A 243,793-nucleotide genomic window follows, 5' to 3' on the forward strand; every position below is an offset into this window, starting at 1 on the left:
CGCGCCCAGCCGGGCCTGTCAGATTTCCAAGTAACGCGCAATCCACGCCGGCTTCACCTTAAGCCCTCGACCCCAAGAAGAGGCCTGAAGACCTTGGAGAAACCATGTCTCTGGGACCCCGTAGAAAAGATGGTTAGGTTGGATTTCATTTCCGCAACATCTAGGAGATAAGTCCTCTCGGTTCCAGAACAAAAGGAGAGGCAATTAACAACTTTGACAAACGCATCCGCGGCGTTTGTGCAACCCGTGAAACAGCGCCAGCTCCAAATCGGAAGGCGCATGGGACTCTAAGGGACCTTGCTTGGTAGTTATTTTCCTAATGGTGCTAAGTGCGCGTGAAGCTATTCACACTCTCGCAGGCCGCGCTCCATGAACCCTAGCGCGGTTGGGAGCCACTTTGTTCTAGAACAAGGCAGTGAACGAGTGGGAGCGTGCTCTGGGCACGCTGGTCTCTGACCCAAGAGCAGCAGCTGAGAGATGAGGGTAGATTCTAACTCGGCTACGGGGGATGAGGGGCTAGGGGAGGGAAGCTTACGCCGAGACTCATATAGTGGATTTTTTTTTTCTTTTTGTTTTTAACGTAAATAACCACCACCCCACCCCACCCCACCCCCCCGCGTTGGTGTAACCAACGCGCGCCCAATAGAGTTGTGTTCCTCGAATGCGCGCACCGCACCACCCGCCACACTTGGAGAATCCAGCCTACAGAGATTTCCGAACCCCCATTTTCCTGATTGCAGCCCAGACTCCGGAAACCCACGAGCCTTCGGGGGAAGGGAGCCTGATCCTGGCCAAGCAGAGGGTCAGGCACACACACGCAGAGACGCATACACGCACGCAGGACCGGAGGCTGTGCTTCCTAGGATGGAAGATCCGGGGTGGCTGGATGGGGATCTGGGAGGCTGTGACTGAGCGAAGGCTCTGGCACTACCAGAATGGTGCAACCTCTAAAGCAGAGTGCATCTTTAGAGTTAATTAAGGGAACAAGACCTGGAACCTGGGTTTGAGTTAAACAAGTTAGGGGCAAGGGACACTTGGCCCAACATTTCTTTGGAATGAAGCGGAACTGAGAACTGAGGAAGCTGGATGGGCATTGCTGCAAACTGGAGATAGGAAATATATTATCCTTGTACACACAGCAGCACACATCTCTGAAAGACGAGCTCATCCCTGAGCAGGGGGTCTCTGGCACTGGCCCTGAGCCTCACAACTACCCTTTCAGCCTCCTCCAGATTTTGCCAGGCAAATGAAACGAGCAGAACTCCATAGTAAATTATTTTGTTCAGCCCTCTGTCTTTTTATGAAAATAAAAGGCAACACTTTGTCATTTTTAATCATATAAGCAGACAATAAACCTAATTTCGATATTGATTTTTTTTCCAGAATCAAGTGATTTTGTGCAGTGTCTGTTTTGTTTCCTTTCCAAGGAATGGCCGCTCGCTGGTAGATTGTGCGGGTATAACGCTGAATCTACCCGAACCCCGGAGATTATCTGAAACATGCAGTTGATTGTGGACTTTGAAGCCGGATATCTGAGAAGCACCTCTTCCTGGATGGCAGGAAGTTTGGTTTTTGTCTAATTATCTAGATAATGGTTTCAACTGGGCTACCCCCAGAGCCCTAGGATAGATTTAAGGCTCTCAGCTGGTGCTTTTAGGAGTTTTGGCCTCCGAGATTCACTTTGTTTAATTTTTTTCAAAATAAAGTCACATAAATAAAAATAAAAACCCAAGATTCTTGCTAATGTCAGGGGCCCAGATGGCACTGTGAGGAGCGGTAGCAAGGGGAACACACTCTCCCTGTTTGTGAAATTCCAAGCCTGGGAAAGAGGTGCCACCAGAGCTGGCTGGACATGGGCCACTGCAAAGGCTCAGCCAAAAGTGTCAGGGGATACCAGTTACAGCAAAAGGGCCTAGAGAGTGCTCCCTCTGAATTCTGGAGCTCACTTGCCTTTTTCCTTTTTCAAAAACAAGATTATTTGATGTCAGTGCAGAATGGAGTTGGCACCTTTCGTTGGAAAGTCTTGAGGTGCAGAGAGGTGGGCCAGGCCTCCACCTAACTATGGAAGGAGGAGGAGGAAGGAAATGAGGGAAGAAAGCTGCAAAGAAGAAACAGTAAGAAGTGGAGAGGGAAGAAAAAAGAAAAGGAAGGGAGGAGAAGATTAAAAAGGAGAGGTGGAGAGGAAAGAACAGAAGAAGGAAGAGGGGAAAGAAAGAAATAAACGAAAGGAAATGGAGAAGTGAAAAAGGACAGGAAGGAAGGAAAAACAAAATTTAGAAGATGTAACAAAGAAAAAAATACAAAATTACCCCATCCTTCAGAGGGAAACTATAATTGACCTGGAACACATACTCAGCTCCAGGCGGCTCCTACTCCCTCCTGAAATGGAGAACAAATGACAGTCCCAAGCATAAATTAAAAGCCCCCCAACTTCCTACTCCAATCCAAAAGACTAACCTCAGGACCGCGATGTCAGGGGGGACCCACCCACTACCCTAGCATTTTCCGCTATAAGGAGGCCCTTATAATCTGCGGGGAGGGGTCGTCCTCTCCTCCCCACACCCCACCCCCGCCCCCTCCCCGCCTCCGCTTCCAAAGGCCTCAGACCCAGCCAGTGGGAGGAAACCTGGCGGCCCTATGCCCCTCACAGGGGGATGGAACCTCGGGCCTGCGAATGACCCTCGGGCTTTGACCTTTCCCGCCGTCCTCCAGGGTCAGTATTTAACCTTTCGCTCCCGGGTCCCTGGCCCTCGGCTGGGGAGAAAGGGAAAGTGGGTCGATATTTGGGACCAGCGGGGTGGGGGGTGGGGCGGCGCCTAGGCCGAATTGCTCGTGGATGAGGCCCAAACCAGAGCGCTCGCTCCTCTCCCAACGCGTATGAAACCGAGCCTCCAGGATCCCGCGCTTGCCCGGCGCTGAATGCCAAGGCCCAGTTACAACCCGTGCCTGGTAAAGAATCTGCTGAGGCACGGAGGAGGAGAACGGGCGTCATTCCCAGTTTTCCTGCCCTGTTTGGAGCAGTTTCTCTTCATCCAACCTACTCCCCTCTCAGACATGAGCCCCCGTTTGCATTTTGGGGATCCGGAGAGCCTTAGCCAGATGTACTGGAGGCAGTGCGGAGTCAGACTTGTGAGCCTCCGCAAGCCCGAAGTGTTTGACTCCTCTCCGGGAGCGGGTGCCAAGAGGACCAGTGAAGAAATCGGGCCAAAGTCTTGGCTGCGGGGCCCCAACGACCGCTTCATTGTCCTCTGGAAAGCAGAGATCAGCCTCGCTCCGGCTCCATTCCACTAACTTCCAAAAGCGCCAGCAACCAGCGCCCCAGAGAGCTCTCCCCGCGGGGGTGGGGGAAGGTGGGCGGCAAACCGGAGGCTACAGAGGCCCGCGGAGCGCCCCCCACCCTCAGCTCCCCGCGGCTTGGGGTTTTCGCGGTCTCCCCAGCTGGAGCCGGGGCCGCCAGGAGCCAGAGCGTTAGGTTCAAATGCATCAAGACTCTGAAGTCATTTATCCGGTTTCATAAATAATTTTCTTATTACACTTAAGCCCGATTCCTGCCCCCTTCCCATTTTTATTGCGGGGTTTCAGCGGCTAAAAAGTTTCTAAGTCGTGTGGGCCGTTGTTTTCCTTTTTCCATCATTAACATCATTAATATACGCTATCAATAACCCTGTCGTTCAGAGCCGAGTTTCACGGTATTGATCCACGCAGCTATTCATCTCTGCCATGCAAGACACGGAATAATTTTCGCATTACAGTAGCTTGGATTTGCTTTTAATTCATATTTAAAGCTGCAACCGGCTCGGTGGAGCGCTCTGCGAAAGACTAGAGGCGCCTAATTAATAATAAGTTAGAAACGAAGGAAGGCACTGGCGAATAAATAATTAATACAGACATCTATGTCTCTTTGAATATTGCTCCTTTAAAAATTTAGACTTACCAGGACCATACTGTAAGTCTGCAATTTATATTGCGGGGATGATTTAAGAAAGCTATTTTTTTTCCTTGAAATACAATACTAAATTATTTACAGTGTTTTGCAAACCTAAGTTCCTTCATTAGCTAGCCCCTCCAGTTTGTTCCTTCCAGGTGGAAAACACCGATTTTTTTTAAATAATCATAATAAGAATCATAAAAATCTCCCAACAAAAACCGCCGGCTGCGATGAGCAGTGGGTGTCAGCGGTGGGGGCAGATTGGCCTGGAGAGTCATGTATGGACTCTAGTTCTCCAAGGAGTTGGGGGCTGCCATATAGGGGAGTTTTGTTAGGGAAGGTAAACAACAAAATCCAAAGTATTGAGCAGCGACTTTGGGTATTTGCTGGTGCCGGTAGGGACAGAGTTTTAGGTAAACTCAGAGTCCTCAAAGAGCCTATGGAAGGGAGGAGGCTGGGATTTGGAGGGTTCCTGGTTCTCCCCCAATGTAAAATGATGATGATGATGATAATGATAATAATAATGATAATAATAATAAATCAGGATTTCTAGAGAAAAGCTATTGAAATCCAGGACTGGATTCCAGGTTAGCCAGGAACTACAGTAGGTAAGGAGAAACAACAAAATACAAGTGGGTAGAAATGACTGAAAATCGGACACAGTTTTTGTGTGAGAGAGACTAGGATTTGTTTGCAATATTGTTAGCAATATTGATTTTTTTTTTGTTACTTGGATTAATGTATGTTAAACAGGAAAATACAGGCATTAGTCAAGTACATTATAATCATCTATTGTTGAGAGCAAAATTTCTCAGGTGAGTGCCAGAGACTCGAGAGGCAGTTGCAGGGACCTCAAGACCACCAAGGCCTAGGTTGGGGCAGCTGGAGCCCCCAGGGGCTGGCAGTGTGGGGAGAAGGAAGCTGCTTTACCTCCAGCTCACTATTCTCCCCCTTTTAGAATTACAGCCTTATATTTAACCAACCCACTACCCAGGTGCGTCAGGCTTGACCTATCTGCTGGGTGAAATGATGATTAGAGAAAATGAGAGGTGGAGGTGTTCTTGGCCACCCGGTTCCCCCAAAATTCCTCACCTCCCCCTCCTATCTTCCCTACAGCCTCCTAGCCCCGCCTCCAGGTGTCTTGGCATGTAACCCTCGGTACAACACTCTCGGGTCTTGACCCAGGGCTAGGGGCTCCCACATCCCAGCGCTGGTATGCTGAGGTCGGGCGGGGCGCACAGCCCGAGTGCCTGCACAAATACATGCACACACACAGGTTAGGCCTGAAAAAAGACAGACGAGGTGGAGAGGGAGACATGGGAGCAGCTGTTGACAAGCACCTGCAGACCTTCCCAACCTGGACCCTTGGACCTTGAGCGCCCACCCAGCTCAGAGAAGCACACCTCAGAGAGACGACACATCACACACACACACACACCCCACACCAATCCATACCGACGCCACCCCTCACAGGCGTCCTCGAGGACGCCGCCTTGCCCCGCTTTCGTGAGTTGGGGGCCAAGGCTGTGTTCTCAGCTCTTCTTCTCAACGCCCCTCCTGGGCCCTGGGTCGCCACATTTATGTGGCAAGACCCTGCGACGCACGCACGCCCCACCGCCCAGGTGAAGGTCTTTGCTGAACTCCAGTGAAGCTAAAGGGCATGCACAGGAACCCTAGGGCTTTGGATGGTTCAAGGGGAGAGGAGAAAGTGAGCTTCAGGGTTAGAGGGCGAAGTCCCAAGGCAAAGATTTCTGGGCGCCTGAGACTTCATAATTCTGAGATGGTGAGCGGGCCAAAGGCTCGCCCAGAGCACAAGGGGTCCCATACTCTGAGGATGGGTTCCCGTGCTAGTCACTTGCCAAGACCAGCAAGGCGGACAGGGCCAGATGGGCAAGAAAAGACAGAGGAGTGGAAAGTATGAGGGGAAAGGACAGACGAAGGAAGGGAGGAAAAGAGGAGACTCAGCCTGGAGAAAACAAAGGACCCAGCGGGGGCAAAGCAGACCATGGAGAGAAATGCAGGCAAAGGGTGGGGAGCCCGGAACACCGGCATTTCATTTTTAAATCTTCTAGGTGTCTGCGGGTCAAATAAAGACAAGGACAGTAACGATTATTCTGTTAAATCTATGGTACTTGACTGCGCAAACACTAATTGATTAGACACCAAAATGATTTGTTTAAAGAGTTTTCCTTCCCAAGTGCAGCTGTTCTCGGGCCCGGGTGGACGTTATCCTACGAGGCTGCAGAGAAGCCCACCAAGTGGGCTGTGTGCCCGACCGCAGAACCCGCAATCTACACGGGGTAGGGGGTGGCTGGTCCAAGCCTCGCCCGCCTCAGGTTAGAGGCTGGGCCGAGACCCGCGACTTCCGCCCTTCTGTTCTTCAGGGCTGGAGGATGGTGCACCCGGAGACAGTCATGAGACGACTTTGCCCTCCACCTGCCCCCCTTGCTCCGAGTTTTACTCACTTCAGGTCGCTTTGACTTGCACCATAAGAGACCCTTCTCCCTTGCCCCTGTCCTCCCTAGCCCCCAGCCCTGGTACCTTCTACCCCCGCGCGGGTGGCCAATCCAGAACAGAGCCCCAGATGGGTTACACTGGAAGAGGAGCCTTAACCATCGCCCAAAACTGAAAAAATTCGTCGCCCCCCTGCAGCCATTATAGGTCTCCTTTGTAATATACTTCAACCGTATAGAGATAAGACTAAGAAAGAAAATCTACTGAAGGGTTGGTGAGAGAGGGCCAACTCTCCAGGAATAGAGCTGACTGCGTCCAGCGCCGGGTCCTCTGGCCAGAGCATCACCCGGAAGCTTTGGACCCTTCCCGTGGCCCCCCCGGCCTCAGGACAGATCATCTCCCTTCAGCGCTCTCCGCCTGAGGCCTTAAAAAGCCCTCGCCAAAGTGGAATGGATTTAAGCCCAAGAGAAGTCGCCTCTATTTTATAAAATGGCCCAGGAGAGGAAGTAATCAGAGATGCTCCAGGACGGGTCTGACGTCGTGAGACCGCTGCCTCTCGAATCTCCCAGAACGCAATCTTCCAGAACGCAATCTTCGAATCTTCTAGAACCCAGAGTCAGGAGGGGTTGGCACCCTTTACCAGTACATCTTCTCTTTGGGATTTAGAGGGGGTGGGTAAGAAATGAAACAGAGTACATAAGTAGAGAGTTATATATATTTTCATACACATACATACTTATGTCATGGGCAAAAACCATAATTTAGGTTGTTAAGCTTCCTTTTTTCCCTTAAAAAGGGGAAAAAAGTTAACCTAACAGAGGAATACAAACTATATGCTAAATAGAAGATCAAAGATTACCGAAGAGGGGTAGAATAATTGGTTACCACTTCCTTGGCCTCAAGAGAGTAGGAGAAGCCAATAATTTTTTTAAAAAATTATTTTCAATAGTGAATCACCAGGTCACTTTGAATTTTTTTGGTGTTCTATTCTAAGCTAACAGCAATTTTCTGAATAAAATTTCTGCAGAGGTGTGAAGAAGGACAGGAGAAGCCTGGAGGAAGCACCCAGGATCAAATCCTTCATGGCACAGTTACCAAGTTCCGTACCGTTGCCAGACACCAAAGAAATGGTTCCTCACCACGAGTTTAATTCTAGACTTGCTACAGGCATCAGAAATTCTGGTAAGTTCCATTCTGAGACTCTGGCCAAGGAGTCAGCCTCCCCCTAGAGCCATGGATGGGGGAATCTGCCCCGACACCAGGTTTGCTGTTTGTGCGGTCAACAAATGGGAAGTAAACATTTGATGGCTCAGGGGGGCTAGAAACATTTCTTTGGAATGGTCCTGAAAACTGGTCCTGAAAATAGATATGTTACATCTCTATTACCCACAAAAAGAACTAAGGCAGGAACTCTGAAACTGATGGAAGGTTCTGAGAGAATCTTGTGTGGCCAGCATTTGGAAAAATGGCCTTATTTTCAGTCGCTTTTCTAAGTATGGTGGAGTTGCCTGGCAAGCTGGACCAACTCAGTAGAGGAAGGATTGAGCCTATTTTTCTTTCTTTAATTTTCCTGCAGCTACTCAAAATCTAACCAACTGATAGTAAGCCCTCCCCTAAAACTTCTTGGCTGGTATAAAAAATTGAACAGCATCCTGTGATTGCATACACTAACCAAACAAGCAGTTTTAAGGGACTCCTGCTTGGTCTCTAATTCTTTCATTTCCCATAATGCAGGCATTGTGCTGGCACTGGAAGGGGGAAAGGAAGAGAGGAACAAAATGATGAAAAGCTATCCCAGCCCTCCAGCAGTTGGCAATCCATCTAGTGTCCCTCCCACACATGTACACACATGTATATTCACTTTTAACCAGGCCATCCTTCCCACTCATCACACATCCTTAGTAATAGGAAAATTTTCCAAAAGGTCAAATAAAAATACAATGTTTCTTTAAAAATCACTGCAGTTCAGTCAACTACAGGTAAACAATGGTAATGAAAGGCATGAAAAGCCAAGAAAGATTAGGGAGATTTGCAAACCAAAGCAAGTCCTGCACACACATTAACTCAACATAGATCTTTCCTTTGGCTTCTCCTTTAGGGACCAACACTGAACCAGACCCCTTTTCATGGGGTTTGTGGGGGCAGTGTTGAGCTCACCTGAACTCAGCCCTCTTCAGGTAGGCTCCAGGGGCCCAGCCGGGGAACCATACATGAAGAAGGGTTTCCAGGATCAAGTCCCTAATAACTGACACAAAGAGAAAACCATGAACAATTTGTGCACTTAGTGGTATTTATTTCTTTCTTTTTAACAAACTGTCTTTTGCGAAGGGAGTTGTCATAAGGGCAAATCAATCCTTTCAGAGGTGATTAAACTGGGGGGTGGGGGGAGAGACACAACAGTTTAGCTCAAAGGTAGCCTGCTACTGAAACCCATTGTTCGGTCTTATATGAGAGCTACATGCTCTGTGTTGTAGGAAAAGAGAACAGAAACAATAAGGAACCAAAGATGCAGCTTCCCACCAAGATATTGTGATCCACTAGGCAGAAAATACGTTCTATGCTTTTGTGGCTAGGTGTATGAATAGTTAGTTGTAGATATAAGTTTAAATAGAGTAATTCTGTTTTCTGAGCTCCTTTATGTCAGTGTGTTTCCCTCCCCCAATTTTTTCTTCTCTGGGGGCTTTAAATTCCTAAATATTCACTGTGCAGGTAGACACTAAGTCTACCAAGATGGATTCCCATTTCCTGGGCCTCCATGGGCATTATTTGGACAAGACAGGAGTGCCTCTGCTGATGAAGCCAGCCAGATTAACCAATCCCAGGACGTGGCCACTTTCAAGGAAGTCAGGTTGGACTGTACCCACTGGCCTTGACCTAGTTGGATCATGATGTTGCCCTGGTTGTGCCAGGGAACTGGATAAAGAAATGAGCCTGCTCGTGCCTTAGCTGGTAGGAAATTTCCCCCAAGGATTGGCTGGCCCAAGTGTTTGCCTAGGGGACTCAGCCACCAATACTCCCACCACCCCAGCCCTGGCCTCTCCTAGGGTCTAAGAACATTTTCAGCAGAGACACTGTTGGTGGGCTCTGATTCAGTGAGTGCCCCAGGAAAGGAACATACAGTCTAAGTTTGGCCCAGCGAAGGCTACACACACTTTGTTCCACATCTAGACCCAGAAACCCAGGCTCGGAGAGGCTGTCCCCCATTGTGACCACTGTTCGCCCGGGGCTGAGGCTCGGCGCTGACCCGGTCGTAACTGCCAAGGGCTGGACAATGGGCACATCTGTCCTTTCTCTGAGGGATGAAAGCACCTAAGCAGACACGGCTCTGCCTTTTGTTACGGATTTTTTTTTTCTTTCTTTTGTAAATGAAAGAAAGCCTCGGCATGTGGTGGCCGGGTGTACGTCCCACACTGGGGGCCTCCCCACGCGTCCCCACCAAGCCCAGGACCAGGTTCGATTCCAGATTGGAGCGTGATTGTGGGAAGCGGACAATTATGCCCGAAGCTGAATTGATTTTCAAATCTGGAGGCTTCTCGCGGGGACGCCGGGAAGAGGGCGTCCCTACGGGCCAAGCGGAGACCGGCGCGCCTGGTCCACTCTGCCGGCGTCAGTCCTTCCCGCAAGCAGCGGCCTCTGGGTGCTTTACCAGGAGGGTCATAGAGGAACCGCAGGAACAGCCCAAGCCTCGGCAGCCCTACCAGCACACAGAAGTTAACGTGGGAACCCACCAGGGCACTCCCCACCCCCAACACGCGCGCGCGCGCACACACACACACACACACACACACACACTGTCATTCGCGGAGCAGCACGCCGCCTTATTATCAGCTGAGCTGAAGAAGGACCCAGGCGGCGGGGGACAACGAGGTATGGCCGGGGCCAGAATTCTTGGCACGAGCGTTCCCCTCTCCGGCCCGTGGAAGAGGAAGGGTGGGCAGAGGGTCAACAGTCACCAAGCTGACCAAGGCATTTATTTGCTTCTCCTCCCTCCAAAACTGCCAAGCACCTGAGGATGGGGAGAGCGCGGGCTCCCAGAAGCCCTCTGGGAAATAAAGCTCGGTAGGCCAGGGTGGAAGGAGTTACGACACAGGCTGAGGCTCCCCGGGCAAGCTACACCAAGAGGCAGCAACTGGAGAGAAAGGTGAGGACTTTCCATCTTGGCGCACCACCCGGGATGGGAGCCCGGCAAGTGCTGCTGGGTGAGCGCCCACCCCAGCCTGAGAGCCGAGAGGGGCGTAAGTCTCCTGGGGTTGCGTTGGCTGCCCCAGGTTGCGCTCCACGCCAGGCCTTCGCACGTGCGCGCCGCTCCAGGGCCACCCGGCGCCGCAGTTAAAGCGCGGGGGCCCCCCCTTCATCATTTGTACCGGGACGTCACGGGCCGCGCGCGCTGGGGCTCAGGGGGCGGGGCCGAGCCGCGCGCTTGCGCGCTGAGCCCGGCGGGCGTGAGGGCGGGCCGCGGCGGCGGCGGCGGCGGCGGCGGCAGCGGCGGCGGCTGCGGCGGAACCGCGGCCAGAGTCTGCAACAGTAACCGAGCCATGGCTGGAGCTGGCCAGCGGCGCGGGCAAACAGCAGCCGCGGAAGACGCACGGACTGCGTCAGGGGAGCTGGGGGCCTCAGAATTCTAAGAAGGAAAGGGGCGAGAAGGGGCCAGGGGCGGGCGGGCTGGGGGCGCCACGCTCGCCCAACGGCACGGATCCTTTTTGGAAATTAATATTTAAAAAAAAGCCTAGGACGCAGAGGGTAAGGTGGGGGCAAGAGGGAAGGCGAGACACACAGAGAGGGAGACAGAGCCCCACAGTGAGAGGAAGGAAGGAAGGAAGGCAACAGTCGCCGGCAGCCGATGTGAAGACCGGACTGCGTGCGCCCTTCGCCGCCTCTGCCCGGCCTCATCGATGTTGTGTCCGCCGCCCGCTCGCCCGGATCACGATGAACGCGCAGCTGACCATGGAGGCGATCGGCGAGCTGCACGGGGTGAGCCATGAGCCGGTGCCCGCTCCTGCCGACCTCCTGGGTGGCAGTCCCCACGCGCGAAGCTCCGTGGCGCACCGTGGCAGCCACCTGCCCCCCGCGCACCCGCGTTCCATGGGCATGGCGTCCTTGCTGGACGGCGGTGGAGGCGGCGGCGATTACCACCACCACCACCGGGCCCCCGAGCACAGCCTGGCCGGCCCCCTGCACCCCACCATGACCATGGCCTGCGAGACTCCCCCAGGTATGAGCATGCCCACCACCTACACCACCTTAACCCCTCTGCAGCCGCTGCCGCCCATCTCCACCGTCTCGGACAAGTTCCCTCACCATCACCACCACCACCATCACCACCACCACCCGCACCACCACCAGCGCCTGGCGGGCAATGTGAGCGGTAGCTTCACGCTCATGCGGGACGAGCGCGGGCTGGCCTCCATGAATAACCTCTATGCCCCCTACCACAAGGACGTGGCCGGCATGGGCCAGAGCCTCTCGCCCCTCTCCAGCTCCGGTCTCGGCGGCATCCACAACTCCCAGCAAGGGCTCCCTCACTATGCCCACCCGGGCGCCGCCATGCCCACTGACAAGATGCTCACCCCGAACGGCTTTGAAGCCCACCACCCGGCCATGCTCGGCCGTCACGGGGAGCAGCACCTCACGCCCACCTCGGCAGGCATGGTGCCCATCAACGGCCTTCCTCCGCACCACCCCCACGCCCACCTGAACGCCCAGGGCCACGGGCAGCTCCTGGGCACGGCCCGGGAGCCCAACCCTTCGGTGACCGGCGCACAGGTCAGCAATGGAAGTAATTCAGGGCAGATGGAAGAGATCAATACCAAAGAGGTGGCGCAGCGTATCACCACCGAGCTCAAGCGCTACAGCATCCCACAGGCCATCTTCGCGCAGAGGGTGCTCTGCCGCTCCCAAGGGACCCTCTCGGACCTGCTGCGCAACCCCAAACCCTGGAGCAAACTCAAGTCCGGCCGGGAGACCTTCCGGAGGATGTGGAAGTGGCTGCAGGAGCCGGAGTTCCAGCGGATGTCTGCGCTCCGCTTAGCAGGTGAGCGGGCCAAGGAGCTGGGCGCGTGGGGAGATAAGGGATTGGGGAAGTTAAAGAGACCGAAGGAGGGAAGGAAGAAGAGAGCTGGGCACGCATCATCCCATCCTCCTTTCCCCAAAGGGAGGTGGGTAGTTCCCTGGGCCTGGAAGAGCCAGCGAGGGCTCCCGGGAGCAGACCGCCTCCTCCAGGACTCTGCATTGGTCTGTGGTAGGCTCCGGGAGCTGAGCGGTACGGCCTGGGCTAGTGCGGGGACGCATTTGTGCTCGGAGACTGCTGGAAGCGGTCACGGCGGGAGGTGAAGAGAAACCCCTGCACCTGGCCGGACACGGTCTGTGAGTCGCTTCTCAGCTGGGCACTCCGGGTTTGGGAAGAGGGAGACAACGCGTGTGTGGAACTGTCCGCAGATGCTGTCAGCTAGTAGCCCTGGCATATACCCGGGCGTTGGGTTGGAGCCTGCCGGAGCCGCACGCCCACGTTTGGCTGAACTTGGTGCGGTGACCCTCCACCCCCACCCCCGCCCCCGCTCTCACTGTATTGGCGTGAGGCAGGGGTGGGAGGGATGGTGAGCACACTCTGAGAGTTCCGGTAAAAGGTTCCGAAGCCGCGGGAAGGTGTGTGTTTGGCGCCGAAGCTGTTTAAGAGTTAGCAAGCACTCTGCCCTGGTAACTGGCTGTGGAAAGGAGAGGAAGGCAGATGGTGCCGAGGTAAGGGTGAAGGCGGGGGGAGCAGCAAGGGCGCTTACAGCTGAGCCCAGGGACCGCCTTTGCTGCCGACTCATTTACGACTGCACATTTCGTTTTATTCCTCTGCATGGTTTCGAATGTATCCCCATGCATGGGGTTGGGAGTGTGGACATGACTCCCAAGTCTGCGAGCAGAGGTCTCCCGGCCCCAAACCCGGAGGCCCGGGTGTTTCCGAGTTGAGCTGGAAGGTCTCCATGGCGCTGCACAGACAGCGCCTAGCCTTCTGAGCCTCTCTAAGTCAAGGTGCAAGGAAGGCTCCAGGAAGCTGGCCGAGGGGACAGCTTAGCCCAGTCTGAATCACACCAGAGATTTCAAGCTGATTTGGCGACCCCTGAGGGCAGAGGACACACGGGGAGGTAGAGCCAAGGGCAGCCGAGGGCGGACCCGGTTTGATGAGACCCTGCCGACTTGATTGACTCCAGGGTCCGTGCTACTCCCCCCACCCCAGTCTCAGGCTGGTGCCCTGGCCTGAGTCCTGGCCGAGGAGAAAGGTAAAAGCCGGAATGAGGGTTTGTTAATTAACTGATCGTTCTCCATTAATTCGTCCCTGGAGAATGAGAGACAGTCAATCCGCTCAGAGCCGGGGGCACTGAGCCGTTTCACAGTCTAAAATCAAAGCGAGAGGCCAGAGCCCCCTCCCCCACCTCATGCAGGCCAATGAGAAGCTAGAGGGAGGCAGGTGCCGGCGTGCCAGTGAGCCTGCGGCGGGAGCCGGAAGCAACCTCAAAGCACTCTTTGGGTCTGGGCACTGTTGGCCTCCCTCCCGCGTGCCCCAGTTCATGAGCCTCTGCCCTGCCAGGTTTTCCAGCCCAGCCCTGTGCTCCCTGGTTCCAAGCAAAATCCCCACGCAGGCTACTGCAGCTTGTGCCTGGAAGTCAGGAGAGGTGGAGAGAGGAGGACAGGAAGGGAAAGGGGGAAGTTGACAAGGTGCCCTCTGGGGCTCCCATGAATCCATTCCCTAGCCCTGTGTGCATCCACCATATCGCCTCCCACCCCCATAAGCTGACTGAGACTGGAGGGCAGCTCAGGTTCTAGAAGGGGTGGGAGAAACAGATACCCTTCTCCCTGACTGCACAGCCTCTGCGGCACCCAAAGTAGTCAGTGCCTTTTCACAAGCCCACGTCAGGCTCACGTCCAGCTTGTACCCAGGCAGTGCTCATATAGGCCTGTCAGTGGGGTGGGGAGAAATGGAGGAAAGGGTTGGAAATGAAAAGGGACTCCCCCCCCAAGCTTGTTACCCCCCACCTAGTGAAGGTGCTTGCTCGAGACTTCAATGACCGCCTTTCCCCACTGCCCGCAGTCGCCCCCTGGAAAATCAGGCTGACAGGTACTGTTCAGAGGTGACCCCCGGCCCTGGAAACCTGGCCTTGCGCTCGGATCAGCGCGAGCGCGCTCTGACCTACACACGTGGGCGCCACCGCAGGGCTGTTGAAGCGGGAGCACTAGTACTGAGACCCTCCGGTGGAGGCGTGGGCCCCATGCCAGCCAGTGCTCACCGGACCCAGGACACTCTGGCACCCAATAGCCTAAGATGAGTCCAGCTCGCCCGAGGCACGTGGCCTTTTTCTTTGGAAAAAATAAAAGGAAAATCGGAGACTCTGGCAGAACAAAATTTGGCGCCCAATCCCAAGTGGAATCGCGTACTAGGACCCGGATGGAGCGTCGAGTATTTAATTTTCCTTTCTTTAACTTAATTGAAGGGGTGGGAAAGGCTGGGATGGGGGCACTTGTGGAGCAATCCCATTACACTGCAGGAACCACGACCTATTTTAAAATCACCAAAAAACAATGAGCCTTCCCTTTAACATTTTCATTCGGGGGTGGGGAGCGAGGCCGTTTTCTGGACTCTCCAAATGATCTCTAGTAGGCCCAATTACAGATTTAAACAAACGCATTGCAGGGCACTTTGGCCAAGGCTGTGAGACATTGCCTGCGCCTCCCCACCAACGGCCTCTACGCACAGGGGTGCCCCTTGCAGTTTGGCTCGCTGTTACACTAAAGACCCCTCAACCTTGTCCTTACCCCTCGGGCGGTTCCTTCGCTCATTGGTGAAGAGTGGCTTCTCCACGCCCGTCCCTGTACACGAGGTTCCACGAAGCCTGTTGCAGAGAGTCAAAACCTCCACACTTGGCAGCATGTTTGGGGACGCGCCTTCTCCTTACAAAATTACATCGGCTTGGTGGAAGATGGGAAACAGGAGGAAATTCTCACCAAATTAACTACCTTTAAAAAATCAATACATGTTCCCTCAATATAATACTTGCTGCTGCCCCATTACAGTGCAACTAGGCTCCCAGCCACATCTCATCCGAGGTGGGGTGGGCGGGCTGGACTATACAGGTGGGTGGGCGCCTCCCCTCTGAGTGGGCACCTATTAAGACTTGAAGAGATTAGTTTCCAATTAAAGATTTCAGAAGGCTTTGGCCACAGTAGGGGAGCGGTCAGCGTTTGAAGAGGCTGCAGCGCGCACCCACCAGAGGGTACAGCACCGCGGACCGAGGAGGCAAGGCCCAGCGGGTTGGGCAGGGGTGGGTGCTGGGCCCCTCCGACCCTGGGGTACCTGAAGGAAGGGTACCTCCAAACAGCACCTGGGAGACTGCCTGGTGTCTGGCATCTGGGACTGCGCCCCCTTTCTGTCCAGAATTTGCCCCAGAACGACCTGAAGGAGAGCCGGGGGGTGTGGTGGGGGGGATGTTCGGCCCAGGAGGTGGCCATGAGAAAGTCTCGCAGGGACCAACCTGGGTTGTGTTTGCCATAAGTGGCCTTGCGGGCTGGTTGATTGATAACTGGCCTCCACGCAAGTCCATTTGCTTTTTGTTAATATTTATCCTGGTGGGTGACATTTCAACTGTCCCTCGCTTCCCTGGGCCAAGTGAGACAAGAAGTAGGAGTGCAGTGTTGGGCCTTGGGAACCTCACTTCCCCAAATCTCAGACTCCTGGGCCAGGAGAAAAACCAGGACTGGGACTCGGGAACTGGAAGGGTTCCTGGGCCCAAGAGAAGACACCAAGCGGACTGCTTCCCTCTCGCCCCACTTCTCACACAGTGCAGCTACTCCCAGCGGCTGCGGTTTGAACAAAGAGCCTGCGGGGCATGGCCAACCCCTTTCCCTCACAGTCCCAGAGCCAGGGGGACTGCCTGGGAGGAAGGTGTGGAGGGGAAGGGAAGGAGTGCCTCCTCCAAAGGCTTAGAGTGGCTTCCTCCCGACTTGCAATGGTGGGTGCAGCCAGTTGTCAGGAGGAGTCCCAAAGAACCCCCACCCTCTGAGGGTGAATGGTGGCCATGTGCCCAGGTAGTGGGCTGGGGACCCCCCCCCCAACACACATACACCAGCACAGCAGGAAGCGAAAAGTTCTCACTCCAGTCACCAAAATGCTCTTCATGGGCCTTTCTCTCAGCTCATGCCTGACCCCTTGAGAGTTTGGGGACAATAGTTCCTTCTTACAGTCCCCACTAGGGAGCACAAACCCTAGTGAAGGGAGGAAGGAATGCCTAGTGTTAAGAAGTGTGCATATGGTGAAGATTGGAGCCGACTATTTGACAATGGTAGGAAGACCTGCTTCTGAGGCTTGAGGAGGCCTGGTAGTTATTGTGTGGTGACCCTAGTGTCCGCACACAGAGGAGGGATGCCTGAGACAAGTAACCCCATTCTGATGGTCCCACCAGTGGGTGCAGCCCCAAACGCCAGGCCCCTTAGAAATGCCCAAAGGGTGATTAGGGCAGCCAGAGCAACCCACTGGCCCCAGGGCTGTAGTGGTCACTAGAGACCCAGGCCCTGCCATAGCTATTTTGCAACTGGCACTTGGGACAGACTGTGCCAACAATACCAGTTGTAGCAGCAAAGTAACTCAAAGCCCAGGCTGCATCTTTCTTCATCTTCAAGCTTTGATCCTTAGTGCCCTGCAGGCAGCTGGCATCCTGCCCTCCCAGATGCCCTCCATGGGGCTCACCTTCTCCGGGGAACCTGATGGGCTGTGTGCTGAGATAGCTCCACACGCCCCCTGCGGGCTGCTGCTGGCCACCAAACAAGCTCTCGGTTCAACACCCTGTGAAGAGGAAAGGGATGCTTGCTGTGGCTTTGTTTTTACAACATCGTTGTACTGGTGATTTGCAAAACAGCAACTATTTTTTGATAGGAAATGGGTGTGGAGGAGGAATCTATCTTGGTCCCCAACAATGTCTGGGTATTACCCCACTGATGAGACAAAATTGCCATCCCCCCAAAGTACACCCCAACTCTGACCTCTCTCAACAAGATGCGCGTTTGGATTTTCTATCCAAATTATAGTTTTGCTGGCATGTTTTTATTTGAGGAAAGCAGGGTCAGAGTAAAGAAGGTGATCCTGGTGGGTCTCGCGTAGTAGGAGTAGGAGGTTGGGGCTGGAGGATGTAGTAGTGAGAGCGTGGATTAGTGGTTCCTTTGTTTTGTTGTTTCCCCTTCTAACTACCTGACAGGAGTCAGGAGGCAGCCCTGAGGCTTTGAGCTTGGAGGGCTTTGTTTTCTCTCGTGTGGGGTGGGTGAAAGGGCCTGTGTAGGCTGACAGGCCTGGAGCCTTGGTGCGGTGTCAGGACCCTGGACAGGGCCCCGCCAGCGCTAGCCTGATCCCGTTTCTCTGCTGCTGGAAAGTGGGTAGAATGCCTTTGAAGAGTTGTAGTAAGGAAGTGAAAACTAACAGCTAATATTCTGAAGTTTATGAGAAATCTTGAGGCCCCGCCAGGAATATATACCAGCACAGTCAAGTAATCAAAAAGATCAAACCTATCCTCGTCGATCAGATGATTGATCTTTTCCTCTCTCCCCGGCAGCTTTCTCTGTGTGTCTGAGTACACGTGCACACCTGCTTATAAAATCGGAATTCGAGTCCCTATGGGTGTGACAGGGGTTGGATCATTAAGCTAAAACGTTCAATTCAGTCCCTTTGATCTGTGCTGGGGAAAATCTATAGTCATCTCTAATCTACGAGGTCTTTAAGAAGGTTGTTACATGAGCTGTTTTGATGTCATCATTTCCATGTTCATGGCAAATTCAGCTAATCAAAAAGACATTGCTACCCAAAGTTCTCAGAAGAAATAGTTCTTACAGAGTGTATCCGTAAAATTTATTCTTGATTTCATTGTAAGAAGGAAAATCCTCAAGTCTGATGAAGTTGGGTAATTTAAAAAGAGGTTCTCTGTGTCTTGCTCCTCAAAATCCATAGTTAGAAGCCTTGCCCTTCAAGTAAGTGCTCAGTGCTCTTTGTAAACTCTGCATATTGGAATAGTTAAACACCAGGTTAATGCTTTAAATCAACCAAGGAGACTTGATGGATTGGATGAGAAATGACTAGTTTCATTCCAATTAAAACAGCAGAATTTCCACACTCTTGGTAAAATGGAATGGTCCCCAGCCTAGGGTAGCAATAGAAGAAGAGTCTTACTGAAGTCATGGTAGTTAGGATAGATTTCTCATAATTCTGGATAAAAGCATTCAACAAGTATTCATTAAATACTATTTTCATAATGTCTCTATTTAAATAAGATGAATAAGCACCTTTGGGAGAAGAAAACCACTATTTCTATATGAAAAGTGTCAGCCTCATAGAGTTCAGTAAAAAGAAAAAACTGATTTCTTATGCATGTGAATTTATTGCACAATCATAAATTCCTGTCTTCTATCAATAGATTTGCACATGTTTTTATTTTGTGACAAGTAAATACTAATGAGGTTTAATTTCCTCTTGAAGTGATAGGATTGGATTACATGGTTAGACCAATCACAAGACAGTCTGATGATTTGATACAAACATAGGAATTTATGTTTTATCACTGAGTCTTGCTATAGATTCATCTGTCTTATGTTCCTCCCAAAAAGATGTTACATTATCATAAAGTTGGAAAAAAATTAGCTTCTAGAATTTTTCTTCTCCTTTAGATGAGACAGTTTGGTAAACCAACAGCTGAACAGAACCAGTCCCTGAAATACTACCCATCCAATTTGTCATGGCATTTGTTAAGGAAGGAGCTTATGTCTGTTGTGTATGTTCTGTTAGTCAGGTCCTGTACTAGGACATAGATGTTCTAATTTAATATTCTATTTCAGTGGCTCCCACATCTTGCTCCATGTTGGAATCACTTAGGGATCTTTACAAATATGATTCCTCGCTAAAACCCAGGCCACGACCTAGGCATTCGGATTTTTAAGAGCTCTGAGGTGATTTTAATGAGCAGCACAGTTGGGGAGCCACCAGTTTATGTGGTGGTTACTATTATTTTCCCTGTTTCTATGTTCACTGAGGTTACATAGCTTATATCTGGAAAGCACTGATACACTGAACTCAGCTTTCCCTGCTCAAAGCCCAGAACCCTCTTACTCTCCACCCTGTGTGCTAGTACAGATCCACCAGGTCAGTGGACCTAGAACGTGGAAATGTCTGATTTTACTATCATAAACCCTTGATCTAAAAAGTGCATAATAAAGGTCTTGAAACTGGAGAGTGTGTATCCTCCGCTGCAACTCTCAAGGAAGGTTACTTATGGAAATTATTTCTTTTTTACTCAAGACTTATGAGAGACTCTTTATTGCTGTCTTTTGAAGAAGCAGCCAGAGGGAATGAAAGGCAGTATGAGAGCTAGACATGGAACCCAAGTCTCCCTATCCGTTCGTTCACTTAAACAATTATTGATGGGCAAGAACCAATCATTAGATGTGTTCTGTGGGTAGGACTGGTCCACTGGGACTCCTGCTTGGAGGAGGGCCCAAAGGCCCAAACCTCCCATACTTTCAGGCATTGGTGTTCTGAAATCTACATTTGCACAGCAATTACATTTCTTAGCTTCAGATCACTGCCTGTCTTGCTATTCCAAGGTTGCCTGTTACTCATGTTTTAGGACTCTGCACAAAAAAATAATAAATTAACTAAAACTCTGTATGTAAGTTGGCAATCATCCAGAGGATAACTTAAAATCTCCCTCAAATACTGGGTGTTTACAGTTATCCATGTGTCTCTCATTTTCCTTTGCATATGCCATAGGGTACACAGAATCGACAGTTTCTGAAATCACCACTTTCGTTTTTGCATCTGGTGATGATCTCATAGTCCCAAAGAGAGGTTATCAAAGGAACACAATAAACTATGAGCTTTTCGCTTTCTTTCCTGTTGTCTTCTAAAAACAGATCAATGGCGGGGGAAATTAAATAAATAAACGAGTGAAGCGCGCCACCTAGTGACCTCCGTGCTCACTGCAGGTGAAGTGCGTGAGAGGAGTGGCTAAACGCAATTCAAGTATTGATGGAGTCACAAAATCGTTCATTAAGGCAATTTAATCTTTGCTATTAAATGTCCTTTCAATTCATTTGGGATAATTAAGATGCAGTTAAAGTGATTAAATTCTAATTACTTATGCTAGACAAAGACATATTTGTCACACTAATGCGGTTAACTAAGGACTCAGAAAGAAAGTTAACATTTACTTCAAATGATGCAACTGGAAAAATCAGTTCCTCTTTTCATCATTAATCCAGCGAGCCGGGTGATTATGTAATGGCACTACAAGCTCATTAAGTAGGGGAAGTGCTGATTAAAATGACTGCTAGGAGGAACCCCTGAACCAGGAGCACCTCGATAGTTCGGTTAGCATGCCTAGCAAAATTTCTTGGTGTTCTTTCCTTCTAAGCCCCCCACCCCAAAGTAACAAGCAGCTCCTGAGTTTTATCCTGACACTTAAGAAAGGGCACCTCAGGGGCGCCTGGGTGGCTCGGTCGTTAAGCATCTGCCTTCGGCTCAGGTCATGATCCCAGGGTCCTGCTTCTCCCTCTCCCTCTGCCTCTCCCCCTACGTGTGCTCTCTCTCTGTATCTGTGTCTCAAATGAATAAATAAAATCTTTAAAAAAAAAAAAAAAAGAAGGGGCACCTCACAGAAAGCCTTTATTGCCAGCCTACAGACATTGTTAAACCCAGAGATATTTTTATGTGGTAAGTGGATTCTCAGCATAGGGAGGAGCTGGGCAGATGGGCTGGGGAGGGAATTCCTGAAGTCAACAGCTCCAGAATGAAAATGTCCACTGAAGGCTTCTGAGGCCACTTCCCTTCACATAAGCACCCTTCCCTAGGTCCACTTTTATGGCCTTTGATGTGAGGGGACAGATTCCTCTGCACGGGATCATGCCCTGTTTGATTGTTATGCACACTCTGAAGACTGTAAGTCTACCTCAGATGCAAATCAGTCCTTTTTAGTATTTTTCGGTATTCTCATGTAAAGCCATCTGAGATTATATATGGAGTTACTGAGGTAGTTTTACCATAATGTCCACAAACTGTTCCCAGCCTCTTATGATAGCTTAATTATGAGGGCTCATAAGAGGGAGATGAATTGAAACAACTGAATTTGAAGTTTGCCTTCCTTGCAAAAATGGCTTCCTTATCCGTGTTTCCTTCATAAGCAAAGAAGCTAAAGTTACTAAATTCATCAGTCACATAAGTCAAGCCACTACCTTTAAAAAATAAGTTGGCAATTATTTGGATACTTACAGTTATTATTGATTTAATAGATCATGTTATGCCATCATACACTACTAAAACAAACAAATTAAAGTTAAAAACCCTGGGCTAAAATCAAAAACCCCAGAGACAAGTTCTCATACTAGTTAACTCAGAGAACTTGTCATTTACCCTTTCTGAGGCCTCAGTCTCCTTAAATATAGAATGAAGGATTTGGTTTAGGGTCCTTCCATGTCCCACCTTCTATGATTGATTGTCTTCTGGGATGCCAGATTGTCCACGGCAAAGTCTCTTGTCTCTATTTAGTGCTCTGTCCCGAAGTCAGGGTTCAACAAGGTGTAAGGTCCAAGGGCTCATCTCCTGGGCAAAGTCTCAGATCAGGTTCTACTGTCACATGGTCAAGAGAAAGCAGCCCATCCAGTCAGGAGTGCCGCCTTCTGGCACAAATATGCTACAGTTTGAGATTACAATTCCCGTGTCCTAATAATACAAGTTGTTGGTGAGGAGTTAGATCAACAGGAATTTGTACACTGCTGGCTGGTTGGGAATGTAAATTCGGACCATTGCTTCCAAAGATAATTTGGCATTGTCTCATAACCCTGAACCTATACCTATCCAGTGGTTTTACTCTTTGGCATATACCCTAGGTAAACTCACAGACGTTCCTGGAGATGTGTACAAGATTGTAGCAGAATTGTTCATAAGAGCAAAGAAGCCAGAAACATTCCAAACATCCATTGACAAGGGACGCATAAATTGTGATATATTCATATAATGCAGTAGTATACTGCAATGAAAATGAATGGGCCACAGCTATATACAAGTCTTAGGAACAATGTTGAGTCTTAGGAACAACGTTGAATTAAAAAAAAAAAAAAAGCCATGGAAGATCACATCAGAACAATACCACTTTTCCAAAGCTCAAAAGCAAGCTGTGCTGAACAATTTATTGTTTGGAGATACATAAGTATGTGGTACAGCTATTTAAAAAAAAACAAATGAATAATAAACTCAGATTCCATAGTGTGGTTACCGCCGGTAGGGGAAGGTCAGAAGATAAGTAGCTTTACAAGCCAGTGATATTGTAGTTCTTTTGTTGGATCTGCCCTCACAAGTGTTTATTTTGTTACTAGGCTTCCTATCTTAAATATCCATATTGTTCCTGGAGGTAAATATTTTTTAATTTTAACATTGGAGAGGAAAAAGATTGTTTTGTTTTTCTGGTTCCCCAACCCAAACAGCTTGGACCAAACAAACCCCACAGCATTTGTACGCAGTTCCTGGCCACGTACTAAACGTCAGCCCTCCTAGAAATTATGTTCTGCCAATTGTGGACAGGACATAAGACGTGAAAGAGGATGTTTATCTCAGCATTATCTACAAGAGCCAAATTATGGAAACAGCCCAAATGTCCATCAACTGATGAACGGATAAAGAAGATGTGGCATGGAGGCACCTGGGTGACTCAGTTAGTTAAGCATTTGACTCTTGATTTCAGCTCAGGTCATGATCTCAGGGTCATGAGATCGAGCCCCGCGTCAGTCTCCACACTGGGCATGGAACCTGCTTGAGATTATCTCTCTCCTTCTCCCCACCCGCCACCCACTTGCACACTTTCTCTCTCTCTAAAGATAAATATTTTTAAAAAAAGAAGATGTGGTATGTACATACAATGGAATATTACTCAGCCATCAAAAAGAATGAAATCTTGCCATTTGCAATGACACGGATGGAGCCAGAGAATATTATGCTAAGTGAAATAAGTCAGAGAAAGACAAATACCATATGATTTCACTCCTATGTGGAATTTAAGAAACAAAACAAATGAGCAAAGGGAAAAAGAGAGAGAGAGGCAAACCAAGAAAAAGACTCTTAACTATAGAGAACAAACTGATGGTTACCAGAGGGGAGGGGGTGGGGGTTGGATGAAACAGGTGATGGGGATGAAGGAGGGCACTTGCTGTGATGAGCACAGGGTGATGTATGCGAGTCTCAAATCGCTATATTGTACACCTGAAACTAATATTACACTGTGTGTTAACTAATTGGAATTTAAATAAAAACTTTAAAAAAAGCGAGCGAGGAAATTTCATTAGATATGGAGAGAGGGGTCTGTTTTTCATTCATTTGAGCACCAGCTACAGCAGTGGTGTGCTCAGTACTGGAGATGGCATATACAGCAGATTTGTCCTAAGACTCAGTCTAGTGGGAAAAGAGACAAATAGCTATTCGTTTCCTTCTTGATTATTTTGTGTGTATGTGTGTGTGTGCCAATGAAGAGAAGTTTGGGGTGTGATGAAAGGACAGTTTTGAAGATCTGGAAAATGAATAGGACTTGAGGCAGAAATGGAAGAAGAGGTCCCCAGGCAGAGGGAACAGCAGTATGTGAGGCCCTGGTTGAAATATGTTTTGCAGAAGATTTCTAGAATCTGAATTACTATATAGCTGAAAGCTTGTTTCTTCCCTAGCACAGCTAAGTGACATAATACCTTTCCATCAATAACAAAAGTGTTCTCAGGCACCTGGGTGGCTCAGTTGGTTAAGCATCTGCCTTCATCTCAGGTCATGATCCCAGGGTCCTGGGAAGGAGTCCTGCATCAGGCTCCCTGCTCAGCAGGGAGTCTGCTTCTCCCTTTGCCCCTTCCCCCAGCTTGTGCGTGCATGCTCTCTCTCTCTCTCTCTCTCTCTCTCAAAAATAAATAAATAAAATCGTAAAGACAACAACAATAAGAAAAGTGTTCTCCAAGGTTTTCAGTGCTCGGGAGGAGTGGGCAGAGGGTTTTATATTCCTCTAAGGGTGCAAATCAGATTGGTGAAGGAGAGGTGGGGAGAAAATATGTTTTGGTTAAAAAGCTTCCCAGATGAGGGGCGCCTGGGTGGCTCAGTCAATTGAGCATCCAACTCTTGGTTTCAACTCAAGTCACACTCTCATAGAGCATGAGATTGACGAGCCACAAGTCAAGCCCAGCACGGAGACCCCCCCATCAAGCCCACCATCGAACCCCGCCAGCACCCCCATCTAGCCCCCCACGTGGAGCCCCACCTCCAGCTCCTGGCTTCTTGCTCCTCGGGGAGTCTGCTTGAGGATTCTCTCCCTTGGCCCCTCCCCCATCCCACCCCCCACAGGCATACCCACCAGCATGCTCTTTCTCTTTCTTTCTCATAAATAAATCTTTTTTAAAAAAGCTTCCCAGGTGATTCTAATATAATTCCAAGTTGAGAATTAGAACATTGATACTGAGAATTTAAGGGCAAATGACCTTTATTGAATGAAATGAAAGAGAAACAGACTCCTACCTAGGGTTCTGATTTGGAATGCTGGGTGCTTGGATATACCTTTAGCCATAGGGTGGCTGTGTTGATGTGAATATAAAGATAGAACATTTCAGAATAGCCCACACTCTCAAGCATATTCTTAAGAGAGGTGGGCTCTCTGGCCTCCACACAAATTTGAGATGTAAAATCAGGTAGATTGCCTCTGCCTCACAGAAACATGTTACTTAACAGGGGAGACATGATGTTAGTTAGCATCGTGCTAATGAGGTGAAGATTGTGGGTTCAGTCCATTGGGTCTGGTTTTTATTTCCCTGTGTTGGTGGGCAGTGATGCGTGCTTTCATTCCAACCAGCTGCCAGCCTTTGAGCCCACAAGAGCCTTGAAGAACTAGTGTCAAAGGTTAGCCCAAATCTGTTTCTGCTGGTAGAGAAATAAAAGCAGTCCCCTGTCACAGTAGGTCAGGAGCCCTCTGTCTGTGAGCAAAGCCAACAGGGGAGGGGATAGAAGCGCAGACATGTTGGAGGGGAGATAAGTGTTGGCAAGTCTTGGTTTTCGTCACATTCACATCAGTTTTGGGTAGGAATTAACCCTTCCAAAGTCAAATTTTGTTTTTCTCTAATCTGGTTTACACAGTCGTTGCCCCATGAAGCCCCAAAATTTTTTAAAGAATTATTTTTAGTTAATTGATGTTTATTTTTGAGTATGTATTATGTGCACATCGTGTTTTAAAAGTTAACACAGAGGGTGCCTGGGTGGCTCAGTCGTTAAGCGCCTGCCTTCGGCTCAAGTCATGATCCCAGGGTCCTGGGATCGAGTCCCACATCGGGCTCCCTGCTCGGCAAGAAGCCTGCTTCTCCCTCTCCCATTCCCCCTGCTTGTGTTCCTGCTCTCGCTATCTCTCTGTCAAATAAATAAATAAAATCTTTAAAAAAAAAAGTTAACACAGAAAGGTATACAGAGAAAACCAAGTTCTCCTCCTAATCTATTCCTTCAGTACCCAGTTCCCCTCCCCTAGAGGCAACCCTTGTTACCAGTTTCTTGGGTATCTTTTAGAGATAGTCTATGACTTTTCAAGTGTGTGAGCATGCATGTGCATGCCTGTGCATGTGTGTGTGTGTGTGTGTATCCCTCTTTTAAAATAATCAAGAGCCTCTTCCAAATAATAACTTCTAGGGAGAAGATTGAATGCTTCTTGCTTCCTTTATTCTGCTCTTTGACTGACAGTTGCCTTCCTAGAAATATATTTACATACCCAGCAGCGTGCTACCCAGTGCAATTATCTGAGCGATACAATTAAGGAGTAGCACAGGACGACCACCTTTCTGGGTATGTTGAAAGTGGTCTCAAGTGCTTCAGTGGAGGTCCCTTTAATCCAGCTCTTTTATGAAAGACAACTTAATGTAGGAAAGTTGTTCAAAATTTAACCTTATATAAATATATGCTATCTACTACCCAGCCTCCCTACTTTAAAATAATACAATACCCAAATACAACTACTGTATCATTTTAGAACACTACCTTCAACACAAAGGTAGAATTTCTTTTTCGGTGAGTTAATTATTGTATTCTGTATATATATATATAATTTTAGATCCTGTGTTTGTCATGACATAGCTTTAGTAAATATGTTTTTTACTATTTGTTGCCTACCTACCATGTCCAAGCACCTTGTATCTTATTTTTATAATATACTTTTTAATTCCAGTTTTCTCAAAAAAATTTTTTCTCAAAAAAAAAAAAAAAAACTCCTTTATAAAGTATTAATGTTTGGGCACCTGGGTGGCTCAGTCGGTTAAGCATCTGCCTTCAACTCAGGTTGTGATCCCAGAGTCCTGGGATTGAGCCCTGAGTTTGGCTCCCTGCTCAGCGGGAAGCCTGCTTCTGCCTGCCGCTCCCCCTGCTTGTGCTCTCTCTCTCTCTGTCAAATAAATAAAATCTTTTAAAAAAATAAAGTATTAATGTTAATCAAGGAAAAGGATAACAAGAATCACCAATAACACCCCCACTCTGAGATAACCCCCCCTTTTGGTGAATATCCTTCTAATCTTTCCTCAATGGGGTAATACACACTATTTTATAACTTTTAAAATTAAAAATCCTGGGGCCCCTGGGTGGCTCAGTTGTTAAGCGTCTGCCTTTGGCTCAGGTCATGATCCCAGAGTCCTGGGATCGAGCCCCGCATTGGGCTCCCTGCTCGGCGGGGAGTCTGCTTCTCCCTCTCCCACTCCCCCTGCTTGTGTTCCCTCTCTCGCTGTCTCTCTCTCTGTCAAATAAGTAAATAAAATCTTTAAAAAAAATAACAATTTTTTTCTAGTTATTAAAGTAATACGTGCTAGATGTAGAAGCTTTGGAAAATATGAAACATTATAAACACTACAACAAAATCAAATTATCCATTCCGTAATCCAGAGATGATACCTGTGATTTGTTGGCTTGTTTCCTTCTAGCTTTTTAAAAGTACAAAGATGGGACACCTGGGTGGTACAGTTGGTTAAGCGTCTGACTCTTGGTTTCAGCTCAGGTCCTGATCTCAGGATCTTGAGATCAAGCCCTCAAATGGGGTTCCGCACTCAGGGTGGAGCCTGCTTGAGTTTCTCTCACCCTCTTCCTCTGCCACGCCCCACCCCAGGCTGCTCACACACACACTCTATATATAAAATAAATAAGTCTTTAAAAACAAAACAAAACAAAACAGGGGGGCGCCTGGGTAGCTCAGTCACAGTCAGTTAAGCGTCTGCCTTCCACTCAGGTCATGATCTCAGGGTCCTGGGAAAGAGCCCAGCGTTGGGCTCCCTGCTCAGTGGGGAGTCTGCTTCTCCCTCTCCCTCCGCCCCTCCCCATGCTTGTGCGTTCGTGCGTGCGCGCTCTCTCTCTCTCAAATAAATAAAATCGTTTAAATAAATAGAAGTATAAAGATAAAGATACATTTAAATTTTTTATTTTTCACAAAATTGAGCTCATAGAGAATTTACAGTTGACAATGTCATTAACTATTATCCAAAAGCTTGATTTTTTAAATTTTTATTTGGAAATTATTTCAAGGGTTTTTTTTTAAAGATTTTATTTATTTATCTGAGAGAGAGAGAATGAGAGAGAGCACATGAGAGGGGGGAGGGTCAGAGGGAGAAGCAGACTCCCTGCCGAGCAGGGAGCCGGATGCGGGACTCGATCCCGGAACTCCAGGATCATGACCTGAGCCGAAGGCAGTCGCTTAACCAACTGAACCATCCAGGCGCCCTATTTCAAGTTTTTAAAAAAATAGTACAAAGTACATCCATATACCCTTTTCCCAATTGTTAACAGGACCAGCCAACCAGCTGTTAGCTTTTACCCCATTTGCTTTATCATATGTGCACACATGGTCAAGTGCTCATGCTTGCTCTCTGTCCCTGTCTCTCTCTTTCTCTCTCACATACACACACACACACACACACACACAGAAATCTTTTTCGTGGACCATTTGAGGGTAAGTTACATCCATTTGGTCACTTTCCCCTAAATCCTTAGGAGTATATTTCCACGAGAGAGCCTTTCCCTTATGCAACTACAGTTCACTTTTGTCAGTTTACCCGGTAATGTCCTACATAGCATTATTCTTCTCCAAGACAGGATCCAATCTTGAGGAGAGTTGTCATATCTCTTTTTTCTTTAATCTGAAACAATTCCACAGCCTTTCTTTACCTTTTATAACATTGACATGTTTGACACATACGATCCCCACTTTTATTTTATTTTATTTTATTTATTTGCCAGAGAGAAAGAGAGAGCACAAGCTGGGGGAGCGGCAGGCAGAGGGAGAAGCAGACTCCCCACTGAACAGGGAGCCCAATGCAGGACTCGATCCCAGGACCCTGAGATCATGACCTGAGCCGAAGGCAGATGCTTAACCGACTGAGCCACCCAGGCATCTCTGATCCCCACTTTTTAAAAACGATATTTCTCATTTTGTGTTTGACTGATGTTTCCTTGTGAAGGGATTGAGGTGATGCTTTCTTACCCAGAAAGCTGCATGGGTGAGGTGTGTCCTCAGAGGATCACATTAGAGGCCCACAAAGTCTGTCTGTCCCTCACTTAACTGGTGAGTTCATTTCGATCACCCAGTCAAGCTGTTGCCGAGTTTCTCCACTGCATAATCACTGTTGTGGGTTGTTTTTTTTTCTTTCTTACAACTAATAAGCAATCTATGGGTAGACACTTTAAGGTGATGCAAATATCCTACTTCTTTAAAAACTCCCCATAGATTTAGCATCTACTGATTCTTGCCTGATCTAGTCTTTTATCAAAATGGTTTCAGAATGAGTCTCCATCTCCAGCAGTCCTGCCAGGTTTAGCAGACAGCTCTCAGCTTTCTTCATTGGTAAGATCTCCCTTCCCTTTCATTGATACATCCATTTATTATTGGTGTAAACTCAGACATTCCTTTTTTTCCCTGATGCTTTATAATTCATTACTGTACTCACCTATTTCAGTGCTCAGATTATCCCACATTTGACCAGTGGGAGCCCCTTTAATATGGCTCCTGAGTTGTTGTGACATTCATCCTTTTTTTTTTTTTTAACTTTCTGGTGTTATAATAAGATGTACCAAGCTCATCTGTTACCTACCCTGTCCCAACCCTAGAATCTGCCACTTCCTAATGTATTATGCTGGGGAATGATATTAGAGACCAAGAAGTCCTGGGCGCTAGGGGTAGCTGCTAGAGTGACTTTGTTTTGGGATCCCTCAGAAAAATCCAGGAAATATATGTATGCTTATTTATACACACACATGCAAATATACACATATATTCATACATACATAATATACATATATACATAAACACGTTTATGTACATATTTTTTAAATCATGAGTTCACACCAATACCTTCACATCCAATTGCCATATATACCCACAGGATTTTTTCTTGCCTTCTCCTATTCCATATTTGTTCAGGCATATCTTGGAGATATTGTGGGTTCAGTTTCAGACCACTGCAATAAGACACATATTGCAATAAAGTGAGTCAAATGAATTATTTGGTTTCCCAGTGCATATAAAAGTTATGTTTATACTATACTATTAAGTGTAGAATATCATTATGTCTATAAAAGGTGCATACCTTAATTAAAAATACTTTATTGCTGGGCGCCCGGGTGGCTCAGTAGGTTAAATGTCTGCCTTCAGCTCAGGTCATGGTCCCACATCAGGCTCCCTGCTCAGTGGGGAGCCTGCTTCTCCCTCTGCCCCTCCCCCCCATTCATGCGTGCTTTCTCTCTCTCAAAAATAAATAAAATCTTAAAAAAATACTTAATTGCTAAAAAATGTGAACCATCATCTGAGCTTTAACAAGTCATAATCACTGATCACAGATCACCATAACAAATGTAATAATGAAAAAGTTTGAAATATTTTAAGAATTACCAAAGTATGACACAGAAACACAGAGTGAGTAAATGCTGTTGGAAAAATGGCATTAATAAACTTGCTCCATGAGGATTGCCATAAACCTTCAACCTGTAAAAAAAAAAAAAATAATAATAATGCAATATCCACAAAGCACAATGAAACAAACTAGGTCTGTCTGCCCCTTCCTCTAAAGTAAGAACCCTGGCATCTATAACATCTCTCTCTCTTTCTTTCTCTCTCCGCCACCCATGCTTACTCATTTACTCAATCCTATAATACACCTAAAATAATTTCAAAATTGCTTCACCCATACCCATAAAATAAACAAACCTGTTATAAAAATGTTTAAGTAGTGTTCATTTGCAATTCTTACCCCATACCTATGCCCCAGCATCACTGGGGAACTTGTTAGAAGTCCTACTGATTCAGAGCCCAGGAATCGGTGTTTTTTTTTAAAGATTTTATTTATTTATTTGGCAGAGAGACACAGTGAGAGAGGGAACACAAGCAGGGGGAGTGGGAGAGGGAGAAGCAGGCTTCGCGCGGAGCAGGGAGCCGGATGTGGGGCTCGATCCCAGGACCCTGGGATCATGACCTGAGCCGAAGGCAGACACTTAACCTACTGAGTCACCCAGGCGCCCAGGAATCTGTGTTTTTACAAGCTCTGAGAATGAGAAGCATAGCTGGAAATATGTAGCATGGGTTTATGATAGGTGTATGTGTGTGTACACAGAACCAGGTGTTACTATGTAAAGTAGTGCTTTAAATGTATTCTAAACATAGGGGCGCCTGGGTGGCTCAGTTGGTTGGGCGACTCCCTTTGGCTCAGGTCATGATCCTGGACTCCCAGGGTCGAGTCCCGCATCGGGCTCCCTGCTCAGCGGGGAGTCTGCTTCTCCCTCTGATCCTCCCCCTCTCATGCTCTCTATCATTCTTTCTCTCTCTCAATTAAAAAAAAAAATCTTTAAATGTAACAGCCATAAAACAGGTCCAGTGTAGACTAATAGGGATTTTTCTGTCACAGCGTGGGTGCGGAAGTGTAACATAAGAGAAAATAAACACCCCAGTTCTATTTCTCTTCCTGGTGCCAGGGGGATAATCAGAAGGCAGAGGGCGAGTGTGAAGTACCGTCACTTGCCAGAGGGGGCCCCCTCCGTGTTAGACATTTGAGAGTACACTCAAGATGGAGGAGGTATCCTCAGTGCTGAAAAGCTCACAGCTGGTAATCTGTTACTTTCTGTTCTCACCTAACATTGATTTGTGCCCCTTGATTTGACTGCATCCCTGTAGTTGACTGAGGTGTGCATGGACCAATCACGACCCAGACTTAGCAAGGACAAACACAGTATCTTTCTGCCCTCCGATACCCAGTGCCCCCACGTAGGTACTTCATCTGGGTGAGGCTGACTGCCCTGTTCCCGGCTTATTTCATTGCCCCAGCCCAAATTCAGCCCCTCTGCATCTTCTGCTCTTCCACTCTGTTACTTCAGCCTCCTCCCCACCTGGCCCTGAACTACCTTACGACTCAGTCATAGGAGAGGTGACAGCACCAGTTTCCTTCACCAGGGGCTCAGCCCCCCCTTTCCCTGACTTCTCAATGACAATTTAGAAATATCCCCCACAACACCATTAAACTGCTTCAAAAAAGTTATCCAGTGAAAGGATTAAAAAGATCTCATGGCATTTCATTCTCTGTACACATTTTCAAAATTTAAGGACTTGTGTCTTGGTTGTCTCCATTTTCTGTGGGCCCACATCCAAATTATTTTTTCCAACAAGGATGCTGAATATGCCAAAGAAATAATCCATGGTCTACTGTTATGGAATTCATGGTCTAGTGAGAGAGATGAGTAGGTAAATGATTATCTGGGGAAATGGTGGGGAGGTGGTCTGAGCATAGGAGACAAGAGTTCTCTTTGGATGGGAGAGGGGATGGAGAAGGCTTAGCAGAAAATGAGATACTTGAGCTGGGCTTTGAGTACATAGGGAAACTTTCATATAGAAAAGAAAGACAAGGGAGGACATTCTGGGTGAGGGAACAACTTGAGCAAAAGAAATAGAGGTAAGAAAATTCATGGTGGATCTAGGACTGACTTCTGAGCAGTGTGGCTCAGTAGGGGTGGTGGGCAGGCAGTCGTAGGTAGTGAGATGGGAAAGGTGGTTGCAGTCAGTGTCAAGGTCCTGGAATAGCCACCAACAGCTTTCCTTTCAGGCTCTTGGGAGCCCCTTGTGAGACTAATTATACATGCCATTGGGAAAATAGCATTTACAATTTGATTCTCTGGACAACTTTCCAGAAATACAAACAAGGAAAACCACTAATTTGAAATTTGAAATTAATTATGGAAAATTTCTGATAACTTAGTGAAAAGTCAGAATTGTAGGTTATTTTTGAAGGAATTCCATTTTATAATTTTCAATTGCCATGAATATTATAAAGTCTTATACATGGATAGTAATTAAAGAAATAGGATCAATAAACTAAGAGTTGCAATGCACAGCAGGCCTATATGAGATAATAACACATCATAAGCATGTAATTCATCAGGTCTACCATTTGTTTTGATTTTCTGAGGAATCAACATCAAAAGTAGGGCATTAGTATCATGTTTCCAATTACTGGGATCCAAAATATTGAGGGCTCTTTAAGATGAGGGATACTGATATGATAAAACTCCAATGGATCAGGCATTAAGAGAAGTGTAGGATAATATTCCATTGTATATATGGACCACATCTTCTTTATCCATTCATCTGTTGAAAGGCATCTTGGCTCCTTCCATGGTTTGGCTATTGCAGACATTGCTGCTATGAACATTGGGGTGCATATGGCCCTTCTTTTCAATACATCTGTATCTTTAGGGTAAATACCTAGTAGTGCAGTTGCTGGGTCGTAGGGTAGCTAAGTGAAATAAGTCAAGCAGAGAAAGACAATCATCATATGGTTTCACTCATATGTGGAACATAAGCAATAGCACAGAGGACCATAGGGGAAGGGAGGGAAATCCGAAGGGGGAGAAATCAGAGAAGGAGACAAACCATGAGAGACTATGGACCCCAGGAAACAGACTGGGGGTTTCAGAGGGGAGGGGGGTGGGGGGAATGGGGTAACAGGGTAATGGGTATTAAGGAAGGCACATGTTATGATGAGCACTGGGTGTTATATATAACTAATGAATCGAACTCTACATCAAAAACTAATGATGTATTGTACAGTGGCTAACTGAACATAAAAAATATAAACAAGTAAATATATATATGTGTGTGTGTGTATAAAATAAAAAAAAGAGAAGTGTAGGAATTTGAAAATCAGAATTTCTGAGCCAGGCTCCCAGAAAAGAGCCACATTACCTTTTGTTACTAACTGAACAAGCCAGTGCGAGGCAGTGATTCCTTTGAAGCTACAATGCAGGGAAAGAGCTTCATGGAAGGGAGGGTCAGATAGTGGGTGTTTCTTCCTGTGAGTGTGGAAAGGCTTGAGCTTGTGCTCAAGAAAATGTGTGCACATGGGTGTGAATGGCCAGCAAGAGGACAATGCAAGTATCATAGGGATATGAAAATGTATTCATTCACTGAGGATTCTCAGCTCACCGTTCTAGCTCAGGTTCAGCCTGTATGAGAAGGAACACAGAATAAATGGGAGAAGACAAAGTTTGTGGGGAGAAGAACTAAGAGAGTCTAGGGTCCCAGAGAGTGAAAGCTAGTATGATTCTCTGGTGTCCTCTTGGTTTGTGCCCGAGGAGTACCTAGGCCACCCTCCTCATCTCCTCCAGTACCATCAGCAGTCCCTGCCCAGGCTATCATCCCAGCTCCACCATTTACTGGCAGCTTGACCTTAGGCCAGTTCCTGGACCCCAGAACCTCAGGCTGCCCATCTGTAAACTAGAGATAATGGTAGTACCTACCTCCCACACTTGTTGAGAGGCTCTGTAAGGTGACACACATGTGGAGCATAGCACAGGGGAAGCAGCCACACGTTTTGACTGATCCTGTTCCACCCCCCCAAGTGCAGGCAGCCTCTGCCCTCTGGATCATAAAGTCCAATAGCCTAACCTCCTGGGCTACAGACTATTGAGCTTTAGCTAGAGAAGAGAGGTTGAGGGAAATATTTTATATGCTGACTCCAGGAGTCCAGGCAGCAGGTGCATGGGAAGGCAGATCTCTGTTCTGGATGGCTCTGTCAAAGGAGCCAACAGGACAGGGTGGTGAGGGGTTTGGGTGACTTTTCCAACCAGAATAGGATGGAGGACACTCCCAGCTTTAGCTGCTCCCCATCTTTCTTTTTCCATTTGATCAGCTCAGTTTCATGTAGCTTCCTCTCCAAGCACACATCCCCGTGGAGATAGCTGTCCCCTGCTCCTCGGCATCCCTACTGGAACTAGATTCCCTCCCCCAGGCCAGTGGGGGTGTGCTCTCCCCACCCTGCCCAATCTCCCTCCAGTTCAATTTCCATGCACCCACTCTCCTGGGTGGGCTCACTGTAATCCTTTCAGGCACAGCAAGACGGGGCTGGCTGACAACGGGCCTGCTACTCGCTGCCCAACTGCTCCTGCCCTGCTCATCGTGGCTGTGGGTTCCCTGGGCTCCCTTTCACCCACTGCTCCTGCCCATTTAACCGTTTCAGAGGCTGACATCTGCCTGCAGGGTGCACTGGGCTGGAGGTCCCCCACCCCATCAGCTGTGTGCCCATAGGCAAGTCACCCAACCACTCTGACATTGTTTCTTCATCTACAGAAAAAGAAGGAATACCCATTTCTACCTCACTTGAGTTTTGTGGACATAGGAAGGTTCAATGGTGATGTTTTAAGCACTGTAAAGCAAGATACAGGGGTGAATTATAGGGGTCATTTCTGGCTGGGAATGTCTGGTGGCAGGTTTCTAGTAGGCCTTCCACGTACATGCTCAGAAGAGTTTCCACTGGTGCCCTGGCTACCCACAAACTCACAGACATGAGCGAAGCTAGCTTGTGGCCAGCAGGTTGCATTGGCTGCACCTCCCCCCGCCGGGCACCACAGTTTCCAGACAATTTGTGTGTGTCCCCCTGCAAAGGCTGCCTTTGACCATATCAGTCAGAACTCACTGGAGTTGCTGTTTAAATGGTACATTGTGCATTCTGCTGTGGCCTCCAAAGCTGACATTCAAGAGCTGCCTCATTCCAAAAACAACTGGGGGCCTGGCTTATAAAAAATATGTGTGGTATAGCAAAATAATGCAAGGCAAAGTATGCCAGCACTGAGACTCCTGGAGTCTCAGCTATAATCCTGAAACTGTTGCAGCCCATTCACTAGCTGTCTGATCTCCACAGTGCGGGTGTTGGCCTGTAAAATGGGCTCAGGAACCTGCAACGTTCACGTCCAGAGTTCTGCTTTTTACATCTCTTACAACCACTATCTTGTTTTACTGAAATCTGTTTTATTTGCATTCTTGTTCCTCCACGTAGAGTTTGCTTTGAAAAGCAGCTTCAAGGCACCTGGGTGGCTCAGTCAGTTAAGCATCTGCCTTTGGCTCAGGTCATGATCTCACCCCACATCGGGCTCTCAGCTCAGCAGGGAGCCTGCTTCTCCCTCTCCCCCTGTCCCTCCTCCCTGCTCGCTCGCTCTCTCTCTCTCAAATAAATGAATAAATAAAATCTTTAAAAAAAAAAAAGAAAGAAAAGAAAAGCAGCTTCAGCTGTCAAGAGAGAGTCTTTGGGGGCTCAGTAGACATGAAGAGCCGACCCCTGCTTTCCCTTGCCACAGTTTAGAAGAGGGTCCTTCTCAGGGGCAGACGGAGTGATAACAGAGGACTCATCCTGTGTGTGCACGCCCAGCGACTTCTTCCATAACAATTTTATTAAGCTATAATTTACATACTATACAATTCACCCATTTAAAGGGTATCATTCAGTGGTTTTAGTAGACTCACAGAGCTGTGCAACTATTACCATAACCAATTTTAGAACCTTTTCATCCCCTCCCCCCAAAAGAAACCCTACACCCATGAGGAGTCACTGGCATTTCCTCCCACTACCCACTCAGCCATAGATAACCACCAGCCTATTTTCTGTCCCTGTGGATTTGCCTATTCTGACCCAGCTGCCTTTTTATCCATTCTTCCCTACCCCTGAAGCCCCGAGCTCCCCTGAGCAGAGCATGCAGGGATATCTCTGGCAAGCCAATCAGGAATCTGGGTAGAATTTTAGGGTGCACCTTTATGTTACCAGTGTGCCCCACCTAACCTTGGAGGTACTGGAGCAGCAGAGGAACTGAGAGCCTTAGCAGCTGCCTGGACTTTCCTCTCCAAATCCAGGCTGGGCCTCCCCTGAATGATGTGGGACATCACCAGCTTACCTACTCAAGAAGTTTTCAGCACCAAAATTGGCTTGCTTTTTTTTTTTTTTTAGGATTTTATTTATTTATTTGACAGAGAGAGAGAGAGAACGAGCGGGGCGGGGGGCAGCAGAGGGAGAGGGAGAAGCCAGCTTCCCTCCGAGCAGGGAGCCCAATGTGGGGCTCGATCCCATGACCCTGGGATCATGACCCAAGCTGAAGCAGACATTAACTGACTGAGCCACCCAGGTGTCCCACCAAGATTGGCCTTTAGGACAAAGACATGGGGTCTCTAGCAAGCCCCTATTAAAATGCCACAGTTTCATGGTGCCCTGGAAATCTCAGCTTTCCCCTTTACTTCTTTCTGAACCACGTCCCGTGGAATCATGCTGAGACAACAGACACTGGGGCAGTTGTTTGGAGGGAGAAAATACTTGGCCATAGCACAGGGACTCACAGGGCACAAGCCACGTATGAAGGGGGAAGCTGTAGGCATACAGTCCTCCCTCAATCCATTACATTCAGACCACCAAATGAATCTGATTTGAATCACCCCGGTCTGGTTCTTCCCTGGGTCCCTCAGTCATTTTACCCTGCCTCTCTGGGGTTCTCCATCCAGACATCAAGGCCAAAACTGCCCTCCTTACAGCATATGTCCCTAAATTTCTCTCAGCCCTATTAAAATTGGTCCTCACAGAGCGGTTGCCGGATTCAGTAATGCCCTTAAAGTGACAGACACAAGCTTTGCCCTTCATTTGGCCCCATTCCCATCTTATTCTGTCAGATAGCATGATTGCCTAGAAGTGAGCCCCCATCCCTGATTTTTCACTTGTCTACCTCTGCATCCACCCCTCCCCCCCAAAAAAACACATATTCTCCATAGTCCTTCTTAGTATAACTAAGGTAAGCTAGAATTTTCTAATGGACCTTTACAAATTATGTCTAAGAATAACACAATTTATGGAGTCTAATTTTCCGATCCTACCTGATAATTTTGTTTACTGTACACACAGGTGTTTTTTTCCCTTCCTACCTCATTGGAAGGTGCTCTGCCCCAAAGATCTTCTCTCTCTAATTCCCCCCTGACCACCTCTGCCTGCCAGGAGTGAGGTGGAGGTAGTAGGGGTATATGGACAGTCTGACGAAAGAGGGGGCGTGTCCTGGAAGGATTGCCCAGCTGTCCCCTAGAGTAAACAGTTCAACCCTCACACTTGTTCAGGTGCCCACGAATGATGTAGAAACCAATAGTCCTAGCTTTGCGCAGTGGCAGTATCGTAGCCAATGAGGTTTATCCGAGGTGCGATTATTGCTAATTGAAACCAATAGTCCTGAACAGGGTCTACACTGCCCGCTGCTTCCCCCTGGAGTGACGTGGAAAGCTGTTTACACACATCAAGTCAAAGAGCTGCACCTTGAAGGGACTATAAGTTATTTATCCAATCCCCTTGTTATACATATACAGTTAAGGAACCTGGGACCGGCTTGGTTAAGGGATTTAACCCAGTCATTCAACTCATTAATGACAGAGTCAGAACCACAGCCCAAAACTTCTGATGACCAGTGCGATGCTTTTTACAAAGTCTTCCTCACTCGTAGACTGGGAATACAGAGTACAGTGTTGTGACTCTACCTGGACCCACGGTGTATGCTCGGTAAGTACAGTGAAACACACACAGCTCTACCACCCGCAAGAAGACAGCCTTACCCTCATCCACATTTCCATCTCATGTGAAGCAGCCAACTCTAGAGCAAATGATCCAGAAAGTCAGGAAGGAAGTTGCATAAATTGCCCTACAGTTGTAATGAAAAAGTAGCAACTCAGTAAAAATATAAACTACAATCGTTTAATGGCTCAGACTCCTAGGTGGGCAAATGCTTAACTCTTCTCAGTGTCTGCCGTACTGGTTATCACTGCTTTAATCTCCAGAGCTCATAAACTTTAGAAGTCGAAACAGCTCGGAGGAATGTGAGTTTATGTGTTATCACCTCCATTCAGATGAACGTGGATCAGGATTATTTGCAGCCCTGGCTGATATTCCCGCAGAGCCATTACTTGCTCCTTTTGAGAAGCCATGAGGTGGGAGAAAAGGAAAGTCAACATCGTGGCTATATATTCTCAACAACAGAGTAGGGTTATTTTGGGAATTTTTTGAGAAGATAATGGACTTTGGAAACCAGGAGAGACACTGCAGCCATGTGTTCATCAACTCACAGGGCTTTTGCATCCATAGGGGCCTTGAAACATAGTCTGCTCATTTAAAGAAGGCAGAAAGAAAGATCAAATGATGTGTCCAAGTTCATGCCACAGGCTAGAATCAGAGCAAAGATTCCAGCCTACTGTGCAAATTCAGTATTTATACTTGTATCATGACTAAAGAAGAAGGGAAGGAGTAAAAAATTAATTTGCAAACATCTAGAATACTCCCTTAAGGGTTTATAGTTTTAATAATCACTTCAACATATGTTATCTTTTCTTTTTACTTTTATTTGTTTTAAGATTTTATTTATTTATTTGAGAGAGAGAGAGACAGAGATACAAGAGAGAGAGCACAAGCAGGGAGGAGTGGAAGAAGCAGGCTCCCCACTGAGCAGGGAGCCCGATACGGGGCTTGATTCCAGGACCCTGAGATCATGACCTGAGCCGAAGGCAGACGCTTAATGACTGAGCCACCCAGGCGCCCCGAGAAACACCATTCTAAGGAACACCATTCCTGAGAGAAATTCCCTGAATAGAGTTCCTTAATCAAAGAAGTTTGGGAGACCCCGTAAGTATCAGTGCACCTTAACATATAAAAGGCTCTGAGAAGTCCTACATTAAAGAAGCTTGTTTAATGATTAATTAACTCAGCACTTCCCAAACTGAACTCAAAACTCATTGTTCATGGAATACCTTTCAATATCCTACAGAGTTCATATTTCTTGAAATACAATTGGCTCCGTCTTGCCAACTATGGGCAAAGCACAGGTCCCAGGCATGCCTAAAATGAAAGCCTCTGTCTTTTATCCATATCCTCATGTGCTGTCTTTTAAAAATAAATAATAATTCTTTACAATCTTTACTCTTACGGTACACAAAGTCATATCTGCCTTTTGCCATCTCCCATGCCTACTTCTGCCTCCCACTTAGGGGAGTGACCTTGCTCATAGAGAAGATCAAAGTCTCCTGTCAGATGGGCTCACTATGCTCTGCTCTGCATACTGCAAATATATCTGTGGCCCACTTTCATAAAGGTGACTCCTGACAGGTCATCTTCCTCTTCAGTTACCTTTCAAAACAATAAGAATCCTCTTTCCTATAATCCAGTTCTATGATAAATACTTCTCTATTTGTAATGGAAACTGTACGCCTAAACAAAATGTGTAACTTTCACATAAAACACAGACAGTGTTGTTCCCTGAGCAGCAGTACCTCGTGTGATGGCTCCCTCCACTTCCCTATTCCTGCTCTCCACCTTGCACACTGCGTGGACTCTCATGACCTCCAGTGGGTGGTCTCCTACCTTATAATGGGTAATCTCTGCCCTGAAATATATTCCGTGGAAATTCCAAAGCACTGCTCTCGTTCATATTCTCTTGACAGTTCTAACCACTGTAGTTCTGTACAAGCTTCTAGAAGCACGATTTTATTTCTGTGGGTTGTTCCTCCTAGCCTCTTTGCTAAGGTCACCCAGTGACCCTCAACAAGCTTTAGTACCCTCTTCATTCTACTGATATCTCTGTGTTCTTATTCAGCAACTCCAACATCTGCACAGAGTTCTCTCCAGATATACCACATACACGGAGTCACAGCCACCCCTCTGTAGTACCCACACAGGTAGTGAGTGCCCCTTTATAGCCAGGCACTATGCCAGGATGCCCTGGAGATATGGAATGAGTCAGCCAGGCTCCCTGCGCCTGGAGAATCTCACTTTCCAGGCTCTGACATCATGACATCTGTAATGCTTGAGAGCTCAGGGCAAAGACTTCCAAACTGCATTTCCCCAACATTAGTATTGCATGAGACATTAATAGACAGTCCCTGCTAAACAGAGTTCTAGGGCTAAATAAATCTGGGAAACATAATTACATGTGCTAACACATACTGTGAATTTCGAGGAAGAAGCTATATATGGTAGGTTTTTCCCAAATGTACTTGACCTGCAAACCATCTTTTCCTGGAACCTATTGGAGACAGTATCATTCCTCTGACACCATTTGGGAAATGCTGGTTTGGAAGTAGTTTCAGTCCACTCAATCCTACCAAATGCCAAGGACCAGATTGAAGTCATTCAAATATACAAACTGGTTAGGTGGAAAATGGATATTTCTTTGTGATTTCCCTTAGCTCTGCCTTTTGAATGATAAATAAGTTGAGTCTGTACCTGATGCTCAATTACTTTCATTTCCATAGGTATGTTCTGGGTAATTTACCATCTAGAGCCCTAATGACTTCCCAGTCTATCGTCCTAGCCCACACCTCCCCCGCCCCGCGACCCCAGAGCTCCAGGCCCCATATGTCGTGCTGTCTGCTGGACAACAGTCTGTTGGAGATCTTTAACAGAATGTCCAACAAGCACTTCAAATGCAATTTGTCCCACATAGAAGTGATTACTGCTCTCATAAAATTCATTTCTCCATCTGCATTCCCTAATGGCCTCATTACCACCTTCCATTCAGAAACCTGGGACTTGTTCAGAATTCTACCCTCCCAGCCATGTTGTCATTAAGTGCTCCTGGTTCTGTCTTCCAAGAAGCTTGAATTTGGTCTCCATATTCCTCCCCCAACTGTCATTGTCTAATTTGGGGTCCTCACTACAGTGGTTTTCTTAGGTCAGGTTTTCTGGGAAGCAGACTCTAGGTTTCTGAGACTTGCATGTAGGCAGGTTATCAGAGAGAGCTATGGAGAATAATCCCTGTTGGGAGAGTGGAGGAAGAAAAACCAGGCTGAAGAAGTTGAACTTTGATAGTTGCAAGAATAGCCTCAACCAATTCTGTGGGGTGCTGTAGAACAGGGTGACCCTTCAAAATTGTCCCAACTTGATGCAAGGGGTTGGGGAGGGGATACATTCCCACTCTCTTCAGCCTCCATCCTCCATACCCCCATCCCCTACTCCCCTCAGCTCCCACCCCACCCCACCTCAAGGCAATTCCCAGAATGGCCCTCACCTGAGGGCCACCAGCCACCAACTCTTGCAGCAGGTGGAGGAATGAGTGCCTTACTCCTGAGGGGGTCAGGATGGTAACAGCATCCTTGTCCCTAATCTTGCTGCTTTCCAATTTATCCCCCACAACCCCACCAGAGGGGTTTTTCTAGACCCAAATTTAATAACACTATACACATTCTCAAAATCTTTCAGTAATTTCCCCTTACCAACAAGATAATTCAAATCTGATCTTTGTCTACTAACATTTATGAATCCATCATGAGCACTGCTCCCCATGCTGGGCATGAGTTTGTCCCACGTCTCTCATTAACAAACTCCTACTCATCCTTTCAGGCCCAGTGTAAGCACCCCCTCCTCTTTGATGCCTTCATTAATATCCTCAAGCCAAAGTAATAATCCTGTATACTCTTTTTATACATACAGTCATTTGCTTCAGTGATCATTAGACTGACCTTCTTAAGAGCAAAGCCTGTGTCATATTCATTTGTGAAAGTGAAGGAATGACTCCATCAGCCATGTGCATCAGTATTGTATAAAGCTGGTCTACATGGGCTAATTCAAACTAACTAGAGGTGTCTTCAGTCTAGTCAGCTGTTCTTTCAGAGACTTAATCTAGTTGCCCAGTGAGGGCTATTGGTCCCCAGGGGCAGAGATTCCGTTTGGGGAAATTCAGCTGGTTTGGTATATGTGCTCAATGCTCTGAGGGATTGGGCATTTAGTGCATACTTCTCATTATGCTGATGCTACCTCTCATGTTGAAAAGGGGCATAGCCAGTGACCTATGGGATATGTTATAAAAGGTACCATATGGCCTGACTGGCCTCAAAATCTCTCTTTTTTGACTGAGCTTTCCCTTCATGTCCATTCTGAAATTCTCCCTATGATTGGAGTTGGACCAGTGGTCCCTTGGTTGGGCTGAATGCATGCTAGGGCCTAGGCAAGCTAATTCATCTGTAGAAGAGAATTCCTGTGTCTATTTCTATTTTACTCCTTTCAAAAATTTTATATTTTGTGTATGCTTTATAATGTACATCATGTAGTAATAGAGTAACACATATATAATTTATAAATAAATAATATTAGGGAGTGTACACTCAAAACATTTTTTACTAAGTAGCACATGGTTAAAAAAATTTGGAGATCCCTAGATTGCACCCCAAAGACTGGAGTCTCCTTCAGCCTTCACTTATTGGCTTTTCAGCTGATCTGAGTGCTGAGCTAATTTGTGCTAAGGCACTAGGGAAACTCTAAAATCCAGAAGCAATTAAAAATGAAAGATAGGGGCCGGCAGGGGAGCAGGGCTAGGTGAGGAGAGCACAGAGACTATACCTGTCCAGAGCTGATGAACCATCTAGATATTGAGAACCTGGAATACAAAGAGGTAGGAGGTGAGGGGCACCGGGGTGGCTCAGTCGGTTAAGTGTCTGTCGTTGGCTCAGGTCATGATCCTGGGGTCCTGGGATCGAGCCCCGAATTGGGCTCCCTGCTCAGCGGGGAGCCTGCTTCTCCCTCTCCCACTCCCCCTGCTTGTGTTCCTGCTCTCGCTGTGTCTCTCTGTCAAATAAATATTAAAAAGCAGAAAGAGGCAGGAGGTGGAGCAGAGACAGCAATAGGCAGGGCAGCCAACTGGAGGGATGAGGACATATGAAAGAATGACGGGACTTCCGGCAGAGACAGGGACAGGGATATGGTCAACCTGAAGGGTTGGGAGGATGGACCTGTGGAGGCTCTGGGCTTGGAGGGGAGCCTGGGTATGACTGGAATGATCCTAGGAGCAGGTACACTCTCATGCTGCACAGCCTCCTAAGTGCGCTGATGGGGACAGTGGCCCTCGGCTGAGACTCAAGTGGCCACCCTGCCACCTGCCTGGCCACAGTGCTTGCCATCAGCCTTCTCATCCTCTGGGCCATGGGCAGCACCTTCCTGCTCAGTGTTTCTGGGCCCCTGCTTCTGATTCTGGTGCACACCTCACTGCACCTGCAAAACCTCAAGAACAAGATTGAGAACAAGATTGAGAGTATTGGCCTCAAGTGGACGCCAGTGGGGCTGCAACTGGAGGTACTGGGACAAGAGCAAGAGGCTGGATCCTAGGGGTCTGGGATCTGTACCCAAGACTTGGAGAATGCCACCCCCACTCTGGGTCTGACCCAGGGACCCAGAGCCCTTTCCCAGCCCTTAAAATAGAGTGCTCTCTCCAGTTCAAAAAGTAGGACATCTGCAACCCTCCCCCGAGTTCCAAAATTGGGATATCCCCCCTACCCAGCCCCTGTTATATAAGGGACCAGACTCTACCCCAGCCGTGAACTTGGGGCTTGGAGACCAGAGCATCCAGGGTCAACCTCAAACTCTGGACCCAGAGATATTCCCCCATCGCCAATCTGGAACAACCCATTTCCCATGCTCATTCCCAAAGCTAAGATCTGGAACCAAGGCATTTTCTTGAACCCTGGTCTAAGGCTTTTCCACACCCCATCCCAGCTTTGAACCCAGGTCAGGGCATTGCCAGATCTTGAATCCAGGACGCAAGTATTCCCAGCCCCCATCAGGCAAAGGATTCAAGCATCCTGACCCTGTTGAACCCTTGGTTCCAGGTGACCCCCATATTTACCAGTCCCACTTGCCTCTCTCCAGCTCTGCTTAGGAATTCTGCCCCTCCTCCCCAAAGTTCCACATTGATGAGGACCAAGGGGTAGGGTGGGGTGGGGGTAGCCCTGACCCAGAATGGAACATCTGTATCAGTGTTACTGCAACAATAAAGGCTGTTGCATCGCTCAAGCCAAGAAAGGAAAGGAAGGAAGGGAGGGAGAAAGTGAGGAAGGGGGAGAGAGAGGGAGAAAGAAAGAGAGAAAGAGAAGGAAGGAAGGGACGGAAGGAAGAGAAAAGGAAGGAAGGAAGGAAGGAAGAAAGGAAGAAAGAAAGAAAAGAGAAGGGGAAAGGGAAAGGGAAAGAAAAGAGTAACAGCCTCTACCCCCACCAGGAAGATGCCCCATCTGCACCTCACTGTGACTGGAGCTCACGTCAGAGTATAGCTGGCCAGAAATGAAGATAGTACTGGCTGGTCCACAGTGCCTATGTGGGGTGCTGAGAGGCAGCAATCTGATTGGAGTCAGGGCATAGGAGCCTTAAGTTGCATTAGCATAACCAGAGCATCATTTTTTAAAAAGATTTTATTTACTTATTTGACAGAGAGAGAGACAGCGAGAGAGGGAACACAAGCAGGGGGAGTGGGGGAGGGAGAAGCAGGTTTCCTGCTGAGCAGGGAGCCCGATGCAGGGCTTGATCCCAGGACCCTGGGACCATGACCTGAGACAAAGGCAGACGCTTAACCAACTGAACCACCCAGTTGCCCCGAGCATCATTTTTATATGGATTGTATGGTTATCTGGGGATGGCTGTAGGGATTGATTGGTGGTGGAAATTAGGAGTGGGTGAAGGGTGCTGTTAGCAATGCAGCCCTTAGTGCCTCCTTGGCAGGTGGAAGCTGGTGAGCCATATTAGTCTACAAAGAGGAAGTATGGCACCCGAGATGAGGAGAAACACTTATCCAACACCAAACCCTGGGGACCCAAGGGCCATCCCCAATGGGATGATACACCAGAATAGTTCTAGCAGCCAAGAAGCATGATACATGATACAGGACCAAAAGACATGAGCAGGGAATGGGCCTTCTGTGTGGGAGCTAAGGTAGGGGAAGAGGGGCACTCCAAAGGGAAAACTTTCATGGAGAGCAAACAGGAGGCACAGAGAGACCCCCAAGGGGAATGTGCCTCACGCAACAGGTTTAGCCCCAATGGCAAGGAAGTAGGCTTCACACCTCCAAGAGTCCTGGTTCCGCTGAATAATCAGTGGAAGACTGTTTGATGGGTAAGGTAGCATGCTAACTACAGTTTTTTTACATACGAAGTTGTCTGGGAAACAAAAGAGATCAGAAGGATAACAAATACAAGTCCTTTTTATATTGTTTTCAGACTCTCTTAGGCTCTTAGTATTCTACCAGGGGCACACTGTAAAACCTTTGAGGGGTACAGCCCCTTCTAGGTGATAAGACTTTGCATTCATAAAGCATTTCAGTTAACATAAACTGTTGCATATACTATTCCATAAATCCTTACCACAATCCAGCACGGTAGGTATTCTTTTTTTTTCTTTTTTCTTTTTTTGTCAGAGAGAGAGAGGGAGCACAAGCGGGGGGAGCGGCAGGCCGAGGGAGAAACGCAGTCTCCCTGCTGAGCAAGGAGCCTATGTGGGACTCAGTCCCAGGACCCTGGGATCATGACCTGAGCCGAAGGCAGACGCATAACCAACTGAACCACCCAGGTGGACTGTTATTCTTATATCCATTTTGCAGACGGTGATATAAAAATTCAAGCAACAAGTTTGTTTTGCCAGAACCCTATGTTCTGCCGATGAGGTATCTGAGGCCAAGGTGGAGTTCACTGGTTTACCACTCACCACGGACAAAGAGCAGATGCTTACAAAGCCAGGACCCACACCCAGGACTCACAGAACCCCACCTCCTCCAAATTCTCCATCCTGTATCACACTTCCCTCCCAGCCCACCATGGTCCTAAAAGTAGAGCTCAGCAGCCACAAAGTGGCCTGTGAGGAATGGCAAACAAATGTTATTGGCTCTGCCTTCCTACTGTCAAATCTCCTGGGCAGTTTGTTCTAACATCTGCTGTGGTTTTTTTGTTTGTTTGTTTTTTGTTTTTTGTTTTTTGCAGCATGCAAAAGGAAAGAACAAGAACATGGCAAGGATAGAGGCAACACACCCAAAAAGCCCAGGTTGGTCTTCACAGATGTCCAGCGTCGAACTCTACATGCAATATTCAAGGAAAACAAGCGCCCGTCCAAAGAATTGCAAATCACTATTTCCCAGCAGCTGGGGTTGGAGTTGAGCACCGTCAGCAATTTCTTCATGAACGCGAGGAGGAGGAGTCTGGACAAGTGGCAGGACGAGGGCAGCTCCAATTCAGGCAACTCATCTTCTTCATCAAGCACTTGTACCAAAGCATGAAGGAATAACCACGAACTAAACCTCGGTGGAAAAGCTTTAAATAAAAAAAAAATTTTTAAAAGACCAGGACCTCAAGATAGCAGGTTTATACTTAGAAATATTTGAAGAAAAAAAAAAGCGTTATTTATAGTCCAAAGAAACCAAAGACTTCGCTCACCTGCATTCTGACTTTGTTAGGAGACACACACTTCAGCGGGGCAACGACTTGGCAAGAAAAATTATGAGCGGGAAAGCACCACTGGATCTCACACCTTCCATCCATGATCGTTCTTGCTGTGCTTGGCTGTTTTGTGGTTTGGAGCATCGTGATTTCGAGCCATTGAGTGGACCTCTCTTAAGATCAGACTTTCTCATCTGTTCCACCATGCCGCGAAGGTGTATGGTGTCTCAGTACTGTGTGTGGGTACGTGAGTGCATACACACACACACACACACACACGCACACACCACCAGTGGTTAGGGACTTAGGCAGGGCTGGTCTTCAGGAAAGGTTGTGCTCTAGGGGTACAACCAACATAGTGGGGGGTTGTCTGATTTCACTGGATAGGAGTGTGATTTCGCTCGTCTAGCCTAGCGTTTGAACCTGCCAGGCCGGCAACCTAAATGCAGATTCAAACCCAGCAAAGAAAATTTGAATGACACCTAAACCAGTGCATTCTCTTTGTTTGTTAAGGAATGTTCAGATATTTTTTAAGAAATGAAACAAGAGTTCATCCATTTAAAAAAAAAATCACCTAGGTACCAAAGAACACGCTTAATATTATAGTGCAGGTATTTTATTGCAATGATTTTAATAACCAAAGCTATTTTTACACAAGATACTATGTAAAGTTATACGTATGAACTGATCTAGCTGTAATACACATGCCACATAGAATCATGACTATTATTTATGACTCTTGACGCATTTGAAATATTAGTTTTCAGAACTGGCAAGAAAGAATGTAGCTTCAGGGAAGCAATTAATATCATAACAGAGAGATCAGTGTAGTGGACACGTACATCCAGATGGCACACTCCCTTTCGGGATCCATAAATGATACTTAAGTAGACATATGGACATGATCTGTTCATAGCTGAGAAAACCTGGGGATTCTTCCAAAGTAGGACCCCATTTGTAAATTAGAAAACTAAGTTTAACAGAGCAAGTAATTAAACTAGAAAATTTGTTCTAAGTAATGCTTTTTTAGTGAAAGACCACTGAATAAAGGATATCATACTTAGGTTAATTTGACTTAAAGTTGCTTTATGCATTTGACACCAAATACCTTTTTAAAAATACTTTGCAAAAACACAAAGTGAGCAGACCAACATTATTATTAAAATGAACTATCCAGTATTTGTAGTCGAATTGACTTTATTGCCAATCTCAGATATTGTATGACTTGAATATCAATAGAAATAGCAGATGCAACTGAGAAATGGTGGAATAGTATAGAAAACACCAGAGTTCTAGTCAAGGACAAGACTTTGGGTTCTATAGGCATGAAGCTATTTATTTCACTAAGCATAGCCTCCAAAGTGTACTACATTCTTTCTTGCTACTGCATTAAGCTGGAAATTTTATGACATAGAGTCCACTCTCTGAAAGGGACAGATAAAACCCTAGACCTGAGCTTCCAAAGACAAAATTTTCAATTTCTATTTTTCCAAATCACTTAACCACAGCTGGAGATATCAAGGGGGAAGAAAAAAGCTAACACAGTTGTGCTAGTAGTACCCAAGTGAGTCACTTGCTTCCCAGAAAAATTCTCTCTGAATTCCATTGAATTGTAACTCATAAAAGTGAATACCTTTTGTACTATTAGGTAAAGAATTGGGTGCTCTTGGTTAATTACCACACCTAATTAGAAATATAAAATGAAATGTTATACCTACAATAAGTTGTTGATTGAGATTCATTAAAATGCTAAAGAAAAAAAAATTTGAACTATCTTGACACAAAAACCTAACTCCCTAAGGTCTGAGCGTCTTGTCTAAGTCTAGAAGAGATAGACACCTGGAGAGATGAAGCTAAACCAACAAGCTGTCTGGGTCTCCTTCACATCTGCTGTAGAATGAGAAAAGCAAGCCAACACATGCTTCTCCTTTAATGAAATAGCGCATTTGCCTTGACACATTTTGTCTTAGTATTTTTTTTTAATCTCACACCAAATTCCAGCTTAAAATTTTCCCTTCCAAACATGGCACAATTACAATTCAGCTATTAAAAGAGACCATTTCAATGGCCACCCCTAGAGATTTGCTTAACACATAATCTTGTCGATGACATAAACCAAAAGGAAAAAAACGGATTAACTTTTTCTCTCTCTCCAGAATGGAGGGGGCCAGGAGTACAGCTATATATTTATAATTTAGGAGGGAGGAAAGCCTTATTTATTTAAAACATGAGAATTTTAAATGCAGGGAAACTCAAGCTGTGTCTACACACAGTCTTACCAAATTCAGCACCCCAGGGAAAACAAAAGTTGAATTCAAACACCGTGGTTTTTTGCTTTGTTTTTGCTATATTACTCCTTCAGATTAATCCAATTGCATTTTACATTTTTGACCAATTATTTTAGTACTATGTAGACACAGTCTCAAAGAAAATTACTACATTTCTAATATTCCCATCATAATGGTTTTTTGAAAAATAATCCAGTGATCCTGTTTGCTAACACCAAAGATAATTTTCATACCAGCATTGAATTTGCACCCATTACACAATTTCAGGGCCTAGAGATATATTTTCTCATAAACAGATGCACAAATCAGAGCCTGAAAAGCAATTTTTTTACTAGACTGTTCAAGCATACTCACAACCTTTGCTTTTTAGAAGTCATAATGGACAAACTCAGCTTCTCACGAGCAATACACTCGTTACGTCATATATGACTGATTATTGCTTCTAATGTGGCATGTAGCATTAATTTATGGCTCAGGTTTCTTAACCTACCACATTCAGTGGAGCAGATCACGTGCCAGTTGCTCACCCATTATTTCTCAATCCTTTTGCAAAATTCACCTAAAAAGATATCTCACTCTTTCATTTGTACATTTGTTTATTCCAACACTGCACTTCACATAACATGTTTTGGGGGGGGGAGTTGGTAGAATGGAAGTTAGACTGTTTTTGACCATAAATCATTCAGGTCCTCTCGTGACTATAAGCTTCCCTGAAAGGGGGCAAAGAGAGAGAGTGGGAGATGTGAAGTCTGGACACTCCAAAAGCCCAGATTTCAGTGAGTGTTCAGGTACATGAATTCTGGGTGTCAGGAACTAAGTATCCAGTCCCTGGATGCAGCTGGCCTAGATCCCCAAACCCAAAGAGAATGTGGAGAAATTCAGACATTCCAACTGAACATGTCACTCACTCTGCCCCCCAAAAAGCATAATTACTTTTCCGGGAAAAAAGTAAAAGTACTACGCTACTTTTGGACTCATGCCACTTGCATTGCTACCCCAGGTGAATGATCCGTCTTTGCAGGTTAAATGCAAACTTTGCTATACCAAAGAGTCCTAGGACATTTTCACATGAGCTATAAAGGCATTTTCCCTAAGAAAGGTCCTCCCTTCTTTGTACATAAAGGATGAAAACTATGCATTTAGCAAACAAAGAGAAAGCACTTCTCCCTTTCCTATCTAGTTGTTTAGGGTGCATTCAAACACCAGAGGCCATTTTGAGATGCGATTGGCCTTCTGGATTATTCTTGTGGTGTGGTTAGCTTTACAGTACATTTGGTAACTATTTCCTAAATAGTAAGGACAAAGAAGCAGAAGGTAAGAAATAGCTACTTCCATGTGTTAAAAAAAAAAAAAGAAAAAAAGGAAAAAAAAAGAAAAAAAGAAAAAAAAGTGTAAAAATCTACTATTTATAGTGTGAACCAAAGACGCTACCTCACTCGATTTCCATTGGTGATTTTAATCACATTGATGATACCAAAGAATACCAAAGATATTTTCATGCACGGCCTTGGTCTGCAGAGGGAACTCCACCCTTTTCCCTCCCCCACCTCCCCCCCTCACTCTTCACTCAGTGTGTAAACTTGTCTTCATTCTTAATAATAATGATACGAAATGATAACAACATTAGGAAATACTACTCTTACTACTGCTAGTTCTACTTGTAAATCTCTAGGCAAACATGTTGCAAACTTTGTAAACTCCTAGGACGAGTGCCTTGCTTGAACCAAAGTGTTAAACCGCTGTTGACCTCTCACCTTATACTCTTTGAATACCTCAGCCTCTTAGAAAGGCCACTAATGAAAAAAAAAAAAAAGGAATAATTATTCACCGTGGTGCTTTTTCCGTGCAACCATGCAATGAAACTTTCTTTGATACCAAAGGATGACTTCTTCCCCCCAATTTCTTGCTGATAAACCAAAGCTCCTCCTCCTCGTTCCCTCTCGAGGTTCTCCCACTTCACCGAGTCCCTTCACCAGGCAGGCCGTGCATCACTTTTACCAATTCCTCCAAATACCTCATAGTAATAAAGTTTTAGGGTTATGTTGTATAGAGAGTCTATGTGATAAGGCAGAACTTACTAGTTTGATAATTGTTAAGGTTACTTTTAAAAAAAACTTTATAATTCTTATTTATTTTGTAGTTTGTATGTTTGGGATGTCCCCCGCCCCCCCCCCTTCGGTTTGGGGTTTATTTTCTTGGCAGAACTGCTCTGTTGCTCAAGGAAGACTTAATTTCTGGAAATGTTCCCCAGGTGGGTTAAGGGTTGTGTAAAAATGCAAGAATGGAATAAGAAATGATTCTCATTTTGATGGTTACTTATGAAGTTTTTGTGTTTCGTAGTAAATTTGTTTCCACAGGGTAAAAAAATATATATATATATAATCTCTTTTTTGTGAAACTGGTTCCTATTTTTCTCTATAATGTGCTGTGATTTTTTAATTTAATTACATTTTATATGAGCTTATTTAATCACTGCTTTAATTTATGACTGTGTAGTTTTTACAGTGTATATAGTAGAATTGAAATGGCCAAAGCTTTACGTTACAATCTTTTTGTTCTTGATGCTAAGATAAGCTGAAGGCAAGAGCTTCTCTTAACTGCAGGGTGTATCTTTAGCTTTTTCTTAGCAGGCACTTCAATGTGTGTTGTGAACACTGCCAGGTTCCCCCCTCAAAAAACTTGTACATGCCAAAATGAGTGTTTCGAGGTAGTCCTTTTTGTCACTTAGAAAGGAGAAAGGCATTTGTTTGTGTTCTTCCTTTAATTTATTATTATTATTTTTTTTTTTTAGAAAAGATTATTTTGCAGGTTAGACCTGAAATTCCAAAGAATTTAAGAGTTGTTTCATGTTTCAAAGCACCGGCATTTGTGAGATACTTTGCTACTTTTTTTTAAACCATTCACACGGGTATGAGAAGTGAAGAGTGTAAAAGAAAAAAACAAAAAAAAAACTCAAAGAGGCAAGCTAACTTGAATTTGGAAATCCTCTTCAGTTTCACCAAGTTTCTGAACTGCTTCAAGGCAAGGCGCAGGGCAAAGGGGCAGTTCCTCTTGCAGAGCTGAGGGAAGTATAATAGCTTCATGCCCTAACAGAAAGTCAAGGCTGAGAGGCAGCTGAGCCAGCTCCTGCCTGGCTGGCCAACCCACAGAAGAAGCAACACTTGATTGCTCGGCCCCAGTTATCAAGGAAAATGCTTCACAGGTACACTTTCCTCTCCACATCTGTTTCTTGTAATCTGCCACCTACAATTCCTCCCCACTCCCCCTACCCCCACTCCCCCCACCCACCAAAATGGCAAGAGTCTCGAGTGAATGTCCCCAGCCCTATTAGAGTTGGTCTCTTATCACTCTTCGTCTTCCCACTACTTTTCTTGTCCACACCAGAGATGGGCCCTGCCCCAGGCCCCCATAATTGAGGCTGTTCAGATACCTGACCTGCTTTAGGTCAACACACACACACAATTCTCAGCCGACTAGTGGCATCCTCAGAAGCGCCGGTGCCCACTGCTTTGTTTTATGTGGCTGAAATAAGTTGCTTCAACTCCGTGGCATAAATCCATAGATGTAAATATTTTTCCTCTCAGTACAAGAATTTTATCTTATTTTCTTCTGCAGGGGTCTTAGGGGTGGGGAAAGAAAGGGAGGGCTTAGACTTTGGGTCAAATGTTCCATTTTCTTAGAAACATTTTTATACTCCGTATGTATGTTAATAGGGCAATAAATCTCCTCTGAGTTGCAGGATCATTGGTAAGCATTGACTAATTATTTGTTTTTAATACAAATGCTGAGCAGTGAGTTGCAGAAAGCCCAGGAAAATGGTTGAGGAAGTAGACTTTTACCATCAGCAATGAAACGCTGAACAGAGTTGTATTCACAAGGTCATATTTTCTGTTTCTGTGTTAGTTTTGATTTTTTTTTTCTTTTTTGTGGTATGTTCTGCATTTATTACATAATCATTGTGGGCTCATTTTAGATTTGCCATCTGAACCAAGTGACAAGTATTTTTTAACAAAATAAAATTTAAAACATTGTCTTCCACTTGCTTCGGTAGTTGTCTTCATATCTCCCTGTGTTTCTTGTCCCTTCAGAAGGTGGCCCATCTGTCACTCACTTAGACCTGTCCCTTCCCCCCTTCTATTTTCAGTATACCTTTGACCTTAGCTATTGTTTGAGTGTGACTCAGTTTCCCTGTTCAAGTTAGCTTGATGGTTTATTATGTAAGGAGGGTGCCTAAGACAATCATCAGGTAAAAAAAAAAATTAAAAATTAAGTTTTAAAAAGATCAGTAGAGTAGAAAATCTTCCAAGAGCAGAGGGAGTTCTTCCTTAACAATGAAAAAAAAAAAGTAAATACAGAATTAAATAATTAATTAATTTAAAAACCTAACCATGAGGGGCTTAGAAGATTTTTGATAAAAGACAAATGTTGCTGTCATTTTCTTTGTCAATTAGAAAGCAGTGGTAGTTTCTACGTTGCATCTACATTTCAGACTAAATGATTATTGTACCCAGTTATGGTTGTTCGCTAATATTTTGTCTCTCTCTCTTTCTCTCTGTCCAATGCTTCTTCTGTACTTTTGTGTGTAGCAACAAAAAGTGTAATGCGTTAGGCATTATTCTGGTTTGTTTATGAGTATCTCTTGTACGCATTAAGGTTTCTTTCATTTTTTTTTTAAGCTTCGCTACTGTTCTCACTTTATGCCGTGCAATATCATCTGCTGTGTTTGCTAAGCAAAAAAGAAAAAAAGAAAAAAAAGCAAGTGATGATGCCATCATGCTTTTCAGTGTTAAAATGTTTCAGCATTTATGTAGTCACCAAAATGTAGTAAAATAAAATGTTGGATTTTCCAGCACTTTAAATTTAGACAATTCTTGCCTTCTTTTGTTTTTATTTTCTGTAATTCTCAGCAAATATCTCATGGATTTTCTTTGGAGGAAGGATGAAGCTAAGAGGGTGACATGTTTGAGAACTCAAGTCAGTGTCATGGTTTAAAGAAGGATTCATTACAAGAGAAAAAAAGAAAATGGTATTCTCCAGTGGAATAGGAGGCTATTTTTTTTTTTAAAGATTTTATTTTTAAGTAATCTCTACACCCATTGTGGGGCCCAAACTTACAACCCCAAGATCAAGAGTCACATGCTCCACTGACTAAGCCAGCCAGGTGCCCCAAGAGGCTGTTTTTAAATGAAAGTGGGACATTCTATTTGTAGATATTAGCCATTTATATTAACCTGATTGACTTTAAGAAGAAATAAAAATTGTTATTAGAGAGAATGGCCTTTAAAAGTCCTCACCAGTAAAATACTGTGTGTGTGTGTGTGTGTGTGTGTGTGTGTCACTCAGGAGCTAGGGGAGGACTTAGAAATTAGGATCTTCTTTTCTTTAATAGAGTGTAGTAATTGATCAAGAGGCCTGGTTCAGGGAAAAGGGAAACTAGTTTTGGAATTTCTGCTGTGCTGATTACTAGACTTATGACCTTGGGCACATTCTTAAACTTTAATGATTTAACTTTCCTAAATCTCAGTTTCATCATCTGTAAAATGGGGATAAGTATCTACATTACAGGGTTGCTGTGAGGATTAGGAATTAGAAGTAAGTAGTTTAGTATAGTGTCTGGCATATGTCAAATCCTTAATAAATCTTAGTTATTCTTATTATTGGTGAACATCTTAAAATGCAGATTTTTCTAGTTAAAAAAACCTAATTTCTAAGTTAGGTTTTCCATTTTTTCAATAATAAGAGCAGGACTGTTTTCTTGGCATATTCTCACAATTACTTTATGTTCTCTAAAGGTAGGAGCTATGCAACAAAGATGTAGAATATAATGTGAATAGGGCTTTGCCAAGTGGTCCAGGGTTGACCCTGAAGAGATATCCACTTTAATGTCTAAGTACCAGGACACCAGAAAGGGGAAAAAAAAAAAAAAAAAAAAAAAAACCACCTGTCTAGAAGAAGTTTTTGAATGGCAAGTGGGCTTTGACCCTGACAAAAAGGAAGAGACTCCTTAGAGGCATCCCAAATACTGTCTCCTGAAGGCTTCAACTATTAAGAGTCTTTGGCAGAGTGGAGCTAGTTTGGGTAGATTTGGAAAGCTCCACAGGGAGAACCTAGAGGGACTAAGAGTACCTGCAGAAGACCTTGTAAATGAAGCCCAGGGGAAGGGAAGCCAGAAGGAAACTGGAAGCCTTCCAGATGGAGTCAGTATTTCTCTTTTATTTCATTAAAGTATTGAAAATAGCATACATACTGAGTGCAGGTGGCAAATAAATATCTAAAAAATGTAATTGGTTTCAATTCTTTCCAAAGTTTTTTGTATTTCCACAACGAGGTCACTGATGTCCCTCTGCTTGAATTTTAGTTAAGTTGCCATGGTCAGGACCACACAGTGTTTATTACATCAGCCAATTCCTTAGAAAACATTAAGCGAGAGTATTTTTGTCTTTGGTTTCTTCTTTAAGATTTTTCATTTTGAGGGGAAGATGGTTAGGTCTCAAAAGCCAACTCTCCAAAACAACAAGAATTTCAGTCATAGAATATGGTATCTTTTCTTAGCCAGTAGTCTAAGAAAATAGCTGTTGAAAACTGACACCCAGGGAGGGCGCCTGGGTGGCTCAGTTGGTTAAGCGACTGCCTTCGGCTCAGGTCATGATCCTGGAGTCTCGGGATCGAGTCCCGCATCGGACTCCTGCTCGGCGGGGAGTCTGCTTCTCCCTCTGACCCTCCCCCCTCTCATGTGCTTGCTCTCTCTCATTCTCTCTCTCTCAAATAAATAAATAAGATCTTTAAAAAAAAAAAAGAAAAAGAAAACTGACACCCAGGGAATGACATCAGTAAATTGGCCAAACAAGATGTTTCTTGCTCATATCCCCCCATCAACAACAATTTGATATCCATCCAAGATCACAAATGCCTTCCTGGGAGCCATGTCTGAGATCCAGCACCATATGCCAAGGGGCTCAGGAGAAGTCTTGCCAACCCATACAGGGCACTAAGCATACAGACTTCAGTTCCAGCTGTGGACCCTGCAATGGACCAGGAACTGACCTTAGCACCTCTTGCCCAGGGTCCAGGAGCCCCTGGAGAACACTATCTTAGACAATTACCCATGAACAAGAAATCTCCCGTGTAAGTCCAGGAGTCCAGCAGAGGTTCCAGAACACCACTGGAGCTAAAAAAAAAAAAAAAAAATATATATATATATATATATATATATATATATATATATATATATATATATGAATTTGGGTAAGAGGAACAGTTTGACTTTACCTACATTACCCTTCCCCCACAAGAGACCTTCTTAGCTCATGATTTCTCCCACAGTGGAAAGTGAAAGCATGTGAGTGAGCACCCAGCTTCTGTATTGGCAAAGAAGCCCATTTCTTTCTTACCCCATCTAGAGTAGTGAATTGTGCGCTCACAACTGGGGGACAGGAAGTGGCTGGGATAGTGACAAATAGGACTCTCAGAGGGCACTAAAGAGACACAGATCCTAATAACCATGTCATGGACTCCATCAAGAAGCTCACCCATGATCTACTGGGGAATGCGTCACCCAGAGACCCCCCAAAACTGGCCACAGGCACCCCCAGACCCCTCGAGTCTCACCTACCCCCATTCGCACACACACCCTATGGCCAGTTTCCTATGTGTGCCCCCAGTAGAGGTGAGAGAGAGCTTTGGCAGATGGCTAGTGAGCCCTCACAGAAGGCCTGCACCAGCCCAAATCTCTGGTTCAGGGAGAGACCACAAACTTGAGTTTTAGCACCACCCTTGGGAAAGCAAAAGGGAGTCTGTCAGCACTCAGCCTGGTATGCTGATGGATCAAGAGAGGGCATAGACCCTAAGGATGCTGCCATATGAGGAAGCAAGAAGCATGAAGCAGGTATATCCATAGAAGGTCTGAGAAAACCTCAGAATCCCTAGCAGGGCTTAGGGAAGGTTTTTCTCTCCCACAGTTATTCAGTAAAGACTGGAGGGGGTACTGCAACTTCAAATCTGAAGACAGCAATACAAGACTTGAAGGGAGAAGAAAATTCAGGGAAACATGACATCATCAAAGGATCACAATAATCCTCCAGTAACCTACTCCAAAGACATGGAGATCTGCAATTTACCCAAGAAAGAATTTTAAATAGCTGTTTTTAGGAAGCTATAAGAAAACATTACAATTCAGTGTAATCAGGAAAATAATACATGAACAAAATGAGAAGTTTAACAAAGAAATGGAGACCCTAAAAAAAGAACCACACAGAAATTCTGAAGCTGAATATAATGAATGAAATGAAAAATGCAATAGAGACCATCAACAGCAGAATGGATCAGACAGAAGAAAAAATCTGTGTGTTAGAAGACAGGAACTTTTGAAATTATCCAGTGAAAACAAAGAAAAAAGAATGAGGAAAGATTATGTGATCTGTAGGATACCATCAAAAGAAACAATCTGGAAATTATTGGAGTTCCAGAAGGAGAAGAGGGGAAGAAGGGACAGAAAGCTTATTTAAAGAAAAAAATGGCTGAGAATTTCCCAAATCTGGAAAGAGATTTAGACATCCAAGTTGATGAAGCTCATAGATCCCCATATGAACTCAGCTTAAGGAGATCTCCAAGACACAATAAAATAAAAACTACGAAAAATCAAAGACAAAGAGAGAAACTTAAAAGCAGCAAGAGAAAAGAAGTAACATACAAGGGAAACCCCATAAGGCTATCAGCAGATTTCTCAGCAGAGACCTTACAGGTCAGGAGAGAATGAGGTGTTATATTCAAAGTGCTGAAGGAAAAAAATCTGCCAGGGCGCCTGGGTGGCTCAGTCGTTAAGCGTCTGCCTTTGGCTCAGGTCATGATCCCAGGGTCCTGGGATTAAGCCCTGTGTTGGGCTCCCTGCTTGGTGGGGAGCCTGCTTCTCCCTCTCCCACTCCCCCTGCTTGTGTTCCCTCTCTCGCTGTGTCTCTCTCTGTCAAATAAATAAACAAAATCTTAAAAAGAAAAAAAAAAGAAAAGAAAAAAATCTGCCAACCAATAATACTCTGTCCAGCAAAGTTGTCCTTCAGAAATGATAGATAAAAACTTTCCCAGACAAACAAAAGCTGAGGGACATCATCACTAGACCTGCCTTACAAGAAATGCTGAAAGGAGTTCTTCAAGCTGGAATGAAAGGGCACTAATTAGTGACATGAAAACATGAAAATATACAGCACATTGGTGAAGGTAAGTATATATTCAAATTCAGAATGTGTTAATACTGCCATACAGTGGTGTGTTAATCACTTAACTCTAGTATAAAGGTTAAAGGGCAAATGTATTAAAAATAAGTATAGCTACAATAATTTATTAATGAATACACAATATAAAAAGAAGTAAATTGTGACATCAAAAACATAAATACACAGTAGGTAAAAGTCAGGTCCCACTTTTGGCTTTGCTGTCTCTATGACTCTCAATAAGTCTCTCAACCAAGTGCTTCTCAGACTACTTTATACACAGATCACTTAGAGTTCTTGTTAAAATGCATATTTAGATTCAATAAGTCTAAGGTGAGACCTGAGATTCCAGGCAATGCTGTGATGCTGGTCCACAGACCATACGTTATACAGCAAGGATTTAACTTCTCTGAGCTTTAGCTTCCTCTTTTGTAAAATCAGGGATTAAGACTCAGAGGCTCTTCCCACTAGAACACATTCTGATAAACCCACAGATAGGGCTGGATCTTTAGAGGCACTAAGCACTGAAAAGATTATGATGTACCTCCTTTCACCCACCTCCTCCCCACAATGCCCCCGATGTAGGATTCAAACTCAAGACAATATTAAACCTAAAGTACATGGAAGGAAGTTAGACAGATTCTCTATTTTTCCCATGATAACTACTTTTTTTTTAAAAAGATTTTATTTATTTATTTGAGAGAGAGAGAATGAGAGAGAGCACATGAGAGAGGGGAGGGTCAAAGGGAGAAGCAGACTCCCTGCCGAGCAGGAAGCCCAATGCGGGACTCGATCCACGGACTCCAGGATCATGACCTGAGCCGAAGGCAGTCGCTTAACCAACTGAGCCACCCAGGCGCCCCCATGATAACTACTTTAATGCTTTTCTTAATAGATCAAACATCATAATCTTCCCAAAATTTATTCTCACATTTTGGGTGCCCCTACACTGCTGGTACCTTAAATGTGTCCTTGGTCCACCTAGTAATAACCCAGCTAAGCCCAGTCAACCAGCTGGCTCAGAGGATATCCTGCCATATGCCCAGAACATTCGAGGCACCCAGAAAACTTGGTTATCAGTACATTATCATCCTCTGAGAAGAGCTAAGACCAACCTGGGAGCCATCCAATCATAAGAAAGGATTTTTTGTTTCCTTAACTGCAATTCTACCTTATATGCCAGGTGCCTTCTATACAAACATTTGATTGCCTCCGCAGTTTATGCCCGACTCAAGGATTGCCCCATCTGTTCTCAGTTCCATAGCATCTAGGGCAGCCATATACAGCTATGCCCACCAGAAGGAGGTGGCTGGGGAGGCTATTTCTTTACATAAAGTCTCCTTCAATCAGACCAAGGCATGGGCTATGTGAAAAGATGCTCAACATCATTAGTCATTAAGGAAATGAGAATCAAAAGCACAAGGAAATATTCCTTTATACCCACTAGGATGGCTATGATAAAGACAATAACAAGTGGGCGCCTGGGTGGCTCAGTTGGTTAAGCAACTGCCTTCGGCTCAGGTCATGATCCTGGAGTCCCGGGATCGAGTCCTGCATCGGGCTCCCTGCTCAGCAGGGAGTCTGCTTCTCCCTCTCCCACTCCCCCCTCTTGTGCTCTTTCTCTCTCTCACTCTCTCTCTCAAATAAATAAATAAAATCTTTTTAAAAAAAAAAGACAGTAACAAGTATTGGTGAGGTTATAGAGAAATTGGACCCCTCACATGTCACTAGTGGGAATGTAAACAGGTGCAGCTACTTTAGAAAACAATTTGGTAGTTCCTCAAAAAGTTAGTCATAGAGTTACCATTTGATGTAACAATTCCACCTGTAGGTACATAACCAAAAGAACTGAAAACATGTTCACACAAAAACCTATACACAAATGTTCATAGCAGCCTTAATCATAATAGCCAACAAATGGAAACAAGCTAAGTGTTCATTGGATAAACAAAATGAGGTATGTCTATAGAATGCACTGTTATTCAACTATAAAAAGGAATGAGGAACTGATACCTGCTACAAGTTGGAGGAACCTCAAAAACATGACGCTAAGTGAAAGAAGCCAAACACAAAAGGCCACATACTGTATGATTCTGTAGGGGCAGAAAATGTATCCCTTCTCCTCTTCTAAGTTCTTTGACTGGTCTAATGATTAAATTGGACATAGAACAGGGGCGCCTGGGTGGCTCAGTCGTTAAGCATCTGCCTTTGGCTCGGGGCATGATCCCAGGATCCTGGGATTGAGACCTGCATCGGGCTCCCTGCTTAGCAGGAAGCCTGCTTCTCCCTCTCCCCCACTTGTGTTCCCTCTCTCGCTGTGTCTCTCTCTGTCAAATAAATAAAGGGGATCTTTAAAAAAATAATAAATAAATAAATTGACATAAAACAGATTAACAGGAGAAAAGCAAATTTAATTTCGTATGTAAGGAGGAGCCCCAAAGGTAAGAGACTCAAGGGCAAGTGGGGTAGTGGAGGCTTGTATTCCAGTATGAGCAAAGGAAAGGGATATGGACCTGGGGCTTCCAAGGAGAGGAGGGTAATTCACAGAGCAGATGTTCGGTAATCGGATGTTTACCTGCCATAAGGATAAGTCTTTCAGATAAAAAATCTGTGGTAATAGCTCCCTTTCTGGGCCAGGCCCCTGATCTGAATTCTCTTCGGTAGTTAAGGGAGGTAAAAGTTTTCTTGAGTCTGCAGTGTCTTGATTGACTTCAGCTCAAAATAATCAAATAATCCACATGCCAAAGTGATACATTTTCGGGTGTCTGCTCCGCTTCAATTCCATCTATATAAAATGTCCAGAATAGGCAAGTCCATAGAAAAAAGAAAAGTAGGTATTAGTGTCGCCAGGGGCTGAGGGAAAGAGAAATGGGGAGTGACTGCTAATAGGTCTGACATTCCTTTTGGGAGTGATGGAAATGTTCTAGGATTAGATAGTGGTGATGGTTGCACAATCTTATGAATAAACTAAAAACCATGGGATTGTACACTTTAAAAACATAAATTTTATGGCAGGTGAATTGTCTCAATAATGTTGTTATTTAAAAACTGATGGTACATGTCGAAGAGCACCAGAGCAGACTTAAAAATGCTCCCAAAGGCCTAAGCTTGGATCATATGAACAAGAAAATAAAAAATGAGAGCATTGGATTCTAACCCATAGAATAAAATAAATATCCATGAGTACATACCAATAGGCAGAAAGAAAGAGAGAGAGGGAGGAAAGAAGGGAGGAGGGACAGCCCTTCCTTACAGTAGAATTCCAATTTCAAAATGTAGGAATGATGGAAATAGTCCCCACTAGGCAAACATTACAGTAATAATCGCTGCAAGTGACAACCATTGATGAAAGCTAGTATCAGTAGGTGACAGTATGGTAAAGAGGACATGTGCAAAATCTCAAAGTATTTTGCCACAAGATACCCATCAACTTAAAAAAGGAAAGTAGTAACTCTACATCAGAGAAACCTGACAGACCCTTCCTATAGTAAGAAGTCAAAGTTGGCATCATGGGGGGGGGGGGGTTGGCTGACTCAAGCAGCAGAACATATGACTCTTTTTTTTTTTTTTTAAGATTTTATTTATTTATTTGTCAGAGAGAGAGAGAGAGCATGCGCAGGGGGAGTGGCAGGCAGAGGGAGAGAGAGAAGCAGACTCCCCACTGAGCAGGGAGCCTGATGTGGGGCTCCCAGGACCCTGGGATCATGACCCGCACCGAAGACAGGCACTTAACCAACTGAGCCACCCAGGAGCCCCAGAACATGTGACTCTTGATCTTGGGATCATGAGCTTGAGCCCCAAGTTGGGTGTAGAGATTACTTAAAAAAAAAAAAAGGTTGTACTTCTTTAAAAAAAAGTTAGCATCACTGTTCGTAAGTCATATCAACATCATGTATCCCCCTTATATGATGGGCTGACAAAAACATTTCTTCGACCTAATCATAAGAAAGTGTCAGACAAACTGAGGGACGTTATACAACATAACTGCCCAGTACTCTTCAAAAGTGTTAAGGTCAAGGGGACCTGTCACTATCGGAGGAAGCTAAAAAGATGTGACAACATGAGCTCCTGAATTGGATCCTGGACAAGAAAAAGAACATTGGAGGGGCGCCTGGGTGGCTCAGTTGTTGGGCGTCTGCCTTTAGCTCAGGTCATGATCCCAGGGTCCTGGAATCAAGTCCCACATTGGGCTCCCTGCTCAGCGGGAAGCCTGCTTCTCCCTCTCCCACTCCCCCTGTTTGTGTTCCCTCTCTCGCTGTCTCTCTCTGTCAAATAAATAAATTAAAAAAAAAAAAAAAAGAAAGAAAAAGAACTTTTGAGCGAAAATGTTCAAAATCAAATTAGGTCTGTAATGTAGCTAAAAGTATCACATCGATGTTAATTCTCTAGTTTCAATAATGGCACTATGGTTATGTAGGCTGTTAAAATTAAGGGAGGCTGGGTAATGGGTGAATGGAACTTTCTGTACTATTTTGCAACTTTTCTGTAAATCTCAAATTATTTCAACATAAAAAGCTTAAAAACTTTTATTTAAACAGCTATTTCTAAAGTTATTTTTCTCTGAAGGTAAGTTGTGGATTCCTTCTTTGCCTTATAGGTTGCTAACAAAATACTATGAAAAGCAGCAACCCCGTGACATCACAGCGCATTGCCTTGCAAACCTCAGGTTTTAACATTTTCCTTGTCACAGCTCCTTAGTTATATACACTTTGGCCAGCAGGTGGCAGGACTTAACCAGGTTCTTTTCCACAAAACTCCGGAAGAAGCCTGAGATTGCAAAGAGAGGTGAAACAATGACACCTCCCCAACCCAGGAGCTGAAGGTAACAATGTCATTACTCGATCGATGTACCGTCACTATAGGGAGATGTCATTTTTATGGGCACTTAAGTGATGCGGCAGGGAGGAAAGAATTGGTAAACAGTGATGTAAGGCTTGGAGGCAAAATTACCCACCCCGCCCTATCCCCACCCTGCCCCCACCCCCAGCCTGGGGCATCAAGGAGGAAGGAGCCCTGGGCTCTGCTTCCACAGGGTGCTAATGCCACACTGTTGAAAGAATAACAAAGGGTGACTTGCAAATTTTTTTTAACTTTTAAAGAATGAATTACAAAGAAGCGATAAATTATCAATATTATAAGAAGTTTAATAATTTTTAAATATGACCATCAGCAACTGGGGGGGGGAGGGGAGGAATTGTAGACCTCGAAGAAACTCCACATGGTTCTCTCTCTCTCCTTTCCTCTGTCTTCTCACCCCAGAACTGCTCCCATCAAAGTCTGAGGTCCGACGCCCTGATCGCAGCCATCTTTGCGAGTTGCTGAGCCCCAGGGAGAAATGTTTAAAACACCAAAGCCAGCAAGTGCCAGAGCTAGGACATAAAGCCAAGACTTTGGATAAGGCCAGTCCTTCCACGGAACAGAAACCAGGTCTGAGCTCCTGCCTTTTTTTTTTTTTAATCTGCAAGTGAGTGGGTTCAAAGGTAACAGGGATCCGGGATGATTTCTGGCGTGATGCGCACCAAGGATTCCCTGATGAAGGTAAGCTGTGCTCAGCTGAACCCTCCCCCCAACGGTTCAGGCGTATAAAACGTGTATTGTAATGTTTTATATTCTGAGTTTCTTAGAGTGAGGACTTTTGTTCCTCGTTCCACTACCCCACCCACCTAACTTTTCTTTCCTCCATTGAAGTGGGAGGGAGGATAATGGTTGTGAAATGTAAAATCCAAAGCTTCTAACCAGAGCTTCCTGCTACTTCTGAAGCTTCTCCCAGAGTGACCTCAATCACTAGGCCTGAAACCAAACAAACAAAAAAAGAAATCTATTTAAAGATATCCTTTCTACCACTTCTAATCCATAGCCTACTGCTAATGGACAGATGGGCATTGTGGTGTCTGCTCAGAGAGCTCCCCGGCAACATTAAAGTACTCAGTTAACACTCACGGCCTGGCCCCCTCAGACATCCCTTCCCCTTTCCCGCCCATTCAGCAAAGCAGGAGATCGGATGTGTAGAAGGACATGGCCTTCAGAATCAGCCAGACCCAGCAGGGCTCCCTGGTGCCAGGCTTGAGCGATAGTAGGACTGACGGAGATGAGCTTAAAGAGCCCCGCCAGGAGCTGTTCCTGAGTTGCTGGCAGAGGCCCAGCCTGGGGGTGGGGGGCTTCCTGATCATAGAATTGAATAGACGGCTAGGCTTGATATTGCTAGCATAAATAGTACTCCTAAGTTTATGTTAATGAGGGGATATGGTATGGGTAGGGGGATTCATATAGTCAGGGCTAGGGCCAGGGCTAGAATTGGAGCTATAATGAATATGGATGTGGAGGATGTTAGTGGTCGTAAGGGTTCTTTGGTGAATAGTTTTACAGCGTCTGCGATGGGTTGTAGAAGTCCGTAGGGTCCTACGATATTGGGTCCTTTTCGGAGTTGTATGTAGCCTAGTACTTTTCGTTCTACTAGTGTTAGGAAGGCTACGGCAAGGAGGATTGGGATGATTAATGATACAATATTGATTATAAACATATTGTTAGGGAGAGGAGTTGAACCTCTGAATATAAAGGTTTAAGTTTTATGCAGTTACCGGGCTCTGCCACCCTAACAAGTCCTGTTTCTTGGACTTATAGGCAGCTATAACTGTGGGAGCCACAAGGCCAATCCAAACCAGCCAGCCCAGGGACCCACTGGATTTACATCTGTCTTCCCTCCCAACCCAGAGTCTTTGCTGTTCATCTTGACCCACAGTATACCAGGGTAGACCTTTCGTGCAGCCTGCTGCCACTTCCCACATCTGCAGCTGAATGTGACAGGATGTGGGTAAGAAGGCTTAAGTACTGTGATGCAAGAACCCGGGGCTTTACATAACACAGCACCGCTCAGCTGACGGTGCAAAACTTCATACAAGAATTCATTGCTCACAAAGAAGCAACTCGAGAAAGATGTGCATGGCTGTAAACATTTTGATTTGCTGTAATTTCCTCCCCACGCACCTCCCCCTTCCCCCCCACCATTGTCAATGATGACACTTGGTTTTGACCAGGAGGAAAATAAAAATGTAGCACAGCCCTGTACCCTACCCTGATCTGGTAACCTTCATTTTAAGAAGTCAAAAGTTTGGTGGGGGTGGGTGATGACAGTTTGTTTTTTTAACTTCGGGCTACATCTTTTTAAAATAAGAACTTTTTTTTATAGTCAAAATAACAATTTCTCATTGAACCAAATTAAATTATGTAATTATATGCCCTAATATACAATTCCCAGGTAGAATTCAAATTTCTCAAATTGTCAAAAATGTTCTTTATAGTGTTCGTCTAAAGTGGACCCCAGGGGCACCTGGCTGGCTCAGTCAGTAGAGCATGCGACCCTTGCTCTCCGGGTTTGAGTTCGAGGCGCACGCTGGGTGTAGAGATTACTTTAAAATCTCTTTAAAAAAATAAATAAGTACACTAGGCTCCAATAGCAGGACCACGCATCACACCTGTTTTTTATGTCCCTACTCTCTTAATCTACAACATTCCCTTTTCTCATGCTACTGACTCCTTGGAGACTAGGGATCAGTTGATGAGTAGAATACCTGCCGGCTGGGTGCATCTGATGGCTTCTTCCAGATGGGGCTTAGCTTGTTTCTCTATTCCTTAAGTTTACTATAACTGGTATGTTAGATCTAAAACAGAGATTCGGGGGCGCCTGGGTGGCTCAGTTAGTTAAGCGACTGCCTTCGGCTCAGGTCATGATCCTGGAGTCCCGGGATCGAGTCCCGCATCGGGCTCCCTGCTCGGCAGGGAGTCTGCTTCTCCCTCTCCCACTCCCCGTTTGTGTTCCCTCTCTCGCTGTGTCTTTCTCTGTCAAATAAATAAATAAAATCTTTAAAAAATAATAATAAAAAAAATAAAAATAAAACAGAGATTCGGGTTAAACATTTTTAAAGTGCCAGAATTCTCCGTATGTTTTATAAAATGGAGAAAGTGTCTCACAGAAAGGCTGAATGACATGAAGGACAATGGCATACAGTATTGCACACATATCAACCAGTATTGCTCAATTAGACCACACTTATCTTAGTCTCACGAAACCCAAAACCTACTTACTTATTCATTATATGGACTGGAGTTTACTTATAATTCTACCTTTGGAATCTCATAAGTCACAAATATGTGCTCTGACATGGCTTGGAAGAAATCCCCATAAAAGAAATTAGGATATTTAAATTTTTTGTGGGAAACACCTCTGTTTTTTTCCTTGGGGGGTAGGTCTGTTTCTACCTTCTGAAGCTCAGCGCTACCCTGCCCCCACTGCTGGTTCTGATCCCAGTCTTCTACTTCGCACCTGCTCTGCCTGGTCCTTCCCTTGGCCCTAACCCCATAAGTGACAAATCAAGAGTAGCAACAGCAAATCCAAGTAGAAGATGGGACTTTTAAAGTTTTACCTCATTGTCAAAGTTTACAAAAGCCCCTAGTTTCAAAACTTAATTTACCCCAAATTCTAAATATTTTACCATGCTTTGCGGAATAAAGAATTTGTTCTATGAACATGCGTCCTCCTCAAACAAGCCACCTTAAAGTGATCTCAGCTATTTCTTCTGTTCAAAGAAATGTGGAACCTCTGGATCATCTTTTTTTTTCCCCTAAGTTTTATTTATTTAAGTAATCTCTATGTCCAGTGTGGTGCTTGACCTCACAACCCTGAGGTGTGAGGTCAAGAGTCACATGCTCTTCTAGATGAGCCAGCCAGGTGCCCCAGCCTCCAGATCATCTTAAGACACGTTAGCTTTGGCCTGTTATTAGGATCATGGAACACTGAGCAGCACCTGGGAAGGATATGCTACATCTCCAAGTGCTAAGTTACCCTCAGAATAAATTAAATTAAAGAAAATAAATTAGGGGTGCCTGGATAGCTCAGTCATTAGGCGTCTGCCTTCGGCTCAGGTCATGGTCCCAGGGTCCTGGGATGGAGCCCCTCATCGGGCTCCCTGCTCCGCGGGAAGCCTGCTTCTCCCTCTCCCACTCCCCCTGCTTGTGTTCCCTCTCTCGCTGTGTCTCTCTCTGTCAAATAAATAAAATCTTTAAAAAAAATTAAAAAATGAAAAATAAATTAAAGAAAGCTAGGAGGAAAAAAAAAAAAAAAAGATGGGGATTGGGGGGGAACACAATGAGCCACAACTGTAGGTAAGAAACAAAGGGAGATGCTCTAGGGGGACACCGATCTTACATCTGCCTGATTCTAATGAGTATGACTGCAGAGACTGAGGCTATGAGGTGGGAAGAAGACTAATTTTAATGTATAGCCTTTTGTACTCTCAGAGTGTTTTGGGTTTTTTTAGCATGTGCACCTATGACTTTTTCAACAACTACAGGGGTTTGTTGTTGTTGTTGTTTTAAGATTTTACTGATTTATTTGACAGAGAGTGCACGCACAAGCAGGGGGAGCAGCAGAGGGAGAGGGAGAAGCAGACTCCCCGCCAAGCAGGGAGCCCAATGTGGGACTCCATCCCAAGACCCTGGGATCATGACCTGAGCGGAAGGCAGACGCTTAACTGACTGAGCCACCCAGACGCCCTGTTGATTGTTTGCTTCACACATTGATATATGTTACCATTCTTGGGAGGATTTGCATTTTCACATTCCTACAGCTACAGGCATCCATCAGAACTTTAGGGAGCTGTTTGTTAGACTAGGGAAGGTATTTTTGCCCAGGAGAAAGCCTTTCTCAATTCTTCTGAAATTTCTATGACAGCTCAAGACTGTGTCCACTATGCTTCTAGGGGAAGTGTGTGGTGGGCCCCCCCTTGTGTCTGGGCAGCTCTCCAGAAGCAGAACACCCTGGTCAGGCAGCAGCACCTGGGGCCATAACCACTCCTCTGCAAGGTGCAGCCCCGCTTTCCCACAGCCAGAGCAGACAGAGGTATTTTTAACCTCGGTGTTGGCTTACACAGAGGTTCAGGTATTTTCTGGGCCATACTATGAGACAAGAAAGCTGAGATCCGACACTTAGACTCATTTGCCCTACCTCAATGTGCTGGTTTTATGCACCTTGGAGAATTGAACTATAAAGCTGTAATAAGTGAAAACTATTTATTACGGTTCCCCAGAAACCCTTTGGATATCATATTTCTTTTGTTTCTGACACAGAAGTGCAGTGCGGGGTATGGGCAGCTAACCCCACCCCACCCCCGTGGGGAAGGGGATAGAAAAATTACCTCCACATCACCTGCCTTAACTTGACCAGGAAGAGAAACCAGACGTGGGTCCATTACAAAAGAACTAGAATTACAGGTAGCTTATTTAGGTCCTCTTCAGAAGGTGGCGTGCATTAGTCATAAGATCTAATAGCACATCCATGAGACAAATCAAGTCAACAGGAAATTGATCATGTTTTCATGAGATGAAGACAGAAGTTGAAATATGTGTGCTACACACACAAAAAAAGGATTTGTAGGAAATTTGGGGTGTTTTTTTTTTTTTCCATGAAATGAGTATGAAGGGATATCGATTACAGATTTATTAACAGAAGAGGAATACAGACATATCACTTAAGTATATATATATCCCTCCAAGCCACCAGCTATGCAAGTGCTGAGCTAGAAAGCAACTAGTCTGGGCCCATTTGTGGGCACCTGTCCCTTCCCTTAAGAGAAGGAAGGTAAATGTAAGCAGGCTGTGAGTTTATTTTAAACACACACACACACACACACACACACACACAGGGGCCCCTGGGTGGCTCAGTTAAGCGTCTGCCTTCATCTCAGGTCATGATCCCGGGGTCCTGGGATCGGGCTCCTTGCTCAGCAGGAAGCCTGCTTCTCCCTCTCCCACTCCCCCTGCTTGTGTTACTGCTCTCTCTCTCTCTCTCTCTCTCTCTCTGTCAAATAAATAAATAAATCTTTAAAAAATAAATAAAATAAACATCCACATACACAATAGGAAGATAAGTCTATAGAGACCATCAACATTCTGATTACAAGGCTTAGTCATCTTTTAATTTTGTGGCCTTTCAGAAAATAGACCCCATTGAAGAATCTAAATCAAATTTAGTCCAGGTTTTGGGGGGTTCGCACTGATCTAAGAATAAGCTTGCTCCTAGCATTATTCTCTCAGATCACAGCTAACTAAGAATTGGCCACTTCCATACCACTGACACAGAATGCCCCCAGTCACAAGGCAGGATGGGTAACACAATTTACAGCTGACTGTCTTGTTCCAGATTCCAAGTGCCTGTTTGGAACCTCTCCAGGAGCCCCTCAGAGCTGGAAGGGAGGAGAGCCACTTCCAGATTCCTGAGTCACCCCAAAAGGTGGCCTTGGTTCCTTACCTGTCAGCCGTGATGTCCCTCCATCTCACACCCCATTCTCCTTCCCAGCTGCTCCTCCCTTTTCTCCCTTTGTGTCTTTCTTAGCTTTTTAAAAATCAAGGCTTAGGGGTGCCTGGCTGGCTCAGTTGGTAGAGCGTGCGACTCTTGATCTCAGGGTTATGAGTTTGAGCCCCATGTTGGGTGTAGAGATTACTTTAAAAATAAATAAATAAAAATCAAGCTTTAAAAGAACAAAGTATTTCTGAGCACATGGTTATATAGCCATTAAATCTTTATTTTCCACTTAATTCCTTCTATTTCTTCAACAATATGACATGGCACATTTTTTTCTTTAATTTATTTTTTTAGAATCTCTACACCCAACATGGGGCTCGAATTTACGACTCCAAGATCAAGAGTCACATGCTCGGGGCACCTGGGGGGCTCTGTTGTTAAGCGTCTGCCTTCAGCTCAGGTCATGATCCCAGAGTCCTGAGATCGAGCCCCGCATGGGGCTCCCTACTAGGCGGGGAGCCTGCTTCTCCCTCTGCCCCTGCCCACTACCCCCCCACCCATCCCCCGCTTGTGTGCTTGCTCTCTCTGTCTCACACAAAAATAAATAAATACAATCTTTAAAGACCAGAATTCATTCACAGACTAAATCTCCATATTGTAAGTGCCTCCATGTGGTTATGGGCTAATATCTATAGCTGCACAGACTTTACTAAACAATTTTAGATCTTCTGTCTTGCTTCTTAATTGGAAGAGTCTGGAAAGCATTGCCAAGCAGGCTGCATGAGTCACAACAGGTGACTGTGTTTTCCTTTCTGGTGTGGAGCAGTGCAAGATAAATTTAGTTTCCATTATTTTTGTTGTTTCTCAGGAAGAGCAGGACTTGCAAAGTAAATTAGGGTGGCTGATCTGATTCTCTTGGGGGTGCTTTCTGACCAATAATGGAAGGTCTTTTCACTAACTCTTCAAAGGCTCTCTATGAATCTGGCCTTAGATGGGATGTTTTTGTAGTTAAAACATATTTGGATCACCTAATAGCCACACTCAACTCAATGGTTCCTGCAGTCTGTTCGGTGTCATACAGACAGGGAACAGAGTTTTGTTTTCATTTTATACTCACTCGTTTCATAAACATGAAATACAGGCCTGTGGTGCTTTGGGGTGCCTTGTGAGCTGTGTGAGAGAGGGTGTAAGATTTGGCCTCTGTTTTCAAGGAAATGGTCAATGACTAATTCTAAGGTAGCCTGAATGGCAGTAGATGATACGTGTGTAATGCTCAGATCTTAAGGAGGGAAAGGATTGCCATAGGAGAAGGTCACTAAGAACAATATCTTAAAGAAAGAGGAGTTAAAGTGGTACTTAAGAAAACAGTAGAATTTGTAGCACTTCAGCAGCCTGGCAGACCAGAGGCTCTGCCTAGATACCCCCACAGCTAGATATGCAGTGAAACCTATTTTCTTTGCATCAGTGAACTTGTAGGAAGTGAGGGAAATTTCCCAGGGGCAGAGATTAAAATGCGAGCTGAAACCAGGGTGGTGAATAATAAGCACACAGGAGGAAAGTTGCAGTTACCCTGAGGGCAAATCCTAATAAACTGCACTGGGGAACCTGTATTAGTTGACTAGGCTGCCATCGCGAAATACCACACACTGGCTGGCTGAAACAACAGAAATTCGTTTTCTCACAATTCTGAAGGCTGGAAGTCCAAGATCAAGGGGCCACCAGGGTTGGATTCCTCTGATGCCTCTCTCCTTGGCCTGAATATTGTCACCATCTCACTGCCTCTTCACATGTTCATCTCTGTGCTCTTGCCTCCCTTGGAAGGAAACCAGTCATTGGATGAGGGACTGACCCTAATTGGATTAGGGACCCCGCCTCATTTTAACCCTATCACTTCTTTAATGAGCTTATCCCTAAATACGGTTACGTTCTGAGGTACTGGGGATTGGGATTCCCCCAAAAATTGGGGAGACAATTCAGCCCACAACAAAGCCTACACCTTGGGTCACAAAGATGAACCTTAGACTCTAGATTAAGCCAAGGGCCCTGGAAGGGGCCAAATGGTCCCTGAAGGCAGTGGCTCCTGCCTGCAGATATAAATGAAAGTCTCCTCTGAAAAAAAGCAACTTCAGTTGAGACCCTGAGGGTTTCTACAGGTTAAGATCAAACAAATAATGCACTCATTACCAAAGATCAGTAAGGAAAAAAAGGCACCATGAGTGAACATCAGCAAAAACATTCATCGTAAGACATGGCTTATGGAGAGTGAGGACCCTCCAAAAGTTAAATACTAGAATTACCAAATAAAGATTATAAAATAATAATATATAAAACGTCTAAGTGTTGCAGGATTTCTTTCCCTTCTTCACAAGTCTCCAAGGAATGAAGGGGTAGACCAGACGAAGAGTAATGGGCAGCAAAGCAAAGTTTATTGAGTGATAAAAAGCGACAATACAGGAAGGCCTGGGTGGTTCAGTCGTTAAGCGTCTGCCTTTGGCTCAGGTCATGATCCCGGGGTCCTGGGATCAAGCCCCGCATCAGGTTCCCTGCTCAGCGGGAAGCCTGCTTATCCCTCTCCCACCTGCCCCTGCTTGTGTTCCCTCTCTCTCTGTGTCTCTGTCAAATAAATAAATAAAATCTTTTAAAAAATAAAAAATAAATAAAATAAGTAAAAGTTGGAATCACAAAACTGGAAAAAAAAACCCACAATAAAAAATGATGGAGCTGACTGGAAAAAGATACACATAGAACTTTTAAAATAAAAAAATATAAATACAGAAATTGGTTTTAAAAACTCAATAAAGAGATTAAATAGCAGATTAGAAACAACTGAAGCAAAAATTGGCTAACTGAAAGCGAGAGCTTCAGAAATTAACCAGAATGTAGCACACAGAGAAAAGATAGAAAAAAGGAAAATGTTTAGCGTATATCTAATTAGAGTCTCAAAAGGAGAGATCTGAGACAATGCAAGAGAGGCAATATTTAAAGAGATCATCGCTGAGGATTTTCCAGAGTGGTGAAAGACAAGAATTTAGGGGCGCCTGGGTGGCTCAGTAGGTTAAATGACTGCCTTCGGCTCGGGTCATGCTCCCAGGGTCCTGGGATCGAGCCCCGCATCGGGCTCCCTGCTCGGCGGAGAGCCTGCTTCTCCCTCTCCCACTGTCTGCCGCTCTGCCTACTTACGCTCTCTCTCTCTGTTAAATAAAAAAATAAATAAATAATCTTAAAAAAAAAAAAGACAAGAATTTAAAGATACAGTAAAAGCGATCTATGCCGAGGAGGATAATTTCTTAAATATCTAAGCCTAGTTACATCATAGTGAAATCTGCAGAACACCAGAGACAAAAAAAATTTTCTCAGACAGAAAGGGCAGATCACCTACAAAGGAACAGTAATTAGAATGGCAATAGACATTGGAATAGCACTTCCAAAGTTTGAGACAAAACAGCTGACAGCCTAGGACTATGGATCCATCAAAACCATTTTCCAAGAATAAGAATGCAATAAAGATCAACAAAACTGAATTTGCCATCACTGAACCTGCAATAAGGGAATTTCAAAATGATCTTGTCTTCTCTGGGATTCCCCCCAAAGTAAATCTGATTAAATGAAAATTTATTTGAGAGGTGATCCCAGGAAATACTTGCAGGCAAGTAGGGAAGGGAGACAGAAAGTAAAGGAAGCCAGAAAACATGCATTGTCAAACAAGTCACCACCATGAGCAACTGAAGCTTCCTCCCACTGAGGAACCCTGGGGCCAGGGCAGGATGGAGTCCAAGTTCGCCTACCCAAAGGGCAGGAGAGCAGGGATACCCACCACTCCGTTCAGAACGATGTGCTCCTCCCAGAAGGCATTACTCCTCCACATTCTTGCCTTCACCTGGCAGGAGCAAAGGGGATAAAGCGCGCAGACCTGCCAATGCCAAGAGTTGGAAGCCGGACTGGCTGAGCTTGGAGATGGTTGAGCGCTGAGAGCATATGGAAGGACCACTGGCAAAGCCTACTACCCACGTACTGCAGGAAAACAGCACAACAATTGTGCAAGGGGAAGGTGTGAAGAATCATGAATCGATAGACTAGCGGCCATGTAGATACATCTAAACAAACGCTGTTAGTATAAAATGAGAATGTTAGTATCTACGTTGTAGTCCAACACAAGACAAAACAGAACGTGACTGAAATAGTGGCTACTGGTATACTTTAGAGTCTGCCTCACTGTTATGGGCAAGAAATTAAAAGTTGGGAACCGTAAGTTTCCTTAAAAGAATACAGTTTAGCCAATTGTCTTGGTGGGAGAAGGATAAAGGTATGTTAACTGAGGTGACCTGGTGGAAGAGCAGCTGGGATAAGAGCTTGGAGTAGCATGAGCTTCCAGAAATGGCCAGCTTGCTGGCCATGGAGGAGCTATGGTAGAGAATGGCTGGAGAGGTAAGGAAAGGGGAGGATGGCTGGAGAAAAACCTTGAAGACCTAACGTTCTATTCTTAGGACAGGGGTCCCGAGTTTTTTTCATCACACACATCATCCATTAATATGTTTGAGCTTGTACAGTGTATATAATATTCATACATTATAAAACAGACACTCAAAAGGAATTTTTTGTATTCTTATGTTAATCCCCATACATTACATCATTAGTTTTAGATGAAGTGTTCCATGATTCATTGTTTGTGCATAACACCCAGTGCTCCATGCAGAATGTGCCCTCCTCAATACCCACCACCAGGCTAACCCATCCTCCCACCCCCCTCCCCTCTAGAACCCTCAGTTTGTTTTTCAGAGTCCATCGTCTCTCATGGTTCGTCTACCCATCCGATTTCCCCCGCTTCATTCTTCCCCTCCCGCTACCTTCTTCTTCTTCTTCTTCTTTTTTTTTCTTAACATATATTGCATTATTTGTCAAAAGGAATTTTTAATGAGCTAGATGACATTGATCTAGATGAGTTAAATATGCCTTAAAAATAGTTTTTAATATTTGTTCTTAAAAACAATAATTTTAAAAAACCAATAATTTATAGGAGCAATAAGCTTGACTTGCACAACAAGATAGGTATATTTGACCTCAGGGTGTTAGTGGCTGTCATGGCTGATAAAAGATACCTCACCGACGTAAAGCAGACTGAGGAAGAAGTGTGCTTATAAATCACGGTAATTATTATTTCTTCAATCCCACACACTCATTATGCAAGCATTTTTATTGAAATTCAGCTAGGAAATTTCCATGTTCTCTGATTTCAATCAGTGGTGATAACATACTAATCAGAAGGGGCTGATTTATAGGGTTGTTGTTGTTGGGTTTTGCTTTTTTTAACAAATGAATGCAAACCCCATTGAAATTCTTCATCAGAACAATATTTAAACAAGTTAGAAAATTATGTTTCTGAGTTTTTAAGAAGGTTGTGCCAGGAGGCCCCTGCAGCCATGAGGGTAGGAGACTTAAGGTCCTCCAGTCAAGAGGTAGGTATGGGAAGACGGGTCTGAGAACAAATTTGACAGGCTTTGGTAATGGCATATTGAAGGAGAGGGAACAAAGAGAAGAAGTCTGAGATTATAAATCCCTGGATTAGTGAGATTCTTTCAGGTTGCAAAATGCAAGAAAATAATCAAAATATCTCCATGAATGGGATTAGATTATAAAGATACATGGAAACCTAATGGGGACTAGGAACCAGCTCTGTAACTGCATTGCTGGCCTCATGAAAATGTCACTCATGACATTTCAAACGTGGCTCTGGTAATCCAGGACCATCTCAGGGCTCCACTGCAGTCCTCCTAAGTGGCCAAGTTTGTGACTCAGTTCCCCAGAGCCTGCTGTCTCTTGGTCTTTCCCTCCCACCCACAGTGGACTGACCCCCCTACTTTCCCTGTCCACCTCACAGCTCATGCTTCCTCGTACTTTTTACTGCCTCATGACTCCTCTTTGCTATTTTCTCCATTTCTCTCTCTCATTCAAAATTCACTCATTCAGCATCCCCTCTCTGCCTCACAGTTCAAGTCTCAATGGGAGAGAGTCTGACTGGTTCCAGTCACCACAGTGTTTGCCAAAGGTCTCAGGTGAGGCCGATCACAGGTCACTGGCCAGCCTTCAGATGGCTGCCTTCGAGCAGGTGTTTGCCTGGGGTGGTGGGTTCATGTCTCCATGGCACAAATTACAGGCACTTATGCAACCTAGGTTTCTGAGGAAGCCCCAGTGGACCTACAAATAGGCTGTGGACCTACAAACCAGCTGAGGTATTGCATACATGAGATGGGTAATGAGTCCACTGCTGATATAGTCTGTCCATTATAGTGGGAGACAGGAAGATGGGATATTCTGGATGTGGCTTATTATGAAACTAAGACCAGCGACTGCATGTATGTATTTCGCTTAACACCTGAAGCTTTACTTCAGGCATAATATAGAAAATAAGAATTTAAAAGTTGCTATTATTATTACTACTAGGAGCAGAGGTAATGAGTTATTATGAGGTTAAGATCACAGACCTTGGAACTGGACTGCCTGAGGTCATATCCTCAGCACTGTCACTTACTGGCTGTGTGACTTTGGGCAAATTACCTAACTGATCTGTGTCACAGTTTTCTCATCTGTAAAATGAATTCAGTGAAACCTTATCCCATTGGTAGGTTATGAGAATTGAATCAGTTAATATAATTAAATCACTTAAACAGTGCCTGGCATATAATTATCACTACATGAATACTTGCTATTTTACTTTCAATCATGAGTTAAACTCCAGCTACGTACCCCCATCCATGCAATGTATCTGCCACTTTGGTCTCTTGATTTTTAAGTTTGGCCTCTGATTAAATATGACCTTGCACTGTTTTCTAATTATTTCCTGTTGCTAGTCTTGGCTCTCTAATAAAATTTTATACTTTAATATCTGTAAAATAAATGTTTCCTTACTCAGAATTTTAAAACTACTCTTTGTTTATATTTCACAGCCAATTCTAGGACTTCTCTGTCTGATAAGTCAGAGGGTCAAAATTCTGGGAAAGGAAGTAATTCTTAGCATAATAAATACTTTTTGAAATTTCCCTTGCTCTTATTTTTGTTTCAAGATATTTATTATATTGTCATAGTTTTTTTTTTTAAGATTTTATTTATTTATTTGAGAAAGAAAAAGAGAGAGCACAAGTAGGGGGAGCGGCAGGCAGAGGGAGAGGGAGAAGCAGACTCCCCACTGAGCAGGGAGACCAACATGGGGCTCGATCCCAGGACTCTGGGATAATGACCTGAGCCGAAGGCAGACACTTAACCGACTGAGCCAGCCAGGTGCCCCTCATATTGTCATAGTTTGATTGATTTCCCTCTGGAGAAGGTCAAATTCCCTGGAACATTTGATATCATCATTTAGAGATGAAGTAGGTGTTACATGTTTATTAAGTGATACACAAGATTGACTCAGAAACTTGGAGGCATATGTTGATATTTTTCGCTTCAGTAATCTTACTGGCATGGGTACATACTTGAACTTAAATACTGGCTCAAATGAATCTTTTATGCAATGATCAATAGTTGGTAGGATTTCCTTCAAGTATTGAAACTGCCATGTCCAACTCTATTTACAGATGTACATTTAAGCAAATTTTCATGTCATTGTATTTTAAGACTGCACACCCTAATTGTGAGACATAATCTACATGGCAACAAACCAGTGGATACATTAACCAATGGATTCATCACTCCTGGGACATGACATCCTTGAACTGAACCCCTAAATTGTCCTGACCCTATCAATGCAATGATCTTCTGTAGCTTCACCTTCAAGGAATCTGGTTTGGAGCTTGTGGAGATCTCTTCTCTTTCCTCTCTTGGTCAATCGCTGAGCCAGAGCAGTAACTTATAGACCATCCTTCCTCTGCAAAGCCCTGGGAGAGAGAGACAGCATTCATGCCTCCCCAGTTTCCCTCTCAGATGGACAAAGTCGCCAGCACAATTGCTTAACCCTCTCAGCTCCTTCTCTTCACCAGCATTATCACTGTGTCAATCCGAGAGTCAAGTACTTTCCCTCTTCCCACGAAGCTGGCACAGGTCAGAAGTCACTATTGATGGGAAAGAGGGAGGCAAGGAATTTCAAAGTAGGTGAAGACAGGACACATGTTTCCAAATTAATATTGTAGGGGCTATGGAGGTGACACATTAAACAGAGATATTTCATTCCTTCCCATCTTGATACCAACTCTGAAATCTTTTAGATCAATAATGGTAGCCACCAATACTAATAATAGTAGAATGCTCCTTCTCAGTATGTGTGCCCCAGGATCTCCAACATCTGAAATAAGGTCAAATGGAATCACAGGGCCATGATACCTTCCAGCAAACTCAAATATCCACAGTCACACAATGTGCAGAAATACAAACATGTGACCCTCCACGTCATCAAAGCATTTCTTTTTTTTTTTTTTTTAAGATTTTATTTATTTATTTGACAGAGAGAGACACAGCGAGAGAGGGAACACAAGCAGGGGGAGTGGGAGCAGGAGAAGCAGGCTTCCTGCCGAGCAGGGAGCCCGATGTGGGGCTCGATCCCAGGACCCTGTGATCATGACCTGAGCCGAAGGCGGGAGCTTAACCACTGAGCCACCCAGGCACCCCAATGCAGCATTTTCTAAGCCAAAGTTGTGTACTCAATATAATTCTGGGTGCTGAGGAATTACTAAAATGCATAAGAGATTTTTCCTGCCCTGAAGAAAAGTATAATCTTATTACAGAGCCAAGACTAGCAACAGGAAACAATTTGAAAACCATGCAAGGTAACATTTAATCAGAAATTGTAACTTAGAGAGACCAAAATGGCAAATACAATGCATCCTGGGATATGTGGCCTTGGAAGAAGCAGTTACTCTCTCTGACATCAATTTCTTTATTGATTTTTGTTTTATTTTGTTTTTAGGTAGAAATAATTAGGAGTAATATTAATCCCTTACTATCTGTTGAATGATTCTGTGATGCACACATGTAACAAAGAATGTGTCAGCACTTAAAAAATTCCTAGTATTCAAATGTAGGACATCATTATTATTACTGTAATTATTGCCATTATGATTATTCACAGAAAACTTGAAGTTCAGAAAGGGGAAGGGATCCCGGTACTCGGGGAAACCTTCCCAGAGAAGAAAGTGTCTGAAAACCGGAGCCAGCTCTGAAGGATGAGAAGAATTCAGAAGGGGTGCAAACAGGCTTGGAGGGGTGGCGGAGGGGGGCATACAGTGTCACTGAGGCAAGGAGAGAAGTGTGAAGGATATGAGGCATCAATCAGGTGCCTGTTTGGCTGAGCATAGGACTGCTTAGGGTACGAATAGAACACATACTTGGGTGGATGAGGGGGCTGATCCAAGGCAGACCTCACCATCAAGCATGAGTCCCACAGCTGGAAAAGGGATACATTGGCATTTCCTTTGTTCAAGACTAGTGGTTTGGAAAAGAAAGACTCGTGGTTTGCTTAGAAAAAGCAAAGTCTACTTACCAGGGCAGGTGTCCAGAGAATTAAATATTTTTTTCTAGACACTACTGGCTGAATTGAATCCATCCTACCTGTATTATTGTCCATCATCACTGCTACCACTGCTCCCCAATCTCTTTCTACTACCAATGACCTCATTCTATGCCAACCAATGGTCATTTGTCTTCATCCTTCTTGCCCTCCACTGAATCTGTGCCTGGTCCTTACTCATGCCATGTTTTCACAGAAGGCTGTATTGTCCACCCGGTGCTGGGAACAATTCCATCCCTGATTCCCAGACAAATCGCTTCAGAATTCTGCCTGACATTTCAACCACTGAGATATTTATACCTGTAAACCAGTCTTTTCTTTCTTTTTTTTTTTTTTTTTAAGATTTTATTTATTTATTTGACAGAGAGAGACACAGCGAGAGATGGAACACAAGCAGGGGGACTGGGAGAGGGAGAAGCAGGTTTCCCGCTAAGCAGGGAGCCCGATGCCGGGCTTGATCCCAGGACTCTGGGATCATGACCTGAGCCAAAGGCAGACGCTTAATGACTGAGCCACCCAGGTGCCCCCAGTCTTTTCTTTTAAAATACAAATACATCCAAGGCGGCTAAGGAGGGCTGAAACTCACACTTCATTGTTAATGATTTTAATTAATTAATTTTTCTCCCACCATCTACCTTCGAGCTGCACTGAAGGAATGAAGAAATGCTTGCTTGACGAGTTTAGGTGGAAGGAAAGGTCATCTGGAAGATGAGGGAATCATGCAGGAGGGCTTTGGTCAAATGAAAAGCAGGATGAGGATACCAGAGATGAACCTAATTTTCAGACTTTTCCCAAAACTCAACCTTACCCATGTAGACATATCTAGGGTCCCCCTCCCGCCCCTCACACCCACCCCAGACTTTTCTTCCCCTGACTGACAGCCCCAAAAGGGAGACCCCTTTCATTCCCCAGAGCAGCTTCAAATAAGAATAAATATACATTATTTCCTTTCCTCCAAACAAGTCCGCAGGATTCTCAGAAGGCAATCCTTGGCTCCTTTTCAGGACTGATCTCAGAGTTTCAGTTGCAAATGCTTAACTGCAAATTACATCTGCCTCCCCCGAATCACCCACCCAGGAGCCACAGGGACTGAATGTTACCTAGCTCTGCCCTGATTAAAACTTGGGTTCATGTAAAAATCTAACTTCCAGGACCCACCTGTTCTAGAATGTTCTTCTGCTAGGATAAGACTGAATCACATGACAGCTGAGAGAACACTTCTCTCCTTCTTCTCACGTTCCATCATTGACCCCTAAAATAGTAACTTCTGCCCACACTTAGTCCTCTCCAGGAAAGTGAAAAAGCAGTTCCCAGCTCTGCCATTTGGGGAGGAGTGACTGATATGACCGGGGAGAAGGGTAAAGGTCACCCTGCTCACTCACTCTCTCTGGCTCAGACCTGCCTGCACCTTCTCCTCTCTGATTTTATTCCTATGAAGCAAGTGGATCTGGATGGGAGCGTAGGCCTACTTTCTGGAGGCTGATGTCTCTCTAGACCTCCTCTCTGAGTCTGATAGGGTGTGAGGGTGGAAACTCCCTTTCCTGTGGAGGCAGGTCAAATACGTCTACAGAACAGCTTTCCCTACCCACAGGTAGAGCTGAAGGCCTACCTGGGCCTGGGTATAAGTGGGGTTCTCTAATCCAGCTTTACCATTAATTTCAAAACGTGGTTTTAGGGGCCCCTGGGTGGCTCAGTCGGTTAAGCATCTGCCTTCGGCTCAGGTCATGATCCCAGGGTCCTGGGATTGAGTCCCATATCGGGCTCCCTGCTCAGCGGGGAGCCTGCTTCTCCTTCTCCTGCTCCCCCCGCTTGTGCTCTCTCTCTCTCTGAAATAAATAAATAAAAATCTTTAAAAAATAAAAATAAAAATGTGATTTTATTCCCACTAGTTTGGCATGCCTATTTCTCAACTGATTCAAAACGAGAGGGGGAGGAAGCACGTGATTGATCGGGCCCCTAAGATTTCAGTGGTGTTTTAGGGAGAATTGCTTAGCAAAGCCTTCTACCCCCTTGCTTCTCAGTGCTCTCTGAAGAGCAAGAACCTATTCTGATATATCTTTTTTTTTTTTAAGATTTTATTTATTTGACAGAGAGAGAGAGAGCACAAGTAGGCAGAGCTGCAGAGGGAGAGGGAGAAGCAGGCTCTCCGCTGAGCAGGGAGCCTGATGCGGGACTCAATCCCAGGACTCTGCGATCATGACCTGAGCCAAAGAAAGATGCTTAACCGACTGAGCCACCCAGGAGCCCCTGATATATCTTCTTAGAGACCTAGCCCCCAACTTTACCTCTATCCTAGTCTTCACCTACCCCCATCCCCATTTGAGACCTGGGGTTTGTCAAATGTGTTCGGTGGGCTGGAGAACACATTTGGTGTTGGTGATGAGGATCCAGTCACCCTCCAATTACATCCTGTTCTGCTCCCTGTTCCTCAGGCTCTGATTTGGAGTGCACTGTGGATTACCAGGGTATTTGCTATGCTCTAAAGGGCGCTCAACCCAAGATACACTTAAGTCTACGTGGTTTCTCTGCATAGGTATCAATATTAAGAAAGAGTGGGCCATTTTAAAAATTTACCATTTACTATTCACTCTTCTGTAGGAAAAAACCACTGTGAGAATGCTATAATTTATTATTTATCAATAGGACCTTTCATAAGAGTTAATATTTTTATCTTTCAAGCAAACATTTGATGGATTACCTTTGAAGAAAGACACATTCTTATATTACAAGTGTTTCTTATGTTACAAATTTAGAACAGTAACTCTAGAATTCAATTACATTATCAGAGTTATCTGACACAAACCATTATTGCAATGTCTCATAAAAAGCAATGAGACGAGGGCGCCTGGGCGGCTCAGTTGGCTAAGCAACTGCCTTCGGCTCAGGCCATGATCCTGGAGTCCCGGGATCAAGTCCCACATCAGGCTCCCTGCTCAGCGGGGAGTCTGCTTCTCCCTCTGACCCTTCCCCCTCTCATGCTCTCTCTATCTCATGCTCTCTCTCAAGTAAATAAATAAAATCTTAAAAAAAAAAACAATGAGATGAAAAAATAGCCATTGTTTTTATGACTGGAATATTGGCTGGCTGGTGTCATGGCCATAATCCAATTAGAATAATTATATTCCATCTATATAGTTCTACCTATGATTCAGCTGGACTGATCTGTAATAGGAAAAGTCATGTCTCAGACTTTTGAGGTCTCAGACTTAGCAAAATCCCACTCCATTCTACTCCAGAAGTGTATTTTAAAACTTAATGATAGGGGCACCTGGGTGGCTCAGTCGTTAAGCGTCTGCCTTCAGCTCGGGTCATGATCCCAGGGTTCTGAGATCGAGCCCCACATCGGGCTCCCTGCTCAGTGGGGAGTCTGCTTCTCCCTCTCCCACCCCCCTTGCTTGTGTTCCTGGTTTCGCTATCTCTCTCTGTCAAATAAATAAATAAAATCTTTAAAAACAAATAAATAAAAATTAATGATAAAACAATCTTAATAGCCCTATTTTGCAGCTGAACAAATTCTCCACCATAAAGGCTACAGAATGACATTTATTTGCCAACTTGAGGTAACATAATATTCAAATAGATATTACCCATTTTTCTAAGCTATGTTGCTATAAGATATTACTGTTAACATTTCTAAGCAAATATATTCTTATATCTGATGCTTAGAGCAAATGCTTAAGTACCTGCACTATTCTGAATACATACGAATGGGTGACAATACTTTCTGAAAATATTTGAGAAAGTGTTGCTCAGTCATGAAAAATCATACATGCTAACAGAAATCTAATATTAACCATATCAGAAGGTTCCCTCCTGGCCCCACCAATAACCCAGGACTGAAAAATTTGGCATCTTCTGTTGCCTCCTTTCTTTTTTGTTCTTCCCTATTTCGGTAGTTTCTAAGTACCACAAAATCTTCCCTAGGTGACCTTCCCAGTTGCTGTCTCCTTTTCATTCCTTTGGTCACAACCTTGTCATCCTTCACTGGGATTTTTGTAAGAGACTTCTAACCGCAGTTTTGTTAGACCCAGGCAAGAGGGGGGCCTGCCCTGGCCCCCTTCTGGCTGCGCCCTTCTCCACAAAGCGAGGATGCTGTAGAGCTGAGGGACAGAGGGTGTATGGGCCTGTGTTTTTACTCTTTCCTGAGCCCTATTAGCATTAGCAAAAGGCCTGTCTAACTGGCTTCCCTCTGCCCAGAGTTTTTCAAGATGAACATGAGAGCTCCTAAAGCAGAGTGGGGAGATATCTGTGGTATCTTGGGCTTTATCTCTCAGACTCTTTGGAAATGTGCTTCCAGGTTCTGCCCTCAATTATTCATTTTGTGTCATTTGCAAAGAGGTAAAAAAGAGAGCAGCTAGTTTAAATGACTAACTGTATGGGTGAGTCTATCAACATCTCAAACCAATCAAATTACTGAGGAGTCCAGAGTCACATTTCTAGGAACGCAGAGAACTGCATCCTAGCAGAGAGCAAGCAAACCAATCTGCCACCGATATTTGCATAAGCCTCCCGCTGTACATGACCTCATTTGACCCTTACAGCTCCCCTAGTAAGGCAGCTAGGTACAATATCATTCATATTTATAGATAAGATAACATGGCTTGGAGAAGGGGAGTTAGTAAATTTCCTAAAATTAGACAGCTAATAAATGGCAGGGTATCCCAAGGCCTGACTCCACATTTTTGCTTCTAGAGGGTACAGAATCCAGACTTACTCTAAGACATATAGATGTGCTTTTTATACTTGCAAAAACGACTCTAGGAAAGTGCATTTGGCTTCCAGCTCTAGTTTGGCACTGACGAATGTTTCTTGGGGAAGCCGCCCAATATAGATAGGCCTCAGTTTCCATCTTTTAAGATAAAAGTGTTAAAGTAGATGATCTCTAGGGCTTATTTCAGCTCCGTGGTTCTTTTACCATCTGTACCCCAGACTGCATTCCACGTTTGTGAAAGCAGCGCTTGGACCTGGGCAGTACCACTGTGTTATGTTAATGAGTCTTTATCAAATGGCCCCAGGTGTCCTCCCTCCTCCCAGGTTCATCAGATCCAGTGGCACTAGTTTAATCGGAAGTTAAACATGAATACTGGGGACAAAATGGCAAATCAATAGTAACCTTTTTTGTTGCTATTCCCAAACATCTTTAGGGGCAAGACCACAGGCAATATTTTCCACAGGATGCCTGGTCCAAGGGATATTAATAGGATCTCCTTGAAAAGGGAATTTTTTTTCGCTTGGCTAAATGATATCAAACAGGTTTACTTTGTAGAGACCCATTAATATTCACAGGGATTATTAATTATTAATCTCCAGGAGGAAGATTTCTCACCTCCAAAAACTAATGCTTAGAACCTAGCTTTAGAAGACATCTGGGGGAACATATTTGGGATCTGCTGATTGTTGCTAGCACCTCAGAATTTATACATACCAAAATGTAGCTTTTGGTGATGGCTAAATGAGATATAAGATGATGAGGTTATTTGTTTGTTCCCTAATAAACCCAAATGCAAGAATTTACTTGCATACATGTCAGTTCTTTAAATACCCCCCTAGGAGATGATATACTTAATGCAATGCCTAATCAGATCTGTCATGGTAATTGGGGGGAATGATGCTAGTTGTTTTAAAAGTTCCACAAGAGGTCTGTTGAAATCGAATTCTGGACTGGATGTGATCCACAGAAGGAAGCGTTCTTATTATTTAATGTTTGCTCCTCATCTTTTGAATCTAAACCAGCTTCACTCATTTACATTTTTTTTTAAGATTTTATTTATTTATTTGACAGAGAGAGAGAGAGAACAAGCAGGGGGAAGAGCAGGCAGAGGGAGAGGGAGAAGCAGACTCCCGCTGAGCAAGGAGCTGATGCAGGGCTCCAACCCAGGGCCCTGGGATCACAACCTGGGCCGAAGGCGGCTGCTTAACCAACTGAGCCACCCAGGGGGCCCTCATTTACATTTTTTTTTAAAGTAGGCTCCACGCCAAACATGGGGCTTGAACTCACAACCCTGAAATCAAGAGTCTTACGCTTTACTGACTGAGCCAGCCAGGCGCTCGCTGGCTCGTCATTTACATTTTTCATCAAACTTAACTCCTAATGACTATTAGCTATTTTTGAAAGTCAAATGTATCCCTGTGGCAGATTGTATTTTCTGAAGATGCCTGCAATAGTTCCATCCCACATACTCTTCTTACAGTGAGATCTTGAGCCAGATTATAAAGATGTCGCGCACTCTTGTTGTGTGTTGCTCTCTCGTGACCCTCATTCTTGGAATCCAGCCACCTTGCTGTGTGGGAGTCCAGACAAGCGTGTGCAGAGAGACCACACTGAGAGATCACGTGTAGGTGTGCCTAGTCAATTACCCACATCATCGGCCAGACCTATGAATGAAGATGTCTCCATCGGATTCCAGCCTTCAAATGTTGAATCACTCCCCCCTTCTTCCCAGCAGCAAACCTAGAATCACAGAGTAGACACAACCTGCCCCCTCTCTGCCCAGTCAGAATTCCATGAACACAGAATCCATGAGCATAATAAAATGGTTATTTTATGTCCTTAAGTTTCAGGGTGGTTTGTTAGGCCGTCATAGTAACTAAAGAACCACCAAAGGGTAAAATGTGTTCCTGCTGAGGAAATTCGAAAGAATGTGTCAAAAAAGTTTTATTTCATGAATCTTTAGAATTTGAGATTTATCATCCTTGCCTCTTGGACCTCTTTGTATTAGAGATGTTTGGATTTGGTACCCAAATCACCAGCATTTTAGCATTTGAATTTTGCCAAATCATAATTTATTTGTTTAACTGAAAATGTCCAGGGATGTTAGAATCCTAAAACTGTCAACATGGGCAACCCAATGTCTGGAAGCAGGGCTCATGAAATCAAATGCCTTCAGGGGCCTAATAGGTAAAAGAAATGAGCCAAGTAGTGACTTAGCCTGGGGAAAACAGGAGGGTTCCAACCAAATTACTGTGATGTAATTTGTGATTTCTACAGGAAAGAGACCTGGTCCCAACTTCCCTTGAGAAACTTTTGAGGAAGCCCTATTGGCCTATTGCAATCCTTGCCTTATGCTCAGATCTCTTTTACAAGATCCAAAGGACACTTAGAGCCCTGGGACATCCCCAGAATCTGAGTTCTTTTTTGTTGAAACATGGATTCAAAGGTCATTCTCAAATTAAACTCATTGAGCCTGATAAATATGCTAGTGCTGCGGGGCAGTCTTGATTAGACTCCTCAGCAAAAAAAAATTAGTCTGAGAACTAGAAATGGGTCATTTGCTCCATGGGATCCCATCAAGTTTCTAGGAACAAATCCTTTTATCAATTTATAAACAAGGCTTGGATTCCTGAGAATTCTGGGCTCTGTGACTGACAGACAGTTTATCTCCCCCACTAACTCTTCTGAAATGTACATTCATAGCCAACTGTGAAAAAACAATTGCTTATTTGTTTTTTTTTTTTTTAAGATGCACTTTCATTCAATTGATTATTCTTTTAATGATTGTCTTCCCTTCTAGACCGGAAGCCTCCTTGGGGGAAGCTTTGCCTGTCTTATTTGTCATATTTCCTGCATTCAGCACAGTGCCTGGCACACATCAGCTACACAATAATACTTAGTCATTGAATGAACTGTATCCCATTCATTTAATCCATGCACATACAGTAAACACCCACTGTGTGTCAGGTATTAATTTTGGACGTGGGGATAATGTTATGAGCAATACAGGCCCAACTCTGCCTTGGGGCAATTACAGTTTAGTGAGGGGAGGGGACTGGAGAAATACCCAAGTAAACAAATAAACTCAATAATTTCAGGTAGTGCTAATAGCTATGAAGAAAATAAAACAGTGTCTGGTGATTGAGGGTAAAGTCAGGGCTATCCTTTAGGAAGACTTCTTTATTATTTATTTATTTATTTGAGAGAAAGAGAGAGAGAGAATGAGCAGTGGGGAAGGGCAGGGGATGAGAGAGAGAGAAGCAGACTCCCCGCTGAGCAAGAAGCCCAATGTGGGGCTCCATCCCAGGACCTGGAGATCATGACCTGAGCTGAAGACAGACACCCAATGGACTGAGCCACCCTGGCAACCCCCTTAGAAAGACTCTTATCAGTAAGCTGACTCATGGATGATGGGGAGCCAGATATTTATGTAAGGGAAGAGCAGTAATAGTGGGATGAGTGCTCCAGTAGCAGATATAACCAGTGCAAAAGTCCTGGGGCAGAACTTGTTTGGCTTATTTAAAGGATATGCTACATTGAGAACACAGCGTAGCTGGACCATAGTGGAAGAGGGCGACACGGTAAGGGATAAAGTTGAGATGCTGGCAGGAGCCGAGCTGGGAAGGCCTTGGAAGCCACGACAGAGAGGGATTCCAGGGGGTGCAGAGCAGCAAGCTGAAACAAGAGCCAAAGGAGGGCGCCTGGGTGGCTCAGTTGGTTAAGCGACTGCCTTCGGCTCAGGTCATGATCCTGGAGTCCCGGGATCGAGTCCCACATCGGGCTCCCTGCTCGGCAGGGAGTCTGCTTCTCCCGCTGACCCTCCCCCCTCTCATGCTCTATCTCATTCTCTCTCAAATAAATGAATAAAATCTTAAAAAAAAAAAAAAAAAAAGAGCCAAAGGAGCCTGTCTGTAGACCTAAAAGAACATGTAAATACACCGACATCAGGAACAGAAACCTCACTACCTACAGCTGCAGTCTTACAGGTGCTATTCTCAGCCCAGGACTCCGAACTTGAGGATACCTGACGTCACTGCTGCCTCTCTTTGGGGTCAGCTACCAGCAATATAGACACCAGGGACTGGTGGGCCACTCACTAGATATCACCCTGATTCAACATCATTATCATTATCACAATAAAACACAGCCCCAACTGCTTCAAGTTACGTTGAATGAATCAGACTGCAGTATCAGGAACCGGGCCTTAACAACAAAACTATTTGGGGTTGGCCAGGCTGTGACAGTCCAAGGGTCCCCTCCTCCAGCAAGCCAGGCCCCAGGCCTCCCCCTTTAAAGATTTCCCTCTGGGCTACTCCTCCCACAGACTCCACCCTCTGCCTATTTACACCAGAGGCAGCAACCCGGGCAGGCCTCGCTGCTGTCTCCAGACCCAAACCCTCGTTTTAGCTTCTGTGGCAGAGTATGCTTCTGGCCCCTGTGGAACGGACTTAGTAGGTATGTGTCTGGAGGAAACGGGGAGTGGAAGGGGGATGAGGGTGTATGGAGGCACGTGGTGGGGTGAAGAGGTTGAAGAGATTGATCAGGACGAAGGGCTCAAATACCTTTGTAATCGATGAGATAAGAGAGTTCTCTGGAATATTCAAGGGAGATAAAGCAGAAATCGGGTGCAACCTTGGGAGAGGTGAACCAGGCCTATATACATTGTTAAGTTAAAAGGTCACTGTGGGGGCACCTGGGTGGCTCAGTCGTTAAGCATCTGCCTTCGGCTCAGGTCATGATCCCAGGGTTCTGGGATCGAGCCCCGCATCGGGCTCCCTGCTCCGCGCGAAGCCTGCTTCTCCCTCTCCCACTCCCCCTGCTTGTGTTCCCTCTCTCGCTGTGTCTCTCTGTCAAATAAATAAATAAAATCTAAAAAAAAAAAAAAAAAAGGTCACTGTGAAAAATAATCTATAACTTGTCATTTTGTAACCAGTAGCTTGATGCTTTAAGAGAGACGGCAGAATTCGAGCTTTGGGGCAAAGTTCTGCAAATACGTGAAATATGTTATGTGAACTTTTCAATTCAGTAGTAACCACTTTACCACGTAAAGTCCAATGATTTTGCAATGATAGATGACCAGCAGGAGCCATGCAGGTTAATAAATACTGGAAAAGGAGCTCCAAGTGAGTTACCATGCCAGATGTGAAATTTCAAAATAATCAGTCACAGGGGTTGGGAGCTCAAAGGGAATTTAGACATCCTCTAATCTAGAGGAGACAAAACTGACCCACTTGCCTAGACACGTTTTGTATCATGAAGGCCAACAGGCAGGACATGCTATCTCCACTGACCTAGTCCTCACCACTCCCTAACGCTCGCCTCCCATCAGCCAGCTCCATGGAATTGTGTTACGTGGTTGGGCCCCAGAGAACTTGAGGGAGTAACCACTGGTGAACTAAGAAACCTTATTTTGCCAGGGAGAAAGGGAGACAACTCCTCTATGATATATTAATAAAAAAAAGTTACCTTCTGCAAACAACTGAATAATACTGGAGTGAGTGACCTAAGGTTTAAAGTGAAAGGCTCAAGCAGAATTTGCTCAGACCACTGGAATAGAAAAAAACATAGCATTTTAAATTGATGCTACATTATTTCTTTCCTAAAAGAGTTTGACAGAAACTGTCTCTTCAATCCCAACAATTCTGTGGGGTAGATTTTACAAATATAACTATTCCCATTTTACAGATTGAAAGACGGAGGCAATTTTGACACCCACACCTTGATTCAGAAGAATCCTCCGAGCCCTGAGCTCTGTTATGTAATTAGTATGGTAATCTAACATCACACATCCTGCATTGCAAGTAGGCGTGTCCTGCTGGTTAAAACAAGATCCCCTCAAATGCTTTGACTCACCAGGAATCTGAGGTTTAACTTTCTAGCAAATGATAAAGGTTGTTAAGAACCTCTCCTTTCCGCTTTCTTCCCTGTCTTTACATCTCAGGCATGTCTTCCATCCCAGGAAGTCCTTCTCCTCCCTTTTCCCCACTTTTCCCCACCCCTTTTCTGTTGAGGAAGAGGGGCTTGGAATTCCCTCTCCTGTCAGCGAAAGGTGAAGGTTTGGGAAGGAGCAGAGTCACAGTCCCCCAAACTGCGGAAAGCAGGATTGACTCCAGCTTCACTCAGAGGGATTAGTCTACCCTTCATTTGTTCTTTTTTTTTTTTTTTTTTTTAGATTTTATTTATCTCAGAGAGAGAGATCATGCACACACGCACGTGACACAAACACAAACACACACACACACATGCAGGGTGTGAACAATCATCTAAGATTGTTCAAACCGGGGCGCTTGGGTGGCTCAGTCGTTAAGCGTCTGCCTTTGGCTCGGGTCGTGATCCCGGGGTCCTGGGATTGAGCCCTGCGTCGGGCTCCCTGTTCTGCAGGAAGCCTGCTTCTCCCTCTCCCACTCCCCCTGCTTGTGTTCCCTCTCTCGCTGTCTCTCTCTCTCTCTGTCAAATAAATAAATCTTTAAAAAATATATATGTATATAAGATTGTTCAAACCAGTCTTTTCCATGTTGGCTGCAAAATGGTTCTTTTCCAATTTTACCACCACTGCCTCCCTTCTTCCCTTCTAGGCCATTTTATGTGTATTTACAGCTTTAGTGCTACAATTCACATACCATATAATTCACCCTTCCAAAATATACAATTCGGTGGGTTTTTTCTCTTTTTATTATGGTAAAATACACATAATATGAAGTTTGCCATCTTAGCCATTTTTAAGTATACAGTTAAGTGGTATTAGATATATTCACACTGTGCAAACATCACCATCATCCATTTTTTACAACTCTTTCATCTTGTAAAACTGAGACTCTAAACCCATTAAACAATAACACTTTATCCCCCTTCCCCCTGGGCAACCAGCCCCTGGCAACCCCCACTATACTCTCTGTCTCTGTGGTGATGACAACTCTTAAGTACCTCAGTGGAATCATACAGTATTTGTCTTTTTGTGACTGGCTTCCTTCATTCAGCATGATGTCCTCAAGGTTCATCCATGTTGTAGTATATTGCAGAATTTCCTTCCTTTTTAAGGCAAAATAATATTCCATTGTATGGATACACCACATTTTGTTTATTCATCTATTGATGGACACTTGGGTTGCTTGCACATGTCAGCTATTATGAATACTGCTAAGAACATGTGTGTACAAATATCTCTCCAAGACCCTGCTTTCAATTCCTTTGACCATATACCCTGATGTGGAATTGCTGGATCATATGGTAATTCTATTTTTAATGTTTTGAGGAACCGCTGTACTGTTCTGCACAGCAGCTAGGCTATTTTACTTCCCCACCAATAGGGCACAAGGGTTGCAGTTTCTCCACATCCTCACCAACACTTCTTGTTTTCTCTTTTTTTGATAGTAGCCATCTTAATGGGTGTGAAATGGGTTTTGATGTGCATTTTCCTAATGATCAGTGATGCTGAGCATCTTTTCATTTGCTTATTGGCCATGTGTACATCTTTGGAGAAATGTCCATTCAGGTTCTTTGCCCATTTTTGAATTGGGTTGTTTGGTTTCTTCTTGTTGAAATTTAGGAGTTCTCTCTATATTTTGGATATTAATCTCTTACTACATATATGATTTGCAAATATTTTCTCCCATTCTGCGGGTTGTCTTTTTACTGTGTGAATAGTGTCTTTTGATGCACAAAGTATCTGTATTTTCATGAAGCCCAATTTGTTTTTTTCTTTTGTTACCTGTGCCTTTAATGTTCTATCCGGGAAATCACTGTCGAATCCAGGGTCATGAAGTTTTGTCTATTTTTTTCCTAAGAGTTTTATGACACCGAGTCTTACATTTAGGTCCTTGATCCATTTTGTGTTAATTTTTGTATGTGATGTTAGGTAAAGATGATAAGTACTGCCCTGTTGGATGAAACATGGGTAGCAAAATCTTGCAAGTCCTGAATCTAGGGCTGATTGGTAAATGAGTGTCCACTGTGCCTTTCTCTCTATTTTCATGTATGGTTTCTTGTTTCTGTTTTTTTCTGTTCCACCCTACTATGTATGGTCCCCAATCCCAGCCCTGTCAACTCTGGGTCATCGGCTATCTGGGGACAGGTCTGTCAGGGAGGTTCTCTTTACTGGGTGGTAAACCCCATGAAGAAGGGACATGGGCTGTCCAGGTCACTACCGTATCCTCAGCATCACCCAGCATGGTGTGACAAATGGATGAACCAGTGAATGAGCACATTCACTGTGTAGAGAAATCATCACATTGGTTTAAAAGAAAATACTAAATATTGCATATCAGGTTTCTACTATGGACCAGGCTTGTGCTAACTGCATTGTTATTATTAATAATTGTGATCAGCAGTAGTAACAACACCAAATAAAAAATGAATCCCAGCAAGTCATGAGATTGCTTGCTTTTCTTGAAATCCTCCACCTCTCCAGTCATGCTCCCCCTGTCCGTCCTCCCCTCTAGTCCTATTCCTTCCGTCTCTCCTGCATCTCCAATTCTTCATCCATTACTACCCCCTCTCCTCCTCAAGGAAATAGAGGACTCAAGACAATGCACCAGCTAGATCTAACAGAAACATACAGAACATTCTACCCCAAAACAATGGTAGACACATTCTTCTCAAGTGCACACAGGACATTTTCCAGGACAGACTACATAATAGACCACAACGTAAGTCTCAATAGATTGAAAAATGTAGATATCCTACATCATCAGAGAAGATATCCTATCTCAGAAGTAAGAAATAAATAACAAAAGGAAAACTGTTTATATATTCACATGATAATGGACACTTGGGTTTTTACAGTTTGGAACTAGTGCAGTTAAAATTGCTATGAATATTTGCATATAAGCCTTTGTAGAGACATTTTTGTTTCTGTTGGGTAAACACCTGGAAGAAAAACGGCTTATGAGTGAAATTGAGTCTCTTTTCAATGCTATTTTTCTATATATTGTGATTGTCCATTCATGTCTCTTGCCTATTTTTTTTTACAAGTTTTTGGTCTTTTATTTTGAAAAATTATGAATATTAGACATTTCTTTTATATATGTTACAAATATTCTCTTCTGACTTGTCATTTGTATATTAATTTTTAAGGTATTTTTCTGCAAAATTTAAAATGTTTATTAGTCAAATGTATTTGTCTTTTCTTTAATTGCATCTTGAAACACAATTTTGAAATACAGTTAGAAGTCTTTTTCCTATACCCATGTTATAGAGAAATTTAGCCATGTTTTCTTCTAGTATTACTATGGCTTGACTTTTTTTTTTTTTTAAGATTTTATTTATTTATTTGATAGAGACACAGCGAGAGAGGGAACACAAGCAGGGGGAGTGGGAGAGGGAGAAGCAGGCTCCCTGCAGAGCAGGGAGCCCGATGTAGGGCTCGATCCCAGGACCCTGAGATCATGACCTGAGCGGAAGGCAGACACTTAACAACTGAGCCACCCAGGCGCCCCTGGCTTGACTTTTTTACATTTAGAGTCCGGATCCATTTAAACTTTATTCTTGTGTGTTGTGTGAAGAAAGGATCTAATTTATCTTTTTCTAAATGGCTATCCAGTTGTATTGCGATATCATTTTTTTTAACCTCGTGATTTGAAAAATCACCTTTATTGTAGACTCTATTTCCCTACATACTTGGGACTATTCTGGATTTCATTGGTCACTCTAATTTCTGTTCCAGTGGCACATGGTTTTAAGAATAGAGGCTTTTTGTATGTTTTACTCATCTAATAGGACTAGTCCCTTCCCCTTCTCCCACCACAGATCTTCTTCTTCAGGCCTTCTAGCTATTGTTGTCTGTTTATTTCCCTACATGAATTCTGGTAGTAACTTGTCTACCTCCAGGAGGGGGAAGCTTGTTAGTAATTTTATTGGGATTACATCAAATTTATAAGTTAACTTAGGAAGAACTGATATTTTGATAACAATTAGATATTCTAACCACAAGCAAGGAAAATCTCTCCTTTTGTTAAAGAAATACATATTTGAGGTAAATGTATTAAAAAACTGAACCAGAGATGACTTCCATGAGACAGGTAAAAAAAAAAGGGCAAAAAGTTTGTCTTGCTTTCTTTCTACTAAAGGAAAGAAGCAATTCTAAAACAATAATATTATCAATTATCTTTGTGTTCAGGACTTGTAAGCATCTTGGTCTATAGCACTCAAGTCAGCTAGATAGCTCTTCTTTGCATGTGCTCTGGGTAAGTATGAAGAGTAGTTGCTTCTGGGTATAAATAATAAGCCTAAATCACTCTAAGACTTTTTTTTTTTTTTTGGTTTTTGAAGAGGTCCTGGATCCCTTTGAGAATCTAGAAGCTATAGACTCCCTTTCTCCCAAAATACATGAACTTGTATTTTTCATATGAAGCCAAGTCTTGAATGTTAGTTTTGAATCTCCACACTGTGGATTATGTATTATAGGCTTACAAACCTCAAGCTGCATAAGCAATATCCAAGTTTGGGCACTTTACACACTGACTTTAATACATATTATTCAAGCTTCCCTATTTCTTCTGAGGGATTTTTAGTTTAACATAATTTGGTCCTTTTTTAAAAAAATTTTTATTTTGATAAATTTTTTAAAAGATTTTATTTATTTGAGAGAGAGAGAGAGCGCGAGAGAGTGCACGAGCAGGGAGGAGGGGCAGAGGGAGAGGGAGAAGCAGACTCCCTGCCAAACAGGGAGCCCAGTGTGGGACTTGATCCCAGGATCCTGGGATCCTGAGCTGAAGGCAGATCCTTAACCAACTGAGCCACCTAGGTACCCCATAATTTGGTTCTGAGCAAGTTTTAATTTGGCATGCATACCCCCTCCAAGAAGATCCTAGTGGTGTACCTATGAAAGTTGGAGAAAAGAGAATAGGTATCTACCTTCTTCCCCTGGTAGTTAATCTAATTTCATGCTAAAGATCTAAACTTTAGATTCTGAAGAATTTCTACGTTGTGAATAAAGTACTTGATGCCAAACCCATACATATCCTGAACATTACAGAAGAGGGAGCTATGTTTGGGGAAGCCCCATGTTTAATGTTCTTCAGGTTTGCAGAGCTGACAATTCAAGGAGACAAAGACAAGAAGGAAAATGACAGAATTGCTGCTGACATCACTAGTATCCTTCAGCTTCTCATAAACACGAAATTCCAATGCCACAGTAGGGGACAAGAGTAAGACACCCCTAGAATTCTGGGCCAGCTGATCCTGTGAAGGCTAACCTGGGGACATTTCCACTTGCTACCACATTCTGAGGACTTGTACAGGATGCCTGCTGGGGAGATAAGACTGTTTACTGCCAGTTTGGATTTTATTCTGAGACAAAGGGAAGCACTTCAGTGGAATGACCTGGTGGGAGCTGATTTTTGGGTAGACCATTCTGGCTGCTGGAGAGTGGAATCAGCGTGGAGGTATCTAAAGCAAGGAGACGAATTGGGAGACTATATCAGAGCAACATTGAGGGCCTTGCAAGGCAGTGGCAGGTGGAGGTGGGGATTTAGGGATTGCATTGGGAGGACCCATCTGGGATGATGAGGTACACTCAGAGGGTTGTGGGACTGGCAGATGTTGGGGATGGCACCCTGGGAGTCCCTTTCTCCTTTGCCAAATGATCTCTCTCAAAGATATTTTTCCATGTCCTGCAGAAAGGAATAAAATGTTTATCCCAAGTGCTACCAGTGTGAAGACACATGCAAAAAAGAGGAGAGAACATAGGAAATAGACATGATAGAGGTGTTAGCGAGTGCTCAGGTGGTAATCATATTGCAACATATAAAAATATCAAATCAACATGTTGTACACCTTCAACTTACACAGTGTTATAATATCTGAATAAAAATAGGCTTTAAAAAAAGTATACTGATGGTTAGGCCCACATTATGACTGTGTTCGCTGATTCCTGAAGAAGTCATTGGCTTAACTCAGGTGCTCATTGTTCCAAGACTGGACATGCTTGTGCTAACATGGGGCACAGTGTTTGTGCAGTGTGCTTTTACTTTCAAAATATTTCAATTTTCATTCTCCCTTTTAATCCTCCAAAATAACTTTATTCTTTCCACTGGGTCAACTGTTTTGGACCATATTAAAACCATTTTCTAAATGGTTGTGCCATGGTTGAGTTTCAAAATACTACCTCTTCCTCAGATCTGACCAAGTTTCTTTATTATACTTAGTAATACTACATAAAGTGCATAAAATGCACTAATCTTAAGTATATAGTTTGAATTTTTATGTATGTGTATGTATGGATAACCGCCATTGAGATAAAACTAGATAAACCTAGGGGCGCCTGGGTGGCTCAGTCGTTAAGCGTCTGCCTTCCGCTCAGGTCGTGATCCCAGGGTCCTGGGATCGAGCCCCGCATTGGGCTTCCTGCTCGGCGGGGAGTCTGCTTCTCCCTCTCCCACTCCCCCTGCTCGTGTTCCCACTCTCGCTGTGTCTCTCTCTGTCAAGTAAATAAATAAAAAATCTTAAAAAAAAAAAACTAGATAAAACTATAGGATTATTTTCCTATACCCCATGAGATTCTCTTATGTGCTTCTCATTCTATTCCCTGAAGCATTAATTGCTGTTTTGATTTTCATAAACATCTTTTACTTTTGCTGTTCTTAAACCTTATATAAATGGAATATATACTACAACTTTTTTGTGTCGGGCTTTCATGCAACATAGTATCTGACATTTCTCCATCTTGTTGCTGGAGCCAATTATTTTTTTTAATTGATGGGTAGCATTCCATTATATAAATGTGTCACAGTTTATTTGTTGATAAACACGTGGGTTGTTTCATCTTGTGGATATTATGAATAAAGCTGCTATGAATGGAATGTACAAATGGTACAATATTTGCATTCATTTCTGTTAGAGATAAAAAAATAGAATTGCTATATCATAAGCAAATGCATATTTAACCCTAGTAAAAAACTAACAAATGATTTTCCAAAGAGATTATGTCATTTTGCGCTCCCACCCCATTAGCAATATAGGGGATCTACGTCCTTAAAAACATTTGATATTGGGACGCCTGGGTGGCTCAGTCAGTCAAGTATCTGCCGTCCACTTAGGTCATGATCCCAGAGGCCCCACATCGGGCTCCCTGCTCAGTGGGGAGTTTGCTTCTCCCTCTGACCCTCCCCCCTCTTGTGCTCTCTCTCTCTCAAATAAGTAAATAAAATCTTAAAAAAAAAACAACCAACCAAAAACACTTGATATTTTCAGTCTTCTAAATCTTAGTCTTTCTTGGGTGAGAATAATAGTTTCCCGTTGTGATCTTAATTTGCATTTCCCTGATGAGTCTCATAAGGCCCTGTTGAAGTTTGTCTCCTATGTTTATTGCCTGTGTTGATATCCTCCTTTTCCAACTTGCTGTTCAAGTCATTTGCCCAATTTTTTACTGGATTGTTGTCTTTTTTCTTTTTTATTTATTTATTTGACAGAGAGTACAAGTAGGGGGAGTGGCAGAGGGAGAAGTGGGTTCCCCATTGAGCAGGGAGCCTGACGCAGGGCTCCATTCCAACACCCCAGGATCATGACCTGAGCTGAAGGCAGATGCTTAACCAACTGAATCACCCAGGTGCCCTAGTTGTCTTTTTCTTATTGATTTGTAGGAGTCTTTTAAAATGGTCGTTCTGAATCCTTTGTCAGATATATGTATTACAAATATCTTCTAGTCTGTGACTTGCAAGCAAATTTATCTATAAGAAAATATTTCATGTTCTTAACCTAAGGATTAGAAGACTGAGGGAAAAATTCTTGAGGCTTATTTCATCATGTTCTTATAAATTAAAGAAGTAACACTCATAATCTCAGATCAATTTTCTTAAAAAGTATTTAGTTCAATTCAACTAGCCGTTTATGAAGCATCTGTTAAAGCCTTCTAGAAATTCCAAGGTAATTAAGATGGTCTCCTTCCATTAGGTATTACTGTTGAGCAAGAGAGGCAAGCAAGTCAACCAAGAGTGCCATGGGATGTGAAAAGACATGTATGATGTGCAGTGGAAGTGTGAAGGAAGGGAAAACTAGTATGGCCTGAGAGGAGGCAATACTGGAAAAGGGTGAGTTTTGAAGATGGGGCGGGAGTTTTCCATGGTTGGGTAGGCCTTGCAGGAAAAGGGAATAAGGGCACCTCACTGGCTCAGTCGGTAGAGCATGTGAATCTTGATCTCAGGGTTGTGAGTTCAAGCCCCATTTTGGACATGGAGCCTACTTAAAAAAAAAAAAGGGAAAAGGGGACATAAGGAGCAAATGCCCAGAGGAGGGAAAGGGCCAAGTGCCAGAAGCAGCAGGGGTCCGGATGGTCAGAATGCAGACTGTGGGAGAGGAGCAATGACTTGTCCGACAGCAGGAAAAGTGAGGGTGTGTGGAGAAGTTTGTAGCACTGTTAAGACTTTATCCTGTGTGCTGGCAAGCCACCTGAGGATTTTGAAAGTATGGAAGTAGTAAGATCAGGTCTAAATAGATTAGATATAATTAGAACAGCAATTTTAATATTTTCTGGCTTTGAACCCCTTTGGAAGTCTATAAATAAAAAAACCTATGGGGCCCCTGGATGGCTCAGTCGTTGAGCGTCTGCCTTCAGCTCAGGTCGTGATTCCAGGGTCCTGGGATTGAGCCCCGCATTGGGCTCCCTGCTCAGTGGGAAGCCTGCTTCTCCCTCGGCACCTCCCCCTGCTTGTGTTCCCTCTCTTGCTGTGTCTCTGTCAAATAAATAAATAAAATCTTTAAAGAAAAAAACCTATAAATTCCTAAAAATAATCATTTTAAGTGTATAAATTAAAATACATAGGAATTAAAAGGAATCCAATCATGTTGAAATACTAATATTTCTTAATTATGACACTTGTTTTATTAGCATATATTTAAAAAAATCTAGTGGTAGATCTAATAATTATCATAGTTTCAAAATAATGATTATAGATGATGAGATACATGTTTCAACTGTAATGTGATAGGAAAATATCTAATTTCTATTGATGACCGTTATGGGTTCTCCTAATACTATGGTTTTTTTCTTACATTCATAATCAGAGGAAATGCTAAATTTCAGTTAGATGTTAGTGAAAATAGAAATGTGCTTTTCTCAGTGTCACAGACCCAGTGAAGTCTGTGTATGCATCCCAGACTAAGATTCCCTGTAACTAGAAGGATACCCTGGCTGATGGACTAAAAGAAGGGGTAAGCCAAAGGCCGGCCTGTTATGATGCCATTTCAGTGATCCAGATAAGCCTGAATGGAAACTGTGGTAACAGGTGGAGGGCAATGGCTGGTATTTGGAAATAGAATCCAGGTGCGTGTGTTAGGAGCAGGTAGGGAGATGATTTGGGAAGTAGGAAAGGGGAAAGCCTAGGAGGAACTCCCTCACGTTTCCAGCTGGGTAAGAGACATGATGGTATTCCAAGCTATACTAGCTCTTAGCTGGATTGTCATAGTAGCCTACTAACTAGATAGTAGGGTCTGTTCTTGCCTCACTAAGGTCTAATTTCAACAGAGCAGTCAGTGAACTTTTTAAAGATAAGTGAGATTACATAATAACTCTGCTCAAAGCCATGCAATGGTCAAAGTCCTTCCAGTAGTCCTTAAGGCTCTATGTGATCTGGACCTCCATTCTCTCTCTCCCCATTGCTTACTACCTTCACCCCTCCTAATCCCCTGCCTCCCCTATTTACTAGGTTCCAGCCAGGTGCTCTGCTCAAGCATACAAGGGAATGTTCTTGCCTTGGGCCTCTGCACTGACTCTTCCCTTAGTCTGAAACAGTCTTTTCCTTTTCTTTTTTCTTTTCTTTTCTTTTCCTTTTCCTCTCTCTCTTCCTCTTCCTCTTCCTTTTCCCTTTCCTCTTCCTCTTCATTTTCCTCTTCCTTTCTTTCTCTTTTAAAGATTTTATTTATTTGAGAGAGAGAGAGAGCATGAGTGGGCAGGAAGGGCAGAGGGAGAGGGAGAAGCAGACTCTCCACTGAGCAGGGAGCCTGATGCGGGACTCAATTCCAGGACCCTGGGATCATGACCTGAGCCAAGGGCAGACGCTTAACCAATTGAGCCAGGGGCTCTTGAAACAGTCGTCCTTTAGACAGCCGCATGCTAACTTCCTTAACCTCCTTCAAGTTACACCAATGAGATAACCCTATTTAAAATATGATAACCCTATTTATCTGATAACCCTATTTAAAAATAGCCCCTCCCTTCAAGTCTCACTTACTCTGTTCTATTTTTTCCTGTCTTCTAATATACCATATCACTTACTCAATTTATTATCTCTCTGCTCTCACTAGCACAGAAGCCCCTTGCAGACAGGGATCTTTGTTTTGGTCCCCATGGGTCAAACCTCCAGAACAGTGATTGGGGTCTAGCAGGTGCTCAGTAGATGTTGTATGAATGAACAGGTGATGATGGTGTGTCTCCAAGAAAGGAGAGGCAGGAGAGGAGCAGAAGCTTTTGGGGAATGAAGTGGAATGTTATTGATTTAATCATCCTGTGGGTTGTGCTGGTAGATGTAAATACCTGAGGTGGTCTGGAGTTCAGGAGATAGGGTGATTAGTACAGAATTGTAGATTTGGAAGCTGTTTAGCTTGAAGCTGGGCCTATCCAGAGAGTACCTGTAGACTGATGAAAGAAGAAAACTGACAAATTTGGGGGGAAAACTAACATTTAAAAAAGTAGCCAAAAAAGAAATGATAGCTTTTTCTAATATTCTTTCTTTTGCTATCAGAGTATACACAGAAATTATTAAATTTAAAAGTGGAAAAGTAGGGCGCCTGGGTGGCTCAGTTGGTTAAGCGACTGCCTTCGGCTCAGGTCATGGTCCCAGAGTCCTGGGATCGAGTCCCACATCGGGCTCCCGGCTCAGCGGGGAGCCTGCTTCTCCCTCTGACCCTCTCCCCTCTCATGCTGTTTCTCTCTCTCTCTCTCTCTCTCTCAAATAAATAAATAAATAAAATCTTTAAAAAAAAAAGTGGAAAAGTATATGTATTCAGGGAAATTGGTAAGACAAAAAATATTTTCAAATTAGATTTTAAAAATGTGCAGTGGATTTTTCTAATTTTGGCAACTGTGCTCTTGAAAAACAGTGGGGTTTTGTGAGTGTTATAAATGCTTTGTTTCAGGGGTGCCTGGGTGGCTCAGTTGTTAAGTGTCTTCAGCTCAGGTCATGATCCCAGGGTCCTGGGATCGAGCCCCCCATCAGGCTCCCTGCTCAGCGGGAAGCCTGCTTCTCCCTCTCTTACTCCCCCTGCATGTGTTCCCTCTCTCGCTGTGTCTCTCTCTGTCAAATAAATAAATAAAATCTTAAAATAAATAAATAAATAAATAAATAAATAAATGCTTTGTTTCATTATTTGTGTTTTGTATTTTCTACCTGATCTGACACGAAGGCACCAGGTCAACTATGAATTCTTGAGTGTCAAAGGAGAGAGGGTAATTATCTGCTTTAATTCTAAGCAATCATATATTAAAATGTACTCCACTGGGGGCGCCTGGGTGACTCAGTCGTTAAGCGTCTGCCTTCGGCTCAGGTCATGATCCCAGGGTGCTGGGATCGAGTCCCGCATCGGGCTCCCTGCTCTGCGGGGAGCCTGCTTCTCCCTCTGCCTGCCTCTCTCCCTGCTTGTGCTCTCTCTCTCGCTGTGTCTCTGTCTGTCAAATAAATTAAAAAAAAAAAAAATGTACTCCATTGAAAGGCTAAGTGTGAAGTGCAGAGACTGATGGGAAAAGTTGTAAAATTCTAGTCTGTATTTAAAGGAAATGTATCAAAGTACAAAATAGTCAGATCATATAGTGCACTTAATTTATTTATTTTTTTTTTTGTAATCAGTTTGTCAAGTTCCATTTAAAATTTTTTTGGAAATTTCAATTGAGGATACATCGAATTTGTAGATTGAAACAACTTCTCTTCAAAACATTGGGTTTTCCTATCCAGGAACATGGTTTATCTCTCTAGCTATTTGTCGTCTTTTATGTCCTTGTTTTTTTTTTCATGTAAGTCTTTAACATTTTTCATTAGATTTATCTGTAAGCAATATGATGGTTGTTTTTTTTTTAAAGATTTTATTTATTTATTTGACAGAGAGACAGAGCGAGAGAGGGAACACAAGCAGGGGGAGTGGGAGAGGGAGAAGCAAGCTTCCTGCTGAGCAGGGAGCCTGATGCGGGGCTCAATCCCAGGACCCTGGGATCATGACCTGAGCTGAAGGCCGATGCTTAACGACTGAGCCATCCAGGTGACCCACAATATGATAGTTTTATTGCTATTGTGAATGGATCCTTCTCCCCTAACATTTTCTAACTGGTTATTGTTGAAGTATTAGAAGCTATTAATTTTTCAAATATTAGTCATATATTGAATGTCCTCATTAGTTCTAGTTTAACCATCACCTCTGAAATAATTGTGTTTTTTAGAGATTTTATTTATTTGAGAGAGAGCATGCATGCGAGCAGGGGGAGGAAAAGAGAAAGGGAAGGGGGGAGAGAATCTCAAGTAGACTCCACCCTGAGCATGGACTTGAGGCTCTATCTCCTGACCCTGAGATCATGACCTGAGCTGAAACCAAGGGTCAGATGCTCAACCAACTAAGCCACCCAGGTGCCCCATCCTCCGAAACAGTTTTGTCTCAATCCTTCTATTTACTTGTATTTTATGTCTCTTTACCTGTTTTGGTGTGTTGACTAAAACCTCAAATGGTGAATAGTAGTGGTGGAAATAAGTATTCTTTTTTCTTTTTTTTTTTTACTTTAAAGGGAATGCTTACTTTGAATGTTTCATCATTAGGTATGATGCTTTCTGTAAGGTTGTGTTAAATCCTCTATAAGGAAGTTTTCCTCTCTTAGCTTTTTAAGGCATTTTAATAGGAATGTTACTAGATTTTGTCAAGTGTACTTTTCAGCCTAAGATAATCCTTTGGTTTCTATTTCCTTTAATTGGATAGTATGGTGATTTGTATTCATAGACTTCATAATTGTTGAAGCAGTTCTGTATCCCACAATAAACTCCCTTAGTGATGATGTAATATTCCTTTACTCTACTACCGTAATCGTACTAATACTGAATGTACTGGGGATTTTTGCCTCTATGTTCATATATGTGATTTGTTTCTTATGGGTTCTTTGGTGGGGGCAGTATTTTCCATTTCAGTTTGTTAGCAGGATTATGTTGGTCTCAGAATGAAATGGGAAGCTTTTTATCTTTATCTTTTTGGTTTTTGTTTTGCTTTGCTCTGGGCAGTTTGTATAACAAAGAAATGCTCTGTTCTTTGATGGTTTGGTAGAATTCTCATGTAAACTTGTCAAGTCTTCTGGGCCTGGTATCTCTTTGGGAGTAGATCTTTGGCTATTCTATTTCTTAGATGATTAATTTAGTCTGGCTATCTGTTCTTGACTCCATTTTATGGTTTATATTTTCCGTAAGATTATCCATTTCATATTTTCAAATTTGTATAAAATCACATAAATAAAATTTTGTGGTAATTATCTCCTATAGCTATAGTTAGGTCGTCTTTCTAATTTCTAATGTTGCTTAAAGATCTGCAGACATTTAAACTGCAACATATTGAGCTGAAGACAAGGAGAATTTTTTTTTTAAAGATTTATTTATTTATTTGAGAGAGCGAGAATGAGAGAGAGAGAGAGTACATGAGAGTGGGGAGGGCCAGAGGGAGACGCAGGCTCCTCGCCGAGCAGGGAGCCCGATGCGGGACTCGATCCCGGGACTCCAGGATCATGACCTGAGCCGAAGGCAGTCGCTCAACCAACTGAACCACCCAGGCGCCCGACAAGAGAGAATTTCTATAGCAATCAGACTATCTCATACAGCAATTAGAAGTTCAGGTGCTTAGGGATTTGGAAATCTTGGAAGGAAAGCCTGAAAAAAATTTGAATGGTAGAATATAAACAAGAGCATTAGTCCCTTGATGCTCCAAGTAAAACAATAGCTAGAGAGTCTGAGAAACTTTGAAGAGTTTAACAGTGTTCCCGAAACTCTCTCTTCTCACTGGACCATTTTATCTTCACTGGAAATACATTCACTCTTAATTTTAGTCGATCTTAGAAATATAGCATTAAAAATTTTTGCTTGACTACTGAGTTACCAGCAGGATGCATCAATGAATTCCTTGACATTTCAATTTTACCAAGCACCAGAGTCCATCTTCTCCATTTTTCTTCAATCTGGCTTAACAAATCACTTATATCTTTATTTTCAGCCTTGTTATCTTGGGCAATCCATGCCATTAATTTTCAGGTTATCTTTTACTGAGGACAAAGAAAAATGGCCTTTTTTACGTCAGGCCTCACTTTCATTCATAGGTGGCACATTACCACTATTGCAAAATGCTGGCATATAAATGTCATCACTTTATTCTTTTCTGTTGACTTCTGCAAGCCTCATCTTGTTACTACGCTTCTGGCTCTACTCAGCAACCATGTTCTACTTAATAGTTTATAGTTCTGTTAACCCTGTTTTCTCTCATTTGCTTTGTTTCCAGATATAGTAAATCTTAGAAAGCTCTGAACTAAACTTTATTCTAATATAAATGTAGGTGTCCCTAGATCAGGGTGTTAACACATGCCATACCCTTATCAATGCAATATATTTGGAAATCCATGAATATTTAAAACAAACTGTAGATCACAAGCTTCTGAGACATACTAAGTTAAGGTTTGTCCCTATAGTACATATTAAGACCCAAGTGGTCTAAGTATTCCAGGCTAGACCAAAGCACCTCCAAGCAGGAGTCATGTCACTCTTATTAACTCTTAAATTCTTTTTTTTTTAAAGATTTTATTTATTTATCTGACAGAGAGAGAGCAAGCACAAGCAGGGGAGCAGCAGAGGGAGAGGGAGAAGCAGCCTCCTCGCTGAGCAGGGAGCCCAATGCGGGACTCGATCCCAGGACCCTGGGATCATGACCTGAGCTGAAGGCAGATGCTTAACCAACTGAGCCACCCAGGCGCCCCTTAACTCCTAAATTCTTTTTTTTTCCTTTTTTTCAAAGATTTTATTTATTTATTTGACAGAGAGAAACACAGCGAGAGAGGGAACACAAGCAGAGGGAGTGGGAGAGGGAGAAGCAGGCTTCCCGCAGAGCAGGGAGCCTGATGCGGGGCTCGATCCCAGGACCCTGGGATCATGACCTGAGCCGAAGGCAGACGCTTAACGACTGAGCCACCCAGGCACCCCAACTCCTAAATTCTTAATGCTAGTATATGTCTGGCACATAGCAGGTAATCAGTACACATTGTTGATTGAATAATGAATTGACATCTGTAGGGAATCTAATTCATTAATGCATCTCGACATTTTCACTCATGATTTGAAAGTAATATAAAATTGCGTTAGATGCTTTCAAGTTTCAACTATCAGAGATGTTTAGGGTACCTTTGTTATAGAGGTTTATTGGAAGGATTCATGGAACCATGAAAAATAACAACAAAGAATCTCAGAAAAGCCTCAAAAGTCTTCACAGGGGCGCCTGGGTGGCTCAGTTGGTTAAGCGACTGCCTTCGGCTCAGGTCATGATCCTGGAGTCCAGGGATCGAGTCCCGCATCAGGCTCTCTGCTCCGCAGGGAGTCTGCTTCTCCCTCTGACCCTCCTCCCTCTCATGCTCTCTGTATCTCATTCTCTCTGTCTCAAATAAATAAATAAAATCTTTAAAAAAAAAAGTCTTCACAGAAAAATGGACCATCATTCCCATGATTGGGGACTGGCAACACCTGTAGCAGCCTACTTGACGTTCTTGGGTTAAGAGCACTTAATGCTCATTCAGAATTGGGTGTCTGTTACTCATTTTTCCATTGCTCACTGATAGGGAGGCCTCTGTGTCTTCTCCATCTGCGACTCTGTATGTGTGAAGCACATCGCTCACTACCCTTCTACCACCAGAGTATGATTAGCTAGTCACTAACCAATACGGTGTATTCCTTCTGGGCTGAGTTCTCTAGTGCTGAGCAACTTCACAAGGCCACTTGCCAGCCTAGAGAGGGTTGCCTTCAGGTCAGATGTTGATCCTTGATTCAATCATCTGTGGCCAGGGGAGTAGGGATACGTGGAAAAAAAAAAAAGAGGATCACAAAAGAGACAGGTACCCTGAGTCATCTTGCATGGCCTAGTACTGCCTTACTATTAAAAGCAAAAACCGGGGTCTGGGGTGCCTGGGTGGCTCAGTCGTTAAGCATCTGCCTTTGGCTCAGGGCATGATCCCGGGGTCCTGGGATCGAGCCCCGCATCGGGCTCCCTGCTCGGCGGGAAGCCTGCCTCTCCCTCTCCCACTCCCCCTGCTTGTGTCCCCTCTCTGGCTGTGTCTCTCTGTCAAATAAATAAATAAAATCTTTAAAAAAAAAACAAAACAGGGTCTGTCTTGTATCAATATCTAACTATCCAAATAGCCATACTGGTTTTATTTTATATTCATGTGGCCGCATTTTTGCTGTGTGGATTTCATTTGCTAGACAGGCTGTCAGTACCAGTCATGTTTCCTAGAATCATCCATGTATCCTGATGAAGAGACAGAAATAAGCCATAATTTATTGAGAGGAAAATGTCATGTATAGAGCACACTGAAGAGAAATTCAATACATGGGCACTTACAAATAAGAGTCGGGGAGGGTTTTTTGGGGGGGGGTTGGTTGGTTTTTTTGTTTTTGGTTTTTCATATGTGACATTCCTATAAATAAAAAAACATTTCTGAAGTACATTACTCTCAAAAAAGCAATTTTGGTCAGATCTCTACATGTTGGATTTTGCTGGTACACTTCATGAGATGGTGGATAATGGCCTTTCTGGGATATAGTACAAATGGTGTTGAATTCCCCAAATCTGTGTCCAGGGTAAATCTATCAGCTATTCTCAGAATTATGCTACACTGACCTGGTGCAAGGTAGTGATCAGATTCAAAGCAACCGCACTGTGAATTTCCCAATTGTGGGGTATTTTCTCAATACACAGTGAGTTCAACTGGGCCCAGGCTACCTCTGTCCATTTGTAAAGACTTTTGAAATTGTTTCTTCTCTTATGTGACATGATTGCAAAATCAAAAGACTATTTCTCAGTCCTTACTTTTTTTTTTTTTTAATTTTTATTTATTCATGAGAGATAGAGAGAGAGAGGCAGAGGGAGAAGCAGGCTCCCAAGGAGCAGGGAGCCCAACGCGGGGCTCGATCCCAGGACCTTGGGATCATGACCTGAGCCAAAGGCAGACACTTAACCATCTGAGCCACCCAGGCGCCCTCTCAGTCCTTTTTTGACTTCTCTGCAACAGCCAACATTGCTGAGTACCATTGCTGAGTACCATTCTGTCTTGTATCCCATGACATCTTCATCTACTCCCATGGAGTAGTCACCATTTGTATGCTAATGGTTTCAGAGTAATCTATATCTAGATAAGACCTCATCCCCAAACTCCAGAGCAGAATCTTTCTTCACCTTCTTCACAAGAATTCTTGTCTAGATAAATGTTTTTCAAACTTAATGTGTTTAAAACTAAATACTCCTATTCCCTACCCTTACCCCTGCTCTCTGGCCAATCTGATCCTTCTCTTGTATTTCCTACTAGTACATGGTGGCCTCCCAACTCTTCCAAGCCAGGTTGGGGTGGAGTGGTGGAGACAAGAATGTTGCCTTCTCTTTTTGCCTATAGCCAATCATCACCCAAATTCTATCAGTTCTGCCTCCTAAACCTCTCTTCAGTCTATCTTCTCTACTCCATCCCCACTGTCATTGCCTTAGTTCAGGTCTGCATACTCTTGGGGTTGGCCCATTGAAATAGCTTTTTTTCCACCTCCTCTCCAACCATCCTCTTTCCATCTCCATCCTCCACTTTGTTGCTAAAGCCAATTGTTTCTAAAGCAAATTATTTATTAAAATTCTTTATAGTTTTCTGTCATCCACCTGATAAATCCAAATTCAGTGCTATGGCTGTTTTGGTTTGCTATTGTCACAATAATGCAACATAACAAATGACTCCAAAACCTGATGACTTAAAATCATAGTTAATACCCATGGATGTATGGGGTTGTCTGTGGTGATTCTGCTAATCAGCTGGGTTGATCTGTGGGTCAGGAAAGGTGGTTAGAGTTCATTCCACTTGTCTCTCATCTTCTAGGGGCCAGCATGTTAGCCCTGCAAGTGTTTTTCATGTTAATACAGGAGAGCAAACCTCTTTTTTTTTTTTTAAGATTTTATTTATTTATTTGACAGAGAGAGCAAGAGAGCACAAGCAGGGGGAACAGTTGAGGGAGAGGGAGAAGCAAGTTCCCCGCCAAGCAGGGAGCCCGACATGGGGCTCGATCCCAGGACCCTGGGATCATGACCTGAGCTGAAGGAAGGCACTTAACCATCTGAGCCATCCAGGCACCCCAGGAGAGCAAACCTCTTAAGGTCTAGCTCAAAACTATCACTTTAGCCTCATTCTGTTCCTCAAAGCAAGTCATGACTGAATCAGGGAAAATTTATTCTGACCTATTACTGAGGAAAGGCAGGGATATGGGGTTGCAGTGGGGGACAAAGAACTGGGGCCAATGGGGGTAGGGAAGTGCCTTTGTCTGATGCTGTACTTAGCATTTGCATTTAACTTCCTTTAATCTGACTTTCTAATATAGCATCTTGAACAAAGTATATTCTATCATACTTCAGTGACAAGCTGTTTCATATGTTAGGAACAACTTCTCCATCCCACCCCATTTTGCCTGTCCAATGAGCTCCTCTTCAACCTCCAAAACATAGCTAATATGTTCACCTTTCCTTCTTTAGCAACCCCTTCTCCTAGAGAGAAGTGATTTCTTTTTTCCCTTTCTGGGCTGTTTTCCTTCTGCATGAATTCTTTTTTTCCTGTAATAAAACTAAGTTGTTATTTATTTATATGGCTATCTCCCTTTTTTTTTTTAAGATTTTTTATTTATTTATTTGACAGAGAGAGACACAGCGAGAGAGGGGACACAAGCAGGGGGAGTGGGAGAGGGAGAAGCAGGCTTCCCGCTGAGCAGGGAGCCCGATGCGGGGCTCGATCCCAGGACCCTGGGATCATGACCTGAGCCGAAGGCAGATGCTTAACAACTGAGCCACCCAGGCGCCCGGCTATCTCCTTTTTAAATTAATAAATTTTTTTGAGGGTTAGTACTAGTTTTTCTGGCCTTTGTCTCTCTAGGGCTCAGCAAAGTACTTGGCATACAAAGATGAATGAATGCTAAATTGAATTAAACTTATGTTAGACAGAAATGACATTTTGGAAATAAAGACCAATTACATTGAGTTGCAAGTACAGAATTTTGCCTGTGCAATTTAGAATAAAGAGGCAGCTAATGTTCCTTTCTCTCTGAAGCATGGCAGTATGGAATTATTGAAATATACACCACAGGCAAATAAAGGAACTACTTCTAGAATTCTCTTTATGCTTGTAAAAGGAAAGGAAAACTAGTAGAATTCTCTTTATGCTGAACTGAGCTTTTGGGTTCTGATAGAAGCAGCAAAAGTTTGATTTATTAAAAATACATAACAGATTACTCTATCATGCTCTATCCAGTTTATGTGAAGAATTTAGTTTCAATTATGTGTTTTCTCATTTGTAAAAAGCTGGGATTTTCTGCATCATTTTTGTGCAGTCTTACAAACCTTTTGTTTTTTAAAAACCGAAGATGATGATACAAACTAAGAAAAGATTTTTCTTACAAACTTTTTTGAAGGATAAAACTCTGCTTCCAAATTTTTTTCCTGAAATATCTGATCATTTAATTTACCATGCACATTTTGAAATGGAGATTACTGTTGTTGTTTACATCTACTTTTCAAGTCAAATAGTATGGGGCCTTTCTTTTTTTAGATTTTATTTACTTATTTGAGAGAGAGAGAGATTATGAGTGGGGGGAAGGGGTAGAGGGAGAAGCAGACTAGACTCCCCACTGAGCAGGGAGCCCAATGCGGGGCTCCATCCCAGAACCCTGGGATTGTGACCCAAGCCAAAGGCAGACACTTAACCGACTGAGCCACCCAGGTGTCCTCCCCCCCCCCCTTTTTTTCCCATGAAAAGCAATATGGTACAATTCTCCTTAGAATGCAATGAACTGAGGGGGCGCCTGGGTGACTCAGTCAGTTGAGTGGTTGACTCTTGGTTTTGGCTGGGGGCATGATCTCAGGGGGGTGGGATGGAGCCCTGTGTCTGGTTCTGCACTCAGCAGGGAGTCTTCTTGAAGATTCTCTCCCTCTGTCCCTGCTGCCACACTCTCTCTCTCAAATCTAAAAATACTGCAATGAACTAATATATTCTGATGAGAAGATGTAAAGGACCAGTCATTTGATTTATAACAGACCTAATGGCTCTACCAGCTCATGGAAAGTTTTACTGTTTAGTGAAGTTTACCCATCACTACTTCTCAAAATAGCTTACACTGTTGGGGATAAGGTAGTTCTCTGTGTGATCCTCTAACAGGCATGAAGGAAAGTAACTGCTGTGAAAACTACTGAGTCAAACGTGTGTTTTGAAGAGTCCTACACTGCTATGCTCACCAAATTTAAGGTGCACTCTCACCATGTTGTGGTGGACTCCAGTCCCATTAGGATGCATGGAACTTTTGATAGGACAAGAACAAGGGGCAAGTTCCCTTATCTCAAAATTTGCATTGCTCAAAGGCCTCTCTTGGTTGAGGAGAACAACTGATTTTCCAATGTCTTTTGTGTTGTTGTTGCCAAGCCACCAAATCCTAAAGCAATCCTGTCTAATAGAAATATTATGGGGGTGGGGGGATGGGTTAGCCTGGTGATGAGTATTAAAGAGGGCATGTACTGAATGGAGCACTGGGTGTCATACGCAACAATGAATCATGGAACACTTCATCAAAAACTAATGATGTATGGTGATTAATATAATAATAAAAAAATAATAAAAAATAAAATAAAATAAATCTAAAACACAAACCAAAAAAAAGAAGAAAAAGAAATATTATGTAAACTACATATGTAACTTTACATTGTCCAGTATATTTTTTAAAATTTAAAAATATCTAGGGGCGCCTGGGTGGCTCAGTCATTGGGCATCTGCCTTCGGCTCGGGTCATGGTTCCAGGATCCTGGGATCAAGCCCCACATCGGGCTCTCTGCTCAGCGGGAAGTCTGCTTCTCCCTCTCCTACTCCCCCTGCTTGTGTTCCCTCTCTCACTGTGTGTGTGTGTGTGTCTCTCTCTGTCAAATAAATAAAAATTAAAAAAAAATTAAAAATATCTAAATATGATCATATCTAAAACATGATCATTTCAATATGAAATCAATACCTTAAAAGTATTAATAGAGATGGTTTATATTTTTTTTTTACTGTCTTTGAAATCTGGTGTATGTGTTACACTTACAGCACATTTCAGTTTGGGTGCTGCGTTTTTGTTAGAAATAATTGGTCTATATTTAGATTTCCTAAAATTTGCAGTTGGAAAAAGTAGATTCACATACCAACATTGTTGTTCCAAGTTGTTCCAAACATACCTCATTTTCGAATAATGAAACCAAGAGCCCATTATTGAATTTAAATTAATTAAAATTAAACATTCAGTTTTTCATTTTCATGAGGCACATTTCAAGGGCTCAGTGGTCACATATGACTAGTGGCTACTGATTGGCTGGAACAGTTCTGGAGAACAGTGATAGTTTTAGGTCTTCTTCAATATTTAAATCTTTGTGCTGAGTCTGGTGCCACTCAAGAACTACAGAGGAACTTGAGGTCACAGTTCATCTCTGCCCTTTAAAAAGATAAAATGAGGGGCACCTGGGTGGCTCACTCAGTTAAGCGTCTGCTTTTGGCTGTCGTGATTTTGGGGTCCTGGGATCGAGTCCCACATTGGGCTCCCTGCTCAGCAAGGAGCCTGTTTCTCCCTCTACCCCTTCCCCCTGCTCATGATCTCTCTCTCTCTCACAAGTAAATAAATAAAATATATTTTTTAAAAAGATAAAATGAATAGGCAGTTTTAAGGTCATAAATATGTGCTCAGGGAAAAGATTGGAGTGTGGCTCTAGAACACATGGTAAGACTTTGGGCCCTGAACATCCAGAAAGGTATAGGATTGGGGAGGGATCCTTGCTGGGGGACATGGCAAAAGCCCAGAGGCAGGAAAGGACAGGGTTTGGGTGGAAAACCAAACTAAACGTGACCAATAGGAGGTAGTGATTAAGAACTTATGCTCCAAAGTCATGCTTCTTGAGTGTGAATCCTGGTCTGACATTTTTGACCTTGACCTAATTGCTTGACCTTGGGCATGTTATTTAACTTCCCTTTTCCTGTTTAATTATAAAATAGGTATAGTAATATTTCACAGAGATGTTGTGAGGATTAAACAAACTAATCCCAATAAAGCATTCAGAATAGTACTTACCACCTAAGTGTTCAAGAAATGTTAGCTACTGTTATTAACTGTGTGGCTATTTGCTCTTTGGAGTTTGTTTGTTTATTCATTAAAAAAATTTTTTTAAGATTTTATTATTTGTCAGAGTGCGCACATGCAACCACACGTAAGCAGGGGGAGCAGCAGAGGCAGAGGGAGAAGCAGGCTCCCTGCTGAGCAAGGAGCCTGGTGTGGGACTTGATCCCAGGGTCCTGGGATCCTGACCTGAGTCAAGGGCAGACCCTTAACCAACTGAGCCACCCAGGTGTCCCTGGAGTTTATATATAATAAAACAACCAGAACCATTCTATGTGGAACTTGTATCTCAAAGCAATAAGCCCAAGTCTATATAAACCAATTTACAGTCTAAAATGTGCAACCAAAAAAATAAAATGTGCAACCATTTTCAATGTTTCTGAGCCTTAGTTTTCCCCACTTGAAAATTTTGGAATAATTTAACCTATTCATAATATTACAGACATTAGATGAGGCCATCAAGGAAGCAGACTCCTTCCACTTATTAACTATAGCCTTGGGAAAGTTATCCCTCTAAGCCTCAATTTCCTAATCCACAAGATAAGAAGGTGGCATCAGGATCAAATGTATATGTGAAGTGCTGAGCACAGTTACTGTCACAAACATGAACAATTATTAACTTTTGAAAAGATCTTAAATCTTGATGACTCAGAGACCTCTAGCAACTCAGCAAATCTGATAAGGGTTTCCATGACTTGACGTTTAGCTTTTGTATTTGTAAGTACTGTAGTCACTTCTGAAGATAGGAACCAGAAAGAATCACTTTTCATTTTCTTATACCTGTGGTTATAGAAGGTAGACAAACAGGAGCCTCAGGAAAAAAGGAAAAAAAAGACCAGCCAACCGAGTTAAGGGAAGGTAAAGGATTGTTTCTAGTAAACAGTACCTTAGCAACAACTCCCCAATCTTTCTCCCTTAGAAACAAATGAACTGCAGTGAATTTAATGAATCACTGGAAGCAAGTTAGCCTTGGAAAAGATAGCTTGCCTTTCTTCTTGTTGCTTCAAGAACTAAAAGTACACAAATTCTTATTTATTTATTTTTACTCCCTATGCAAGACTAGCTTTATTGACACATTTAATTCTACTGTTCTTTATTTCCACAAAACTTGATGAAAAACTTGATGAAAATCAACTTGATGAAAATATGATGAAACAGATTTACCAAGCACCATATTTAAAATAGTGTATTTCATGTGATGATTCTCAACCACATATTCATAATCATCCTTTAGCTGTAGGTCACAAAGTTGTTCTTTTGGGATACTTGAGCAATTTCCTTCACATTTGCAATTGATTTACTGTAGTTTTTACAGAATTAAAGATCTCCATGTTTAGGTGATCATTCAGAGCCTGGAACTTCAGAACATTTGCAATATCAGCAATACAACTTAGAGGCCAAGAAAAAATTATGGCAATATTCTTTGCTAGAGTACTATATTAGTTTCCTAAGGCTACAGTAACAAAATACAACAAACTTGAGTGGCTTAAAACAAATGAAATTTATTCTCTCACAGTTCTGAAAGTGAAAAGGGTGAAATCAAGGTATTGGCAGGGCCATGCTCCCCATGAAGTCTCTGGGAAAAATCCTTCCTTGCCTCTTACTAGATTCTGATGGCTCCTGGCAATCTTTTGCATTCTTTTGGCTTGCAGCTGCATCGTTCCAGTCCCTGTTTGTCACATGACCGTCTTCCCTGTGTCTCCTCTGTCTTCAAATCGCTCTCACTTTACAAGGAAACTAGTTGGATTTAGGGGCCCACCTCAATCCAATATGGCTTCATCTTAACTTGATTACATCTGCAAAGATCCTATTTCCAAATAAGGTCGCATTCACAAGTACAGGGATTAGGAATTCAACATAATATTTTGGGGGGCGCAGTTCAACCCACAACATGTTCCTACTATTATGAGACAATACCACAAGGACAATGAAAACGTATCCTTCACATATGAAGTTTTTGCCACCCACTGATTTCCCAACTCTCTAGCTTTAAGCCACTAGGGATAAAATGCCAATCAGTATTAGGGGTACAGTTTATGGATATGTACAAGAAAACTTTATTGGTCAATATAAAGTTTGACATGTATTGAACTCCTACTCTGTGCTTGGTGCTAGAGATAGAAGAAGAAAAGGGTACCCATCTCTACTTTGGTGGAGCTAAGTCTGGTAGCCAGGACTGGTTCCATGACCTTGGTAACAGTAACAGCCTTGTGTTAATAAAGTGAGCAAACCAGTTATCCTCAACACCTCAGCCAGTAAAAGAACTTAGAGAGACCTCCATTAAATAACACAATTTTGTTATATACTGCCTATTTCAGCAAAACCTGTAAAAGGTGAGGGGATTACGTCCTTGATGAAAATGAATTAACTTTTTTGAGGTTAATTATAAGTCTTTGGAACACTAGGGGAAAGCAAAATGGAGAGCAAATCAGATGGAAAAAGGATAAGGTTCCTGTCAGCTATTTTGACTTCCTTGCCTCACCAACCCTTAACCCCTCACCAAGTAGGAACCAGTGATGTTTGTTTTGCTTGGGTGCCCCAAAGTGCAAACACATTTATCACCAACACTTAGAGTTGCCATTGTGGGAAGGTCCTTATTTCCAGCCCACTCTGGATATGTTTTATGCAATTATAGAATCGTTTTAGAATTAGAAAGGAAAGGAATTAGCTTTTGTGAGAGTCAAAACACTTCATTTTTATAGGTGAAAGAAGGCTAGAGAATGTGACTTGACCAAAGCTATGCAACTATAGTAGTCAGGACTTCGAGCTCTGTAAGAGAAGTGACCCTGTTTCTCATCACCTTGTATTCTGAGACTAGCGTATGCCTACCAAATAGTGAGTGCTCAGTAAGTGTGTGCTAAGTGAATGAAACAACTGGAATAATGAATGGGTAAAAAATACCTCTTTTAAGTACTCTTTCCTTTGCCATAATGATCTCCAATTATTAAACAGATTTAAGATTCCTAATAAAAAGCTAGTCTAACAAATGTTCAGGCATCATCATTTATCCATGTGTTATTAAAACTTAATTATTTAAAATGACTCTTCTTTGTGTTCCATATTATCCAATATTCTCGGCTTCTGCTCTCAACATTTTTCTGGTCTTTATACTTTTTGCCATTTAGGCAGAGGAAGAGGAGCTAAATGACAGATCTAGCTCCCAGATCTGTTCACCCACTAAGCCTTTTACAATAGCTGTTATCTGGTCCCAGCTGTTGTGCTAAATTTAGGATTTTGGATTATCTGGAAGTGTTCTTTCTGTCTCCCATTACCAAGGTTAATTGAGAAGTGATTGTACAACAAGTAAAATTTCATAAAGGAAACTACATAATACAGTATTCAATAATATCAAAGTCAGATCCATGGGAAGTTAACATTTGTAGCAATTACATAGATTATGGAACTGTTGCCATTTGTCAGAAGTTTCACCTTCATGATACCAGGACATTTCCCTGAAAATGAAATGTTACCCTCCTGAATGTTCTGCCCTGTTTGGGTTAGATACAGTCTTAAATTTAATCACTGCAGTTGCCAATGTAATTTTACTGTACATATCAAAACCTCTAGAAAATTAGTATTTTTCATAATTAAAATTTCTTGTATCTGATAGATGGCAAAAAAATGCAATTTCCAATCTTGTACTTTAGAAAAAACTTTTCTGATGTAAAAGTCATACTGTAGGGCTTTGGAAACCACAGAAGAGTACAAAGACTAACGCAAATCACCTTCAGACTTACCCTAATACTTTCCTGTTTTGATTCTCGTATGCAAAATTATTTCTAAAAAAAAAAACAAAACTTTTTCAGATGAAACCAAAGAGCATTGCAAATTTTGTACTTCTCTTTGTCTCTGTTTTAAGCTCACAACCCCATACGTACTCTGTCTATAAACTGAGTAGCTAATAGCTTCAGCCTTGTTAGGACTGTTTTTTTTTAATTACAGCAGATCCTTGTCATCTGTTTGTGCTTAAGTGATGACACGACATCACAACACGAAATGTCATCACGTCACATTGTTACAGGACAACAAAATTACAGCTCCTCAACAATAACACGGTGTCAAAAGTGTCCTCCGCCATGAGTCAGTGTTTTAGATGTTGTAAAAGTTATTTTTAGCACAGCTAAAGGAGTATCTCAGGAGCTTGGGTTCTGAATCCTACTAAGATCTCTAGTGATTTGGGGAAATCTAGGGTGAGAGGGGCTTCTCGTTCCTGAACTCCTCACTCCTTGACGCGCACGGCTGCCCACTCTTCTGTCCCTACCACCTTAGACCCGGGTTCCACCATGTGCTGCAATCCACTCGGGCTCGGCCACAACCCAGAGCCAACATCCCAAGTGGAGGAGGAGGAGACTATAATTATCCTTCACGTCTGGGGCAGGCCCTGGATGACATCTCCCCAGTTACCCTGTGCTCTAATAGCGCAGCTCCGAGCCCCGGTCCCAGGCGCCCAGCAGCCGGCTCTTCTCAGCGCGGGCAGGGCCGCGCAGCCTCTCCAGCCTCCCGGCCTCCGCCGGCCCCTCGCAGCTGCCATTTCCGCGCCCCCGCTCTTGCAGCGGCCCGGCACCTGCACCGAAACCCAGGCCCCGGGGCTAGGGCCCCGGGGCGTGAGGAGCGTTACCATAACAACCGGGCGCCCGCCGCGGAGGCCGCCGGGGCGGAAGTGACGAGCGCTGGGTTGGCTGTTGTTGGGACACGTGACCCGGGCAGTGTTTTGACAGGGCAAACAGCAGAGAAAGAACTGGGCGAGCGAGGGGGATCGGGAGCTGGGGCGCCGGAGCTAGAGACAGCGGGCGGGCGAGGAGCTGGCAGAGGCGTGGGGCAAGCGGGCCGGCCGGGGCGACGGGCGGGCGAAGCCCGGGGGCCGCGGGGCTCGGGTGCGAGTCGGGCAGGGGGACGGGCTGAGCGCTGGGAGCGGAGCGAGGCGGCGGCTGAGGCGGGGGTGGATGGCCACAGGGGCGCCGGGGCGCCGCGTCGGGCTTGCGGTCTCGGGCCCCCATGGTCCTCTGACGCAGCCCCGGGGGCCGCTGCGCGCCACCCTCCGCTCTTGCCGGCCCTGCGCCTCCCGGAGCCTCGGGTCTGAGGTGGGAGTGTGATGTGAGCTGCTGGGCGAGCGGCGGAGAGAAGTGCCGACAGGAGGAGGGTTTGGGACGGGAGAGGAGAGCGAGTTAGTCAGCAGAGGTCGGTGGGGGGAGCCATGAAAACAACTCTCCGGCGGGGAGAGGGGCAGGCGCTGCGCTCGGTGCGCCGGGGCTGAAGGAAATCCGGGGCCGTGGAGGGACGGAAGGGGCCGGCGGAGGGCAGGCTGCGCCGGGCAGGGGCGAGCGCCCAGCTGTAAACACCGCTCCCGGGGCCGACCTCAGGCCTGGCCGCGCAGGGCTGGGGGCTTGGCCGGGGGGCGACCCAGGACAGCCCAGTAGAGTTCGTTTGGGGCTGGGGGGCTGGGCTCGAGGAGAGGACTCGCGTTTCTCTCGACCCTTTTATCGTGTAAACTTGGCCGCGGTTGCCACAGGAAGGCTAGCCAGAGGGTAATTACACAGGTGAGGCCCTGCGGGGCGGGCGGAGCTCCTGGCGCGGCGCTGGGGTCTTGAGGAGTTTCCTGCGCCCAGGCGGCAGGACGGAGAATTTCTATACCAGCCCCTGCGGAGGTGCCACGGTTCCCAGCGGCGTTTTTTACGAAGGGGTTAGTTAGCTTGTGTTGCTTGAACCTTTTTTTTTTTTTCTTCCTTGCCTGTACGTCCAGGTTATAAATAGATCTTTCTTTGGTTCAGAGACGCTGTGTCAAGGAAGGACACTTTGGCCTGGAGAGCACACGGGCGGGGAAGAGGGGTGCTGGGGCCCGAGGAGATGGGGGAGGCGGTGCACAGAGTTTTGCTTTTTTCAGAGCTGCCGATGGTGCTGTCATCGTAGTTAGTGCCGGGAAGAGGCCTGTTAACAGGAGGTTTCTTGCAAGATCCGGGTGTCGGAGCAGGACTAGATTAATTTTATTTTGGTCCTTTTTAGCATTTTGAAAACGGAGCAGTACCCGCAGAATCAGCGGCAAGCCTGTTGAAGGAGCCCCCAAGTGTACTTTACAGCACGCTGGGTGGAAACTGGATGTGAAAATGAAGCCAGACCGAGGTAAATGACTTAAGTAGGATTTTTTTTTTTTTTCCCTGTGCCCCATTTTATAAGTGTTAACCTAATTTTGTAGCAGGATCAATTATTTATCCATTACATATGACTGCTTGTTTCTGTTACAGGTTCCAGCTGGTGAGATAGAGAAGGGCATGTGGAAGGAAAGTTAGGATCTAGATGGGAGGATATATTCTTCAGAAGTGTAAAGTAGTAGTTTCAAGAGATACTCTAGTGTAACTCAAAATGAGATTATCAGGAAGGGCATTTGTATCTGTTGCCACAGTAGTTGGCATCATTTTAGATTTACAATACTCATTTTTAGGTAAAGTCAATCTAACTTCAGCTTTAAAGTTTAAAAACGTTTTCACCCTTGAGAATTTGAACCTGATAAATTGAGAAAATTTAAGGTTGAGTTGACAAGTATTTTATTATGATTATTGCTTTTACTAGCTGATTTTTGTGCTTTAGGCAAACTCTAAAAGTTTGCAAAGTACTCCAGGGGCTTATTTAAATATCAGTATAAGTAAATGGGTCATTTCCTTTCTAAACCTGTATTTTCTGGATTTATGAGAATGACATATACTCTGTGTTTTTCAAGGACTTCAAAGGAATTAAAAACTATCAATCTTCGTTTGATTAATGGCAAGGACCAAGTTGAGAAGGTTATTAATATAGTAGTAGTTAGGAGTGAAGGCTTTTTGGTCAGATGGGGGTTTGATACTAAGCAACACTGTTGGAAGAGGATTATTGTATTTGGTAGGGAGCTGGACTAAATGACAAGAGTTAAGCCTTTAAGATTAGAAATGTTAATTTAGCCTCCTATGAATTAAATGCTCATTTTTAAAAAGATATGTAATAAACTGGTTGTTATGTCCATATTTTTTTCAAAGTGTATTAAAAGACAAATTTTCTTTTCTGGTTAAAATATGTCTTTGGTAATAGTGTCTTTTAAAACACACTAGGGAAAAAAATTAAAAAAAAAAAATAAAACACACTAGAAAGAAGTGGAGAAAGCCATACTTACATTAGTGGTTTAAATTAGTTTTAAGTGTTTGGCTGTTTCTTAAAATCAGCTATGTATGCATGAAATACTATCAAGTGTATTGTTACTAAGGAGGTTGCTTGTGTAGAATGCCAAGTTGAGACTTTTGGAAAGTTGTGACTTTGGAAAAATGGCCCCAAGATCAGTAATTGCATGTCAGAATAAACAAGCAAATAAAATCAAAGTTGCTATTTGTTTTGGATTTTGTTGTTGTTGTTAAAATTTGCTTTAAGGTTGTAAACAGCTTAAAAAATAATATTTGCATACATCTCTATTTTAGCCCAAACTAGTACCAAACAATAAAATGTTTATATATATATATATATATGTATATAAAACATATATAACATATCTGTATATATCTGTGTGTATACACACACACACACACTGTGGTATATACTATGTAGTATATATACACGTACATACTGATTACTAGGAAAAATATACATTTATTAAGACTCAAAGAAGTGACTTTTTTCTCTTGAAAATTGTAGCTTTCCTTAGCATTATGATGTAAAGATTTGCAACTTTAGTATTGAGACTATATTTCATAATAATAATATGGGTCTTCAGGCCCATGGCCTTAAAGTAGTATCTTTTATTTTGCAAAATAGTACAGATAAGCAGAAATAAGCTTTTCACACTATGTGAGTGTGGTCTTGTATTTTCTGTTCTACTTTCTATTTTTAAAATTTGCTGTCACAACCCACTGAATTGATTTCTTGACCTGCAGTTGGAAAGGCATAATGATGGGCAATACTTAGCTAGATGACAGTAATATTTCACTTTTTTCTACATTGGTGTCTAAGAAACTGTGAGTTTTCTGTATAATTAAAACTTTACTCTTTAAATGCCAAAAATATATTTTCCATTGTAATCATGATATGTGGACAGACCTCTAAAATAGGGCTAGAAATGCCCAATAGAGCTATTTAAATTTGAGGGGTTTTTTGTTGTTGTTGTTGTTTTTTTTGCCTCTAGCTTAAATCACTTCAGCCTGTTTTGTTTTTTTTTTTTTGGTAAGATCTGATTTTTAAATTCTCATGCTATCAACAGTCTTTGTTGTTAAAATGTTTATTCTTGCCTCCTTTTAATTTCACTGCTTTTAGTCTCTGGGCTAGAAAACTCAGTAACCATACTTAACACTGAATTCTCTATAAAATAAGAGTAAATAGGAGAACCCTTCAGATTTCTTTCAGAATCTGAGTAAAGTGTATGAATTCTAGTGTAGAGAGAGACTGAGATATTTGCTTAGCGGGATACAGCTGAGCTTCAGAGAGTTTCTAAATAAGTAGTTGGTTGACTAGTTTAAAAGGTCGGTTTAAGTGAGGAACCATAAAAATAACAGCTTTAATTATTTCACCCATCTTTTTATCTATGCTCAAGGTTCTTTTGGGGGGTAAAATGGGGTCTGTTTCTCAAAGTTACATATGATCTTTCTTGTATAAATCACACCAATAATATACACCTAAGATTTCTAGTCTCCCCCCCCCACCTTCCCCTGAGATTTCTAGTTTTGATTTCTTAAAAGTAGAATAAGACTTTGCAGAGCAATCTGAGGATGTATCTTTTACACTTAAAAACATTTTAAAATTTATTAATGTTTCACAGACTCTTACATGTGTCTTGTGTACACAGAAGTCAACAGGAAATTGTTTTGGAGGAAGAAGGAATATATATTCATCAAATATGTTCTTTCCAAAGCATTCAGCAGTTTTCACAGAAATAACTTTTTTGCACTCATTTCATTGGTTTGTATAATATTTAAATAAATTAGTTATTATAAATAGGGTGGCATAAACAACTTTTGAGAACAAACACCAAATTCTAGTTAAGCATACAACTCAACTAGAAGAAATAGAAATGTGCAGACAACTGGAAAGTGCCCTATTCGCTGCTATGGTCTGCCAGTTTGCTTTATGGAGGCTAGGGAAAGCATTGGTGGATCTTGCTAACTGATTAAGGGAAAGTGAGAGCTTTCCCTTAGGAGAGCTACTGTACTTTCAGATAACTAAGACATTACTGTATAGGATAATAGCTACATTTCACAGTAGTTATAGTATTTTACCATAGTCTGAGGTAAAAAAAAAAAAAATTGGGGAGGGAGGGGAAGAGAGAGAGGGAGAGAGAATCTTAAACAGAAACAGGCTCCACGCACAGCACCAAGCCCCAGTAGGGGCTGGATCTCACAACCCTGAGATCATGACCAGAGCCAAAATCAAGAGTCGGATGTTTGGGCGCCTGGGTGGCTCAGTTGGTTGGGCGACTGCCTTCGGCTCAGGTCATGATCCTGGAGTCCCGGGATCGAGTCCTGCATCGGGCTCCCTGCTCGGCGGGGAGTCTGCTTCTCCCTCTGACCCTCCTCCCTCTTATGCTCTCTGTCTCTCATTCTCTCTGTTTCAAATAGATAAATAAAATCTTTAAAAAATAATAAAAATAAAAAAAAAATAAAAAAAAAAAAGAGTCGGATGTTTAACCGATGAGCCACCTAGGCTCCCCTAAAAAAATTTTTTTTTAATTTTTAAGTAGTTACATAACATTACTTGGGCAGTGCAGCCAAAGATGAGTCTTTGATGATATCATTAACACATCAGACCTACGTTTGTTCCTTGTTCCATTACTTGCTAGCTAGGTAATCTTCATCTATTTATTTAATCCCTGAGAGTCTCAGGTTCTGTGTACAGTGGGAATAAGCCTAACTTATAGTCGTTAGAATGAAATATGACCATGGTTAGGACATAGTAGGTTTCAAATAAATGGTACCTTTTATCATGTTAAGACATTTTAGATGCTTAATGGTTGGCCAGTTACAAAATAATGTTCAACAGAGGAAAAATAATCAGATGTGCAATAACCTCATATTTTGTTCTGTTTAGTATTCATAGTGTTCAATCTGCTAAGGCTCAAGCAGATTTAATCGGCTTTTAATATGTAGTCATCTGAGAAAACATAAAAGCTATGAAAGGATGCTTCACATATATGTATAATTTTTTTATACTTCATTTGTTATTATAATTATAGCTTAAAATGTAGGGGGTGGAATGGGTGGACTAAGTTTCCCGGGAATAGATTTTTAAATATATTAAATGCATTAACTGCTGACCAGAGCTGGGCAGCTGGGAGGTCAACAATGTTACTACTCTACCTTATACCCAAGGATGCAAAGTTTGGACCTAGTCCTAGATAGATATTGAATGCCCAGTATTAGAAGTCTAAAGCATGGCTTTTACATAGAAACAGTTAAAATATTTTATGTTTTAATGTTTAATAATTACTTGTGTTATATATGTGTGGTATTTCTGAAGTCCTAAATTTTTCGTATTGTATGAAAATCTTAGTAGAATAAAAAATCTTTTTAATTAAAAAATGTTCGCTTGCTATGCTTTATGCTTTGGTTAGAAACAGTTTTTTCACTAGACAATTCTAAGGTTATCTGAGCTTATCAACAATTACAAAAGACTAAGACCTATAAAATCTAGTAAATCATCAATAAATTAATAATTTAAATATACTGTTTCAATTCATATTTAAATGCATATTATAGGCCATTTATCATTCTTAAATAAACACTATTAGTGTAAAACCTGTTCCACAAACAAAATACCAAACAATTAGATGTTTTCTGAAGTTAAAACTGAAAGGAGTAGTCTTAATTTTTCCCCGTTATAGATTGAATGTTTGTGTCTCCTCCCCCTTTCCTACCAAATTCATGTGTTGAAATCCTAACCCCACAAAGTGATGGTGATAGGAGGTGGAGCCTTTGAGAGGTGATTAGGTCATGAGGATGGAGACCTCATGAATGGCATTAGTGCCCTTATAAAAGTGGCCCAAGAAAGCCCTTCTATCATCTCAAGTTATGGTGAAAAGATGGTCATCTATGAGGAAGCCAGCTCTCACCAGACTGAATCTACTGGTGCCTTGATTGTGGATCTCCCAGCCTCTGGAACTGTGAGAAATAAGTTTCTGTTGTTTATAAGCCACTTTGTTTATGGTATTTTGTTACAGCAGCCTAGTGAACTAAGACTCCCCCCTCATCCTTTTTATTATAATACAAGTTTAGGCTTTAGCCTTAGTTTTTTGTTTTTTGTTTTTTTTTTTAAGGATTTTATTTCTTTATTTGACAGAGGGAGACACACACAGCGAAAGAGGGAACACAAGCAGGGTGAGTGGGAGAGGGAGAAGCAGGCTTCCCACTGAGCAGAGAGCCCGATGCAGGGCTCGATCCCAGGACCCTGGGATCATGACCTGAGCCAAAGGCAGACGGTTAACCACTGAGCCACCCAGGCGCCCAGTATTTTTTTTTTTTTTAAGATTTTATTTATTTATTTTTTTAAAGATTTATTGATTTATTTATTTATCTCGTCAAATAAATAATAAAAATAAAATAAAATTTAAAAAAAAGATTTTATTTGACAGCGAGAGAGACAGAGAGGGAACACAAGCAGGGGGAGTGGGAGAGGGAGAAGCAGGCTTCCCGCTGAGCAGGGAACCCGATGCAGGGCTCCATCCCAGGACTCCAGGATCATGACCTGAGCTGAAGGCAGACGCCCAACGACTGAGCCACCCAGGCGCCCCTAGCCTTAGTATTACAGCAGTTTAAGAACTTACCTCGGGTATACTGCAACCCTGTTAGCCTCAAGCAATTCCTTCCTAGGCAAATGAAAAAGGAAAGAACTGGTAAGACCTAGAAAAAAAGAATAGCAAGGGAATTAGTTGCCTTGCTTATTTACTTAAAATAGTTCATTGTTATAATGCCAATGTAAATCAAACAATAGAAATGACAGATGTCTGAGGAAAAGAAAAATGTTGACTAGATTAAGTAGAGCAGCCTTTTATTAAATTCCCAGGTGGAGGTGATCGTGGTAATATTAATAATAACAGCTAACTCTTGTGCATACTATGTGCCAGGCACTATTCCCAGTAGTTTACATGGATAATTCATGTAGTCTTCACAGTTGCCCAAGGAAGTAGATGCTTTTGTCAGCTCCGTTTTATAGATCAATGAAACTGAGTCACAGAGATATTTGGCAAGTTACCCAAGGTCGCACAGCTAACAAGAGGGCTTGCCCTGATGTGAAGCAGGCTCAGGTATATATTCTTAATCCTCTGATGGATAGGAATGAGTTATGTTAAAATATCACAAGATACTGGGACCAAACTAGCTTGCAGAAAACACAAAATAGATCTGGTAGGTATTGTGATCTTGGAAAACTTTTCTCTGCCTCATCTTTATCTTTACAATGGGGGGAGTAATAGTACCTTGCTTTGGGTTATTTTCAGGATTAAATATATGTATTTAAGTTGCTGAGAACTATGGCTGGCACATAGTAAACATTCAAATCTGAACTGCTTTTGTTATTATGAGACATACTCTAAGAAGTCAGTTATTTAGAGAAAGATGGGGAAGACAAAAGGGCTAATTCAACTGTACATATTTTGCATACGCACTGTGATCTCAAGTCAAAAGTTACTGTTGGTCTATCATCCATTGACACTGATGGGTCTTGACATATCAGTAGCTGTTAAATAACTTGATATAAATTCTGAAATTAGACACTAATGGGATTGACATAGACGTTCCCTGTCTACACGTTTTTGCCAGTCATCTAGTAAGAAGGAAATGATTCCGTGGATGGAACACTGTCATTTCTTTGAAGCATGAGAAAAAAGATAATTGGAAGGCAGACTTCAGAGGCTAATGTGTATATAGGGAGCATGATTTCAAAGGTGATTTCCTTTTCAAAAAGTGAACAAACCCATGGAACCTGAGCATTCTACATTGTGAGCAAGTATAGAAAAAAATTAAATGAAGAAAATTTTACTTACTTTTTTGTCTTCTCAACTTTGTATCTAGTTATGGGAATGTTTTCCTCCCATTTGAAGCTGAGGATATTAAAAAACTGAGATAATATAAAAAAAACTGAGGTAATGTCAGACTTAGAATTTTAACTTAATATTGATTTTTTTTTTTTTTTTGTAGTGAAAAAAACAAATTGTAGTACCTGGAAACAGTACTTCTTTTTCAGTATGTAAACCAGTCAGTTTGTCAGTAGTTCTGTCTTTGCTCAAATGGATGAAAAATCAGAATAGTTCCTTCATTATATCAGACATTTGTATTAAGCTGAAACAGGATAAACTGGGTAACAACGCCAGTACCAAAGTCAAAATATTGGACAGTAGTCGATGTGTAATACTCATGATGCTTAGCAATAATCTGAGTTGAGTTTTCTCATATTTTCCTTTTTATATGAAAGATATTCATCCAGTAAGAAGGCCTTTTGCATTTTTTTTCTCCTTGTTTACCCTGCCCATCCCTGCTAGCTACCTTGTGGGTTTTTGACAATCATTCAGGGCCTTGTATGGCCTATTCCCTCTGCCTAAAAAGCCTTTCTCTCCAGATATGAAATGGATGGCTCCTTTTGATCTTGGCTTAAATGTCATTTTTCTTAGAGGCTTTCTCTGACTACCCTGTCTTAAGTGTGCAATTAATGTTAGCTGATTAAATTAGATGCCCTTTGTTGTTCTATGTCAGCAGTCTTGTTTCTTTTGTAGAATTGACCACATTTTGTCATTTTTTGTTAATTGTTTGTCTCCACAACTAGATTTTAAGTTCCCTAAGGCCAAGAACCTTGTCTTTTATTCAGCTGTATTCCCATCTCCTAGCAGATACCCTTATATATGGTAGATTCAGTGTAGGTGCTTGGGAGGTGCTTAATATATATTCGTTGAACGAATGAATTACTAGTGTTTCTCAATGTTTGTGGAGCAAATAGTAGAAGCAGAGGTCAGCAATCACTGTTGTACTCACACCTACTGAAATTCTGCCAGTTTAGGGATTTGTTTGAATTATTGACTCTTAGGCTATTATCACAACTTTATGCACAATTAAAAAATAGATTTTAAATACACTTGCCTATAACTTAAAGGAAGGTTATATTTTTAAATGGATTAAATCTCTTTGAATTAAAATACTGTGTTGTAAAATAACAAAGGAGTAGGCAAAAGCTATTTGGTGTAGGTGGTCCCTGTTTGTACACATCTGATTAACAAATGATCCATCCACAAACATTCGCTGGAAGCTCTTGGCCATCCATCCACCATGCAGAATTTGTTCCTGTTGGCTATTTCTCTAGGGAGAGAGGTTAAATTGGTTGAAGAACTTCAGGTTTGAGTACAAGAGGTAGGCTTAGGTTAATAGGAAAAAGACTCAAAGGATTTAGAGTTTAAATTCAGGATCCATTCTATCACTTAGTTCTATGACTGGGGTCAAGTCCCAGACCTGTTTTCTCTTCTGTAAATGTTCCGGGACTCAAAGTGTTGCATCTGAGCTTCAGGTGAGATGTGTCAAAGAACTTTATAAGCTATGAAGTGCTATGTATGTTGACTAGTTTACCCAGTGGGAATAATTATTTGTGTAGATGAGCAAAGGGCCAGCTGCTGCTAAGCACAGCTAACTGCATCTTAGTTGGGGACACTCAACTAAACATCCATTCACATTGTGCCTGATTTTTACTATTTTCAAAGTTATCTGTCTCCTGACTAAAATTATACCAACTAGAGATTCACTTAGATTAATAAATGTATATTTAATTAAACATTTTTAACGAATATTAAAATGATGGCCATATTTTGGTATAAAATTGGCTCACTGAGTCCTTTTTAGCAGCGTGCTATAAAGCAGGAAGAGTTAAAATCCTGAGGCTTTAGGGTCAGACAGATAGAAATTCTAACTTCAGCACTTAACCAACCAAATGAGCTTGAGCAAATTGCATAGCCTGTCTCAACTTAAGGTCTTTTTGTTCTAACACCATCAACCTTAAGGACTGTGGGAGAGATGAACTGAGAATCTATGGTTCAGCACCTAGTGTATGTCTGGCACAGGATAGGGATTGCTAAGTGTTTTACTTCCAGGGATACACAGCTTGAATGAGCTGCACTGAGGAAATGAGTGTTTTCATGCTCTGTTTTGAAGACTAGTCATTACAGGCATAAGAGATCAGCAGATCCTTATTGTTACTCTGAATCTTGTATTCTGCAATATACTACTAGAGGAACTCAAAACTAGCATTGAACTACACATCTGTAATGTGCATGCAGTGAGAGGAAAAGTAGGTAATTGGAACACACCAACTATTTCTGGGTGATAATACACCACAGTGAACATTTAGAGCAGCGTTAGGGTAGAGAGATTGAAGCAGAGGTGGACACTGGAGGGAGGTTGAAAATATTTAAGTGGTGAGATGGTGCCCCAAATTGCTTTTTTCTTCATTTCAGAATATTACCCAGGATTGATTTTAGTGCTTGGAGCATGGCCCTTCTACTTTGAATTCAGACTTCTTCCATGATGCTGCAAGTAATGGTCATTGTAGGTTAAAAAACCTTTGGTAGGCTAGCCTGGGAATCTAGTCATAATTCACACTATTAATAAGTAATAATATTTATTCCAAGTATGACCATTATTTGGACTTAAAGTTATCCTTTTGAGGGACACTTGGGTGACTCAGTCAGTTAGGCGTCCAACTCTTGATTTCGGCCCAAGTCATGATCTCAGGGTCCTGGGATTGAGCCCCACATTGGGCTCCCCGCTTAGTAGGGAGTCTGCTTGTCTTCCTCTCTTTCTAACCCTCGCCCCCCTCGTGTGCTCTGTCTCTCTCTAAAATAGATAAATAGGGGCGCCTGGGTGGCTCAGTTGTTAAGCATCTGCCTTCGGCTCAGGTCATGATCCCAGGGTCCTGGGATCAAGCCCTGCATCAGGCTCCCTGCTCCACGGGAAGCCTGCCTGTCCCTCTCCCGCTCCTCCTGCTTGTGTTCGCTCTCTTGCTGTGTCTCTCTCTGTCAAATAAATAAATTTTAAAAATCTTTAAAAAAAATTAAAAAAAAAATAAATTTTTAAAAAAGTTTTTATTTATTTATTTGACAGAGAGAGAGCGAGAGCAGGAACACAAGCAGGGGGAGTGGGAGAGGGAGAAGCAGGCTCCCCACTGAGCAGGACCCTGGGATCATGACCTGAGCCGAAGGCAGAGGCTTAATGACTGAGCCACCCAGTCGCCCCTAGATAAATAAATCTTAAAAAACAACTTATCCTTTGGGAGCACAACTGATTTTTCATTGGGATTAATGTTTTAAATTAATATGAATTTTCCATTTTTTATTCTCCTGTTTACCAAACTTATATGTTCTTGAATGGAATTAAAATTTGTTATCAGTATCTGAAATCAGGCCATTTATAAAGCTTATCTTCACATCTAGAAAATTCTTTTACATTTTTTAACCAAATTAACAATTTTCTTTTGTGAAGTGGTATCATATTTCTTTCTTTTTTTTTTTTTTTTTGAAGATTTTATTTATTTGACAGAGAGAGACAGAGGGAGAGAGGGAACACAAGCAGGGGGAGTGGGAGAGGGAGAAGCAGGCTTCCCGCAGAGCAGGGAGCCCAATGCGGGGCTTGATCCCAGGATCCTGGGATCATGACCTGAGCCGAAGGCAGACGCTTAAGGGCTGAGCCACCTAGGCGCCCCTCATATTTCTTTTTCTTTTCTTTTTTTTTGAGAGAGAGAGACAGCATGAGCGGAGGTGGAGGGCAGAGGGAGAGAGAGATTATGACCTGAGCCGAAATTAAGAATCAGACACTTAACCAACTGAGCCACCCAGGTGCACCTCTAGTGGGTTCTTTCTTTTTTTTTTTTTTTAAGATTTTATTTATTTATTCATGAGAGACAGAGAGAGAGAGAGAGAGAGAGAGAGAGGCAGAGGGAGAAGCAGGCTCCCAAGGAGCAGGGAGCCCGATGCGGGGCTGGATCCCAGGACCCTGAGATCATGACCTGAGCCGAAGGCAGACGCCCAGCCATCTGAGCCACCCAGGCGCCCTCTAGTGGGTTATTTCTATATAAATTTATAATCGTGAAAGAATATGTAATTTTATCACTAATATTGGAAAATTGCTTTTTTCCACCCAAATTTTTATTTAAATTCTAGTTAACATAGTATAACAGTGGTTTCAGGAATAGAATTTAGTGATTCATCACTTACAGTATAACACCCATTGCTCATCATGACTAGTGCCCTCCTTAAGAGATGGTGGTCTTAAAAAATAACTTTAGGTTAAAACTGTCATATTTGGTGTACTTGATCAAAGGATACTAATGCACAAAATTCTGATTTAATCATTTTACAAAAGAATTGGCTATAGGAGTTCTTTAAACTTCCTACGTTGCTTGCTCTGTAATTTATATCTAATTTTTAAAAAATTTAAACCCACAGAAAAGTTGAATCATACCATTAATCAAATGCCTTTTCATTGGTTAATTGTGAACATCTTACCACTTTCATTTTATCTCTCAATAGGCAGGTGGGTAAATTAAATAGACACGGGGGTTTTCATTTTTGTTTTTTGTTTTCATAATTTGAGAGTAAGTTGTAGACATGATACTTCAACCCTGAGTACTTCAACTTGGAACCGACTGGTATCAGTTCATGAAAGCTGATTGTGTACATTTCTTCCCATTTCTGTTTCAAGTCAGTTGCTTATAATCCTCTATAGTGGCCATTTACAACATAGAAATTGGCAATGTCAAAAACCAGGTTTTTCCCCCTCTCCAGAGCCAGACATTTACTATCACATCACTGCATGTACCTCCTAAAAGTAAGAACATTCTCCTATATACCTGCAATGCACTTATCATACTCAAGGAATCAAACACTGGCACAATGCTAATATCTAACGTATAGTTTATATTCACATTTCCTAAGTTGTCCCAATATTGTCTTTAGTCATGTTGCCTTTTAAGGAAGTAAATTGCTTCCTGTTACAGAAAAGGAGTTAGACCCTGATACTGAACAACATTTAGAAAGGTTTTAGATTATTCTGTAAGCATATGTAAAGGTAGAAGTGAGTAAAAGTATTGGTGTTTGGGGAAAAAAATTAGGTCATGTATATAGGACAATTAAGATATTTGCAGATTTTTCCTTATTTAGCTTAAAAAATACTTGGACAAAATAGATTTAAGAGAATAATGAGTATTGATGAAATTACAAGATTTTTTTTTGATTGAAAAGAATTATATTTGAATTGGGAGGAATTACGCTTTTAATCCTAAAGCCTCAGGCTACCTTTCTACCTCATTTTTTTAGTATTCTAAGATCCCTGCACTCTTGGCACATTGATCTTGTTGTTCTTCAGTGACAAGCACGTTGACATCATGGGGCCTTAGCATTTTCTGTCCCCTTCTGGAATACATATCTCATGACCCTGTCCTTCATTTGACTTTGTGCTCAGTTGTCACCTCAAAGAAGCCTTCCTGACCATCCTAGGAAAAGTACAGCTCTTTTCTCTTTACACTGCATTACTCCTCTTTGTAGTCCTTATCACTGCTTGATCTGATGTTCTATATTTATTTATTTACTTTTTTGTTTTTCTCCCCAATAGGAATGTAAGCTTCATGAGGGCAGGGACTTAGTGATGTTTGTTCACTGCTATGTTTCCCGATGTGTGGACTGATACCTGACGTTTAGTAGCTGCTCAATAAATAATTTATTATTAAATGAATGTTTGCATGAGTTTTAGTTATCTTTGTGATGTACCATAAAACTCATTATTACTGGAAAATTTTATACATTTTTTTTCCTGTGATTTATTAGTTTTATAACCCTAAGAATTAACTCTCCAGTATCAGTTTTTGTTTCTATATGGGAATATTTATGCCCACTTCTCAAAGTTATTAGAGGATCAGATGAAATAACTACACAAACATAAGGCATTTGATAATGGAATAAATGGTAAAAATGTCTACCTTCAGAGTTTGTAGGAAATAATTTCAGCTGGAGTGATTAATTTCATGGCAAAGACTCTTTGTCCAAGACAACAGCTGAATTGAGACTTAAAAGACAGGTATGTTTGGGATAGGTAGAAGTTTACAGAGTTTGAGACAGGGAGGACTGAAAGAGAGGACAATTTGAGCAATTAAGATGTTCAAGGGATAGCAGGTAGACTAACAAATTGTAGGAGTTACGAATGAGGAAAATTAGGGTTTTGAATGTCATCACACTAAGGGGTTTGAGCTTCATTCACTTGATAGTGGGTATCATTAAGTAGTTTGGTCTGATTAAAGAGAACTTTTTGGAAGAATAATTTGGCATTATAATTCCTTTTTTTTTTTTTTTTTAGTTTTATTTATTTAATCTCTACACCCCATGTGGGGCTTGAAATCACAACCCTGAGATCAAGAGTCACACGCTGCTCTGAGCCAGCCAGGCACCCTTGACAGTATATTTCTATTATTTAATTTCATTATAAACCAGCAGAGAATTATTATTGAATACCTGGCAGTCTTAAAATCTTTTTTTTTTTTTTTTAAGATTTTATTTATTTATTTGACAGAGAGCGACAGAGGGAGAGAGGGAACACAAGCAGGGGGATTGGGAGAGGGAGAAGCAGGCTTCCCGCGGAGCAGGGAGCCCGATGTGGGGCTCGATCCCAGGACCCTGGGATCACGACCTGAGCCGAAGGCAGACGCTTAACGGCTGAGCCACCCAGGCGCCCCTAAAATCATTTTTTAGCTCTCAATATTACATTATGACCTGATATTATAAAAATTACCTGACATCTCTACTGTTGGCTAATCTTTTTTCTTCTCCATTTTTCTCCCCTTTGCCACCATTCTTTGTAATTGTATGAGGGATTCTTGTTCCCTTCTATGAAAATTCTTGGGAATATTAACATGTATATAATACTGACAATGCCATAGCTATTGGCTAGATACTCTTTTGTCAGAATAGTTAAACTGCACTGTTAAAGCAGCTGTGTGTTATAACAAATAGAAAAATAGGATAAAATTGGAAAATTTTCTCTCATTTCAGACATTTGCTGGCAGAAACATCATAAACTCTGGGATTAGAGGCCTTTGTATCTTCCAACCACATGTGAACTATGGGAGTAAGGAGACCCCCCGCCCCCAATACCGAATAAGCTTTCCTACCTGTGTTAAGGAGGGAATGGACGTGTCTCCTCCCTGCCACCCAACCAAATAAACATTTTCACACCAAAGCTTCAAAAAAAAAATTTTTTTTTTGTCCCTAGGAGGGATTTGTTCAGTGTATTGTGGTAGAAAGAGCACAAAGCAGGAAATCTTAGATCCCATCATTCATAACTCCTTGAAAATTGTTTGTCTGAAATGTGTGTTAAGTTGGAATACTCATTCAGAAGTTGGGATAAGGAATATACCTATGCTTTTGAGGAAGTGTGTTCAAATCTTAGTAATTGTGTCGATTAAATGCTGGTCCTGGAGGCAGATTTCTACAGTCCAGCATATAACAGCCCTGACCTGTGCTTCTTCTTGTAGCTTCTGTTGCAGGGTTCAGGTATCTGCCAGGGAACTCTGAATAGCTAACAGTGAAAAAAAAAATCCTCAGGTTACTTAGTGGTACAGATTAAATTCCATCACCAAGAGCTCAGGACACTAAAATCCTTTTGTTATTCTGAAGTTACTTTGAAAATCATGCTATTGCTAGAAATCAGAGTTGGAAAGGTCATTAGAAATAGTGAGTCTTTTATATTTACAGTTAGGAAAACAAGACCCAGAGAAAAAGAAGTAATCTGTCCAATGATGAAAGTAAAACTCAAATTTCCTGCTAGCCAGTCTAGTGTGTCTATACTTCTACCTCTAGCAAGAGCACAGCTGCCTCTAGTTTCTGCACCAGAAATGACCTAATGATCAATCAGCCTCCCTCAAGGAACTTGGAAGAAACATAGACTAGGTGATTTTATTTTAACATTATTCTCCAAATAAAATATACCTACTTTCAGAAGAAAGTCAAATGGTAATAGACTCGAAGTGAAAGGCATTATTTCATCCTTGAAACAGGATGCTAAAAAGAAAAAAAAATAAATGAAATTAGAGATAATGTGAAATTAAAAATCAGTTAGCAGTGTAAGCTTATTATATAGAAATACAGAGAAAAATCTGTCTTTAATTTTGTCATATGAAAAACAGGGCTAACTGTAGTACTAAAAGGGTTATCATAGTGATTAAATGAGGTAATCCATGTAAAGTGCTTAGAATAGTTATTTGATTCTGAAGAAATAATAAAATGTTACCTATTAATATATTAACATTTGTTCAAGTAGGATATGTACATATTCATTTTTTTTTTTTAAAGATTTTTTATTTATTTTGACAGAGACACACAGCGAGAGAGGGAACACAAGCAGGGGGAGTGGGAGAGGGAGAAGCAGGCTTCCTGCTGAGCAGGGAGCCCGATGCGGGGCTCGATCCCAGGATCCTGGGATCATGACCTGAGCCGAAGGCAGATGCTTAACAACTGAGCCACCCAGTCGCCCCATTCATTTTCTTTGTTATTTTTTTTTTAAAAGCACTTTTTTTTTTTTTTAAAGATTTTATTTATTTATTTGACAGAGACAGAGATAGCGAGAGCAGGAACACAAGCAGCGGGAGCAGGAGAGGGAGAAGCAGGCTTCCCCTCGAGGAGGGAGCCCGATGTGGGACTCGATCCCAGGACCCTGGGATCATGACCTGAGCTAAAGGCAGACGCTCAACGACTGAGCCACCCAGGCACCCTTATTTTCTTTTTTAAACAATATATTTATTTGAGAGAGGAGTTGGTGGTGGGTAGGGGCAGAGGGAGAGATAATCATCAAGCAGACTCCACACTGAGTGCAGAGCTCAACACGGGGCTCCATCTCATGACCCTAAGATCATGACCTGAGTCAAAACCAAGTTGGTTGGCTAACCCACTGAGCCACCCAAGCACCCCAATAGGTACATCTTGTAAGTGTTCTGAAGAGAAACTACAAAGGCTAAGAGAGTGACTAACCGAGGGCAGGGAAAAGCCCCTTTGGTTAGGATGATTAGGTAAGGCGTCTCTGAGAAAGTGAGCCAAGGATGTGAAGGAGCCAACTATGTAAGTATTGAGGGGAAGAACATTCCAGGCCAAGGGAGTAGTGTGTGCAAGGGTCTTGAATTTAGAAAGAACCTGGCATGCTTTAGGATCTGAAAGAACATGTAGCATAATTTGTGTTTCCTTCATTTGCTCACATTAGATTGTCTCATTCCCTAGAATATTTGTTCTCCAAGGGCTGGGACACATCTGACTCTTTCTCTCAGTCCTGTGACAGTGGTTGGTATGGAGTTGGCATTTATTAGACACCTGAAAAAACATTTAACTGCCTATGCATGCTTAATCACCATCAGTGCCTTGTGGATGAAGACTTGATCTTTCTCCTTTCAGACAAAAGTATCCTAGGATGTAGTGAATTGTACATGGTTAACTTTTTTTAAAGAGCATTTGAAAAGCTGATACACAATTTAAATTATTTCAAATATATAAATTTTATATTTTGACTTACATCAGTGAGTTTCACGGAATAAGAAAATTCTCATTTTAAAAAATGAAAGCAGGGCGCCTGAGTGGCTCAGTCATTAAGCGTCTGCCTTCAGCTCGGGTCGTGATCCCAGGGTCCTGGGATCGAGCCCAGCATCAGGCTCCCTGCTCCGCGGGAAGCTTGCTTCTCCATCTCCTACTCCCCCCCCTTGTGTTCCCTCTCTCGCTGTGTCTCTCTCTCTCAAATAAATAAATAAAATCTTAAAAAAAATTTAAAAATTAAAGTAATTTGAGTTAACCATTTTATATCTCTATTTAACTGTGCCAGAAGTTCAGATTTTCTGGGGATGGGATGGAAATGCTACCTGGGATGGTCCTGGTTTACGTCTGTTACCTCTGTCCAATCCTATTTCACGGTTGTCTTCTTTCACTCTGTTTCATTGTTTAGACAAAGAATTTTATGGTCACCCTAATTATTAGCCATTTTGCTGTCCTACTAGCACATTCCATAATTCATATTTCATTCTGTATTAAAATAGCTTAAGTATAGCTTCAGGTAGACAATTTGCCCCAGCTGTGTTCTGTAGGATATTGCATATAATATTTTATAATTTATGTGGACTCTTGTATAAATCAAGGGATTGACAACATGGAATACTTGCTTTGATTTAGTACAAAACACTTGGAATTTGTTTCAGAAATGCTTGATTCTAAGATGTTTTTACCAAAATGCACCTATTTTGACAAAATGTTCTTTTTGTTCAAAGTCATCTGAAATCTTACGAACAATGCCTTCTGCGATAAATATTATATTAGTGATTACATAATATATTGGTAAAATAACCACTTTTAGAATTTACTGTTAAATATAGTAAAAGTTGAGACATTTGGATCCCTTTCCCTCTCTTCTCTGAAACAAATCTTCATAATGTGCTGTGCTGGAAATGCAATGACGAACAAGAACTAACATGGCCTCTGGAACTTGTGGTCTTTTCTGACTTTTTTCCTGAGTCAACAGACAGATCAAGACTGGAGGGTTACCCTGTGCTGTGTTGAAAGAGGCTCAGGTGGGGAGTAGGGGAAGTGGCCCAGATGAAAGCATATCAGATGGCCTGCACAGATCTGTAGAATTCCTGCATTCCACTACCCTCTTCTATTTGTAGTAATCTCAAATATTTTTGGTTTGAATATAAGGTGTGTGTGTGTGTATGTGTGTGTGTATGTATATTGGATATTCTGTTTTGGAGAATGAGGAATGGAAATTTATTTCTCAGTAATTGCAAGTTTCAGTTGAGGTGCTCAGTTCGTGAGGCCTTACTGATTTTGCCCTCTAGGCAATGCAGCTAAAACCTTCCTGGTCTAAAAGGTTAGAAACTATTGAGGGTAGTCAATGATAAGTATTTTCCACAAGCTTTCTGGGTGGCATCATTGTATAAACTAAAATAATGTTGAAAATGAACAGTTTTGGGGCGCCTGGGTGGCTCAGTTGGTTAAGCAACTGCCTTCGGCTCAGGTCATGATCCTGGAGTCCCTGGATGAGTCCCGCATCGGGCTCCCTGCTCAGCGGGGGGTCTGCTTCTCACTCTGACCCTCCCCCCTCTCATGCTCTCTCTATCTCATTCTCTCTCTCAAATAAATAAATAAATAAATAATCTTAAAAAAGAAAATGAACAGTTTTGACCGATTGTAGCATTTAAATGAGGATAAAGAAAACAACTGTCTCCCTCTCTACAAAAAGGTATATGCAGTAAGTTACAGAATTTATACATTCTGTATCTTTAAAGATCACTAAACATTTGTGTCTCTAGTAGTGTAGTGTCACCCCTGGTAAAGAAGGGTTTATGGAGGGACGCCTGGGTGGCTCAGTCAGTTAAGCGTCTGCCTTCGGCTCAGGTCATGATCCCGGGGTCCTGGGAACGAGTCCCGCATCGGGCTCCCTGCTCCGCCGGAAGCCTGCTTCTCCCTCTGCCTCTGTCTCTCTCTCTGTCTCTCATGAATAAATAAATAAAATCTTAAAAAAAAAAAAAAAAAAAAGAAGGGTTTATGGAACTGAGTTGTGGCAGCATGTGAGGTTGTGTGAATTTTGGTTGTAAATCTCTAGCAGCTGCTTCTTTTTTAAACTATTTAGTAAAATAAAACTTAATATCAGCCTTTAATCTGTGCTTTCAAAGTCCATGTTGGTTGAATGTGATAAGGTTGAACCAAATATCTATTTGGGGACATGGCAGGGAATGGTGGTAATTGAGAGACAGTATCACGTGGAGCAATGGCTTTAAAATTTTTTTGTCAGCCCACAATTACAAAGACAATTGACATTGCTCCATCCCAACACTGTCCTCCCAAACAAGTCATTACTTAGTCTTGCTCTGCAGTGGTAGCTGATCTTTTCTTTTTTCCTATTTTATTTAAAACTAAAGTGATAGTTCCAACCCCTTAAATTAACTTGACAGCACATTTAATCCTAGAGATTGTTTTAGCATCTGGAAGAATTAGAAGGGCCTGGGTTCAGGTTCTGGTTTTGTCACCTGCTCTGAGTAACCTTGACCAAATTACCTAACTTCTCTGAGCTTCATTTTCCTCATTGGTTGAGATTGAGGCAATAAAAATACTCATTTCATAGGTTTGTTATAATGACATAATCTGATTTTGTTATGATGGCACAACCACCTGAATGAAGTGGTTGTGCCAGGCACTTAAAAAGCACATAAGTAATGGCTATTTTGGTTGTCTCCAAATTTTGTAAGCTTAGGGAATTGGGAGCAATAATAATGGTGAATCCCATTCAGAGGACAATTAGTTCAGTTTCAGATATGTTAGCATTTGAGGTGTTACAGGTAGCCAGAGAGTTTAGACATATTTTTTGGAAACAAGACTATATGAAATAGTCTGAAGTTAGTGAATTTTTAAAAATCCAAGCAAATAGAGTATTAGAGCTTTGGGGACTTAACAATTGAGTTTTTCCTAAAGGTACATGAGGTTTATTTAATTCTGTTATAGCTGTTTCACTTTACCAGCTTTCTGCTAACATTCTCCAAAATTTAAAACGCAGAATCTGTCATTTGTATGACTATTGGCATAATTAGTAGAGGTAAAGACATGTACCGATGATAGGTAGTTGTAGAAAAAGAAGAACATAGGATTTGGAATTAAACCTGGGTTAGGTGATTCAGCTAGGTAATCCACCACCTACCTTAATCTTTATGGTTCAGTGTCTTTATCTACAAAATATTCTTATTTCACAGAGTTAGATTGTCAAAGGGACAAATAAGTGTAAGAAAGATACATTAATTTCCATGGAAATACTTTTAGTAAAACGTCGTTTTTTAGCAGAATAAAAAAATTCATGATGGCTCTAGATTTTAAGACTGGATCAAACATACCGTTCTTTATAATATGATAGGAGATTAACAACATCCTAGAACTTGTCTTTAAAGAAGTATGGGTATAGGTAAAGAGCAACCCAGTGCATCTTGGCACATGTTTTATGTAATAATGATGATATTAATTTATAAAGAGTACTATAGGATATTAAAATGAATTCTTATATACCTGATCTTGATACTTAGTAAGTCTGACTAGTGTGTGCACAAGATATTATTAGACAAAGTGTTTGTCCAGTAGCTTAGATTATAAATAACCCCTGTTCTAGCTCATTTTAAACAATGTAGTATGAATGATGCCAAAAACAGGCTAGAACATTTTCTTCTCTCCAAGATCTGAGATTTTGTAAACAAGGCTCTGCTCCTGGAGCTAATCTAGGTCATCATAACCCAAAATCTTTTGAAGGATGAGAAACCCAATTAAGTCTCTTAGGTACTTTTTAATATTTTAATTTAAGAAATGTTTTAGCTCTTAAAAACACAGTATTTTTGGATTGCTGTTTGGCCACTTAGCTTATTTGTACCATTTCATAATGAATACAAATCACTGGGTAATCATTTCAGCAACAATGATGGCTAGAAATCTCTGTGTGTGTGGAAATTAATGTAACTTATTATGGCTTAATTTATCCTAGTACTAACCCAACAGTATAACATTTTGTTTTTTAATAAAAAGTGATCTAATGAGAAAAACCATAAATTTCCTAATTTCCAAAACTGTTAACAGTGTTAGGTTTTAGCTATTATTTAGTCTTCATTGCAAATTTGTTACTGAACTGTGAAATGTGTTGTTAAATGTGACATTATTTAAGAAACTTTAAAAATATCAGTGTCGTAAATCTTTAGAAGTGAAGATTCAAATTTTATCTTTGTTATTAATATAGTATACTATTCATTAATAGTAATTGCCCCTTGTGTGTGTGTGTGTGTGTGTGCACATTTGCCCTTTACTAACATCCTATAGACCTGATGTTTGCAAAGGAAAAGAGGAGCCTTCAATTGCTTGAGAGCCGAGTCCTGGGCTAGGTGATTTATAACTCTTAGAGGAATTATTACTCCCACTTTACAGGTAAAGAAATAGACTCAGGTTAAATAATTTGATAGCACAGCTTGTTAAGTAGAAAGATCTTGAACTCCTAGACTCTGGCTCTCCTCCGTTTTGTCTTGCTGCTTTAAAGGATCATTCCAGTAATGAGGTTGAGTTTTGTGCAAACACGTTTACACTGCTATCCCCTAGAAGACCACTGGAGACAATGATCTTCTGTTTGTGTAGAACACTGCTGTTTTCAAAATAATTTTACCCTGTCCTATTTGATCCTAACAACAAACCAACATCGCAGGCCAAAAAGAAAAGAAAAAAGGATTCCTGACTTAGAAATGAGCAATTTCAGAGAAGTACTTAAGATTGTAAAGCTAATTAAAGGTGGAGTTTAAACTAGAACCCAGATCTGTGGTTCCTGGTCATTGTTCTTTTCTACTTCTTTTACTTTCTCCGGATTATGTATGTGATCTATGAATATGAAGTAGTGAAGTTTTACAGATTGAATCTTTTGTGTCTTCATGCAGTGATCACACTTTATAACTATGGCCTGGGTCCCTGTTTAGCAGTCAAATCCTGTTTTCCTGTACTATGATTAGTGTATCAGTGACAGAATTGAGGTGTAATGGGGCTGTAATAGTGCTTATTGAATGAGTAATAAGTGGAAAATGCTGAGATTTCTGTAATTAAACTTTATTCTTGTATGATGCCATATTTGCCTTACGGAAATGTATATAAAAAAGGAGTTGTTAAGGGAAGGATAGCATTGGTTAAGAGCATGCATGTTAGATTTAGGAAGACCAAAACTTGAATCCTGGCTTTTCCCATTTGATTCTACTGTTCTTGGTCAAGTAATAAGCCAGTTTCCTCATCTTCGGGGATAGTAACTGCTACAGGGTCAGAGGAGATAGGTATATAAAGAGACTAACACTGGGCCTGGGGCCATGGGCCTACCTACATAGAAGCTATTAAATCATTACCTGTAAAGGGTTCTTTTTTTTCTTTTCTTTTCTAGTAGCAGTGTATCTTTTTTTTTTTTTTTTAAAGATTTTATTTATTTGAGAGAGAGAGAATGAGAGACAGAGAGCATGAGAGGGAGGAGGGTCAGAGGGAGAAGCAGACTCCCTGCCGAGCAGGGAGCCCGATGCGGGACTCGATCCTGGGACTCCAGGATCATGACCTGAGCCGAAGGCAGTCGCTTAACCAACTGAGCCACCCAGGCGCCCTTTGTTTTTTTTTTTAAGATTTTATTTATTTATTTGATAGAGAGAGAATGAGAGAGAGCACATGAGAGTGGGGAGGGTCAGAGGGAGAAGCAGACTCCCTGCCGAGCAGGGAGCCCGATGCGGGACTCGATCCCGGGACTCCAGGATCATGACCTGAGCCGAAGGCAGTCGCTTAACCAACTGAGCCACCCAGGCGCCCTAGCAGTGTATCTTTTTGTTTAGAAAGTATCCAAGCTAGCATGATTATCTCTAAAGTATCTTAAAAGTAGATAGTTCCCAATTATTTCTGCTAATCGAGGGCACAGATGATCTGAAACAGTTGATATTTGAGACTTTTCCATTTTATATTTAGAATATGTAGTTTAAAAAAACTCATGGAAGACCTTTAATTTATTTCCTTATATGAGGATAATATAAGTAATTTATATTTCTTCAGCTGTCCATTTGGAGAGCACAATTTTGACCATGCTATGTGAGTTGCAGGGGGAAAAGGGGGGTATTTCATGGTTGGGGGTTGAGAATTGAGAACCTGGGACTAACATTTAGTATAGAATTTCATATTATTCAGATTTTTAACTTGTAGACTGTTGAGACCTACAAAGTAGATAACATGCCATTCTTTTATAGCATACCCATTTATAGCTTTGCGTACTAAGATAAACAAAAGCAGGGAAAAGCAAGCATTCTTCAGAATTAAGTAAAGTGCCATTATGAAATTTTTGGAAAACTGGCAGCACAGAAGAAACATTTCACTAAATCTCTTTGTTGGATTTTACTTTTTAAGGTGGCATGTCTCATGTACATTTTATTCATTTATAATTACATGTTTCTGACTAAATTTTTTTAAGGGGGGACAGAGGGAGAGGGGAAGAATCTTAAGCACGTTTCACGCTCAACACAGAGCCTGATGAGGGGCTCAATCTCATGACCCTGAGATCATGACCTGAGCTGAAATCAATATTCGGTCGCTTCCTGGCTGAACCACCCAGGCGCACCTGACTAAATTTAATTTTTGTAAGTTCTCTTTGTATGTTAATCAGATTATAGATAGAGACTATCATTAGCTTTTAATTTAAAAGTTTGAGGATTATAACTGAAAGGAAATATTCCAAAATAATTTAGGGATTGTATATTATTTTTTCTTTTTTGAGAGTGGAAGAGATTAATTTTGAATTATAAACTTATTCATCAAAAAATTTTTAAAATTTTATTTCCTTTGACTTCTAGTTGTACGACTTGAGTAAATAAACTTTTAGAACTGATTTTCTTATTTGTTTTTTTTTTTTTTAAAGATTTTATTTATTTATTTGAGAGAGAGAGAATGAGAGACAGACAGCATGAGAGGGGGGAGGGTCAGAGGGAGAAGCAGACCCCCTGCTGAGCAGGGAGCCCGATGCGGGACTCGACCCCGGGACTCCAGGATCATGACCTGAGCCGAAGGCAGTCGCTTAACCAACTGAGCCACCCAGGCGCCCCCTGATTTTCTTATTTGAACAGTGCAGATAATGATACTTGTTCTGTTTACCTCCCATGAATGTGAAATCAAATCAACTATTATTTAGGACATAAATCAGGCATGGTGCTAGGTTAGCAATAACGTAGACAAACATAGTACTTCTCTTTAAAGCACTTAGAGGTGGTGGAGGAGAATGTCATTCAACCAGCCATTTTGCAAATAATTATTTAACCTTCTATGAACTAAGTACTAAGCAGGAGGTATAGGGAGCGTAAGACTAGTCTTGGATCAGGGAAAGCTGCCTTGGGGAAGAGAAGTTTAAGCTGAGATTTATCAACTGAAGGCGTTGTGGGAGACCACTCTTACTAGAAGAGGTATAAATAGTATTTGCAAAATTCCACAGTTTGAAGAAGCTTAGGATCCTTAGTAACCAAAAGTCCAGTCTGGCTGACAGACAGCACCTTATAGCCTTCACAGTAGCCCTGTGAGTTGACTCCATTTTACAGATCAGAAAACAGAAGCTCAGAGTAGTTTAGTAAATTGTATAGGGTCTCATTGTTTGTAAATGGCAATTTCAGGTTTTGAACCCAGGTTGGTTGGCCTGACTCCAAACTAAATGTTCTCTCTACTATGCCCTTCTTTCTCTGAGTCACTTACCCCAAAGGCTTCTTGTGCTCCCAAATACATCTTCCCTATTGTTATTTCTCAGAGGGCTTAGCAGCTCTCCCTCTGGTTAATTGTGGGGCCAATGATCAGATTCTTTCTTTACACTAATGTAATAATGACATTTAACTCTTACAGGTTGTGTACTTTGTACTCTTACTTGTATACTGTAAAACTCCAGGGATCCTAGAAGCTTTTTCAGGGACAGGAATCTTGTGCACTCTGGGGCTGATTTGAAACTGCAGTGTTGTTTGTGGCCTCTCATTTAAAAATAGCCTCATGTTGCTCATGGGGTGCCTTAATGGAGCCAACATTTCCATCAGCCTCTGCTCCCTACCCCCAAGACACTCCACATAAACAAATATCTGAGTAATAAACAGTGTGCTGTTTCTCTAGCCTCTGCCTACTCCCACAAACCTCAGTTGTATAGAAATCCTAAAGCCACCACTAATCATGCATTTTATTGGAAAAAATGTAAATAAAAAGAGCTTAATTGCCTTAAAAGTTTAAAAAACACTATCCTAGTTTATGTGATGTTCAGGGGAAATATTTCCTAAAAGGGAATTTTTCTGAACCTTCATATCTGTGTATCTCACTGCCAGCATTAACTCCGCCAAAACATCTTTGTAAGTTGGGGAAGGATTTTTGTTTTTCTAAGGCTTAGGAGATAGTGTAGACTGGTACATTGAAGCCCAGTACTTGAAACCTGAAGAAAATCTCCTATGCCTTCAATAGCTGCAGATAATTAAAATTATGATAAAGAAAATTATGATATTATGAAAAATTATGATAAAGAAAATAGATGAATTCAGGCTAAATGTTGTTTTATGTAAAAAGAGACATTTTAATGCAAATGCCTAGCTAAATCTTCATTGTTGTAAGAGTTTGCTAAGAAACTATTTTCCCCTTTTTGGTCTTTTTCTAATCCATTAACATCAATTTTTCTTACCCCTTAAAAGGCACTGCATAAATTTGAGGAGGGCTGTTTTATGCCCTATCCCATTTTAACGAACAGGTTGTGCTTTTCTTGGAATTTGTGAAGTCTGTTGTAAAGTAATTCTTTGTTCTAGGTAGATGGAGGTTGATGTTTTATTCTAATTGCTTTCAGTTCTTAGTGCTTTCTGTGTTTTCAGAGGGTTTCTCTTGGTAGAACCTGATTTACTTGAAATGTGAAATAATAAGCTGATTCCCTCCACCACTCCCTTTGTCCTGTTTCCTGTGAAATACTGAAATAAATGTTTGCCTTATGAATTTCTCTCTTCGAAAAACATCCAGAGGCATACTTTTTAGGGGCTCATGCTAGAATACTTTTGTCGTTATCCTTCTACTGTTCTTTCAAGTTGCCTAAACACAGCTGAGTTGGTAAGAAGAGCAAAGACAACATGATAGTGCTGCCAAGTCGACAGGAAGCTGTAGTGGACCTAGCAAGCAGGGGCGGCTGAGCACACCCTCCATCCAATCAGCTGTGAGTGCTGTTGCTATGTGTGCTCGTACTCTGCTGCCTTTGTGGAAAACCTTACACAGAGGGAAGCGGAATCAGCACCCACTGCCGAACATTTGTTTTAACCACTGCAGACATCTGGGTCCCTCAGTCACTGACCGTGTAGCTGTTGACAGCCAGAAGGCCCCTTCTTTTACACAAGGATTCCAGTATGGTTTTCAGTGGAAACAAAGGGCTTCACAGAGAAGGTGTGTAATGAAGTGTTTTTAACGGCTTTATTTTTGAACTTCCAATCTTCTGTAGCTGTTTACCAGTTGTGGTGTTTGCTTTGCCTAGATTTTTAATAAATAGGTCTAGAAAAATGATCTCACTTTGAAAAACCTTGAACTTAGGGAATTTTTCTTTAGCTTCATATTTTCTTTGAACGGCCTTGCTTAAAAGATTATTAAAATGCTGATCTGAACAATGAGTAGGAAGAAAAGAAACCAAAATACAATGTGCTCACTTTAATAGGGGGAAAATGTGATAAAAATGAGAACACAAGGAAGAGAATTGGGGTTAGCCAGAAGCATGAACTGTATTTGGGAGCAGGAGGTGTTTTTTGAAAATAAAAGCTGTTAAGGAGAATGTATTTAAAAGAAGTTACATATTTTTAACTGAATTCATTGTTTCTGTATTTGACAGATTGTCAGAATTTAGCTTAGTGAGAATTTTGGCATCGTTTAGGAAATTGATGTGCCATCTTTTTATAAAGGATTTCTGAAGATACTACCACAAATTGTACAATCTTGTAATTAATTTGACCCATTGACTAGTTCTGTGCAGTTCAGATAAAGGATGGTAGTATAATCCAACCGCAAAGTCAGTGTCATGTTCTGTTCTGTTAAATGTCCAAATGGAAACTGGAAAAATAAAGGATGTTAAAGACAACATACCACAAATGGTTAAGATAGTATTGTAAAATTAGAGTAAGCCTCTAAAATGTAATAATTCTGTATCTGTCTTACTTAATCCTGCAAATATAGTAAAATCTCATTAAATTAAACCTCACTAATTAAATATTTGTAATAATTGAACAGAATATGGATTACGATTTTGTTTTACGGGACCTGGAAAAACCAGTTTATTTAACTGATTGACTATGCGAAAGTTTTAAAATATCTTAAACAAAAGTTTTTTTTACAGATTCTCATACAGAGTTGACATAGTTGGTTTAACTAATGATTCTTTTAAATTAATTAAAGCAGGGGCGCCTGGGTGGCTCAGTTGTTAAGCGTCTGCCTTCGGCTCAGGTCATGATCTCAGGGTCCTGGGATCGAGCCCCACATCGGGCCCCCTGCCCTGCGGGAAGCTTGCTTCTCTCTCTCCCACTCACCCTGCTTGTGTTCCCTCTCTCGCTGTGTCTCTCGCTGTCAAATAAATAAATAAAATCTTAAAAAAAAAATTAATTAAAGCAGAACAGAAGACTAACAGCATATTGCCCATTTATGAACAATTTTCTTTGGCTTATTCATTTTCACCTGGTTGTGTAACTGGCTCCTTTTTAATTAACTCAGTGATTTATGTCTGATGAATAAAATGAGTATAATATAAATTTAAAGTTGATATTAGAGCTTTGTTTCTCATCTCTATAGGGATTTGTTTTGTTGTTGTTCTTTGCAAGACATACCTGTCATTAAGTAGATTTAGCAGTCAATGTTAGCATAATTTGATAAGTGAGGAGAAATATTTCTTTTCTTTGGAAAGAACTCAAAATATATCTCATGCTTTGGTGCCCATCACTGATCATTTTTAATGATACATATGTTTGTGTTAAGTTAAAGACTTCAAAAAATAGATGCAAATTTATAAAACAAATTGTCCATAAACATTAAAATGTTTAACATGAACCTGCATGTTACATTTCTTAGTTTTTTTCAGTTTGAAAACTGAAACTTGGTAGGAGGTATCATAAAAATTATAGCATAATAGGGGCACCTGGCTGCCTCAGTTGGAAGAGCATGAGACTCTTGATCTCAGAGTCATGAGTTTGAGCCCCACATTGGGTGTAGAGATTACTTAAATTAAAACTTAAGAAGAATTGTAGCAAAATAAAGAAAGCTATTATATTCTTTGGACTTGATATCATCCAATGTAAAGCACTCATATGCAAAAGAAGATCTGTGAGGCGCCAGGAGGCAGAGGATGATAGGAGGACCCAAGTTCATTAAATATAACTCTAACCACATAGAAGCTATTCTAGTCATTTCCATTTTCTCGAGCTATCATTCTCATCAATCACTAATTTTATTTTTTAACATAGAACCACAAAAACCGAGTTTTACTTGAATTGATTTGCTACTTTTTCCTCTTGTTTCATTTCTTGAGAATTAATTGACTTCCCAGGAGCAGGCTGGTTTCATTCATATGCTGCAAAAGATAAAGGAACGTGATATTGGCAAGAAAGTGGTGTCTACTGCTGTGTTACACAAAAGCTTTGACTTTGTGAGGCAGGAGGAATAGTCTTGGCAGAATCTCAGATTTTATTCTTGGGCTCAGTACCCAAAGATGTTTTTTATACTGGAACATCTGAAAGTGTTTGTCCAGTATCAAAACATCAGGAAAATAATTGATGTTTATAGTCTGGTCAAATGTAGTAACATTGCTAGCATAGTTCAACTTTTTGAATTCATCTGTTATTTGACAATACAATTTTTTTTAAGATTTTATTTATTTATTTGAGAGAGAGAGTGAGAGAGAGAGCACAAGAGGAGGGTAGAGTCAGAGGGAGAAGCAGACTCCCCGCTGAACAGGGAGCCTGATGTGGGACTTGATCCCGGGACTCCGGGATCATGATCTGAGCCGAAGGCAGTCACCTAACCAACTGAGCCACCCAGGTGCCCCTAACAATACAATTTTTATTGTCTTATTCTATGTCAAATCTTTAAATTGACTATACTTTTATGTACTTGTAGAAAAATAGTTCAGTTCTCGAAAATAGTGGTTTCTTTTTTTTTTTGCCTTGACCACTTACTAATATTTATCAGATGCAATGATTGATATGTTTTTATTTTAAATAAAGTTGTTTCTCTTTATTTTGAAATCACCAGGCGATAATATGTAGTGTTTCATATACAGTTCAAAAAATTCTGTAACTTAAAACCTCAGGAACGGGTGACAATCTGAGTTTTTCTTTTTTTTCCAGGTCTCCTATGAAATTTTTTTTTTTATCATTCCTACTTCAAGTATTATTCCAAATATTTGTTTCCTATATGTGTGCATAAGTGCTATATGATACAGTTCTGTTACTGTTTTTTTTCCTGTTTCTTTGTTTTTGTTTCCCCCCCCCTTCCTTGAAGAAATTCCATTACTTGTTCATATTCTGAATTCCAAAAAGATTTGATTGTCATAGCTGAGCAGGGAAGTTTAGTCTTGACAACTTTCTGTCAGGCATTTTCAGTTAGCAACATGCTATTGCATATACTGTATTGCTTTGGAAGACTATAGTGAATCTTATTTTTTTTAATCTTCAGATGTTGCTATATCTAAAATCAAAGACCCAGGTTTTAAAAATGTAGTCAATGCAGTATTGCTTGAATCTGATTATATAATCCTTTGTGATGGGGCTAAGTTAAAAGTGGTAGCATGATGGCCATTAATTGAGAAACTAGAAATATCTTCTTGTTTCTTTGCTGGTCTTCTCAATTTTATTCATTCAAAGATTTCTGAACATCAAAGGATTTGAATTAGAAGCTTTATGATAAACACAGGGACATCATAAATTATAGGAAATAGTCAAGATGGAGTAGGAAATATAGGCTCATACATAGTTGGGCCTCAGATTGTGCTCTAAGCTTCTTGTCATCCTGAATATGAAAGGGAAACTGCCAGTCAGTTGTATATAGCCCTGTTATTTAACATGTTATTGCTAAATATTGGCCATTAAAAATCTAAGTTGATTTCTGTTTCCTTAGAATTTTGAGATTTTTGGGGGATGGTCAAATTTGGGGTAATCTATTCTGTATGATTTTTTTTTTTTTTGCTTAATATTCTGTATGATTTTTTTTTTAAGATTTTATTTATTTATTTGAGGGCGAGAGCACAGGGGAAGGAGCAGAGGGAGAAGGACAAGGAGACCACACTGAGTGCAGAGCCCGATGCAGGGCTCTCTCCCACAACCCCGAGATCATGACCTGAGCCAAAATCAAGTCAGACGGGTGCCTGGGTGGCTCAGATGGTTAAGCGTCTGCCTTCAGCTCGGGTCATGATCCCAGGGTCCTGGGATCGAGTCCCGCATCGGGCTTCCTGCTCAGCGGGGAGCCTGCTTCTCCCTCTGCCTCTCTCTCTCTCTGTCTCTTATGAATAAATAAATAAAATCTTTAAAAAAAAAAAAATCAAGTCAGACACTTAACCAACTGAGCCACCCAGGCACCCCTGATTTTTTATTATTTAGCAGTACTGGGCACAGTTTCACCTCTTTGAGCAGTAGTTTCCCAGTCAATATAAGGAGATCTTAGGGTAATTGTGGAATTTAAATGGAACAGTTTAAGAAAACTACTCAGGTTAGTGGCACTGAGTTAACACTCAATAAAATGTGAGATTTTATAATAAACTCTTTAAAATTATTTTTGATTTCTGAGGATTTTAAGTGTAGTTTTTTAGACTTTCCCCCTGAGCTTCACATATGTTGATATAATTTTAGTTTTCTCAGTTTTCTAATACTTCATGATCTAGAGAGTCATGGAAATAATGAGATTTGGGCAGAAGAAAGGACACAGAGTTCATAGAGAAGTACATGAGTAAGTTTCTGGAGAAAGATAATAGTCAGGAAATAATGGGTAAAGTAGAAAGGTAAATAAAGAAGGGAAGGCAGAAAAAAATACTCTGTTTGATGTAGTGTTATCTTGGGGGTGTGTGTATGCATGCATATGCATGTACACACAAGTATCCACAAATGCTGAGCTGACTGATTAGAGTTGCTAAATCCACTAGGTATTTGTTTCCTGGGAAGTAACTTGTTTCTGATTTTTCTTTTGAATCCCTCAGCTAGGATTAGTGTAAGGGTGACCTTGTATTTGACACCCACATTAATGACAAGGGACAAGTCAGCTACCTGAGAGCCAAAAATTAAATACCATCACATACATGATGAATGTAACTGTGTTAAAATATAAAAACTTCCAAAGAAAAAGCTGTTGGTGTAGGACTAAATTTTGAAAACACAAATTTCCAAGCCAAAATGTTCAGAAAATGCTCTTTAATCATTTTAATATGTACACAAAATTTCAATGGACTGTAGACTTTTCATTGCTTTGAGTGGTCATAACTGAACATTGTTTTAGGAGAGAGGTATAATCTGAGTTCCCATCCTGGTTTCCATATTTTCATCAAGTGCTAAGATTTTATGATTCCTACATAAACTAATATTATTTAGCTCTCCAACTTGCTGACAATACAGTTTAGCTTATTGAGAATTAGAGAATAAACAAGTGTAAAGGAAAGATCATCTTTTCCAAGTGTATTCCATTTATCACTGTTAATATTTTCAGTAGTACTACCCAACTAGCTAGCTTCTGCTTTGGGTCCAGAGACTTATTTTGCAACTAACAAAAAGGATCGGAGAACCATTTTAGAAATAAGTATCCTGGTTTAACCTCATTGCATTGCATTGTGTCCTTGGGGTAGGGGGTGGATGGAAGGGGGAAAAACATACTTACCTTAAATCACATCTCTCAAAAAAAATCCACACAGAAAAAGAACAAGAGAGAGATTGCTCTATGCCAGTATTTCTCAATTTGTGGTACTGACCCTTTTGAGAGTCTGCTGAAAACTGTCAGTCCCTGCTAGGAGAAAAACCCCGCATCTATGCATATACACACTTGATTTTGTGGAAAATATCCAGAGGTTCATAAATTCTCTTAGGTTAAGAAATTTATTGACTGTATCTTGGTTTTAGACATCGAATAAAAGCATTAATTTTTAAAAATTGTTTATTTTGTTTTGTTTTGTTTTTAGCACAGGGTCATCTTCTGAATGTACAGAAGAATTTGTGGTTTTGAGAGACAGTACTTTGTTTCCTTCTCTGACACCGTTTTCTCAGTTTTTTTCCCCCGTGGTTCTTTCTGAGGTATGGGTGATAATACCATAGGGCCAGGAATATTCCCACAAAGGACAATGAAGAGGACAATATTTCCTACTTGAGGATTTTTCAGGCCCTAAAACAGTGATGAATTAGGTCTAATGGTATATGCAGAACACAGAAAATTTAAATTCTCTAGGGTTAGTGCAGGTAAGAACAAATGCATAAAATCTGTGTAGCTCTAAGTCTGTGCCCATGCATCCTCGATGGTATGGTTTAAAGCACATTTCTGGCAGCCTGGACTTGAAGGAAGCATGACAGATGGAAATTTCCTCAATAACATTGACTAGTTTCAATTCTTATATTTTAAATATCAAGTCCTCTGGGCGCTTTCTCTGATTTCCAAGATTGAGTTTCCTCATAAGCATACCCTAATCTACCCCTGTTACCACTTATCACGTCACCGTGAATTAGATCTGTCTGTAGCATCTCCATCAGACTGTCCTCCACTTGAAGGCAGCACTGCGGCTTGAGCTCCCATTGCCTTTGGGAGAAGAAGGAGATTTCACTGAGATTTTTGAAAGGTAGATACTTCTCTTTTTCAATTCTTACCTTCTAGCCAGTCTTCAAAATTACTTAAAATTTAGCTCTCTTTTCTAGAGTTTAAGCTGCCCCCAACTTATCATATAAGCAGCCAGTAGTTTGTTATGACGAATTTGCTCCGTAAATCCCTGAAAAAAGGCAGATTTCCAGTAATCAATAGGGAAATTAGAACTCAAAATGCTCTCTGTCTCTTATTTTTGACAGTTTAAATGTTTTTGCCATAGGCTAGAGATTTGGTGATTACCTAACCCACTTTCATTATTTAAAAACAAATGTTTCCTTGTTCATTTTAAGAGAATTATATTGGGGCACCTGGCTAACTCAGTAGGTAGAGTAACTCTTGATCTCAGCGTCATGAGTTCGAGCCCCATGTTGGGCCTAGAGTTCACTTAAAAAATTTTATTTTAAAAAGTTTAAAAGGAATTATATTGATAAAGGGCATTAAAAACAACAAAACTTTTTCAGTACAAAAGAGGGGGCAGAGACTAGGTCCCTGTTGACTAAATTAAGACTTGCTTTAGGAAGCAAAGAAAGTTAAGGAGATGCTAATTAGGTTTAGGGTAGTGTTTCAGGTGATAGATTTGTAGAATTTTATTTCCAACTTCGACTTTTCAAATTTAGAAAAAATAGAAAACCAGTTGGCAGTTAAAATATTAAACCCAAGAGAAGAATAAAGTAATTATCTGAAAAGGGTAATAGCAAGCTTTTATCACTTTAATCAGAAATAAGCTGAAATAAGAAGAAAACAAGATATAATAGAACACTGACCATTCATTATTTCAGCAAGTGTTCTAGTGCTTGTTCATGCCAAGCAGTTAGGCTGGACAACAGGACCAACTTGTTCTTGTGGAGCTTAATGGGTTAGAGGAGAGATGCAAATAATGATTTAATTTTATTTGTGTTAAGTTTTAGGAAGGGAAAGCATAAGGTGCAATGAACTCTTACAAAAAAAAAAATAAAAAGCCCTGGAGGGGTGTAATGGGATCAAATGAGATGGATAAGCCCCAATGATGAATTATGTGTTTAAACTGAAACAGAGATAATCTCATTATTTTATGCCTTATTTATTTATTTAAAGATTTATTTATTTATTTATTTTAGGGGGTGGGAGGGGCAGAGGGAGGAGGAGAGAATCTTCAAGCCAACTCCTTGCTGAGCGCTGAGCCTGACCTGTGGCTTGATCCCAGGGCCCTGAGATCATGACCTGAGCCGAAATCAAGAATCGGATTCTTAACCAACCGAGCCACTCAGTCGCCCCCTTTTTTTTTCTTTCTTTCTTTATTATTGCAATATAATTAACATACAATGTTACAGGTTTCATGTGTACAATATGGTGATTCAACAACTCTGTACATTACTCAGTGCTCATCACAATAAGCCCTTCACCTGTTTCACCCCCCCCCACCCTGTGGCCTAAATTTTTATCTGTACAACTTTTTTTTTTATGTGGGGCTTGAATTTACGACCCTGAGTCGCCTGCTCTGCCACCTGAGCCAGCTAGGCACCTCTAATCTGTAGAACTTTGATCAAGTGTAAAGTTTAATTTTTAATCCCGTATAAGTAGAAATTATGTAGAAAATGTAATGAGGGGGAAAAAAGAGAGGTAATGTAATGAGAAAAATCCCAAGCACAAGAGCAACAAACAAATCTAATCATGCTGAACACAATAGAAATATTTAAGACCTTTATGAAGAAAATTTAAAAAGTCTGCCAAAGAATATTTTAAAAGGCTTACATAAATGGTGAGATTTGTGCAGTTTTCAAGAAGTTGAAGTAATTTTTGAGTCACTAGTTATAATTTGGGAGAATTATTCATAATTCCTGAGGTGTCTGAAGACCAGAAAAGCGGTAGGAATATTAGGAGAGTTGGAGTGCTCTCCTGATGCACAAACAGATTCATTACCTCTTTACCGCAAGGTTTTTCTATGGTGTGGCTTTAAGAATATTGGCATTGCTGAGGTGAAGCATTAAAACAATTGAGGTAGGGCTCTGAGGCCTGCCAGGAGGGGAGTGTTGGAAACAGAAGGAATTCTAAGTGATTCATTGGAATACAGAGAGTGGGATATCTTGAGGTGGCTCTAGGAGAGTGAGTAGGTCAGTTTGGTCAGAGCATTGGATGCATAAAGGCAGAAATGAGAGAAGTGAACAAAGGTAGATAGGGTTCTTTTTCACCTCATCTCTCGTTATTCTCTTCTATGCATCCTATGTACCAGCTAAACTAGGAATGGTGAGGGATCAAGTATAGGAGGTTGTTAATAGAAGCCAAACCTTATCACTGATGCCTTATTGGGAGCAAGGGAAAAGGGGGGAGGCATAAATGATTCTAAGATTTCAAGTCACAAAATGCAAAAATAGCTGAGCTTGGGACAAGTTTTGTATTCTCACTAGCAACCCCATGACTGTTTCTAGTTTGTGATTGAGTAGTAGATGTACCAGGATCAGTGCTTGTGGCCAAAGTAGGACTAACAGTAAATGGGATAGTATTTCGTAACTCCAAAAATTGGCACAAGTAGAGTCAGGTACTGTTTAAATTGGAAGGGGACATCTAGTTTCACATACCTTCATTTTACAAGTCAGTTTGCTGAAAGTCACGGAGTTTAATTGACCTTCCCCAAGGTCTTGGGGCTAGTTTATTACAAAGCTGAAATTAGAATCCAGGTCTTCTGGCTTCTAGTACATGGATTTTTCATACTTTTTTCAAGTTGCTGTAACATTTTTTTCATTAGATTTTTGTTTTATTGAGAGATCTGTGAATTTCAAGATCTTTTACAAGTATAAATGTTACTAAGGTCTGTTATTTAGATATCAAAATTTAGGGAAAAGATCTGAGGTAAATGTGGAGTGAAAGCAGATTAGTAAGTTTATTTTCTAAACAGATGATTTTGGAAAAATACAACAACAAATAATTGATCATAATAGCTATGTTCAGTTGACTATAGTTCTAATTGTGTGTGAATTGGCTGAACTAAAACCAGTTTAATCTGGTTCTAGGAAATATTCTATACTTGCCTGACTGAAGTTGATGATAATGACCACAGAGTCATCCAATAAAACATTAATTAAAAGCATTACATTAGCATTAAATCCTACAGCTTGATCATTATCTTTATCAAAGAATAGTGCCTTTGGCAGAGTTAACCATTTTAAAGGGGAAATAGAGCAATATGAAACTGCCTTTGAGGAAAAAATTAGAAGAGATTATTGTTTCTGTTCTCACCACCCTTATAGCGAGGTGATATCCTTACAATAGCCATCTACAATTAAACCGTAAGTTTCCATCCTAAATAATTGATCTCCCCACATTTGCGCAGAAGTTAATGAATGAATTTGCCTGCTTCGACTGGTTGAATCACTAGAAGAACTAATGGGTATTCTTTCTTGGTGTTATTTTCTGGCAAACTATCGTTCTCATAGACTTCTGGTCCTTTGCCCCCTTTTTAAGAATTGGCCTTTTCCCACTTTTGTGAAACATGATCTCTCCCCTTCCCATCATTGCTCCCTCAAATGATAGATAAGCTTCTCAGACTGATTGAGGTAAGAGCAGTGGAAAGGGAGGGGAAGGACCCTGTTAGTTAGGCTCTTGGTTACTATTCACACAGACACTGAAGTCATAGCTTTCAGCTTAGTACCTTATGGTGGTGGTTCCCAAAGGCTGTCCTCAGACCCATGTTAGGCTAACATTAGCTTTTCATTTGTCCGTGGCAAAGATGGCAGCCTTTCTCAAGAGGGACTGTCCTTTTCTGGGATCATGTTTTCCAATTTTTTGTTATTAAATGCTTTTCCTTTTCTGAAATGATGGTGAAAGTAAAAGATAAGTAATACTTTTTCTAAATTGCTCTTATTTAAGAAGTGAAATATTAAAAAAGATTTTTAGTAGTAATAAGGAGTTTTAACAAAGTTTTTTTTTTTTATGTTAGTCACCATACATTACATCATTAGGTTTTTGTTTTTGTTTTTTTTTTAAGATTTTATTTATTTATTTGACAGAGACACAGGGAGAGAGGGAACACAAGCAGGGGGAGCAGGAGAGGGAGAAGCAGGCTTCCCGTAGAGCAGGGAGCCTGATGCGGGGCTTGATCCCAGGGCCCCAGGATCATGACCTGAGCCGCAGGCAGACGCTTAACGACTGAGCCACTCAGGCACCCCTACATCATTAGTTTTTGATGTAGTGTTCCATGATTCATTGTTTGCATATAACACCCAGTGTTCCATTCAATACGTGCCCTCCTTAATACCCATCACCAGGCTAACCCATCCCCCCACCCCACTCCTCTCTAAAACCCTCAGTTTGTTTCTCAGAGTCCATAGTCTCTCATGGTTCGTCTCCCCCTCCGATTTCCCCCCCTTCATTTTTCCCTTCCTACTATCTCCCTTTTTTTTTTATTTTAAGGATTTTTATTTATTTATTCATGAGAGAGAGAGAGGCAGAGGGAGAAGGAGCCTGATGTATGACTCGATCCCAGGACCCTGGGATCATGACCTGAATTGAAGGCAGACGCTTAACCATCTGAGCCACCCAGGTGCCCCCCCCCCTTTTTTAACATATAATGTATTATTTGTTTCAGAGGTACAGGTCTGTGATTCATCAGTCTTACATAATTCACAGCACTCACCATAGCACGTACCCTCCTCAATGTCCATCACCCAGGCATCCCATCCCTCCCACCCCCCACCACCCCTCAATTTGTTTCCTGAGATTAAGAATTTCTCATATCAGGGCGCCTGGGTGACTCAGTTGGTTAAGCGACTGCCTTTGGCTCAGGTCATGATCCTGGAGTCCCGGGATCGAGTCCCGCATCGGGCTCCCTGCTCGGCGGGGGGTCTGCTTCTCCCTCTGACCCTCTTCCCTCTCGTGCTCTCTGTCTCTCATTCTCTCTCTCAAATAAATAAATAAAATCTTAAAAAAAAAAAAAAGAATTTCTCATATCAGTGAGATCATATGATACTTGTCTTTCTCTGATTGACTTATTTCGCTTAGCATAATACCCTCTAGTTCTATCCACATCATTGCAACTAACAAGATTTTGGTTTTTTTGATGGCTGCATACTATTCCATTGTGTATATATATGCCACATCTTTATTCATTCATCTGTTGTTGGACATCTTGGCGCTTTCCATAGTTTGGCTATTGTGGACATTGCTGCTATAAACATCAGGGCGTACCCCTTCGGAACACTACAGTTGTATCTTTGGGGTAAATACATTTAGTGCAATTGCTGGATCGTAGGGTAGCTCTATTTTCAACTTTTAGGAATCTCCATACTGATTTCCAGAGTGGCTGCACCAGCTTGTAGGAAGATTCCCCTTTCTCCACATCCTCGCCAACATCTGTCGTTTCCTGACTTGTTAATTTTAGCCATTCTGACTGGTGTGAGGTGGTATCTCATTGAGGTTTTGATTTAGATTTCCCTGATGCCGAGTGATGCTGAACACTTTTTTTTTTTTTTTTAAGATTTTACTCATTTATTTGTCAGAGAGAGAGAGAGAGAGAGCACAAGCAGGGGGAGCCTCAGGCAGAGGGAAAAGCAGACTCCCCACTGAACGAGGAGCCCGATGCAGGACTCGATCCCAGGACCCTGGGATATGACCTGAGCTGAAGGCAGACGCTTAACCGACTGAGCCACCCACGCATCCCTATGTTGAACACTTTTTCATGTGTCTGTTGGCCATTTGGATGTCTTCTTTGGAAAAATGTCTGTTCATGTCTTCTGCCCATTTCTTGATTGGATCATTTATTCTTTGGGTGTTGAGTTTAAGAAGTTCTTTATAGATTTTGGATACTAGCCCTTGATCTGATATGTCATTTGCAAATATCGTCTCCCATTTTGTCGGTTGTCTTTTGGTTTTGTTTACTGTTTCCTTTGCTGTGCAAAAGCTTTTTATCTTGATGAAGTTCCAGTAGTTCATTTTTGCCCTTGCTTCCCTTGCTGTTGGCAATGTTTCTAGGAAGAAGTTGCTGTGGCTGAAGTTGAAGAGGTTGCTGCCTGTGTTCTCTTCTAGGATTTTGATGGATTCCTGTCTCACATTTAGGTCTTTCATCAATTTTGAATCTATTTTTGTGTGTGGTGTAAGAAAATGGTCCAGTTTCATTCTTTTGCATGTGGCTGTCCAATTTTTCCCAACACCATTTGTTGAAGAGACTGTCTTTTTTCCATTGGACATTCTTTCCTGCTTTGTCGAAGATGAGTTGACCATAGAGTTGAGGGTCCATTTCTGGGCTCTCTCTTCTGTTCCATTGATCTGTGTGTCTGTTTTTGTGCCAGTACCATACTGTCTTGATGATGACAGCTTTGTAATAGAGTTTGAAGTCCGGAATTGTGATGCCACCGGCTTTGCTTTTCTTTGTCAACATTCCTCTGGCTATTCAGGGTCTTTTCTGGTTCCAAACATATTTTAGGATTATTTGTTCCATTTCTTTGAAAAAGGTTGATGGTATTTTGATAGGGATTGCATTGAATGTGTAGATTGCTCTAGGTAACATTTAATAAAGTTTTTAAAATTGTTCATATTGTCATTGATACAGGTCATCTTTATATAAGTTTATACATTATAAATTATAAATATAAAATTATATGTGTTGCTATTTAATTTAATGGACTGTAGCATACATTTTCCTATATCATACAATTATTTTAATGGCTGTAGGATATTTTACCATGTTGACATCGCTCAAACCATTTTCCATAGGTAAATTAAAAAAATGTTTTAAAGTTTGCTATTTTTTTAAAAAAAGATTTTATTTATTTACCTGAAAGAGAGAGCAGGAGCAGGGGGAGGGGCAGAGGGACAAGCAGACTGCCTGCTTAGTGGGGAGCCCCATACCAGGCTCCATCCCAGGAACCCAAGATCACGACCTGAGCTGCAGTCAGACGCTCAATTGACTGAGCCACCCAGGCATCTCTAAACTTTCCTATTACAGTATCTATAACATGGATTTTCTTTTCTTTCTTTCTTTCTTTTTTTTTTTTTTTTAAGATTTTATTTATTCATTTGAGGGACAAAGAAAGCACAAGCAGGGGGAGAGGCAGAGGAAAAGGAAGAAGCAGACTCCCCGCTGAGCTGGAAGCCCGACATGGGGCTTGATCCCAGGACCTAAGGATCATGACCTGAGCCGAAGGCAGACGCTTAACCATCTGAGCCACCCAGGCACCCCTATAATTTGGATTTTCAATATGATTTTTATTCCTTTGATTAAATCTACTCTAGCGAGATTAAGCATTCTTCTCTGTGTTTCTTTTTTTTTTTTCAACATTATGTGAATTCTTTTTCTCTTTTCATTTACCTTTTGAAATAACAATAGTTTAATTAAAATGCCATATAGAATAATGCAATAGAAATAAGTAATTCTTTGTCAACCATATATTATAGAAACATTTCCACTTCTATTTTTTTATTTTTTCAGAAATATTTAGGTTTTATACAGTTTAATCTGGCACTCTTTTCCTTTGTGTGTATTTTTCTATTTCCAAGCTGAGAAAGTTCTCATTATTCCATAGGTCAAATAAATACATACTGAATATTTTGCTCATTTCCATATTAAAATTACAGGCATACCTCATTTTACTGTGCTTCACTTTAATTAGCTTTTCAGATACTGTGGGGTTTTTTTTGTTTTTTTTTTTAATTTTTACAAATTGAAGGTTTGTGGCAACCTTGCCGTGAGCAAGTCTCTTGGTACCATTTTTCCAACAGCATTTACTCACCTCATCTCTACATCACATTTTGGTGATTCTTGCAGTATTTCAGACTTTTTCATTATTATCGTTTGAATTGCTGTAGTCTTAAGATAAAACTTTCACGAGGAGTTGCTTCTTATGGATGAGCAAACAAAGTAGTTTCTTTTTTTTTTTCTTAAAGATTTTATTTATTTATTTGACAGAGAGAGAGCGAGAGCAGGAACACAAGCAGGGGGAGTGGAGAGGGAGAAGCAGGCTCTCCGCCGAGCAGGGGGCCCGACGGGGCTCAATCCCAGGACCCTGGGATCATGATCCAAGCCGAAGGCAGAACGCCTAACGACTGAGCCACCCAGGCGCCCCAAGAAAGTAGTTTCTTTCTTTTTTTTTTTTTTAAAGATTTTATTTATTTATTTATTTGAGAGAGAGAGAGAGAGAGCACATGAGAAGGGGAGGGTCAGAGGGAGAGGCAGACTCCCCGCTGAGCAGGGAGCCCGATGCGGGACTCGATCCTGGGATTCCAGGATGGTGACCTGAGCCGAAGGCAGTCGCTTAACCAACTGAGCCACCCAGGCGCCCAGAAAGTAGTTTCTTGGGATGGAATCTGTTCTTGGTGAAGATTGTTGAAATGACAAAAGAGGATTTGGACTACAACATTAACTTAGTCAATAAAGCAGCAGCTGGGTTAGAAAGGATTGACTCCCATTTAGAAGGAAGTACTACTGTGGGTAAAATGTTATCAGACAGAATCATGTGCTACAGAGGAATCTTTCATGAAGGAAAGAGTCAATTGATGTGGCAAAGTTCTTTGTCTTATTTTTTAACAAATTGCCACAGCACTGCAACTTCAACCACCACCCCAGTCAGTCAGTAGTCACCAACATCAAGGCAAGACCCTCCAGCATCAAAAAGATTAACTCCCTAAAAGCTCAGGTGATGGTTAGCATTTTTTTAGCAATAAAGTATTTTTTATTTTTATTTTTTTAAAGATTTTATTTATTTATTTGAGAGAGAGAATGAGAGAGAGAGAGCACATGAGAGGGGGGAGGGTCAGAAGGAGAAGCAGACTCCCTGCCGAGCAGGGAGCCCGATGCGGGACTCGATCCAGGGACTCCAGGATCATGACCTGAGCCGAAGGCAGTCGCTTAACCAACTGAGCCACCCAGGCGCCCTAAAGTATTTTTTAAATTAAAGTGTATACATTGCTTTTTTTAGACATAAAACTGTTGCATACTTAACAGACTACAGTATGGTGTAAACATAACCTCTGAGAAGCCCAAAAGTTTATCTGACTTACTTTATTGCGATATTTGCTTTATTGTGGTAGTCTGGAAGTGAACCTGCGATATCTCTGAGGTATGCCTGGATATTTTACATGTGACTCTTTTTACAAGGTATTTATTTTGATCTATGATCTAATGTGCTGTTTCTCAAAGTGTGTTTCTGAGATCACTTGCGTCGGAGGCATATAGAGCTTTCTTGTTAAATATGCAAGGTACCTGAGTCAGAATCTCTGGGAATAGGACCTGGAAATACACATATGAGATTATACTTGTATTAGGATCATATTGCTGCTAGAGGAAATTACCACACCCTTATGGCTTAAAACAACACAAATTTCTAGTCTCACAGTTCTGTAGTTCAGAAGTTTAAAATTGGTCCAAAGGGCTGTGTTCCCTAGGGGAAAATCTGTCTCCCTGACTTTTCAAGTTCTAGAGGCCTCCCATATTCCTTGGCTCATGGTCCCTTCCTCCATCTTCAGAGCTAGCAGTGTAGATCTCTCCTTTCTGACCTCCTGCAGCATTATAAACATCTAAATTCAGATGGTAGACATCTATTACATAGGTTTATTCAGCTGCATTTCTAACAAAATATAGGATGCCCAGTTAAATTTGAATTTCAGATAAATGAGTAATTGTTTAGTGTAAGTATGTTCTATACTGAAATTCAAATTTAACCAGCATCCTGTATTTTTATTTGCTAAATTGAACAACCATAATCATAGCAAGTAAATGACTCCCCATAATTCTGTCTCACAGCCCTGGAGTTAACTATAAAGAGCAGTTTGGTATGTGTTTGGAGTTTTTTTCTGTAGATAATTAAGATCAGCTGTATAACTGTACCAGTGTTATGCATTTTTATATAGCAGTATTCTACAACTTCTTTTTTTTTTTACTTGATAGCTTCTCATGTTCATATCAGCAATATTTAAAAGTTTAACTACCACATTTAGTAATATAATCACTTAAATTTTTTTTTTTTTAAGATTTTACTTATTTGACAGAGAGACACAGCCAGAGAGGGAACACAAGTAGGGGGAGTGGGAGAGGGAAAAGCAGGCTTCCCGCTATTCAGGGAGCCCGAAGCAGGGCTTGATCCCAGGACCTGGGGTCATGACCTGAGCAGAAGGCAGACACTTAACGACTGAGCCACCCAGGCGCCCCAATCACTTAAAATTTTTTATTAAAAAGTAGTAAAATTGTGGAAAAGTAGACTTTTTAAAAATATACTACAGTATTTTTTATGATTTCAAATTATAATCAAATATAATAATGACATTTGGGATTAACCCATTTCTAGATCTTTAAGGCATCACAGGGACCTTAACTGGGACAACTTTGTTTCAGTTGTTAACCAAAAAGAGTTGAAGAAAAATTGGTAATATCTGCATTTCACTCAATAGAGGCAGTGCGTGAGCACTAGAGATGTAAGTACTGAAGTAGGACTAAGATATGTTATTTCTGGAAATTTTCTGTATATTTTTGCTACTGTCACATAATCTGTGTAGAATTTTTCTGATAATTCTTTAATGTTTCATCAGTTGTGAAAATAATTGAGGTGAGCTACATGAAAGCATTTATGACTCAGAAAAATTACAATATAAACAAAATGTGCTGTATTGACTTCAGTGCAATTAAAATGATTGGTTCTAAAAAAAACTAGACTTCTAATATTAAAATCTGCATAAACTTGACATTGAGATGGATTTTAAGATGCAGGTGAAAGAAAAAATCACTTTAATGATGGAACTTGTCTCAATTTTAGGATCTCTGTCATCTGTTTAGAAAGATCAAGTATGACTTTTTGCTAACTTGAAGATAGTATCGGAGAGAGAGATGTTAAAGATTTATTATAAAAAGTTTAAAGCCTCCCCATTACATGATGGAGTTGAGATTTGCATACATATGGTTTCTCTTCCAGACTCCCCACAAATGTTTAAGGAAAAAAACTTTTTTAAATCAGCTAACATGTCATTTTTTATTACAATGTAGAAAATGAACTTGGTGCAATTTCCTTATTCTTATAGCTCTAATACAACTATAAAACCAAAATAGTTTTAAAAACTAAATGCAAATAAAACTGTAGAACCAGTAAATTTTAAATGATTATGGTATGTTATAAAGTTAAGTCAAAATGTGAATATAGTAGTTGGTATTATACGCCAAATCTTTTTGAGTTGAGCATGCCTCTTGGTATTTGCTTGTTGTATAACCGTCTGTCAGCTTTTGTTGGTACCGTGCACACAACAGAAGAGTGTCATCTGTTTTCACTATTATAAATGAGCCCAGAGCTAGTACAGTCATGATATTTAAAGACTAGCAAAACTGTAAGTGTAAACTATAATTGTAAATATGAATATGAAACTGAAATTATAAAGCAATCCTTGATTATTATTAGCCGCCCCGGTGATTCAGAGTAGGTTTGTGCTCATTTTTGGAGATTTTCATTGAAAATAAATCACGTGTTAAATTAGGGAGCTGTCAGGTCCCCAGAGTGTCCACAGACCCCCCATATGAGAACCACCTCTACCTCAGTTACATATTACAAATGGATATATGCAAATTCATGGTTATAACTGAAAACACAACTCCAGTGTACATATGTTAAAGTGTGTCTCTGCTTTGCTAATATTACCACTGCTTTCTTTATATGGGCCCCCTTGCCTAATATCTTCATTTTCTCCCTTCGTGTGGTATTAAGCTTCCAACTAGAACAGTAGTTCTCAATCCTGGTTGCACATTAGAACTGCCTAGGGAGCTTTTAAAAGAATGTTTTAATACCTAGTATTGGATGGGTACATGAGTTTTGTTTCTATTTTATTATTGTTGCTGTTGTTTGTTTGTTTGTTTTTTAAAGATTTTATTTATTTGACAGAGAGAGAGATAGCAAGAGAGGGAACACAAGCAGGGGGAGTAGGAGAGGGAGAAGCAGGCTTCCCGCCGAGCAGGGCGCCCGATGCGGGGCTCAATCCCAGGACACTGGGACCATGACTCGAGCTGAAAGCAGACGCTTAACGACTGAGCCACCCAGGCACCCCTGTTGTTGTTTGTTTTTAAAGTTCTCCAGTTTGTTCAGTGTGCAGCTAGGATTCAAAACCACAAGATTCTAGGCTGCTGAAAATTTCTAAGGCACTTTGGCTTATTAAGGATCAGTAGAATTATGTATTGCATAATGGTGTTTAGTGTATGCCAGACACCGTATTCAATACAACATACTGTTACCTCAGGAAATTGGTGATACTATGAGATAGATATTACCTCCATTTTTCAGGAAAGTGAAGTTTAGAGAGACTAAATAGGTTTCTGTGGCCACATAGTTATTAGCAGCAGAACCAGGACTCAAATTGTCTATTAACCATAAAACTGTAGGGGCGCCTGGGTGGCTCAGTCATTAAGCGTCTGCCTTCTGCTCAGGTCATGATCCCAAGTCCTGGGATTGAGCCCCGAATCAGGCAAAGCCTGTTTCTCCCTCTCCCACCGCCCCCCTTGTGTTCCCTCTCTCGCTGTGTCTCTCTCTGTCAAATAAATAAAATCTTAAAAAAAACCTATAAATATCCAGTCTTTTCACCCCATTATTACACTATAGATTTATCTTAGCCAATCATTATTAAGCACATACTTTGATGGAAGTATTTACTTTGATTAAAAATATATAAGCATTGTGGTCCCTGAGTGGCTCAGTCGGTTAAGCATCTGCCTCTTGATTTGGGGTCAGGTCATGATCTCAGGGTCGTGGGATCAAGCCTCGTGTCAGGCTCCTCACTGAGCGCAGAGCTTAAGAAGTATCAGCTGTAATTATAACTATTAGTGTTAAAACTGCATAATAAGGGGCGCCTGGGTGGCTCAGTCGTTAAGCGTCTGCCTTCGGCTCAGGTCATGATCCCAGAGTCCTGGGGCCAAGCCCCGCATCAGGCTCCCTGCTCCGCGGGAAGCCTGCTTCTCCCTCTCCCACTCCCCCTGCTTGTGTTCCCTCTCTCGCTGTGTCTCTCTGTCAAATAAATAAATAAAATCTTAAAAACTGCATAATGATCCACAACCACAGACCAGAGAGCAGTGTCCAGCAGTCTTTACTTCAGTATAAATGAAATAATCTGTTTTCCATCTATTTTCTATAGATAAGTCCTTTTATAAACAGAAATCCAACTGGCATTAAATTCGTATTTCCCAGACTGCTATATTTACAGAATGCTGAAAGTCATCATTGTACAACATATTGTACTGCTCCTTAGGGACTCTTATTCCAGCATATTCTCAAAATACAGAATTTAATACAGATACTAAATAGCCTAATGCAGGGAAATTTTGTCCAAGAAACATAGCGCCAGAAGTTACATGAGAAACAAGGTTGTTGTCAGTAGACTTTGAGAATGTCAGTTATTATAAAACTGTGCTTCCTTCAGTCACATAACAATTTTTTACTTGTGATGCAAATCCAATAACAAATAATGTTACAGAGACAACATTTCTCCCTTCTTCCAGTAACCTGTTTTTTCCAGGCCCTGAAGACTTCTGAGTATTCTCATACTTATCAGGCATTCAAATGCTTAATGCAAAAATAAACTATTAATTTTAGTTTGTGTAGAAGGCTATTTTGTTGATGTTGTTGTAGTCCTAGGACAGTAAAGACTCATCTGAGCTTTGATATTTTTCTTTTTTGCTTGTGTAGTTGCCCCCTATAATTTTTGTTTATTTCTTCATAATTCATGCTTCCTGAGTGAGACATCTTAAGTATAATTTTAGGATAAGTGAATATTTTCGTTATTGATTTTTTTTTTTTTTTAATTTGACAGAGAGACACAGCGAGAGAGGGAACACAAGCAGGGGGAGTGGGAGAGGGAGAAGCAGGCTTCCTGCTGAGCAGGGAGCCCGATGTGGGGCTCGATCCCAGGACCCTGGGATCATGACCTGAGCCAAAGATCATGACCTGAGCCGAAGGCAGGCGCCTAACCGACTGAGCCACCCAGATGCCCCTGATTTTTATTTTTTAATGCAAAAAGTAAAAAATAAGTATATCTTTCTAGCATTTTATAATAGGTACATTTTTTTAAATAAACTTTCTTTTTTTTTTTTTTTAAGATTTTATTTATTTATTTGACACAGAGAGTGTACAAGCAGGCAGAGCGGCAGGTAGAGGGAGAGGGAGAAGCAGGCTCCCCACCAAGCAGGGAGCCCGATGCAGGGCTCGATCCCAGGACCCTGGGATCATGACCTGAGCTGAAGGCAGACGCCCAACCGACTGAGCCACCCAGGTGCCCCTAAACTTTACTTCTTTAGAACAGTTTTAGTTTCACAGTAGAGCACAAAGTATAGAATTCCCATGTATGCCCTGTCCCCACAGATGAACAAGCTCCCCCACTATCCATACCCATGCCCTAGTGGTACATTTATTATAATTGATGAACCTATGTTGACATATCATCATCACCCGAAGTCTATAGTTTACGTTAGAGTTCACTCTTGGTGAATAAGAATATGTATTTTTTGTGGCATTTTATAGGACATATGGTTATATTTTTTTTGGACTTTAAGTAATATACATTGAAAAATGGTATGTTTTTTGGCAATTCTTGTACAGACAGTTTTTTAGCTTTTTTAAAAATTTTCCTTTGCACTCATGGGGCATTCTAAATTAAGTAAAAAGATGGCATTTCTTTGAGGGATTTATTTTACATGCTTATTTATCAAGTAAAAATGACTTTATTGGGGCGCCTGGGTGGCTCAGTTATTAAGCGTCTGCCTTTGGTGTAGGTCATGATCCCAGGGTCCTGGGATCGAGTCCCGCATCGGGCTCCCTGCTCTGCGGGAAGCCTGCTTCTCCCTCTTCCACTCCCCCTGCTTGTGTTCGCTCTCTCTCTGTGTCTCTCTCTGTCAAATAAATAAAATATTTTTTAAAAAAAGACTTTATTATAACCCTTCTCAACCTGATAAAGGACATCTATGAAAAATCTACACCTAATAATCCACTTAGTGCCAAAATATTGAATACTTTTTTGTTAAGATCAGAAAGAAGGTATGCAATCTAGCTACTTCTTTTATTTATTTATTATTTATTATTATTTTTTTTAATTTATTTATTTGAGAGAATGAGATAGAGAGCATGAGAGGGGGGAGAGTCAGAGGGAGAAGCAGACCTCCTCGCTGAGCAGGGAGCCCGATGTGGGACTTGATCCCGGGACTCCAGGATCATATCCTGAGCCAAAGGCAGTCGCCCAACCAACTGAGCCACCCAGGCGCCCTATTTATTTATTTTTTAAAGAATTTATTTATTTGACAGAGACCTAGTGAGAGAGGGAACACAAGCAGGGGGAGTGAGAGAGGGAGAAGCAGGCTTTCCGTGGAGCCAGGAGCCCGATGTGGGGCTCGATCCCAGGACCCTGGGACCATGACTCGAGCCGAAGGCAGACACTTAATGACTGAGCCACCAGGCGCCCTGCTACTTCTTTTATTTAAAAAAAAGGTTTATTTATTTGAGAGAGAGCACACATGGGATGGGAGGGTCACAGGGAGAGGGAGAGAGAGAATTTCAAGCAGAGTCCCCACTGAGCACAGAGCCCAAAGTGTGGCTCCATCTCACGACCCTGAGATCATGACCTGAGCCAAAATCAAGAATCAGATGCTCAACTGAGTGAGCCACCTGGGAGCCCCTCACTTCTACGCCACATTGTATACCTAGCCGTTGCCATAAGGTAAGAAAAAGAAATTAACATAAAGACTGGAAAGAAATAAGCAAAATTCTATTTGCAGTGACATAATTGTTTATAGAGAAAATCCTAATATAAAGGATATAGAAATGAATGACCTAGGCTCTATCTTCAAGAATCTCACTGGTTAGTAGCTTTAATACCAATACGTATCAGGAGAAATACCTGCCTGAGGAAGTAGGGAGGTTTCACCTGTGCCCTTTGTTATGTGATTTTTAAACTGGTTTTTCCATAATAAGAGTTTGGGCTTTAAATTGTAAATAATGGAACCATTATGGAGTTTTAGGCCAACATAATTACATTTATATTTTACATAGAATTCTAACAAGGGAGATGGGGTTGGATGGGAAGGGTAAGAGACTAGATGCAGGGAGATCAATCATGGAGCTTTTGTAATTATCCATGCAAGAGATCATGGCCTTAGTAGTTTTGACAAAGGTCATAGAGAGAGGAAGAAAGTGGCTAGAGCTATTTATAGGACTCAATTACCAAGTTTTTTGCTTGGGCAATTGAGCATGGATAATGTTAGATTATATGGAGAACTCAAGAGGGAAGAGCAGATTTGGCATTGGAGGAGCATGGGTGTTAGGGAAGAGTAGGATATAATATTGGATGTAGTGAATTCCAAATGTATCATTATTTTTCTTTTTTTTTTTTAAGAGGTTTTTTCTTTTTTTTTTATTTTTAAAGATTTTTATTTATTTATTTGACAGAGAGAGATAGCGAGAGCAGGAACACAAGCAGAGGGAGTGGGAGAGGGAGAAGCAGGCTTCCTGCCGAGCAGGGAGCCCAATGTGGGAGTCGATCCCAGGACTCTGGGATCATGACCTGAGCTGAAGGCAGATGCTTAACGACTGAGCCACCCAGGCGCCCTTTTCTTTTTTTTTTTTTTTAAAGATTTTATTTATTTATTTGACAGAGAGAGACACAGTGAGAGAGGGAATACAAGCAGGGAGAGTGGGAGAAGGAGAAGCAGGCTTCCCTCCGAGCAGGGAGCCCGAAGCGGGGCTTAATCCCAGGACCCTGGGATCATGACCTGAGCCGAAGGCAGATGCTTAACGACTGAGCCACCCAGGCGCCCTCATTATTTTTATTTCATTTCCTCTTTATTCATCACTCTTTTGTCTCAATTTTCTCCACTTGCCCCCACCTTGACTTCTTTAAATAGTTATGCCATAGAACAGAAGGATTTTTTTTTCCTTTTGAGTGAGAGTAATTTAATGATTTAGTCTTTGACATACCACTTCTGTTCATCACAACAATTGTGTAAGGTGGTAGGATAGTTACTATAATTGCTAGGGAGTTATGGTAATACCCACCTTTCTCCCTCTGAGTCCCAACTAGGAGTATGTGCACATGATAGTAGAACAAGAAAGTATCAATTTATTATACTGGGCATGCACCCTATAATACCCCAAGTGCAAGGCTTCTGGAAACCCACTTATGCCTGGTAATTTCACTCCCTCTTTTATTAATAGGGAACATATAGGCTCTAGGGGACAGGCTTTAGCATGCCTTATCCAGGAATCTAGAGCTAAGGGCAACACTACCTTCTCTGAGTTTCAGAAAGGGACAAAAAATATGGATCCAAATTCCTGGCTTTTAGTTTTTGTGCATTAGCTTCGGCTGCTGAAACAAAATGCCATAGACTAGGTAGCTTACTCAACAGGAAATCCATTTTCTCACTGTTATGGAGGTTGAGGAGTCCAAGATCAAGGTGCTGGCTGATTTGGTTTTTGGTAAGCGTTTCCTGACTTTCAGACAGATGTCTTCTCATTGTGTGCCCACATGGTCTTTCCTGGTTGCATGTGCCTGGAGAAAGAGAGATAACTCTTATTCTTTCTATTAAGGCCCCCATTCCTATTGGATTAGGATCTTACCCTAATGACTTCATTTAACCTTAATCATCTCCTCAAAGTGTTGTCTCCAAATACAGTCACATTGGGGGTTAGGGCTTCAACATATGAGTTTTAAGGGGACACAGTTCAGCCCATAGCACTTGGTAACCTCACTTCAGGGGTGGTCCATTGACTATTAAAATCACACCAGTCATTTGGTTTTCAAATATTTAGAGATTTTCCAGAAAACTTTCTCTTACTGGTTTCTAATTTAATTCCACTGTGGTTGGAGAATACACTCTGGGTGATTAAATCCTTTTAAATTTATTGAGATTTGTTTTATGGCCCAGAATGTGGTCAGTTTATTTTGGTAAATATTTTGAGTACCTAGTACGAATGTGTATTCTGCTTCTGTTGAGTGGAGTGTTCTGTAAATGCCAATCAGGTCAAGTCGATGGTATTATTCAAGTTTTTTATATTCTTACTGATTTTCTGTTATTTATCCTATTGATTATTGTAAAGGGGGGGTGTTGAAATCTCCAAATATAATTGTCTGTTTCTCCTTATGTAGTTCTATCAGTTTTTACTTTACACATTTTGAAGCTATTTTAGTAGGTACAGAAATGTTTAGGGCTGTTATGCTCTCTTGATGGATTGGCCTCATAATCATTATGAAATAGTCATCATTATCACTTGCAATGTCATTTGTTCTGGAATCTATTTTATCTGATATTAATATAGCCACTCCAACTTTCTTTCTTTTTTTTTTTTTTAAGATTTTATTTATTTATTTGAGAGAGTGAGAGAGAGCACATGAGAGGGGGGAGGGTCAGAGGGAGAAGCAGACTCCCCGCCGAGCAGGGAGCCCGATGCAGGACTAGATCCAGGGACTCCAGGATCATGACCTGAGCCGAAGGCAGTCGCTTAACCAACTGAGCCACCCAGGCGCCCTCCAGCTTTCTTTTGAATAATGTTAGCATGGTGTATCTTTTTCTAATCTTTAACTTTTAGTTTATTTGTGTCTTTATATTCAAACTGGGTTTCTTATAGGTAATATGTAGTTGTGTCTTGCTTTTTTATCCGATCTGACAATCTGTGCTTTTTAATTAGACCATTTGCATTTAAGATTATTGTTGATATGAATGGGATTAAATCTACCATCTTACTGTTTACTTCTATTTGTCCCATGTGGTCTTTGTTCCTGTTTTCATTGTTTTTTTTGTCCTTTTTTTGGATTTTTTTTAAAGTCCAGTTTATCTCTTTGTTAACTTATTAATTATAATTAGGTTTGTGGTATTCTTTGGTTTTGATTTTGATTCTTTTTTTGTTCTTTTGTTTTTTTTACTGGTTACTTTAATGTATGTGATAATCATCTTTAATTTGTCACAGCTTACCTTCAAGCACAGTATACAACTTTGTGTATAGTATAAGAGCCTTATAATGATATAATTCCATTTCACCCTCTTCTGGCCTTTATACTATTGTTATGATGCATTTTACATTGTTATGAGTCATACAGTATATTGCTACTAATTTTCCTTTAAATAGTGAATTCTATTTTAAAATGGTTTGAAAACCATTTTATATTTTACATTTACACATTTATGATTTCCAGTGCTGTTTGTGTAGACCCACATTTTTAAATGGTATTATTTTCCCTCTGATAGAGGGAAACATTTTTGGCAGTGTAGGTCTGTTGTTAATTTTTTCACCTTTTTTTGTGTCTAAAGAAGCATTCTGCTTGGTTTTTTAAAGAATTCTAGGTTGACAGTTTTTTTCTTTTCCTTTTTTAAAAAGATTTTTATTTATTTATTTATTGGACAGAGAGAGAGAAAGAACACAAGCAGGGGGAGCAGCAGGCAAAGGGAGAGGGAGAAGCAGGCTCCCCACTGAGCAGATGTCAGTTTTCCTTCTGTGTGATGAAATTTTTAAAAGTTTATTTTTGTCACATAAATAAGAGAATATATTAAATTGGTTTTTTTTAAGTTATGAAGCACATCATACACACAAAGAGTATGTACATTATAATTTCTCATACAGTGACTACCCAAGAACATTATCAGTCTCTTGTGTAATGATTCCTGTGTGCCTTGCCTCAATTAGAGGTCTACCAGTCATACTTGAAATATCCACTCTTTTGAATTTTATATTAATTATTCCCTTGTACTTCTTTATACTTTTACCACATATGTCTGTGGTCATCAAGTATCTTGTTTAATTTTGCTTGTGTTTTAAGCTTTTATGTAAATAGAATCATCCTAGTTACAGTCTTCTATAACCTGTGCATAGCTATCACTTGTTCTTGTATTTATATCCACTGTTATATTATGTCCTGTTATATGAATATCCCACAATTTATCCACTTTATAGATGATAGAATTTGTTCTAGTTTCCAGGATTTTTGTTATTACAGATGTTCCTTCTTTGAATATTCCTATATTTGTCTCCTAGTGAATGGGTACAAAATTTTCTTCAATTTACTGAGCAGAGTAATTACTGAGTTGTAGGGCATGCACTCTTTGCTAGATAATGCCAGGTTATTTTTCAAAGTGATCATACCTGTGTTTACTTTTACTAGCAGTATTTGAGTATTTCAGTTGCCCTACACATTTACTGACACTTACTTGGTCAGACTAATTTTTCCCCCTAGATCTGGTGATTTTTTTTTTTAAAGATTTTCTTTATTTGACAGAGAGAGACACAGCGAGAGAGGGAACACAAGCAGGGGGAGAGGGAGAGGGAGAAGCAGGCTTCCCGCAGAGCAGGGAGCCCGATGTGGGGCTCGATCCAGGACCCTGGGATCATGACCCGAGCTGAAGGCAGATGCTTAACGACTGAGCCACCCACGCGCCCCGATCTGGTGATTTTGAAATGGTTTGTCATTGTGGATTTAGTTTGTATTTTATGATAATTTGGGATGTTCAGCATCATATGTTCATTAGCTTCTCAGGATTCTTAGGTAAACTATTCTGGATGTTCATCTTTTGTTGGTTATTTCGGTTGCAGATTTTAACTTCCTGTTGGCCTTCTTTTCAGTCTCTGGTGCCTTTGGTGTAGCACTTTGCTCTCTTTCCACAAGAAGTTTTTATAGCCTACCATTAATAAAGACAACTCTTCTGCTCAGCAACCGCTTGGAAAAGATAGTATAAAACAATTCTTTTAGAAGTTGGGGCTCCTTTTATAAACTTGCTAGTAGAGCATGTGTGAGGAAACAAGAAGGCCTACTTTGGAATGTTTGAAAGATGGGAGTTTGGGAAAAAGTCTGAGGAACAGTTAGGAAACAAAGTATTGGCTTTCCTTAGAAATTTTTTCCCTCTTTATTTGTTCCATTTCCTCTAGCTCTACTTGTACTCTGTTTTCCTTATATTTTTATATTTTCTCCCTTCTTATTTTCCTGCTGTTTGTTGTTTCCTCTTCATTCATTTTGTTTCTCTTCTTCCTCACATTTTTTTCTCTGTATTTTTATTCCAAATCTTAATTATTTTATTCTTTTCTGGTTGTTTTCTTTAAAAAAATACCCTTATCCCCACACAAATGACTATAGTTAAGTTGGTAAGGAGCCAGGAGGGGAATATGGGTGGCACTTAAAGGCTAGAGGCTTTGCGTAATTGGAAATTTGAATTGAAGAGGAAAAGGACATGTCTGTTAGGACTGCCACGCATAGTCCTCTGGGAAGAGAATTGCCTTTCAGAGTTGTGTGGTGTACAAGTTTTACCTTCCTTATTCTTTTGTGGCCTAGAAAATTATTAACAATTGGGGGAACAAATCCAACAATAAATAAGTTGCACAAATGAGACTGAAATTTTTTTATGAACTCACTGATTGTTTTACTACTATAAAAAGATGTTTATTTTGTGTTTTGCCTTTGTAGCATTTTTAGGTAAAATTATTTTAATGGAAATGATTTTATGGTAAATTCAAATTGGTAAGTAATTGCTTCTTTATATTATGCAACATTTGCAAAGGTGGAAAACGAGTTACTGTTTATTTTGTTACTTGGCTCTAAGTAACTTAAAGAACATAGAAACTCAGTGTGGCCTGAATACTGAGTACACAAGGCCTGTCATATCTCACATCACACCTTTTATGCTTTCAGAATTTTTAAAGGTAATTTTTAGTCTTAAAACTAGAAATACTCAGCTTTTAACATACTTAGATCCTGTTTCAAGAAGTTCAAAGTGCTTTATAAAATACTATTAAGCGTAAAATAGGGGCACCTGGGTGGCTCAGTTGTTAAGCGTCTGCCTTCGGCTCAGGTCATGATCCCGGGGTCCTGGGACCGAGCCCCGCATCGCATTGGGCTCTCTGCTCAGTGGGAAGCCTACTTCTCCCTCTCCCACTCCCTCTGCTTGTGTTCCCTCTCTCGCTGTGTCTCTCTCTGTCAAATAAATAAAAAATATCTTTAAAAAAAAAGCATAAAATATCTAAGAATGGTTGAGTGAATATCTTATGTTGGTTTTGTTCACTATTATCTTAAGCTTTTGTATGTACATAAAATTTGTAAAATAATAGTTCCTGTAAGTTAGAATGTCTACAAACATGAACAGCAGCATTAGAAAAATTTGAGAAATATTTTATAGCCCTGAAAATAATTAAAATACCCTGATTTCCACATGTCAAATCACTAAGCCTGCCTTTTGTTCATTTCCATTGGTTATACTGGTTGTGGTAATTATTAACTATAGAGAGTTAGTAATTAGAGAATTAGCCAAGGCCTTTCCTTTGATTTCTGTGAGATTTAGTGTGATGAAGTCTGTGAGACCTGTCCCTCATAATTACCTATTCTCAGTATTTTAGAGAAGACACTATCAGATGGTAGAAATGGCTATCAAGTTGGAATTGAGAATTCTCTTGAAAAACTGATTACTAAGGCCCAGGAACATACATGAGTATAATAATTTTAGTGGTGGGAGGGGCAGTTAACTTTTTTTAGAATTTTAGTGTGAATAAGTTAGTTTTTTGAAGAACATAAATAGAATGTAAAATAGAAGTTAAAGAACTTGCTTGATATCCTGACCATTTGTTGTAGGGCTCATCATTTGAGTTTACCTGCCCTATAATAACTGAATTTGTCAGAGCTGGTCATACTTCAACATAGATCTTAAGTTGATCTACAAATGCTTAAGCCTTTTATTTAGCTAAATAACTACACTTAAATACTTTTTTTATTTTGCTTATGAATTCATTGAGCACCTCCTATATGCCAGGCATTGTCCTAAGCACTGATAATAGAATGATGACTATTTTATACCTGGTTCCTACTTGCATAGAGCTTATGGTCTAATTAGAGACATACGGCCTTTACAGTAGTGTGAGAATTGCAGTGGGAATGCATGAAGCTTATGAGAGGGTTTTTTTCTGCATCTGCTTCCACTTGAAATTTAACTGAAATCAGGGACTAGAAGAAGTTGGCAGGTTTTCAACTTCTCCATTGGAGAATATGCTGTTTGTAACAGTATGTTCTTTTGTTAAGACTTTTAATTCCTGCTTCTCTTCCCTCTTTGGTGTTTTCTAACTCATTCAGAACTCTTGTTTTGCAACTTTCAAAGGGTCAGGTTTAGTTTGGGTGGCCATGGCATACAGCAATTCATATCATATAATAGATGTTGAGGAAACACACCTGGGTTAAAGTGCCTTATGTCTCAGTGGTAAAAAGTAGGATTCAGAGTGTTCACATGGGCAGAGAAACAGACCATTTTTGGAAGAATGCAGAATAGTAGCCATGTAAACTGGAAAGTCCAGTTAGAATTCACAGGAAAACAGGGATTGGGGATTAGACGCCAAGATGTTTTATAGTAAAGGATCAGGATCAATATTCAGAGGGGTGCCTGGGTGGCTCAGTCATTAAGCGTCTGCCTTCGGCTCAGGTCATGATCCCAGGGTCCTGGGATCAAGCCCCACGTCAGGCTCCCTGCTCGGCAGGAAGCCTGCTTCTCCCTCTCCCACTCCCACTCCCCCTACTTGTGTTCCCTTTCCCGCTGTGTGTCTCTCTGTCAAATAAATAAATAAAAAATCTTTAAAAAAAAAAAAGAATCAATATTCAGAAGTTGGATAGCTGGTATAGTATGAACAACAAAAATGACCTGGGTACTAAGCCAACAAATACCTAAGGCTGAGTTTCCATCCATGATTCTTCCGTGACCCAGAATTGGAATTGGACTAATAGGGTAGTAGAATATAGATAGATAGGCACACTGGATGAGACTTCTTTCTAAATCCTCAAATTTGTAACGTATATACACAGGAGATGTTGGTTTAATCCTCACTTTGCCATTATATTGCCATGTGTGTCTGAGCAGTTCCTTTAACTCTCTGAAGCCCAATTTTCTAATGTACAAATGAATGAAAATTCATGCTCTTGATGGTTCTTTTGAGTTCTTCAATTTGTGACTTTTTTTTTTTTTTAGATTTTATTTATTAGAGACAGAGAGAGAGAGAGAGAGAATGAGCAGGGGGAGGAGCAAAGGGAAAGGGAGAAGCCTAATGCCAGCCAGCCGCAATCCCAGGACCCCAAGATTGTAACCTGAGCCAAATGCAGACACTTAACTGACTGAGCCACCCATTAAGCCATCCTTAATTTGTGACTTTTATACAAAAGCCAAAACTTGGCTTTTTAAATTTTATTTTATTAAAAAAAACAACTTATCCCTTGTCATTTTGCCCACAGAAGCTGCTTATTTTTCTTTGATGATAAAGGGACCATGCTTGGTTTTAATGAACTCTTAGGTGTTTTTAAATGCACAAAATAGAACATTGAAACACTTTATTTATAAACAGATGTAATTGTACAGTTTTGCCAAGCATTATAAGAATAATGTTTCTAGATGGGACATCCTCTTGCTCTTTCTGGAAGTGCATAATCTAGACCTTTCCATAATATCTAAATTGAAAGAACTTTAAACAGGGAAGACATAAGGCAAGGAAGGATTAGTTGTCCAAATTCATTTAGTACCAGGAATCCCTGAAGATAGTCGGAGTTGGTAGGTTAGGTCTGAGTCATTTTTGTGTGAAATGAAAAATAAGTATGAGCTTCTGTAGTTGAGAATTAAGAACTATTGGTAGTGGTAAGCAGGTTTTTAGAGCTAATTCTCTACTTACTGATAATATGTATGTGATTTTGGGCAAATGATTTTACAGAACTAGTTTTCACATCTTTAAAACAAGAGGAAGACCTGTGTCATTGTATTTATATTTGTCTTAAATTTAACAAACACTTCCATTGTGATCACTATGTGTCATATAATATTCTAAAAATTTATATAATCATTTAATTCTTCTAACTACTCTCTGAAGGTTGATACTATTATTATCCCCATTTAATAGATATAAAAACTGAGGCAAAGAGAGGTTGTATAACTTGTCAAAGCCAAACAACTAGCAAGTAGTAGAACTGGTTGCCTGACTTCAGAGTTCATGCTCTAAACTATTAGTCAGTGCTACATCATAAGAATTAAAAAGAAGAAGCACTTGATAAAATACTTCACAGCTCAAGATGAGCATGATCAACTTTGTTTAATTGGATGTTTGGATTATGTGACAATTAAAATTTATGGCCAATTTTTGATAAGGTAGGTTATTATAAAAACATACATGTGACTTAGTGTTCCAGATGACACCTCAGAATATTGCAATGCTTTCATTAATTTTGCACTTTGGTGGTTATTGTATTATGTAGATGTACAGCAAAGATATTTGGTTGAATTCAAACCACACGCAAGTCCAGAAAGTTGCTTTTAAAAGTAAGTCCATGGGGACGCCCGGGTGGCTCAGTCGGTTAAGCATCTGCCTTCAGCTCAGGTCATGATCTCAGGACCCTGGGATTGAGCGCCGCGTTGGGCTTCCAGCTCAGCAGGGAGCCTGCTTCTTCCTGTCACCCCTGCTCTCTCTCTCTCTCAAATGAATAAAATCTTAAAAAAAAAAAACCCAAAACCAAAAAAACAAATCTTAAAAAAAAAAAGTAATCCATGATAAGTTTGTTTATAGATCACTTGCCTTTTTCATAATAGAGTACTGAGGATTTTTAAAAAATTCAGTTTATGTTTTGTTGTTGCTCAACAACAACAAAAGAATATTTTTGTATATGAAGAATCTGTTCTATAAGTGAAAATATTTGTGTCACTAATATTAATAAAACAATAGTCCACATGTGAAATGGCTCTTGTTCACAGCCACAGCCACTATTTTTTGCACTTGTCACTAAACTACTTTGCCTTTTATTCTCTGCTTAAAGACTTCTCATGGTATGTAAATCAAGTTGTACTTGAAATGAAGAAAAGTGGATTCTACTTTCCAATAGTGTACAACTCTGAACAAGAAAGCTGGAGTCTTTGTGCCTTATTTTCTTCATCTGGAAGTAAGGTAGATTAGGCTACATGATTTCTAAGAACCTTTACAATTCTCACTTAAAACAGAACCGTACAACGCATACCTTTGAGATATAGATGAGAAACCAAAACCTTTTCAGTGTATGTAGAATTTAATCCATTATTTCCATCCATGAAATATTTAAAATATTATAAAGAAATGGATGGGTTGGGTTACCTATGGAACTGTGAATATAATACTGAGTTTTTCCTGAAGTGATGGTTGATTTGCACTGATCTATCCTTTCCCTTTTCATGGCCTCATTTGTGGTAAGTGGCTCATGTCTGGGCAAAGGTTGGCTGAAGTTAGCAGTACAGTCTGTTCATGGAACACAGTGAAACTTACCCATGTGGAGGTGAAATTCATGACCCTAGGACTGTGCGCCAGCACTATGAAGTAACCATTCATAGCCTAGCTGGATTACATAAGTTCTGGGGAAGAGTATAAAGTCAGTGAAAGATCAGTGTGGAAGTGAGTTAGGAAAGGGCTCTTTTGTGGAAAAAAAAAATAGGGACTCAGGAAACTTCCGAAATCTCAGAATTGTTAGGGAAAGAAGAAGAAGCCATCTTTAGTAGGTAGAAAAGAACAAACAGTGGTATAAGGAAGGAAACAAGTAGAGCATGGTATAGGGAACAGTTTGGCTGGCACAGAGAGACTATGTAGGGAGCAGTGAAAGAGACGAAGAAACAATGGTGGAGACGGTTAAGACTCTATGGGTGGAGTCTGAAGCAGGGTCGTCAAGTGTGTATATCCAAGAGTCAGCATTCACAGCAGAATCTGGCAGGGCGCAGCCTGGTATGGTGGTCCTGGCTCTAAGGTCAGGCTTAAGAGTTTACATGGGAATCAACAGCAGTTAGGGAGCCAGTAAAACAAACAGAAAACTTTGAGCTGAAAGGAATGTGATAGAATGGCTTTTCAGGAAGATTAATTGCACTACAGTGCAAAGTGAGTAAGAAGGGGCTTAGAGTCCTAAACCATAGCTAGGAGACTGTTGTAGTAATTCAGGTATAAAATAAGAGCCTGGGGTGCCTGGGTGGCTCAGTCGGTTGGGCGTCTGCCTTCGGCTCAGGTTGTGATCCTGGAATCCCGGGATCGAGCCCCACATTGGGCTCCCTGCTCCGCGGGAAGCCTGCTTTCTCCCTCTCCCACTCCCCCTGCTTGTGTTCCCTCTCTCACTGTCTCTCTCTCTCTGTCAAATAAATAAATAAAATCTTTAAAAAAAAAAAAAAAAGAGCCTAACTTAGGTAACTGTCTTGAGGTTAAAAAGGAAGAGTTTAAATCCAAGAAAAATTTATTATTATTTATTTACTTATCTGAGAGAGAGAGAGAGAGAGCAGGTTGAGGGGCAGAGGGAGAGGGAGAAGCTGACTCCCTGATGAGCAGTAAGCCCAATGACGCAGAGCTCAATCCCAGGACCCTGAGATTATGACCTGAGCTGAAGTCACATGCTTAACCAACTGTGCCACCCAGGTGCCCCAAATCCAAGAGAAATTGAAAAGAACAAATTACTAAGATTAGTGGCTGATTTTCAGGATCATAAAGAGGGAGAATTTCCTACCCTTGTCCTATAGACTTAGAAGGGAACTTCTTTTATTCTCTTTATTTGAGATTTGGGGACAATTTTGTTTGAGTGATGATATTGCCTATTTAATACTATTTAATACTTGTTTTTATAAAAAGGGCTGTTGTGATACATGAATGGCCATTGTGCTCAAGGAGGACTAGGAAAGTAGGCTTTTGTATTTATCATCTATACTCTTGAGAATAATTGACAATGTATGTCACAACTGCCCAATCTTTCATCATCACTGTCTACTGAGATCACTGTTATCAAGGTCACCAGTGACTTCCTTATTGTCAAATCCAGTGGTCACTTCTTTGTTTACATTTTATTAAACCTCACCAGTGTTTGAAACCGTTGGCCATGCCCTCCTTGATTTTTTTTTTTTCTTATGCTTCCATGATACCATACTTGACAGCTCCTTTTGTTGGTTCATCATCCTCTCTTAGATCACTACTTGGTGGAATGCCCCAGAGCTCTGTCATGAGTTCCCAACGTATTCTTCTAGGTAACTCTTGATTCTAAATATTCTCCAAATGCCAATGATTCCCTAAACTATATCCCCAAGCCGGGACAGCTATAGTAACCTCCTAACTAGTATACCCACTTTGGTTCTTTTTCCTATTAGCAACATAGCAGCCAGGGTGATCATTTTAAAATGTAAATCAGATCATGTCATTTCCTTAAAGCCACCCAATGACTTCACATTGAATTTATGACAAAATTTAAACTCCTTGCTCTAGCTTCAGAATCCTGTATAATCTGGTCCCTGACCACCATTCTAAACTTCGTCTTGTACCAATTTCTCTCCCTCCTGCTGCCATTCCAGCCTCACTCCTCCAGCACATACCCATTCATTCTCACCTTGGACCCTCTGGTTAGAATGCTCTTTCCCCAGGGCACCTGGGTGGCGCAGTTGGTTGAGGGTCAGACTCTTACTCTTGGTTTTGGCTCAGGTCTTGCTCTCAGGATCGTGAGATTTAGCCCAGCATTGGGCTCCGCACTCAGCGAAGTCTGCTTGGGGTTCTCTCTCCTTCTCCCTCTAATGCTTGTTGTTTTTCTCTCTCTCTCTCTCTCTCTCTCATAAATAAATCCTTTAAAAAATGCTCTTTCCCCTCATTTTTGAATAGCTAGCTCCTTGTCCGGGTCTCAGCTTAAATGTTGCCTGCTCAGAAAAGCCTTCCCTGAACATGCAATATAAAAACATTCACATAATCACTCGCACATCATTCTTTTTACACTTAAAGCATAGCACTTAGCACCATCTGATATTTTTCTTATTAATCTGTTCTTGTTTTTCTTTGCCACCACAAGCTCCAAGTCCCAGTGTTTAGGAAAGTGCCTGGCACACAGCAGGTATATAATAAATAATTGTTGAATATATGAAGTCTTAATACCTACATACTGGTTTTGTCAATAGAATCCAATACTTTGGGGCGCCTGGGTGGCTCAGATGGTTAAGCCTCTGCCTTCGGCTCAGGTCATGATCCCAGCGTCCTGGGATCGAGTCCCGCATCGGGCTCCCTGCTCCTTGGGAGCCTGCTTCTCCCTCTGCCTCTCTCTCTCTCTGTCTCTCATGAATAAATAAATAAAATCTTAAAAAAAAAAAAAAAAAAAAGAGGGTGCCTGGGTGGCTCAGTTGGTTAAGCGACTGCCTTCGGCTCAGGTCATGGTCCTGGAGTCCTGGGATCGAGTCCCACGTCGGGCTCCCTGCTCAGCAGGGAGTCTGCTGCTCCCCCTGACCCTCCCCACCCTCATGCTCTCTCTATCTCATTCTCTCTCTCAAATAAATAAATAAAATCTTTAAAAAAAAAAAAAAAGAATCCAATGCCTTGAGCATAACCTCTTCCGCTAATTCTTAACACCCATTCTCAATTCCCTCCATATATGTTTCTCATATTACCAGTATGAGACTCTAGATCTTAATTTTTTAAATAGCAAAAAGAAAAGGCATTTTAAACTGCTCAGTTCCAGTATTTCAACCAGTATGCTGTTAACCTAGGTTTGTCTTCACAAATTCCTGCATTAAGTAACTAAACTATGACCTACTAAGTAGGAATTCTGCAATGCAACAACTAAATAAAATGTGACACTAGGTAATGCTTTTATTTACTTGTTACTTTTCAGTTAATAGGACTTACCATTTATCTAATACCAACCCGAGAATATAGTTTATTTAAAATTTAGCTTATGTGTTTTTATGTTCACTTTACAGGCCTGATAAAATTTTGTTGTATGTGCCTTTCTATGCATGTGGCACATGTGATCCCACAAATACATGATCATAACATTCTTTCTTTCGAAACATTGTGTTTTCACCTTGAAGATATTTTGTAGATATATAACTGTACCACAGTATATTAACCAGTCCTGTATTGTTGGACATTTAGGTTTATTCCATTTTTTTTAAAACATTTTTATTTGGGGCGCCTGGGTGGCTCAGTTGGTTGGGCGACTGCCTTCGGCTCAGGTCATGATCCTGGAGTCCTGGGATCGAGTCCCGCATCGGACTCCCTGCTCGGCGGGGAGTCTGCTTCTCCCTCTGACCCTCCTCCCTCTCATGCTCTCTGTATCTCATTCTCTCTGTCTCAAATAAATAAATAAAATCTTTAAAAAAAAAACAAAAACATTTTTATTTATTTATTTGAGAGAGAGAGAGAGGGCGGGGCGGGAGAGAGAGAGTGAGCAGTTGGAGAAGCAGAAGGAGAGGGAGAAGCAGACTCTCCGCTGAGCAGGGAAGGATCCCAGAACCCTGGGATTATGACCTGAACAGAGGGCAGACGTTTAACCAACTGAGCCACTGAGGCACACTGGTTTATTCCATTTTAAAAAACTGGTATAAACATGTTAATAAATATCCTTTAATATTCAGCTTGGTGTACGTGTTATTTCCTTGATAAATTTGTGGAAGGAGAATTTTGATTGTTGTTACCAGATTATCCTCCATGAAGTAAAAATAAGAACATTATTTTTAAAGAAACTTTATTAGCAACCCCCAGGTTGTTCTGCTTCTTTTGTCATTGTATTCCATGTCATGACAAGCATGGAATCTTTCTACTACTTTGCCAGGCTTTAGAAGTAAACTGAACAGCAGGGGCGCCTGGGTGGCTCAGATGGTTAAGCGTCTGCCTTCGGCTCAGGTCATGATCCCAGGGTCCTGGGATCGAGTCCCGCATCGGGCTTCCCGCTCCTTGGGAGCCTGCTTCTCCCTCTGTTTCTCTCTGTCTCTCATGAATAAATAAATAAAATCTTTAAAAAAAAAAAAAAAAAAGAAGTAAACTGAACAGCATATACAGCAGCCCAGTGATGGGTAAGATATTCTTCTTCTTTTCCGTCTAGACAGAGCTTTGAAGGAGCTCTGAGCTATCCTGGGTTTTTGTCCTAAATGACTACGTGATGAGTAGTGGTTCAGAGGGGCTTCTAGTTAGTGTCTCTTGAGAAAGACGTAATGGTTCTGGCCTCTCTCCTGGGTGTTTTTCTGAGCTACTTCTGAAGAACAGAGATTCACAGACTGTCAGCGTTGAAAGAACTCTTGCAAATCTGAGCTACCACTTGATATCTAAATCCTTCCAACCACACCCCTGGCATGTGTCTGTCAGTCTGTCCTTTAATACCCCTGGTGATAAAGAATTTACTTCTCTTGAGAGTTAGTCCATTTTATTTATGGATCACTCTGATCAGAGTTTTCCTAGGGGCCAAATTGTTCACCTCTTTTGTTAAACAGAACAGATGGGGAACTCCAGAGCCTAAAGTGCAGGGCACTACAGAAGCAGCAACAGGATCCTCATTACGGTCTTGAAGGTAGAGGGACCCTAGAGCTATGTTTTGATTCATTAATCCCCAGTCTCCAGAGATCTGTCCTTCATAACCTGTGAAAATTTGTGACATCCTTTCTGTTTTCTTAATGTTATGCTTTATATCAAATAAATTATTTCTTCTAAAATATGTAATTATTAGGTAAGCCTAACAGTCCATATTTGTCTAGCTATGAAACAGTTTTTGTATTTGTAAAATACAAACAGTTCTCACCTTTTAGAGCTGTTCTGAGGATTAAATGAGTTAATGTGTAAAAAGTACTGAGAATTGGCAATGCCTGACAATGTTACTAAGTGTTGGCTGTTATTTTATGTGTTGCACATGGTCATTTTAGGGAAATTTTTCTGAATGGTCTTAAAATACCAACTCAATAAAGTTTGGCTTTTAAGGCTGCTTCTTTTCCTGATAAGCCTTCCTAAGGCTAAAAATAGGCATTCTTCATCATACGCTTCAAGACTATTCGTGATCTGACTCCAGTTCTTTCGTTTCCACGCTTTCTCTATACAAATTCTCTACTCAAGTTATGTTTTTTCTCTCTTGGTTCTGCTCAATGCCTACCTTTTTTTTTTTTTAAGTTTATTTCAGTATAGTTGACACACAATGTTACATTACTTTCATGTGTACAACATAGAGATTCAGTTTCTCTATGTTACGCTCACCACAAGGCTCACCACAAGTGTAGCTACCATCTGTCACCGTACAATGCTATTACAGTATCATTGACTGTGTTCCCTGTGTTGAGCCTTTTATTCCTGTGACTTACTCCATGTCTGGGACCTTGTATCTCCCACTCCCCTTCACCCACTTTGCCCAATCCCTAACCCCTTTCCCTCTGACAACCATCAATTTGTTCTCTGTATTTATAGGTCTGATTCTGCTTTTTTATTTCAGTGCCTACCTCTTTTGCAAAATTTTACCACTGTTACCCATTTATCAAATGCTGTAGTGTTCTATTTGCTTTTAAAGTCATTTCTGAATCATAAACCCTTTGTGACCAGGAGCTATGTGCAGTAGAACTCTGTATCCCTGTCACCTAATACAGTGTAGTAAGTACTTAAAGTATGTGTTGTTTAATTGGATTGCACAACAAATTGAATTTTGTGTGTGTATATTTGCACACATGTTCAACCTGTGTAGTAGGTTAACACTTTTGAAATTTAACTGTGTTTCACAAACTTGGAGCACTTATGAGAAATTTAAAAATAATTACAAATAAGTGAAAACACCTGCAGATTAGATTTTTTTGGAACTGAGTAGTAACCAAAAAGTAACACACTTTATATGTAGCAATTTGGGCCTACATTGCCTACTGGATAATTACAGCATTTCTCCTTTGTTTTTTGTTTTTTTAAAGATTTTTATTTATTTGACAGAGAGAGACACAGCGAGAGAGGGAACACAAGCAGGGGGAGTGAGAGAGGGAGAAGCAGGCTTCCCGCGGAGCAGGGAGCCCGTTGTAGGGCTCGATCCCAGGATCCTGGGACCATGACCTGAGCCGAAGGCAGACGCTTAACGACTGAGCCACCCAGGCGCCCCCAGCATTTCTCCCTTGAAACTAATACTGCTGTATAGCATTGGCAGAGAAGGGCTCCATAGCTCTGACTGTCCACAGCACAGAATTGGGGTTGTGAGAACAAGAAACTAGATAAGAAACGAGCAAGGGAAAGGGGAGAAACATGCATTTGAATTTGCATCTTCTCTCTAATATTTAATAATAATAAAGCATTTACCTAAAAATGTATGACACAAGACTTTTCAACCCTTTGGTTATTGGTGAAATTTTATGTGTGAAAACTGTTGCACTTGACATCCAAAAATCTAAATATCCATAGAATTACAAATGTATACCTGAATCTTAGATGTTTTAATTGAAGTTTACATAAAAATAATTTTATGCCATAATTTTAACCATCTTTGTCTTAACTGGAATTTGGAATTATCGATCCTCTCCTTACCCTGTATAACTTTGAATCAAGAGTTTACTGTATTTTAATTGCCTCATTTTTATTCCCCTTTCACTCTTTGCTAGTGAATATGCTTGAATGTGGATTGTGACATTAGGTATTTTAGGTGTAAAAGGTGAGTTCTTATCAAGAATACATTAATTTGGAGACTCTTCTTTCTTTCTTTTTTTAATACCAGATACACTAGATGAGTATTTTGAATATGATGCAGAGGAGTTCTTGGTCTCTTTGGCCTTGTTAATAACAGAAGGTCGAACACCTGAATGTTCTGTAAAAGGTCGCACAGAAAGTTTCCATTGCCCTCCAGCACAGTCCTGTTACCCAGTAACTACCAAACATGAGTGCAGTGACAAGCTGGCTCAGGTGAGAATTCTGTGTTGAGTATTTTTTATTTATATTTATATAAACTAGTTTAAATTCTGTCATCATTTGTGTTAAATGATAATTACAGTGTTCACGTTTAAATATAAAATCGGTTAAAACTATAATGGAAACAATCCTAATCCTGGACCATAGCTAATAACCTTGACTCTAAATGCTCGTGAAAGCACAGTAAGTACCTTTGCAAATCAACATACAGGTTGACAGCCAATTTCGTACCTGCCTTCTCACATGCCAGATTTAAGATTATTATTACTATTGACTTTGTGTTTATTTAGTAGCGTTATCTTCATGATTATTTTCCTCGCATTAGTCAGTGTCCCTCTGATATTCCTTCCCTCCCCCACCATGGGAGGATCCTTTTTGCTATCATATTAATGTTTAAAAATACTTAGTTTGGTAGGTAGTATACAAGGATTTTCTCAACAGTTCCTTTCTTAGTCTAAATTTACACTTTTAAAATCTTGTCTTTTTTGAGCATTTAATGAAAATGAATTTTTAATACTTTGGTTTCACTTGGAATGAATCTTTCTTTTGTAATGATGATATAATTAACGAACTAGGCTTGGCCACCTCAAGACCTGTCAGATACTGTGTTATGGCAGTTATTTTTCCACAAAATAGAACCAAAATAACCCCCAAGGAAATTTGCACCATACATGTTTAGTACTAATCCTTGCACTGTAGAACTCAGTAATGTTAATCCATTACTTAATGATGAAATCTAAATAGACAAGCCTAAGCAAAGGTCTCCCATTGATGACTCATTTCTCATATAGAAGTCTGTTTTTCAATTATAATTTTAAAATTTAAATATAAAATTCCATGCACTATTGAGACATTTTGCTTATATTCGTTTTCCCTTAAGTGTCGCCAAGCCAGAAGAACTAGGTCTGAGGTCTCGCTGTTGTGGAAGAATAGCCTTCCAATCATGGTGGAAGTGATGCTACTACCAGACTGCTGCTACAGTGATGATGGGCCCACCACAGAAGGAATTGATCTCCATGATCCTGCAATTAAGCAAGATGCATTATTATTAGAAAGATGGGTATTGGAGCCAGTTCCTCGACAGTGAGTTGTTGTACTGTTTGAAGTTGTTGGTAAATCAGGTTTTCCATTGCTTTCTATAAATTATTTTAGTAATATGTCATGTCTTTGAATTCTTCTATTTACTTCTATTTACTATTTACTTTTACGCAGTAAAATTTAGACATTTAGTACTTATGTGATTTGAAGTGACTCTAGTAAATGCACTTCTATGCTCTTGAAAGCACACATCCTGAATGTTTATTTTAGCTTCTATCTTTCTACAATTCAGTCATTTCATACTTGCTGACATTTAAATGATACTTTTTACTTACCTTAGGAGTGGAGATCGATTTATTGAAGAGAAGACTCTTCTATTGGCTGTCCGCTCATTTGTGTTTTTTTCTCAATTAAGTGCTTGGCTGAGTGTTTCTCATGGTGCTATTCCACGAAATATTCTTTACAGGTATGTCTAGGGCAAAATAAGAATAGTGTGCATTCAATTATATGGGTTAGCTACTGAATCATATTTTACCTTTTAAACAGTTAATTTCCTTCATTTCTAAATGTAAGTAGATAAAATTTACTGAAGTTTTTCTCAAAACAAGTTAGCGAAATTTAAATGGGAATCAGTATGAACTTTGCTTTTTGAGTTAAATTTGGCATAGAATAGTTTTCAGAGCATTTTTTTATCTTTCGAGAACCAACAATGGATTTAATGCTACCATTATAAATACAGTAGAAAAACTTTCTGGGCTGCTGAATTTCCATAATGGTAGACTTACTTAATTTTGTATCTTGAAAACTATAAATTTACAGGATGCTGAACAGCTATCTAATTGTCTCTGCAGGCAGGTGGCCATGAGATAGCTAGTATCTCATAATCACCTTGTACAACAGAATTAGCTGAATCCATTTATTTAGTAGTAAATACAAAGTCCATTTTTTTCTGTTTTGACAAATAACTCTAACTTATAATATTCTTGATCTTTAATGCTTAAGTAGTCTAGTGTTCTTAAAAAGATCATCCCTAGGGCGCCTGGGTGGCTCAGTTGGTTAAGCGACTGCCTTCGGCTCAGGTCATGATCCTGGAGTCCCTGGATCGAGTCCCGCATCGGGCTCCCTGCTGAGCGGGGGGTCTGCTTCTCCCTCTGACCCTCTTCCCTCTTGTGCTGTCTCTCATTCTCTCTCTCAAATAAATAAAATCTTTAAAAAAAAAAAAATCATCCCTATTCTAAGCATAAATTATTGTACTTCTTATATTGGTTTTATAAGAATGACATGCATGGTAAAGTAGCTGAAAGTAAAGCCTTTTTACTTCCCTTTAACAGTAATTAATGTAAACAAAGATAAGTATATGACGATTTGAAATTTTTCATAATATACAATAATGTTATAAGTTTTATAATCCGTTGAGTCCCTATTTTTCTGTATGATTCTAGAATCAGTGCTGCTGATGTAGACCTGCAGTGGAATTTTTCACAGACTCCAATTGAACATGTGTTTCCTGTTCCCAATGTTTCTCACAATGTGGCCTTGAAAGTCAGCGTTCAGTCCTTGCCCAGACAGTCTAATTACCCAGTGTTGACCTGTAGTATTCACACTAATATTGGCCTTTATGAGAAAAGAATTCAAGAACACGAACTTAAAGCCCATCAGCACCGCAATTCTAATGAAGCAGAACAATGTAGTACAAATAGTTCACAGCGTCTGTGTAGCAAACAATCTTGGACCATGGCACCTGAAAGCGTACTGCATCCAAAAAATGGCACAACTCCAGAATATACTGCAGCTGTCAAAAATGTCAAACTGTATCCAGGCACTGGCAGTAAATCTGACTGTGGAACATGTCAAGCCAATATTCTGGGTTACAGTGGTAGAGGAGATAAAAAGTCACATGAAACACCAGTCAGAACTTTAAAATCATTTTCAATGATTGATTCCAATGTCTCTAGCCGCCAGAGTCCCTGGCAATCAGTTGGTGAGGCTAATCCTTTAATAGGCTCTTTAATTCAGGAGCGACAAGAAGTTATTGCAAGAATTGCTCAGCATTTGATTCATTGTGATCCGAGCACTTCACATGTTTCTGGACATCCATTTAATATGCAGCAGTCTAGTTCGCTTAATTCAAAACTTTTCCGAGTTTCACAAGAAAATGAAAATGTGAGAAAATGTAAAGAAACATTCTCCATTTCTTTTGGTAGTCCAGAGCTTACCTCCTCAGAAGACACCAGTGAGGGAAAAATTCAAGTAAAACCAGAAACTCCTCGAAGTGCAACTGGCATTTCCGATGGTCTTTATTCTCGTCAGTCTGTTGGTGAGACTAATCCTTTGATAGGCTCTTTACTCCAGGAGCGGCAAGATGTTATCGCAAGGATTGCACAACACTTGGAGCATATTGATCCAACAGCATCACATATATCCCGGCAGTCATTCAACGTGCATGACTCCAATTCTGTTCCTTCTAAAGTGTTTAGGAGTTTGTATGAAGACAAAAATTTGTTGAAGAAAAACAAGGATGACACCTCCGTTTCCATTTCTAATAAAAAATTTTCCTTACTAGAAGACAGCAGTGAAAGGGAAAACTTAATACTCAGTAATTCATTGAGTTCTTTTAAATGCAATAGTAAAGTCAAGTCCTCTTTGAAACCTCAAATAAGAAATTTTTATCAGGACAATCCTAGTGAAATCATCCAAAATACATTTCAAGAGACACAGAACAAAGCTACTGGTTTTTTGACTCCCTCAAATACGCCTCACTGCAAAAAAAATAACTTAGATTTGACAGTTAGATTGGAAAGTACACTTTCTGAGTGTCAATTTAAGGAGCAAGAAATTAGCAATGAAATCGATAAACAGTATTCAAATTCCAACAGTACCGACAAACAGATTTGCACAAATAAGTATAAGGAAAAAATAATAAAAAATGAAAATTGTAATCCAGTGTCTTTTAACAATCATCAATTTGAGAATTCCAAGAAAAATGACTCAAAAATAAAAACTGTGTTGGAAATGTCTGGATATTTGAACAAACATGAAAACAAGTGCTCAAATAAAGACTCGAAAAGGCCCAAGACATGTGAGCAAAATACTCAACTTAATAGTATAGAAAATTATCTCAACGATAATGAAGTTTTCAAATGCAAAAAGCCAGACCAATTGAAAAATGAACAAGATAAGAAAGAAGAGACAATTGATGAAAAATCGCAAAACTGTTCTCAGAGAAAGAATATCAAAAACTGTTTGTCTACATGTGAACGACTGAAAAGTACAGAGGTGTTGGTAGGTAACATCTAATATTTCAAATATATTTCTCAAAAAGTCATATAGTTTGAATTTTGTTTACAGGAACTCTAGTTATAAAGGCCCAAGGTACCCATTAATTATAGTACACAATCTGTTACAATAAACCTGCAGTAAAAGTAGTATTAACATCCTTTCTAAATAACCCACTTAAGAGCAAATGTTAAATAAATTCTTCATGCCCCCCCCCCCGTTTTTTTTAGTTATTTCAATACTATGGACAAGTGCTGGAGAGTAAATAGTCAGAAATGAAACTCATTCGCTTAACATATTGTTTGTTAGCAGCTCTGACCTAATACAGTGTGCCCATTGTGTTATGCTACCACTCAGCTAAGGATTTTAGGAATATCTATAGTGAAATTACTAGGTTTTGGTCAGAATACCTGGGTTCCAGTCCTGACTTCACAATTTGGTCCTTAAGTCACACTGGGTAAGTCATGTAACTTTTAAAACCCTCAGTCTCAGTCTCCTCAGAGAATGATCAATCTCTTGTGCCTATCCCACTTGTGACAACCAAATAACAGCAATCAAATAACAGATTTTGAAATATTTTGTAAACCTTCCATGCACTATGTCAAGAAGATACTTCGATTATTTCCATTTTATTTGACTTTATACAAAACCATTTTTTAAGTTTAGAAAATTATTATTATACTTTAATTTCCCTTAATTCTCAAGTATTATCACAAATTTAAATCTCAGTTATGGAAAACTACTTCTTAACAACCTTGATCCAAATCTGAATGACCTTAGTTCATCTTTATCACTAAAATTAGTTCTCTAACATATGGACTTAATCAAATGGTAGTTTCTAATTTCCTAAAATTATAATTGTCACAGAACAATTAGCTTTTCATGATCCTTTCTGGTACCTAATAGGGTGGCTTAATTTGGCTATAGTATTTTTCAACGTACTAAGATTTATTTTTTCATGTTCTTGTTTTAAATATAATCATACAGCATTTACTAAGTGCCCAGGCCTTTTTCTGAATATTTTACACATGTTGACATACTTTTTTTTTTTTTTTTTTTTTTAAAGATTTTATTTATTTATTTGAGACAGAGAGAGCACATGAGAGGGGGGAGGGTCAGAGGCAGAAGCAGGCTCCCTGCCGAGCAGGGAGCCCGATACGGGACTCGATCCAGGGACTCCAGGATCATGACCTGAGCCGAAGGCAGTCGCTTAACCAACTGAGCCACCCAGGCGCCCCATGTTGACATACTTAATCCTTCCACTAAACTATGAAGTTAGGTGTTACTACTGACTCTAGTTTATAAATGAGGATCCTCAGCTTAGAGAGTTTAAGAATCTTGCCCAGGGTCACAAAGCTAGCAAATGGCAGAGCCAGGACCCAAATTAGTCTTTTCTAATTTTCATGTGTTACTATGAATTTCTGGTGTTCAGGTTTAAACTTGCCTAATTCTGAAGAATTAGCCTGTTTCCTGTATCACTTCAAAAACATGGTACTGTAACTGCATTATATATATATTTTTAATTCACATTTATTGTATTTCTGTATCATGTTCTACCAAATTATATGCTCTGAGAATGTCTCTTAATAGTAACATAGTTTTAGGGGCACCTGGGTGGCTCAGTTGTTAAGCGTCTGCCTTCGACTCAGGTCATGATCCCAGGTCCTGGGATCAAGCCCCGCATCGGGCTCCCTGCTCAGTGGGAAGCCTGCTTCTCCCTCTCCCGCTCCCTCTGCTTGTGTTCCCTCTCTCGCTGTGTCTGTCAAATAAAATCTTAAAAAAAAAAAAAAAATAGTAACATAGTTTTATATTTTAGAATATTCTATTTTTTCTACCTGTGAGTAGTTTTTTTGTTTGTTTTTTTTTTTACAAATTAAAAATATCAAATGTTAGTTTACCAGATTTTAGACTCTGAGTATTTATAAATATGACCATATGTTGATTAGGCAATTATATTTGGACATAGTTTCTTTAGAATATTTGAGTTTATTCAGTATCCTGGAAAAAACTTAGACATTGTTTTCTGATTAAAGTAAGAATGGGTGTGTGTGTGTGTGTGTGTGTGTGTGTGTGTGGTGTGTGTAGATATAGATCTATAGATCATCAACTTCACCACCAAGGATGTAATACCTCAGTACATATTAGGAATAAGAATAAAATCACAAATTACTTATATATTACCATAAAATCTAATTATTTTCCTAGCAGAAGACTATACCACTGAAACATTCAAGTGTCTGGCGGAAACATAATTTTCATTCCTTAGATGGAACTTCAACCAGAGCCTTTCATCCTCGAACTGGATTGCCTCTTCTTTCAAGTCCTGTAAGGTTTTTTTCCTCTTATTTCATATTTAAAGTTGGAAACGTCTAAAATGTTTACAAATCATTTTATCCAAATTGTAATTGAAAAGAATTTAAATACCTTTAACAGAAATTTCCAGTTAGGAAACATTTTATTTTTTATTTAATAGTTATGTGTTAATATGGGGAAAGGCTAAAAGCATGAATAAAAATATTAGGATTATAAAATTTCTCTGAAATTCTTTTGTCTACTATTTTAATTGTTACTAAATATAAAGAAAATATTTAGTGTCAAGTGGGTTTGTATAAATTTGTATTTTAGCCCCAAAGCTGGTTGACACCACCAGCTTGGTCATTTGGGAATCAAATTTGTGGTTGTCTTTAACCTGGAAGCCATGCCATATCTTATTTTGAGACATATAAACTTCCCCACTCTACATTTACAGATAGATTTGTAGATCTGAGTGCAATGGTTAAGAGTGTTGTTTTGGAGTCACACTGACTTCACCCTAGCTGTATGACATTTGTGACATTAGTTCAGTAATCTGAGCCTCAGTTTCTTCATCATTAAAAAGGAGGTGATACTGTCTCTGTTAGTGTTGTGAGGATGATTAGTATCATTCCTAACACATAGTAAGCAATCAGTAGTTAGTTGCTATACCTGCCATTTCAGTTAAACCTGAGGCAAGTGATCAGTATCATAGCAGAATAAAAACATGTATGTTTTTGCTACTGACATAAGATAATTTTTGTCTGTGTTAAGCAAACTGAAAGGATACAATATCTGGCCTATGTTCAAAAAATAATTATTGAATAAGAAATCTAGAATTTAAATTTATAATTTGGACCATAAATGTTTATTTTAGAGAAGTTAAATTCCAAACAATTTAAAATAACCCCAAATATATGACCTACCTATGGGGTACTTTTAAGAGGCCCAAGTGAGGGGCGCCTGGGTGGCTCAGTCATTAAGCATCTGCCTTCGGGTCGGGTCATGATCCTGGGGTCCTGGGATCAAGCCCCGCATCGAGCTCCCTGCTCAGCGGGAAGCCTGCTTCTCCCTCTCCCACTCCCCCTGCTTGTGTTCCCTCTCTCACTCTCTCTCTTTGTCAAATAAATAAATAAAATATTTTAAAAATAAGTAAATAAAAAATAAAATAAAAGACCCAAGTGATCAGAAAAAAAAAATAGGTCAGCATCATACCAATATAAAAGGCACTGTAGACTTCTGTTTAGTATGGTGGACTGAGTTGATAAAGGCAGACCCTTCCTCCTCAAACACAGGAATCCTGATAGAATATAACCTTTAATACAAAATAATACAGAGTATAACTCTTAAATACATAATATAATGTAAGAGAAAGAAAGATATATCTCCAAATTTGGGGCAAATTATGGCCCTCTAGGATATCTGAACCTAATATAATGCTAGGGTTTAATGCCTCTGGTGGGACAGGAACAAAGGGTCGAGATGCAAGAACATGTGTACTTCAAAAATAAATTAAAATTTTAAGTATGAAAAATATTTTAATTGCTGTGCACACACACACATGTTCATAAAAATACAGATGGATTAACAGTGGACTAGAATCAGTTGAATAGCAATTGAGTGAATGGAGAGACAGATATTAAGAAAGCACTTCGAATGAAGTACAGAAAGGAAGAGAGATGGTAAAATGTGAAAGAGCCACAGAGGATAAAATGAGATGTTCAGTGTAAGCCTAGTACAAATTCTGAAAAGTAGGACTAGATGGAACCAGGAAAATGCAGTATCAGAAGAAATAAAGAACTTTTCAGAATTAAAGACAGAGTTTAGATAGAGAACTTCACATTAAGTTCTGACTACAAAAAATAGCATGGTACACTTGTAAACTCTCAAAACTATTGAGACTATTTAGACTTTCAGTATCATATTTAATAGGTATGGGGCACCTGGGTGGCTCAGTCATTAGGCGTCTCCTTCGGCTCAGGTCATGATCCCGGGGTCCTGGGATCGAGCCCCGCCACCCCCCAGTTGGGCTCCCTGCTTGGCGGGAGGCCTGCTTCTCCCTCTCCCACTCCCCGTGTTTGTGTTCCCTTTCTCACTATCTCTCTCTCTGTCAAATAAACAAAATCTTTAAAAAATATATTTAATAGGTATAGATATTTAATATTCTAGAAACAAGTCTTTCTAATTTGCATGTTATATGTGATTTTACCTTTATTTTACACCTGGCTCTTTCATTTTTAGGATATTTTTATCTAGCTGGCTTGATTGGTGTCTTAAATATAATGTGGTATACAATGGTGATGGAACATGCAGAGCAGTATTTTTCAATCCTGTTCTCTGTGAAGCTCCAGGGTTCTTGGAATCGTACAGTGGGGTGGGGATGGACTAAGGAGCAGTAGACCTGGCAGGACCCCAGGCTCCCATCACTATTTCTTTTTTGTTTCTTTTTATTTTAAAGCTATCAATCTTTTATTACCCCCACAAAATACTGAAGTACAGTTGACCCTTGAACAACACTGGTTTGAACTGCCTGGGTTCACTTACATGTGGGTTTCTTTTTTTTTTTTTTTTTTTTTACTGTAAATATATTTTCTCTTCCTTGTGATTTTCTTAGTAACATGTTCTTTAGCTTTACTTTAAGAATATAATACAGTATATAACACATATAACATACAAAATATGTGTTAATCAGCTATTTATATTAATGGTAAGGCTTCCAGTCAATAGTAGGCAATTCGTAGTTAAGTTTTGGGGGAACCAAAACTTATATGTGAATTTTCAACTGCAGAGGGTTGGGGGTGGTCAGTGCCCCATAATCCCTGTGTTGTTCAAGGGTCAACTATATATAATAAAGTTAAAAGGTAAAAGTCTTTTTATATATTAGGATTCCATGTAAGATTTGGTTTTAGAAAACAAATACTGCTTCTTAAAAAGTCAAAACCTAGTAAAAGTGCTTTTATTAATTATCTGTTTTTTCCTACCAGTTAATAAAATGAGAACATAAGAACAGTATGTAATAAAGAGCATTATTGTAAGTAAGCTGTTTTGGGAGAAGTTTTATTATTTGCTGTATATGCTTAGCTTTCATTTGAAAAGTGTTCTATCAATTCAAGAAAAAATTAGTGTTTTTAAATATCACAAATGATTATTTTGATCTTAGGTTCCTCAAAGAAAGACACAATCAGGTTGCTTTGATTTGGATTCTTCATTACTGCATCTGAAAAGCTTATCATCTAGAAGGTATTTATTTTAAAATTTGTTTGTGTATGTGAAATAATATTACATTAATTTCTAGTCTTATGCAATAAATGTTTACTCTAAAAATTACAACTTTAACAGGAGTATTATTTTCTAGTTGTTTATTTTAAATATTTCACACACAGTTATTATGAAGAAAGGAGAAAGACAATGAGTAGCTTGAGTAGCTACTATATATGGGTCATCATAATAAACACATTGGTTTTAAACACTTAAGTAAGTTTGAATATTTCTGGTCATTCATCTCCTCCTTCACCTTACACTTCTTTGCAAAAAAGCCTTGGAAATGTGTTCCATGTTGACAAATAATACTCTCATTATTTTCTTTAGTCACATAATTTTGCCTTTGTATTTGCATTTTTAACTGACGATTAAGACTGATAGAGAAGGCTGCATTATATATTTCTCATAGATGCCACTATGTGATATATTAGGTTCTATCTTGAAACTTTCTAGGATATTACTTTTATTTTTTGTCAAATATTATAGCAAAGACCATAAAATCGAATCAGGATTTTAAACTAGATATTCCATATCTTAAAATTTGTTAGGATTAATTTTTTATCTTATAGTTTAAGTAAAATTAAAATTGATCAAATTCTCCTGATTTAATTTTGTACAAAAAGTAAATTAGAAAATATTGTGCTTAATGTGTTCATTTGCTGATTTTCTTTTTAATAGTCCTCGACCGTGTTTAAACATTGAAGATGATCCAGATATTCATGAAAAACCATTTCTGAGTTCTAGTGCTCCACCTATAACAAGTCTTAGTCTCTTAGGAAATTTTGAGGTAATGTTTTTAAAAATTATTTTAAGGGGTGCCTGGGTGGCTCAGTCGTTAAGCATCTGCCTTCAGCTCAGGTCATGATCCCAGGATCCTGGGATTGAGCCCCGCACCGGGCTCCCTGCTTGGGGGGAGGCCTGCTTAGGCCTGCTTCTTCCTCTTCCACTCCCCCTGCTTGTATTCCCTCTCTCGCTGTGTCTCTCTCTGTCAAATAAATAAAATCTTAGAAAAAATTATTTTCAGAGCCGACATTTCTTAACCTAGATCTAGGAGATGTGTTATTTATGTCATTTGTTTGTGAAAGGGAAATAAAGAAATGGATTGTATTTTTCAAATCCTTGAAATCATCTTCTTTCCTTTTCTTTTTTCCTTTCCTTTTTTTTTCTTTTTTATTATTGTTATGTTAATCACCATACATTACATCATTAGTTTTTGATGTAGTATTCCATCTTTTTTCCTTTTCCTCTTCCTTTTTGTAAGAAGTGAAGTTAGAGTTGTTGGTAGTGACATCCTAGAACTGGGTACTTTGTAGGGAAGATGGAGGAGTTAGATAAAGTGCAGTGAGGAGTCCATTAATCTAGCCAAAAAAGAGACTTAACCACACCTTACATGGTAGTACTGGCTCTGAGACCCAGGAAGGAGGAGGTGGGCTGATAGCAGCCCCTTCATGATCAAGGAGGTTGATTTTCAAAATCAAATGGTTCTTTGAACTCTATTTGCAACTTTGTTATAAATCTAAATCTATTATAAGATTATTTTTAAAAAATTGAATGGGTAAAGGTCTCCAAAAATGTGCTATTTTATTTAATAAGAATATTTCTACTTGGGATCAAATGTATTATGGGATTGGTTATCCTTAATTAGAAAACAACCTTGAACATTAAATCACTGTGCACCTGAAACTAATATAATACTGTACGCCAACTACACATCAATAAAAAAAGAAAAACAACCTTAAACATGAAACCTGTAAATGGGTTTTAAAAGTGATTTAATTGGTGAGTTTTTTTATGGGAAAATAATTTAAAATTTGTAGTTTTAATTTAAATAGCTTCATTGGAATTGTGGTGGTTTAATATGTTAACAGTATGCTGTCTTTAAAACTAAATTTTAATTTTTAGGCTATCTTTCAAAGTTTTAAAATGAAAAGACTTATGGTAAATTGATTTCTATGTCACTTTCAAGGTATCACTTCAGAGATGTTGAACTCTATTCTCTGTCATTATTTTAAAATTGCATAAGGCCACTGTGAGTGTCAGATGTTCTGCAACCTTTGTATTACAAGAAAATTTGTGAGGGGGAAAAAAGCATATGATATGTGAAAATCTTAGGAAAGGGAAGATGGTTAAATGATCAGTGCACTGGAATGTATTTGTGCAGATATGCATACACTTTCACTTGACTTCAGTTTGAAAAATACAGAGAAGTTCTTCTAGGTCCTTTTTAATTTATAGCTGTCCTGGGTATCAAGAGTTTATTCCTTTTTATTGCCATGATATGGATATAGCACAATTTGTTTATTCACTCACCTGATTCTAGACCTTTGGGTTGTTTCCAGTTTGGGGCTATTACAAATAAAGCTGCTGTGAGGGGTGCCTGGGTGGCTCAGTTGGTTAAGCATCTGATTCTTTTTTTTTTTTTTTAAGATTTTATTTATGTATTTGACAGAGAGAGACACAGTGAGGGAGGAAACACAAGCAGGGGGAGCGGGAGAGGGAGAAGCAGGCTCTCCACCAAGCAGGGAGCGTGATGCGGGGCTCGATCCCAGGACCCTGGGATCATGACCTGAGCCAAAGGCAGACGCTTAATGACTGAACCACCCAGGCACCCCTAAGCATCTGATTCTTGATTTCAGCTCAGATCATGATCTCAGAGTCATGAGATTGAGCCCCGTGTGGATCCTGCTTAAGATTCTCTCTCGCCCTTTTCCTCTGCCCCTCCGCCTCCTCCCCCTCCCCCCCCACCCACTGGTGCACTCTTTCTCTAAAAAAATAAAATAAAATAAAGATTAAAAAATAAAGCTGCTGTGGATATCATGACCTGGGCCAAAGGCAGACGCTTAACTGACTGAGCCACCCAGGCTCCCCGATTATGTCCAATTTATTATTTTATTTTATGGATCTTGATTTTGATGTTGTATCTGAAAAATCTTTTCCTAACCCAAGGCTTCTCAACCTTGGCACTATTGATATGTGAACCAGATAATTCTTTGTTATGGGATCTGTTTCATGCATTGTAGGATATTTAGCAAAATCTTTGGCCTCTAACCATTAGAGTCCCATACTACTGTCTGTCCCTCCCTCTAGTTGTAGCAGTAAAAAATTTCTCTAAACATTGATACATGTCCCTGGTTGAGAACTACTTGCCCGATCCAAAGTCATGAAACTTTTTTTCTAGGCATTTTATTGTTTTAGAGCTTGCATTTAGTTCTGTGATCCATTTTGAGTTAATATTTATATATGGTATGAAGTTTATAGTCAAGTGTTTCATTTTTATGAACATGAATATCCTATTAGAGTTAGCTTATCTATTTCTACAAAACAGAATACTGAGATTTTGTTTGGATTGCATTGATATAGATCAATATGTGGAAAATTGGTATCTTAAGAATATTAAATTTTTTTTAAGATTTTATTTTTAAGTAATCTCTACATCCAAGTGGACTCAAACTTACAATGCTGAGGTTGAGTCACATGTTCTACCAGCTAAGCCAGCCAGGTGCCCCAGAACATTAATCTTTTGATATCCGAATATAGTATATCTCTGCATTCATTTAGCTATTTTATTTTTTTCATCGATGTTTTGTAGTTTTCAGCATGCATATCTTAAGCATATTTTTGTAGATTTATATCTAATCCATGTTTTCAGGTGATATTATAAATTATACTTAAAAGGTTTATAATTTTCAGGGTTCCTGGGTGGTGTAGTCAGTTGATTGTCTAACTCTTGATTTCGGCTCGGGTGGTGGTCTCGAGGGTTGTGGGATTGAGACCCGTGTGGGGCTCCACACTCAGCACATAGCCTGCTTAAGATTCTCTTCTCCCTCTGCCACCTCCCTCTCCCTGGTGCATGCTCTCTTTCCCACTCTCTAAAAAAAAAAAAAATTTTTTTAATGTTTTTAGGGGTGCCTGGGTGGCTCAGTCTTTAAGTGTCTGCCTTCAGCTCAGGTCACAATCCCAGGGTCCTGGGATCGAGTACTGCTTCCGGCTCCCTGCTCCGCGGGAAGCCTGCTTCTCCCTCTCCCACTTCCCTGCTTGTGTTCCCGCTTTCACTGTCTCTCTCTCTCTCTCTCCCTGTCAAATAAATAAATAAGTAAAATCTTTAAAAAAAAATTTGAAAAAAGGTTTTTAGTTTTCAGTCCTTCATTGCTGTATATTAAAATACAAATGATTATGTGTGTGTGTGTGTGTAATTGCCTATGACCTTGCTCAGTTTCCTTATTATGGATTTTTTTATTTCTTGTTTTTTTATTTCTTGTTTTATTTCTTACTTTATAATCCATACCTTTAGTTCCTTTTTTTGTTTTGTACTGAGGAGGGCCTAGAATGCATGCTAATATATTAAAGTCATAAAGAGCTGAATAAAGTCAGAAACTAATATAGGTCATTGGCCTTATCCATAAGAATTTTTTATGTGTCTTCCTCTGAAAATGTTATCCATCTTTAGATTTATTTTATTTTTTTATTTATTTTATTTTTTTAAAGATTTTATTTATTTATTTGACAGAGAGATAGAGAGCGCAAGTAGGCAGATTGGCAGGCAGAGGGAGAGGGAGAAGCAGGCTCCCTGCCAAGCAGGGCACCCGATGCAGGGCTCGATCCCAGGACCCTGGGATCATGACCTGAGCCGAAGGCAGACGCTTAACCGACTGAGCCGCCCAGGCGCCCCTAGATTTATTTTATTTAGGAAACATTTTTGAGTACCTACCATGTGTTATGCTGTATGCTAGGAATATAAAGCTAGATGATAAGGTTCCTGCCTTACAGATATTACAGTCAACTGAATATGTAAGTAATGTATAAACTCAAGTAATTATCATTGTAAAAGAAATGACCTCAGTCCTCCTATATCCATTCTGTGTTAAAGGAACTGAGGAAAGCTTTACTGAGGAACTGTCACTTAAGCTTAGTTACAAAAGATAAGTAGGAATTTGTCAAGTAAATTTGCATGAGGAGTGGGAAGGGATTCTAGACAGGGAACTACATTTCTGAAAGTAGTAAAAGAACATCATGGTGTTGGAAAGCATCAGCTACACTTGGGGCATGAGACTCTGTGCAAGTGGGGAGAGATGAGTGAAGAAACTTAGGGTGGGACTTATCTGCCATGTTAGGAAGATTTGACTTTATCTAATAGACAGCAGGAAGCATAAAGTTTCTTGTCTGGTGGGTGATATAATAAGTTTTTTGTTTGTTTGTTTGTTTGTTTGTTTAAGAAAAACAACTCTGCCGGTAATATAGAGGATACACTAGAGCTGGAAGGACTTAATTAGAAGATGTACTTGTTCAGAGGAGAAGTCTGAGGGTCTGAGCTAGGTTAATGGTGGTGGGGGAGAGTGTTGGGACCATGAGACTGAGTGGTCAAATCAACAGAATATGCATTGGATTGATTGCAGGGCAGGAGGGAGATTAGAAGGTTGGTTATAACATAGGTCTTTTGTTCTTGGCTTTTTAATTGGGAATTTCAGAATTGCTAATGTCAGAGTTTGAACTGTACAGTATATAGACTATTAGGCTCGTTATGGCTTCCAGTGTTCCTTTTCAGACAACTACTGAATCAAAGAAGTGGTACTCACATTTCATGCTAGATGTATATACATATGATATGTGTATATAAAAGAGAGCTGTGAAAAGTTTAAAATGTTTTTCATACCTAGCAAGATAGCACTAAATTGTTAAAAATGATTTTCAGCAAGTGAGCTTGAAAGAAGTGAATAAGGAACTTCTCTACTATTTGTATTTCTGTGCTTTAAAAAAAAAAAAAAGATTTATTTATTTATTTGAGACAGAGTACATGAACGGAGGGATAGGAAATCTCAAGCAGATTTAACGTGGGGCTCAATCTCACAACCGTGAGACCATAACCTGAGCTGGAACTAAGAGATGGAAGCTTAACTAAGTGCACCACCAAGACACCCATTTAAGTTTTTCTCCATTGTTAAAAATTAAACTATAAAACATATGTCACATATAACATTATTTTTTAAAGAAGGAATTATTTTTCATTTGAAGTTAAAGGTGCTTGGCTTTCTCTTTGCTTATGACCTGTTAATAGGATTTAAAGTGCTTCTCTGTGGCTTGTACTTCTAGATAGGCTCTGTGAAGAGTAAGAAAATTTCTGATATTATACTTTCTCTGGTAGAACATATTTTTATTTACAGAGATGAGAATAACATATTAAACAATTAGGTTTAACTAACAGTGAAATTTAAGGATAGTTAAGTGTGAGTTGGAATAGTGAGAGTAGGCCAAACTTCATAACAATGGTAGAAGATTGATGGGGGACAGGTTGATGGCAGGTCAGATAAATATCTGAAATAAGGACATGGAAATGGTAGCAACCTTTTTTTTTTTTTTTTTTTTTTTTTTAGGTTTTACCTGTCATTATTAGGTTTCAGGGGCAACTGGGTGGCTCAGTCGGTTAAGCAGCTGCCTTCGGTTTAGGTCATGATCTCAGGGTCCTGGGATAGAGTCCTGCGTTGGGCTCTCTGCTCAGCGGGGAGTCTGCTTCTCTCTCTGCCCCTCCCCCTGCTCATGTGCTCTCTCTCTGTCTCTCTCTCAAATAAATAAAAATAAATAAAAAAATAAAGTAAGTTTCATACCCAGCATGGAGCCCAATGCAGGGCTTGAACTCATGACCCTGAGATCAAGACCTGAGCTGAGCTCAAGAGTCAGATGTTTAACAGACTGAGCCCCCCAGGAGCCCCTATTTAATTTGATTTTAATTCCAGTGTAGGAAGCATACAGCATTATATTAGTTTCAGGTATATAATATAATGATTAAACAATTCCATACATCTTCCTGTGCTCATTAACGACAAGTGCACTCCTACTCCTTAATTCCTATCACCTATTTCACCCATCCCCGAACCCACCACCTCTCTGGTAACCATCAGTTTGTTCTCTATAGTTGAGAGTCTGTTTCTTAGTTTGTCTCTCTCTCTCTTTCCTTTGCTTGGTTTCTTTCTTGAATTCCACATTTGAGTGAAATCATATGGTATTTCTCTTTCTCTGATTTTGCTTAGCATTATATTCTTTAGCTCCATGTTGTTGCAAATGGCAAAATTTCATTTATTTGGCTGAATAATATTCCATTGTATACACACACCCCGACATTTCATTTTCAAGATTTATTTATTAGAGAGTGAGCACACAAGTGGGATACAAGAGAGGGAGAGGGAGAAGCAGGCTCCCCACTGAGCAGGGAGCCCAATGTGGGGCTTGATCCCAGGACCCCTGGATCATGACCTGAGCCTAAGGCAGATGCTTAAATGACTGAGCCACCCAGGTACCCCTCACACCCACCATCTTTATCCATTCATCTATTGATGGACACTTGGGCTGTTTCCATAATTTAGCTATTGTAAATAATGCTGCTGTAATCATAGGGGTGTATGTATTCCTTTGAATTAGTGTTTTTTTTATTTTTTGTGTAAATACCCAGTAGTGTGATTACTGGATCATAGGGTAGTTCTATTTTTAAGTTTTTGAGGAACCTCCATACTGTTTTCCCCAGTGGCTTCACCAGTTTGCATTCTCACCATTAGTGCATGAGGGTTCCTTTTTCTCCACATTTTTGCCAACACTTGTTGTTGCTTATGTTTTTGATTTTAGCCATTCTGACAGGTGTGAGGTTATCTCTCATTGTAATTTTGATTTGCATTTCCCTGATGATGAATGATGTTGAGCATTTTTTCATGTGTCTGTTGGCCATCTATATGTCTTCTTTGGAGAAATGTCTGTTCATGTCTTTTGCCCATTTCTTGATTGGATTATTTGTTTTTTTTGGGGGGGGTGTTGGGTTGTATCAATTCTTTATAGATCTTGGATACAAGCCCTTTATTTGATGTGTCATTTGCAAATATCTTCTCCCATTCCGTAGGTTGCCTTTTGGTTTTGTTGATTGTTTTCTTTATTGTGCAGAAACTTCTATTTTGAGGTAGTCCCAATAGTTTATTTTTCCTTTTAGTACCCTTGCCTCAGGAGACATATCTAGAAAAATTGTCATGGCTGATGTCAGAGATATTACTGCCTGTGCTCTCTTCTAGAATTTTTATGGCTTCAGGCCTCACATTTAAGTCTTTAATCCACTTTGAATTTATTTTTGTATGTGATGTAAGAAAGCGGTCCAGTTTCATTCTTTTGCATGTGGTTGACTTATTTTCCCAACACCATTTGTTGAAGAGACTGTCTTTTTCCCATTGGATAGTCTTTCCTGCTTTGTTGAAGATTAATGGACCATATAGTTGTGGTTCATTTCTGGGTTTTCTATTCTGTTCCATTTATCTATTGTGTCTATTTTTCTTTTTTTTTTTTTTTAAAGATTTTATTTATTTATTTGAGAGAGAGACTGAGAGAGAGAGAGCATGAGAGGGGGGAGGGTCGGGAGGGTCAGAGGGAGAAGCAGACTCTCCGCCGAGCAGGGAGCCTGATGTGGGACTCGATCCAGGGACTCCAGGATCACGACCTGAGCCAAAGGCAGTCGCCCAACCAACTGAGCCACCCAGGCGCCCTATTGTGTCTATTTTTGTACCAGTACCATACTGTTTTGATTACTATAGCTTTGTAATACAACTTGAAGTCCGGAATTGTGATACCTCCAGCTTTGCTTTTCTTTTTCAAAATTGCTTTGGTTATTCAGGGTCTTCTGAGGTTCCATATAAATTTTAGGGTTTTTTTTTTTTTCTAGTTCTGGTGAAAAATGCTATTAGTATTTTGATAGGGATTACATTAAATGTGTAGATTGCTTTGGGTAGTATAGACATTTTAACAATATTCTTCTAATCCATGAGCATGGAATGTCTTTCCATTTTCTTTTATCATCTTCAGTTTCATCAGTATTTTATAGGTTTCAGTGTATAGGTCTTTTTTACCTCTTTGGTTAGGCTTATTCCTAGGTATCTTACTATTTTTGGTGTAATTGTAAATGGGATTGTATTCATAATTTCTCTTTTTACTGCTTCATTATTAGTGTATAGAAATGCAACAGATTTCTGCACACTTATTTTGTATGCTGAGATTTCACTGAATTCATTTGTAAGTTCTAGTAGTTTTTTGGTAGAGTCTTTAGTGTTTTCTTTATATAGTAAGTTATCTGCCAAGAGAGTTTTCCTTCTTCTTACCAATTTAGATGCCTTTTGTTTTCTAATTGTCGTGGCTAGGACTTCTAGTACTATGTTGAATAAAAGTGTGAAAGTGGACATCCTGGTCTTGCTCCTGACCTTGGGGGAAAAAACTCTCAGTTTTTCCCATTAAGTATGGTGTTCACTGTGGGCTTTTCATAGATAGCCTTTATTATGTTGAGGTATGTTCCTCTAATCCTGCTTTGTTGAGGGCTTTTATCATGAATGGATGTTTTTCTGTGTCTATGGAAATGATCATATGATTTTTATCTTTTCTCTTATTGAAGTTACGTATCACATTAATTGATTTGCAAACATTGAACCACCCTTGCATCCCCGGAATAAATCCACTTGATTGTGGTGAATGATTTTTTTTTAATGTATTGTTGGATTCCATTTGAGTAGCAACCATTTTTCTAGTGCCAGAAAGCATAATAATGTATTTCTTTAAATGGAAAAAAAAAAAATGAATGTGTGTCAACTTCTAAAATTTATTTCTTAAAAATTATTTTGTCTTCCAGGAATCTGTCTTAAACTATCGGTTAGATCCTCTTGGCATTGTTGATGGTTTTACTGCCGAGGTAGGGGCAAGCGGTGTTTTCTGCCCCACACATTTGACTCTTCCGGTTGAAGTGTCATTCTACAGTGTTTCAGATGATAATGCTCCCTCTCCTTATATGGCAAGTATTTTAAAAATTGTCTTTGTCTGCTAAAATCAACCAATTTAATGACAGATGTCTTTAAAGAGATTTAAGACTGCTTTCTGGCAATGCTTGAAAACAAAGCATTTCCTAAGAGAAAACTAAAGAATGAATACAGACTAAAATAACAACATGTTACCTCACAACTTCTTTTCCAGCTAGCTCTAACAACGAATTTCCTCTTTTGCATTTGAGGATCTGGTGAAAATTTATTTGTTTCTATTTCATTTGAAAAGATGATAAAACTTTGATTAGTGACACTGTAATTTCATATCTTGCTGAGTTCACACAAATTCTCAAGTGCTTACTGTGCACCCTGGTCCCACAAGTGTTGCCTTCACATGTGATCCTCATCTCAGGAAGATTTAGGTAAAGATTTGGTGAATTAAGTCTTCTGTGAGACCCTTTCAGCCCCTTTCTCCTGTTTGTTTTGAGACCATTTTTTTTTCTAATCCTGGAGTTGTTTTCTAATCCTAGCTATTTCTGTTTCCATATGTAAATTCTAATGGGTAGAGTAAGATAGCCAAGGGTAATTTAGAGCAGTTTTGAGCCTTATGATCCTATGACTCATCTTTCCCGTTTTTAAAATTTTGATCACTTGAGGATAAAATAAGCCTTCAACTGCAAAAATGATACTGGGTCCTAGTGTATGTTTAGTATCAGCCCTTTACAAAAGACAAAGATGGAGAAGAGGCTAACAGTGCAAGTCTATAAGAAGTTTACAGTGGTGGTATCAAATACGGAGTTAGATCTGTGTTTTCACGTTAGGTCTTATTTTGAGAAGTACAAATTGCTATAGTTATAGAAATATACAGCTCTGGCCTTGCTACTTGAATTTCCTAGCTTACCACATGGCCCCATTGATTCCTCTCCTAATATCCCTCTCCCCGAACTTACAGATTTTCAAGGACTAGAAGTTGTGAAAAGGGAATTCTGTGCAATTGAGAAACAACAGAGGAAAGGAAATTATACATCTTGGGGGACCTAAATAGAGCCTATTCATTATTGCTCAAGAAACGTTATTTTAGCCTTACTCCATTCTAAGGGTGAAATTCTTTTTTTCTTTTTTTTAAGATTTTATTTATTTGAGAGAGAGCAAGTGAAAGAGAGAGAGCCTGAGCAGGGGGAGGGGCAGAGGAAGAGAGAGAAGCAGTCTCCATACTGAGTAGGGAGCCCAACGCTGGGCTCATCCCAGGACCCTGGGACCATGACCTGAGCCGAAGGCAGATGCTCAACTGACTGAGCCACCCAGGTGTCCCTGAAAATTTTATTTAAGAGCCTGATCAGTGCTTCATACTTTGATTAAAAAAACAAACAAACAAACAAACCACATAGTGGAGTCTGCTCACTTACTCAAGTGTTCTTTCCCCCAAAATATTTACACTTGTGGATCATAGTCATAAAGATACACAACATTATTATCTAAAACAAAGACCCACTCCTTCACAAACCTGTCCAGTTATCACAAAGCCACCTGTTATTCATTTACCATGGAAAGATTTATCTACTTTTCCAGTATAATTTTGAAAAAATAACTGCTAGTATTGGCTAACTAGTAACATGGGAAGTACCACTGATGTAAGTTCAATATCAGAATAAATGTACCATTCTGGAGTGCTTACAATATTAAGATAGAACTATAAAAGGTATCTATTTTGCTTTACTAGGACATAACAAGTCTCATCTGTTTCACATACTCTATTGGCGCTTAGTAATTACAGAATGGAAATGTAAGGTCTGCAATATTGTAATCTTTCATAATGTACAAAGTCCCCAATGACTGTTAGGATGACTTAGAAACAAGATAAAAGAGCAAATGGCTGGAAATCAGGTCAAGCAAATATATTTGATTGAAACTTACAAGCAAGAGAGAATTTGAACTTCGCTTTTAAAAAGCAGACCAGCATTAATCTTTGACTTTGGTTGACATCTAAAACACATAGGATTAAGAGATAAAGGGTTTTGTCACTTTGTCTCCAGAAAGTACACACAAATGATTATAGCTTTTGATATTGGAAAGGGTATGAATCAGGTTGAGTTCGCAGGCTGTCCTTTAAGAATCCCTGACTTAACTTTTCTCTCAGAATCCTCTTCAGTAAACTTTCCATTATGTAATTAAATTTTTTCTAGTTTAGTTTATTTGTTAGAAATGGGTTCCTTTTGTAAATGACCTAATTCAAATCTTAGACCACAAATCTTTCCTACTATAATAAAATTAATCTTGTTTCTTCAGGGAATCTTATTTACATTTTGGTAGTTTAGTGTATTTTCAAAGGATTGATCACATTTTGTTAAGATAGTATATATCACAGACCAGCAGAACTGAGACACCAAATTCCTACTTTTTACCTTGGGATCTCTCATCACAAATAACACAAATGACTCCTAAAGGTAAAATTTTGCACAGAAAATTCTGTCTTTGTGGTGTAGAAATGGTACAAGACTTTTCACTAAATAATTCCTTAAAGATTAACCCAAAACCACATAATCTCTCTCTCCAATTTGGGTATCAGTGGTAAAAATGTTCTCCAACTGCTACATAACAATATTTCACTGTTTAGAAACTATTGAATGGTGGAACCAGGTAAAATGGCCTAAAGAATGTATGCCAGTGGTAAATTCAAGGTATGACTTCAATTATCATCATATTAACAGGACCATATATTATTTTTTGTATTTGTAATTCACCAAATTAAGATAAACTTCTTTTAATTTTATTTATTGCATATTCTCTATAGCAGAATGATTTGAAGAGTTTTTGTGAGATTTTGACCCAACTTAGTGTATCTTAACCTTTCTATTCCATCCTCAAATGCCAGAAGAAAATGTATTTTTCTTCTTTATTTTAAATACAATAATTTTTTATAGGTAGATACATTAATATGCTGACCAACTAAAATAATGATATTATTAAAATATAACAAATAATAAATTTAATAATATTAATGAAATTCCACATAACTTCCCAATTTGTATCTAAAATTCCTAATTTGCTAATGCCCCTACTGATCTTACATTGCTTAGAAATGGTTGTAAAGTGTTGGCATAAACTATAAGGTTTTAAAAATATACACACTGTCTTTATAAATTGATTTAGTTACTGTTACCATGTTCTGAAAACTATTAAAATTCTATGTATTAAAGGAAATAAGTATAGGCTTCATACTAGTTTTTGCCCCACCAGTTTTCTTATATGTATTTAGGAGAAGGTAACAAGGAAAATAGTAATGTATTGCCTATAGCAATGTGATTATAAAGGTAGCTATTATTTGGGTATATTTTACTTTCTCTTTCTGGAACTAGGAAGAAGAGGGGTATTATATACCATAGCTTTTTTTCACGTAAAGCAGATTGTAAGAGAGAAATTGTTAAAGCTTCATTACTGCATTGGTTAGGAATGCAGTTTATTGATATGCTTTTTTTCATGCTTTAAATGACCGTGTGGTAAATCAGATTAGACAAGAACAACCTATGCCCTTTCAGTGACCATTTCCATGAATATTTCCTAATATTAATGTGTTAATTTAATAGTCTGAGGATGGCACTTGACTCACATAGCAGAGTCTGGCCCTCCCTTTTACGTTTGTGCACTTTTTTTTTTTTTACCCTCCAATCCTGATCTGTCTTAAAAATAACAGAGATGTTTGATGGGACAGTCCTGTTTTATATTTACTTTTACTGAAGGTTGACATGTTTTGGCATGTACAATATAAAATGATGGGATATGAAATGTAGAGCATGCAAGTATTCTACTTAACTACTTAAAACTGTTACCCCAGTAAAATGAATCAGCCTTCCTTTCTTTTTTTTTTTTTTTAATTTTATTTATTTATTCATGAGAGACAGAGGCAGAGGGAGAAGCAGGCTCCCAAGGAGCAGGGAGCCCGATGCGGGACTCGATCCCAGGACCCTGAGATCATGACCTGAGCCGAAGGCAGACGCTTAACCATCTGAGCCACCCAGGCGCCCTCAGCCTTCCTTTCTTAAAGCTATCTAAGAATTAAATATCACAATTACCACCTGTAGTCATTTGGTCATCTTGCTTATCTAGAAACTTTCACATATTCAATTCTAGCTTTCCTTGTTTTAATTTATGCTTATTTGCCGTTGTTTGGGCTTCTGTAGTGATTAGAACACCCTTCTCAGAAAACTACTTTATATAGTAGAGTGGTACTTTCAAACTTAAATGTACATATGATATCATCTGGGGGATCTTAAAATACAGCTTTGATTTGGTAGGTCTAGGGAGAACCATAAATTGTGCATTTCTAAGTTGTTTACAGGTGATTCTGATGATGCTGGTCTGTCTCTAGTCAGAAATCCGTATATTAATTTAACTCACTGGCTGAAGAATTAACTTCACTGTTGGCTAAGACTTAGATCTTTCTGCATGCCTGACTTTTTGTATGTCCAAAGAACAATAAATTGGTTGCTTCCTCATTTCTCTCCTCCCGTGTGATACAAGGGAATAGTCCTATCTTCTCCCTTTATTTCCTTTTCAGTTAAGGAGCCTCTTACTTCTATATTGTATATCTTAACAGAAATTTCAAGCAGTGTAATGTTACATATTATTTATTGCAACATCTCTAGGAAGAACAGTAAATTGTTTCCTTTTGGGTGGGACCATCACTGTTCCATACTCAGAATGTATCTGTTGATGGGAATATTTTGGCATACATGTAAAATTCTAAAATGTTAGTAATTACATGGTTTATTATTTTTAGTCTTTTATATACATGTGCATCAGTTTGTACTCAATTTGTCTTCTTTTATTTCAAGGGTGTGATTACTTTAGAGTCCCTTGGTAAAAGGGGTTATCGAGTACCTCCTTCAGGAACAATACAAGTGGTATGTGTTTTATAGCCTACAATTGCAATAATCATTCTCTCACATACATATAGAACTTAGCCCTTTCTCCTGCTACTGCTGCTGCAACAACTTTGGTAAGTAACAGTGGGGCTGCAGCTTTTTTGGAGTTTCCCTGCTCTGCCCCAGGAATGGCCATGTGGGGACCTTCATAAAAGGAAAGCATAAATAATCTAATGAAGGTGAATGCTTTAGAAAAATAGTATATGACAGTTTACATAACTTAAATGGAGCTATTTTCAGTGTAATTAGAACTTAACATTACTAGTTCCTTCTTTTTTTTTTTTTTTAAGATTTTATTTATTTATTTGAGACCGAGAGAATGAGAGACAGAGAGCATGAGAGGGAGGAGGGTCAGAGGGAGAAGCAGGCTCCTCGCCGAGCAGGGAGCCCGATGCGGGACTCGATCCTGGGACTCCAGGATCGTGACCTGAGCCGAAGGCAGTCGCTTAATCAACTGAGCCACCCAGGCGCCCGCTAGTTCCTTCTATTTAATATAATAGCCAGACTGAGATTGACCTATTTAAAAGGAGACCTCAAATATTAGTATTGCTTTGGCAGGAAAACTTATAAAACAGAATTATATTATCCCTAGTATAATAATTTCTAAGTTAATCTAAGATGGTTACACAAAGTAGAAGTGTAGTCTGACAGATATGAGGGCAGAGAAGGCATCCTTTTCTTTTGGTCTAGGTATTGATCTAGTTTTGGCTCAGGAGAATTCTAGCCCAGAGCAATCATTCATCATTGGTCTTGTGTTCTCAGAAGAGTAATTTGATATCAAGACCAGTTTGCGATTGAGTTCATCTCCAAGTCAGACCCAGCATAATCCTGCAGGCCCAGAAGTCTATTATAAAGCTGGCTCTTGCAGACTAAAAAGTATCTAATTGAAATTTGTTGGTTATATCTCAATAAAGCTGAAATTTAAAAAAAGAAAGAAGTCTAGCTAAGTTCCTTACACTCAGGATCTGGTCTAATTCAATAAGTCTTCTTATGACTTTTGGCCTTAAAGTGATCAGTGTTTCACCAGACCACTTTTACTCATTACCAGTGTTCGAATACAGCAAGGAGTCTGTACATTTACTTCCTATCACACAGGGATGAAACATAGTACTATGCAATACATATGTGTGCATATAGTGCAGTATATACGTGTATATAAATTTTACCAAGGAATAATTACTGCATATTAAAGTAAGACTTTTATGTTAAATGGATTTCTTGAACTAAAACGAGTGATAATCTTCTCGTTCTCTTGCCTCTGGCTACGTAGTTCAGGTGACAGAGTGGGTCACTGGAAAGCTAGCTATCAGTTGTCATAATAATGAGGCATAAACCAAGGGGCAGCATATTCATACCTCTTGTTTGAGGACTGCCAACTTTAAAAATGATTAATTTTGAATCTGAAATTTAGGTATGTCTTTCATTCCTTATATAGTTTAATTATGGATAAACATGGTTTGAACTCCCGGCTTGCTAGTTGTTGTGGTTGTTGAATATATTAGCCTTAATCTTAAGACTCACTAGATTTAAAAAGTTGGATCATAATATTGATATATTTCTCATTTTGATTCAGTGAGTGATGTCCAGTGCCACGGATGAGCTTCTGAAAGCATGGGCACCAAGTTACCTATTGATGTGTTGGTAATTTGGTTAAAGTCAGATCAGCAACTTGGGATCTTGTTTAAAAATTAGTATTTTAAAAAATCATATTCCTCCAATTATTAATAGCCAAGTATCAATTGAATTTAATTTAGTCTTCACTAAGGATACATATTTTGGTCTATTATGATATTGATGATTTTTTAAAAGTTTCGTGTCACTACAGTTTTTGCAATGAATCCAACTGGGGGAACATGAAGTATTATTCAGCCTACTTTGTAACTAATAATAATGAACTTTATTTTCTAAACTTGGAAAAATTTCCAAATAAGGAAATTTCTCTTTTTTGAGAACATATTTTTAATTTTATGTAACTATATATACCAAAAAGTCTAGTTTTACCTAGCTATTTTATTTTTAAAATTTTCTATTTATTCACTATTAAAATGTAAGGAAAATTAATATTCTCAGTATTTTGCAGTTGACACACTTTAATAAAGCTAATGTTTGAAATAAGTTAACTGGAATGTTTTAATCCAATAAGCGTGTATTTCGCTTACTTTAGTGGAAGCATTTCTTAAAATCTGAACAAAGAGTAAAAGCTATGTATTGTCTAATATGAAATTTGTGACTAAAAATTTTGATTTGTTACAGGATTTTATATTATTGGGAAATAAAAAATTGAACCACTTTTAAAAAAAAATATTGAATATCACTTCATAAACTTTTAAAATGTTATTAACTTTAGTTCCCAAAATCGAATTATATCCACTGGGATTAACTTATTATTTAAAAAAAAAAAAAAACCTATTTTATTTTTGGCACAATCATTTTGCATCAAATCAACAAATCACTTTTTAAAGAATAATTTTTATGTTGTTTCTTCAGACCTTATTTAATCCTAATAAGACTGTGGTGAAGATGTTTGTTGTGATATATGACTTACGAGATATGCCAGCCAATCATCAGACATTCCTACGACAAAGAACTTTTTCTGTACCTGTTAAACAAGAAATGAAGAGAAGTGTTAATAAAGAGAACATCCGACATACAGAAGAACGGTTATTACGCTACCTCATACATCTGAGGTAATGTTTCAAATAAATATGAAAATGTTACTTTGGAAGAACAACTTCAAAATCTTAGTTTAACACCTGTCACTCTAACTAGACCAGTGTCCTTTGGAATTTGCTTAATTTGGAAACTTTTCATATGCCAAGATGCAGAAAACACATGACATATCTTACTGCGGTCATTGTTACTTGTTGAATTAGAGCTTTCTTTCTTTCTTTCTTTTTAAGATTTTATTTATTTATTTGACAGAGAGAGAGAGAACCCAAGCAGGGGTGCAGCAGAGGGAGAGGGAGAAGCAGGCTCCCCACTGAGCAGGGAGCCCGATGCGGGGCTCCATCCCAGGACCCTGGGATCATGACCTGAGCCGAAGGCAGACGCTTAACCGACTGACCCACCCAGGCGCCCCGAATTAGAGTTTTCATTTATAGTGATGTAATGTAAAATAGTTTATATCACATGCTGACATATCTGGGGCAGTGAAACACATATTTGAAACCAACAGAATTATAAAATCAACCACATATGTGGTTTTGTATTTTCTAGTAGCCACATTAAAAAAAGTAATAAGAAACAGGAAAGATTAATGTATTTTATTTAACCCAACATACCCAAATGTTTGAATATATATCCAACAAAAATTATGAATGAGGTATTTTACATTCTTTTACTGTATTAAATATTTGAAATTAAGTGTAGATTTACAGGAACAGCACAACTCAATCTGAACTAGCCACATTTCAAGTGCTCAATAGCCACATGTGGCTAGTAGCTACTGTATTGGGCAGGGAAGTTTTTAACTTTCATTCATTCATTTAACAAATATTTATGTGTCGGGCATGCTTCTGGAAACAGCAGTGTGAAAATCTCTGTTCTCAAAGAATTTAAATCTAGTAATTCCATCAGAAATACCTTTTCCTATAACTTTTGCTACCCAGATCACAGCACTAGGTTGTGAGAAAGTGTTTGCCCTTGAGGTCCAAGTTGCCAGTATTCTAGGGCTATGTTTTCTGCCCTTAAATCCTACAGTAGCTCTCAGGCAATGAGCAAATCAGTTGGTTAAGAGAGAGCTGAATAGCCTTTTTTTTTTTTTTAATAAAGATTTTATTTATTTATTTGACAGAGAGAGGGAGAGCACAAGCAGGGGGAGCAGCAAGCAGAGGGAGAGGAAGAAACAGGCTCTCTGCTTTGCAGAGAGCCCGACATGGGGCTCGATCCCAGGACCCTGGCCTCATGACCTGAGCCAAAGGCAGACACTTAACCAACTGAGCCACCCAGGCACCCCTGAATAACCTTTTGCTTATAACTTTGTTCTTAGTAATTTTCTGATGCTGTTCATAGTAAATTCTCAGTCGCATCAGTGAGAGTTATTCATTTTAGCCTAACTCCTTGCTCCAAAAGTAGCTATTCATGAGAAGGAGGCACCTCTCATCCAGGGCTCAGGCAGAAGACCTCTAATCTGCTACTGATGGTGACCACCAGCTATCTTTCAATAGATCTGCTTGTGGTGGTCTGGAGTGAATAAAGAGTGAGCTGGCCACTCAAGTCCCATACTTGAAAAAGTCTAGTACAGGAGCGCCTGGGTGGCTCAGTTGGTTAACGTCTGCCTTTGGCTCAGGTCCTGATCCCAGGGTCCTGGGATCCAGCCCCATGTCAGACTCTCTGCTCAGCGAGGAGCCTGCTTCTCCCTCTCCCTCTGCCTGCCACTCTGCCTACTTGTGCTCTCTCTCTATCAAATAAATAAATAAAATCTTAAAAAAAAAAATCCAACCCTCTTCTTTAAAAAAAAGAAAAAGTCTAGTACTGCTTAATTGGTATTCTTACCTTGGGGTTTTCTGGCTAGTGTTCTGAATCCTAAGGACATGTTGAACTGGCTCAATGTTTTTAAACCCAACTCTACACTACCTGTCATGAGCCTAATGGGAAATGTTATGCAGATTGTGGAATGAAAATCTGAAAACAGACTTGGAAGACTTTTAAAAAGAGAAATGGAATGAAATAGCGACTATAAGATAGCTCCCAGCCCAATTTGGGATAAGATTCAACTCTCTCTAAACTTCCATTTGATACCATTCCTCTTGAAGTTTCACCACCATAGCCATACATAACCAACATTCACTAAAGTAAACATCAACTACCCCAGCCTTTATAATCCCCACATAGTGATTAGATACTTTAAATGCTGTAAAGAAACTTCTTTGGGAAGTATACCATATATGTATGAGTATATTATACTTGTTAAAGGTCTCAGTTTTCTCCTTCAGATTAAGAAGGTGAAAAAACTTCAGACAGAATGAAACAGTGAGCTGACAGTCAGCTCACATACATCCAACCACCAGATTTTTCAGCTTATTTAGGAGTAAAATTCATAAACCCAAAGAGTATTTCTGCTATGCATAGGGAAAACCAGAGAGAGAGCACTAAAGAGTATGTTTGTATGTTTGATTATCTTCCAGATAATTTGTATGACAAAAGACTCCAGATAAACACAGTTCCACACACAGTTGTTTGTTTGTTTTTTTTAAAGATTTTATTTATTTATTTGACAGAGAGAAACACAGCGAGAGAGGGATCACAAGCAGGGGGAGTGGGAGAGGGAGAAGCAGGCTTCCCGCGGAGCAGGGAGCCTGATGGCTGGGCTCGATCCCAGGACGCTGGGATCGTGACCTGAGCCGAAGACAGACACTTAACAACTGAGCCACCCAGGCGCCCTCCACACACAGTTTTGATAACCATTTTCATTTCACTGCAAACTTTGGTCTTTTAATGATGGTTAGGCTTTACTTAGCTAGCCATTGCTGATGATAGCTGTAATTCCTCAGTACTGTATTATTTTCTGGGGTTACTTTTCAAGTTTGGAATCCATTTTAATGTACTCAAAATTGGGAGAGGGCAAGGGGCCTGGGTGGCTCAGTCATTAGGCATCTGCCTTCAGCTCAGGTCATGATCCCAGTGTCCTGGAATCAAGTCCCACATCAGGCTCCCTGCTCAGCGGGAAGCCTGCTTCTCCCTCTCCCGCTCCCCCGGCTTGTGTTCCCTCTCTCGCTGTGTCTCTCTCTATCAAATAAATAAATAAAATCTTTAAAAAAAAAAAAGTTGGGAGAGGGCAAGGTATGTGAACTAGAAGATGCTAGGACTGCAAAGCCCAAATGCAGTATGATTGACTGATGTGAACTGAAACTTGACACTGTAGGTGAGGAAGGTGCATGTGTTATGGTGTCAGGGATGAAAAGTAGGATGGTATGTGAAACAAGCTTTATAGAAAGAAACACCTCTGATAATTAGAAGAAGGAAAGGGAGTATGGATTGTTTAGGGAATAGTAAGGGAGAAGCACTTAACTAGCAGCACATACTTTGGCAATAGAAAACTAAATAAATATCTTGTTGACGAGTCACTCTTAATATTGTAGCAAGACTAATTCTTCCTGGGGTGCCTGGGTGGCTCAGTTGGTTAAGCGACTGCCTTCGGCTCAGGTCATGATCTCAGGGTCCTGGGATCAAGCCCCGCATCGGGCTCCCTGCTCGGCAGGAAGCCTGCTTCTCCCTCTCCCACTCCCCCTGCTTGTGTTCCCTCTCTCGCTGTGTCTCTCTGTGTCACATAAATAAATAAAATCTTTAAAAAAAAGAAAAGAAAAAAGACTAATTCTTCCTGCTTTCAAAATTAAATTATTCAAGTTTGTTTGTTTTAAAGACTCAGTCCCTGAAATGTTGCATCTTTCTGTTTGCTTGTTTGTATAGGTTCCAGAGCTCTAAATCTGGAAAGATCTACCTCCATAGAGATGTACGGCTCCTGTTCTCAAGAAAGTCAATGGAAGTTGATAGCGGTGCTGCATATGAACTCAAATCTTACACTGAATCGCCAACAAACCCTCAGTTTTCACCAAGATGTTGATAAGGAGTGACTATTTAAAGTATTTGCTCAGTACCCAAGTTTGAAAGTAAAAATTAGCGTAGAATGGAGTGTACCAATTAAAAACCAGGAGAGTGGATCCTCTCCTGTTATCCTGGACCAGTTTTTATTAAAGGATTCCTGAAATGAGATCCACATATTCCAAGTAGACTGGAAACACTCATGTCCTAATAATCCTTTTTGTACTGTTGAAACCACTTCATTGGACGTGTTGCAATAGCAAATCCCCTCCCTCCCTCCCCCCCCAGTTAGATTAGTGTTTACACATTTTATTTCTCAGTTATTTAATATTTAATGTTTTCCTTAATACTCAAGTGATGTTTGTCTCTAGTGTTCTAATGTAGCACAAATCCTATGTAAAATCATACTATGTATTTTTGACATTAATGTTGAAATCCAAAATATATGCACAAGTCTTTAATTTTGTGTGATGTGTTTTAAGTACTATTCATTTAATTTATTGAAAATGAGAATGAAATGTGGAGCTTCTTTAAGATTAACGCACTATGCAAGCATGTGTACTTTTTATATCTCCCAGCTCTAGTTTTTACCCCATCCAGGTTGCTGTTTCACATACTAGTCCTTTAACATGCTGTTTTGGCAGTGCAATGTGGACTAAGCTGCTTCACATTCCCTTTGCAAGTTCATATCATTATGCCCATTCATACTCCTTTTAGAACTCCTTATCCCCAAAACAGTTCTATTTTTCCTTAATTACTACTACAGAGGCTTTACATTAAATTGCTGTCCCAAGCTACATAACTTTTGCAAATTGTTAAAAAGAATATGTACTTTGAAAACAAATTAGTATTTATATTGTAAATATATGCAAAAAAACAAAGAAATGTGTATTTGGCTTTTATTTTTAGATGAGACATTCATGTGATTGATTTCTGGTAGCCATCAGACAGTTTCCATTCTAGCTTTACAGCAGACAAGAAGAGAGGGAAGATGTCTTGAGCCTCTTCCCCAAAGAAATTTATCATTTTTTTTTAAGATTATTTATTTATTTATTTGGGAGGGAGAGAACAAGCAGGGAGGAGGGTGAGAGGGAGAGAGAGAGGCAGACTCCCTGCTGAGCAAAGAGCCCAATGCTCGGTCCCAGGACCCAGAGATCATGACCTGAGCCAAAGGCAGACACTTAACCAGCTGAGCCACCCAGGTGCCCAAAAATTTATCACTTTCTTGCTCAGGGTCACAATGGAAGGAAGGCATTTGCCAGGTAGGAAAGCCCTTAAGGAAGGGAACTTGACTGAATGCATCAAAAGCCCTCCATCCATCCCCCTTAGAAGAGTGGTTTTAGATGTTTGTGCGGGGACAGTGGACAACAGCAGATCAGATAATAAGGCACAGATACTGGGCATGCTGGTACAAATTTGCAGGTGCAGGTTAGAGAATACGTACCACTCAAGTAGGCCACACCAGGAGACCTGGGAGTCAAGGACCAGGTGAGTGCTCTGGAATTTGGGAGACTGGAAAGTCTTTATTTTGGAACCCAACTAATGGATGACTATTCAAGGGAAATCAGATGAGTGATGAGTATGTGGTTGTGGGGTGGCCAACAAGAAGACTCTTATAAATTTCTTTTAAAATATGAATGGGGCACCTGGGTGGTTCAGTTGGTTAAGCATCTGACTCTTGGTTTTGGCTCAGTTCATGATTTCATGTGGCTCAGGTCAGGATCTCATGGGTGGTGAAATTGAGCCCCTCATCAGGCTCCGTGCTCAGCTTGAGGATTCTCTCCCTCTGCTCCTCCCCCCACTTGTACACATGTGTTTGCTCTCTCTCAAATCTTTAAAATACCAGCTAAGAGAGAAAAGGCTCTTAATATTCCATAAAGCTTAAAAAAAAAAAGTTGTCAATGGAACAAACTTATGAAGATTTATTCTTAATTTTCAGGCCATGGAATTTTCAGTCCTAATTCCATTAGGACCCAGAACATTGCGATTGTAGTCCTAGCTCTAATAGTATCTGATAGGACTGACTCCAGGAATTCTCTAAACTTTCTGGGGTCTGTGTGATTGAGAAAATGGGGTGAGAGTATTGATAATTTGCCTGCTTAAATTCTGTCATCTGATCCTTGGAATAAGTATCCCAATATGTGTATCTTTTTTTTTTTTTTTAAGATTTTATTTATTTATTTGACAGAGAGAGACACAGCGAGAGAGAGAGAGAAACAAGCAGGGGGAGTGGGAGAGGGAGAAGCAGGCTTCCCACTGAGCAGGGAGCCCGATACAGGGCTCGAACCCAGGACCCTGGGATCATGACCCGAGCCGAAGGCAGATGCTTAACAAATGAGCCAACCAGGCGCCCCTCAAAATGCCTTTTTTAAAATTAAATGTTGTTTCTTTGACCTCTCCAGTAATCCAAAAATTAGTGATGTATGTTGTATGCAGGTATCTTTTTATGTGGATACCTCACTGTAACCTTTCTAGAATTATTTCTAGTACATGGCTTTCCATGTTTCTGGGTATTTAATTTTTTTTGTAAGATTTTATTTGAGAGAGAAAGTGTGTGTGTGTGTGTGTGTGTGTGTGTGCAGGAGGGGAGGGATAGAGGGAGAGGGATACTGCGGTATCATTACCCAAGCTGAAGGTAGACGCTTAACCGACTGAGCCATCCAGGTGCCCCACAAGATAGATAAATCTTTAAGAAAAAATTAAAAAACTCCAGGTCACAAACAACTTGCAGAAAGTCTTTGGAAATTTTCTTATCAGATGAGAGTAAGTGATGAAATGGGACTGAATAGAAGGCATCCAAAAGAAGACTCCTTTTTGGGGCCCCTGGGTGGCTCAGTCGGTTAAGCATCTGCCTTCACAGGTCGCGATCCCAGGGTCCTGGGATCAAGCCCCATGTCAGGCACCCTGCTCAGCGGGGAGCCTGCTTCTCCCTCTTCCTCTCCTACTTGCCCACCCCACCCCCACACTCCTGCTCTCTCTCAAATAAAAATCTTAAAAAAAAAAAAGATTCCCCCCTGCCATTTTCCCCCACCAGGTCTTTGTCATTCCCAGAATGAAGGAAAGGAAAACATTTCTCTTTCAAGTCCTCATTCTAAGGATTCCCACCCTTCGCTAATTAGTTTTGTGAATGAAGCAGTGATTCTTTTTCAAACTTAAAAGATTCATGCAATACATGTCCATTATCAGATTTTTTCACACTATTTAATGATGTAAAGTCAATATGAAAGTCCCTTTCTCTGTTCATCCTTTGAGCTATCACTTTACAGAGGTGGTCACTGTTGAAATTTCGGTATTTGACACTCCATACGGTCTACAAGACCTAGGAATACAGTGTCAGTCTAGATGGGAAGACAGCTTTTCATCACAGTAGGAATTCTTTTTCAATTCCTAAAATTATATATGCATTGGAATCAGCCCGTGCTACTCCATCATGGATCATTATGAGAAAGATGTCCTTTCTAAAATTTTTATTGTGGAAGTATAGTTGGTGAGATATGTGTTTTAAACTTGGACCCTGGGAGGAGGAAGAGAACACATGAATGCCTAATATGAATGTGCCACACAGTGTAAACAATTTGCATGTTATTTAATACTTAAAGCCATACCGTGGAGAGTATGGATCTATTCTATAATGAAAGAAAAGGAAGCTTGAAGAGCTTGCCCAAGGTCTCACTGTCAGAAGACTCAGGATTCAAATCTGAGTTAAAGCTTAAGTCTTTTCCACTCTACTACACTGGAATTTTGCCTCTTTTTTCATTCTTTTTCCACTAGTAATTACGGTCTAGCATAAAATATACTTTCATCAATATTCTTGGCAATAAAGTTTATAAGTTGTGTGTGATAAGTGAGACATAAAAGGCAATGCCTATTAATCATTAGGGATAAAAAAAAAGACTTGGGAAAAAAAAAATAAAAGCCTTTAGGAAGAAATGTCCTAAAGCCACTCAGAGGCCATTCAACTTAGTATACTGTCAGGAAGCATGCAAATAAAGTTCAGGGAAATTTTAGAAACACATTGTGGTAAATATTTCAAAAGATTTTAATTTTGAGAGAGAGCGGGTTGGGGGGTTGGAGGAGTAGAGGGAGAGGGAGAGAGAGAATCTCAAGCAGCTTCCACGCCCAAGTGAGCAGTGCAGAGCCCGATGTGGGGCTCAATCCCATGACACCAAGATCACAACCTGAACCAAAATCAAGAGTCACATGCCCAACCAACTGAGCCACCCAGGCACCTCATTTTAAGAAATTTTAAAGGTTTAAAGTTTGTGGAGTCTCTTCCAGACCCCACTGTTCATCATTCTTTTTAACTCATTCAAAATTTTCCTGTTTGTACTTTCAGTTCATATAAAGATCTCATCTCGCTAAGTCCCTAGAGAAGTGGCATCCTCCAATTTCTAGGTTCCATTTCCAACACTGAAGTTTTTGAAACTGCTCTCTCTTTTACAGTTAACTGACCTTATTCAGGTAATGTTTGTTCCCTAGGCTTAGCTCACAAAGTCACCGTTTATATTCAGGGTTTTGGGCATTCCATATCTCACTTGGCTTCCTGAGTTGATCTTTCAGGCTCTTCCTATATCTTCCTTTCATAAATGTATTCTGTTCTTGGGGTGCCTGGCTGGCTCAGTTGGTGGAGTGTGCAACTCCTGATATTGGGGTTGTTTGAGCCCCACATTGGGTTTAGAGATTACTTAAAAATAAAATCTTTTAAAAGAATGAGCTGGTGCCGCTGCCACTGCAACCAAGACGGCCAGGAGACTCAGCCTTCCTCAAGAATGCTTGGGCTAAGGAGCCAGTGCTGATCTTGTCCTTCACCATTGGAGGCCACACTACAATTCTGCCCACCCTCAGCCCCTTCACCAAATACACCACCATGATCAACCAGGCCACACCCTACAACTATCCAGTGCCCTCCGAGATAATGGGGACATGCCCGACATGCCCACGTCTCCGGTTTGGAATGGCTGAAGAAACTGTGAGCACCTCCGGTGACATGGAGGAGGCCCCCTCCCCTGTGGACAATACAATGCGAAAAGCCACCCCAGGGGAAAAAATGAATTCTGATCTTGATACTTGCCACAATATCAGCAATGATGCAGGTGGATTTCCTCTCTCAGCTGCTTGATGAATAGATGGGGTGGGACATTATCTCCTTTGCTCCTACAAACTCTTGAGCTAGGGCACCTACACCTCTAAAAGACCACTGATCTTTTTTTTTACACCTACCAAGTTCCAAGCCTGAAAATTCTTGTGCATGTGTGGATCAGAATCACCAGGGGGAGCTTTGGTTAAACATAAATACTTGAACCTTGCCCCATACCTAATGAGGATCTCTGTTAATAGGGTTTCTCAGGGGTGCCTGGGTGGCTCAGTTGGTTAAGCGACTGCCTTTGGCTCAGGTCATGATCCTGGAGTCCCTGGATCAAGTCCCACATCGGGCTCCCTGCTCGGTGGGGAGTCTGCTTCTCCCTCTGACCCTCCCCCCCTCTCATGTGCTCTCTCTCATTCTCTCTCTCTCAAATAAATAAATAAAATCTTTAAAAAAAAAAAAGGGTTTCTCAGTGATTCTAATCCCTGTGGCTAATTTAATTAAAATTAGATAAAATTTAAAATTCAGTTTCTCAGTTGCACTAGTCACATCTCAAAAGCTTGAGAGTCAAATTAGAGGCAATTCTTTTTTGTTTTTTGTATTTTTTAGGGTGGGGAGGGGCAGAGGGAGAGAGAGAATCAAGCAGGCATCTTGACCTGAGCAGAAATCAAGAATCAGACACTTTAGGGCACCTGGGTGGCTCAGTCAATTAAGCGTTTGCCTTCAGCTCAGGTCATGATCCCGGAGTCCTGGGATGGAGTCCAGGGATTGAGGCCCAACATAGAGCCCAGTGTTGGGCTCCCTGCTCAGCGGGAAGTCGGCTTCCCCTTCCGCCCCTCACCCTGCTCGTGCTCTCTCTCAAGTAAATAAATAAAATCTTTAAAAAAAAAAAAAAAAGAGTTGGTCACTTTAACCGCCTGAGCCACCCAGGTGCTCCTGTTACTTGTTTTTTGTTTTTGTTTTTGTTTTTAATGTAGGCTCCATGACCAGCATGGAGCCCAACATGGCTTGAACTCAACGACCCTGAGATCAAGACCTGAGTGAGCTGAGATCAAGAGTTGGAGGCTCAACGACTGAGCCACCCAGGTGCTCCTGACTAGTGACAACTGTATTGGATGGCAGAGATACAGAATATTTCCATCATCATAGAAATTTCTATTGATCAGCACTGATCTGAATATATAGATGGCACTTGAAGCTATGAGGTGGAAGTGATCTAGAGAGTGTAAAACTTGAAAAAGAAGGGGATCCAAGGACAGAATTGTTAGAATCTTCCCATTAAGACGAAGGTAAAGACTCAACAAAGGAGATTAAGAAGGAACGGCCAGAGAAGTAGGAGAGAATAATAGAGTAGTATCCTAGAGGTCAAGAGAAATAAGTTTTGAAAAACAGGATGTTGGTGGTCAGCGTGCAATTTTAAACATTAAGGTACATGGTTAATGATGCAGAGGACTGTTACCTGTGGAAGGATGGCTTCTCAGTTCCCCACAACGTGGCACTGACCTTTGTAAATTCCCCAATGACCAAAGTCAGCCTCCCAGAAATTCAAACTTGCCTTCATGTGAGTGTCACTATCAGGAACAGAATCTCTTTATCCAAGATCACATATACTGATTTTTTTTATATATGTGGTCTCAGATTTTAACTCAAGCTCACAAATACATTGATACAAGATTTATACCAGAATGCCTATTTATTTATTTTATTTATTTATTTATTTATAAAGATTTTATTTATTTGACAGAGAGAGACACAGCGAGAGAGGGAACACAAGCAGGGGGAGTGGGAGAGGGAGAAGCAGAAGCAGGCTTCCTGCGGAGCAGGGAGCCCGATGCGGGGCTCGATCCCAGGACCCTGGGATCATGACCTGAACTGAAGGCAGATGCTTAACGACTGAGCCACCCAGGCGCCCCTAGAACGCCAATTTATTAATAGAAGTACAACTGTTAGAGCTTCAGTTAGCCTAACTAGTGCAGTCTCCTCTCTCCCTATAGTTCTGTATGAAGGGATGGCAAATTTTCAGTAAGTTACTTCGTGATTATGGAATGAGAACAAATAGTTGATCTGTTTCTCAGCTGGCCCAGCTTAAAGCACTCTCAACGGGTATCTTCCTCAAAGAGTTGGCCTCTTTAACTCTTGTATTCTAAGTGCTTGCTTGCCTGACAAACCTCTTCCTTCTTTTCTCTGAAAGGAGTGCAGTTTAACACTTTGTTTTTCAAGTTGCAATACCAATGCAATTCTTCCTGTCTGAGATTCTTCCAAGGAAACTCTGGTTGAATGTTTTGATGGTTTCCAGATTCCCCCAGAATTGCATTCATTATCTGTTGCTGTTTACTAGTTTACCTCTTAGAGGGCAATCTTATTTCCAAGTTTCTTGAGAGACACTTCATTGCCAGTAGCTATTCAGATGTCAATTAGAATGAGGATTAAATGTAAAGTCAACAGATATGGTAATTAAGAAAGTCATTGGATGAGTTTGGTGCCAGGGGTTTCATTCAGTAAAGTTTGTAGGAGTGAACCCCCGGGAGTAAGCAAATGAATGGAATTTTAATTCCTTCGTCAGATATTTATTGAACATCTAGGACATGCTGGGCTCTGGGAATGAAATATACGCAAATATGGACGGGGTCCCTGCCCTGATGTGGCTTATCTGAGCTGGAAAGGTGACATTAATAGAGTAATCAGAACAATTAATGTTTAATGATACAGTGTGTGTTGCTGGGGAGCTATAGAGAGATGTGACCTGACCCTAGGGTAGGGGCTCGAAAAAAGCCTGAGGCGATGACGCAGAATGGGAGACGTGAATGAATACGGTTAAGTAGGCAAAACGGAGCGGGGAGAGACTTGTGGAGGGAAGCAGCACAGAGCTTCGGAGCGCCCCAAAGAAAATATGCATGGCTACACTGCGGGGAGAGTCCGGGAAAGTACAAAGAGTAAAGCTCCCGGAACAGGCAGGAAACGGCGGGGAGAGGAGGCTCCACTTACAAACTACAATTCCCAGGAAGCATCTGGCAGACGGATGTGAGGTGAGGCGCGAGCCGCGACCTTTGAAGGAAGAAAGGAAGTGCTTTGGCGTCGCGGAGCCAGAGAAGCGGGGTAAGGTAGGTAGGGGCGCGGCGCGGGAGGGGCGGCCGGGCCGCGGCGGGCCGCAGTAGCCGGCTGCCGAGCGCGGCGAGGCTCCGTGTCGTCATAAGGCGGCGGCCATTTTCGCGGGCGGAGGCGGCCCGAGCGGGCGCTTGGAGAGCGGGGGCGGGCGGGCCTGAGGCGGTGCGGCGGCCGGGCGGCCTCGGCCACCCGGTAATCGCATCTTCTCCCGGCGTTTCGTTTCAGAGGGAGCAGTATGTCCGCGGAAGTCCCTGAGGCAGCCTCCGCGGAGGAGCAGAAGGTGGGTGTGCACGGGGAGCGGCCCCGGGGTTCGGAAGGCCCAGAGGAGAGGCTGCCGGGCCTGCCGGGCGGCCTGCTCCAGCCGCGTGCGGAGAGGCGCGCCCGGAGTCGGCTCCGGGGCGCCGGGTGCAGAGAGCGGGAGGAGCCAGTGCGCCCCGGCCCTGCCGGCCGAGCTCTCTCCCACGTCTGCTGCCCGCTGGAGCTCTGGTGCCTAGCGCCGACGTGGTGGGCGTCTGAACATTGTCCACGTCTTCGCCGAGGCTTGCCGTGGCGTGTCGCGTTTTCCTTACACTCGACTGTACATACGAGCCGTTTCTGTGCGTGGAACCTGAGTTTTCCCGTGAGCTTCACTTCGCGTAGGAAGTTTTATTTCTCCCTTGGAGAACTAACTCTCCACCTACTGGTATTGTCCGCATGTTGGTGTTCGCGCGGTGAGTTAGACCTCGGTTGGCATTTCAGTTCGTCTTTGTTTGCCCAGCTCCTTAGTTCTCAGTCTCCTCATCTGTAAAGTAAGACTAATAATACTTCATACGGTTGTTGTGAGGCTTAAATGAGGTAGGTAACGTACAATATTTAGCGCCGTCTCTGCGCAGAAATGTGAGCCACTGCGATCTGCATACGGTTCTACTTGACTGAAAATCAAAAGCTTGGAATTTAAAATTTTTTTACCAACTTAGTTGGTCTGGATTTTCGTAGAAACAGGAATATTTTTTAAACTCACTTGTAATATTGAAGGAAAATATGCCACGAATCAGTATAATTCAAATTATGAATATTAAGGCTTTCTCTTTTTTCTGTGCTAAGTTCTTTACCCCTTCCACCATTATTATTTCTGCTGCCCCACCCTCCAAGGTTCTTGTGGCCGGCCTGCAAAGGCCCATGATACCTTGTTTATTAAATTGTTGGTGGAAAGTTACCGGCACTTTTTCTTGAAAAATCAGAGGGCGTTATCATAAATAGATTTGGCCTAATGCTTGCACTTTGTAAGGGCTTCTGCTTAATGTTCCACCCATGCTCCTAATCAGGTTGGAAATTTGCTTAGTGTGTTAGTGTTCCAAACCCACTCCCTATGTTCTTAACCATGTTAACCTTTCTTCAGTTGGATGGTTTTGTTATATTGTGAATATTTTTTTAAAAGAAAGCAATAACATAAATAATAGGCCAAGTTACGATATTTTGGGGAATATTCCAGTGAAAATTATGTTGGATATTTTTTTACACTTAACAAAAACATGGACTTTCAGGGCATGCATATAGATATAGTTTAAAGATTACAGTCTTAACTGTAACATGAAATGTCATTTACTAACTGAAAAATATCTATCGTGGTGTTCGTAATTGCTTGGGATTTAAGAACCCAGAAAAAAAAATACAAACTGTCTTGTGTTGTCTTGTCCTAAACATGGAAATCAATCTGTTTTGACTTCTCATGTACAATAGTGTGCTATGTAATTTTCTTTTATGAGATTTGTTAGTGTGCTGCCAGAGGGTAAAGTGTTGATTTCTACAGTGTAAATACTTTTACTTGGAACCGCCCAATATTCTGTCCCTAACATTATTAAACATGTCTTGAATGTTTTCTCTTCATGAATGTCTACACTAAAAAGTTAATTCAAGTCCTTTGATTTTCAGGGCTACTGTCATTAATACCAAAGTGTGTGGGTAATATAATGTCCCTTCTTGAATTAGGGATTGGCTGTAGATGTTATGTGCCCGTAGCATGGATACCATCCCTAAACATGAGGAGAATGTGCAGAGTCACTTCTGTGTTCCTATGGGCCAAATCACCTGTTTCTTCTATTTGGAAGAATAGTTAGATGACCTAAAAAATTGGATTATTCTCTGTGTACCCAGTTGACCTTTCAATTAAAGTCAAAGTATTCAGCTAAAATACTTTTTTTTTTTTTTTTTTTTAAGATTTTACTTATTCATTTGAGACACAGAGATAGAGAGCATGAGCTGGGGGAGAGGGAGAAACAGGCTTCCCGCTGAGCCAGGAGCCCAATGTGGGGCTCGATCCCAGGACCCTGGGATTATGACCCAAGCCGAAAACAGACGCTTAACCATCTGAGCCACCCAGGCGCCCCCAGCTAAGATACTTTTATAGTTTTATGGTACGGTAGCCTATTGCCTCTGAAAAATTAAGGTAAAGAGATGAGCCTGCATGGAGTAAAAGCTAAGTCACCGTTTCTCTTGAGTGCCCCTTGTAAGAGAAGAAAACCGTAGAGACCACTGTTTTTTATTGGGATATTAATTAAATCTGTACAAACATGAAAATATATAAACATCTATCTCTTTAATACTCCTTTAAAATTAAAACGGGCACATGGAAGGTTCAGTTGGTGGAGCATGTAACTTTTGATCCTAGGGTCATGAGTTTGAGCCCCACACTGGACGTAGAGATTACTTTAATTTTTTTTTTTAATTAAAACAATTAAATACAAACAAAATTAGTGTAAATTATTAATTCATTGTGGCATGGTATTTTGCTGAAAGTAAATTTCCAGTGTATTGAGAATGTGGTAGCAATTGTTAAGTTAAAGTGTAGGAACTCTTTGAGTATGGCAAGTTAATGCCCCCCCTGGTTGTATGATGACTCAGTTCTCCTTTTTAAAGAGTAATCGGTGTGATTATTTAACTCTAAGGTCAAAAATACATCATTACATTTTAAATTCAGCTCTGTTCTTTTCTCATTATCTTGGACAGAGTACTGCTTAGTCTCTCATCATAAATGAAAGCTGAGATGGAATTCATGTAGCACTTAGAGACGGCAATTCAGATGTGCTAGTGTGTGGTTATATTTTTTTCTTCTAGATTATCACTGAAGTGAAAACAAAACATTAAAAAAAATTTAGCAAGGACCTCTTGGATCTGTCATCTGTGAATTCCACTTTGAATAACACTAAGTTTAGTCAGACTGGTGTATGGTCTTGTCCGGGGGTGAGAAGAGGCATGTGGAGACTTAAAACACATAATTCTATGTTCATTGTGAGCATCTTAAGCTCAGGGACCCTCCTTTATTTATTTATTTTCCCATAGCATCTATCTTAACCTGATTCATTCCATTCATTTCACTGTTCAGAAAATATTGGTTGAATGAAATTTTCAGTTGAAACCATTTCTGAAGTACTATTTCAATACAGATGACAATGCTTGTACTGCAGTTTATAAAGGGGAGGGATAGACTATAGTCATATAAAAACCTTTGATTAGACCCACTTAAGAAATCTGAATCAAAGTAGAGGAATGCATATATATGTATTTTTCACATATACTAGGGTTTTTAAGTTTTTTTAAAAAGATCTCAATAGCAGGTTTTCTAGAGATTTTATTACAAGATTGTTAAATTAGTAAGATGTCTTAGAAGAAGCTAACTCAAGTAGGGCTCTCAACTAAAATATTTTTTTTTTTTTTAAGATTTTATTTATTTATTTGACAGAGAGAAACACAGCGAGAGAGGGAACACAAGCAGAGGGAGTGGGAGAGGGAGAAGCAGGCTTCCCGCAGAGCAGGGAGCCCGATGTGGGACTCCCAGGACCCTGGGATCATGACCTGAGCTGAAGGCAGATGCTTAACGACTGAGCCACCCAGGCACCCCTCAACTAAAATATTTTTGTCAGTTTAAAAGATAATGCTTGGTTGGGGCACCTGGGTGGCTCAGTTGGTTAAGCGCCTGCCTTTGGCTCAGGTCATGATACCAGGGCCCTTGGATCAAGTCCCACATCCGGCTCCTTGCTTAGTGGGGAGCCTGCTTTTCCCTCTGCCTGCCGCTCCCCCTGCTCATGATCTCTCTCGCTCTCTCTGACAATAAATAAAATCTTTAAAAAAAAAAAAAAAAAGATAATGCTTGGTGCTTTTTCAAGTAGTAGAAAAGGAAGAGAAATATTGTGTAAATTACTTCCATTTGTCATCATTAAAGAGTGGATACAAATTGCTTTCCTGTTTTCCTAGTTTTTAAGGATTTGCCGTTAATATTGGCATTTTCTGGGGCTATCTTAACGCTGCCTTTGGTAACTAAAAAGCTCAAGGGTGTTTTTTATTTTAATTTTTAAACCACAACCTGCTGGTCTGCTTTGTGTGCAACCATTGATTATCAATCTAGAGATAAACCTCAGAAAAGTTTTAAAACGTTTCTCTTTGCTAGCTTAGCAACACTATACAACAGTGTTTGAGGCTTGCCTCTGTTGTTTGTTAGGCTTTTATTCCTGAACCTGTGCTACTATAACATGAAATATATTTCAAAGGTGAACTGATGGTGAAACTGTCAGGTGTTTAGAAGTTTCTTAGCCTTATTGAGACAATTGGAGTACATTGTGTTCATTCAGTAGGCTTTTATTGAACACCTGTTAAATGCCAGCCACTGTGCAAGTAGCAAGGATTTAATTGGACCACAGTACTTTTCCCTAGAGGTTGATAACAGTACTGATACTTTCCTGGCAATATCCCAAAGGATTTGTTGGCTTTCATTAATCTTTTCTGTTTATTCATCAGTCAGTGCATCAGTGAACATATTGCTGAGCAGGTAGAGGAGAATTTGCTTAGAGTGATCAGATTTTTATTGCTGATGTTGCTGTGTAACTTCTCTGCTGAAGTCTGAAAAGTGGTATCAATCATTCAGATTTATTAGCAGTCCATGACAGACTACATAATCCCTAATTTTTTGAATGTTCTTTTTTCTGTATGTTTTTATTCTTATGCCCCACCTACTTACGAAAAGGATATCTAATGTATTTCAATAGACTAGTTCACAAAACAAGTGCCTAACAATATTAGGCTGTGTGCTAGGTGTAGAGTATACAATGAAGATAAATTTATGTACTTGTTGAGGATAACCCTCATTTAAAATATTGTTTTTAGTTTTTTTTGTTTTGTTTTGTACATGATAAGCATATATCTTTGTCATGGTAATCCTGGGTTTCTGGTTTCCCAATTTGTAGCCAGAGTAAATGTTCCAAAATTCTAATGGCCCTTTTACACTTCTCCCCACCAAAGGTGTTATCAGCATAGGAACCACTTAGGTGAGTGAATCCACTCACAAAGTAGTAGAATTGCTGTATAACATAAAAGTTTCTTGGAGGATTAAATTTTTTTTTTTTAATTTATTTGAGAGAGAGAATGAGATAGAGAGAGCATGAGAGAGGGGAGGGTCAGAGGGAGAAGCAGACTCTCCGCTGAGCAGGGAGCCCGATGTGGGACTCGATCCCGAGACTCCAGGATCATGACCTGAGCCGAAGGCAGTCACTTAACCAACTGAGCCACCCAGGCGCCCCGAGGAGGATTAAATTTTGAAAACAGATTTGAATTTTTAAAAATACTTCCTGGTTAAGCTTATCATTTCCCTATTTTGTTGGTCCTTTCTATTGTATCTGTTTATTTCATTAACTTCTTTTTATTTTCTCCTATTCTGTTCGGGTTCCCTTCTTTGTTTACTAAAGTTGGATACATAGCTCATCAAGTTTTCGTTTTCTTCTTTTCTTTTCTTTTCTTTTTTTTTTTTTAAAGATTTTATTTTTTTGACAGAGAGAGACCGCGAGAGAGGGAACACAAGCAGGGGGAGTGGGCGAGGGAGAAGCAGGCTCCCTGCTCAGCAGGGAGCCTGAATGTGGGGCTCCATCCCAGGACCCTGGGATCATGACCCGAGCCGAAGGCAGACGCTTAAAGACTGAGCCACCCAGGTGCCCCATCGTTTTCTTCTTTAAATATAAGCCCTTTGGGGGACCTTTGTTGTATCCTACAAGTTTGGTTAGTATAGAATTTTTATTATCAGTGAGTTCCATGTGTTTTTTTATTCCCATTATTTTTTTTAACCATTAATTATTTCAGTAATGTAGTTTTTTAAGTTCATACACATTGCAGTTTTAATGAGTTAAGCTATTATAGTAATGTATTTTAATTTCCAAATAGTAGGGATATATAAATATTTTTATTATTGTCTTTTTTTTTTTTTTAAGATTTTATTTATTCATTTGAGACAGAGAGGGAGAAGCAGGCACCTTGCTGAGCCAGGAGCCAGACATGGGGCTCGATCCCAGGACCCTGGGATCATGACCTTAGCCGAAGGCAGACACTTAACCATCTGAGCCACCCAGGAGCCCCTATTGACTTTTAATCTTATGAATTATAGTCATAGATGGTGATCTGGATGAAAATGGTTGACTTGCTTTATAGCCTAGTATTTCTTCAATTTTTCCATTTGTGCTTGAGAAGAATACATATTTCCTAGCTATTGGGTACAGAAATAAAATCTGGTATCTTGACTACTTTTTATTTTTCACCTATCAGTTACTGAGGAAGCTGTGTTGAAATCTCCTATGCTGATTGACTTGTCAGTTGTTACTATAATTCTGTCAATTTTTGCTTTAAATATTTTGAGGCTTTTTTTTTTTTTTTTAAGATTTTATTTTTAAGCAATCTCTACACCCAGCATGGGGCTTAAACCCATAACCCTGAGATCAGGAGTCACATGCTGTACCAGCTGAGCCAGCCAGGCTCCCCTTTTGTTTTGTTTTTAACCTCATATATTAAGACATTAAAATCTGAAAAGCTAATGTGTCAGTTATATCTCAGCGAAGTTGGGAACATTATTAAAGTGACTTGTCAGTATACATTAATGTATGCCAATTTCTTTGCTATTACTTCCTAAATCTCAGGGCTTTTTCAAGATTTATTTTCATTCTAGCTGAAATAAATGTTTAGGAATTACTTTAAAGGATGTCTAGAAACATGGAATCACACCAAGTTCTGTGTGCCCTTTTGCTTTTTTTAACATAACCAAAGGAATGAATTGCTTATTTTACCTGATTTTATCAACTAGTGTCCTGTCTGGAGAGTAGAAACCACTTTGGGTATTTTACACAGAAAGGGACATGATTTAGGGAATTAGAATTCAGATTATTAGAAGAAGGGTGAAGGAATAAAGGGGGGAAGATGATATTGTTTCTGGAGGTGAGGAATTGCAGAAAGCTGTTGATTCTGCACAAGTGAGCACTATTCTGAGCTCAGCATCCTCTGTGCATACTGTCATGTGGCAGCTGCAGTAGCCCCTGATTATCTGCTTGATGCCCCTCTGCAGGAGCTCCTGGGCTACTGCTCATCTTCACATTGTTGGTGGCTCCTCACCAGGAGAGTGGATTCTTTCTCCCATTTCTTTGAATCGGTTGTAGGTGTCATGGGCAGAACCTAATAAGAATTCAGTCTGGGAAGTGTAGCTTCAGGCTTCTAACTATAGTGATTTAGGGGAGTGTTTTAAAGAAGGGTAAGTGTGGGCTGAATGCCAATGGACACTCTGCCACCTGACATGTTATTTATACTTCACTCTACAAGTTCCAAGCATTTCAACTTCCTTATCAGTAAGGTCTTATAACTGTACATTTGCAAAAAGTTAAGAATGTTTCTGTATGATCCATGAAAAGTATCCTAGGTGTCTTGCTGGTATGTACTGTGTTTTAAAAGTGTAGCTTTGGTCATATTTTTCCCCCTTTTGGTGTTAAACGCAGCTGAAATTCTGAATCCAGCTACAAAGTTGGAGCTAGCAGACATTTGCTCTTGTGCTGCGTATTTGGCAAGAAAGTTCAAGGATTAATTTGTTTTTCTGGGACATATTATAAATTCATTCTAAATCTAAATGATACTTTCTTCTGTAGATGCTGTTGCCCAAAACATTTTTTATAGTAAACTATTTTGATTTAATTGAACATGCTTAATATTATATGTAAACATACATGAATATATTCCTTATTTAGAAAATAAGGGAATGCCAGGTACAGTGGTATATTGTGTACAACTTTCTTCCCCTCTCTTAAATGAGGGAAACCTGCAGAAACACTGGAAATTATGGAAAGTTGCTACCCTTATACCAGGAACTTTAAGGAATTTCTCTTACAAATAGAGAACTGATAAGTCAACTCAAACAAAGGAAGTGTAGAGCCTTTATTTCCCATGCCCAAGAAAGCTGGATGGTTTTAGTGGAAATGTAGGACTCTGCTAACACCCTTTAATTTGAATGTGGGAGGACTCAAAGGCTGTAATCAAGTTACAGTCCTTTTCAGCTAACATCCAAATTTAATGTTAACCAATTTATAAAACAACTGTATAGGGGGACCCAAGAATAGGTTCCTTCTCCCAGTTCCCCAAAGTAGCACCACTGTCAACACAGCTAGACCTACAGCAGATAACTACAGTGAAAGCCGAGCCACTGAAGAGAAACTGCAGCCTGCCTTCCTGCACTAAACTAGTAACCTTAAATTTATATTATTTCTTTAGCTTTTGTGATGAATACAGTATAGTCCTTTTTTTTTTTTAATATTTTATTTATTTATTGGAGAGAGAGAGTGAGAGAGAGCATGAGAGGGGAAAGGGTCAGAGGGAGAAGCAGACTCCCCACCGAGCGGGGAGCCCGACATGGGACTCGATCCCGGGACTCCAGGATCATGACCTGAGCCGAAGGCAGTCGCTTAACCAACTGAGCCACCCAGGCGCCTGAATACAGTATAGTCCTACCTTACATATTACATAGGGGTTAGATTCTAAAGTTAGTAAGGCAGGAATCGCATATAACTAAAATCACTCTTGAAAAACCCCAATGAAGTCATAATCATAGTGGAGACAGGCCCATCAATTCTTAATAGGAAGAATAGTCACTTTTTTAATCTAATGGTTGAACAGGTGTCTGGGCTGATTCTTCAGTTGATTGACAGCTGAGGTGGTAGACTTGTAGGGGCTGAGTTTTTTAATACTAGAATGATAAACAAAACATTGATACACTTAAATTCTGAAAGAGACCCAGGATTGAGGTCATCATGGGAATAGCAGGTTTGCATCACACACCTCACACTTGAGCTCTCTCTGGGGCATACTCTTCTTGAATGGAATGACTGGCAGAATCACTGATACTATTTAGAGTCTCTATCTCTGGCAGAGCATACCTAGTTGAATTTTGTGTATATCAAGTGAGTGATGTGACCACTTAAAGAGACTGAAAATCTAAATAGATGCATGGAACTGTAGCATAAAAGGAAGGTCGAACACTTAAAGCAGAAGGGAGCATACATATAAAGGAAGCCCCATAGAAAAAGTGTATTTGACAGCAACAGCAGCTTTAATCTCAAAATACTCCAAGACTAAAAATGAGATGTACTAACACATGAGGAAGCTGGTCAAGATGAAGGAGATATTGACGATGTATAAGCTGAACAGAGCTGATTATAAAGCATGTATGAATATAACTTTGAGGAAAATGCATGCAAAAATCCTAAGTCGTTTTGGGCATAAATGATTTGCTTGCTGTACAGGAACAGAAGGCTTGGCAATTATGGATATTCATTTATTTTTGACATCCCTAAATAACTTGGAAGAATTTAGATATGCAGAGGTATGTGATTTTGCCTAGCTGGTACGCAGAAATGAGTCCATTAGCTGGAAGGTGCACTTCAGCATTGCCTATCAGGGAAACTTTGTTTTTCTTGATTCATTCATTCTTCAGTACTTACCATAAAGTGATAAACACTGCTCCCCTTTAAAATATGGCTCTTGGGGGCGCCTGGGTGGCTCAGTTGGTTAAGCGACTGCCTTCGGCTCAGGTCATGATCCTGGAGTCCCGGGATCAAGTCCCACATCAGGCTCCCTGCTCGGCAGGGAGTCTGCTTCTCCCTCTGACCTTCCTCCCCCTCATGCTCTCTGTCTCTCATTCTCTCTCTCTCAAATAAATAAAATCTTTAAAAAAAATAAATAAATAAAATAAAATATGGCTCTTGGGCAGAAAGTAGACCAAATCAAAACTGGTGTTAAAAGTGAGTAGGCTTGAGTGGACTCTGCCTCTCGGCCCTGCTGCCCTAACCTGCAGGCGGGGACCATATACACATGAAAGGGGGAATGAAGAGTTGAGAAGAGGAGAAAGAATAAGGGGGAAGAGACAGGCCCTCTTTCAACTTGACAAATAGTTTCTGTTGACCATGAAGGGATGGCTAGGACTCTTGCAGTCACTCCAGAGTCTGTAGATGGGATCTTGCGAAAACTGAAAAAAGTCAATGCAAGAAAAATGCCCCTTCTTAGATGCCAGTGGTATGAGCAATCATACTGTATAGACACCTAATGTAGGGGGTATACCACCATGTCCTGAAATGAGACATAGCTATTTGAAAGGACTGACCTATTCCCAGGACTGAGACTGATTCAGTGGGTTATGGGATAATCTACCAAATCAATTTTTGGACCGTGAAACTTCTTGGGAAAGTTTCACATGGGGGAATGACGGGGTTTAGGACATGCTGCCCCCAAATATGGCACCTTGGGATATTGGATATTATAAGCTGAAGGAATTTGAGAAATGGTATGTACAGGAAGGACTTTTTTTTTTTTTTTTAAGATTTTATTTATTTATTTGACAGAGAGAGACACAGTGAGAGAGGGAACACAAGCAGGGGGAGTGGGAGAGGGAGAAGCAGGCTCCCTGCAGAGCAGTGAGCCCGATGCGGGACTCGATCCCAGGACCCTGGGATCATGACCTGAGCTGAAGGCAGTCGCTTAACCAACTGAGCCACCCAGGCGCCCCAGGAAGGACTTTTTGATCTTCCCCTGAAGCAGGTCATTAGATCCTCAAATGAGAGGTGCCTTCCCTATAATCGGAGATAGAGGGACACTGAGAAGACTGAAGAAATAGGCCTTGCTGTTTTCCTCTATTTACCACTTTCATCTCATATTCCTTTTTGTCTTATCGTATTTTTTTCACTTTCTCTCTACTTTTGATTAAACTTAGAATAAAAATCAGGTTTAACCATCTTTGGTCTTCATCCTTATGAAGCCTCCTGTATGACATAAAATTTGTATTAAGTAAATTTATATGTTTTTCAAAAAAAAAAAAGTGAATAGGCCTGGGGCACCTGGCTGGTTCAGTCGGAAGAGCCTGCAACTCTTGATCTTGGGGTCATGAGTTTAAGCCCCACGTTGGTTGTAGAGCTTACTTTTAAAAAAAAAAGGCATCTGGGTGGCTCAGTTGGTTAAGCGTCTGACTTTGGCTCAGGTCATGATCTCAGGGTCCTAGCATTGAGCCCCATGTCAAGCTCTGTGCTCAGCGGGGAGTCTGCTTGTCCCTCTGCCCCCCTCCCGGCTCCTGCTTGCTCTCTCAAATAAATAAAATCTTTTAAAAGAAAAAAGTTAATAGTCTTAAAATATTGACAGTCATTTGGTCAGAAAACACATTTTGATACGTTATAGAATGGGACCTTTGGCATGAGCAGTATTTGTCATTAAATATGGGGAGAAATTAGGGAATAATATACACTGATATGAAGGTTGACAAAGATGTTTTTCTTTAAAAATACCGAGGCTGAGTGCCTGGCTGACTCAGTCGGTGGAGTGTGCGACTTTTGATCTCCGGGTTGTGAGCTTGAGCCCCATGTTAGGTGTAGAGATAACTTAAGAGAAATAAATTCTTTAAAAAAAATAAAATTAAAATAACCAAGGTCTTCTATATTGAGTTAGGGCAAACCTCCTGGTAAATAAGCTGTTGCTAATTCCTATTAAAGAATCTCAGAGCTTCCAATCATACATGAATTTGCATTAACAGGAGATCAGATCTTTTTTTTGTATTTTAACAGTATGACGATGGTTCTCTAAATATAGGCAAAGAGCTGATGAGTTCCACGGAAGGTGACTAACTATAAATGTATTATACATGACTGGAAGGTAATGGCAAGCAAGATTTCAGAGCTGAGTTATCTTGATATTTTTATCCAGTGTGTGGGGTGTACACATGCATCCCAGCTATAATAGAGCTATCACATGGATCATTTGAAGAACAAGACAGAGATGTTTTAAAAGCTTCTGTGCTTGATTTCTTAGTCAGATGCTGCATTATTTGGCACTCGACAACTGAAGTCAGGATCCAGATATTAAAAGGCTCATTATTTTAAATAAAAGTGATTTGGAATAGGCAAGTAATTTATTTTAAATTATTTCAGGAAATGGAAGATAAAGTGACTAGTCCAGAGAAAGCTGAAGAAGCAAAATTAAAAGCAAGGTATCCTCATCTGGGACAAAAGCCTGGAGGTTCAGATTTCTTAAGGAAACGATTACAGAAGGGGGTAAGTTCTCATGTGTAATCTTCAAATGCTTAAACCCTATGAACTCATTGCGATTGCAATTATGAAATGGGTGTCTGTTTATATATAACTCTGTACCTTACCAGATATAAATATACAGAGAGACGTATATAATTTTTCCAATATTTTATACTGGTTATTGTATAAATATGTATGATAAGAATGAACAGCTCATCACGTTAAACTGTTTGAAGCATGTAGAAAGTACAGATAGTAATAGAGCAGAACCCGTGCACCCACCACCCAGATTTATTTAGTATGTTAATATTTTGCCATATTTACTTCAGTTTTATCTTTGTAAGAAAGGAAATGTTGTAGATATAGTTGAAACCTACCAAATGTGTGTATATATATCCTTCCCCCCTTCTTTTCGAAAGCAGCGACTATCCAGAAGCTGGTATATACCCTTCTGCCCATATTTTTTTTTTTTAACTTTAACCTGTTTTAAAGATGATTTCCATGCAAAGACTAAAAATATTTTTTGTTTGGATGAAATGGTTGCTTATAAAAGCAGAGCTTATTATCTCCTTTACATAATATATTTTACAGAGTTACTCTAATACAATTTATGCATGGTAATTTTAATAGTTCATATTACCGAAAACATTTTTTCAAAATCTTACCAATTTGTGAGGTAGAAACCATTATTGCTTAATAATGAGGTCTGAGTTGTGATAATGCTACTTGTTCGTTCCTTAGGTTTTCTTTTCTAACCCCTTTGTAAAAAAATTGACTCCATCTTTGGTTAAAGTACATTTAAATGATTTACCACACAGGGAACAGGGAAAGATGAAGAGAACTGTTAATTGAATCAGGTGCCAAATCATGTTTTTCCTTTAATAAATACCTTGAACATACTGGTATCTGCTGTTTGGTTAATAAACACATGTCCGTATGTACATGTATGTTTATATGTATAGGTTTTGGCTATAGTTATATATGGATTATTTTCTCAAATCAAATTGCAAAAGGATAGTTTTTTCCAGCTTTACTGAGATACTATTGACATAACATTGTGTAAGTTTTTAAGGTGTACACTGTGATGATTTGATACCCATACATGTTGTGAAATGCTTACCAGGAAGGTTAGTTAACACATCCCTTACCTCACATAATTGCCGTTTTGTTGTTATAGTGAAAACATTAAAGCTTTACTCTCATAGCAACTGTCAAGTATACAATTCAATATTGTTAACTTACTGTACATTAGATCCCTGGAACTTATTCATCATATAATTGAAAGTTTGTGCCTTCTGACCAGTATCTCCCTATTTCCCCCATCCCACAGCCCCGGGCAACCACATTCTGCCATTTCTATGAGTTTACTGTTTTTAGATTCCACATGTAAGTGAAATCATACACTTTTTTTCTTTATACCAAGAGAATATGGTAACGTGGCACATGGCTGGCTCAGTTGGTAGAACATGTGACTCTTGATCTCCAGGTCATGAGTTCGAGCCCCATGTTGGGGGTAGAGGTTACTTTGAAAAAAAAACAAAGTTCAGCTAATAAAAATTCTAACAGAATTAAAAATAAATAGATAAGAACTTATTTTTAGAAGTGGTAAAATACAGAATTATTATTTTTTTTTTTTGAAGATTTTATTTATTTATTCGACAGAGTGAGAGAGACCGCGAGAGAGGGAACACAAGCAGGGAGAGTGGGAGGGGAGAAGCAGGCTCCCTGCCGAGCAGAGAGCCCAATGTGGGGCTTGATCCCAGGACTCTGGGATCATGACCTGAGCTGAAGGCAGCCTATTAATGCCTGAGCCAACCAGGCACCCCCAGAATTTTTTTGCTTTATATGAAAGAATAATGTTCATAGCTTTGAAATACTAGGATGGCAGGTAGGAATTATACCAGATATATAAAGACAAAACCTCTAAGGGGCACCTGAGTGGCTCAGTCAGTTACGCAGCTGCCTTTGGCTCATGTCATGAACCTGGGGTCCTGGGATCGAGCCCCACGTTGGGCTCCCTGCTCAGCCGGGAGCCTGCTTCTCCCTCTCTTCCTTGCTTGTGTGCTCTCTCACTATCTCTGTTGCTATCTCTCTCTCTCTTTCTCAAATAAATAAAATTAAAAAAAAAATAAAAGCATTATTACAAAGATAATGTAACGTAGGGAGTAAATAGAAAAGCAGAATGAGAAACATGTTCATTACCAATATAGTTATGTAGAATGTATTTATATCTAGTCTAATTTTGAAATGGTCCCATGGTGTGGTTTTAGTTATGAAATAAATTATGTAATCATCTCTATTAAATTATTACTTGGATTTGATTATTAAGTGTATAGGAAACTTCTTTCCTTTGCTAATGTCTAGCACAATTTATGCTAACAAGCTTTCTTCCAACATTTGGGCTGTTGTCTTTGTAATTTTCCTCTAGCTTCACTATGGCTTTTTAAGTATCTTTAAGTCAGAATTTATAAACATCGTATCTTGGGAGTTGGTACTGTAAATAGTTGGGAAAGAGAAAATGCTGCTTGAACCAAGAAATAATTATATAGAATTTGAGAAGGGAACTCTTGGATGATTTTGCATTATACCAAAATGTCAGTGAATAAGCACTTTTATATTAGGGAACTGAAGTCTTACATTCAGCTGTATCATTTCTTACTATTTTAAAAGGGTTTTTATTTTTTAGATGTCTGGATCACAGGGTCTTGGGTTTTAGTCTTTAAGTTACCTTAGTATCTTTAAACAGTTTCTTTTTCATTTGGGAGGGTTGATTAGATACTTATATTTAGTCCCTTTCTGTTTCACTGTACTTATTAATGTTATTACATCTATTTTAGGCTTTTCACAATGTAGCTTGTATATTGTAACATACAGACTGTTAAAGCTGGGAGGGATATCAAGAAGCAGTCTGGCCCATATTTTTTCATATTTGTGGAATTTGTGAAGCCCCAGAAAAACTGAGGATTCAATTTTTGTTGTTGTTTAAGATTTATTTATTTGAAAGAGAGAGCATGCGTGGGGGTGGGGGACAGAGGGAGAAGGACAAGCAGACTCTGCACTGAGCACAGAGCCTGATGCGGGGCTCCATCTCATGACCCTAGATCATGACCTGAGCCAAAATCCAGAGTCAGATGCCTAACCCACTGAGCCACCCAGGCACCCCAAGGATTCAGTTTTAAGAAACATGGCCTTAAAAGTTTGTCACTGTAGGTGATCACTTAGTGTCAATGCAATTATAAATACTGATGTAAGTGTGGCTCCTAAATTTGGGTGGGAGGAGGCTTTTATAAGTTTGTCACCCAGACGATCCAGAATATGTTTTGTTAAGTTTTAAAGAGTTTCACTTAAAATGTAAAATTTTTAAGTTGTTGAAGACAACTAATATTGCCTTGTTAGCCTATGTCTGTCCTATGGTGAGAGACATTGATTTAGTTCACTCCTCTCTTTAGAGCAGTTACAATTGTTAAACACTGATTTTAGTTTTGTCTCTGGCCACATTAAATAAATTTAATTCCATTTCCCCATGCAGAGTAGCCTAACAAGTAAGTGAGAACCCCTTGTGATGAACTTTTGCTTACTATAAAATAGGTATCATTAGCAACTAACTTTATTACTTTGGGGAAAATATTCCTAAATTTTGTACTGTGTGTTAAATTTCTCATTTTGTGCTTTTGACTCAGTAAAGAATTGGGCAGTCTGCTTTGTTCTCCCCTAGAAGCTATTAAATTTCAGAAGTAACTCTCTAATACGACATTCAGAAGTTCTGAGATTTCTTTTCACTATACTCATTTTAAAACACACAGAAATAGGGACGCCTGGGTGGCTCAGTCAGTTAAGCGTCTGCCTTCCGCTCGGATCTTGATCCCAAGTCCCGCATCGGGCTTCTTGCTCAGCAAGGAGCTTGCTTCTCCTTCTGCCTGTAGCTGTCCCTGCTTGTGTGCATGCTCTCTCTCTCTCTGACAAATAAATAAAATCTTAAAAACAAAACAAAAAAACCATGCAGAAATAAAGCTGCAGCAAGCCTTAAAAGGACCTGGTCCACGTTCCCTTGTTACTGCTCTGTGTGTTACATGTATAGTGACACATAAAAAGCAGTTTTCTAGCTTTAGGCCCTTTGGCTTTAGGCCTGATCTGGCTTATCAAAGAATAGTCCCTTGAGGGAGGCAGCCACTGAGACCTTTTCCCAGGCCACTCAACAATCTTAGACTAAGCTGTGAATTCTCATCTACTTTATTTACCACATGAGATACCCCTAAAGTCTCAAAGAGAATTTTTTTTTCTCCCTTCACCTTTTGTCCATGAGGCACTCATCTCATTTTTGGATTATTCCTTCTTTCCTACCTAGAAAGGTTAGGTTACCCTCCTTTGAGCACTCATAGCACCTTGTGTACTAAAAATAGTATAATGTTTGGAGTATTTGACTGTTGTGCTTCTTTATCTCTCTCTCCAGGACTCTGATGTGCCTTATTAACAGGCACTCAGTAAAGGTAGGTTAAACACGATAGATGGAAGTCAGAAACCAGGCAAATTTGTCTGTTTTTACTCTGAAACAGATAACTCATGTAGATTAGCTATATTAAGGTTGATCTTTAGCTCTCCTTAAAATTTCTATTTTAGCGATAAAAGGGTATCATTATTACTTTATTCATCCCTCCACCTAAAAAGAGTGATAGTTGTACTTAGGCAGTGTCTTAAGTGAAAAACAAGAGGTGTAGGTTAGGGATGTGCATTTTAAGTGATAATTTCTAATGAGTTTATTTCTTCTGTTACCCTAGCATTTATATTTTAACCTTAATTTTTATTTTAGTGAACTGCTCTAATTCAAATAAATGATTTTAAATCCTTGCAGAAATGTTCATCCTAGATATCAGGACCTGTAATAATACAAGGTTAATTGAAAGTGTGTGGCACATCCTAAATGCAAGTTAGTGGATTGTTTTTATTTTCAGAATAATTTAAGCAAGAATTTTAGTCTGGTTTTTCTGTTAGTACATGAAAGCTTTGCTGTTTCATCTATATTAATGTTTAAATTTTTTTAGATTAACTTATTTTATCTACATGTTAATCAGTATGATTGCATATGAAAGTTTTAAATTCCAGTCTCAATTTTTTTTTCCTTGTAGCAAAAATATTTTGATTCTGGGGATTACAACATGGCTAAAGCCAAAATGAAGAACAAGCAGCTTCCTACTGCAGCTCCGGATAAGACAGAGGTCACTGGTGACCACATTCCCACTCCACAGGACCTTCCTCAACGGAAACCATCCCTTGTTGCTAGCAAGCTGGCTGGCTGATTAAAAGAGCTGAACTGCATGAATCTTCTAATTCCCATTATTTCTCCTTAATATGTTACTTCTCTGCTTTTTACTTCCTTTCATTCACCAAGTCATTTGAGAATGACAGCTTTGCAGGTAGCGGTAGTGTGTGCTGCTATTGTAAGGGAATATACGTGTGTAGAGTTTTGATTAGTTTTAACAGTGCACTGATAAAGAGAACATGTTAGAGCAACATAAAGTACTCTACTTGAAAATAATTGTATATATTACCTAACTTCTAGTGTAGGACTGATTCAACAAGTAACAAGCAAGTTTTACAATTGTAATATTTTGGCTTTCTTTAATTCATCTTAATTATAGCTTTGTATGTTACTCTTATTTAATATAACCTCTATTGTATTGATTTCTTCTGTATTTTCCTTTTGGATTTTGTAAAACAAGTTTAAGACCACAAGTTGGAAGGAAGATCACGCTCTTCAAACAAAAATAGATGGGGCTCTGAAAGATTTCTCTGTGCTTGAACTTGAATGGCCTTAAACCTGTTTCAGCTTTAACAATAGAATTTTACTTGGGCAATATTTGCCCATTCTGGTGTAACTTATGTGACTCTAGTGCTTAACAGCTGCCGTTGAAGCTAGTATTCTTACTCAGTTCTGTAGTGTTAGAGTATCTTTTGTTGAAGATGTGAATGAAGTGTGCATGTGCATCGACTGTTGAATTCACTTTTGTGCCATTTTTGTAAATACAATAGTTTTGCACAACCTCTCACAAATGTCTGTATTAATTTCACATATTAAAAAGTAGATGATGTGCCAACCAGAAGCACAAGAGTTCCTACACAAAACTCTGTATGTCATTAGAGCTTTTGTATAGTAAGAGTAGTTTACAATCTTGGGCTTATAGAATACCAAACAAATCTTTGCTAAGTCTGTCATAGACTTAAGCTTTTTCATTTGTTATTAATATCCATGACATTCAGTGGCCTTGTGCAGATATGATATGTTGCTTAGGCATATCTTTTGTCCTATGCAGAACATTTTCATTTTGACTTTTATGAAAATTGCAATTCATGTAATTTATATAAACTTTTTTAATGTAGAAACTTTTTACTTCCACAGTCAATTTGGGGGACACTAGAATAAAAGGCTTCGATACTCTGCCTCCTGTGGCCCCTCCCTCCTTTTTTTCTTGCTTTGACTCAAATCGTGTTCGGCTGTGCTGTTTAGTCTATTCAGAAGCATAGGTGTATATCCTCACTCTTGAAATTTGCTCTGCTGAATGCTATATTTTATAACAATGATGTTTTTCTTATAATTTCTCAGTTGTTAATTAACCACTCTTAATTCTGTATTATTACTAATATCTGACACTTGTTTAAATAAAAGGAACTTTTTACTGAAACAAATACTTGAGAAGACTGGCCCAGGAACCCATGTCAGGATGAGCTGAATTCTGCTAAATAATTTTAAGTAAGCTAAGTGAATTATACTTGTGACACTTAGAGTCATTTATGTGGTAGGTGGAACATACTCATATTAAAATATTTAGATATTTTACTTCTATAGATGTCACTTTAATAAAATAATCAATTTAATTTTACTTGTGGTTTATCTAGTTAGTAAGAATTTTAATTAACAGACTTTATCAGGATACATTTACTGCTCTTTTAAGAGCTCTTCCCATAGGTGATATAATGCTGTAGCATGACAATGAAGATCAGTAGCCTGAGATGATAGTATTTTTTTCTTTGTCTTTGACTTGCGCGGGGCCTCCCCTCTTTTTGGATCCAGGCATTTTTTTCTAGGTCTTGGCTCCATCTGTATACTTGCTTTCCTGTGACTCCAAATCATTGTAAATGGTGCCTTGAGCATAGCACCTGCACTTAAAGGCTGCCTAGCACTCTGAATAAGGCTTGCTGATTATCTTCCTGTTCCACGCACCCCAAAAGGCAGAAAATCAATGAAGTCAGTAATGTTGCAGTTTGTAATTTTAAGGATCAGTTATATATAAATATATTTGTGATGGGAGCAAGTAGATTATTCCACAATATGTATAATCATTGTAGGATCCATTTAAGAATTAGGAAATACCCCAAAGTAGAATTTGTGTAATGTCTAGTCTTTTTTTTTTTTTTTTTTTTTTTTTGGTGAATATTTGCAAGCTGTCAACATTAAATTTACACATTAGAGATGATTAATCTGAAAGATCACAGAGACCATGTTATTCCTGACCATGATAGGACTCCTGCTGTGGTTTGCAACAAGTGATATAACCTCTGTCTAAGTTTTATTTGTAAAATACAATGCTGATATTTAACCTACCTCAAAACTTGTTGAGGATCTGTGAAATACTGAGTAAGTGCCCAGAATAAAATACTGTTGATTGTCTTTTTATTGAAAGTAAGTTTCCTCATTAAACCAACCTGCCTTCTGTAAAGTCACAGTGCTTAAAATCTCAGGATTTTCCATTAGGGAAAGACCTGTCAATAAGAATTTTTAGGTATAATTGCTCAGCCTCCATTATTGGTGCTTGGGATACAGAGGTTTTTAATTTTTCTGTTTTTTGTTCTGCCTCAAGTCTCAGTTTATTGAAGACATACTTGCACACTGTTCCACCATTGCTTGAAGGAAGATGTTGACTAGATGAGTTTAATTCCCCATTTCTCTAATTTGAGAGTTGTGGTTTGAAAAATGGCTAATTTTAATTGTCTTAT

The 243,793-nt window shown here is 40.8% G+C and overlaps 3 protein-coding genes, 1 long non-coding RNA gene, 1 other non-coding gene and 1 pseudogene across 15 annotated transcripts; 4 read left to right on the top strand and 2 right to left on the bottom strand.

Annotated features, from left to right (window-relative positions):
• Nucleotides 1-2,233: 2,233 nt before the first annotated feature.
• On the bottom strand, nucleotides 2,234-15,915 carry LOC123862327 (uncharacterized). The gene is made up of 3 exons (XR_006795197.1): nucleotides 15,895-15,915; nucleotides 15,179-15,331; nucleotides 2,234-2,379 (listed from the first exon to the last, which is right to left on the bottom strand). It is a non-coding gene; the product is annotated as an uncharacterized LOC123862327 (long non-coding RNA).
• ONECUT1 (one cut homeobox 1) lies at nucleotides 11,158-47,461 on the top strand. The gene is made up of 2 exons (XM_045901895.2): nucleotides 11,158-12,413; nucleotides 46,471-47,461. The coding sequence occupies exons 1-2, from the start codon at nucleotides 11,309-11,311 to the stop codon at nucleotides 46,761-46,763; spliced, it is 1,398 nt and encodes a 465-aa protein (XP_045757851.1). The 5' UTR covers nucleotides 11,158-11,308; the 3' UTR covers nucleotides 46,764-47,461.
• LOC123862802 (U4 spliceosomal RNA) lies at nucleotides 37,855-37,938 on the top strand (annotated as a pseudogene).
• A 69,516-nt stretch (nucleotides 47,462-116,977) lies between the features above and the next one.
• On the top strand, nucleotides 116,978-216,166 carry ATOSA (atos homolog A). Of its 9 annotated transcripts, XM_054513547.2 has the most exons (14): nucleotides 116,981-117,134; nucleotides 117,798-117,940; nucleotides 118,261-118,377; nucleotides 183,995-184,179; nucleotides 185,066-185,268; nucleotides 185,564-185,689; nucleotides 186,666-188,505; nucleotides 190,705-190,824; nucleotides 193,952-194,031; nucleotides 194,731-194,839; nucleotides 203,693-203,851; nucleotides 208,652-208,720; nucleotides 211,229-211,428; nucleotides 215,150-216,166. In XM_054513547.2, exons 3-14 carry the CDS (start codon nucleotides 118,362-118,364, stop codon nucleotides 215,301-215,303), a joined length of 3,261 nt encoding a protein of 1,086 aa, XP_054369522.1. In that variant the 5' UTR covers nucleotides 116,981-117,134; nucleotides 117,798-117,940; nucleotides 118,261-118,361; the 3' UTR covers nucleotides 215,304-216,166. The 9 variants fall into 9 exon arrangements, 8 of the variants coding, with proteins under 8 accessions (XP_064426530.1, XP_054369522.1, XP_064426532.1 ...); XM_064570460.1 differs by lacking the exon at nucleotides 117,798-117,940 and having other exon boundaries at nucleotides 116,978-117,134; XM_064570462.1 differs by lacking the exons at nucleotides 116,981-117,134; nucleotides 117,798-117,940 and adding an exon at nucleotides 117,141-117,438.
• A 7,199-nt stretch (nucleotides 216,167-223,365) lies between these two features.
• On the top strand, nucleotides 223,366-243,467 carry ARPP19 (cAMP regulated phosphoprotein 19). 3 transcript variants are annotated; one of them, XM_045900053.3, is made up of 4 exons: nucleotides 223,366-223,465; nucleotides 223,695-223,749; nucleotides 235,706-235,828; nucleotides 240,928-243,467. In XM_045900053.3, exons 2-4 carry the CDS (start codon nucleotides 223,705-223,707, stop codon nucleotides 241,096-241,098), a joined length of 339 nt encoding a protein of 112 aa, XP_045756009.1. In that variant the 5' UTR covers nucleotides 223,366-223,465; nucleotides 223,695-223,704; the 3' UTR covers nucleotides 241,099-243,467. The 3 variants fall into 3 exon arrangements, with proteins under 3 accessions (XP_045756009.1, XP_064426534.1, XP_045756011.1); XM_064570464.1 differs by lacking the exon at nucleotides 223,366-223,465 and having other exon boundaries at nucleotides 223,553-223,749; XM_045900055.3 differs by lacking the exons at nucleotides 223,366-223,465; nucleotides 223,695-223,749 and adding an exon at nucleotides 223,873-224,179.
• On the bottom strand, nucleotides 230,166-230,238 carry TRNAR-CCU (transfer RNA arginine (anticodon CCU)). Its single transcript has one exon. It is a non-coding gene; the product is annotated as a tRNA-Arg (tRNA).
• Nucleotides 243,468-243,793: the final 326 nt, after the last annotated feature.

The sequence above is a fragment of the Mirounga angustirostris genome, unplaced genomic scaffold (genome assembly GCF_029215605.1).
Source record: "Mirounga angustirostris isolate CCGP_5_RB_7025 unplaced genomic scaffold, mMirAng1.0.hap1 SCAF_9, whole genome shotgun sequence".
Taxonomy (NCBI): domain Eukaryota; kingdom Metazoa; phylum Chordata; class Mammalia; order Carnivora; family Phocidae; genus Mirounga; species Mirounga angustirostris.

Bases quoted from the DNA above. Each gene is read 5' to 3' on its own strand.
- ONECUT1 (XM_045901895.2), top strand. From the start codon at position 11,309: ATGAACGCGCAGCTGACCATGGAGGCGATCGGCGAGCTGCACGGGGTG. The intron at 12,414-46,470 runs GTGAGCGGGCCA...TGTTTTTTGCAG, and splicing joins GTCTGCGCTCCGCTTAGCAG to CATGCAAAAGGAAAGAACAA.
- ATOSA (XM_064570459.1), top strand. From the start codon at position 144,169: ATGGTTTTCAGTGGAAACAAAGGGCTTCACAGAGAAG. The intron at 185,269-185,563 runs GTGAGTTGTTGT...TACTTACCTTAG, and splicing joins TTGGAGCCAGTTCCTCGACA to GAGTGGAGATCGATTTATTG. The intron at 188,506-190,704 runs GTAGGTAACATC...TTATTTTCCTAG, and splicing joins TGAAAAGTACAGAGGTGTTG to CAGAAGACTATACCACTGAA.
- ARPP19 (XM_045900053.3), top strand. From the start codon at position 223,705: ATGTCCGCGGAAGTCCCTGAGGCAGCCTCCGCGGAGGAGCAGAAG. The intron at 223,750-235,705 runs GTGGGTGTGCAC...AAATTATTTCAG, and splicing joins CCTCCGCGGAGGAGCAGAAG to GAAATGGAAGATAAAGTGAC. The intron at 235,829-240,927 runs GTAAGTTCTCAT...TTTTCCTTGTAG, and splicing joins GGAAACGATTACAGAAGGGG to CAAAAATATTTTGATTCTGG.